The sequence below is a fragment of the Pseudophryne corroboree genome, chromosome 2 (genome assembly GCF_028390025.1).
Source record: "Pseudophryne corroboree isolate aPseCor3 chromosome 2, aPseCor3.hap2, whole genome shotgun sequence".
Taxonomy (NCBI): Eukaryota; Metazoa; Chordata; class Amphibia; order Anura; family Myobatrachidae; genus Pseudophryne; species Pseudophryne corroboree.
In genome coordinates this window covers 167,870,228-168,154,636 of record NC_086445.1, presented here as the reverse complement: position 1 = coordinate 168,154,636, position 284,409 = coordinate 167,870,228, and the positions used below count along the sequence as shown (strand labels likewise).

The window sequence follows — 284,409 nt, the reverse complement described above, 5'->3', positions numbered from 1 at the left end:
TGCGCTTACATGATTTTCCACCCAGCGAAGAATCCTGGCGGCTTCCGCCATTGCCACTCTGCTCCTTGTGCCGCGCTCTGGTGGTTTACTTGAGCCACTGCGGTGATGTTGTCTGACTGGATCAGAACTGGTCGGTCGCGCAGTAAGGTCTCCGCTTGACGTAGGGCGTTGTAGATGGCCCTCAGTTCCAGGATGTTGATGTGAAGACAAGTCTCTTGACTTGACCAGACCTTGGATGGAAGTTTCTTCCCTGCGTGACTGCTCCCCAACCTCGGAGGCCCGCGTCCGTGGTCACCAGGATCCAGTCCTGAATGCTGAACCTGCGTCCCTCCAGAAGGTGAGCACTCTGCAGCCACCACAGGAGAGATACCCTGGCTCTGGGGGACAGGGTGATCAACCGATGCATTTGTAGATGTGACCCGGACCACTTGTCCAATAGGTCCCATTGGAAAGTCCTCGCATGGAACCTGCCGAAGGTAATGGCTTCGTATGATGCCACCATCTTTCCCAGGACTCGAGTGCAGTGGTGCACTGACACCTGTTTTGGCTTCAATAAGTTCCTGACTACAGTCATGAGTTCCTGAGCTTTTTCTATCGGAAGATAAACCTTTTTCTGGTCTGTATCCAGAATCAAGCCCAAGAAAGTCAGACGAGTCGTAGGAACCAACTGCGACTTCGGGATATTGAGAATCCAGCCGTGTTGCTGTAACACCTTCAGTGAAAGATACACACTGTTCAGTAACTGCTCTCTTGATCTCGCTTTTATGAGGAGATCGTCCAAGTACGGGATAATTGTGACACCTTGCTTGCGCAGGAGCACCATCATTTCCGCCATTACCTTGGTCAAAATTCTCAGGGCCGTGGAAAGCCCAAACGGCAACGTTTGAAATTGGTAATGACAATCCTGTACCGCAAATCTCAGGTACGCCTGATGAGGGGGATAAATGGGAACATGAAGGTATGCATCCTTTATGTCCAGAGATACCATAAAATCCCCCCCTTCCAGGCTGGCGATGACCGCTCTGAGCGATTCCATCTTGAACTTGAACCTCTTCAAGTCTAGGTTCAGGGATTTAAAATTTAAAATGGGTCTGACGGACCTGTCCGGTCTCGGGACCACAAATAGGGTTGAGTAATATCCCCTCCCTTGTTGAAGCAGGGGAACCTTGACCACCACCTGTTGAAGATACAATTTGTGAATTGCATTTAACACTATCTCCCTTTCCGGGGGAGAAGCTGGTAGGGCCGATTTGAAAAACCGGCGAGGAGGCACCTCTTCGAATTCCAGCTTGCAACCCTGGGAAACAATTTCTATTGCCCAGGGATCCACCTGTGAGTTAACCCAGATGTGGCTGAAAACTCGAAGACGTGCCCCCACTGGGGCGGACTCCTGTAGCGGAGACCCAGCGTCATGCGGTGGATTTTGTAGAGACCGGGGAGGACTTCTGTTCCTGGGAACTAGCTGTGTTATGCAGCTTTTTTCCTCTGCCCTTACCTCCGGTAAGAAAGGACGCACCTCGTACTTTCTTGTTTCTTTGTGTTCGAAAGGACTGCATTTGATAATGTGGCGCTTTCTTAGGCTGTGAGGGAATATAAGGTTGAAAATTTGATTTACCAGCTGTAGCTGTGGAGACCAGGTCCGAGAGACCTTCCCCAAACAATTCCTCACCCTTGTAAGGTAAAACCTCCATATGCCTCTTTGAGTCGGCATCACCTGTCCATTGTCTAGCAGAAATGGACATCGCGTTGATTCTAGAACCCAGCAGACTAATGTCTCTTTGAGCATCTCTCATATATAAGACCGCATCTTTTATATGTCCCAGGGTCAATAAAATGGTATCCTTATCTAGGGTCTCAATATCCGCTGATAAGGTATCTGTCCATGCTGCTACCGCGCTACAAACCCAGGCAGATGCAATCGCCGGTCTGAGTAAGGTACCAGAATGTGTGTAAATGGACTTCAAGATAACCTCCTGCTTGCGGTCAGCAGGGTCCCTGAGGGTAGCCATATCTTGGGATGGCAGCGCTACCTTTTTGGATAAGCGTGTTAATGCCTTATCCACCTTAGGGGAGGATTCCCACCGTATCCTGTCTGTTGGCTGGAAAGGATACGCCATAAGAATCCTTTTGGGAATCTGCAGTTTTTTTGTCTGGAGATTCCCAAGCTTTTTCACATAATTCATTCAACTCATGTGAGGGGGGAAAGGTTACCTCAGGTTTCTTCCCCTTATACATGTGTACCCTCGTGTCAGGGACAGGGGGTTCCTCTGTGATATGCAAAACATCTTTTATTGCAATGATCATATCGAATACATTTAGCCACTTTTGGCTGTAATTTTGCATCATCGTAGTCGACACTGGAGTCAGATTCCGTGTCGGTATCTGTGTCTACAATTTGGGATAGTGGGCGCTTTTGAGACCCCAAAGGTCCCTGCGACATAGGGACAGACATGGGTTGACTCCCTGGCTGTTCCCTAGCTTCAGCTTTGTCTAATCTTTTGTGCAATAAATTTACATTAGCACTTAAAACCTTCCACATATCCATCCAGTCAGGAGTCGGCGTTGTCGACGGAGACACCACACTCATTCTCTCCTCCTCCTCCTGAAAGCCTTCTACCTCAGACATGTCGACACACACGTACCGACACACCACACACTCAGGGAATCCTCTCATCTTTAGACAGTTCCCCCACAAGGCCCTTTGGAGAGAGTATGCCAGCACACACCCAGCGCTATATGACCCAGGAAAAAACACTGGGACGGACGGCGAGGGTGAGAACTGCGTACCGATCCCTCTGGAGCTAATGGTGTCCAGTAGCCTAAGAAGCAGAGCCTTGAAACTCACAGAAGTAGGTCTGCTTCTCTCCCCTCAGTCCCTCGATGCAGGGAGTCTGTTGCCAGCAGGCTCCCTGAAAATAAAAAACCTAACAAAATACTTTGACAGGAAACTCAGGAGAGCTCCCTGTAATGCACCCAGTCTCCTCTGGGCACAGTAGTAAACTGAGGTCTGGAGGAGGGGCATAGAGGGAGGAGCCAGTGCACACCCATACCTAAAGTCTTTCTTAAAGTGCCCATGTCTCCTGCGGAGCCTGTCTATCCCCCTGGTCCTTATGGAGTCCCCAGCATCCTCTAGGACAGGGCTGGCCAAAACCGGTCCTCGAGATCTACCAACAGTTCATGTTTTCCAGGCCTCCTGGAGATCTGTAGAATTGTCAGTTAGGAATGAATGCAGCACATCTTAATTAGTAATGACTACACCTGTGCACCAGCTAGGTGGTCTGGAAACTGTGTACTGTTGGTAGATCTCGAGGACTGGTTTGGCCAGCCCTGCTCTAGGACGTAAGAGATATAGATTATAGATATAGATAGATATATATCTATCTATCTAATCACAGCACGGTCCTAGACCGGAGGTATATATCAGAATACTCGCACAAGATATTCTGTAACAGATACACTCTCTTTCTTAAGTAACGCTGTCTGTATAAAGGCATGTAGAATACTCAAGTGTTTATAAAGTCACAGCGCTGTATACAGGCGGCTTTACAAGGGAGACCTTACCCTGCAATCCCAGAGACCAATAGCAACTATGCTCAGAAGATGGCGCCCAGCGTCTGTCAGGGAATGAGTGAGAGTGTGAGGCAGCTCCAGGGCGGGAAAGTCTACTCAGAGATGGCGCCCTGGGCTGGGGGAAGGGCTACAGGTCAAGCGCTGGTTCCCCTATGCTGGGCTTCCACCGCCGGTACTACAGAGTCTTATTAAAAAAGGGCGTTAGTACACCAGACCTGTACTCTTAAGCCCTGGCAGTCCAGTAGGTCCCTGCTCGGTGCCAGTGTTCACGACAGCACCGCGACCAGTCTCCCTAGGTCACGGACGGAACGTGATTTAATGGCGAGTCCCGCCTAGGAGACCCTGTTACCTACTCCCCGTAGCAGCCACGTAATCCAGAAGAGCGGTCAGCGACTGTGTGCCTAAGTCGGTCCAGTGCAGCCCTCCTGTTAAGTGACCTGCTGCTGTAGGCACCAACTCGAAACTGAGCTCCAGTGCCTGGAGACAGGATTTATAGAGGAGGCCCCAATGAATCCTGGGACAGCCTAAAGCTTTAGCCTGTTGGTGTCTCTGGATCAAGATCCACTCTACACCCTGATGTTTTTCTGTGGAAACCAATGTATCCTGCAGCAGAAAAAAGGATTTTAATTACCTACCGGTAAATCCTTTTCTCGTAGTCCATAAGGGATATTGGGGAGATTAAGTACGATGGGGTATAGACGGGGTCCAAAGGAACCGGTGCACTTTAAATTTCTTCACTGGGTGTATTGGCCCCTCCCCTCTATGCCCCCTCCCACAGGCAGTTATAGGTAAAACAGTGCCCGAAGGAGAAAGGCCATATATGAGAGAAGTAACATAATAACAATGAGTGGTGAGATTTATATACCAGCACACCACTAACATACAACAACCAACAATGGCTGGTAACAATAACAGCTGAACAGGTAACCAAATAAGAGAGAACCTGCAGAAAAGTCAACGCACTGAGGCGGGCGCCCAATATCCCTTATGGACTACGAGAAAGGATTTTAATTACGTATCGGTAAATCCTATTTTCTCTAGCATCCATAAGGCATATTGGGGAGACTTAGTATGATGGGGACGTCCCAAAGCTTCCAGACCATGTGGGAACGTGCAGAGACTGCTGCAGCACCGCCTGCCCAAACTGGGTATCCTCTTTGGCCAGGGTATCAAATTTGTAGAACTTCACAAAAAAGTGTTCTTCCCAAACCAGGTAGCAGCTCGGCATAGTTGCAAGGCCGAGACTCCATGGGCTGCTGCCCAGAAAGAGCCCACCGATCTTGTAGAATGGGCCTTCAGAGACTTAGGAACAGGTAAGGCTGTCGACACATAGGCCTGTTGGATAGTAAGCCTAAGCCAACGAGCAATGGACTGCTTTGAAGCAGGACAACCCTTTTTCTGTGCATCATAGAGCATGAACAAGGAATCAGTCTTTCTGATCCAAGTCTTCAAGGCTCGCACAGCATCCAATGCCTCAGAAGGAGCAGAAGCGGCAGAACTTAGCGGAACCACAATAGGTTGATTCAGGTGAAACGCAGAGACAACCTTCGGCAGGAAATGCTGTCTAGTCCTGAGCTCCGCTCTGTCCTCATAAAAGACCAAATACAGACTTTTACACGATAAGGCCCCCAATTCTGAGGCACATTTAGTAGAAGCCTGGGCCAGTAACATCACCGTCTTCCACATGAGGTACTTGTCTTCAACAGTCAGAGGTTCAAACCAGGATGACTGTAGAAATTCCAACACCACATTCAAATCCCAGGGTGCCATAGGCGGCACAAAAGGAGGATGTATGTGGAGTACCCCTTCCAAGAAGGACTGAACTTCTGGCAACCGTGCCAATTTGTTCTGGAAAAAAATTGAGAAATCTGGACCTTAACGGAACCCAGACGTAAGCCCTTATCCACACCAGCCTTCAGGAAACATCCCCAGTGGAACTCTGCAGGTGGATACGTGCATACCTCGCACCAGGAGACATATCTTCTCCAGATATGATAGTGTTTTGACGTCACAGGTTTCCTGGCCTGAACCATGGTAGCAATAACCTTCTTGGAAAGACCCTTGTGAGCTAGGATGTTCCACTCAACCTCCATGCTGTCAAATGAAGTCGCCGTAAGTCCGGGTAGATGAACAGTCCTTGTTGAAGATCTCTTCTGAGTGGTAGAGGCCAAGGGTCTTCGACGGACATGTCCAGAAGATCTGCGTACCACACCCTCTGAAGCCAATCTGGGGCAATCAGAATTGCCTGGACTCCTTGATTCCTGATTCGCTTGAGCACTCTTGGGGGCTACGGAATCGGAGGAAACAGGTAGACCAGCTGGTAAGGCCAAGGTGACATCAGTGCATCCACTGCCCTCGCCTGAGGGTCCCTGGTTCGTAAGCAATACCAGTGAAGCTTATTGTTGAGACGAGAAGCCATCATGTCTATCTGTGGGCAGCCCCACCGGTCGATGATCTGCTGGAACACCTGATGGTGGAGCCCCCACTCCCCCAGGGGGAGATCGTGACAACTTAGGAAGTCCGCTTCCCAGTTGTCCACTCGCGGAATGAAGATTGCGGACATTGCTCTTGCATCTCTTTCCACCCAGAGGAGTAACTTTGACACCTCTCGCATGCAGGCTCTGCTTTTTGTCCCTCCTTGCCAATTGATGTACGCCACTGCTGTGGCTTTGTCAGACTGTACTTGGATCGCGTGATCCTTGAGCAGAGGAGGCCTGAAGCAGAGCATTGTAGATCACCCGAAGTTCGAGAATGTTGATCGGAAGGAGGGCTTCGTGGGTTGACCATTTGCCCTGGAACTGCGCCCCTTGGGTGACAGCTCTCCATGCTCTCAGACTCGCATCTGATGTGAGGAGGATCCAATCCTGAATCCCAAAACTCTGGCCTTCCAGGAGATTGGAGGACTGCAGCCGCCACAGTAGGGAAATACTGCCTGAGGTGACCGCCGTATCATCCGGTGCATCTGTAGATGTGATCCGGACCACTTGCTCAGGAGATCCAGTTGAAATATTCTGGCATGGAACCTCCCATATTGGATCGCCTCTTATGAGGCGACCATCTTCCCCAACAATCTTATGCAGGGATGGATGGATATTCGAGCAGGCCAGACCACCATGCGGACCATCTCCTGAAGTGTTCTCGGGAGGAACACCTTCTGGATCACAGTATCCAGTAACATCCCCAGGAACAGGAGCTGAATTGCTCCAGGTGGGACTTCTGTAAATTTAGAATTCACCCATGGTGTGACAGAAGTTGGATAGTGCGGTCGATATGGAGCAATAAAAGCTCCCTGGATCTTGCTTTTTTCAGAAGATTGTCCAGGTAAGGGACGACATTGACCCCCTGGACCCAGAGCTGGAGCATCATCTCTGCCATTACCTTTGTGAATACCCACGGAGCTGTGGACAGGCTGAAGGGCAGTGCCTGGAACTGGTAGTGGTCGTCCAGCAGGGCAAATGAAGAGGTGGACAAATAGGAATATGAAGGTAGGAGTCCTTGATATCCAAGGAAACCATGAATTCCTTTTCTTCCAGGCCCGCAATCACTGCTCTCAAGGATTCCATTTTGAACTTGAAAAAACGTTTAGGTAAGGGTTCAAGGATTTTAGATTCAAAATGGGCCTTACCAAACAGTCTGGCTTCGGTACCATAAACAGATTGGAGTAATAACCCCTGCCTCGTTGTGGTATTGGTACTGGAACAATGACATGGGACATGGGACTGGACCAACTTTTAGATGGCCTGTTGCAACGTAACTTGCATAACCTCCAAAGCTGGTAAGCTTGATTTGAAAAAGCATTGGGGAGGAACACTGTCGAACTCCAGCTTGTAGCCCTGAGAAAAAAAAAGAAAAGGAGGTCCCTGACCCAGGTATCCTGGCAGGAAACCTCCCAGATGCGGCTGAAGTGATGCAGTCGAGCTCCCATCTCGAGATCCCCTCGGGGTGGGTGGGCACAGTCATGCAGAGGACTTAGTGGAAGCAGAACTGGTGCTCTGTTCCTGAGAACCTGTGTTTGCAGATCTTTTTGTATTACCTCTGGTGCCTCTAGTAGCATTGGAGGCGCCCCTGGCCCTAGATCGAAATCTGTTAGACCGAAAGGGGAGGGATTCCACACTGCGCTTGGATTCTGCGTCCGCTATCCACGGACGCTTCAGGAGTCACCGTAGTAACCAGAGGCATATCCCCAGAGAGGCCCTCCTAAATCTGAGCAGCCCACGTATGAATGGAATGGTTCATCCAGCAACCCGCTATGACCGGCCATTGTGATACACCTGCTGCTGTGTAGATAGACTTTAGTGTAGTCTCTGTCTTCCTGTACCCAGGGTCCTTTAAGGTAAAGGAGCCCAGGGCAGGCAGCACTGCCTTTTTTGACAGTCGAGAGACTGAGAAGTCAACTCCCGGGGGGCTCTTCTCAGAATTTCCTACCTTCAGGAGCAAATGGGAAGAGTGCAAAAATCTTCTTGACACTTGCAATGTTTTTTATGGATTTTTCCAGGCTATTTTAAACCGGTCATCTAACTCTGCAGAATCAGGGAAAGTGACATTAGGCTTGTTTTGTGAAAAGAAAAATCACTGCTGTGACGCAGCGTCCTCTAGAGGGAGTTTTAACACGTCCTGTATAGCCAGAATGAGAGGTTTCATAACCCTGAGCAGAAGCGGAATCCCCACTAACGGGATCCAACTCATCCCCATCCTCCTGTATTTCCTCATCTGAATCAGAGAGTAGAGCAGGTAAACCAGGCTTTTGTGGTCCTGAGTTAGAGAGGGGGGCTGTGTAACATTTGCCCTAGCAGCTAAGTCTGCAACAGCCTGTTGTAGTAGCTGAGTTTTCTGAACATTAGCAGTGAGCTGGCTCTGGACCCTCTCCCCCAGCCCCTTCACTGAGCTGTGAAGATTGGCTGCATTATTCACATGAAACAGAATCAGATGATAAGGGAGAGAATCTGGTGTGGCATACACTGCATAGTTTGTGTTTACCCATGTTTACAGTAATCACATTGACACACAGTAATACTTAGCAAGCCTGCACTTACTGTATGTGAGAGGAGACACGCAGAGAGAAGACCAGCACACCCCAGTTATACAGCCCCAGTGAGGCTGTCAGCTTACTACACTGCTCAAAAAAAATAAAGGGAACACTTAAACAACACAATGTAACTCCAAGTCAATCACACTTCTGTGAAATCAAACTGTCCACTTAGGAAGCAACACTGATTGACAATCAATTTCACATGCTGTTGTGCAAATGGAATAGACAACAGGTGGAAAATAAGAATTTACTCACCGGTAATTCTATTTCTCGTAGTCCGTAGTGGATGCTGGGAACTCCGCAAGGACCATGGGGAATAGCGGCTCCGCAGGAGACTGGGCACAACTAAGAAAGATTTAGGACTACCTGGTGTGCACTGGCTCCTCCCTCTATGCCCCTCCTCCAGACCTCAGTTAGAATACTGTGCCCGGAAGAGCTGACACAATAAGGAAAGGATTTTGGTATCCCGGGTAAGACTCATACCAGCCACACCAATCACACCGTATAACTCGTGATACTATACCCAGTTAACAGTATGAAAAATAACAGAGCCTCTCAACAGATGGCTCATAACAATAACCCGTTCGTTAGGCAATAACTATATACAAGTATTGCAGACAATCCGCACTTGGGATGGGCGCCCAGCATCCACTACGGACTACGAGAAATAGATTTACCGGTGAGTAAAATCTTATTTTCTCTGACGTCCTAGTGGATGCTGGGAACTCCGTAAGGACCATGGGGATTATACCAAAGCTCCCAAACGGGCGGGAGAGTGTGGATGACTCTGCAGCACCGAATGAGAGAACTCAAGGTCCTCCTCAGCCAGGGTATCAAATTTGTAGAATTTAGCAAACGTGTTTTCCCCTGACTAAGTAGCAGCTCGGCAAAGTTGTAAAGCCGAGACCCCTCGGGCAGCCGCCCAAGATGAGCCCACCTTCCCCGTGGAGTGGGCTTTTACTGATTTAGGATGCGGCAGTCCAGCCGCAGAATGCGCCAGCTGAATTGTGCTACAAATCCAGCGAGCAATAGTCTGCTTAGAAGCAGGAGCACCCAGTTTGTTGGGTGCATACAGGATAAATAGCGAGTCAGTTTTCCTGACTCCAGCCGTCCTGGAAACATATATTTTCAGGGCCCGGACTACGTCCAGTAACTTGGAATCCTCCAAGTCCCTAGTAGCCGCAGGCACTACAATAGGTTGGTTCAAGTGAAAAGCTGATGCCACCTTAGGGAGAAACTGGGGACGAGTCCTCAATTCTGCCCTATCCATATGGAAAATCAGATAAGGGCTTTTATATGACAAAGCCGCCAATTCGGATACACGCCTGGCCGAAGCCAAGGCCAATAACATGACCACTTTCCACGTGAGATATTTCAGATCCACGGTTTTTAGTGGCTCAAACCAATGTGATTTTAGGAAACTCAACACCACGTTGAGATCCCAAGGTGCCACTGGAGGCACAAAAGGGGGGTGAATATGCAGCACTCCCTTTACAAATGTCTGAACTTCAGGTAGTGAAGCCAGTTCTTTCTGAAAGAAAATGGACAGAGCCGAAATCTGGACCTTAATGGAACCCAATTTTAGGCCCATAGTCACTCCTGACTGTAGGAAGTGCAGAAATCGACCCAGCTGAAATTCTTCTGTTGGGGCCTTCCTGGCCTCACACCCCGCAACATATTTTCGCCAAATACGGTGATAATGGTTTGCGGTTACTTCTTTCCTGGCTTTTATCAGCGTAGGAACGACTTCCTCCGGAATGCCCTTTTCCTTTAGAATCCGGTATTCAACCGCCATGCCGTCAAACGCAGCCGCGGTAAGTCTTGGAACAGACAGGGCCCCTGCTGTAGCAGATCCTGTCTGAGCGGTAGAGGCCATGGGTCCTCTAATATCATTTCTTGCAGTTCTGGGTACCAAGCTCTTCTTGGCCAATCCGGAACCACGAGTATCGTTCTTACTCCTCGTTTTCTTATTATTCTCAGTACCCTTGGTATGAGAGGCAGAGGAGGGAACACAAACCGATTGGTACACCCACGGTGTCACTAGAGCGTCCACAGCTATCGCCTGAGGGTCCCTTGACCTGGCGCAATATCTCTCTAGTTTTTTGTTTAGGCGGGACGCCATCATGTCCACCTGTGGCCTTTCCCAACGGTTTACCATCAGTTGGAAAACTTCTGGATGAAGTCCCCACTCTCCCGGGTGTAGGTCGTGTCTGCTGAGGAAGTCTGCTTCCCAATTGTCCACTCCTGGAATGAACACTGCTGACAGTGCTAAGACGTTATTTTCCGCCCATCGGAGAATCCTTGTGGCTTCTGCCATCGCCATCCTGCTTCTCGTGCCGCCCTGTCGGTTGACATGGGCGACTGCCGTGATGTTGTCTGATTGGATCAGTACCGGCTGGTTTTGAAGCAGGGGCCTTGCCTGACTTAGGGCATTGTAAATGGCCCTCAGTTCCAGAATATTTATGTGTAGGGACGACTCCTGACTTGACCAAAGTCCTTGGAAGTTTCTTCCCTGTGTGACTGCTCCCCAGCCTCGAAGACTGGCATCCGTTGTCACCAGGACCCAGTCCTGTATGCCGAAGCTGCGGCCCTCTTGAAGATGAGCACTCTGCAGCCACCACAGTAGAGATAACCCTGTCTCCAAGGACCAGGGTATCAGCCGATGCATCTGAAGATGCGATCCTGACCACTTGTCCAAGAGGTCCCACTGAAAGGTTCTTGCATGGAACCTGCCGAATGGAATTGCTTCGTAGGAAGCTACCATTTTTCCCAGGACTCGTGTGCAGTGATGCACCGATACCTGTTTTGGTTTCAGGAGGTCTCTGACTAGAGATGACAGCTCCTTGGCTTTCTCCAGCGGGAGAAACACCTTTTTTCTGTACTGTGTCCAGAACCATCCCCAGGAACAGTAGGCGTGTGGTAGGAACCAGCTGTGACTTTGGAATGTTTAGAATCCATCCGTGCTGTTGAAGCACTTCCCGAGATAGTGCTACCCCGACCAACAACTGCTCCCTGGACCTCGCCTTTATAAGGAGATCGTCCAATTACGGGATAATTAAAACTCCCTTTTTTCGAAGGAGTATCATCATTTCTGCCATTACCTTGGTAAACACCCTCGGTGCTGTGGACAGCCCAAACGGCAGTGTCTGGAATTGGTATTGGCAATCCTGTACCACAAATCTGAGGTACTCCTGGTGAGGATGGTAAATGGGGACATGCAGGTAAGCATCCTTGATGTCCAGGGATACCATGTAATCCCCCTCGTTCAGGCTCGCAATAACCGCCCTGAGCGATTCCATCTTGAACTTGAATCTTTTGATATATGTGTTCAAGGATTTTAAATTTAAGATGGGTCTCACCGAACCGTCCGGTTTCGGTACCACAAACATTGTGGAATAGTAACCCTTTCCTTGTTGAAGGAGGGGTACCTTGACAATCACTTGCTGTGAATACAGTTTTTAGATAGCCACCAACACTGCCTCCCTGGCAGAGGGAGTTGCTGGTAAGGCAGATTTTAGGAAACGGCGGGGGGGAGACGCCTCGAATTCCAGCCTGTACCCCTGAGATACTACTTGAAGGATCCCGGGATCCACCTGTGAGAGAGCCCACTGTGCACTGAAATTTCTGAGACGGGCCCCCACCGTACCCGGGTCCGCCTGTGAAGCCCCAGCGTCATGCTGTGGACTTACCGGACGCGGGGGAGGACTTCTGCTCTTGGGAACTGGCTGTATGCTGCAGTTTTTTCCCTCTACCTTTGCCTCCCGGCAGAAAGGATGCGAATCTAGCCCTCTTGTTTTTATGGGGCCGAAAGGACTGTACTTGATAATACGGTGCTTTCTTTTGCTGCGGGGTAGCCTGTGGCAAAAATGTCGATTTCCCAGCCGTAGCTGTGGAAACGAGATCTGAAAGACCATCCCCAAACAGTTCCACCCCCTTATAAGGCATAACTTCCATGTGCCTTTTTGAATCGGCATCACCTGACCACTGCAGAGTCCATAACCCCCTTCTGGCGGCAATGGACATTGCGCTTATTTTTGATGCCAGCCGGCAAATATCCCTCTGTGCATCACGCATGTATAAGACAGCGTCTTTTATATGCTCTATTGTCAGCAAAATATTGTCCCTATCCAGAGTATCAATATTATCCGACAGGGAATCTGACCACGCAGCAGCAGCACTGCACATCCATGCCGATGCAATCGCTGGTCGCAATATAATGCCCGTGTGTGTATATATAGCTTTTAGGGTAGCCTCCTGCTTTCTCTCAGCAGGTTCCTTTAGGGCGGCCGTATCCGGAGACGGTAGTGCCACCTTTTTTGATAAACGTGTAAGCGCTTTATCTACCCTAGGGGGTGTTTCCCAACGTGACCTATCCTCTGGCGGGAAAGGGTACGCTGCCAATAACCGTTTAGAAATTATCAATTTCTTATCGGGGGAAGTCCACGCTTCCTCACACACCTCATTTAATTCCTCAGATGCAGGAAAAACTACTGGTAGTTTTTTCTCACCAAACATAATACCCTTTTTTGTGGTACCTGGGGTACTATCAGAAATGTGTAATACATTTTTCTTTTTTTTTTTTTAAACACATTTTATTGGATGGATCGTAAAATAAGTACAATGATAACATAACAGAACACCCGAACATCTTGGGTGCTTAAAGAACAGGCATAATTAGGGTGAATTGTTACAATAACAGAGTAGATCCGATTTTTGTTTTTGTGTTTTCCCATGTTTAGAGATTCAAGTCAGAGCATAAGAGATGGGGAACTCTCGGCAACGGAGTGGCCTTCCGTCATAGAGAGTCAGCAGAAGAGATGAGAGGAGGAAAGTGCTCAGATAGCGAGCAGGAGGGAACAGGAAAGCATAGGAGGCTGGGCACCTCCGGTTGAAGAGAAGAGGGGGGGGGGGGGGGGAGTAGAGAAAGGGTGATGGGGTGGAGGGGTAGCCTTCGGGGGCAGGAGGTGAATAGGGCCTTGGCATGCCGTGTCAGGTTATAAATGGAGACGGAGCCTGTTGCAGGATTAGCCACGGGGACCATACTTTATCAAATCGCTTCGAAGTGTTACGAATGACTGCGGTCATGTATTCCATTTTGTGGACATACCATATCCGGGAAATTATCACCGGCATTGGTGAGGGGGTCGGGTTCTTCCAGTCTGTGGCAATTTGGCAAGTCATTGCCGAAACTATATGTCGGAATAGTTTGTTTTGGTGTCTATTGAGGGTGGGAAGGGACATGGGGAGCAAGAAGTATTGGGGATCAGGGGAGATGGAGGTGTCAAATAGGCGCGAAAGCAAAGTGATGAGTTCACCCCATATTTTATAGATTTTGGGGCAAGCCCACCATATGTGTAAGAATGAACCACTGTCCGTACAGCCCCTCCAGCATCCATCTGGGGTGCCGGGGAACATAGTATGCAGACGGGAAGGGACATAGTACCATCGGTATAGTAATTTATAGATATTTTCTTTAATTCTCACACATATGGAGCTGGAAGCGGCATTGTCCCATATATCTACCCAGTCTTCATTGTCTATAGTAAGTCCCAGTTCCTTTTCCCATGCTGATTCGTGAGGGGCCCGGGATGTTGTGGGGAGGTCGTCCAGGAGGGCGTAAATATCTGATATGAGGCCTTTAGTGTTGGTGCGTTTCCAGCTAATGTATTCGAAGGGGGATAGATGTCTGTGGAGAAGGGTAGTGGTGGTGGTGGAGTGGAAATGTCTAATTTGCAGATAGCGAAAGAAGTCCGATGAGGGGATTACTGTTCCTTCACGGATATCTGTGAATTGTGGGAAAGTAGCTGTGGAGGTGATATCATTAACATATAGTATACCACTCGAGCGCCAAGATGTATGCGTGGCTCCACTCATACCTGGCGGAAAGGCTGGGTTGTGAAACAACGGGATTAGCGGGGACGGGTATGGGGCCAAGCTGAACAGTCTGTTTGTCAGGTCCCAAGTCGCTAGGGAGCGACCTACTACAGGGTGCGATAGGGCCGCACGGGGACGCCGGTTCCGGTGGAGCCACAATAGAGAAGATAGCGTGGCTAGGCCCGTCTCCTCCGCCTCAATCCCCACCCAGACCTTCCTTGTTCCGCCCTCGTTGCACCATTGTGCACATTGAGCGAGTTGCGCGGCGTAAAAGTATTTCTTAAAGTCCGGGATACCCAGGCCGCCGCCTCTGGAGGGGCGTTGGAGCAGTTTAAGTCTGACTCGTGGGCGTTTGTGGTTCCAAATAAAAAGGGAGGATTGGCGTTGTAGGGTCTTGAAGACATAGGTAGGGACGTAAATCGGGAGGGTCTGAAATAAGTACAGGAGTCGGGGGAGCACGCTCATCTTAACGGAGTTGATTCTGCCTATCCACGATATAAAATAACTGGACCAATCCACCAAGTCCTCCTTAATTATCTGTAATAAACGGGGATAATTTGCTTGGAAAAGTTGGTGGTGATGGTGAGTCAAGTACACACCAAGGTATTTAATTTTCTTGGTATGCCAGTTACAGGGGAGGGTAGTTTGAAGGTCCTGTTTAAGAGCTGCCGGGATATAAAAGTTGAGGGCCTCTGTTTTGTTCACATTTATTTTATAGCCAGAGAGCTGTGAGTATGAATTGATCTCGGATAGAAGAGCAGGGAGAGATTGGGCTGGATCAGTGAGAGAGATCAGGACGTCGTCGGCATATAGCGCTATCTTGTGTTCGGAAAGGCCTGTGGGTATTCCATGGATTGCACTGTTATTACGGATCCTTGCTGCTAGGGGCTCCATGACTAGTGCAAAAATTAAGGGGGAAAGGGGGCATCCCTGCCTGGTACCATTGGTGATTCCGAAACTGGAGGAGGAGACACCGTTAACCATGACCTGGGCTGACGGGGAGCGGTAGAGTGCTTTGATTCCCTCTAGAAAGTTTCCGGAGAATCCCATTTTGTCAAGGACTGCGAAGGCAAAAGGCCACGATATGCGGTCAAAGGCCTTCTCCGCGTCGAGAGCCAAAATGAGAGAGGGAAGTTTCCGTTTTTGGATTGAGTATATTAGATCTATTGCCCTTCTGGTGTTGTCAGACGCCTGGCGTCCAGGGATGAAGCCGACCTGGTCCGGGTGGACCAGGCCGGGCATCAAGGGACCCAGACGGTTAGCTAATATTTTCGCGTATATCTTCAAGTCAACATTCAGTAATGAGATTGGTCTGTAGTTTAAGCAACTAGTCGGGTCTTTGTCAGGCTTTGGGATTACCACTATGTTGGCCCGGGTTGTCTCCGGCAGGAAGGAGGCTCCCTCGAGGATACCGTTAAACAAGGAGGCTAGGTGTGGTGCCAGTTCCTTCGCGAAGAGTTTATAATATTGGGCTGTGAAACCGTCCGGCCCTGGAGCAGCCGACGAGCGCATAGATCGTATGGCGGCTATTGTCTCCTCCTCCGAGATTCGACTGTTAAGGGCTTCCAATTGATTGTCAGATAGGGTTGGGAGGGGGGTATCAGATAGGTATGAGCGCACTCCCCCAGATCCGTCAGGAGACAGCAGGGGCGGGTCAGGTAGGTTATAAAGGGAGCTATAAAATAGGCGAAAATCTTCAGCCATCAGTTCAGGGTCATATGTATAGGTTCCCCTTTGTGACGAGTACAATTTATCTATTGCGCCCAGCGCCTGCTTACGACGAAGTTTGTTGGCTAATAGGGTATCTATTTTATCCATTTTGTCGTAGAAGCGTTGTTGCAGTTTCCGAAGTATTAGTGCCGCACGGTTGGATAGGAGGGTGTTTAGCTGTCCCCGGAGGGAGTCTATCTGAGTGAGTAAAGAGGGATCGGGGGATACTTTATGTTTGGATAGTAAGGTGGCTATTTCTGATTCGAGGGAGGCTATCTCCTGTGCAGCTTTTTTCCTAATTGCCGACGATTTTGCTAACAAGGTGCCGCGGATCGTGGCTTTGTGCGCTTCCCAAAGGATATTAAGTGGGATGTCAGGAGACATATTTTCGGTGAAATAGTGTGCGATCGCTAGTCTAGTTTCCTCTAGTGCAGAAGGGTGTTGTAGAAGCGAGTCGTTAAGGCGCCATTTGTATTTCCTATGAGGCGCTCGGTGTATATCTATGAGGAGGTAGACCCCAGCGTGGTCCGTCCAAGTCAGTGGTGTGATGCCCGTATCCGAGATCAATGGCACTAGGGCAGAGGATATGTGGATCATATCAATCCTGGAGTAGTGTTGATGTGGAGCAGAGAAGTGCGTAAAATCTTTGATGTGGGGGTTTTGGGAACGCCAAGTGTCACAGAGGCCGTGGAGTTTCATGATGGCGGTGAGTGTGCGGGAAGCCCGGGGGAGAGTCGTTATAGAAGCGTGGGGCGGAGGACTGGATCTATCTAGCAAGGGGTCAATTATGGTATTAAAGTCGCCACCCATGATAATGCTTCCCTGTGCTTCTCGTGATAGGCGTTTAGAGAGAGAGTCAAAAAACAAAGATTGGTCTTGATTGGGGGCGTAGACGGAGACCAAAGTGAGAGCCTTAGAACGGAGGGTACCCATTACCATAAGGAACCGTCCATCTGGGTCTATCACTGTCCTGGAATGGATAAACGGGATATTACGATGAACTAAGATGGCTACACCCCGTTTTTTACAGTCTGCTGAGGCAAAATAGGACTGGGAGAACCATTTGCCCAGAAGCCGGGTGTGGGGACCGGTGAGGTGTGTTTCCTGTAGGAATGCTACGTCAACTTTCTCACGTCTGCAAGCACTCAGGAACACGGTACGCTTCCTAGGGGAGTTCAGGCCATTTACATTGACCGAAAATATTTTAAGAGACATGGTTATTTACGTGGAGGAGTATGGCGTTTTGCCGGGTATAGTCCAGCAAGGTACAATTTATGCCAGGCGAAGGCCACCCCTCCAGGCCAAGCGAGAGAAGGAGCGGGGAGGTCGAGCAGAGGCCACAAGAAAAGAGAGAGAAAGAAGAACATAGAGAAGAAGAAGAAATACCCCAAATGGGGAAACATCCCTGTGTTTGTGGGTCCCACTCAGGGGCCGCACGGGAAAAGCATCGAATAAGTAACATTATTAACAACAGTAAGGGATTATGGGGGGGTAACTGAGCTACCATGTGGGAGGATATGAGTCTCCCGGGCCACAAGGGCTGAGGGTGGCTATAACCATTTTACATTTATGGCAGACATAATATAATATAGGACTCTGAGAACTGTGTCCTAGCAACAAAAATGCAAACATAAAACCAAAAATAGGGAGGGGGAGGGGAGGGGGGGGGGGGGGAATTGGGCAAGAGGGGAGGGGGAGGAAAGAGAAAAAAAAGAAGGGGGGGAGGGAAAGGGGGAGGGGGGAATACCACAGGGGTGCAAACAATCATAACTTAATTATAACAGCATTAACCGAGGATAGTTACGATACTGGTATTTGAGCTGATGTCGAGTTCTCCACTGCTCCCACTCGTTTCGAGTCGTGGAGGCGTTGCATCGTCAGTTCGTGCACTATACACGTCGGGGGGGTTTCCCCAGTTCAGGGAGGATCCTTGTCCACATTGCGCTGTCGGGTCACCCGTGTCCAGTCAGGAAGAGGGGGCTGAGGGTGTGGCGGTTTAGATGATGAGGCCGCCATGTCATCTTCAGCTGATGTTGGGAGGAGATCTAGCTTTGCCAGCAATTCCTGTCCTTGGGTTAGGGTCTTGACCGAGTGGACAGAGTTATTAACCGAAACGTGTAAATGGAAGGGGAATCCCCATCTATATCTGATCTGGTGTTGTCGCAGGATCCGGGTGACCGGTTGGAGGTCTCGCCGTTTTTGGATGGTGGAGGGTGCCAGGTCCTGGAAAATCTGCAACTGCGTGCCTTTGAACAGGATCTCCGATGAATCTCGAACTGAGGACAAAATTTTTTCCTTCGAGCGGAAGTAATGGAAACGGACAATAACATCCCTGGGTGGTTGGGCGGGAGACGGTTTTGCCCGGAGTGCTCTATGTGCCCTGTCGCAGAGACATTCTTCGACCGTAAGGTCCGGTACCAAGTGTGTGAAGAATTCTCTCAAGAATGTTGGTAGCGATGGGCCGAGGACCGATTCTGGGACGCCGCGTATGCGAAGATTATTTCTACGCGAGCGATTTTCTTGGTCCTCTTGTCGCTCCTTGAGGGTCTCCATTTCCTCGTGCAATCTAGCGAGTTCACTGTCAATGCGGTGTTGGGAGCGGCAGAGATCGTCTGTCTTTGTTTCCAAAGCGTCCGTCCGGGTACCGAGAACTGTAAGATCCGATTTAAATTCAGCTATAGCGTTCGAGAGTTCCTGTTTGAACGCGGACTGCACTCCCTCCAGTAGGCTCGACATAACCGCCTGTATCTGGGGATCGATACCCGCTTCCGAGAAACACGGGGAGGGGGGGGGAGCTTGCGGCCATGGTGGGGTTCTGTGGGCCCTTAGTCTTTGAGCCAAAGAAGTTAGTCGGAGCTTGCGTTGCTTTTTTGTTTTTGGACATAGTGGTATATATATAAAAAAAAGGGGAGGATAGGAGTGGTGGTAAAAAAGGAAAAAAAGGGAAGAAAAATTATTGATAGGAGGACACAGGTCAGTCCGTTTAATGAGCAAGTACTCTGGTCAGGTCTGATCCTCCAACCGCGGGGCTGGGGGTAGGGTGCCAGAGTGTTATATATGGAGTCCAACCATTTAGCTATGGCACATGTAGTATATGATTATTTTGCGTTAAATCATCTTGCAAGTCGTCTTAAGGATAGGTCTGGGATGTATGGATCCGAGTGTCATAACGCTGAGACCGCGTCTTTTCCAGGTGCCAGCTCCGCTGTCGAGGCAGGTCGCAGTCCAACCCCCTATTCAGTGGCCCGGTCACTCATGGTTGGTATTAAAGCACTTCCATAACCGTCGCCGGTGCCGGCGGTGGTGTAAACAGAATCTGGGCTCTTACAGAGGTGAGGAGTGTGTGGTATAGTGCGGCTTTTCTTTACTCTGGCTGGGTGCCAGAAAGTAAAATGGCGACTCTGGGTTCCTGTCGTGGGTTTCTATGGAGCAGGGGTGCAGATAAGAAATAGGTGCTGTGGAGACAGCGGGTACTCACAATATTGCAGGTTTGCTGGATGCTGCAGGCCCCTTTTTTTTTCCCCTTCCTTTTTGGCTGTGCTGCAGAGACTTCTAGGGCGGCAGGTGTGCACACCGGGACCCGCCTCGGAGGGTGGGGAGCAGGGTAAGGATGAGGCCACTGGGTCCACTGGGAGAAGGTTCCCCACGATATGCGGCGTCCTGGGCCGCCTAAACGATCGGGTCGTCAGTCGTAAGATGATGGAGGCGCTTCCGGTTCAAGAGGAGCTGCGGCCGTCTCAGGGAGCTCGGGCCGCACTGAGAGGACAAGTCGAGACCCAAAGCAGTGAGTGCAGTAGGGGTCGGGCCGGTCACCGTCGATTCGCGGCAGGGATCCGGAGGGTCTGCGATGCTCCACAGCGCGGCCGGCTGGTAGCTGGAGGTCCCGGTCTGAGTGGGTGGGGTAGGCCGCAACCCGCAGAGAGGCCTAGAGCCCCTCCCGGCTCCGCGGACACTAACCCCAGGCAGGCAGAAAGAAGGAGAATATGTTTACAGGGAGTTGGAGCGTGGGTGAGGGGAGCAAGAGTGATTTTAAGGAACCTATAATAATTATTTTTTTATTATTTTTATTATTTTTATTATTATTTTTATTTTATTTTTATTTTCCCCCTTATTTTACAGTGAGTATCCGGTGCGGCCCCAGAGAGCGCCCGGGGGACAGAGGCTCTGATGAAGTCTCCCCAGGCAGCGCCAGAAGCACATCCGCTGCAAGGGGTCCAAGTGTGGGCGCAGCGCCAGTAATCAAAATGGCGCCTCCCGTGTCCCGACCTCCGTGGAAGCTCCCGGCCGTCTAGGCCTCCGGAGGTCACCAGTCGGGTAGTCAGGGACGGGTGCAGTGGCCGTGCTCGCCCAGGTCGGGACCCGCCAATCCGGGCGGTAAGCGGGCGGAGTAGTCTCGGCTGGGGAAAGCGGCACAGTCCTCCCGCCTTCGGCTCCCCTCAGCGCAACGACGGCGTCCCGCGGGCCTCCATCCGAGGCAAGGGGGCAGCGGGCAACACTCACCTCCCACCGAGGAACAAAGTGAAGCGTCCCGCAGGGAGTAGAATCCCGATGTGGTGGGGGGCACCCCCTCTGGCGAACTCCAGCCACCCAAGGCCTCCTCCTCCGGGGCAGCAGCGAGACGGAGGTCCCGGCTTCACCTGGGACAGAAGGCCGCAACCCGCACGGGTGTAGGGGACACCCGCCGGCTCCGCGGACCTCACTGCCCGATACAGGTATACCCCAGCTGATAAAGGGGGGTCCCCAAAATCACTAAGGAGCAGCAGAATGGCAGTTTATTCGGGCGTAAGGCAGGAGCTCCACTCGTGTAATACATTTTTCATTGCCTCAATCATGTAACGGGTGGCCCTATTGGAAGGTACACTAGTCTCATCGTCGTCGACACTGGAGTCGGTATCCGTGTCAACATCTGTGTCTGCCATCTGAGGTAGCGGGCGTTTTAAAGCCCCTGATGACATTTGAGACGCTTGGACAGGCACAAGCTGAGTAGCCGGCTGTCCTATGTCGTCAAACCTTTTATGTAAGGAGCTGACACTGTCACGTATTCCTTCCATAAGTCCATCCACACAGGTGTCGACCCCGCAGGGGGTGACATCACATTCACAGGCATTTGCTCTGCCTCCACATCATTATCCTCATCATACATGTCGACACAGCAGTACCGACACACAGCACACACACAGGGAATGCTCTGACAGAGGACAGGACCCCACAAAGCCCTTTGGGGAGACAGAGGGAGAGTATGCCAGCACACACCAGAGCGCTATATAACACAGGGATATCACTATACAGAGTGTTTTCCCCTATAGCTGCTTGTATTATATATACTGCGCCTAAATTTATTGCCCCCCCTCTCTTTTTTACCCTTTCTGTAGTGCAGGACTGCAGGGGAGAGAGCCAGGGAGCGATCCTTCCAGCGGAGCTGTGAGGGAAAATGGCGCCAGTGTGCTGAGGAAGATGGCTCCGCCCCTTTTTCGGCAGGCTTTCTCCCGCTGTTTGTGTAAATCTGGCAGGGGTAATTTACACCTATATAACCTCTAGGGCTATATATGGTGTCAGTTTTGCCAGCCAAGGTGTTAATATTGCTGCACAGGGCGCCCCCCCCAGCGCCCTGCACCCATCAGTGACCGGAGTGTGTGGTGTGCATGAGGAGCAATGGCGCACAGCTGCAGTGCTGTGCGCTACCTTGGAGAAGACAGAAGTCTTCAGCCGCCGATTTTCCGGACACTTCTTGCTTCTGGCTCTGTAAGGGGGACGGCGGCGCGGCTCCGGGACCGGACGACGAGGTCGGGTCCTGTGTGCGATCCCTCTGGAGCTAATGGTGTCCAGTAGCCTAAGAAGCCCAAGCTACCACCAGTTAGGTAGGTTCGCTTCTTCTCCCCTTAGTCCCTCGTTGCAGTGAGCCTGTTGCCAGCAGGTCTCACTGTAAAATAAAAAACCTAAAATATACTTTCTTTCTAGGAGCTCAGGAGAGCCTCCTAGTGTGCATCCAGCTCGGCCGGGCACAGAAATCTTAACTGAGGTCTGGAGGAGGGTCATAGGGGGAGGAGCCAGTGCACACCAGATAGTCCTGAATCTTTCTTTAATTGTGCCCAGTCTCCTGCGGAGCAGTCTATTCCCCATGGTCCTTGCGGAGTTCCCAGCATCCACTAGGACGTCAGAGAAATGAGTGTTCTAGCTAGAGATTCAGCAGATGTGCGACACTGTACTCTTACCACGCAGCACTTCTTTTTGTTAAAGAATCTGGCAGTGTAGCTCTGTTTCAACATGTTGCAAAACAGCAGTGTGTTCATTGCAGATGTTTAATTAGTAAATTTAAACGTGGCATGGGCCTTTCTACCACCTTCCTGAAGAGTAGCCACTATGCTGGAAGAAGCCACAGCAAGCGCAATGTGTCCATAGGACTAAACTTTAGCCAGTGTCAAATTAATCAGAAATGTCTTTCCTATTCCTCCAGAAAAAAAGTTTTCAAACAGACTTACGAATACTAGACAAAACACTGTCAGACCATTCGCCGTTCTAAATTTAGTTTTGCTTTGTCAGTTACAATCTGTTGTATGACCAATAATATGATGTCTCTCAGAGGAATGCCGCATCATATTTGGTTGTGGCAGACCGATGTCCTCTACAGTTTTATTCCCAATCGCCTTCACGATTTAATTCAGTCCCCCCAAGACCAAATCAAATATACTGTTGAACTCAAGGTTGTCGTCCGAGTACTCTGTCCGAATGTGGTGAAAGTCTTCCGACATGTTCTCCCTGTGTGCAAGCCATAAAGAGAGGGTTTCAGCCACATGGCAAGTACTAAAATTATGGAGAACAAATGCCTGAGAGGCACAGCAGAACAGCCCAAAGTAGACTCAATGGGGTTTATTTACCAATATTCGTGTTTGAGTCGGTTTGTGTAGAGTTTAAACTCTTTATCGGGTGCATTTTCATGCAACTTTTTGAATCTATATATACGCTAATTTACGAAGCTGTCAAGTTATTGGTTTTCGTATTTTCCGATGTCGATGGCAGTCTTTTTTTGGACCATTTACGGCCGTCAATGACGTTTGCGTTCGTGTTTTTGTTGTTTATACTAGATTATTTTCAATGTTAAACGCAGCAGGTTTTTTTTTACCAACAACGGCCGCATTTGCACTTTTAGTTTCGATTTTCATCCACGTTCGTGATTGGTTGTGTTTCCGATGTAGGAGTGTCTGTGCGCAACCATATAAATACGCCCCAAACCGTCCACACCTCGTGGGTTTAGTTAGTGGTGAGGAGAGAGGTTGTGCTGTGGAGGTTGGTGAGTAGTTGGTTTGGTGAGGAGTTTTGTTATCGATTTCTGAGTGTAGTATTGTGTTTGAAAGTAGTCTTGTCATTTTTGTAGTCTTGTTTTTTTGGGGGTTTGGTCTCTTTTTTTGTCCTAGTTTTTTTTCATAATAGTCCCTTGTCAGTGTGTGTGTGTGTGTGTGTGTGTGTGTGTGTGTGTGTGTGTTGTGCAGTGCAGTGGAGTGTGTTTGTCTTATTTTTCTGTGTTAATTGTTTAACCACACAATTATGTCTGACTCAGGTGGCTGAGGTGAGTGAGGTGGAGAGTGTGAGTGAGGGGGAGGACGTTGGTCAGGTGGAGGAGGTGAATGAGAGTGAGGTTAGGGAGGTGGAGGAGATGGATGAGGTTGCTGCAGCAACCTCAAGCGACAGTGATAGTGACAGTCAGACAGCTCCGCAGCCACGCATCACTACTAAGACTGGGCAGAGTGTAAAGTTTAGTTATGCTGAAAATGTGGCAATGGTGCAGGAGCTGATGAAGTATCAGCGGCAGCTATTTGGCCCTGAGTCCGCTAAGGTGCCAACACGGAAGACGACGGTGTTGTGGGCGAAAGTTGTTGCTGCTGTATATAGTGAGGGGGTGGTCAAGCGGACGGAGGACACGTGCCGCAAACGGTACTATGACAAAGCGCCATGTCAAGTCCAAAATTGCCAAGGAGGCGAAGTCGGCTCGCAAAACCGGTGGTGGACAGCCCTTTATTGCCAGATATCTGGACTATGGAGGAGCCCATGTGGAGTTTAATACCTCCTGAAGTAGCGTGTGCAACCCATGTCCGTGATTCCGATAGGACCAGGAAGGATGGTGAGCATGTGTTTTTTCCCCCCTCACATTCTATTACATTACTTATGTCTTAATGTTTTTTGGAAATGTGTGTCATGTGATGTTGCACATTACTCCCATTTTCAAGTGTGCGTCAGCAAATACACCGTTCTGGATAATGTTTTCTTCAAAAGCCAATGTAACAGTACTTTATTGTATGTCTGGGGTATTTTAACAGTACATTTTCCATGTGTAGTTTTGACTTGGTGTGTCATTGAATTGTACAGCAATATTTTTTTCCTTTAGCACATTTTAGCGTTTTAAAGTTGGACTATGTTTTTTATTTCAGTTATCCATGTGCAATGTTCCCAAAACAGTGGATGACATGTTAGAGGCTGGAGTAGTGCAAAGTCACTTTGAAGCCAGTTTCATGTGCAATTTCATTAGGACTGAATTTAATCATGTTTAAGCCAAACCCACTATTTGTTGTTTCAGTTTGAGGCTGTATTTGTACCCTGACACAACACTGCAGACTTAGTTACCTTACTATTATGATGGTTATGAATTTTATACAATGCTTTACTTATTTTTTTGGTGATATTGTGCTAGTGTGTTTGTAGTGACACATCACAGAGCATTTTCTATATTGCATCTTTCATTAATTACATTAGATAAGAAAAGCAAGATGTGTGTGTTTTGGCTTGTTAGTGTATGTATTTGTAATTGTGTCCTATGTCTCTGTCCTGTACATTATTTCCTGTTTTGCACTTTCCATAGTGCATATGGCTATTGGGCAATATTGATGTGTTAATGTGTGTGTTTTTTTGCATTTTTTTTCTTTTTTAGGCTTAATTTTTTTGGATTAAAAAAAATACACAATTTTTAAAGATGTAATGTTTATAAACATAATGGGTGGTTTTAACAATAGCATGATTAAATGAGTTTTTATTTGTTTCATCATTTACAGTGTTGGAAAAAAAGCACTACTGGTCATCCTACAGTCAGTCCCATGACCTCTGATGATGATGCTGCGGAAGCAGGTAAAGTGTTCATTGTAGTACAGGTTATGTTTGTAAAGGAATGGCCATACCAATTTTACACTTTAAATACTAGGTCCATCAAAAGAAGTCTGGAGCAGCAGAAGGCAGACTCCTGAACCACACACAAAAAAAACACGTGCCAACAAAGAAAGCAAGGTCCGATGTCCAGTCCCAACCACAGCAGGCTACCCCGCCATGAAGATTGTCTGTAGTTTCTTCGGTCCCACCAATCCAAATTTTGGACACACCTCCAAGACGCCAACCATACTCCCCTCATCTTGATTGTGAGTAACATATATAAAAAATAAAATTAAAAAAAAGTCATCTCGTAATAATCCATTTAATTACACTCATTAACTCGAAACCCACCAAAATCAGCCATACTTACCGGTGACTAAAACATCAAATGGAACCCTAGCAAAATGGCCTTGACTACATCCAGTAAAGATATGTATGGCCACTTCAGCCATACAGTAGCAGATTGTGTGGAAGATCCTGCAACAAACACATGTGTAAGCTTTTCAAATAGTAAGGTAGTAATCCTCAGTTTAACATGTGTGTGATCTAACATTGCCACCAACATGCTAAAACATTACTATGTTTTTGGTTTAGACACTAAAAAAGGCAACACATTATGCTTTAAAATGTGTTTTTATGGTGGAGTATGTCTGATCTACCATACAACTCATATGCTTGCTTTCACAATGAAGTAACCAGACACATTTGCCACAAACAGGCATATGTATGTATTTAAGTTATGAGTGATGATGTTGCTATGCTGGATATCTGAAATCACCATTCAAATACATGTGTTCCATGTTTATTGCTTTGGATAAAAATTTCAAACATATGGATAACTAACGTCAAAAATGTTTTCAATTCCAGATTCTAGTACTGGTACCAGTATCCCTACGCAACACAGTGACATGGATGAGACAATCATTTTACAAATGCAGCCAGTAATTGAAGGAAACAGCCCCCCAGCACCTGTGAGTACACCACCACAGCAACACACACCACCACCACAACACAGCCCAACAACACCAGTAGCACAAGGCCCTGATCAAGCGTTTTGGGACAGTTGGGTTACATAGCTGGCCACTAATCAAGATTGCCTGCGTAGGCAGACCCAAATTTTTGCTAGCCTACCATCTCACCTCAGAAGAATCAGCCGAAATATCAGCCGACAAAATGAACCAACCACGAGAATTGGCAATACCATGGAAATCATGAGTGCAGACATTACACGTCATGTGCAACTTACAACGCATAATGGAGAACAGCACAGACAACAGCAAAGCTATATCAACATATTAGAAAACAATCAAATACTCAATTAATCTAATCTATCACCAGAATTTTAGAAACTCAAAATGCTGCAACACGTGAACTCAATGCCACCCTCACTAACATCAATGAAACACTCAGATCCAAACAGCAGCAGCAACCAAGCAGCAGTTCTGGTACGACTACTCCAATTATATCACCAGTGTCCTCACCACAAAGGCGCTCCACCAGAGCACGCCAACACAACAGTGGTGAAGGCAAAGGCCAGTTCAAGCAACCACCCAAAAAAACATAAAACATATAGATCCCGATTTCTGTTATGAGAAGAAAAAAAACACAGTTAGTAAGTGTATGATTGTCTGAAATATATATATATATATATATATATATATTTTTTTTTTTTTATTTCTCCAACTCCGGCACTCCGCTGACATAAATCTCATACTGCACCCGGTGCCTTCCTCATGTAAACCTGCACGGCTCCACGTAATATAGCCCTCATATGGCGGCACTCCAGGGTTCAAGAAAAAATGACACAAGTCGGCTGTTTAGGCCTAAACAGCCGACTTGTGTCATTTTTTCTTGAACCCTGGAGTGCCGCCATTGGAGGGCTATAAACACTTAGCACCTTGACAATTTTTTCAACATCATTAATTCGAACTGTTACAAACAAAAGGATTTTTAACATCACAATTATTATTGATCAAAAAAATACAAAGGAGGAGGAAAATGTTCTTTGAGCTGCACATTGATCTTAGCATGCAGAAACAATACCACTTGATTTGATTATTTAATGAATATTTCTTGATTCCAATCACTCTCATATCCTGCAGGCAGACTAATTGGCAGCCATGCAGATTAATCCATGACCAATACAACTTACAATGTGAATTTTAACTTTAACATTTCTTCTCTAGACGACATTACAATAATAACACTATTGTGTTATAAAAATGTCCTAATATGTTTGAAACAAATTTAGATAATTATTTTGCAAAATGATTGACATTATTGTTCTGCCGTGTTTGTGTGTGGTAAAAAGGAGTAATCTGGTTCTGCATCATGTTTTAGAATCAAAGTAATTGGAAATATTTTTTTAAACAAAAAGTGTATGTAATAATGGATATATGTTGAAAACGGTGTATTCACTTACAAATCTGCAGGTTTCCTCCAGCAAACATAACTAAATAAATTATTTTGGATGAGACGAAGTTTGTGTCCCTTAAATCCGATGAAGTGCCACACATAGTGACACATGTATTCCTCAAGGATAAGATATTAGGGGGTATATGCAATTGCGGTCGAATTCCGGCTGGAATTCGACCTTTTTTTAATTCGACACAATTCGACAGTCGAAACCCTCCCGCCGGGACCCGAATTCGACATTCAATAAATAACTGATCAGGAGAAGGGGACCGACTCTTCGTGTCAACGTAGGTAAGTATGTATGTCACGGTGTGTGTGTGTACTGTTTTTATTTGGGTATTTTTTTTGTAGTAGAACTACAGGTACCAGCTGGCCCGTTTCCTCCGTGCATGCTGGTACTTGTGGTTCTCCAAGTATCAGCTTGCGGGGGAGGCTTGCTGGGACTTGTAGTTCTGCTACAAAAAATAATATTTTTTTTGGACACATGGCTATCAGCCCCCCATCCGCCGTCCTTGGACAGCCTCAGGCTTCACCCCTGGCCCTTGGGTGGCTGGAGGGAAGGGGGACCCCTTGATTTAAGGGGTCCCCACTCCTCCAGGGGTGACTAATTGGGGATTTAAATGCCACGGCCGCAGGGACCTATATAAAAGTGTCCCCCGGCTGTGGCATTATCTCTCTGGCTAGTGGAGCCCGGTGCTCGTGTGAAAAATATGGCGGACCCCTACGTCTTGTCCCCCGTATTTTTTGCACCAGGACCGGACGCAGAGCCCGGTACTGGTTGTTAAAATACGGGGGAACCCCTGCCATTTCCCCCCCCCCCCCCGTATTTTTACAACCAGGACCGGCTCAAAGAGCCCGAGGCTGGTTATGCTTAAGAGGGTGGACCCCACGCAAATTTTTTTAAGGAATTTTAACACTCCTTCCAACCTAAAAACATGCACTGATCTCCCCATATTATTGTAGTTCGTAAAAAATTAAAAAAAATTAAAAAAAATCGATTAAATAATACTTGTGGCTCCTAAGGACAAACCAAGTAGATAATTCCTTCTAATATAAATAGATATGCTATTAGCAATAATAAAAACAAAAAGCACAAAAAAAAAATCATGTTTTAAATTTTTTTTATTAGATCACTACAGGAAAATGAGGCGGAATGAAATTGTCGAAATGACTGTCGAAAAGCACTGTTGTCGAATCGACATTCTTCAATTGAATATACTTTTGTCGAAAAGCTGCATTTTAACATTGCAGACATGTCGAATTTAAAAAAAGTCGAATTGCCAAAAGTCGGAAATGAAACAAGAGATTTGTCGAAAAGTACTGTATTACATTGTCGAATCAAATTTGACAGGTTTTTGTGTCGAATTGACCAATTTTTTGACATTTTCGGCAATTCAACCGCAATTGCATATACCCCTAAATGTGGCAAAGTTTTACATTAGGACGTAACACATTCATGAAGTAAATAACATTCAATTACTATCAGGATTATGTGTGTTTTAAATAAATTTCATTTATAATTTATGTCATTTATCCAGAATTCATGCATGTGACTCAATCTAATGTTTTGTCAATTTAATTTAACACAATACACATGCTGCATTTGTTTTGCATAAAGCAAGGGTATGTTCGTATGTCTCAAGGAGAGAGAGACTGAGTAATGTATTTTTAATTACAAATTATCTAAATATATTTAGGCTTACACAACAAATGAAAGAAGCACAACATACTTACCTTAAAAATAACTATTTATGAGGTCTTGCCTTACCTGCCTCCCTACAGCTGTACTCCAAGTGTCGCCAGATGTCTCTAAATCCTCTGCTTGCTGACTGCTTTCTTCATCCTCCTCATCCACATGTGACAGATCTTGTTACCTTCTGATGAAACCGTTCTAATGCTATAACAGAGAAACATGTTAAGGAAACTGGCACTGGTGCTCAGAGTAAACTGATTGTTTTGGACTGTTGGCTTCCACCTGTTCCAGATATCCAGCTACACACGGGCGCATCACAGCTGTATGACAGGTGATCTCAGCCGGGGGCTGTCCTACCACATTTGGTTTGTTCTGGCTCGAGCAGACTGAGACCACATATCCAGCTTTGTTCCGGCTAAAGATACAGCTTGCGGTGTATAGCCACAGTCGTCGGCCGCTCCATTCAATAAGAAGCATCACGTTCCAGCCTGCGGCGAGGTGAGGTGAAGACATTGCACTGACCTTACCGGTCACTGTAATTTGTATAAACCCCATACTACGCCAGCAGTATAAAAGTGAAGTAGAGCGGCAAATGGTTAATACCGGGTCCTGGTGAGTGCACACATCAGGATATTTAGGATCTAATGACTGCAGCTTTTGTATCCATTTAAATATCTGGACTCTCAATAACAGCAAATTTGCTATAGTCAGTGTATATATCCTTATACACAAAGAATTCCTAGGATATATAAATAACTGGATATCAAGTAATTCTGGCCAAACTAGCCTACTAAGATACATAATATATGGCTATGGACTGCCTATACATTTATGAACTTTAAGAATACTTTGGAGCCATACAGTTTATCAGTATCAATTGAGGTATCTTTCAGCTTTTTTTAAGTGCCATACATGCATAAATTTATGTATATAAATGTGAATATTTTTATCTATATTTACTTTTTAATATATCTAATAAATGTGATTGGAATTTAAGCGCTCTCTATTAAGTACCTTATGCTTGTTGCAAACACGTTATGAAGAAAGCAGCAGCAGAACACAATTTAAGTCACCTTCAAGGGACTATACAACAAAAGTCCACCAGACTTATCCAGACACCGAATCCTAGATTTCAGCACACCAAAACATCTTTCTATCACATTCCGCGTGGACTTATGTGCATTATTGTAATTGTGTTCAGCAGGGTAATCAGGTCGGGACAATGGAGTTAGAAGCCAAGAGAAACAGCCATATCCTCCATCACCTGAAAGACAGATATAGTAACGTGTTTCATGTTAAGATACAGCAACACATAAGTAACAGTATTTTTGCGTAGTATACAAAGTCCTACACATCAAATTACATACCCAGCAGCCATCCATCTGGCATTTGTCCGTCCTGAAACTTATTAAAGAGGGATGACTAAGGATGAAGGAGTCATAGCAGCCCCCAGAGTAACCAGCAACAACACTCATTATTTTGAGATTTGCAACAGAAACCACCTGCACATTTGTGGAGTGGTCTAGATGTCAATAAGTATATATGTGCTGCCTGCCCCTAGGTGGTCTCAGCTGAATGTGTGTGCAATCTATGGCTCCCAGCACATTGGGCATGCCAGCAAGCTCATAGAAATCTACCCTGATGGCATGCCACCGAGACTCCAGGGTAGGGAAGCAGATTGAGGCATCGATGCGGGGCTGCAAAACATCCAACACCTGTGCATATATTTGATAAAATGTTACTGAGATTTAATGACATATCACTGGCCACTGAGAGTAATGAAAACAAAGAAACAGATGAGGTTGTAGGTATACGTCACCTGTGTTAGTATTCTTAAAAAGGAGGGCTGTGAGATTCCAATGACATCCCCAGACACAGCCTGAAAGCTCTAAGTAGCCATAAAGTGCAACACAGCCAGGAGTTTGCGCAGGCCTGAGACAGGGCGAGAGCGTGCTGTCTCAGGGTCTAGGCCCAGTTTAACAAGGTCATACAGACGGAAAATGTTATTACGATTTAGACGGAACATCTGTATGACCCTGTCATCGGACAATGCGTTCAAGTTTAAACGCCCCCTAAAAAAACGAGGCCTGCGCAGCCTCCGTGGAACCTGTACAACCTGTTGACCATGTTCAGTTTCTTGGCCCTGGTTACTTACAGGCTGATGTCTGAGTAATCCCACAGCACACAAAATATCACTGCACCATAGTCCAGCAGCCATTTCTGAGTGTGGGATTTTTGAAATGGGCCTAAGATCCTTTTATAGGCATCCTAATTAAGGTGTGAATGATTTTTAAGTTGCCACACATGTAAACACGCCTGAAAAAAGCAGGTCTATTTTTTTTTTGCTGCTTTTTTTAACGAAGCGCAAAAAAATACGACCGCAATTGAGCATTTAGAGATTAACACCCAAATACGAATGAATAGTAAATTCCCATGTTGTATGAACAAACAGCCGCGTTTGACCGATGGTCTATTCATTCGAATTTCTGAACTTTGCCGCCAAAACCATTACAAATAGCCCAAACACTGCAGAGAATTGTGCTTCGTAAATTCCCGTGTTGCCACTTAGAAGAAAAAAAACAAAAAAACAACATCGGACAAACTCAGAACTTTAGTAAATAAACCCCAATGTATTGTTCCAGTGAGAGTCATCTTCCAGTAGGTCCAGCACCTAGCAAGCTGATTGGAAGGAAGCACACTGTACATTACATTGTTTGCTGTGGATAAGCGTGCTAACAAAGTGGGGCCCTTAACAATGTAAATTTCCCTGGTATACTATTCTGCGTGCCCTGTGTTTAGTGATCTATGGACACTTTCTTTTAATTTGCCCCTATCCCTGTGGTCTTTTCTCCATCTGCCCTGCACTAGTATCATATTCCTGTGGATAAAAATAAGATTTTACTCACCGGTAAATCTATTTCTCGTAGTCCGTAGTGGATGCTGGGTACTCTGTAAGGACCATGGGGAATAGACGGGCTCCGCAGGAGACTGGGCACTCTTTAAAGAAAGATTAGGTACTACATCTGGTGTGCACTGGCTCCTCCCTCTATGCCCCTCCTCCAGACCTCAGTTAGGGAAACTGTGCCCGGAAGAGCTGACATTACTAGGAAAGGATTTGGAATCCAGGGTAAGACTCATACCAGCCACACCAATCATACCGTACAACTCGTGATAACTATACCCAGTTAACAGTATGAACAACAACTGAGCCTCATTAACAGATGGCTCAGAACAAAAAACCGTATAGTTAAGCAATAACTATATACAAGTATTGCAGAAGTCCGCACTTGGGACGGGCTCCCAGCATCCACTACGGACTACGAGAAATAGATTTACCGGTGAGTAAAATCTTATCTTCTCTGACGTCCTAGTGGATGCTGGGTACTCCGTAAGGACCATGGGGATTATACCAAAGCTCCCAAACGGGCGGGAGAGTGCGGATGACTCTGCAGCACCGAATGATCAAACTCAAGGTCCTCCTCAGCCAGGGTATCAAACTTGTAGAATTTTGCAAACGTGTTTGATCCCGACCAGGTAGCAGCTCGGCAAAGTTGTAAAGCCGAGATCCCTCGGGCAGCCGCCCAAGAAGAGCCCACCTTCCTCGTAGAATGGGCTTTGACTGATTTAGGATGCGGCAGTCCAGCCGCAGAATGTGCAAGTTGAATCGTGCTACAGATCCAGCGAGCAATAGTCTGCTTAGAAGCAGGAGCACCCAGCTTGTTGGGTGCATGCAGGATAAATAGCGAGTCAGTTTTTCTGACTCTAGCCGTCCTGGAAACAGATTTTTAGGGCCCGGACTACATCCAGCAACTTGGAAGCCTCCAAGTCCCGAGTAGCCGCAGGCACCACAATAGGTTGGTTCAAATAAAACGCTGATACCACCTTAGGGAGAAATTGGGGACGAGTCCTCAATTCTGCCCTGTCCATATGGAAGATCAGATAAGGGCTTTTACATGACAAAGCCGCCAATTCTGACACACGCCTAGCCGAAGCCAAGGCCAAAAGCATGACCACTTTCCACGTGAGATATTTCAACTCCACAGTCTGAAGTGGCTCAAACCAATGTGATTTTAGGAAATCCAACACAACGTTGAGATCCCAAGGTGCCACTGGAGGCACAAAAGGGGGCTGCATATGCAGCACTCCCTTAACAAACGTCTGAACTTCAGGCAGTGAAGCCAGTTCTTTTTGAAAGAAAATAGACAGGGCCGAAATCTGGACTTTAATGGATCCCAATTTTAGGCCCATAGTCACTCCTGACTGTAGGAAGTGCAGAAATCGACCCAGCTGAAATTCTTCTGTTGGGGCCTTCATAGCCTCACACCAAGCAACATATTTTCGCCATATGCGGTGATAATGTTTTGCTGTCACATCCTTCCTAGCTTTTATCAGCGTAGGAATGACTTCAATCAGAATGCCCTTTTCCATCAGGATCCGGCGTTCAACCGCCATGCCGTCAAACGCAGCCGCGGTAAGTCTTGGAACAGACAGGGCCCCTGCTGAAGCAGGTCCTGTCGGAGCGGCAGAGGCCAAGAGTCCTCTGAGATAATTTCTTGTAGTTCCGGGTACCAAGTCCTTCTTGGCCAATCCGGAACGATGAGTATAGTTCTTACTCCTCTCCTTCTTATTATCCTCAGCACCTTTGGTATGAGAGGAAGAGGAGGGAACACATAAACCGACTGGTACACCCACGGTGTCACTAGTGCGTCCACAGCTATCGCCTGAGGGTCCCTTGACCTGGCGCAATATCTTTTTAGCTTTTTGTTGAGGCGGGACGCCATCATGTCCACCTGTGGCCTTTCCCAACGATTTACAATCAGCTGGAAGACTTCTGGATGAAGTCCCCACTCTCCCGGGTGGAGGTCGTGCCTGCTGAGGAAGTCTGCTTCCCAGTTGTCCACTCCCGGAATGAACACTGCTGACAGTGCTATCACGTGATTTTCCGCCCATCGGAGAATCCTTGTGGCTTCTGCCATCGCCATCCTGCTTCTTGTGCCGCCCTGTCGGTTTACATGGGCGACCGCCGTGATGTTGTCTGACTGAATCAGCACCGGCTGGTTTTGAAGCAGGGGTTTTGCTTGACTTAGGGCATTGTAAATGGCCCTTAGTTCCAGAATATTTATGTGTAGGGAAGCCTCCTGACTCGACCATTGTCCTTGGAAGTTTCTTCCCTGAGTGACTGCCCCCCAACCTCGGAGGCTTGCATCAGTGGTCACCAGGACCCAGTCCTGTATGCCGAATCTGCGGCCCTCGAGAAGATGAGCACTCTGCAGCCACCACAGCAGAGACACCCTGGCCCTCGGGGACAGGGTGATCAGCCGATGCATCTGAAGATGCGATCCGGACCACTTGTCTAACAGATCCCACTGAAAGATCCTTGCATGGAACCTGCCGAAGGGAATTGCCTCGTAAGAAGCTACCATCTTTCCCAGGACTCGCGTGCAGTGATGCACCGACACCTGTTTTGGTTTCAGGAGGTCTCTGACCAGAGATGACAACTCCTTGGACTTCTCCTCCGGGAGAAACACCTTCTTCTGTTCTGTGTCCAGAATCATACCCAAGAACAGCAGACGCGTCGTAGGAACCAGCTGCGACTTTGGAATATTCAGAATCCAGCCGTGCTGTTGTAGCACTTCCTGAGATAGTGCTACTCCGACCAACAACTGCTCCATGGACCTCGCCTTTATAAGGAGATCGTCCAAGTACGGGATAATTATAACTCCCTTCTTTCGAAGGAGTATCATCATTTCGGCCATTACTTTGGTAAATACCCTCGGTGCCGTGGACAGACCAAACGGCAACGTCTGGAATTGGTAATGGCAGTCCTGTACCACAAAACGGAGGTACACCTGGTGAGGTGGGTAAATGGGGACATGTAGGTAAGCATCCTTGATGTCCAGTGATACCATAAAATCCCCCTCTTCCAGGCTTGCAATAACCGTCCTGAGCGATTCCATTTTGAACTTGAACTTCCTTATATAAGTGTTCAAGGATTTCAAATTTAGAATGGGTCTCACCGAACCGTCTGGTTTCGGTACCACAAACATTGTGGAATAGTAACCCCGTCCCTGTTGAAGGAGGGGAACCTTGATTATCACCTGCTGGAGGTACAGCTCGGAATTGCCGCCAGTACTACCTCCCTGTTCTGGGGAGTAGCTGGCAAGGCTGATTTGAGGTAACGGCGAGGGGGAGACGTCTCGAACTCCAGCTTGTATCCCTGGGATACCACTTTTAGAACCCAGAGATCCACCTGTGAGCGAACCCACTGGTCGCTGAAGTTCCGGAGACGGGCCCCCACCGCACCTGGCTCCACCTGTGGAGCCCCAGCGTCATGCGGTGGACTAAGTGGAAGCAGGGGAGGATTTTTGTTCCTGGGAACTGGCCGTCTGGTGCAGCTTTTTCCCTCTACCCCTGCCTCTGGGCAGAAAGGACGCACCTCTAACCCGCTTGCCTTTCTGAGGCCGAAAGGACTGTACTTGATAATACGGTGCTTTCTTAGGCTGTGAGGGAACCGGAGGTAAAAAAAAGTCGACTTCCCAGCGGTTGCTGTGGATACGAGGTCCGAGAGACCGTCCTCAAACAATTCCTCACCCTTAAAAGGCAAAATTTCCATGTGCCTTTTAGAATCAGCATCACCTGTCCACTGCCGAGTCCATAATACTCTCCTGGCAGAAATGGACATTGCATTAATTCTAGATGCCAGCCGGCAAATGTCCCTCTGTGCATCCCTCATATATAAGACTACGTCTTTAATATGCTCTATGGTTAGCAATATAGTGTCCCTGTCAAGGGAATCAATGTTATCAGACAGGGAATCAGACCACGCTCCTGCAGCACTACACATCCATGCTGAAGCAATAGCAGGTCTCAGTATAGTACCTGAGTGTGTATACACAGACTTCAGGATAACCTCCTGCTTTCTATCTGCAGGCTCCTTTAAGGCGGCGGTATCCTGAGAAGGCAGTGCCACCTTTTTTGATAAGCGTGTGAGCGCCTTGTCCACCTTAGGGGATGTCTCCCAGCATAACCTATCCGTTGGCAGGAAAGGGTACGCCATTAGTAACTGCTTAGAAATCACTAGTTTCTTATCTGGGGAACCCCACGCTTCTTCACACAGTTCATTTAACTCATCAGATGGGGGGAAAGTCACTGGCTGCTTTTTCTCCCCAAACATAATACCCTTTTTTGTGGTAACCGGGTTAATGTCAGAAATGTGCAACACATTTTTCATTGCCGTAATCATGCATCGGATAGCCCTAGTGGATTGTACATTTGTTTCATCCTCGTCGACACTGGAGTCAGACTCCGTGTCGACATCTGTGTCTGCCATCTGAGGTAGCGGGCGTTTTTGAGCCCCTGATGGCCTCTGAGATGTCTGGGCAGGCGCGGGCTGAGATGCCGGCTGTCCCAAAGCTGCGTCATCCAACCTTTAATGCAAGGAGTTGACACGGTCGGTTAATACCTTCCACATATCCATCCACTCAGGTGTCGGCCCCGCAGGGGGCGACATCACACTTATCGGCACCTGCTCCGCCTCCACGTAAGCGTCCTTAAACATGTCGACAGCCGTACCGACACACCGCGCACACACACACACAGGGAATGCTCTAACTGAGGACAGGACCCCACAAAGTCCTTTGGGGAGACAGAGAGAGAGTATGCCAGCACACACCAGAGCGCTATATAACAGAGGGATATACACTATATACAAAGTGAATTTTCCCCCAATAGCTGCTTATATCACAATTTTGCGCCTAAATTTATGTCCCCCCCCCCCCCCCCTCTCTTTTTTACCCTTTCTGTAGTGTATACTGCAGGGGAGAGCCTGGGGAGCGTCCTTCCAGCAAAGCTGTGAAGAGAAAATGGCGCTGGCTGTGCTGAGAGGATAGCCCCGCCCCTTCAGCGGCGGGCTTCTCCCGCTTTTTTAATGAAAATTATGGCGGGGGATTAGGCACATATACAGTTTAGAACTGTATTATGTGCAGTTTGCCATTAAGGTATACCAATTACAGCCCAGGGCGCCCCCCCTTCCCCAGCGCCCTGCACCCACCAGTGACCGGAGCGTGTGGTGTGCTGTGGGAGCAATGGCGCACAGCTGCAGTGCTGTGCGCTACCTTATTGAAGACCGGAGTCTTCAGCCGCCGATTTTGTCCGGTATCTTCCGTCTTCTGGCTCTGCAAGGAGGACGGCGGCGCAGCTCCGGGAACAGACGATCGACGTCGGGCCCCGTGTTCGATCCCTCTGGAGCTAATGGTGTCCAGTAGCCTTAGAAGCAGAAGCTAGCTGCAAGCAGGAGGTTTGCTTCTCTCCCCTAAGTCCCACATAGCAGTGAGTCTGTTGCCAGCAGATCTCACTGAAAAATAAAAAACCTAACAAATACTGTCTTTATAGTGAACTCAGGAGAGCCCACTAAGTGCATCCAGCTCTGGCCGGGCACAGATTCTAACGGAGGTCTGGAGGAGGGGCATAGAGGGAGGAGCCAGTGCACACCAGATGTAGTACCTAATCTTTCTTTAAAGAGTGCCCAGTCTCCTGCGGAGCCCGTCTATTCCCCATGGTCCTTACGGAGTACCCAGCATCCATTAGGACATCAGAGAAACATGTGCAAATAACCTGGGAGAGTTACCAGCATTAAGGAAAATAAGGAGCTGTATAAGGTGCTTTGTTCTTCTGTTTTGACACCAGTCGTATGGTTGCAAGGTGGTAATTGTTCTGCATTCATCACGTCAGACAGTAACAAATTCTTTATGTACATTAGTAGAGATTTTATTTATTTATCTTAAAGGCTGTATAGATTATTTTCTACTAGAGAGTACCAAGATTCAGCCTTGGAGAAACAATGCTGCTGTGGAAAAAAAAAAAACATCTTTGCTTCCTACTTAACAGATGAGTTTCAGTTAGCCACCGATAGCTTTTCTTACAGAGCGCAGTGGAAACAAATGGCCTGATTCAGAACCACATGCAGTGACAATGTTCACGTAGCGTAGCAATTTTTTGCTACTGCGCAAAAATCCTAACGCTCTTATGGCACATGTATTACTTGGAGTGTATGCACATAGGCGCTGTTGTGATAGGATGCATGATATCAGAAAGGTCTTGGAAAAGTGACGATTTTCCTGGGAGCACACGGTACATCTTATGGGTGTGCTGGTGAAAGTGCATGCACACAGCATGCAACTGGAGAGCGCAATTGTACAGAGAAAGTGCACCTGCCATAGGACAGGTGCAAGTTTGAATGTTGAGACTAAAGCACCCAGATCTGTGTCAAAATGGAAGACTGAGATACAAGGTGACTGCACTGAACACTGGATTAGTTTAGGGCAGTACTGGGCAACAGGCAGCCTCTGAGAAACAGTCCTGTACAGTCATCACATCACAGCCAATGGGAAGGGTACACCATGTACTGTACCACATGCTCCAATAAATGAAGTATTGGACTAATGTTTACTTGATTTGCTAGTGAGTGGGTACATGTAGGAGAGGGGGTGTGATCTTTTGAAAAAACAAAAAATACACGAGCAACTATGTCTTTTCCAGGACAGTTATGACAATGTGTAATATTTAACTTATTAGGATACACTTAAAATAAAAAAAAGGGGGGAGGGGGGGGGGGGGGGGGGGGAGTGAGAAGGCAAACATTAATGTGCATTAAATAAATGCACAGATGCTACAATTCCTAGGTGAAAAAAATTAGGCGAAAATATATGTATTCCCTTACTGGTCAAAGAAATTACTTTGTCTCCCTATAATGGAACATTTTTGGGAATAAAGTAGCTCAACTATAACGTGTCAGAAAGTCACAATTTAGTATGAGAGGATAAATTACCTATGGTACCTAAATATTCTCTGGTGGTTTCTCATCCAAGTACCGACCATGCCCCGCAAAGCATAGATCAGACGAGGCTAGGCATACCAAGTACGGTCTGACCGTAGGCAAGTGAATCTTCAACTTACCGACGGTCAGACCGCACTGGGTATGCCCAACCTTGTCTGATCTTGGAAGCTATGCACTGCAGGGCCTGGTCAGTATTTGGATGAGACCACCAGGGAATACTAGGTACCGTAGGTATTTTATGTTACCACACCAAACAATTTTTTATTTCTAATCTTGGCTGATGCATAGACCCAGATATCCAATCTAAACTCCTCATAGAGCAACAGTGCATATTCGTGTGTGACAACATCTCTCAAATTTATAAGAAAGTCTTTCACATGTTAGTGATTTTATATTGCTGGTATGTGTTAGGACCTATTTACCCATGGTTAGACCACACTTTGTATGCCCAGCCTCGTCTGATCTATGCTTTGCAGGGCATGGTTGGTACTTGGATGAGAAACCACTGGAGAATACTAGGTACCGTAGGTAATTTATCCTCTCCTACTAAATTGTGACTTTGATACATTATAGCCGAGCTTAGTTGAGCTACTTTATTCCCCAAAATTTCCCATTATAGGGAAACAAAAGTAATTTCTTTGACCATTAAGGGAATACATATATTTTCACCTAATTTCTTGCCTAGGAATTGTAGCATCTGTGCATTTAATACACATTGTTTGCCTTCTCTCCCCCCCTCCCCATTTAAGTGTGTCCTAATAAAAGTTAACATTCATATTTTCATTGTCATAAGTGTGCCCTGGAAAAGACAGTTGCTAGTGTGTCTTTTGCGCTTTCAAAAGATCACACCCCTCAGTTTACTGAACTCTTCTGGGAGCACCAACTTATTGCTGAACTTTTTTCCCATTAGGCTTGATGTTGGTTAACAATAAAGTAATAGCTAAATAATACCACATACACCATTTCCTGTGCAGATTTATACCTTTTTAGTATACGTGTAGAAGAGGTCTACATGGCAAGTAAGGAACATATTGAGTATATGTGGAAATTTTGGACCAAGTTAGTGGCATGTGGGGCATTTTGGGATGAGCAATGTAAGTGTGAAAAGTTTGTTTTGGGCAGATTTGGTAATTCTTGGAATTAACAAGGATCTGCAAGCCCTTATGTAGGCTGGAGGGACACATGTGCAGCCATTAAAGAAGGTCAGGTTCTCAAAACTGAATTAGGGCTACACATGAAACCACTGACACTAGGAAACCCTATCCTAGGTCAATGAACTACCTATAGCAGGGCTGGCCAAACCAGTCCTCGAGATCTACCAACAGTTCACATTTTCCAGACCACCTAGCTGGTGCACAGGTGTAGTCATTACTAATTAAGATGTGCTGCATTCATTCCTGACAATTCTACAGATCTCCAGGAGGCCTGGAAAACATGAACTGTTGGTAGATCTCGAGGACCGGTTTGGACAGCCCTGACCTATAGCATGAAGCATTGGCGTCTCCAACACTCACAGATAACTATATACATGCATCATTAAATGACCATTGGGGCACAACTTCTGCTTTTGCCATGGCATCCACCTTTTTGAAAATATGAACATATAATTTGACAGCAGATAAGAAGCACTTGGGGCCTCTTGGCTGCCCTAAACACATGTACGCTTACACAATAGTGCTAATTTTGTGTCAGTGGCCAATTATCCTACCAGTATATATTGGGATTGTGGGAGGAAGCCCACACAAGCATGGGAAAATAGACACCACACAGTTAGGACATGGTAGGAATCGAACCCATTACCTCAGTGCTGTGAGGTAGTAATTCTAGCCATTACACCATCTGTACTGCATTCCAATTGAGACTTGATTTTATCGTCCATGCCTACATGAAATTTGGTGCAGATTATGAGCAGTCTTGTTATCACCAGTCTACTCCTCTTGTATTGGCAGCTTCTAGCAGGTTTACGTATGTCAAAGTACTTATGGCTAGATGTATTAATAGGACTGTATGTGCAGTTATGTCAGGACCCGTTTCACCCACTTCGTGTGGCAAAGCCGTTCATGTAATGGCGGCATGTATGACTGTGGTCTTTACTGAAGAGGGAGAGCTAATTCACTTGTGCTGCACCTCTTTTGGCAGGGAGGCTGTCACTGACTGGCGATTGCATTGTTGCCAGAATCAGACCGTTGGGTGTGGCAAATGACCCATGGGATATTGTGATTGCCAGAACACACTAGACGATGTGCCCGATAGAACGATCCAATCCACTGGATTAGACGACATTGCCTACTGTATGACCGGCTTAAAAAATTTAAAATGGAGGGAGATAAAATACCAGCTGATTAGCTCCTGTCATTTTTCAAACACGTAACGCGAGCTGGTTGGCTGGAACTCTACACTCTTAAAAGGAGGCATTATGAACAAAGGACGGATTGGAGGGCAAACTTCACACAATTACTAAATACCAAATAAAATAAGTTTATTTTATTTTCAAAATATTATATATAACATGAACATTTGACAAACCAGATAGACAAGTTCCACATATGGAGTAAGAGTGTACATCCCCTTCACACAGTGAAGGCCGCCATTTTCCTGGGCACTGGTTCCCATCACTTCACTAGGACCAGTGACATTACTTGGTCCCCATTTAATAGGCAGTACTTACAACTACTTGCATGGAACACAGTATGGCTGCCCGTTTCGTAGATAGGTGCACTTCAAATCTCATCTCGGGGAGGGAGTATAAAGTGCAGTTTTTGGATTCTGAAGATTAGTTCTCAATTGAAATGTTTTTTAAAAACAGATATTTGGACAAAAATGGGCGATTAAAATGATCAGAAATTGTACGGAGATGTTCACCTATTGCACAAAGCACAGTGCCACTGAACAGGTCAGACTGGCGCAGGATAAAAAAAACAAACAAACACCACCTGTCCAGGTGACAATTACATATAGGGGAAAATCCCCATATGCCTGTGCTAGATGCCTTAGAGTAGAAACAGGGAAAGATTCAATTAGTAATTATTCTGCTGAACCCTTGCACATCAGTATGTGGGGTATCTGGGGAGGAAGCCCTGCTGGTTTTTGCTTATTTACCCCATAGAGTTGAGAGCCAAAAAACAAGCAAGGTTTTTCTCCTGCAAATATCCACAGTGTGTGGAGCCAAAACTTACATCTCTCACAGTGTGCTGTACTATTTATCTACATTAGTAAGACATGATCTGGCCAAAGGGCAGGTTATTTGCAGCTTCATTTACAAAAGGAAGGCCATCCCCAGATAATTACATTGTGCAGACAGATTTGTTACTTTTCCCTGGACAAGGGAAACCTGGCACAAACCTGGAGTTGATCCATAGTATCAAAGGGAAACATAATTAAACAATTGCCTGAAGTCCATGCCTTTTTTTTTTTTTTTAAATATAGAATGAGCCATCACTGAAAGTACAATGCAGTAAAACATTCTCACTATAGATTGAGTGTTAGTAGTGCCATCTGAAAGTGCATAATCTCAGACTCCGACAGCCGTGCACAGAACCACATAACACGTGTGGCTAACACTCAAACATCATTCACTTTTTTAAAAAGAGTGGCATATACAAGTCATACATTTATAGAAATAGTGGTATCTAAGAGCTAAACTGCAAGTATTAGCCTGTTCCTTCAGGGAGCATAACTGTGGTCCTTCTATATTTTGAGGAACGTTAATGCCCAATACACAATAGGTTAAAAATGATAATGTCCAGTACAAAGCCAGACGTCAGTTCTTAAATCCTCCACATTTTCCAGCCTTCACAATAAAATCCTTAAGCAATGCGCCATCCATTTGCCAGAATCCCATGGTCTGCGTCACGCCTGTTAGATGGCCGACACAAAATTTAAAGCAAAAGTCTTCTAAGTCCTGTAATCAAAAAATATAAATGTAAAAAAATAAAAAATAATAAAAAGTGTTGTGACCATATCAGAGCCAATTCATTGGATGCCATTTTTAGGGACGTATTCTTGACACTGCCCATTTAAGTCCCTTCCCTTTATACATGGCTAGTCGGCCTCCTGTTAATCTGTTTCAAACAATTCACACTGTATGGAGGGCATGCATCGTATTTGGTGGCTTTCAGTCGCAGCCAAATGCTTGTATACATCTGGTCAAGTGCCATATTTATTGGGGGGAAAAATAAGAATTTACTCACCGGTAATTCTATTTCTCGTAGTCCGTAGTGGATGCTGGGAACTCCGTAAGGACCATGGGGAATAGCGGGCTCCGAAGGAGGCTGGGCACTCTAGAAAGATTTATGACTACCTGGTGTGCACTGGCTCCTCCCACTATGACCCTCCTCCAAGCCTCAGTTAGGACACTGTGCCCGGACGAGCAGACATAAGGAAGGATTTAGAATCCCGGGTAAGACTCTTACCAGCCACACCAATCACACCGTACAACTCGTGATACTATATCCAGTTTGACAGTATGAAAGCAACTGAGCCTCCCAACAGATGGCTCAACAATAACACTTTAGTTAACAATAACTATTTACAAGTATTGCAGACAATCCGCACTTGGGATGGGCGCCCAGCATCCACTACGGACTACGAGAAATAGAATTACCGGTGAGTAAATTCTTATTTTCTCTAACGTCCTAGTGGATGCTGGGAACTCCGTAAGGACCATGGGGATTATACCAAAGCTCCCAAACGGGCGGGAGAGTGCGGATGACTCTGTAGCACCGAATGAGAGAACTCCAGGTCCTCCTCAGCCAGGGTATCAAATTTGTAGAATTTTGCAAACGTGTTTGCCCCTGACCAAGTAGCTGCTCGGCAAAGTTGTAAAGCCGAGACCCCTCGGGCAGCCGCCCAAGAAGAGCCCACCTTCCTTGTGGAATGGGCATTTACAGATTTTGGCTGTGGTATGCCTGCCACAGAATGTGCAAGCTGAATTGTACTACAAATCCAGCGAGCAATAGACTGCTTAGAAGCAGGAGCACCCAGCTTGTTGGGTGCATACAGGATAAACAGCGAGTCAGAGTTTCTGACTCCAGCCGTCCTGGAAACATATTTTCAGGGCCCTGACAACGTCTAGCAACTTTGAGTCCTCCAATTCACTAGTAGCCGCCGGCACCACAATAGGCTGGTTCAGGTGAAACGATGACACCACCTTAGGAAGAAATTGTGGACGAGTCCTCAATTCTGCCCTATCCATATGGAAAATCAGATAAGGGCTTTTACATGATAAAGCCGCCAATTCTGACACTCGCCTGGCTGAAGCCAAGGCCAATAACATGACCACTTTCCACGTGAGATATTTTAGATCCACGGTTTTTAGTGGCTCAAACCAATGTGATTTTAAGAAAACTCAACACCACGTTGAGATCCCAAGGTGCCACAGGGGGCACAAACGGGGGCTGAATATGCAGCACTCCCTTCACAATGTCTGAACTTCAGGTACTGAAGCTAATTCTTTTTGAAAGAAAATCGACAGAGCCGAGATCTGTACTTTAATGGAGCCTAGACTTAGGCCCATATTCACTCCTGCTTGCAGGAAATGTAGAAATCGACCTAGTGGAAATTCCTCTGTTGGGGCCTTTTTGGCCTCGCACCATGCAACATATTTCCGCCACATGCGGTGATAATGCTTTGCCGTAACATCTTTCCTGGCTTTAATAAGCGCAGGAATGACTTCTTCCGGAATACCCTTTTCCTTCAGGATCCGGCGCTCAATCGCCATGCCGTCAAACGCAGCCGCGGTAAGTCTTGGAACAGACAGGGCCCCTGCTGAAGCAGGTCCTGTCTGAGCGGCAGAGGCCATGGGTCCTCTGATATCATTTCCTGAAGTTCCGGGTACCAAGCCCTTCTTGGCCAATCCGGAACCACGAGTATCGTTCTTACTCCTCGCCATCTTATTATTCTCAGTACCTTTGGTATGAGAGGCAGAGTAGGGAACACATAAACCGACTGGTACACCCACGGTGTCACTAGAGCGTCCACAGCTATCGCCTGAGGGTCCCTTGACCTGGCACAATATCTCTTTAGCTTTTTGTTGAGGCGGGACGCCATCATGTCCACCTGTGGCCTTTCCCAACGGTTTACCAACAGCAGGAAGACTTCTGGATGAAGTCCCCACTCTCCCGGGTGTAGGTCGTGTCTGCTGAGGAAGTCTGCTTCCCAGTTGTCCACTCCCGGAATGAACACTGCTGACAGTGCTAGTACGTGATTTTCCGCCCATCGGAGAATCCTTGTGGCTTCTGCCATTGCCATCCTGCTTCTTGTGCCGCCCTGTCAGGTCACATGGGCGACTGCCGTGATGTTGTCCGACTGTATCAGTACCGGCTGGTTTTGAAGCAGGGGTCTTGCCTGACCTAGGGCATTGTAAATGGCCCTCAGTTCCAGAATTTATATGTAGGGAAGTCTCCTGACTTGACCATAGGCCCTGGAAGTTTCTTCCCTGTGTGACTGCTCCCCAGCCTTGAAGGCTGGCATCCGTGGTCACCAGGACCCAGTCCTGTATGCCGAAACTGCTGCCCTCTAGAAGATGAGCACCCTGCATCCACCACAGTAGAGACACCCTGGTCCTTGGAGACAGGGTTATCATTTGATGCATTTGAAGATGCGATCCCGACCACTTATCTAAGAGATCTCACTGAAAGGTCCTCGCATGGAACCTGCCGAATGGAATTGCTTCGTATGAAGCCACCATTTTTCCCAGGACTCGTGTGCAACGATGCACCGATACCCTTTTTGGTTTTAGGAGGTCTCTGACTAGAGATGACAGCTCCTTGGCTTTCTCCTACGGGAGAAACACTTTTTTCTGTTCTGTGTCCAAAATCATCCCCAGGAACAGTAAGCGAGTGGAAGGAACCAGCTGTGACTTTGGAATGTTCAGAATCCAGCCATGCTGTTGTAGCACCTCCTGCGATAGTGCTACTCCGACCAGTAACTGCTCCCTGGACCTTGCCTTTATAAGGAGATCGTCCAAGTATGGGATAAATAAAAACTCCCTTTTTGAAGGAGTATCATTTCTGCCATTACCTTGGTAAACACCCTCGGTGCCGTGGACAGTCCAAACGGTAGTGTCTGGAATTGGTAATGGCAATCCTGTACCACAATCTGAGGTACTCCTGGTGAGGAAGATAAATAGGGACATGCAGGTAAGCATCCTTGATGTCCAGGGATACCATGTAATCCCTCTCGTCCAGGCTTGCAAAAACCGCCCTGAGCGATTCCATCTTGAACTTTGTTATGTAAGTGTTCAAGGATTTCCATTTTAAAATGGGTCTCACCGAACCGGCTGGTTTCGGTACCACAAACAGTGTGGAATAGTAACCCCGTCCTTGTTGAAGTAGGGGCACCTTGACTATCACCTGCTGGGAATACAGCTTGTGAATTGCCTCTAGCACAGCCTCCCTGCCCGAGGGAGTTGTCGGCAAGGCAGATTTGAGTAAACGGCGGGGGGGAGACGCCTCGACTTCCAGCTCGTACCCCTGAGATACTACTTGAAGGATCCAGGGATCCACCTGTGAGCGAGCCCACTGATCGCTGAAATTTTTGAGGCGGCCCCCCACCGTACCTGGCTACGCCTGTGGAGCCCCCGCGTCATGCGGTGGACTCAGAGGAAGCAGGGGAAGAATTTTGATTCTGGGAACTGGCTGCTGGTGCAGCTTTTTCCCTCTTCCCTCGTTTGACCCGCCTGCTTTTTCGAAGCCGAAAGGACTGTACCTGATAATACAGTGCGTTTCTTAGGCTGTGAGGAAACATGAGGTAAAATATTTTCATCCCAGCTGTTGCTGTGGATACGAGGTCCCAGAGACCATCCCCAACCAATTCCTCACCCTTATAAGGCTCTATGTGCCTTTTAAAGTCAGCATCACCTGTCCAGTGTCGGGTCTCCAATACCCTCCTGACAGAATGGACATTGCAATAATTCAGGATGCCAGCCGGCAAAATATTCCTCTGTGCATCCCTCATATATAAGACGACGTCTTATGTTCGCAAAACAGTATCCCTGTTTGAAAGGGGTACAGACCACGCTGCAGCAGTCTGCAGGTCTCAGTCTAGTACCCGAGTGTGTAATTACAGACTTCAGGATAGCCTCCTGCTATTTATCAGCAGGTACCTTCAAAGTGGCCGTATCCTAAGACGGCAGTGCCACCTTGACAAACGTGTGAGCGCCTTATCCACCCTAAGGGATATCTCCCAGCGTTTGGAAACTGGATAAGAATAAACTAACAATTTAATCAAGAATTAAAAATTCATGTATACTGTTGCAACAGATATTTAAAACAAAAATAAGTGCAATTGAAATTCAGGGCATAGTATAGCACTGCATGAAGTTTAAAAAGTCCCATATACTTAATATGGATTCAATACTGTTGGCCGGTACGCAAAAGAACCAGTTCTTCCCCAAAATGAGTGCCACAGTCCAGGAACAATTGTAAGCGAATGATATTACCAACTGCAGTTAGAATCGACCTGATTAGCTTGGTTCAAGATGACACTTGGTCCAATTGATCGCTCAGGTCCCAAATTTTTGCAGATGTTCAAATCGCTGATGGCAGAGTTCCTATATCCGACTTCTAGGCGTTTGTAGGGGTATGAAGAATGAGAATCCAGCCAATCCACCGACGCGTTTCGCTGTTTAGCACAGCTTTCTCAAGGTGATAAGTTGCAGTGACTGAATGCCCTTTATATAGCAGTGCTAATAGCCCATGTGAAACAGGTGTGTCAGCTTACAAACTTATAAACAATGTATAAAATAAAATTCTATCCAGTTTCCAAATAAAGTGACAGACTTTGAGACTATAAAAACAATAAAGAGTCTTATTTTTCTAAATGTAAAGTACATTTTTTCTGTGTGTAAACAATAATATTTATATAGTTAGGTTCCGGTTTCCGATCACGTGATCGCAGGTTGGTTTCCTGCATTTGGAGCGCAAATCCGCTCTAATTTCCGGTGTATGGAACGCAGATTCGTTCCTATTGGTTGGCGCCCGGTCACGTGACCGGCACAGAGCCACACCTCCGGTCGGCCCAGCATCCTGTTACTAGGTGACGGACTGCGCGAAGGACCCTGCTCCGGACACGTGACCGGACGCTCATCATGACGTTGTGTCGCACTCATGGTCTCCGTCACTGGATTCATTTTAAAATCACATGACCGTCCGGGCCCATAGTAATATAAACATTTCATACGTTAGATTAAACAAATATAATATTTCACAAAAAAACGGACCTTGCAAGATAAACTGAACATAGCATCAGTACATAAGTATAATAAATATACAATATCATATAGATATATCCAACATCGTTTATATTGTAAATACGGGGATTAATGCCATCTTGTGGAGAAAAATAAATATTGCACTCTCCACCTAATTTTTAATCAACATATCCTAAACTTATTTTTATCAGGAGCTCATTTGTTATTTCCTACTCATTTTTAATATTACATTTTATTTATACTATATACACACAAGATAAAATGTATTATTCCAAAAAAGCACACTGTTTTTAGCATCCCAAAAGAAGAGAATATCCAAATTTTTGGAAAAAGGAGTGTTATTCCACTTCTTAAATAGTTTAGTCTCTGTTAAAAAATCAAGTGACTGAGACCATGAGTGCGACACAACGTCATGATGAGCGTCCGGTCACGTGTCCGGAGCAGGGTCCTTCGCGCGGTCCGTCACCTAGTAACAGGATGCTGGGCCGACCGGAGGTGTGGCTCTGTGCCGGTCACGTGACCGGGCGCCAACCAATAGGAACGAATCTGCGTTCCATACACAGGAAATTAGAGCGGATTTGCGCTCCAAATGCAGGAAACCAACCTGCGATCACGTAATCGGAAACCGGAACCTAACTATATTAATATTATTGTTTACACAGAAAAAAAAATGTACTTTACATTTAGAAAAATAAGACGCTTTATTGTTTTTATAGTCTCAAAGTCTGTCACTTTATTTGGAAACTGGATAGAATTTTATTTTATACATTGTTTATAAGTTTGTAATCTGACACACCTGTTTCACATGGGCTATTAGCACTGCTATATAAAGGGCATTCAGTCACTGCAACTTATCACCTTGAGAAAGCTGTGCTAAACAGCGAAACGCGTCGGTGGATTGGCTGGATTCTCATTCTTCATACCCCTACAAACGCCTAGAAGTCGGATATAGGAACTCTGCCATCAGCGATTTGAACATCTGCAAAAATTTGGGACCTGAGCGATCAATTGGACCAAGTGTCATCTTGAACCAAGCTAATCAGGTCGATTCTAACTGCAGTTGGTAATAATATCATTCGCTTACAATTGTTCCTGGACTGTGGCACTCATTTTGGGGAAGAACTGGTTCTTTTGCGTACCGGCCAACAGTATTGAATCCATATTAAGTATATGGGACTTTTTAAACTTCATGCAGTGCTATACTATGCCCTGAATTTCAATTGCACTTATTTTTGTTTTAAATATCTGTTGCAACAGTATACATGAATTTTTAATTCTTTATTAAATTGTTAGTTTATTCTTATCCAGTTTCCAAGCGCTATTTCTTGTTTATTGGTATTTTAGTTGTGGGGGTCTCACTAACCCCGTTAAATTAGCTGCTATAGGAAAAGCAACTCACTACGAGCGCCAAAGGCAATTACTTTGTAATTCCATTTTTTGCACATATCTCCCAGCGTAACTTATCCTCTGGCGGGAAAGGGTACGCCATCAGTAACTTGTTAGAAATTACCAGTTTCTTATCGGGGAAACCCACGCTTTTTCACACTTCATTCACTCATTTGATGGGGGAACAAAACACTGTCTGCTTTTTCTCCCCACACATAAAACCCTTGGTTTTTAGTGGTACTTGGGTTAATGTCAGAAATGTGTAACACATTTTATATTGCCGGGATCATGTAACGGATGTTCCTAATGGATTGTGTATATGTCTCAACCTCGTCGACACTGGAGTCAGACTCCGTGTTGACATCTGTGTGCCATCTGAGGGAGCGTTGATGGCCTTTGAGACGTCTGGGCAGGCGCGGGCTGAGAAGCCGGCTGTCCCATAGCTGTTACGTCATCCAGCCTTTTATGTAAGGAGTTGACACTGTCGGTTAATACCTTCCACCTATCCATCCACTCTGGTGTCGGCCCACAGGGGCGACATCTCATTTATCGGCATCTGCTCCGCCTCCACATAAGTCTCCTCATCAAACATGTCGACACAGCCGTACCGACACCGCACACACAAGGAATGCTCCAATGAGGACAGGACCCACAAAAGCCCTTTGGGGGGACAGAGTGAGAGTATGCCAGCACACACCAGAGCGCTATATAATGCAGGTACTAACTGAGTTATGTCCCCTATAGCTGCTTTTATATAATTTATACTGCGCCTAAATTTAGTGCCCCCCCTCTCTGTTTTAACCCTGTTCTGTTTAGTGTAGACTGCAGGGGAGAGCCAGGGAGCTTCCCTCCAACGGAGCTGTGAGGGAAAAATGGCGCCAGTGTGCTGAGGAGATAGGCTCCGCCCCTTTTTCACTGACTTTTCTCCCGCATTTTTATGGAATCTGGCAGGGGTTAATATACATCCATATAGCCCTGGGGGTTATATGTGATGTATTTTTGCCAGCCAAGGTGTTTATATTGCTGCTCAGGGCACCCCCCCCCAGCGCCCTGCACCCTCAGTGACTGGAGTGTGTGGTGTGCATGAGGAGCAATGGCGCACAGCTGCAGTGCTGTGCGCTACCTTGGTGAAGACTGATGTCTTCTGCCGCCGTTTTTCCGGACCTCTTCTTGCTTCTGGCTCTGTAAGGGGGACGGCGGCGCGGCTCCGGGACCGAACACCAAGGACTGGGCCTGCGGTCGATCCCTCTGGAGCTAATGGTGTCCAGTAGCCTAAGAAGCCCAATCCGGCTGCAAGCAGGCGAGTTCGCTTCTTCTCCCCTTAGTCCCTCGCTGCAGTGAGCCTGTTGCCAGCAGGTCTCACTGAAAATAAAAAACCTAAATCTATACTTTCTTTCTAAGGGCTCAGGAGAGCCCCTAGTGTGCATCCAACCTCGGCCGGGCACAAGATCTAACGGAGTCTTGGAGGAGGGTCATAGTGGGAGGAGCCAGTGCACACCAGGTAGTCATAAATCTTTCTAGAGTGCCCAGCCTCCTTCGGAGCCCGCTATTCCCCATGGTCCTTACGGAGTTCCCAGCATCCACTAGGACGTTCGAGAAACAAACAAAAACATCTGGATTAAAAAAGGAATAATAGAGGTGGATGGTTGCGCTGTAAGGATTTGTGCAGGCCTGGGGGTAGTCTGGGAGTTCCCTACAAACTCCAAACGGTAAATGCACTAAAAATGGTAAAGTTACTCCTCCCACTTTGGCGCTAATCCAATGCTACACTTTTTGCAGGAACTTCTATTTTCTCAATAAAATGTAATGTACCGGCTTGACGTGAATAAAATATAAATGTAATATTACACAATGATTAAAAGTGAGACAAAAACAGAACCCAGCATGGGAAACAGTCCTACCAAGATGATAATCGGAGCCGCAGGTGTTATGAATGCAAGGTATTTCCCGGGAACAATACCCTGCATGTGGCTCCGTCAGGCGTGTTCCCTTTCACAGTCCAGGATGTCCAGAAGCACAGGAAAGTACTGGAAAGCAGGTGCCGACGCGTTTCGGGACATCAAAGTCCTTTTCAAGGCTGAAAAAGGGACTTTGATGTCCCGAAACGCGTCGGCACCTGCTTTCCAGTACTTTCCTGTGCTTCTGGACATCCTTGACTGTGAAAGGGAACACGCCTGACGGAGCCACATGCAGGGTATTGTTCCCGGGAAATACCTTGCATTCATAACACCTGCGGCTCCGATTATCATCTTGGTAGGACTGTTTCCCATGTTGGGTTCTGTTTTTGTCTCACTTTTAATCATTGTGTAGTATTACATTTATATTTTATTCACATCAAGCCGGTACATTACATTTTATTGAGAAAATAGAAGTTCCAGCAAAAAGTGTAGCATTGGATTAGCGCCAAAGTGGGAGGAGTCACTTTACCATTTTTAAAAACATCTGGATTGTTTACCTGTGCCTCATATCGGACTGCAGCAGAGTGTAATAGGAAGGCATTGTCCACAGTTATGCCCTTCTTGATAATATGCTGACAGAGCTTCTTTAGTCTGTTTTCACAGTAAGATGTAGCAAGATCTAAGAGCCCTTAAGAGATGGAAAGTTAGTATTCAAACACCAATCACAAGCACATGAAAATAGGATTTTGGTACTTACCAGGTAAATCCTTTTCTTTGAATCCATAGGGGGCACTGGAGTACTCTTGGGATATGGACGGCTTCCGCAGGAAACAGGGCACTGAATATTTAAATTTAGAACTCTCCACCCCTCCATATCCCAGAGTACCTCAGTGTACTACCTCAGTGTTTTTTACTGAGCCGAACAGGAACTATAGAGAGGTTGACAATGGAGAATTCCTATAACGGACAACAACAAAGTTGACACATAACGTTACTGACAACTAAACAGTTGACGCCATAACCGATAGAACCTTATAATTTGAACCAATCGGTGAAAATGTGTTACCATAAGATCCCCTGACTTAATACAACCCAGGTAAAACTGCTCTGGGTGGGCGTCCAGTGCCCCCTATGGATTCAAAGAAAAGGATTTACCTGGTAAGTACCAAAATCCTATTTTCTTTTTCATCCACTAGGGGTCACTGGAGTACTCTTGGGACGTACCAAAGCCTCCCCTGTGGGCGGGAGAGCTGTTTGACACCTGTAACACTAGGCGGCCAAAGCTAGATGCTGATGCCGCAAACGTATCAAACTTGTAAAAGCGCACAAACATGTGCACTGAAGACCATGTAGCCGCACGGTCAAGCTGCGTCGTAGAAGCTCCACGACCAGCTGCCCATGACGTTCCCACAGAACCTGTGGCATGAGCTATTACTGATGTAGGCGACTGTAAGCTAGCCTTAAGGTAAGCCTGACGTATAGTCAGTTTTATCCATCTGGATAAGGTCTGCTGAGAAGCTGGCCAACCCCACTTGGCAGCCTCATAGCGAACAAACAACGTATCCGTATTACGAACTGTAAACGTTCGGGACACAAACGCATAATGCGCGTACCACATTCAGAGTTCCAGAATGTGCTGTCAACACAGGAACTACTATTGGTTGATTGATGTGAAAACAAATGACACTAGCTTTGGTAAAAAAAAAAAAAAAAATAATAAAAAAAAAAAAAAAAAAAAAAAAAAAATCGGGTTTCGTCCGAAGTTCCTCTCTGTCATCATGAAACACCAAATACGGTGGCTTGCATGGCAAGGCACCCAAATGTGAAACACGCCTTGCCGAAGCTAAGGCTAGAAGAAAAAATTGTTTTCCCAAGTGAGAAACTTTATATGCACTTGCTGTAAGTGTTCAAAATATGAAGACTGTAATAAATCTAAAACCAGATTCAAGTCCTATGGCGCTGTAGGTGGAATGAATTGAGGCTGAACTCTGAGGACACCTTGGAGAAAGGTGTGTATAGACGGCAATAGAGCCAATCGTCTTTGAAAGTAAATTGACAAAGCAGATACCTGCACCTTTAGTGCAGATAAACGCAGTCCTCCATTTAAACCCGTCTGTAGAAATAACAGAAGACGGAATAACTGGAAAGATGTCGGAAACTTCCGAGCTGCACACCAACCTATATAGGCACGCCAAATTCTGTAATAATGATGAGCTGCCGTAACCGGCTTCCTAGCCCGTAACATGGTTGTTATAACCGATACTGGAATGCCCTCTCTTCTTGAGAGCGGTCCCAACAGCCACCCCATCAAACGCAGCCGCGCAAAACCGGGGTAAAAGAATGGACCATGTTGTAACAGGTCTGGACGTAGTAGGAGCGACCAAGGATCTTATGCGAGCAGTCCGCGGATATCCGAGAACCAAGCACTCCGAGACCAATGAGGCACCACTAGTATGACTGTGACGGACTCTCTTTTGATCCGTTTTAGCAACCGAGAGAGTAGCGGAAACGATGGAAACCGATACACGAGGCTGTACGGCCACGCGATTGTGAGAGCATCCACCGCCACTGCCTTTGGATCTCTGGTTCTGGACACATACTGGGACGTTTGGTAATTGTGGCGAAGTGCCATCAGATCCCCCTGAGGGTAACCCGACCTGTGGACCAACAAGTGAAAACCTCTGGCTTTAATGCCCCGTCCTTGGATGAAAATTCCGACTGCTGAGATAATCCGCCTCGCAGTTGTCCATGTTGATGTATGCGACTGCCGTCGCGTTGTCTGACTGCACTTGGCCAGTCTGAGAGCAAAGCATGTAGTGCAGGCCTGGCCAACCTGTGGCTCTCCAGATGTAGTGAAACTACACATCCCAGCATGCCCTGCCACAGTTTTAGTGTTCCCTAATAACAAAACTGTGGCAAGGCATGATGGGACTTGTAGTTTTACAACAGCTGGAGAGCCACAGGTTGGCCAGGCCTGATGTAGTGCTTTGTAAATTGCGCGGAGTTTCAGGACATGTAAAGACAGCAATCTGTCGTGATCCGCCTAAAGACCCTGTCGCTGACAATTTTAAACTACAGCTCCCCAACTTCTGAGACTCTTACCCCGAGTAGAGACACAGTCGCCCTTGGGGACAACCTCACCCTGTGGGGAATCTGCTAATGCGAGGGCAACCACTGTGCGAGCACATGCTGTGGAAATGGAAGCGAGTGCAAACCTCCGAACTGAATCGCTTCGAAAGCCACCACCATTGTTTCTAATAGGCGAATACACAAATGTACCGAGAGTGTGCGTGGCTTGAACACTCATTGTATCAGATGGCGAATAATCTGTACTTTCTGGTGTAGTAGGTAAATTCTATGATTTACCGTATCTCAAATCATACCTAGGAATTGAAATCGTTAAGACGGAATGAGATGCGATTTCGTGAAGTTGACACTGCAACCGTGGTGTACGTTAGCAGCGCAAGTTGGAGGAGCATCTGTTGAGACGGAGCTCTTATGAGCAGATCGTCTAAGTACGGAACGATGGTCACTGCCAGGGATCTGAGATGAGCTATCATCACAAACCTCACTTGGAGAATATCCGTGGCGCTGACGAGAGGCCAAACGGTAGAGCCTAACACTGTTAAACGGTAGAGCCTAACACTGTTAATGGTGTGGCGTATTGCAAAACGCAAGAACCTCTGATGATGTGACCAAACCGGAATGTGTAAGTACGCATCCTGGAAATCAAGTGCAATCATGAAATCTTGTGACTCCAAATCTGCAAATACTGACCGCAGAAATTCCATCTTCAATCTGTAGTAAGTGACTTACTGATTGAGACCGACGGAGCCCTCCGGCTTCGGTACCACAAACAGACGGGAATATTAACCCTGACCTTGTTGGTGTACCAGGCCTGGAATTAAAAACTGCTGAATCCAGCAGAGACTGAATGGCAATTTGCCAAAACGCCTTCTTGTCATCCGACAGAGGCAGTCCTGTCTTGAAAAAGCGCAGTGGCGGAGACAGCTTTCTTTTAACCCTAAATTGCAGATACATCCATTAGTGGATGTCTGGAATCCCGGCTAATGTAACGTCTAGAGGCGCGCTCCCACATTGGAAATCCGAGATGACCTGGGAGCCCGTCAAACCACTGGCTTATTGGTGACTTTAGCGCCCTGGCGTTACAAATTATGTACCACAGTCTTGAAAAGACTGAAGTCTTAAGGATTTAAACGCCAGACTCCTCCTCCTCCTCGCATTTGTCAAATTTAGGACCAAACAACTTCTGGCCACCGTATTCTTTTGACCTCTGACTCCGCTTGCCAAGAACGCAGCCAGAGTCCTTGTCGTGCTGTAACTAGCGACGATGAAAGGCGAGAAGCGAGCTAACAGGCGGCAGCCGAAGCTGTACATAGATACTCAGCAGCTTCTCAGATTTGATTAACGATAAGTATAACATGATCGTCATTGTTACCATACATAGAGCGCCTTAGAGACCCAAATGTATCTTGGGTCTTTATAAGGTTTGACAGACGAATTCACCAATGGCGGATTGGAAACGGCAAATAGACTTAAATCTGTGAGGTATAGAACGGGTTATTCGCGTTCTACTAACATCTTAGTAAGATATCCTAAATAAAAAACCCATTGGAGATTTCTGTCGTTTAGTAAATACGACTGATTATATGTTAGAGGCTCCTTAGTCTCTGTAAACTTCAGAGACTGACGCCCTGGGCATTATCAATGTCTGGTTGTCAAAAACCGCACTGACTGCTGGTCTAATGTGCCCTCCTCACGCTTATTTAGTGCCGTGAGGATTGGCATAGAATTGTCAGACTACAACATAGCAGAAAAGGTTAAATAAGACCAATTAAATTAACACCCTGTTACCCAAAGTGAAGTTGGACCTTTGCAAAGGCTGAAACTCCTTAGAGCTGGCGTTGTCACCCGAGCCTCCGATCTTGCCGCTTCTGTCGAGCGGCGGCCCCTACAAAACATACTGAACATGTGGTAGATTTATGTACAGACATTGTAGTAAAATTATTTTTAGTCTTTGCTGGTGCCGTACTCATTATGCAGACAGACAACACAATAGACAAAAAGACACTACCATGACGCAGTAAAATTATTACTTAAGGTGTAATATATATATATATATATATATATATATATATATATATATATATATATATATATATATATATATATATATATATATATATATATATATATATATATATATATATATATATATATATATCCAAATTGCAGTTCACATGGCCAGCCTATGTGAAACCTGAACCAAAATTCCCACTAACACCCCTGTGCCTCCGGTGGCGTAGAGATGTAGGGCAGGAACATTCTGGAATTACTAACTGGAAGAAACAGGAAACATGGTTAAAATGGCCCCCATGCCATGCTGACCCTGATCATCACCGGACAGTTTACAATACATGCTCCAGTGTTAATATAGGCTCAATAGTCTATTATACAGCGATAATCACAGGTTAGGGTACAATACTCCTGTGTATAATATAGGTTAATATACCTATGGTGCCTGAATATGAAATCTTATCATGCAGCCTTATAAGTTTCTCTCCCCTGCAGCAGCGCTGTGATCAGACCTTGTCCCCCCCCCCCCTCCCCCTGTGCTCCGTGTAGTTTAGCGGGGAGCGGGTGCCAGGAAGCTGACCTTCATTGCAGGGAGGCGGGGGACGATTGTGAGGAGAGCCGCTGAGCGAACAAAGTTTGGCTGGCTGGAGCTAGCGGCTTCCAGCGACGCTAGTGTGAGCGCCGAGCCTCCTCAGATGCGGCGGTTGCCCCCCTCTTAGCGCTGGATACAGCGCGGACGGAGCGGCTGGGGCGTCTGGCCGGACGGAGCGCTGGGGCGGCTGGCTGAACGGAGCAGCTGGGCGCTGGCCGGACGGAGCGGCTGTGTATTAGCGGCGGGTGCGGGCGGCGGTTCAACACGAACCCCACACAGCGGGGCGGCAGCGTGCGCTGGCCGCCCCGTCCCCCCCAGCATACCTTGTCTCCTTAGGGAGGGCTGCTTCCGTGCATCAGGTCATGGCTGTGACGGGGCTTTCCTGTAAGCTCCTTCCAGCTCTTGTTCATGGCTGTGACGGGGCTTCTCCTGTAAGCTCCGTCCAGCTCTTGTTCATGGCTGTGACGGGGCTTCTCCTGTAAGCTCCGTCCAGCTCAGCTGTAGCAGCAATCCAGTGAGCTGCGTGTGGCTGTGAGGGTGCTCTTTGTGAGGACAGACACGCCATGCGCTGCTTCTGTGCAGCGGCACTATCCCGGACCCATGTTTTTAGGAGAAACTGGGAAGGGATGTGCTTGAAATAGTAATAAAAAAGGTAAAAATTAAAAATTAAAATCAAAATCAAAAATATTCAAAGATCAGTGTGGGAGCTCCACACAAGCCTCTGTTAGTGCATGAGCACAGAAAAAACACTGAGGTAGTACACTGAGGTACTCTGGGATATGGAGGGGTGGAGAGTTCTAAATTTAAATATTCAGTGCCCTGTTTCCTGCAGAAGCCGTCCATATCCCAAGAGTACTCCAGTGACCCCTAGTGGATGAAAAAGAAATATGTGCAGAACAAACAGGCAGTAAGGGAATTACCTTACAATAAAACCACTGGAAGTCAATGGGGGACATTTACAAAACAAGACAGCAACTGCATACATGCAAGATGCATGCAAAATGGCATCCAATGCAACAGAAAATTACTGTGTCAGTTCTGCAGTCAGATATTATTTCATGCAACGTTTAACGTAGCAATTGCTGCAGATATTATTTCAACAAAATTTCATAAAATTATAGGGCATACGGACAGAGGTCCATAAAGGCTTTAGACTGGTTTGTGGTATGGGCATTTGGCACAAAACATTAGCCTACATAATCATTTATGGTTTGTTAAGCCTTTCAAAAATACAAGCTGCTCTCCATTACCACAAACTTAAAGACACAGGCTATAAAAGCTGGAGTGCAGCGAACCATATTAAGATTGAACAAAAATATTTTAAGTGCACATTTGTGGATATGCCATCATACAACTTATTCCAATACACAGAAGCAATGCAGATAAAAAATTATTCTGTTTAAATATCTATAAAGTTTCCATATCCAAATATTACGAAATACGGAATATTCCGAAGTACGGAATTTGAGAGCGAGAGATCGTGAAACCTTTGTTTTCTGATGGCTCAATGTACACAAACTTTGTTTAATACACAGTTATTAAAAAAAAAATTAAAAAAAAAATTGTATTAAACTACCTTCAGGCTGTGTGTATAAGGTGTATATGAAACAGATGCATTCTGTGCTTAGACTTAGGCCCCATCGCCATGATCTCATTATGGTATGCAATTATTCCAAAATATGGAAAAATCCGATATCCAAAATATCTCAGGCCCCAAGCTTTTTGGATAAGGGATACTCAACCTGTACAACAAATATTTCCATGTTTACTGTATGCTGTCATGTCCAAGACACATTTTAGTAACAGATACCTATAGCATCTTCGGGTGGCAGGTCCACGGTATCCGTGTACAGGTATTGTAGGAAGGAATAGTACACTGGGTATGAAAACTGATCAATTTCTATGACCTCCTTTGTGTTTTCATTCCAATGAGACTGGAACATTGTACGGAAGTGTTCACATCTAAAATCACAAATACACTGCAATTAAAGAACGTTTATTCCTATGTCCTAATACTCCCATCTTCACTTGGATTAGTGACATTCAGGAAAAAAATAAAAATACCGGTAAGTTCTACATGCCAGAGGCACTGTGGGGAAGACTTTAATGTAATTTAGATTTTAAAATTGTGCGCCAAGTTACAGGGGAACAAACACCAATATCTGGAAAACCTGTCATTCTAACTCCCATAAAGAGAATACATTCATACATACCCATTTAACACAAAGTGACCGCAAGAGGACATTTAAAAGGAAACTTGTTAAAGTCATAGCCTGGGGTCAGACTGGAACTATAGCAAGAAACAACCGTGATGCTTCATTTGAGACTAAAGCCCCTTGCACACTCAGCGACCGAGGTGCCGACGGCCGATCTGCCACAGGTGTGGGTGATGAGGGGAGTGAAAGTTTTTTTCACTCCCATCACCATTTCCCAAACATGCAGGACATCCATATCGACCTGCATGTTCAAACGACAGGAGACCAACGATGAACAAGCGCAGGGACGCACATCGTTCGTGGCTCCACACTGAATTATATATTGTTCAAAAAATATTAACGATATCGTCCATATCGCTCACTATATCGTCCAGTGTGTAGGGGGCTTAATCCTCCTCCAACAAATTACGTTTGGCCACTAACAGCTCTTCTGCTATTCATACATTGATTCATAGATGCCCAAAATGTGCCCAGTGTTCACCTAGCTAAAAAAAAAAAAAAAAAATGTAATTCCATGTTTCTCACACTAGGACAGGCTAACTAATCGTAGGCGATTGCTTCGGGGCACCTACTAGATGTGAGGTTACATTAGTTGGAGCACATCCTGGTAACAGCGAGAACCATCTATCAGCTGGAAGACTTTAGCCTATCACCTGAGAATTCTAGTAGATGAGGAAAGTGACACCAGGATGTGCAGTCCACAAAGTGTCCCACATAAGAGCTAACAGTCTAAATCTGCACTAGTCACAGCTATTCCCATGATTACCGTATTTTCAAGACCGCCTTGTGAACATGTATGTATTTGCCATCAACTCTGAATTTCAGGTCTGCGGTTTCTTCACTATCAAATTCCTTCTTCAGAGACTCAGCAACAGTTAAAAAGTCTTCAGGTTCTACAGGTAACAAAGGGCAGAAGACTGATCAATATCTTGCAGATTTGTTAATCTGCACCACATACACAATACATAAAAGTACACAATAGAAACTGTAGACTGAAGGCAGAATATAATCTTATAATACATACATAATGACTACATTTTTCCACCCTTTCATTGGACCCTAGTCTAAGAGATCTCCCTCAAATGTCTTGATACCCATCATATATACAAAATAAATTAAAAAAAAAAAAAAAAAATGATACAGGGTAAGCTCAATGCATCATTGTGCCCATCAATGGTTGGCCAGCAAGTGGATGTGTCACAGATCAGCCTGAAACAGTAGCAGTCTCTTCTGATTTTATGGCAGAGCGAGGGGCTGGGTGAGAGAGTCCTGTACCAGTATAATTAAATCACACCAAAGCATACACACCCTTGTGGCACTACAAGGGCTAGTAAGAACTGCCATATGTAAATGCTGGCACTAGTACTACCACAAGAGTGCAATACTGTATAGGTTAACAGCGGTGTCCTGGGTGCCCTCTTCTCCTAGTGTACCTTTCTGCTTCCAAGTAGGATGCGCTCTCACACAATGGAAGCGGTAAAACCAGATGATTAGCATGCATTTTGGCCTGAACTGAGTGATGCAGAGCTTTGGATGCGAGTCAAATCAAATTAAGATTTTAAACCTACCGGTAAAGCATTTTCTCCTAGTCTGTAGAGGATGCTGGGGACTCCGTAAGGACCATGGGGTATAGACAGGACCCGCAGGAGACATGGGCACCATAAAGAACTTTTGAATGGGTGTGCACTGGCTCCTCCCTCTATGCCCCTCCTCCAGACCTCAGCTAGAGAAACTGTGCCCAGAGGAGACGGACAGCACGAGGAAAGGATTTTTGTTAATCTAAGGGCAAGATTCATACCAGCCCACACCATATAAACTGGAATATACGCAACCAGTTAACAGTATGAACAAAACAGTATCAGCCAATGACTAATCTTAACTGACAACACTTATTTAAGCAATAACTATATAAAAGTTATGCAGAAATATGTCCGCACTGGGACGGGCGCCCAGCATCCTCTACGGACTAGGAGAAAATAAGAATTTACTTACCGATAATTCTATTTCTCGTAGTCCGTAGTGGATGCTGGGAACTCCGTAAGGACCCTGGGAACTCCGTAAGGACCATGGAGAATAGCGGCTCCGCAGGAGACTGGGCACAAAAGTAAAAGCTTTAGGACTACCTGGTGTGCACTGGCTCCTCCCCCTATGACCCTCCTCCAAGCCTCAGTTAGGATACTGTGCCCGGACGAGCGTACACAATAAGGAAGGATATTGAATCCCGGGTAAGACTCATACCAGCCACACCAATCACACCGTACAACCTGTGATCTGAACCCAGTTAACAGCATAACAGAGGAGCCTCTGAAAAGATGGCTCAACAATAATAACCCGATTTTTGTAACAATAACTATGTACAAGTATTGCAGACAATCCGCACTTGGGATGGGCGCCCAGCATCCACTACGGACTACGAGAAATAGAATTATCGGTAAGTAAATTCTTATTTTCTCTGACGTCCTAGTGGATGCTGGGAACTCCGTAAGGACCATGGGGATTATACCAAAGCTCCCAAACGGGCGGGAGAGTGCGGATGACTCTGCAGCACCGAATGAGAGAACTCCAGGTCCTCCTCAGCCAGGGTATCAAATTTGTAGAATTTAGCAAATGTGTTTGCCCCTGACCAAGTAGCTGCTCGGCAAAGTTGTAAAGCCGAGACCCCTCGGGCAGCCGCCCAAGATGAGCCCACTTTCCTTGTGGAATGGGCTTTTACAGATTTTGGCTGTGGCAGGCCTGCCACAGAATGTGCAAGCTGAATTGTACTACAAATCCAACGAGCAATAGTCTGCTTAGAAGCAGGAGCACCCAGCTTGTTGGGTGCATACAGGATAAACAGCGAGTCAGATTTTCTGACTCCAGCCGTCCTGGAAACATATTTTCAGGGCCCTGACTACGTCCAGCAACTTGGAGTCCTCCAAGTCCCTAGTAGCCGCAGGCACCACAATAGGCTGGTTCAAGTGAAATGCTGAAACCACCTTAGGGAGAAATTGAGGACGAGTTCTCAATTCTGCCCTGTCCGTATGAAAAATTAGGTAAGGGCTTTTATAGGATAAAGCCGCCAATTCTGAGACACGCCTGGCTGAAGCCAGGGCTAACAGCATTACCACCTTCCATGTGAGATATTTTAAGTCCACAGTGGAAAAAGTGGTTCAAACCAATGTGATTTTAGGAACCCCAAAACTACATTGAGATCCCAAGGTGCCACTGGAGGCACAAAAGGAGGTTGTATATGCAGTACCCCCTTGACAAACGTCTGTACTTCAGGAACTGAAGCCAGTTTTTTGGAAGAAAATCGACAGGGCCGAAATTTGAACCTTAATGGACCCTAATTTTAGGCCCATAGACAGTCCTGTTTGCAGGAAATTCAGGAAACGACCCAGTTGAAATTCCTCTGTAGGGGCCTTCCTGGCCTCGCACCACGCAACATATTTACGCCAAATACGGTGATAATGTTGTACGGTTACATCCTTCCTGGCTTTGATCAGGGTATGGATGACTTCATCCGGAATGCCTTTTTCCTTCAGGATCCGGCGTTCAACCGCCATGCCGTCAAACGCAGCCGCGGTAAGTCTTGGAACAGACGGTCCCTGCTGGAGCAGGTCCTTTCTTAGAGGTAGAGGCCACGGGTCCTCTGTGAGCATCTCTTGAAGTTCCGGGTACCAAGTCCTTCTTGGCCAATCCGGAGCCACGAGTATAGTCTTTACTCCTCTCCTTCTTATGATCCTCAGTACCTTGGGTATGAGAGGCAGAGGAGGGAACACATACACTGACTGGTACACCCATGGTGTTACCAGAGCGTCCACAGCTATTGCCTGAGGGTCCCTCGACCTGGCGCAATACCTGTCTAGTTTTTTGTTGAGGCGGGACGCCATCATGTCCACCTTTGGTTTTTCCCAACGGTTCACAATCATGTGGAAGACTTCTGGGTGAAGTCCCCACTCCCCCGGGTGGAGGTCGTGTCTGCTGAGGAAGTCTGCTTCCCAGTTGTCCACTCCCGGAATGAACACTGCCGACAGTGCTATCACATGATTTTCTGCCCAGCGAAGAATCCTTGCAACTTCTGCCATTGCCCTCCTGCTTCTTGTGCCGCCCTGTCTGTTTACGTGGGCGACTGCCGTGATGTTGTCCGACTGGATCAGCACCGGCTGACCTTGAAGCAGAGGTCTTGCTAGGCTCAGAGCATTGTAGATGGCTCTTAGCTCCAGGATATTTATGTGAAGTGATGTCTCCAGGCTTGACCACAAGCCCTGGAAATTTCTTCCCTGTGTGACTGCTCCCCAGCCTCTCAGGCTGGCATCCGTGGTCACCAGGACCCAGTCCTGAATGCCGAATCTGCGGCCCTCTAGAAGATGAGCACTCTGCAACCACCACAGGAGAGACACTTGTCCTTGGAGACAAGATTATCCGCTGATGCATCTGAAGATGCGACCCGGACCATTTGTCTAGCAGATCCCACTGGAAGGTTCTTCAAGTGTGCTTTTCCTTTATAGCTGCTGTTAATATAAAACTGCGCCAAATTAGTGCCCCCCCTCTCTTTTTTACCCTTTTCTGTAGTGCAGGACTGCAGGGGAGAGTCAGGGAGACGTCCTTCCAGCGGAGCTGTGATGGAAAATGGCGCCTGTGTGCTGATAGGCTCCGCCCCCTTCTCGGCGGCCTTTTCTCCCGCATTTTTGGTAATTCTGGCAGGGGTTAAAATACACCCATATAGCCCTGGGGGTTATATGTGGTGTATTTATGCCAGCCAAGGTGTTTTACATTGCTGCTCAGGGCGCCCCCCCCCTAGCGCCCTGCACCCTCAGTGACCGGAGTGTGAAGTGTGCCAGAGTAACAATGGCGCACAGCTGCAGTGCTGTGCGCTACCTTGTTGAAGACTGATGTCTTCTGCCGCTGATTTTTCCGGACCTTTTCTTGCTTCTGGCTCTGTAAGGGGGCCGGCGGCGCGGCTCCGGGACCGAGCTCCGAGGCTGGGCCTGTGTTCGGTCCCTCTGGAGCTAATGGTGTCCAGTAGCCTAAGAAGCCCAATCCACTCTGCACGCAGGTGAGTTCGCTTCTTCTCCCCTTAGTCCCTCGATGCAGTGAGCCTGTTGCCAGCAGGTCTCACTGAAAATAAAAAACCTAAAACTAAACTTTTCACTAAGAAGCTCAGGAGAGCCCCTAGTGTGCACCCTTCTCGGCCGGGCACAAAAATCTAACTGAGGCTTGGATGAGGGTCATAGGGGGAGGAGCCAGTGCACACCAGGTAGTCCTAAAGCTTTTACTTTTGTGCCCAGTCTCCTGCGGAGCCGCTATTCCCCATGGTCCTTACGGAGTTCCCAGGGTCCTTACGGAGTTCCCAGCATCCACTAGGACGTCAGAGAAAAGATTTACCGGTAGGTTTAAAATCTTATTTTCTCTTACGTCCTAGATGATGCTGGGGACTCTGTAAGTACCATGGGGATTATACCAAAGCTCCAAACCGGGCGGGAGAGTGCGGATGACTCTGCAGCACCGATTGAGCAAACATGAGGTCCTCCTCAGCCAGGGTATCAAACTAGTAGAATTTTGCAAAAGTGTTTGAACCCGACCAAGTAGCTGCTCGGCAAAGCTGTAAGGCCGAAACGCCTCGGGCAGCCGCCCAAGAAGAGCCCACCTTCCTAGTGGAATGGGCCTTTACTGAATTTGGTAACGGCAATCCAGCCGTAGAATGAGCCTGCTGAATCGTGTTACAGATCCAGCGAGCAATAGTCTGCTTAGAAGCAGGAGTGCCAACCTCGTTGGCTGCATACAGGACAAACAGTGCCTCTGTTTTCCTAACCCGAGCCGTCCTTACTACGTAAATTTTTAAGGCCCTGACCACATCAAGGGATTTGGAATCCTCCAAGTCTCCCGTAGCCACAGGCACCACAATAGGTTGGTTCATATGAAACGATGACACCACCTTAGGCAAAAATTAAGGAAGAGTCCTCAACTCTGCTCTATCCTCATGGAAAATGAGATGGGGGCTCTTATGAGATAAGGCCGCCAATTCGGACACCCACCTTGCCGATGCCAAGGCCAACAACATGACCACTTTCCAAGTGAGAAACTTTAATTCAACTGTTTGAAGAGGTTCAAACCAGTGAGATTTTAGGAACTGTAACACCAAGTTAAGGTCCCATGGTGCCACTGGGGGCACAAAAGGGGGTTGGATGTGTAGCACTCCCTTTACGAAAGTTTGGACTTCTGGGAGAGAAGCCAATTCCTTCTGGAAGAATATAGATAGGGCCGAAATCTGTACCTTAATGGAGCCTAGCTTTAGGCCCATATCCACTCCTGTCCGTAGAAAGTGGAGAAAACGGCCCAAGTGGAAACCTTCCGTAGGAGCATTCTTGGCTTCACACCAAGATACATACTTCCTCCAGATACGGTGATAATGTTTCGCCATCACTTCCTTCCTAGCCTTTATCAGAGTAGGGATGACTTCTTCCGGAATACCCTTCCCAGCTAGGATTCGGTGTTCAACCGCCATGCCGTCAAATGTAACTGCGGTAAGTCTTGGAACACGTAGGGTCCCTGCTGCAACAGGTCCTTCCTGAGAGGAAGAGGCCACGGATCATCTGTGAGCATCTCCTGAAGATCTGAATACCAGGCCCTCCGAGGCTAATCTGGAATAATGAGTATTGTCTGTACTCTTTCGTCTTATGATTCTCAATATTTTTGAGATGAGAGGAAGAGGAAACACATAGACCGACTGAAACACCCATGGTGTCACCAGGGCGTCCACCGCTACTGCCTGAGGGTCCCTTGACCTGGCACAATACCTCTGAAGCTTCTTGTTGAGGTGTGATGCCATCATGTCTATTTGAGGAAGTCCCCAAAGAGTTGTTATCTCTGCAAAGACTTCTTGATGAAGTCCCCACTCTCCTGGATGAAGATAGTGTCTGCTGAGGAAGTCTGCTTCCCAGTTGTCCACTACCGGAATGAATACCGCTGACAGAGCGCTTACATGATTCTGCCCAGCGCAGAATCCTGGTGGCTTCCGCCATTGCCACTCTGCTCCTTGTCCCACCTTAGCAGTTTACATGAGCCACGGCTGTGACGTTGTCTGATTGAATCAGAACCGGTAAGTCGAAGAAGATTCTCCGCTTGTCGTAGGCCGTTGTATATGGCCCTTAATTCCAGTATGTTGATGTGTAGACAAGCCTCCTGGCTTGACCAGTGTCCCTGAAAATTCCTTCCCTGTGTGACTGCTCCCCATCCTCGGAGGCTCGCGTCCGTGGTTATCAGAACCCAGTCTTGAATGCCGAATCTGCAACCCTCTAGAAGGTGAGCACTCTGCAGCCACCACAGGAGAGACACCCTGGCCCTGGGGGACAGGCTTATCTTCTGATGTATTTGTAGATGGGACCCCGACCATTTGTCTAGAAGGTCCCACTGAAATGTCCTTGCATGAAACCTGCCGAAGGGGATGGCCTCGTAGGCTGCCACCATTTTTCCCAGAACTCTAGTGCATTGATGAACAGACACTTTTTGGTTTTAGCAGGTCTCTGACCAGGTTCTGGAAGTCCTGGGCTTTTTCCATTGGGAGAAAAACCCTCTTCTGTTCCGTGTCTAGAATCATGCCTAGGAATGGTAGTCGAGTCGTTGGAATCAATTGCGACTTTGGCAGATTTAGAATCCAACTGTTTTTTTCTAGCACTCCCAGGGAGAGTGACACGCTTTTCAGCAATTGATCTCTTGATCTCGCTTTTATCAGGAGATCGTCCAAGTACGGGATAATTGACTCCATGCCTGCGCAGGAGCACCATCATCTTGGTGAAAATCCTCGGGGCCGTGGAAAGCCCAAACTGCAACGTCTGAAACTGGTAATGACAGTCCTGTACAGCGAATCTCAGGTACTCCTGATGAGGAGGATATATGGGGACATGAAGGTATGCATCCTTTATGTCCAGTGACACCATAAAATCCCCCCCCCTTCCAGACTGGAGATCACTGCACGGAGCGATTCCATTTTGTACTGGAAAAGGTTCAAATTCAGGTTTAGGGATTTCAGATTTAAAATGGGTCTGACCGAGCCATCCGGCTTTGGGACCACGAACAGGGTTGAATAGTACCCTTTTCCCTGTTGGACTAGGGGAACCGTGACAATCACTTGCTGTTGACACAGCTTTTGAATTGCAGCTAACACTACTGCCCTCTCAAGGGGAGAAGCTGGCAAGGCAGATTTGAAAAATCGGCGAGGGGGCACCTCTTCGAATTCTAGTTTGTAGCCCTGGGATACAATTTCCATCGCCCAAGGATCCACGTCTGACAGAACCCAGACTTGGCTGAAGAGTCAAAGACGTGCCCCCACCGGTGCGGACTCCCTCAGTGGAGCCCCAGCGTCATGCGGTGGATTTAGTAGAAGCTGGGGAGGACTTCTGTTCCTGGGAGCTAGCCGAAGCGGGCATTCTTTTCCCTCTACCCTTACCTCTGGCGAGGAAGGATGAGCCCCGACCTCTTCTGGACTTATGCGACCAAAAGGACTGCATCGGATATTGTGGAGTGTTCTTTTGCTGTGGGGGAACAAAAGGCAAAAAAGTAGATCTACCCGCGGTAGCTGTGGAAACCAGGTCCGCGAGACCTTCCCCAAATAAAACTTCACCTTTGTAAGGTAAAACCTCCATATGCTTCTTTGAGTCGGCATCCCCCGCCCATTGGCGGGTCCACAGGGCTCGCTTAGCAGAAATCGCCATGGCGTTGGCTCTTGAACCTAGCAGCCCAACGTCTGAGCGTCTCTCATATATAAGACTGCGTCTTTAATGTGACCCAAGGTCAAGAAAATGGTATCCCTATCTAGGGTCTCAATGTCAGCGGACAAGGTATCTGTCCAAGCTGCAACCGCGCTACATACCCATGCCGATGCTATTGCCGGTCTGAGTAAAGCCCCCGTATGTGTATAAATAGATTTTAAAGGTAGTTTCCTGTCTGCGATCAGCAGGATTCCTGAGGGCTGCCGTGTCGGGAGACTGTAGCGCCACCTTCTTGGACAAGCGCGTAAAAGCCTTGTCCACCCTGGGCGAGGATTCCCACCGTACCCTGTCCTGTACAGGGAAAGGATACGCCATAAGAATCCTCTTGGGAATCTGCAGTTTTTTGTCTGGAGTTTCCCAAGCTTTTTCAAATAACTCGTTCAGCTCATGAGATGGGGGAAAGGTTACCTCTGGTTTTCTTTTCCTTATACATGCGCACCCTCGTGTCAGGGACAGAGGGGTCATCTGTGATATGCAAAACATCTTTTATTGCAATAATAATGAATACTTTTGGCCACCCTTGGGTGTAACCTCGCATCATCGTAGTCGACACTGGAGTCAGAATCCGTGTCGGTATCAGTGTCTGCTATTTGGGATAGAGCACGTTTTTGAGACCCTGAAGTGCCCTGTGACACATTTAAAGCCATGGATTGACTCAGTCTTTTCCCTGGACTCTGCTTTGTCCAACCTCTTATGCAATAAGGTCACATTTGCATTTAAAACATTCCACATGTCCAACCAATCAGGTGTCGGCATTGCCGACGGAGACACCACAATCATCTGCTCCACCTCCTCCTTAGATGAGCCTTCTGCTTCAGACATGCAGACACACTCGTACCGACACCCCCACACACAGGGATATTTATCTGGAGATTGTCTCTTCTAAGGGCCTTATTGGGGGACTGAGAGTGTGTATGCCAGCACACACCCAGCGCCAACTGACACTGGAAAACAAAATCCCAGACTATATAGCGCGTGTATATATATGTATAATATATATATCACTGCGCCTCACAAGTACCCCCCCCCCCCCCTCTTTTTTGCCCTGTGTCACCGTGTTCAGCAGGGGAGAGTCTGGGGAGCCCGCGTCTCTGCAGTGCTCTGGAGAAAATGGCGCTGGTTAGTGCTGTGGGACCAAACTCAGTTCCCTCCAGCTGCAGGCTTCGGTCCCGCTCAATTTTAGAATACTGGCGGGGGATTTATAAAACTACTGCCTCCGCAGCCTATAATACTCCTATGCCAGCCTTAGAGGTTTATATTGCTGCCCAGGGCGCCCGCTCTGCACCCATCCGTGCCTGCTAGTGTGTATTGTGTGGGAGCAATGGCGCGCTTACCTCAGGGAAGATCTGAAGTCTTCTGCCGCCTTGAAGTCTTCTTATACTCACCCGGCTTCTATCTTCTGGCTCTGCGAGGAGGACGGCGGTGCGGCTCTGGGACAAACAGCGAGGGGAGACCTGCATTCCGACTCCCTCTGGAGCTAATGGTGTCCAGTAGCCTAAGAAGCAGAGCCTATCACTTAAGTAGGTCTGCTTCTCTCTCCTCAGTCCCACGATGCAAGGAGCCTGTTGCCAGCAGTGCTCCCTGAAAATAAAAAACCTAACAAAATTATTTTTTCAGAGAAACTCAGGAGAGCTCCCTGTAATGCACCCAGTCTCCTCTGGGCACAGGATCTGAGGTCTGGAGGAGGGGCATAGAGGGAGGAGCCAGGGCACACCCATTCTAAAGTTCTTTATGGTGCCCATGTCTCCTGCGGGGCCCGTCTATACCCCCCATGGTCCTTACGGAGTCCCCAGCATCCTCTAGGATGTAAGAGAAAAAGGTATGAAAACTGCATCCAATGTGTAGCACGTTGCACTATGCATGTTGCCATCCATAGTGCACTCACATTTCTTCATTGTGCCCATGACAACTTACCTACAGAGAGCATGCGCCACATCACAGGTGGGTTTGAAAAACAGGCAAACACGTCATCTGTGCAAGTAAAGTTGGTAAGGTGTGGGGCGAGAATAATTTGGCCCCGACATGGGCCCCACATGTAAACCTGTCCGCTTTGGGATTTGGCAGCAGAGGTATGAGAGGAATGACAGGCTGCAACTTCCACAATCCTGTACAGAGAAAGATACACAATTACATTTTAAAAAGACAATACAACTAAATCCTAAACTGCTTTAGACTTTATGCAATTCGATGTAACACCCCACACACACACACATCCAATTCAAAGATGAAATCCCAGCATCCAGAAGGCATTGCACAATGTATACTGTACACCTTTAGTTTGAAATTATTTCATAGATGTCTGCAAAATATTTACCCCTTTACAAAAGGAAGAGCTATTCTCCATTACATATTTTGTTGATTGCTAATTCTTTGTGCTGATTACATACATAGGAGTATATTCAATTCATGTCGAAAACTGGAGTCTTGTTGGAAAGATAGCAGTTTCCAACTGTATTTGGTCGGAAAGGGGTTTACTGGCTCTTTACCCCAAGTCGGGAATTCCGGACTTGTCAGAATCCACATATCTTGTCGGAAACGCGGCCAAACCAGACAAGTTTTAGCTCTACTTCCAACAATGTCAGACTTTTTTTTTTTTTTAAAGTCAGGTTGCCATTGTCGGAACGGCCAAAAATTATCAAGTTTGACCGAGGCGTTGAATACTGACCAGTCTGATCCTTTCCATCAGAAGTTTCTTCACTCCCATCACCCGGCTCCATGGCAGTGCAGGCAAATATGGATGATCTGGTCCATATTGGCCTGCATGCACAAGCAACGGGGCACCAGCGATGAACGAGCACGGGTCTGAGCATCGTTCATCGCTGGTGCCTCCACACTGAAAGATATGAACAGTATCTCGCTCATTAATGAACGAGATAGTTCATATCTTTCAGTATTATCTGCCAGTGTGTAGGGCCCATTACACTTTTTTTTGCTAAGTACTCTGCAACAGTGCCAATTGGACACTTGTCTGACTGTAGCACAACGACCAAAGTTTGCTACCATTCAATACACACAACGGTGGTGCCTGTGTGGCGTTTAGAATTTACTTCTAACTAGAGAATCATATGCATTTTGGTTATTTTTTTTATTTTTAAATAAATTTAAAGCATGTTCCAGCCACAGAGAAGAAAAGGGTTCAAAACCCAGGTCACAATACAGGACAATAAAAAGGGAGGAGGAGATTTATGGTAGACTTACCATAGCTAAATCTTTGTGAGGTACACTGGATTCCACAGGGAATACCTCAGGGGTGTAGAGTTGGATCTTGATCCAAGGCACCAGAAGGCTAAAGCTTTGACTGTTCCCAGGATGCATTGCACCACCTCTATAGCCCTGCCTATAGGCACTGAGCTCAGTTTTGTTAACCAGTCCACTGCAGTAGCAGGTAAAAGATGGCAAATGTTAGTCACAGACACACACACACGGGACCAGCAAGCTAATGCCATACAAACCCAAAGAAGCTATGTGCGTCAGGGTGGGCGCCCTGTGGAATCCAGTGTACCTCGCAGAAAGATTTAACAATAGTAAGACTTACCATAAATCTCCTTTTCTGCAGCAGGGTACACTGGTATTCCACAGGGAATTCATCTGGGATGTCCTAAAGCAGTTCTTCATGGGAGGGGACGCACTGTAGCGGGCACAAGAACCCGGCGTCCAAAGGAAGCATCCTGGGAGGCGGAAGTATCAAAAGGCATAGAACCTTATGAACGTGTTCACTGAGGACCACGTAGCCGCCTTGAACAATTGTTCAGCGGACGCACCTCTGCGGGCTGCCTAAGAAGGTCCAACAGACCAAGTAGAATGGGCTTTGATAGCAGCAGGAGCTGGGAGTTAAGCCTGCGCATAGGCTTCTGCAATCACCATTCTAATCCATCTGGCCAAGGTTTGCCGATTTGCAGGCCAGCCACGTTTGTGAAAACCAAACAGTACAAAAAGGGTATCAGACCTCCTGATAGAGGCGATCCTCTCCACATAAATATGGAGAGCCTGTACCACATCCAAAGACCGCTCTTTGGAGGACAAACTAGGAGATAAAAGCCAGAACCACAATCTCTTGGTTAAGATGGAAAGAGGACACCTTAGGGAGATAACCAGGGAGAGTTTGAAGAACTGCCTGTTCACGGTGAAAAATCAGAAAGGGGGGGACAGGACAAAGCGCCTAAGTTACCCACCCTCCTAGCAGAGGCAATAGCCTACAGAAACACTACCTTAAGCGTAAGGCATTTAAGGTCCACAGACTCAAGAGGTTCAATTGGAAACTCTTGTAGGGCATTCAAAATAGAGAGATCCCATAGAGCCACAGTAGGGACATAGGGAGGCTGAATCTGTAAAACACCATGAGTGAGTAGTATTGATAGTAGTGAAAGTATAAAGGTCAGGAAGAGATGCAAATTTTCCTCTGAAAGCACACCGACAAGGCAGAAATATGAACCTTGAGGGAGGCCAGATGAAGACCCAAGTCCGGGCCCTTTTGCAGAAAAGCCAAGAGTCTGGAAGTTTTGAAAGTACATACATCAGAATTCTTACTAGCACACCAGGTGAAGTAAGAATTCCAGACCCTATGATAAATCCGTGCAGAAGCCAGTCTGCGGGCTATCAATAGTTTGAACAACCGCCTCAGTATCCCTTGGCCCTCAGGAGTGAAGCTACAAGAGCCACGCCGTCAAAGCCAGTCTGACCAGGTCAGGATAGAAACAAGGGCCCTGCAGGTCCGAGAACCAATGCTGTCTGGGCCATGCTGGAGCAACTAGAAGTATTAATCCTCTTTCTTGCTTGAACTAAGTACCCTGGGCAGGAGTGACACTGGAGGCAACACGTACGGCAGCCGAAAAGTTCCATGGAATTGCCAGTGTATCCACTAACGTTGCTTGAAAATCCCTTGTCCTTGATCCAAAGACAGGAAAATTGCGATTGTGTCGAGACGCCATCAGGTCTACATCTGGTAGGCCCCACTTGTCCACTAGGAGTTGGTAGACTTCTGGATGAAGACTCTACTCTCCAGCGTGAACGTCCCGACGACTGAGGAAGTCCACTTCCCAGTTGGACTCCGGGAATAAACACTGCCGATACCGCTGGCAGATGGCGTTCCGTCCAATGGAGGATTTTTGATAGTTCTAGCATTGCCATGTAGCTTCAAGTGCTGCCTTGGTGATTTAAGTATGCCACCGTGGTGGCGTTGTCTGATTGTACTTGAACAGGCCTGTTCTGTACTAGAGGCAGGGCCAGTGTCAACGCATTGAACACTGTCCGCAATTCCAGAATTTATCGGGAGGAGAGATTCCTCCCTGGTCCATCAACCCTGGAGTGTTGCACCAACACTGCGCCCCAACCCCGCAGACTGCCATCAGTTGTTAGGAGGACCCAGTTGGAAATCCAGAAGGGATAGGCCCTGCTCAACTGTTGGTCCTGCAGCCACCAGTCAGTGAAAAACGAACCTCCGGGGTCAAGGAGATCATTTGAGACCTGATCCGATCAGGCAGACCAACCCACTTGGAAAGGATTAACCTCTGCAGAGGGCGGGAATGAAATGGAGCGTGCTCTACCATGTCGAAAGCCATGAGGTCTAGTACTTGCATCGCCGAGTGTATCAACGCTGGGATGAGAGAAGTATCTGATCCGGTCCTAAAGTTTCAGGACCTTCTCTGGAGACAAAAAACCCAAACAAATTGTTGGTTGTGTGTGTCCAGCAGTGCCCCAAGCTGCACCATACTCAGCAGGGACTTCTTCCAGTTGATGAACCACCCATGGGCTTGTAGAAAATGGACAGTCAGTTCCAGATGACTGGAGTTCATCTTGGGAATCGCCAGGATCAGCAAGTCATCCAGATACAGCAGAATCCCTATTCCGACAGCAGCGAAGGGCCGTCATTACGGCCATGACCTTTGTGTAGATCTGAGGGGCCGTGGTCAATCCAAAAGGCAAGGCCTGGAATTGATAATGTAGGTTGCCAACAGCAAGATATTGCTAATGCGACATGGCAATAGGCATGTGCAGGTAAGCATGCTGTATGTACAGGAATACCATATAGTCTTTGCTCTCTATTGTGCTGGCCATGGAGCCCAGAGTTTCCATACGAATTTGGAGACTCACAAATTTGTTCAATGGTTTGAGGTTGAGTATAGGCCAGAAGGACTCATTTGGCTTTGGAACTATAAACAGGGTCGAATAGTATCCCCTGCCTCTCTGGGACAGAGGTACCAGCACTACCACTCATGTGTCCAGGAGGGATTGTACAATAAAGTTTAGAGCTTGTGCTTTTAACAGATCCAAAGGGATAACAGTCGTGCAAAACTGGCGATGGGGACGTCTCTTAAAAGAGATTGTGTACCCGTGAGACAACTTCCCACACCCAGGCATCCAAAGTGATCTTTAACCAGGCTTGGGTTAACTGCAGAAGTTGGCCTCCCACCCTGGGGTCCCCCCAGGGGGAGGCCCATCCTGTCATGCAGCAGGCTTGTCTTGTTTGGAAGCAGGCTGACGAGAGGCCCAAGATTGTTTAGATTTGGGTTTAGTGGCTTTGGAAGCACTAAGGTACGCCTGACCTTTTGCTTTCCCTGGGGGTCGAAAGGAACTAAAAGTGGTACTCTTAGCCTTCGGAGTAGAAGGATTAGTACTTGGGAGAAACGCAGTTGCCAAGTCGGTCACAATCTTGTTCAAATCCTCCCCAAAAAGTATGTCTCCCTTAAAAGAGAGCAACTCCAAGGTCTTTTTGGAGTCCAGGTCCACCTTCCAGGACCTCAACCACAGAATCCGGCGAGCCAGGATAGACGTAGCAGACGCTTTGGCCGCCATTACGCCTACATCAGAGGCCGCATCCTGAATATAGTGGGAGGCTGTGGTAATGTAAGACAGGTAGTCTGGCAGTGTCAGGGGGGAAAGAAGGAAAAAAAAAAATAAAATAAGGGTTTTGGTACCTACCAGTAAATCCTTTTCTCGTAGTCTGTAGAGGATGCTGGGGTCCACATTAGTACCATGGGGTATAGATCGGTCCACCAGGAGCCATTGGCACTTTAAGAGTGTGGGCTGGCTCCTCCCTCTATGCCCCTCCAACCAGACAGTCTAGAAACTGTGCCCGAGGAGACTATATACACTTCGAGAGAAGGACTGAACAGTTAGTGGTGAGATTCATACCAGCTCACACATACAAGGCACGTCAAGTCAACTAGATTGAAACAATCAGCAAACGGCTGAAACAGTACTTACCCAGTAACTATGCAGTACGCAACTAAACGAAGCGGTACTGAACCAAATAACATAAGCAGGAAAATGAAGCGCTGGGCGGTCGCCCAGCATCCTCTACGGACTACGAGAAAAGGATTTACCGGTAGGTACCAAAATCCTATTTTCTCTAACGTCCTAGAGAAGGGGTGGGGAACCGCGGGCCGTATAAGGCCCGCAAAGCAGTTTGGTCCGGCCCACCAGCTTGCGTCAGTGAGACACGCTGCCGCTCAGTCCGGCGGCAGCGTGTCTCAGCTGTCAGAATAGGGAGGAGAGCGCGGCTGTCGGGTGGGAGCGGCGGCGTGTATGACTTGAAACCAGCCGCCGGTTCGTGAGCCAATCAGAGCTCGCGGACCGGCAGCCAATCAGGAGCCGCGGCCGCCGGTCCGCGAGCTCTGATTGGCTCTCGAACCGGCGGCTGGTTTCAAGTCCTACATGCAGTCGCCGCCCAACATAGCCGCGCTCTCCTCCGTGTCCCGACGAAAGCAGCACGGAGGGAGGGGGGGCAGGGCATCTGTACACCTGGCACTGTGAGGGGGCATCTGTACACCTGGCACTGAGGGGGCATCTGTACACCTGGCACTGTGAGGGGGCATCTGTACACCTGGCACTGAGGGGCAATTGTGGATCTGGCACCGCACTATTGGGGGCATATGTGTATCACGTCCCATTTTAACTGGCCACACCCATTTTTTTTGCGCGCACACACAGTACCTCTAAGGGGCAGACCTACTGGGGGGCAGGGTAATTTTTTTAAGTTGAGAATTTTTGTATGGCCCCCGAAGGATTTTATAAATATCCAAATAGCCCTCGGTAGAAAAAAAGGTTCCCCACCCCTGTCCTAGAGGATGCTGGGGTCCACATTAGTACCATGGGGATTTACCAAAGCTCCCAGAACGGGAGGGAGGGAGAGCACGGAGGCTCCTGCAGAACTCATTGGGCTCCGATCTGAAGTTCGGTCAAAATATCAAACTTATAGAACCTCGCAAATGTGTTCGACCCCGACCAAGTTGCCGCTCGGCAAAGCTGTGCTGCCGAGACACCCCGGGCAGCCGCCCAGGAAGACCCCACCTTACGAGTAGAGTGGGCCTTAACAGATTTTGGACACGGCAGTCCCGTCGTAGAATAGGCATGCTGGATAGTGAACCTAATCCAGCGAGAAATAGGCTGCTTAGAAGCAGGACACCCAATTTTCTTGGGATCGTATAGGACAAACAGAGTCCGATTTCCTGTGACGAGAAGTTCTCGTCACAAACCTTCAGAGCCCTCATGACATCCAAGGACTTTGAAGTAATCGAGGGGTCAGTAGCCACTGGCACCACAATAGGTTGGTTGATATGAAATGCCGACACAACCTTTGAAAGGAACTGCTGAAGAGTTCGGAGCTCAGCTCTATCTTCATGGAAGATCAAGTAAGGGCTTTTGCATGACAAAGCCCCCAGCTCCGAGACACCTAGCAGAAGCCAAGGCCAACAAAGTGACCACCTTCCATGTAAGAAATTTGAGCTCCACCTCCCGTAGGAGGCTCAAACCAAGCAGATTGGAGAAACTGCAACACCACGTTAAGGTCCCAAGGCGGCACAAAGGGAGGTTGGATATGCAGAACTCCCTTCAAAAAGGTCTGAACCTCTGGGAGGGCAGCCAATTGTTTCTGAAAGAAAATGGACAGGGCTGAAATCTGGACCTCCACAGATCCCAACCTCAGCCCCATATCCACTCCTGCCTGCAGGAAGAGGAGGAAACGTTCCAGTTGAAATTCCACCGCATGAAACTTCTTGGACTCACCAAAAGACATTTCTTCCAAATACGAAGGTAATGTTTAGACGTTACCCCTTTCCTAGACTGTATGAGGGTAGGAATCACTTTTCGGAATACCCTTCCGAGCAAGAGTCAGGCGCTCAACTACCATGCCGTCAAACGTAGCCACGGTAAGTCTTGATAGGCGAACGGACCCTGTTGCAGCAGAGGAAGAGGCATCGGCTCTTCTTGCAGTAGATCCAGAAGGTCCGCGTACCAAGCCCGCCTTGGCCAGTCTGGGGCAATAAGGATCGCTTGAACCCTTGTTCTCCTTATGAGCTTTAAGATTCTTGGGATGAGTGGGAGTGGTGGAAACACGTACACTGATTGGAACACTCACGGATACACCAGGGCGTCCGCCAGTGCCCGAGGGTCCCTCGATCTGGAACAACACCGAAGCTTCTTGTTGAGACTGGAGGCCATCATGTCTATTTGGGGTAGACCCCAAAGATCTGTTACCTCCTTGAACACCTCCGGATGGAGGCCCCACTCTCCCGGATGGAGAGTCTGCTGAGGAAGTCTGCTTCCCAGTTGTCTACTCCCGGAATGAAGATGGCAGACAGCGCCAACACGTGCTTTTCCATCCAGAGTAGTATTCTGGTGACCTCTGACATCACCGCCCTGCTCTTCGTTCCGCCCTGTCGGTTTATGTAAACCACTGTTACATTGTCCGACTGTACTTTAATGTCCCCGTTTCTTAGAAGAGGGGCCGCCTGAAGAAGACCGTTGTAGACGGCTTAGTTCCAGAGAGTTGATGGGCAGGCCGGCTTCTAAGCTTGACCACCTTCCCTGGAAGGTCACCCCTTGAGTGACTGCTCCCCAGCCCCGGAGGCTCACATCCGTCGTTAGCAGGACCCAGTCCTGAATCCCGAACCTGCGGCCCTCCAGCAGGTGATGCAATTGGAGCCACCATAAGAGTGAAAGCCTCGCCTTTGGTAACAGACGAATTCTGATGCATGTGGAGGGGAGATCCCGACCACTTGTCCAGGAGGTCCAGTTGGAAGGTCCGAGCATGAAACCTCCCGTACTGGATAGCCTCGTACGAGGCCACCATCTTTCCCAATAGGCGAATGCATTGATGAACAGACACCTGGGGTGGCTTAAAGACATCCCTGACCATGGATTGGATCACCAACGTCTTGTCCTGCGGAAGGAACACCCGCTGTACTTCCGTGTCCAGGATCATTCCCAGAAACTACAATCTCCAGGTCGGTTCCAAATGTGACTTTGGAAAATTCAGAATCCAGCCACGACTCTGAAGCAGCAGTGTTGTGAGAACAATGGATTGCCGCAACCTTTCCCTGGACGATGCCTTTATCAGGAGATCGTCCAGATAAGGAATGATGTTCACACCCTGTTTTCAGAGTAACATCATCATCTCCGCCATCACCTTGGTAAACACCCTCGTGCCACGGAGAGACCGAACGGCAGAGCCTGGAACTGAAAACGACTGTCCAGCAATGCGAATCGGAGATAAGCATGATGCGGCAGCCAGATTGGAATGTGAAGGTACGCATCCTTGAAATTCAGGGATACCAGGAATTCCCCCTCTTCCAGACCTGCTATCACCGCCCTGAGAGACTCCATCTTGAACTCCCGTAGAAAGGGGTTCAGAGACTTTAGATTCAGGTTAGACCTGACCGAACCATCCGGTTTTGGTACCACGAAAAAAAGGTTCAAATAGTAACCCTTTGTCAGCATGTGCGGTGATACCGGCACAATTACTTGTGCCTCCACCAGCTTTTGGACAGCATCCTGTAGCACTGTGCTGTCCTGTAACAGAGTTGGTAAGCCAGACTTGAAAAACCAATGTGGAGGGAGACTATAAAATTCCAGCCTGTATCCCTGAGAGACTATCTACCACCTAGGGATCCAGGCCGGACAAGACCCAGACCTGACTGAACTGTCTGAGTCTCGCCCCTAAAGGCCCCACCTCCAGGCCCTCCCATCAACAGTCATGCGGAGGACTTAGGGGTACCTGAAGCAGGCTTTTGATCTTGGGAACCTGGTTTCTTGGACTTAACCTTACCTCCTCTGAAGAAGGTATTGGAAGACTTGGACTTTCTGGTCTTGTTGGGCCGAAAGGACTGCTGCGTAGTTGAGGAGAACGATCTCGTCGGAGCAGGAGCTGCTGAGGGAAGAAACGGAGACTTACCCGCTGTAGCGGTAGAAATCCACGCATCTACAGCTTCCCCAAAGAGCCTGGCCTGTATAGGGTAGCGACTTCACACATCTTCTGGATTCTGCATCGGCCGACCACTGGCGGAGCCACAGTCCCAGACGAGCTGAAACAGACATGGAATAAATTCCCGAAGCCATAGAACCCAGGTCTTTCATGGATTCTACCATAAAACCTGCAGAATCATGAATGTTGCGCAAATACAGTGCAACGTCATCCCTATCCACTGTATCCAAATCCTCCATTAAGGTAGCAGACCACTTCACTATTGCCTTAGCGATCCATGGACTAGCAATAGTGGGAAGTAATATGACCCATGAAGCAGTGAACACTGATTTCAGAGTATTATCAATTTTCTTATCTGCCGGCTCCTTTAAGGCGGTAGAGCCCGGTACCGGTAAAACCACCTTTGAGAGTCTAGATACAGATGCATCAATTGGCGGGTTTTCCCATTTTTTCCTATCGTCCTCAGGGAAAGGAAAAGCTACCAGAATCCTTAGGAATCTGAAACTTCTTTTCAGGATTCACACAGGCCTTTTAAAATATAGCATTCAGCTCTTGACGCAGGGAAGGTTAGCGAGGCTCTCTTGTTTTCAGTGAAGAAAGCCTCCTCAACATGCTCCGGTGTGGCATCATTAACCTGTAACATCCCAGATAGCCTCCATCAACAACTGAACCCCCCTTGCAAGAGATGGGACCCCCGCAACACATCCCCATCACCATCTGTAGTGTCAGAATCAGTATAGTCTTGTGCTACCTGCACAAGCGCACGTTTGTGGGGGTATATAGCGGGGTGACATGAGGTACCCGACAAGGGCCACACAGCCATAGAGGACTAATACCTGGGTTGCTGACTCAGTACTGCTAACCCTGTCAGAAAGCTGAGAAATGCAAGCCCTGATAGAGGAAAACCACTCTGGTTCCCTTGCTGGAATCTGTGCTAAACCAGTGCTAACCTGATTGCATGGAATGGGATCATCCTGTGAGGATAAATCCTCAGCAGCATATGACACTGTCTCTGGACATTGCTGCTAGTGACCAAACACCACACAGGATGGGGTACGACACGAGAGAGACAGACAGACAGGGGTGTCAGTGACTAACTCACCACTTTCTTCAGCTCTTTAAGGGGTCGGCGGCATGCTGCTGGGGTGAGCGGTGCCCCTGCGGCGGAGACCGATCAACCCCTCTGGAGCTCAGTGTCCAGTCAGCGGAGTCAGTGGCTCAGACCCCGCAGGGCGGACACTGCTCCCCCCCCCTTTAGTCCCACGCTGCAGGGAGGTTGTTGCCAGTAGCCTCCCTGTAAAATAAAAACTATGCTTCAATTCCTTTTGCAATCCAGGAGGCTGCCATAGTGGTCTATGTACAGCACCGGTAAGAGTACATAGACTTCAGGCAGCCCTCCACACGCTTGTCAGTTCCTTCAGTGAGGCAACAGGCAGAGTAGGTACCACCACGAGACGGGCGACGAGAGTCCACCGGCGGTGGCATTTCCCCACTTGTTACTCAACTCCGCAAGGATAGGATAACGAGCTAGCATCTTTTTAGACCGGGAAAAAGTTTTTCCTGGAGACAAATAGGATTCCTGACGTATGTCAATTAAATGATCAGAATGTGGTAGAACTACTTTAGCAACCTTCTGACGTTTGAACTTATCAGGTTTCTTAGACGCAGCAGTAGGCTCGATCTCATCAATTTGGAGAATCAGCTTAATAGCCTGCACTAGGTCAGGAACATCAACCTAGGTTGTAGATTCATCAGCAGAAGCAACTGTATCAGTGTCTGATGGATCAGTATATTCCTATCCTAATCGGAAAAATTATCCGAATTAGTGGATTGTGAGGAAGAAATGGCCCGCTTAGATGACCCCTTGAACCCAGAGGGGCATGGGGTAGACTTGTCTAACCAAAGACTGATTTAATTGTTGTAACTGGGTAGACAGTGTCCGCCCAGGGCGAATTAACTACAGGGACAACGTGGCTGTAATGGCACAGGAGGTCCCACAGGGGGCATAAGATGAGTTACAAGCGTAGTAAGGATACTTGAAAATGCTGCCCAAGGAGGTTCCCGATTGGCCACAGGTGGACTGGGAGATTTATGGCACCCAGAGCCTGAACCAGCAGCTAACACTTCCCCACCGGTAAATCTGTGGTGACAGCACTGAAGGATGCAGAAGCATGATTTTCTTCCCTGTGTGGCAGACATAGGGAATGTAGCCTAAAGCTGGGTACACACTAATAGATATATCTACAGATCAATTGATCTGCAGATATATCTATGGACGATTCGAGCAGTGTGGTGAGCATACACACTGCCCGATCCGTCGAGGACTGACATCATGAACTGGGCGGCCGTGTACACACGCCCGCCCAGTTCAGCTGTCAATCACCGCCGGCCGCCGCAGCATGCGTACGGGCGGTCGGCCGACCGCCCCGTACACACAGCGACGCGCCAATATATCGGTAGATATATTAGCCGTCGGCTGTGCTGCGCGGCCGACGCGATACGTCTGTGGACGACGGAGTTCACAGACGTATCGGCCGTACACACTGGCCGACGGTCCCGCGATATATCGGCTGTTCAAGAGAACGGCTGATCTATCGACCAGTGTGTACGGGCCTTTAGAGATTAACAGTACAATATAGCCAGGCAAACAATACCTGCAAATAACCGACTGTGTTATGCGATGGTAAATACACGGCACAAACATAGGATTTAAGCAGTATGAGGTCACTGAAATAGACGTTATGGTGCGAACTTACCGTTGATAACGTGATTTCTCTTATGTCCACAGGTATCCACAGGATAACATTGGGATATGGTTGAGCGACAGCGGAAATGGCACCAACACGGTCACGAGCTTTCTGGCCTCCCAGGATGCATCGGTGCCTCACCATATAGTCCCGCCCACTGACTCAGTCAAATCAGTTCTTTCCACAGCGATTTCAACACAAGAGGGAAGAGGTTTAGTGATTGTCAAGGTCCTCAAATCAGGTGAGTCAGGGTGGGATCCCTGTGGACATAAGAGAAATCACGTTTTCAACGGTAAGTTCTTACCATAACGTCTATTTCTCTGGCTGGGTCCACAGGATAACATTGGAATTCCCAAAGCCAGTTTTAGTTGTGGGGACGCTCCTGATTACACAGGAGGAGGACCTTTCACCCGAAGTCTGCGTCATGAGAGGCAAAAGTATCCAAGGCATAATGTCTAATGAATGTGTTTATGGAAGACCATGTGGCTGCCTTACAAATCTGTTCTGCTGAAGCACCCTGGTGTGCTGCCCATGAAGGACCTACCTTACGTGTAGAATGAGCAGAGACATTAGCCGGAGTAGGGAGATCTGCATGAGAATAAGCTTCTGATATTACCATTCGGAGCCATCTCGGCTGTGTCTGTTTACTAGCAGGCCATCCCCTTCTATGAAGTCCGTAGAGGATGAAGAGAGAATGTTTTCCTGATGGCACTAGTACGATCTATGTAGATTCTTAAAGCTCGGACTACGTCCAGCGACTCTTCTCCCGCAGAAAGTCCCGACACCTGAAAAGCTGGAACTACAATCTCTTTAAGGTGAAACTTTGAAACCACCTTTGGAAGATAACCAGAACTCGTTCTGAGAACTGCTCTGTCTGGGGGGGGGGGAAAACAAAAAAAAACAAAAACACTTCGGAAAGGAGACTTACACGATAATGCTCCTAAAGCCGACGCCATTTACAGTAGAAAAAGCACTTTAGCCGTTAACCATTTAAGATCTGCTCTTAAGCTGTTCAAACGGAGGACCCTGGAGGAAATTAAAAACTAAATCCAAATCCCAGGGAGCTGCAGGAGAAACAAATGGACGTTGAATATGTACAACTCCCTGAAAGAAAGTACGTACATCCTGTAAATCAGCAATCTTTAGCTGAAACTTGAACTCTCAAGGAAGCAACTTTCAAACCTTTATCCGATCCTGCTTGAAGTAAATCCAAAATCCTGGATACTTTAAAAGATCTTGGATTCAAACTTTTCCCAGTACACAAATGAAGATCGGCTTGCCATATTCTATGATACACACGAGCTGAAGAAGGCTTTCTTGCTCTAAGCATAGTTTGGATTACTTGTTTTGAAAATCCTCTAGCTTCTAAGATAGAGGTTAACAGCCACGCCGTCAAAGACAGACGATACAGATGACTGTGGCAACAAGGACCCTGCATTAGCAGATCTGGACGTTGAGGGAGCAGTATCGGTGCTTCCACGGACATTCTCAGATCTGTGTACCAATGCCTTCTTGGCCAAGCTGGAGCTATTAGAATTATCGCTCCCTTTGCTTGCTTTATTTTTCTCACTACTCTGGGTAACAGATATTGGAGGGAACAGACATGCCAAATGAAATTTCCATTCTACTGACAGTGCATCTACAAGGACCGCTCCTGGGTCCCTTGTTCTCAATCCGTACCTTGGAACTTTGTTGTTTAGACAAGACGCCATGAGGTCTCTCTGGTAGACCCCATCTGTTCACTAATGTCTGAAACACTTTGCCCATTCGGTTTCCTGAATGGCGTGTCGACTGAGAAAATCCGCTTCCCAGTTCAGTACACCTGGGACAAACACTGCTGACAATGCTGGGAGATGGAGCTCTGCCCATCTTAGAATGGGAGTTACTTCCTCCATCAATCTTTTGCTGTGAGTTCCTCCTTGATGATTGAGGTACGCTACTGCTGTCGCATTGTCTGAGCGAATCTGGATCGGTCTTCCTTGCAGACTGTCCTTTGCCTGAACTAGAGCCAAATAAATGTCCCTCATTTCCAACAGATTTATCGGCAGGCGACTTTCCCTTGCAGTCCACTTTCCCTGGAACCAAAGGCTTCAGAGTACCGCACCCCAGCCTTGCAGGCTGGCATCTGTCGTCAGGACTTGCCATTCTTTTATCCAAAAGGGTCTCCCCTTGTTTAAATGGTCTAGCGTGGTGGCGACAGAGACCTTTTTACATTTACTGGAAACCATCTGCTTTTTTTATCGTCTGATGATTTCCGTTCCATTTGGTCAGAATAAGGTGCTGCAATGGTCTGGAGTGGAATTGCGCATATTCCACCATGTCGAAGGTTGATACCATCAGACCCAGCAGTCGCATTGCTGCATGGACTGACATTGTCTGGGCGTGCAACGCTTCCTGAGCCATGACCTGCACCTTGACCATCTTTTTCTCTGGTAAGAGAACTTTCTGTAGGTCTGAATCCAATATGGCCCCCAAATGAACCATCCGCTGTGATGGATTTCAGAGACGACTTTTCCCAATTTATGAGCCACCCGTGTCTCTGTAAACAAACTATTGTCTGTTGAAGGTGGCTCAAAAGTAAATCTTGCGAATGTGCCAAGATTAACAGGTTGTCAAGGTATGGGAATATTCTTATCCCCTGTTTGCGCAGAAAAGCTGCCATAACCACCATGATCTTTGTAAACACCCTGGGTGCTGTTGCTAGCCCGAAAGGCAAAGCTTGGAACTGAAAATGTTCCTGGAGGATGGCAAACCTGAGGTAGCACTGATGAGACAGTGCTATAGGCACATGTAGGTAAGCATCCCGTACATCCAGAGATACCATGTAATCTCCCAGTTCCATAGCCAACATTATGGAGCGTAATGTCTCCATGTGGAACCCTGGAATCCAAATGTATTTGTTCAACATTTTCAGATTGGAGAATTGGTCGAAATGACCCATTTGGCTTCTTGATCAGAAATAGATTGGAGTAAAACCCCTGTCCCTTCTATGACGGCGGTACTGGGACAATCATACCTGACTGCAGTAATTTTTGGACTGCTTCTTGCAGGGCATTGGCCTTCGATTATACGAGACGGGCTGGTGCAAAAAAAAAAAAAAAATCTTTGAGGAGGCTGCCTCCTGAATGGAAACCCATACCCCTGAGATACCACCTTCTGCACCCAAGCATCTGTTGTCAACTGTTGCCATATGTGTGCAAAATGAAGGAGTCTGCCCCCAACCCTGGAATCCTCCAGGCAGAGGCCCGTCCCTTCAGGCTGATGGTTTCTGTTCAGGCTTGGAAGCTGGCTTTTTGCTAGCCCACTGCTTCCTACCCCTGGTTTTGAACTGGGGTTGCTTAGACTCCTCTTTAGCTTTTGCTTTGCCAACGAAATGAGCAAAACTTTCAACCCTTAGACTTAGGGTTATAAGTAGACGGAAATCTGACCTTCTTTGATTCAGCCTCTGATTCTAGGATATCAGATAATGGTTTCCCAAACATATTACCTATGATACGCAATGCTTCCAATTCTTTCTTGGATTCTGCATTTGCTTTCTAGGTATGTAGCCAAACTGCTCTGCGAGCGGCTACTGTCAAGGCTGAAGCTTTAGAAGCAACTGTACCCATATCAATTGCTGCTTCTTCTAAGTATTGGGCAGATTGTCTTAAACGGCTTAAATGACACTCTTGCTCCCTATTAGGAGAAGAGGAGATGTCATTCTCTAGTTCCTCTATCCATTCGCCCATTGCCTTTGCTACCAGGCTGAAGCCACAGCAGGTCTTACCACAGCTCCTACTAGAGAAAACACATTTCTCAGAGGTCCTAGTGGATGCTGGGTACTCCGTAAGGACCATGGGGAATAGACGGGCTCCGCAGGAGACTGGGCACTCTTTTTAAAGAAAGATTAGGTACTATATCTTGTGCACTGGCTCCTCCCTCTATGCCCCTCCAGACCCCAGTTAGAATCTGTGCCCGGCCAGAGCTGGATGCACCTAGTGGGCTCTCCTGAGCTCACTAGAAAAGAAAGTATTTGTTAGGTTTTTTATTTTCAGTGAGATCTGCTGGCAACAGACTCACTGCTACGTGGGACTTAGGGGAGAGAAGCAAACCTACCTGCTTGCAGCTAGCTTGTGCTTCTAAGGCTACTGGACACCATTAGCTCCAGAGGGATCGAACACAGGGCCCGACCTCGATAGTCCGTTCCCGGAGCCGCGCCGCCGTCCCCCTTGCAGAGCCAGAAGACGGAAGATTCCAGAGAAAATCGGCGGCTGAAGACTCCGGTCTTCAATAAGGTAGCGCACAGCACTGCAGCTGTGCGCCATTGCTCCCACAGCACACCACACGCTCCGGTCACTGGTGGGTACAGGGCGCTGGGGGGGGGGGGGGGGGCGCCCTGAGCTGCAATTTGTATACCTTCCTTGGCAAAATGCACATAATACAGTTCTAAACTGTATATGTGCCTAATCCCCCGCCATAAATATTAAAAAAGCGGGAGAAGCCCGCCGCTGAAGGGGCGGGGCTATCTTCCTCAGCACAGCCAGCGCCATTCTCTCTAAACAGCTCCGCTGGAAGGACGCTCCCCAGGCTCTCCCCTGCAGTATACACTACGGAAAGGGTAAAAAAAGAGGGGGGCACATAAATTTAGGTGCAATTGTGATAATAAGCAGCTATTGGGGGAAAATTCACTTTGTATTAGTGTAAATCACTGTTATATAGCGCTCTGGTGTGTGCTGGCATACTCTCTCTGTCTCCCCAAAGGACTTTGTGGGGTCCTGTCCTCAGTCAGAGCATTTCCGGTGTGTGTGCGGTGTGTCGGTAAGGCTGTGTCGACATGTTTGATGAGAACGCTTACGTGGAGGCGGAGCAAGAGCCGATAAGTGTGATGTCGCCCCCTGCGGGGCCGACACCAGAGTGGATGGATATGTGGAAGGTATTAACCGACAGTGTCAACTCCTTGCATAAAAGGTTCGATGACGTAACAGCTTTGGGACAGCCGGCATCTCAGCCTGCGCCTGCCCAAGCGTCTTAGAGGCCATTAGGGGCTCAAAAACACCCGCTACCTCAGATAGCAGACATAGATGTCGACACGGAGTCTGACTCCAGTGTCGACGAGGATGAGACAAATGTACAATCCACAAGGGCCATCCGATGCATGATTACGGCAATGAAAAATGTGTTGCACATTTGACATTAACCCGGTTACCACAAAAAAGGGTATTATGTTTGGGGAGAAAAAGCAGCCAGTGACTTTTCCCCCATCTGATGAGTTAAATTAATTGTGTGAAGAAGCGTGGTGTTCCCCAGATAAGAAACTAGTGATTTCTAAGCGGTTACTAATAGCGTACCCTTTCCCGCCAACGGATAGGTTACGCTGGGAGACATCCCCTAGGGTGGACAAGGCGCTCACACGCTTATCAAAAAAGGTGGCACTGCCGTCTCAGGATACGGCCGCCTTAAAGGAGCCTACAGATAGAAAGCAGGAGGCTATCCTGAAGTCTGTGTATACACACTCAGGTACTATACCGAGACCTGCTATTGCTTCAGCATGGATGTGTAGTGCTGCAGCAGCATTGTCTGATTCCCTGTCAGATAGCAAAATAGTATCCCTGTCAAGGGAATCAATGTTAACGAAAGATAGATAGATAGATAGATAGATAGATAGATAGATAGATAGATAGATAGGAGGGATGCACAGAGGGACATTTGTCGGCTGGCATCTAGAATTAATGCAATGTCCATTTCTGCCAGGAGAGTATTATGGACTCGGCAGTGGACAGGTGATGCGGATTCTAAAAAGGCACATGGAAGTTTTGCCTTATAAGGGTGAGGAATTGTTTGGGGACTGTCTCTCGGACCTCGTGTCCACAGCAACAGCTGGGAAGTCGACTTTTTTACCTCAGGTTCCCTCACAGCCTAAGAAAGCACCGTATTATCAAGTACAGTCCTTTCGGCCCCAGAAAGGCAAGCGGGTCAGAGGCGCGTCCTTTCTGCCCAGAGGCAGGGGTAGAGGGAAAAAGCTGCACCAGACAGCCAGTTCCCAGGAACAAAAATCCTCCCATGCTTCCATTAAGTCCACCGCATGACGCTGGGGCTCCACAGGTGGAGCCAGGTGCGGTGGGGGCCCGTCTCTGGAACTTCAGCGACCAGTGGGTTCGCTCACAGGTGGATCTCTGGGTTCTACAAGTAGTATCTCAGGGATACAAGCTGGAGTTCGAGACGTCTCCCCCTCGCCGTTACCTCAAATCAGCCTTGCCAGCTACTCCCAAGGAAAGGGAGGTAGTACTGGCGGCAATTCACAAGCTGTACCTCCAGCAGGTGATAATCAAAGTTCCCCTCCTTCAACAGGGACGGGGTTACTATTCCACAATGTTTGTGGTACCGAAACCAGACGGTTCGGTGAGACCCATTCTAAATTTGAAATCCTTGAACACTTAGATAAGGAAGTTCAAGTTCAAAATTGAATCGCTCAGGGCGGTTATTGCAAGCCTGGAAGAGGGGGATTTTATGGTATCACTGGACATCAAGGATGCTTACCTACATGTCCCCATTTACCCACCTCACCAGGAGTACCTCAGATTTGTGGTACAGGACTGCCATTACCAATTCCAGACGTTGCCGTTTGGTCTGTCCACGGCACCGAGGGTATTTACCAAGGTAATGGCCGAAATGATGATACTCCTTCGAAAGAAGGGAGTTATAAAATTATCCCATACTTAGACGATCTCCTTATAAAGGCGAGGTCCATGGAGCAGTTGGTTGGTCGGAGTAGCACTCTCTCAGGAAGTGCTACAACAGCACGGCTGGATTCTGAATATCCCAAAATCGCAGCTGGTTCCTACGACGCGTCTGCTGTTCTTGGGTATGATTCTGGACACAGAACAGAAGAAGGCGTTTCTCCCGGAGGAGAAGGCCAAGGAGTTGTCATCTCTGGTCAGAGACCTCCTGAAACCAAAACAGGTGTCGGTGCACCACTGCACGCGAGTCCTGGGAAAGATGGTAGCTTCTTACGAAGCAATTCCCTTCGGCAGGTTCCATGCAAGGATCTTTCAGTGGGATCTGTTAGACAAGTGGTCCGGATCGCATCTTCAGATGCATCGGTTGATCACCCTGTCCCCGAGGGCCAGGGTGTCTCTGCTGTGGTGGCTGCAGAGTGCTCATCTTCTAGAGGGCCGCAGATTCGGCATTCAGGACTGGGTCCTGGTGACCACGGATGCAAGCCTCCGAGGTTGGGGGGCAGTCACTCAGGGAAGAAACTTCCAAGGACAATGGTCGAGTCAGGAGACTTCCCTACACATAAATATTCTGGAACTATGGGCCATTTACAATGCCCTAAGTCAAGCAAAACCCCTGCTTCAAAACCAGACGGTGCTGATTCAGTCAGACAACATCACGGCGGTCGCCCATGTAAACCGACAGGGCAGCACAAGAAGCAGGATGGCAATGGCAGAAGCCACAAGGATTCTCCGATGGGCGGAGAATCACGTGATAGCACTGTCAGCAGTGTTCATTCCGGGAGTGGACAAATGGGAAGCAGACTTCCTCAGCAGGCACGACCTCCACCCGGGAGAGTGGGGACTTCATCCAGAAGTCTTCCAGCTGATTGTAAATCATTGGGAAAGGCCACAGGTGGACATGATGGCGTCCCGCCTCAACAAAAAGCTAAAAAGTTATTGCGCCAGGTCAAGGGACCCTCAGGCGATAGCTGTGGACGCACTAGTGACACCGTGGCTGTACAAGTCGGTTTATGTGTTCCCTCCTCTTCCTCTCATACCAAAGGTACTGAGGATAATAAGAAGAAGGAGAGGAGTAAGAACTATACTCATCGTTCCGGATTGGCCAAGAAGAACTTGGTACCCGGAACTACAAGAAATGATCTCAGAGGACCCTTGGCCTCTGCTGCTCCGACAGGACCTGCTACAGCAGGGGCCCTGTCTGTTCCAAGACTTACCGCGGCTGCGTTTGACGGCATGGCGGTTGAACGCCGGATCCTGATGGAAAGATTTTACTCACCGGTAAATCTATTTCTCGTAGTCCGTAGTGGATGCTGGGCACTCCGAAAGGACCATGGGGAATAGCGGCTCCGCAGGAGACTGGGCACAACTAAAGAAAGCTTTTAGGTCACCTGGTGTGCACTGGCTCCTCCCTCTATGACCCTCCTCCAAGCCTCAGTTAGGACACTGTGCCCGGACGAGCTGACATAATAAGGAAGGATTTTGAATCCCGGGTAAGACTCATACCAGCCACACCGTATAACTCGTGATACCATACCCAGTTTTACAGTATGAAAACAACTGAGCCTCTCAACAGATGGCTCAACAATAACCCTTTAGTTAACAATAACTATGTACAAGTATTGCAGACTATCCGCACTTGGGACGGGCGCCCAGCATCCACTACGGACTACGAGAAATAGATTTACCGGTGAGTAAAATCTTATTTTCTCATCCTAATGGATGCTGGGAACTCCGAAAGGACCATGGGGATTATACCAAAGCTCCCAAACGGGCGGGAGTGCGCGGATGACTCTGCAGCACCGAATGAGAGAACTCTAGGTCCTCCTCAGCCAGGGTATCAAATTTGTAGAATTTTCAAACGTGTTTGCCCCTGACCAAGTAGCAGCTCGGCAAAGTTGTAAAGCCGAGACCCCTCAGGCAGCCGCCCAAGAAGAGCCCACCTTCCTTATGGAATGGGCTTTTACTGATTTAGGATGCGGCAGTCCAGCCGCAGAATGCGCCAGCTGAATTGTGCTACAAATCCAGCGAGCAATAGTCTGCTTAGAAGCAGGAGCACACAGCTTGTTGGGTGCATACAGTATAAATAGCGAGTCAGTTTTCCTGACTCTAGCCGTCCTGGAAACATAAATTTTCAAGGCCCTGACTACGTCCAGCAACTTGGAATCCTCCAAGTCCCTAGTAGCCGCAGGCACCACAATAGGTTGGTTCAAGTGAAAAGCTGATACCACCTTAGGTAGAAACTGGGGACGAGTCCTCAATTCTGCCCTATCCATATGGAAAATCAGATAAGGGCTTTTACATGACAAAGCCGCCAATTCTGACACACGCCTGGCTGAAGCCAAGGCCAATAACATGACCACTTTCCACGTGAGATATTTTAGATCCACGGTTTTAAGTGGCTCAAACCAATGTGATTTTAAGAAACTCAACACCACGTTGAGATCCCAAGGTGCCACTGGAGGCACAAAAGGGGGCTGAATATGCAGCACTCCCTTAACAAACGTCTGAACTTCAGGTAGTGAAGCTAGTTCTTTCTGGAAGAAAATCGACAGAGCCGAGATCTGTACCTTAATGGAGCCTAATTTCAGGCCCATAGTCACTCCTGCTTTTAGGAAATGCAGAAATCGACCCAGTTGAAATTCCTCTGTTGGGGCCTTTTTGGCCTCACACCAAGCAACATACATCCGCCATATGCGGTGATAATGCTTTGCAGTTACATCTTTCCTGGCTTTAATCAGCGCAGGAAAGACTTCCTCCGGAATGCCCTTTTCCTTCAGGATCCGGCGTTCAACCGCCCTGCCGTCAAACGCAGCCGCGGTAAGTCTTGGAACAGACAGGGCCCCTGCTGTAGCAGATCCTGTCTGAGCGGCAGAGGCCATGGGTCCTCTGAGATCATCTCTTGAAGTTCCGGGTACCACGCTCGTCTTGGCCAATCCGGAACCACGAGTATTGTTCTTACTCCTCGTTTTCTTATTATTCTCAGTACCCTTGGTATGAGAGGCAGAGGAGGGAACACAAACTGACTGGTACACCCACGGTGTCACTAGAGCGTCCACAGCTATCGCCTGAGGGTCCCTTGACCTGGCGCAATATCTCTCTAGTTTTTTGTTTAGGCGGGACGCCATCATGTCCACCTGTGGCCTTTCCCAACGGTTTACCAAAAGTTGGAAGACTTCTGGATGAAGTCCCCACTCTCCCAGGTGTAGGTCGTGTCCGCTGAGGAAGTCTGCTTCCCAGTTGTCCACTCCCGGAATGAACACTGCTGACAGTGCTAAGACGTGATTTTCTGCCCATCGGAGAATCCTTGTGGCTTCTGCCATCGCCATCCTGCTTCTTGTGCCGCCCTGTCGGTTTACATGGGCGACTGCCGTGATGTTGTCTGATTGGATCAGTACCGGCTGGTTTTGAAGCAGAGGCCTTGCCAGACTTAGGGCATCGTAAATGGCCCTCAGTTCCAGAATATTTATGTGTAGGGACGACTCCCGACTTGACCAAAGTCCTTGGAAATTTCTTCCCTGTGTGACTGCCCCCCAGCCTCGAAGGCTGGCATCCGTGGTTACCAGGACCTAGTCCTGTATGCCGAATCTGCGGCCCTCTTGAAGATGAGCACTCTGCAGCCACCACAGTAGAGATACCCTGGTCCTTGGAGACAGGGTTATCAGCCGATGCATCTGATGATGCGATCCTGACCACTTGTCCAAGAGGTCCCACTGAAAGGTTCTTGCATGGAACCTGCCGAATGGAATTTTGCTTCGTAAGTAGCTACCTTTTTTCCCAGGACTCGTGTGCAGTGATGCACCGATACCTGTTTTGGTTTCAGGAGGTCTCTGACTAGAGATGACAGCTCCTTGGCTTTCTCCTGCGAGAGAAACACTTTTTTCTGTTCTGTGTCCAGAACCATCCCCAGGAACAGTAGGCGTGTGGTAGGAACCAGCTGTGACTTTGGAATGTATAGAATCCATCCGTGCTGTTGTAGCACTTCCCGAGATAGTGCTACTCCGACCAGCAACTGCTCCTTGGACCTCGCCTTTATAAGCAGATCGTCCAAGTACGGGATAATTAAAACTTCCTTTCTCGAAGGAGTATAATCATTTCTGCCATTACCTTGGTAAAGACCCTCGGTGCCGTGGACAGTCCAAACGGCAGTGTTTGGAATTGGTAATGGCAATCCTGTACCACAAATCTGAGGTACTCCTGGTGAGGATGGTAAATGGGGACATGTAGGTAAGCCTCCTTGATGTCCAGGGATACCATGTAATCCCCCTCCTCCAGGCTTGCAATAATCGCCCTGAGCGATTCCATCTTGAACTTGAATTTTTTTTATGTATGTGTTCAAGGATTTCAAATATAAAATGGGTCTCACCGAACCGTCCGGTTTCGGTATGTGGAATAGTAACCCCGTCCTTGTTGAAGTAGGGGCACCTTGACTATCACCTGCTGGGAATACAGCTTGTGAATTGCCTCTAGCACAGTGTCCCTGCCTGAGGGAGTTGTCGGCAAGGCAGATTTGAGGAAACTGTGGGGGGGGAGATGCCTCGAATTCCAGCTTGTACCCCTGAAATACTACTTGAAGGATCTAGGGATCCACCTGTGAGCGAGCCCACTGATCGCTGAAATTTTTGAGGCGGCCCCCCACCGTACCTGGCTACGCCTGTGGAGCCCCCGTCATGCGGTGGACTCCGAGGAAGCGGGGGAAGAATTTTGATTCTGGGAACTGGCCGACTGGTGCAGCTTTTTCCCTCTTCCCTCGTTTTACACGCTTGCATTTCTGAAGCCGAAAGGACTGTACCTGATAATACAGTGCTTTCTGAGGCTGTGAGGAAACCTGAGGTAAAAATTTTTCCTTCCCAGCTGTTGCTGTGGATACGAGGTCCCAGAGACCATCCCCAAACAATTCCTCACCCTTATAAGGCTCTATGTGCCTTTTAAAGTCAGCATCACCTGTCCAGTGTCGGGTCTCCAATAACCTCCTGACCGAATGGACATTGCATTAATTCTGGATGCCAGCCGGCAAAATATCCCTCTGTGCATCCCTCATATATAAGAGGACGTCTTATTTTCGCAAAATAGTATCCCTGTTTGACAGGGTTACAGACCACGCTGCAGCAGCACTATCTGCAGGTCTCAGTCTAGTACCCGAGTGTGTAAAGACAGACTTCAGGATAGCCTCCTGCTTTTTATCAGCAGGTACCTTCAAAGTGGCCGTATCCTAAGACGGCAGTGCCACCTTTTTTGACAAACGTGAGCGCCTTATCCACCCTAGGGGATATCTCCCAGCGTAACTTATCCTCTGGCGGGAAAGGGTACGCCATCAGTAACTTTTTAGAAATTACCAGTTTCTTATCGGGGGAACTCACGCTTTTTCACACTTCATTCACTCATTTGATGGGGGAACAAAACACTGCCTGCTTTTTCTCCCCAAACATAAAACCCTTTTTTAGTGGTACTTGGGTTAATGTCAGAAATGTGTAACACTTTTTTTGAGCCCCTGATGGCCTTTGAGACGCCTTGGCAGGCGCGGGCTGAGAAGCCGGCTGTCCCATAGCTGTTACGTCATCCAGCCTTTTATGTAAGGAGTTGACACTGTCTGTTTACCTTCCACCTATCCATCCACTCTGGTGTCGGCCCCACAGGGGGCGACATCCCATTTATCGGCATCTGCTCTGTCATCACATAAGCCTCCTCATCAAACGTGTTGACACAGCCGTACCAACACCGCACACACACAGGGAATGCTCTGACTGAGGACAGGACCCCACACAGCCCTTTGGGGAGACAGAGAGAGAGTATGCCAGCACACACCAGAGCGCTATATAATTTAGGGATTAACACTATATTGAGTGAATTTTTCCCAATAGCTGCTTGTATATACAATATTGCGCCTAAATTTAGTGCCCCCCCTCTTTTTAACCCTTTGAGCCTGAAAACTACAGGGGAGAGCCTGGGGAGCTGTCTTCCAGTTGCACTGTGAAGAGAAAATGGCGCCAGTGTGCTGAGAGAGATAGCTCCGCCCCTTTTTCGCGGACTTTTCTCCCGCATTTTTATGGATTCTGGCAGGGGTATTTATCACATATATAGCCTCTGGGGCTATATATTGTGATATATATGCCAGCCAAGGTGTTTTTATTGCTTTTCAGGGCACCCCCCCCCCCCCCCCCCCCAGCGCCCTGCACCCTCAGTGACCGGAGTGTGAAGTGTGCATGAGGAGCAATGGCGCACAGCTGCAGTGCTATGCGCTACCTTGGTGAAGACTGATGTCTTCTGCCGCCGATTTTCTGGACCTCTTCTTGCTTCTGGCTCTGTAAGGGGGACGGCGGCGCGGCTCCGGGACCGAACACCAAGGCCAGTTCCATGCGGTCGATCCCTCTGGAGCTAATGGTGTCCAGTAGCCTAAGAAGCCCAAGCTAGCTGCAAGCAGGTAGGTTCGCTTCTTCTCCCCTTAGTCCCTCGCTGCAGTGAGCCTGTTGCCAGCAGGTCTCACTGTAAAATAAAAAACCTAATTATATACTTTCTTTCTAGAAGCTCAGGAGAGCCCCTAATGTGCATCCAACCTCGGCCGGGCACAAAATCTAACTGGGGCTTGGAGGAGGGTCATAGTGGGAGGAGCCAGTGCACACCAGGTGACCTAAAAGCTCTCTTTAGTTGTGCCCAGTCTCCTGCGGAGCCGCTATTCCCCATGGTCCTTTCGGAGTGCCCAGCATCCACTAGGACGTCAGAGAAAAGGGCATTCCGGTTGAAGTCATTCCTACGCTGATAAAAGCTAGGAAGGATGTGACAGCAAAACATTATCACCGCATATGGTGAAAATGTGTTGCTTGGTGTGAGGCTATGAAGGCCCCAACAGAGGAATTTCAGCTGGGTCGATTTCTGCACTTCCTACAGTCAGGAGTGAATATGGGCCTAAAATTGGGATCCATTAAAGTCCAGATTTCGGCCCTGTCTATTTTCTTTCAAAAAGAACTGGCTTCACTGTCTGAAGTTCAGACGTTTGTTAAGGGAGTGCTGCATATTCAGCCCCCTTTTGTGCCTCCAGTGGCACCTTGGGATCTCAACGTAGTGTTGGATTTCCTAAAATCACATTGGTTTGAGCCACTTCAGACTGTGGAGTTGAAGTATCTCACGTGGAAAGTGGTCATGCTTTTGGCCTTGGCTTCGGCTAGGCGTGTGTCAAAATTGGCGGCTTTGTCATGTAAAAGCCCTTATCTGATCTTCCATATGGACAGGGCAGAATTGAGGACTCGTCCCCAATTTCTCCCTAAGGTGGTATCAGAGTTTCATTTGAACCAACTTATTGTGGTGCCTGCGGCTACTCGGGACTTTGAGGATTCCAAGTTGCTGGACGTAGTCCGGGCCCTGAAAATCTAAGTTTCCAGGACAGCTAGAGTCAGAAAAACTGACTCGCTGTTTATCCTGCATGCACCCCACAAGCTGGGTGCTCCTGCTTCTAAGCAGACTATTGCTCGCTGGATCTGTAGCACGATTCAACTTGCACATTCTGCGGCTGGACTGCCGCATCCTAAATCAGTAAAAGCCCATTCCACGAGGAAGGTGGGCTCTTCTTGGGCGGCTGCCCGAGGGGTCTCGGCTTTACAACTTTGCCGAGCTGCTACCTGGTCGGGATCAAACACATTTGCAAAATCCTACAAGTTTGATACCCTGGCTGAGGAGGACCTTGAGTTTGCTCATTCGGTGCTGCAGAGTCATCTGCACTCTCCCGCCCGTTTGGGAGCTTTGGTATAATCCCCATGGTCCTTACGGAGTACCCAGCATCCACTAGGACGTCAGAGAAAATAAGATTTTACTCACCGGTAATTCTATTTCTCGTAGTCCGTAGTGGATGCTGGGAGCCCGTCCCAAGTGCAGACTTCTGCAATACTTGTATATAGTTATTGCATAACTATAGGGTTATTGTTCTGAGCCATCTGTTGAATGAGGCTCAGCTGTTGTTCATACTGTTAACTGGGTATAGTTATCACAAGTTGTACGGTGTGATTGGTGTGGCTGGTATGAGTCTTACCCTGGATTCCAAATCCTTTCCTAGTAATGTCAGCTCTTCCGGGCACAGTTTCCCTAACTGGGGTCTGGAGGAGAGGCAGAGGGAGGAGCCAGTGCACACCAGATATAGTACCTAATCTTTCTTTAAAAAGAGTGCCCAGTCTCCTGCGGAGCCCGTCTATTCCCCATGGTCCTTACGGAGTACCCAGCATCTACTACAGACTACGAGAAATAGAATTACTGGTGAGTAAATTCTTATTTTTTCAGGAAACTATCTACCCTTCTGTCTGACATCTTTTAGTGAGGTAGATGACCGTGGTAAAGCAGATTTATGAACAAGTCGCAGTACATGTGCATCTACTTTTGGAGGAACTTCTCTTTTCGAACACTCCACAGCTGGAAATGGATAATAAGAATTCCATCTTTTCTGAATCTTATATTTCTTACTGGGCGTCGCCCAAGACTCATCCATCATTTCAGTCAGCTCATCCGACGCTGGAAATTCAGTTTTAACTGGTTTTGTTAGTTTAAACACAGGTGCTTTAGATTTTAACACTGCCTTGGCTGGCTCTTGCAAAGAGAGAACAGCCTTCACAGCATCAATAAGTTCAGCTACATCCTCTGAACTAAAACTCTGCGACGGATCATACTATGGAGTATTTGAATATACTGTATCATCATCTGTTGTATCATCTTGTGTAGTCTGCCACATAGACGCATCTGTCTTAGTCTTACCTGTCCCTTGGTTGCTCGTAGAGGCTACTGGAACCAAGCCGTAGGAAGGGAGCTGCATATATGGGTTAATAGTGTAACCTAACCCTTGAGGTGGTGCTACCGGAGTTAACCTGTCCGCTATTGAGGATAAAGTCTTTGCGAACCTATTCCATGGTGGCTCTGTTGGTGGTTGAACCAACTCCTGTTTTTTACTTTGCTGAAAAGCAAAAGAGTTCGCACACAACCCCTCATAGGCGACTAATTGGTCCATACCAATTAACTCTGTCTTACAAGATTAGCATGCTAGGGATGTAGGAGTGCTTGATAAATTCTCATCACTTTTGCCGCTCACAGACATGGTAATAATCTGTTAATGACTACACAATTTGTGACTGAAAATCACCTATATGAGTATATAGAAGTGAGATCAATCTGACCACAGCCGTGCACCTGAATTGAGGGTCAGAACAGGACTGACAACATAGAAAAGTCAGCACACATACTAGCAGTCAGTCACATGTTAAGGAATTAGACATTGTCATACGAGAATACAACCCCCATAACAACTTACAAGTAAGTAGGAAAATTGTACTTCTGTTTCAACTGGTTCTTTTTCAACATAACATGCAGAAGACACAGTAATATACAGATCTCATATGCAATATGTACTAAAAATTAACAATTCATACTAATAAGGAGAGAATTTTTAGTACTGTATACCCTTCCTCTGTAGAGCGGGATACAGGGAGACTCACCACGCTTCCATATCCAAACAAATGCACTCGTAAGACGCTGAGTGGATTCAGACGCTACTGATGTACACTACCGCTCCTGATAACCAATAGTCGCTCACTGACGGACACTCAGCGACTTCCATGTGTATGCAGACGCTAAGGCCTGCGACTCGGTCGAGGCGGGATCTCTAGTGTACACAACCACAGCATCTAAGCTGCGACAGAGTACCCTTGTGGTAGCGTCTGAGCCGGAAGTGAGGTGATTTAGTTCATGGACGGGAGATGCGCGGAAACTGGTCATGAACTCGGAGGAGGGGCGGCCAGGAGAGCGTCCGAATCCCCCCATTGACTTAAACTCCAAGGATCGTGGCCTCTCCCTAGTCCTGGCGCCTAGGATCCCTAGAGCGTAGCACTGTCGCACTCGAGATGTTCCGCGCATCACACTGTTCGTAGTCTCCACCGACAGTGTTGCGGTGTCCGGACCCCTCTAGTAAGAGGAAATCCATACACTTACCTTCCCCCCATGCTCCGGCCACAGCCTGGTTACGTCTGCTGGACCTACTAGAACATCTGACACAGACGCCCGTCGAGACAGCACTGTACCGCGAAGTTAAGCGTTGTTACGACCCGGTGGGGAGTTGTTGGATTGACTCTTTCCAGTATGCGTTTAAGACGCTGTTACGAAAAGTCACTCAAACATAGTAAGTCTATAAAAATATAAAATCTTCAGGCTGCTTTATTCACAGCAGCCCTGTGACCATGTGGCTTCCTGCCGCACCAAGCAAAAAACTGATTGACTGAGTCAGTGAGCGGGACTATATGGTGAGGCCCCAATGCATCCTGGGAGGCCAGAAAGCTCGTGACCATGTTGGTGCCATTTCCATTTCAACCATATCCCAATGTTATCCTGTGGATAATCCTGTGGACCCAGCCAGAGAAATACACAGTAAAAAAAAAAAAAAAAAAAAAAAAAAAAGTGTGTGATATAGGGAAATGAAATCCACACAACAGCTACAGGCACACTCAGTCACAGGTACAATGCAGAAGTTATTACATGTAAACAATAAAACTACATATAAATATGTATGACTATAGCTATAACAATGCACAGTAGATACTGGATGTACATCCCAGAATACTTGTACTAAATATTCAGGTAGCAGTACACTTGTTCTTAACACACACACTGTATAAAATTACATGTATTAGACTTCAGTGTCCTGTAAATGCACAGCGCTGATGAGACTGGTGGTTCTAGAGGAGACAGAGCCCTGCAGTCCTGGAGATCAGCCCAGCTAGTAGTGTAGATGGCGCCAAAATATGTTGGCATGAGGGAGAGAAACGCAGCTCCAGGGCGGGAACACCAGCAGTACAGGGCTCTCGGAGCTGGGGGAGGGGCTACAGGTCAGTGCCTTATCGCAGCTGCTGGGTTTCACCACCGGGTACTGCAGAACCTATTGTAAATGGATCTTAGTAGATCTGACCTGTGCTCCCTGCCCTGGTGGATATAGTAGGGTCCCTGTGCAGAACAGTGTCCACGCCAGCGGTGCGGTGCATCTCCTGGGACTGCAACGCGATTTACAGTCTCCTCCCTGATGTGCAGCCACACGATCCTGGAGAGCATCAGCGGTGGTGTGCCCGATGACCAGTATGCAGTGCTGCTGGGGGCAGTGATGGATCTGCAGCAAAGCAAGTCATAAATACATGGAAAGTGTTGCGGCCCTTGGAAGTCTTCTTAAAAGTTCTTTTCAGGGCTGCCTAGCGCAGCCCCACCTGTTTGTGACCTGCTCTGCAGGCACCAACTTACAAAACGAGCTCAGATGCCTGGAGGTGGTGCTATAGAGGCGATGCAGTGCATCCTGGGAAAAGTCAAAGCTTTAGCCTGTTGGTGCCTTGGATCAAGATCCAACTCTACACCCCTGATGTATTCCCTGTCGAATCCAGTGTACCCCGCTGCAGGAAAATAAAAATAAAATAAAAAAAAAAAAGTTACTACAGTACCTTTCACTGATATCAACTCTGACAGGAGAAAGCTGGTTGCTTTTGCTTCCAATTCCCAATTGCCCATTAGTGTTGGCTCCCCAGGAGTAGAGGTAACCTTGATCAGATAAGCCCATAGTATGACTATAGCCACACACCAGCTGCAATTAAAGGAAAAATTGGAAGGTTAAACCACACGCGGGTACAGAAAAAGTGCTATGTGAATACATCGCTCCTGGGTTTATGCCCAAGAATTAGATTTGTGTATTTAATGTTACTATTGTAGCATTGTTACTGTGCTTGTTATTATTGCCTTATGTTTTAAAGACCATGCGTACACTAAGTATTGAAAAAATCCCATTGCTGAAACGTTTGCTCCATTCAAGCTGAACGAATTTGCATTTTGTGGCACACATCACAGGCTTAACCTGAACACTGCAGACTTCATATAAGTGTTGAGGCTGGAGACTCCAGCAAGCTACATGCAGGATCACACTGTAGACAGCAATACAGCTGGGGCTTCAAAGTGCTTTGTGGGAGATGTCCCCTTCCCATTAGAAACTGGTCTGGGAGCAGATTGCCGACTGCAATCTAGACCTCAGCTAAGGCTATTCAGGTTCTAGTAGCAAAGATTCTCACACAACCTGGCATGCCAAGAAGGGCTGTTTGGTGTGACTGCAGCAAAGATGTATGAAGACTGATCAGTATACAGCAAAAATTATATCTATCTATATATCTCTATCAATGAAGGGTTCCTTCAGCTATCACAGCATGTCCCCTAGCTGCATGAAAAGAACCAGGCGGCACTCCAGGAATTTGGTGGCTTGCACTATGCCTGTTTGAAATATTTTGCACCTTTATCGAACAGTTTTTTTGGCTTTAATCAAATTCCTGGAGCGCCGCCTGATTCTTTTCATGCAGCTAGGGGACATGCTGTGATAGCTGAAGGAACCCTTCATTGTCCTATAGTATTTTAAGGAGGGCACCCAGGTGGATGGTCTTGGGACTGAGAGAGATAGATAGATAGATAGATAGATAGATAGATAGATAGATATAGATAGATATATCTATATCTATGACAAACGTGTTGGCCTATACTATGTTAAAAGCAGCACAGAAAATAAAAATAAAAAAGTTACATTGAAAAAGGAGTCTTCCTAAGCCAGCTGTTGCCTGCCCAACGTCCCTGGGAAAACAACCCTAGTAGAAACCACAGTGACTTGTATTTCTTATTTCAACCGAGGGGGAAATAAAAAAAATAAAATAAAAAAAAAAATAAGAATTTACTTACCGATAATTCTATTTCTCGTAGTCCGTAGTGGATGCTGGGAACTCCGTAAGGACCATGGGGAATAGCGGCTCCGCAGGAGACTGGGCACAAAAGTAAAGCTTTAGGACTACCTGGTGTGCACTGGCTCCTCCCCCTATGACCCTCCTCCAAGCCTCAGTTAGGATACTGTGCCCGGACGAGCGTACACAATAAGGAAGGATTTTGAATCCAGGGTAAGACTCATACCAGCCACACAGTATAACCTGTGATCTGAACCCAGTTAACAGCATGATAACAGAGGAGCCTCTGGAAAGATGGCTCACAACAATAACCCGATTTTTGTAACAATAACTATGTACAAGTATTGCAGACAATCCGCACTTGGGATGGGTGCCCAGCATCCACTACGGACTACGAGAAATAGAATTATCGGTAAGTAAATTCTTATTTTCTCTGACGTCCTAGTGGATGCTGGGAACTCCGTAAGGACCATGGGGATTATACCAAAGCTCCCAAACGGGCGGGAGAGTGCGGATGACTCTGCAGCACCGAATGAGAGAACTCCAGGTCCTCCTCAGCCAGGGTATCAAATTTGTAGAATTTAGCAAACGTGTTTGCCCCTGACCAAGTAGCTGCTCGGCAAAGTTGTAACGCCGAGCCCACCTTCCTTGTGGAATGGGCTTTCACAGATTTTGGCTGTGGCAGGCCTGCCACAGAATGTGCAAGCTGAATTGTACTACAAATCCAACGAGCAATAGTCTGCTTAGAAGCAGGAGCACCCAGCTTGTTGGGTGCATACAGGATAACAGCGAGTCAGATTTCCTGACTCCAGCCGTCCTGGAAACATATTTTCAGGGCCCTGACTACGTCCAGCAACTTGGAGTCCTCCAAGTCCCTAGTAGCCGCAGGTACCACAATAGGCTGGTTCAGGTGAAACGCTGAAACCACCTTAGGGAGAAATTGAGGACGAGTCCTCAATTCTGCCCTGTCCGTATGAAAAATTAGGTAAGGGCTTTTATAAGATAAAGCCGCCAATTCTGAGACACGCCTGGCTGAAGCCAGGGCCAACAGCATTACCACTTTCCATGTGAGATATTTTAAGTCCACAGTGGTGAGTGGTTCAAACCAATGTGATTTTAGGAACCAAAACTACATTGAGATCCCAAGGTGCCACTGGAGGCACAAAAGGAGGTTGTATATGCAGTACCCCCTTGACAAACGTCTGAACTTCAGGAACTGAAGCCAGTTCTGGAAGAAAATCGACAGGGCCGAAATTTGAACCTTAATGGACCCTAATTTTAGGCCCATAGACAGTCCTGTTTGCAGGAAATGCAGGAAACGACCCAGTTGAAATTCCTCTGTAGGGGCCTTCCTGGCCTCGCACCACGCAACAAATTTACGCCAAATACGGTGATAATGTTGTGCGGTTACATCCTTCCTGGCTTTGATCAGGGTAGGGATGACTTCATCCGGAATGCCTTTTTCCTTCAGGATCCGGCGTTCAACCGCCATGCCGTCAAACGCAGCCGCGGTAAGTCTTGGAACAGACAGGGTCCCTGCTGGAGCAGATCCCTTCTTAGAGGTAGAGGCCACGGTTCCTCTGTGAGCATCTCTTGAAGTTCCGGGTACCAAGTCCTTCTTGGCCAATCCGGAGCCACGAGTATAGTCCTTACTCCTCTCCTTCTTATGATTCTCAGTACCTTGGGTATGAGAGGCAGAGGAGGGAACACATACACTGACTGGTACACCCACGGTGTTACCAGAGCGTCCACAGCTATTGCCTGAGGGTCCCTTGACCTGGCGCAATACCAGTCTAGTTTTTTGTTGAGGCGGGACGCCATCATGTCCACCTTTGGTTTTTCCCAACGGTTCACAATCATGTGGAAGACTTCTGGGTGAAGTCCCCACTCTCCCGGGTGGAGGTCGTGTCTGCTGAGGAAGTCTGCTTCCCAGTTGTCCACTCCCGGAATGAACACTGCTGACAGTGCTATCACATGATTTTCCGCCCAGCGAAGAAACCTTGCAGCTTCTGCCATTGCCCTCCTGCTTCTTGTGCCGCCCTGTCTGTTTACGTGGGCGACTGCCGTGATGTTGTCTGACTGGATCAGCACCGGCTGACCTTGAAGCAGAGGTCTTGCTAGGCTTAGAGCATTGTAGATGGCCCTTAGCTCCAGGATATTTATGTGAAGTGATGTCTCCAGGCTTGACCACAAGCCCTGGAAATTTCTTCCCTGTGTGACTGCTCCCCAGCCTCTCAGGCTGGCATCCGTGGTCACCAGGACCCAGTCCTGAATGCCGAATCTGCGGCCCTCTAGAAGATGAGCACTCTGCAACCACCACAGGAGAGACACCCTTGTCCTTGGTGACAAGATTATCCGCTGATGCATCTGAAGATGCGACCCGGACCACTTGTCTAGCAGATCCCACTGGAAGGTTCTTGCGTGGAATCTGCCGAATGGGATTGCTTCGTAAGAAGCCACCATCTTTCCCAGGACCCTTGTGCATTGATGCACTGAGACTTGGCCTGGTTTTAGGAGATTTCTGACTAGCTCGGATAACTCCCTGGCTTTCTCCTCCGGGAGAGACACCTTTTTCTGGACTGTGTCCAGGATCATCCCTAGGAATAGAAGGCGTGTCGTCGGGATCAGCTGCGATTTTGGAATATTGAGAATCCAACCGTGCTGCCGCAGCACTATCCGAGATAGTGCTACCCCGACTTCCAACTGTTACCTGGATCTTGCCCTTATCAGGAGATCGTCCAAGTAAGGACTAACTAAAAAACTCCCTTCTTTCGAAGGAGTATCATCATTTCGGCCATTACCTTTGTAAAGACCCGGGGTGCCGTGGACAATCCAAACGGCAGCGTCTGAAACGGATAGTGACAGTTCTGTACCACAAACCTGAGGTACCCTTGGTGAGAAGGGTAAATTGGGACATGTAGGTAAGCATCTTTGATGTCCAGAGACACCATATAGTCCCCTTCTTCCAGGTTTGCAATCACTGCTCTGAGTGACTCCATCTTGAATTTGAACCTTTGTATGTAAGTGTTCAAGGATTTTAGATTTAAAATTGGTCTCACCGAGCCGTCCGGCTTCGGTACCACAAATAGTGTGGAATAGTACCCCTTTCCCTGTTGCAGGAGGGGTACCTTGATTATCACCTGCTGGGAATACAGCTTGTGAATGGCTTGCAATACTGCCTCCCTGTCTGAGGGAGACGTCTGTAAAGCAGACTTTAGGAAACGGCGAGGGGGAGAAGTCTCGAATTCCAATTTGTACCCCTGAGATACCACCTGAAGGATCCAGGGGTCCACTTGCGAGTGGGCCCACTGCGCACTGAACTTCTTGAGACGGGCCCCCACCGTGCCTGAGTCCACTTGTAAAGCCCCAGCGTCATGCTGAGGACTTTGCGGAGGCGGGAGAGGGCTTTTGTTCCTGGGAACTGGCTGTTTCCTTGCCGTGGCTACCAGGTCTGATAGACCTACCCCAAATAACTCCTCCCCCTTATAAGGCAATACTTCCATGTGCCTTTTAGAATCCGCATCACCTGACCACTGCCGCGTCCATAAACCACTTCTTGCAGAAATGGACAGCGCGCCAACTCTTGATGCCAGTCGGCAAATATCCCTCTGTGCATCACGCATATATAAAAATGCATCTTTCAAATGCTTTATAGTCAGTAATATACTGTCCCTATCTAGGGTATCAATATTTTCAGTCAGGGAATCAGACCACGCCACGCCCGCACTGCACATCCAGGCTGAGGCGATTGCTGGTCGCAGTATAACACCCGTGTGAGTGTATATACATTTTAGGATATTCTCCTGCTTTCTATCGGCAGGTTCCTTTAGGGCGGCCGTATCAGGAGAGGGTAGTGCTACCTGTTTAGACAAGCGTGTGAGCGCTTTATCCACCCTAGGGGGTGTTTCCCAACGTGCCCTATCCTCTGGCGGGAAAGGGTACGATGCCAATAACCTTTTAGGAATTATCAGTTTTTTATCGGGGGAAACCCACGCCTCATCACACACTTCATTTAATTCCTCGGATACAGGAAAAACTACAGGCAGTTTTTTCTCACCAAACATAATACCCTTTTTAGTGGTAATTGTATTATCAGAGATACGCAATACATTTTTTATTGCTTCAATCATGTAACGTGTGGCCCTACTGGAAGTCACGGGCGTTTTAAAGCCCCTGATGGCGTTTGAGACCCCTGGACAGGCACAAGCTGAGTAGCCGGCTGTCTCATGTCGTCAACTGTCTTTCGTAAAGAACTGACACTGTCACGCAATTCCTTACATAAGCTCAGCCACTCAGGTGTCGACTCCCTAGGGGGTGACAACTCTATAATAGGCAATTGCTCCGCCTCCATCTCATTTACCTCCTCAAACATGTCGACACAATCGTACAGACACACCGCACACACAGGGAATGCTCTGATAGAGGACAGGACCCCACTAGCCCTTTGGGGAGACAGAGGGAGAGTATGCCAGCACACACCAGAGTGCTATATATAGACAGGAATACCACTATAAAACGTGCTTTTCCCTTTATAGCTGCTGTTATTATTAGAACTGCGCCAAATTAGTGCCCCCCTCTCTTTACCCTTTTCTGTAGTGCAGGACTGCAGGGGAGAGTCAGGGAGACGTCCTTCCAGCAGAGCTGTGATGGAAAATGGCGCCCGTGTGCTGAGGAGATAAGGCCGCCGAGAAGGGGGCGGAGCCTATCTCCCGCTTTTTGGTGAGTTCTGGCAGGGGTTAAAATACATCCATATAGCCCTGGGGGTTATATGTGGTGTATTTTCGCCAGCCAAGGTGTTTACATTGCTGCTCAAGGGCGCCCCCCCCTAGCGCCCTGCACCCTCAGTGACCGAAGTGTGAAGTGTGCCTGAGTAACAATGGCGCACAGCTGCAGTGCTGTGCGCTACCTTGTTGAAGACAGATGTCTTCTGCCGCCGATTTTTCCGGACCTCTTCTTACTTCTGGCTCTGTAAGGGGGCCGGCAGCGCGGCTCTGGGACCGGACTCGAGGCTGGGCCTGTGTTCGGTCCCTCTGGAGCTAATGGTGTCCAGTAGCCTAAGAAGCCCAAGCTGGCTGCAAGCAGGCAGGTTCGCTTCTTCTCCCCTTAGTCCCTCGATGCAGTGAGCCTGTTGCCAGCAGGTCTCACTGAAAATAAAAAACCTAAAACTAAACTTTTACTAAGAAGCTCAGGAGAGCCCCTAGTGTGCACCCTTCTCGGCCGGGCACAAAAATCTAACTGAGGCTTGGAGGAGGGTCATAGGGGGAGGAGCCAGTGCACACCAGGTAGTCCTAAAGCTTTACTTTTGTGCCCAGTCTCCTGCGGAGCCGCTATTCCCCATGGTCCTTACGGAGTTCCCAGCATCCACTAGGACGTCAGAGAAATTTTTTAAACCTACCGGTAAATCTTTTGCTCCTAGTCCGTAGAGTATGCTGGGGACTCCGTAAGGACCATGGGGTATAGACGGTCTCCGCAGGAGACATGGGCACTCTAAGACTTTAGAATGGGTGTGCACTGGCTCCTCCCTCTATGCCCCTCCTCCAGAAATCAGTTAAAGAACTGTGCTCAGAGGAGGCGGACAAAACGAGGAAAGGATTTTTGTTAATCTAAGGGTGAGATACATACCAGCCCACACCATACATACTGTACAACCTGGCATACACAAAACCGGTTAACAGCATGAATAAAACATCAACCAGAGACTGATCACAACTGTAACATAACCCTTAAGTAAGCAACAACTATATACAAGCCTTGCAGAAATAGTCCGCACTCGAACGGGCACCCAGCATCCTCTACGGACTAGGAGAAAAACATTTACCGGTAGGTTTAAAATCTTATTTTCTCTTACATCCTAGAGGATGCTGGGGACTCCCTAAGGACCATGGGGATTATACCAAAGCTCCAGACCGGGCAGGAGAGTGCGGCTAACTCTGCAGCACCGACTGAGCAAACATGAGGTCCTCATTAGCCAGGGTATCAAACTTGTAGAATTTTGCAAAAAAGTGTTTGAACCCGACCAAGTAGCTGCCCGGCAAAGCTGTAATGCAGACGCGACCTCGGGAAGCCGCCCGAGAAGAGCCCACCTTCCTACTGGAATGGGCCTTTACCGAATTAAGAGAAAAGGAAAGAAGAGGCACCCGTGCCTTACAACCTCGGGGAACTTCCTAGTGCCGCACAATATGGAAAAAGGGGGGAAAGCTGCCAACCCCCAAATTACAACAAGAAAAAAGGAACCAAAATGTGTGCAAAAGGAAGAGCCAATCAAGAAAATTTAACTTTGTATTTTTTATTTCATTGTGGTTAAATAACAAAGTAAAAAAATTTTTTACTAAAATTATACTCCTTAAAGTGACCACAATCTGATACAAAATAATAAGATTTTACTTACCGATAAATCTATTTCTCATAGTCCGTAGTGGATGCTGGGACTCCGTCAGGACCATGGGGAATAGCGGCTCCGCAGGAGACAAAATTTAAAAGTTTGACCACTAGGTGGTGTGTACTGGCTCCTCCCCCTATGACCCTCCTCCAAGCCTCAGTTAGGATACTGTGCCCGGACGAGCGTACACAATAAGGAAGGATTTTGAATCCCGGGTAAGACTCATACCAGCCACACCAATCACACCGTACAACTTGTGATCTGAACCCAGTTAACAGTATGATAACGTAGGAGCCTCTGAAAAGATGGCTCACAACAATAAACAACCCGATTTTTTTGTAATAACAACTATGTACAAGTATTGCAGACAATCCGCACTTGGGATGGGCGCCCAGCATCCACTACGGACTATGAGAAATAGATTTATCGGTAAGTAAAATCTTATTTTCTCTGACGTCCTAGTGGATGCTGGGACTCCGTCAGGACCATGGGGATTATACCAAAGCTCCCAAACGGGCGGGAGAGTGCGGATGACTCTGCAGCACCGAATGAGAGAACTCCAGGTCCTCCTTAGCCAGGGTATCAAATTTGTAGAATTTTACAAACGTGTTCTCCCCTGACCACGTAGCTGCTCGGCAGAGTTGTAATGCCGAGACCCCTCGGGCAGCCGCCCAAGATGAACCCACCTTCCTTGTGGAGTGGGCATTGACAGATTTAGGCTGTGGCAGGCCTGCCACAGAATGTGCCAGTTGAATTGTGCTACAAATCCAACGAGCAATCGTCTGCTTAGAAGCAGGAGCACCCATCTTGTTGGGTGCATATAGTATAAACAGCGAGTCAGATTTTCTGACTCCAGCCGTCCTTGAAATATATATTTTCAATGCTCTGACAACGTCCAGCAACTTGGAATCCTCCAAATCGCTAGTAGCCGCAGGCACCACAATAGGCTGGTTCAGGTGAAACGCTGATACCACCTTAGGCAGAAAATGAGGACGCGTCCTCAATTCTGCCCTGTCCGAATGGAAAATCAGATATGGGCTTTTATACGATAAAGCCGCCAATTCTGACACTCTCCTGGCTGAAGCCAGAGCCAGTAGCATGGTTACTTTCCATGTAAAATATTTCAAATCTACCGATTTGAGTGGCTCAAACCAATGGGATTTGAGAAAATCCAAAACTACATTGAGATCCCACGGTGCCACTGGGGGCACAACCGGGGGCTGTATATGTAGTACTCCTTTTACAAAAGTCTGGACTTCAGGAACTGAAGCCAATTCTTTCTGGAAGAAAATCGACAGGGCCGAAATTTGAACCTTAATGGATCCCAATTTGAGGCCCATAGATAATCCTGTTTGCAGGAAATGTAGGAATCAACCCAGTTGAAATTCCTCTGTCGGGGCCTTCCTGGCCTCACACCATGCAACATATTTTCTCCAAATGCGGTGATAATGTTGTGCAGTCACCTCCTTCCTGGCTTTGACCAGGGTAGGGATGACCTCTTCCGGAATGCCTTTTTCTTCTTGGCCAGTCCGGAGCCACTAGTATCGTTCTTACTCCCCTTTGCCGTATAATTCTCAGTACCTTGGGTATGAGAGGCAGAGGAGGGAACACATACACTGACTGGTACACCCATGGTGTTACCAGAGCGTCCACAGCTATTGCCTGAGGATCTCTTGACCTGGCGCAATACCTGTCCAGTTTTTTGTTGAGGCGGGACGCCATCATGTCCACCATTGGTCTTTCCGAATGGACCACAATCATGTGGAAGACTTCTGGATGAAGTCCCCACTCTCCCGGGTGAATATCGTGTCTGCTGAGGAAGTCTGCTTCCCAGTTGTCCACTCCCGGAATGAACACTGCCGACAGTGCTATCACATGATTTTCCGCCCAGCGAAGAATCCTTGCAGCTTCTGCCATTGCCCTCCTGCTTCTTGTGCCGCCCTGTCTGTTTACGTGGGCGACTGCCGTGATGTTGTCCGACTGGATCAACACCGGCTGACCCTGAAGCAGAGGTTTTGCCAGGCTTAGAGCATTGTAGATTGCTCTTAGTTCCAGTATATGTGAAGAGACGTTTCCAGGCTTGACCACACGCCCTGGAAGTTTCTTCCTTGTGTGACCGCTCCCCAGCCTCTCAGGCTGGCATCCGTGGTCACTAGGACCCAGTTCTGTATGCCGAATCTGCGGCCCTCCAACAGATGAGCACTCTGCAACCACCATAGCAGAGAGACCCTTGTCCTTGTCGACAATTTTATCCGCTGATGCATCTGCAGATGCGATCCGGACCATTTGTCTAGCAGATCCCACTGAAAAATTCGTGCATGGAATCTGCCGAATGGAATCGCTTCGTAAGAAGCCACCATTTTTCCCAGGACTCTTGTGCATTGATGCACAGACACTGTCCCTGGTTTTAGGAGGTTCCTGACTAGTTCGGATAACTCCCTGGCTTTCTCCTCTGGAAGAAATACCTTTTTCTGAACAGTGTCCAGAATCATCCCTAGGAACAGCAGACGTGTCGTCGGGATCAGTTGGGATTTTGGAAAATTCAGAATCCACCCGTGCTGTTGGAGCACTACTTGAGTTAGTGCTACTCCGACCTCCAGCTGTTCTCTGGATCTTGCCCTTATCAGGAGATCGTCCAAGGGATAATTAATACGCCTTCTCTTCGAAGAAGGATCATCATTTCGGCCATCACCTTGGTAAAGACCCTGGGTGCCGTGGACAATCCAAACGGCAGCGTCTGAAACTGATAATGACAGTTTTGTACCATGAACCTGAGGAACCCTTGGTGTGAAGGGCAAATTGGGACATGAAGGTAAGCATCCTTGATGTCCAAGGACACCATAAAATCCCCTTCTTCCAGATTCGCTATCACTGCTCTGAGTGACTCCATCTTGAACTTGAATTTTTGTATGTACAGGTTCAGAGATTTCAGATTTAAAATAGGTCTTACCGAGCCGCCCGGCTTCGGTACCACAAATAGCGTGGAGTAATACCCCTTTCCCTGTTGTAGAAGGGGTACCTTGACTATCACCTGCTGAGAATACAGCTTGTGAATGGCTTCCAATACCGTCGCCCTGTCGGAGGGAGACGTTGGCAAAGCAGACTTTAGGAACCGGCGAGGGGGAGACTTCTCGAATTCCAACCTGTAACCCTGAGATACTACCTGCAGGATCCAGGGGTCCACCTGCGAGTGAGCCCACTGTGCGCTGAAATTCTTGAGGCGACCCCCCACCGCCCCGAGTCCGCTTGTACGGTCCCAGCGTCATGCTGAGGCCTTTGCAGAAGCCGGGGAGGACTTCTGCTCCTGGGAAGGGGCTGCTTGGTGCAGTCTCTTACCCTTTCCTTTGCCTCGAGGCAAATATGAATGTCCTTTTGCTCGCTTGTTCTTATAGGAACGAAAGGACTGCGGCTGAAAAGACTGCGTCTTTTTCTGTTGGGAGGGGACTTGAGGTAAAAAGGTGGACTTCCCGGCTGTTGCCGTGGCTACCAAATCCGATAGACCGACCCCAAATAATTCCTCCCCTTTATACGGTAATACTTCCATATGCCGTTTGGAATCCGCATCGCCTGACCACTGTCGTGTCCATAGACTTCTTCTGGCAGATATGGACATCGCACTTACTCTTGATGCCAGAGTGCAGATATCTCTCTGTGCATCTCGCATATAAAGGAATGCATCCTTTAATTGCTCTATAGTCAATAAAATACTGTCCCTATCCAGGGTATCAATATTTTCAGTCAGGGAATCCGACCAAGCCACCCCAGCACTGCACATCCAGGCTGAGGCGATTGCTGGTCGCAGTATAACACCAGTATGTGTGTATATACTTTTTAGAGTATTTTCCAGCCTCCTATCAGCTGGATCCTTGAGGGCGGCCGTATCAGGAGACGGTAACGCCACTTGTTTGGATAAACGTGTGAGCGCCTTGTCCACCCTAGGGGGTGTTTCCCAGCGCACCCTAACCTCTGGCGGGAAAGGGTATAATGCCAATAACTTCTTTGAAATTAGCAGTTTATCAGGGGTAACCCACGCTTCATCACACACGTCATTCAATTCCTCTGATTCAGGAAAAACTACAGGTAGTTTTTTCAGACCCCACATAATACCCCTTTTTGTGGTACTTGCAGTATCAGAGATATGCAAAGCCTCCTTCATTGCCGTGATCATATAACGTGTGGCCCTACTGGAAAATACGTTCGTTTCTTCACCGTCGACACTAGATTCGGTGTCCGTGTCTGGGTCTGTGTCGACCGACTGAGGCAAAGGGCGTTTTACAGCCCCTGACGGTGTTTGAGACGCCTGTACAGGTGCTAATTGGTTTGTCGGCTGTCTCATGTCGTCAACAGACTTTTGCAGCGTGCTGACATTATCACGTAATTCCATAAACAAAGCCATCCATTCCGGTGTCGACTCCCTAGGGGGTGACATCACCAATACCGGCAATTGCTCCGCCTCCACACCAACATCGTCCTCATACATGTCGACACACGTACCGACACACAGGGAATGCTCTGATAGAAGACAGGACCCCACTAGCCCTTTGGGGAGACAGAGGGAGAGTTTGCCAGCACACACCAAAGTGCTATAATTATATAGGAACAAACTTATATAAGTGTTGTCTCCTTATAGCTGCTTAAATATATATAATATCGCCAAAAAATGCCCCCCCTCTCTGTTTTTTACCCTGTTTCTGTAGTGCAGTGCAGGGGAGAGCCTGGGAGCCTTCCTAGCAGCGGAGCTGTGTAGGAAAATGGCGCTGTGTGCTGAGGAGATAGGCCCCACCCCCTATTTCGGCGGGCTCTTCTCCCGGTTTTTCTGAGACCTGGCAGGGGTGAAATACATCCATATAGCCTCAGGGACTATGTGATGTATTCTTTTTAGCCAGAAAGGTAATCTCATTGCTGCCCAGGGCGCCCCCCCCCCAGCGCCCTGCACCCTCAGTGACCGCTGGTGTGAAGTGTGCCTGAGCGCAATGGCGCACAGCTGCAGTGCTGTGCGCTACCTCATGAAGACTGAAAAGCCTTCAGCCGCCGGTTTCTGGACCTCTTCTTACTTCGGCATCTGCAAGGGGGTCGGCGGCGCGGCTCCGGTGACCCATCCAGGCTGTACCTGTGATCGTCCCTCTGGAGCTAGTGTCCAGTAGCCTAAGAAGCAAATCCATCCTGCACGCAGGTGAGTTCACTTCTTCTCCCCTAGGTCCCTCGTTGCAGTGAGCCTGTTGCCAGCAGGACTCACTGAAAATAAGAAACCTATCAAAACTTTTACTCTAAGCAGCTCTTTATGAGAGCCACCTAGATTGCACCCTGCTCGGACGGGCACAAAAACCTAACTGAGGCTTGGAGGAGGGTCATAGGGGGAGGAGCCTGTACACCACCTAGTGGTCAAACTTTTACATTTTGTGCCGTCTCCTGCGGAGCCGCTATTCCCCATGGTCCTGACGGAGTCCCAGCATCCACTAGGACGTCAGAGAAATTATAAATTTAAAACAATTAAAATATATACCATCTAATATCTTTGTCATATACGGTTGGTATTCTAGAAGACCAATAATAGATACACATGTATCAATTCTATACAACGAAATAGTTCCTAACAGGTAATACTGTATCACTTTGCATGCACAATTAGATCACAATGATAAAAATAATGAATATACTAGAAAGTTCACAGTGGCTGGCCAGCCTTAATTTCCAGTTAATATACGGTGCATAAATAAGAAATTAATTCAAGATTAATACAGTAAGTGAATAGAAAAAATATATACATAACCTGTAGAATTTCATAAAACTGAATAAACGGTAAGAACTTTTAATGATCTGAACTGGAAATGATAAATAGTGTATATGTATATATCTATCTCCAAAGAGTCTAGTATGGCTCAGTAGCTCTTAACCCGGTACGGCCACTGGTATAAAGGCTAGATGTTAAAACAAATGAGTAGAAGCCAGTCCCATCCAAATGGCCAGTATTGGTTATAAAGTCTCGAAAAAGACACCCAGCCTCGTGCAGCCGCTGATGTATGCGGCTATTGCCGTAATAATGAATTGAATCCTGTAGTAGTGGAATAGATAATATCAATATAAGTGCACAGTCCCGGATGGCTCAAAAAGCCCCTGGCCTCATGAGGCCGCTGGTATGGGTGGCTATATTAACGGGATACCGTAATAAATGAAACCCCGTCTCACTCGTAACAGTCTCACCCGTAGCAGTGAAAGCAATAGCCGTCCAGCCGGATATTCCCCAGACCTCCGCAGTTTCCAATCAACAAGCCGTCCTGTGCTGCGCTGCCTGGGTGCTTCTCCAACAGCGCAGCTGGATGATCCTTTAGGCCAAAATGAAATGGATGGATATAACCGTGGCAGGTTAGAGCTATCAGTGATGTCAGTTTGTCTCCAAGTAGTAGAGACGGCAGGAAGGTGGTTTAGATATGTGGGTCACTCCGGAGCTGTTCAACCTAACGCGTTTCTCGACCGTAGGCACTGGTCGTTTCATCAGAGGAAATGAAAAAAATAAAATAAAATCTTTACCGAATTAGGCAACGGCAATCCAGCCGTAGAATGAGCCTGTTGAATCGTGTTACAGATCCAGTGAGCAATAGTCCACTTAGAAGCAGGAGCGCCAAACTTGTTGGCCACATATAGGACAAACAGGGCCTCTGTTTTCCTAACTCGAGCCGTCCTGGCTACATAAATTTTTAAGGCCCAGACTACATCAAGGGACTTAGAATCCTCCAAGTAACCTGTAGCCACAGGCACCACAATAGGTTGGTTCATATGAAACGACGAAACCACCTTAGGTAGAAATTGAGGACGAGTTCTCAACTCCAGGAAAACGAAATTGAAGGACAGCGCTTACCGCTAACTGATGGACCAAGCTGCTAAAGGAGTAAGAAGGGAATCCACTTGTCCCCTATATTTATTAAAAACCAAAAAAAGAGTAATCTCCAAGCGCTCTGGTATCAGATGTTGACACTTCTAATAAATTAATAAACAAAGCATTTATATAATGAATATTTTATTAAAATATAGACAAAGAGTACACATTTATTCTTATCTTTAGAAAATGTAAAATTTGTGAGTCCTAATACCGGTATACTACCATATAAACAATACAACATAAAACATATAATTGGATTTAAATGTCCCCACAGATTTTTCCACTTGAAGGATAATTAATCCTTTAATATGTGCTGAATGGTGAATCCCAAGCTGTTATAATGTCCTTATTTGTGAATCTAGTATAAATATCACTCAGGCAAATCCTCCTAAGGTGTTCATTAGCATGGGCAAAAAGTCACTTTTTTCAAGTTGGTAATCGCCTCAACTTACTTGTATTTCCGTGGGTGTCAGGGAACACAAAGCATATGATGTCCGCCGGCAGACGCAGTGAGGTGCTCTAGTATCGACTAGTTTCGCCTGTCTAGCAGGCTTCATCAGGATAACCGAGTGCACCCTCTGTCCTGCTTTTAACGCTCCCTCTGACAGCAGTTCCCATGGAGATGGATAAATACTTCCGCTCCTCCGATAGCGGTTTCTATGGAGACGGATTAACACTTCCGCGCCTCGCTTGACGGTTCCCATAGAGACGGATCAACACTTCCGCTCTTCGTCTCGTTAATCTCCTGGCTTCCGCCCTTATTTTCCAAGTTGGCTTCACTGTTCTACAGCTTCTGTGGTTTCTAGGGGGTGGACACTTCCGCCCCTCTATTGACGGTTCCCATGGAGACGGATCAACACTTCCGTCCTTAGTCTCGCTTGTATCCTGGCTTCCGCCGTTTCTATGGGGACTTGTAGCACCTTTGCCCTCTATTGACGGTTCCCATGGAAACGAATCAACACTTTCATTCTTTGTCTCGCTTGTATCTTGGTTACCGCCCTTGTTTTGATCTTCCAAAGCGTCTTCACTATTACACAGCTTCTGCCCTTCTTTCATAGGATTCTCCTCCACAGTTCTCAACTCCGCTCGATCCACATGAAAAAATTAGATAGGGGCTCTTTTGAGACAAGGCCGCCAATTCGGACACCCGCCTCGCAGATGCCAAGGCCAACAACATGACCACTTTCCAAGTGAGAAATTTTAATTCAACAGTTTGAAGAGGTTCAAACCAGTGTGACTTAAGGAACTTTAACACCACGTTAAGGTGCCACTGGGGGCACAAAAGGAGGTTGGATGTGTAGCACTCCCTTTACAAAAGTCTGGACTTCTGGGAGAGAAGCCAATTCCTTCCGAAAGAATATAGATAAGGCCGAAATCTGCACCTTAATGGAGCCTAACTTTAGGCCCATATCCATTCCTGTCTGAAGAAAATGGAGAAAACGACCCAGCTGAAAAACTTCCGTAGGAGCATTCTTGGCTTCACACAAAGACACATTTCCTCCAGATACGGTGATAATGCCTCGCCGTTACCTCCTTCCTAGCTTTGATCAGAGTAGGGATGACTTCCCCCGGAATACCTTTCCTAGCTAGGATTTGGTGTTCAACCGCCATGCCATCAAACGTAACCGCGGTAAGTCTTGGAACAAACAGGGCCCCTGTCGCAACAGGTCCTCCCTGAGAGGAAGAGGCCACGGATCTTCTGCGATCATTTCCTGAATATCTGACTACCAGGCCCTTCGAGGCCAATCTGGAACAATGAGTATTGTCTGCACTCTTTCGTCTTACGATTCTCAATATTTTGAGTGGAAGAGGGGGGAAACACATACAGACTGAAAAACCCATGGTGTCCACTGCTACTGCCTGAGGATCCCTCGACCTGGAACAATACCTCCAAAGTTTCTTGTTGAGGCGTGACACCATCATGTCTATTTGGGGGAAGTCCCCAACGGACTTATCTCTGCGAAAACTTCTTGATGAAGACCCCACTCTCCTGGATGGAGATCGTGTCTGCTGAGAAAGTCTGCTTCCCAGTTGTCCACTCCCAGAATGAAGACTGCTGACAGAGCGCTTACGTGATTTTCCGCCTAGCGAAGAATCCTGGTGGCTTCCGCCATTGCCACTCTGCTCCTTGTCCCGCCCTGGCGGTTTACATGCGCCACGGCTGTGACATGGTCTGACTGAATCAGAACGGGTAGGTCGCGAAGAAGATTCTCCACTTGTCGTAGGCTGTTGTAAATGGACCTTAATTCCAGTACGTTGATGTGTAGACAAGCCTCCTGGCTTGACCAGTCCCTGAAAATTTCTTCCTTGCGTGACTGCTCCCCATCCTCGGAGGCTCGCGTCCGTGGTCACTAGAACCCAGTCTTGAATGCCGAACCTGCGACCCTCTAGGAGGTGAGCACTCTGAAGCCACCACAGGAGAGACACCCTGGCCCCGGGGGACAGGCTTATTTTCTGATGTATTTGTAGATGGGACCACGACCACTTGTCCAGAAGGTCCCACTGAAACGTTCTCGCATGGAACCTGCCGAAGGGGATGGCCTCGTAGGCCGCCACCATTTTTCCCAATACTCGAGTGCATTGATGAACTGACACTTTTTGGTTTTAGCAAGTCCCTGACCATGTTCTGGAGCTCCTGGGCTTTTTCCGTTGGGAGAAAAACCCTCTTCATTTCCGTGTCCAGAATCATACCCAAAAATGATAGCAGAGTTGTCGGAAACAACTGCGACTTTGGTAGATTTAGGATCCAGCCGTGTTGTTAAAGTACTCTCATGGAGAGCGACACGCTTTTCAGTAATGGATCTCTCGATCTTGCTTTTATCAGGAGATCGTCCAAGTATGGGATAATTGCGACTCCTTGCCTGCGCAGGAGCACCATCATTTCCGCCATTACCTTGGTGAAAATTCTCGGGGACGTGGAAAGCCCAAACGGCAACATCTGAAACTGGTAACGACGATCCTGTACAGCGAATCGCAGGTACGCCTGATGAGGAGGATATATGGGGACATGAAGGTATGCATCCTTTATGTCTAGTGATACCATAAAATCCCCCCTTCCAGGCTGGAGATCACTGCACTGAGAGATTCCATCTTGAATTTGAACCTTTTTAAATACAGGTTCAGGGATTTTAGATTCAGAATGGGTCTGACCGAGCCATACGGCTTCGGGACCACAAACAGGGTTGAATAGTACCCTTTTCCCTGTTGCATTAGGGGAACTTTGATAATCACCTGCTGTTGACACAGCTTTTGAATGGCAGCTGAAACTATTTCCCTCTCTGGGGGAGAAGCTGGCAAAGCAGATTTGAAAAATCAGCGAGGAGGCACTTCTTCGAACTCCAGCTTGTAGCCTTGGGATACAATTTCGATCGCCCAAGGATCCAAATCCGACTGAATCCAGAGCTGGCTGAAGAGTCGAAGACGTGCCCCCACCGGTGCGGACTCCCTCAGCGGAGCCCCAGCGTCATGCGGTGGATTCTGTAGAGGCCGGGGAGGACTTTTGTTCCTGGAAACTAGCTGTAGCAGGTGCTCTTTTCCCTCTCTACCTTTACCTCTGGTGATGAAGGAAGAGTCCTGACCCTTTCTGAACTTATGCGACCGAAAGGACTGCATTCGATATTGGTGTTTCTTTTGCTGTGGGGGGAACATAAGGCAAAAAAATAAACTTACCCGCGGTAGCCGTGGAAACCAGGTCCGCAAGGCCCTCCCCAAATAAAACCTCACCCTTGTAAGGTAAAGTTTCCATATGTCCTTTTGAATCGGCATCACCCGTTCATTGGTGAGTCCACAGGAACCGTCTAGCGGAAACGGCCATGGCATTGGCTCTTGAACCCAACAGCCCAATGTCCCTCGCAGCCTCTCACATATATAACGCTGCGTCTTTAATGTGACCCAAGGTCAATAAAATGCTATCCTTATCTAGGGTGTCAATGTCAGATGACAAGTTATCTGCCCATGCAGCAATTGCGCTACCCACCCATGCAGACGCTACTGCCGGTCTGAGCAAGGCACCCGTATGTGTATAAATTGATTTTAAGGTAGTTTCCTGTCTGCGATCAGCAGGATCCTTGAGGGCTGCCGTGTCTGGAGATGGTAGCGCCACCTTTTTGGACAAGCGCGTTAAATCCTTGTCCACCGTGGGTGAGGATTCCAATCGTAACCTGTCCTGTGAGGGGAAAGGATACGCCACAATAATTCTCTTGGGAATCTGCAGTTTCTTGTCTGGAGTTTCCCAAGCTTTTTCAAATAAGGCATTCAGCTCATGAGATGGGGAAACGTTACCTCAGGTTTCTTTTCCTTAAACATGCAGACCCTTGTGTCAGGGACAGAGGGGTCCTCTGTGATATGCAAAACATCTTTTATTGCAATATTCATATAATGAATGCTCTTGGCCACCATTGGGTGTAACCTTGCATCATCATAGTAGACACTGGAGTCAGAATCAGTGTCTGTATCAGTGTCTGCTATCTGGGAAAAGGGACGTTTATGAGACCCCAAAGGGCCTTGTAACAGTCAAAGCCATGGATTGACTCCCAGCTTTTTCCCTGGACTCTGCTTTGTCCAATCTTTTATGTAATAAAGTCACATTTGCATTTAAAACATTCCACATATCCACCCAATCAAGTGTCGGCGGTGCCAACGGAGACACCACAATCATCTGCTCTGCCTCCTCCCTAGACGAGCCTTCCGCTTCAGACATGCCGACACACACGTACTGACACCCCCACACACACTGGGATATACAAAACATGGGGACAGCCCCCCTGGAGAGGGGAGAGAGAGAGAGAGAGAGAGAGAGAGAGAGAGAGAGAGAGAGAGAGAGAGAGAGAGAGAGAGAGAGAGAGAGAGAGAGAGAGAGAGAGAGAGAGAGAGAGAGAGAGAGAGAGAGAGAGAGAGAGAGAGAGAGAGAGAGAGTATGCCAGCACACACCCAGCGCCACTGGACCAAAGCCCAGTCTGTACAGCGCTTTTGTAGATATATAATACACCTACTGCGCCAATTAAATGTGCCCCCCCCCCCTCGTTTTTGCCCTTTGTACTTGTGTTCGGCAGAGGAAAGTCCGGGGTGCAGCTTCCTGTGGAGAAAATGGCGCTGGTTAGTGCTGGAGTATCAAGCTCCGCCCCCTCGATGGCGGGCTTCGGTCCCGCTCAAATTCTTTATACTGGCGGGGGTTTTGTAATATACTGCCTCCGCAGTATCTATTATGCTGGCCCGTGTCCCTTGAGGTTATTACTGCTGCCCAGGGGGGTGGTCTTCAGGTTGCCGACTGTCGGGATCCCGGCGCACATTATACCAGCGCCAGAATCCCGACAGCCGGCATTCTGACAGTTTTTCTCCCTCGTGGGGGTCCACGACCCCCCCTGGAGGGAGAATAAATAGTGTGGCGCGCGGTATGCTGGTCGCCGGGAGCCCGGCATACTATACCACACCCGCCCAGGGCGCCCCCCCTGCGCCCTTACAGTGCCTTGTGTGTGAGTGTGGGAGCAATGGTCACGCTGCGCGGTACCTCAGTGAAGATATGAAGTCTTCTGCCGCCTGTGAAGTCCTCTTTCTTCTTATATTCACCCGGCTTCTATCTTACGGCTCTGTGAGGACAGGGTTCTGTTACAGTTGTGATCAGTCTCTGGCATGCTGTTAACCAGTTTAGTGTATGCCAGGTTGTACAGTATGTATGGTGTGGGCTGGTATGTATCTCACCCTTCGATTAACAAAAATCCTTTCCTCGTACTGTCCGCCTCCTCTGAGCACAGTTCTTTAACAGAGTTCTGGAGGAGGGGCATAGAGGGAGGAGCCAGTGCACACCCATTCTAAAGTCTTAGAGTGCCCATGTCTCCTGCGGAGCCCATCTATTCCCCATGGTCCTTACAGAGTCCCCAGCATCCTCTATGACGTAAGAGAAAAAAAAATAAGAATTTACTTACCGATAATTCTATTTCTCGTAGTCCGTAGTGGATGCTGGGGACTCAGTCAGGACCATGGGGGAATAGCGGCTCCGCAGGAGACAGGGCACAAAAGTAAAAGCTTTAGGATCAGGTGGTGTGCACTGGCTCCTCCCCCTATGACCCTCCTCCAAGCCTCAGTTAGGATACTGTGCCCGGACGAGCGTACACAATAAGGAAGGATTTTGAATCCCGGGTAAGACTCATACCAGCCACACCAATCACACTGTACAACCTGTGATCTGAACCCAGTTAACAGCATGATAACAGCGGAGCCTCTGAAAAGATGGCTCACAACAATAACCCGATTTTTGTAACAATAACTATGTACAAGTATTGCAGACAATCCGCACTTGGGATGGGCGCCCAGCATCCACTACGGACTACGAGAAATAGAATTATCGGTAAGTAAATTCTTATTTTCTCCGACGTCCTAAGTGGATGCTGGGGACTCCGTCAGGACCATGGGGATTATACCAAAGCTCCCAAACGGGCGGGAGAGTGCGGATGACTCTGCAGCACCGAGTGAGAGAACTCCAGGTCCTCCTCAGCCAGGGTGTGCCCCTGACCAAGTAGCAGCTCGGCAAAGTTGTAAAGCCGAGACCCCTCGGGCAGCCGCCCAAGATGAGCCCACCTTCCTTGTGGAATGGGCATTTACATATTTTGGCTGTGGCAGGCCTGCCACAGAATGTGCAAGCTGAATTGTACTACACATCCAACTAGCAATCGTCTGCTTAGAAGCAAGAGCACCCAGTTTGTTGGGTGCATACAGGATAACAGCAAGTCAGTTTTCCTGACTCCAGCCGTCCTGGAAACCTATATTTTCAGGGCCCTGACAACATCTAGCAACTTGGAGTCCTCCAAGTCCCTAGTAGCCGCAGGTACCACAATAAGCTGGTTCAGGTGAAACGCTGACACCACCTTAGGGAGAAACTGCGGACGAGTCTGCAGCTCTGCCCTGTCCGAATGGACAATCAGATATGGGCTTTTGAGACAAAGCCGCCAATTCTGACACTCGCCTGGCCGAGGCCAGGGCCAACATCATGGTCACTTTCCATGTGAGATATTTCAAATCCACAGATTTGAGCGGTTTAAACCAATGTGATTTGAGGAATCCCAGAACTACGTTGAGATCCCAGTGTGCCACTGGAGGCACAAAAGGGGGTTGTATATGCAGTACTCCCTTGACAAACTTCTGGACTTCAGGAACTGAAGCCAATTCTTTCTGGAAGAAAATCGACAGGGCCGAAATTTGAACCTTAATGGACCCCAATTTGAGGCCCATAGACACTCCTGTTTGTAGGAAATGCAGGAATCGACCGAGTTGAAATTTCTTCGTGGGGCCTTCCTGGCCTCACACCACGCAACATATTTTCGCCACATGTGGTGATAATGTTGTGCGGTCACCTCCTTCCTGGCTTTGACCAGGGTAGGAATGACCTCTTCCGGAATGCCTTTTTCCCTTAGGATCCGGCGTTCAACCGCCATGACGTCAAACGCAGCCGCGGTAAGTCTTGGAACAGACATGGTACTTGCTGAAGCAAGTCCCTTCTTAGCGGCAGAGGCCATGAGTCCTCTGTGAGCATCTCTTGAAGTTCCGGGTACCAAGTCCTTCTTGGCCAATCCGGAGCCACGAGTATAGTTCTTACTCCTCTACGTCTTATAATTCTCAGTACCTTAGGTATGAGAAGCAGAGGAGGGAACACATACACCGACTGGTACACCCACGGTGTTACCAGAACGTCCACAGCTATTGCCTGAGGGTCTCTTGACCTGGCGCAATACCGGTCCAGTTTTTTGTTCAGGCGGGACGCCATCATGTCCACCTTTGGTCTTTCCCAACGGTTCACAATCATGTGGAAGACTTCCCGATGAAGTCCCCACTCTCCCGGGTGGAGGTCGTGCTGAGGAAGTCTGCTTCCCAGTTGTCCACTCCCGGAATGAACACTGCTGACAGTGCTATCACATGATTTTCCGCCCAGCGAAGAATCCTTGCAGTTTCTGCCATTGCCCTCCTGCATCTTGTGCCGCCCTGTCTGTTTACGTGGGCGACTGCCGTGATGTTGTCCCACTGGATCAATACCGGCTGACCTTGAAGCAGAGGTCTTGCTAAGCTTAGAGCATTGTAAATTGCTCTTAGCTCCAGTATATTTATGTGGAGAGAAGTCTCCAGACTTGATCACACTCCCTGGAAATTTTTTCCTTGTGTGACTGCTCCCCAGCCTTTCAGGCTGGCATCCGTGGTCACCAGGACCCAGTCCTGAATGCCGAATCTGTGGCCCTTTAGTAGATGAGCACTCTGCAGCCACCACAGAAGAGACACCCTAGTCCTTGGAGACAGGGTTATCCGCTGATGCATCTGAAGATGCGATCCGGACCATTTTTCCAGCAGATCCCACTGAAAAGTTCTTGCGTGAAATCTGCCGAATGGAATCGCTTCGTAAGAAGCCACCATTTTTCCCAGGACCCTTGTGCAATGATGCACTGACACTTTTCCTGGTTTTAGGAGGTTCCTGACTAGCTCGGATAACTCCCTGGCTTTCTCCTCCGGGAGAAACACCTTTTTCTGGACTGTGTCCAGAATCATCCCTAGGAACAGCATACGTGTCGTCGGAGACAGCTGCGATTTTGGAATATTTAGAATCCACCCGTGCTGTCGTAGAACTACTTGAGATAGTGCTACTCCGACCTCCAACTGTACTCTGGACCTTGCCCTTATCAGGAGATCGTCCAAGTAAGGGATAATTAAGACGCCTTTTCTTTGAAGAAGAATCATCATTTCGGCCATTACCTTGGTAAAGACCCGGGGTGCCGTGGACAATCCAAACGGCAGCGTCTGAAACCGATAGTGACAGTTTTGTACCACGAACCTGAGGTACCCTTGGTGAGAAGGGCAAATTGGGACATGGAGGTAAGCATCCTTGATGTCCAGGGACACCATATAGTCCCCTTCTTCCTGGTTCGCTATCACTGCTCTGAGTGACTCCATCTTGATTTGAACCTTTGTATGTAAGTGTTCAAATATTTCAGATTTAGAATAGGTCTCACCGAGCCGTCTGGCTTCAGTACCACAATATAGTGTGGAATAATACCCCTTTCCTTGTTGTAGGAGGGGTACTTTGATTATCACCTGCTGGGAATACAGCTTGTGAATTGTTTCCAATACTGCCTCCCTGTCGGAGGGAGACGTTGGTAAAGCAGACTTCAGGAACCTGCGAGGGGGAGACGTCTCGAATTTCCAATCTGTACCCCTGGGATACTACTTGTAGGATCCAGGGGTCCACTTGCGAGTGAGCCCACTGCGCGCTGAAACTCTTGAGACGACCCCCCACCGCACCTGAGTCCGCTTGTACGGCCCCAGCGTCATGCTGAGGACTTGGCAAAAGCGGTGGAGGGCTTCTGTTCCTGGGAATGGGCTGCCTGCTGCAGTCTTCTTCCCTTTCCTCTATCCCTGGGCAGATATGACTGGCCTTTTGCCTGCTTGCCCTTATGGGGACGAAAGGACTGAGGCTGAAAAGACGGTGTCTTTTTCTGCTGAGATGTGACTTGGGGTAAAAAAGGTGGATTTTCCAGCTGTTGCCGTGGCCACCAGGTCCGATGGACCGACCCCAAATAACTCCTCCCCTTTATACGGCAATACTTCCATGTGCCGTTTGGAATCTGCATCACCTGACCACTGTCGTGTCCATAAACATCTTCTGGCAGATATGGACATCGCACTTACTCTTGATGCCAGAGTGCAAATATCCCTCTGTGCATCTCGCATATATAGAAATGCATCCTTTAAATGCTCTATAGTCAATAAAATACGGTCCCTGTCAAGGGTATCAATATTTTCAGTCAGGGAATCCGACCAAGCCACCAAGCGCTGCACATCAAGGCTGAGGCGATCGCTGGTCGCAGTATAACACCAGTATGTGTGTATATACTTTTTAGGATATTTTCCAGCCTCCTATCAGCTGGCTCCTTGAGGGCGGCCGTATCTGGAGACGGTAACGCCACTTGTTTTGATAAGCGTGTGAGCGCCTTATCCACCCTAAGGGGTGTTTCCCAACGCGCCCTAACTTCTGGCGGGAAAGGGTATAACGCCAATAATTTTCTATCGGGGGAAACCCACGCATCATCACACACTTCATTTAATTTATCTGATTCAGGAAAAACTACAGGTAGTTTTTCACACCCCACATAATACCCTCTTTTGTGGTACTTGTAGTATCAGAAATATGTAACACCTCCTTCATTGCCCTTAACATGTAACGTGTGGCCCAAATGGAAAATACGTTTGTTTCTTCACCGTCGACACTGGAGTCAGTGTCCGTGTCTGTGTCGACCGACTGAGGTAAATGGGCGTTTTAAAGCCCCTGACTGTGTTTGAGACGCCTGGACAGGTACTAATTGGTTTGCCGGCCGTCTCATGTCGTCAACCGACCTTGCAGCGTGTTGACATTATCACGTAATTCCCTAAATAAGCCATCCATTCCGGTGTAGACTCCCTAGAGAGTGACATCACCATTACAGGCAATTGCTCCGCCTCCTCACCAACATCGTCCTCATACATGTCGACACACACGTACCGACACACAGCACACACAGGGAATGCTCTGATAGAGGACAGGACCCCACTAGCCCTTTGGGGAGACAGAGGGAGAGTTTGCCAGCACACACCAAAACGCTGTATTATACAGGGACAACCTTATATAAGTGTTTTCCCTTATAGCATCTTAATATATAATATCGCCAAATAAGTGCCCCCCCTCTCTGTTTTAACCCTGTTTCTGTAGTGCAGTGCAGGGGAGAGCCTGGGAGCCTTCCTAGCAGCGGAGCTGTGTAGGAAAATGGCGCTGTGTGCTGAGGAGAATAGGCCCCGCCCTCTTTTCGGCGGGCTTCTCCCGTTTTTCTGACAACCTGGCAGGGGTTAAATACATCCATATAGCCCAGGGGCTATATGCGATGTATTTTTAGCCAGCATAGGTACTTTCATTGCTGCCCAGGGCGCCCCCCCAAGCGCCCTGCACCCTCAGTGACCGTTGGTGTGAAGTGTGCTGAGAGCAATGGCACACAGCTGCAGTGCTGTGCGCTACCTCATGAAGACTGAGAAGTCTTCAGCCGCCGATTTCTGGACCTCTTCTCTTCAGCATCTGCAAGGGGGTCGGCGGCGCGGCTCCGGTGACCCATCCAGGCTGTACCTGTGATCGTCCCTCTGGAGCTAGTGTCCAGTAGCCTAAGAAGCCAATCCATCCTGCACGCAGGTGAGTTCACCACTTCTCCCCTAAGTCCCTCGTTGCAGTGAGCCTGTTGCCAGCAGGACTCACTGAAAATAAAAAACCTAACAAAACTTTTACTCTAAGCAGCTCTTTAGGAGAGCCACCTAGATTGCACCCTTCTCGGCCGGGCACAAAAACCTAACTGAGGCTTGGAGGAGGGTCATAGGGGGAGGAGCCAGTGCACACCACCTGATCCTAAAGCTTTTACTTTTGTGCCCTGTCTCCTGCGGAGCCGCTATTCCCCATGGTCCTGACGGAGTCCCCAGCATCCACTTAGGACGTCAGAGAAAGATAAAATCTAGAATTGTTGGAAGCATTCTCTTGTGAGCACGTTTATGCCTAGCAGAAACTGGCTTGGGGCTGGTTGGAAACCTCCATGCTGTGGGTACCCTTCTGTATGGCCCCACCAGCCCATGTCTGCATAATTCTGACCAGCTGATCATTCAGGTGGGTGAAAGCTGCCCAAACAATTGATTCACTTAGGAGAAACAATCATTTGCTCCCACACATTACAGATTGTTGTTCCAACTAGCTGTGATAAGGGTTGACCGAATGGCCAGCTTGTATGTTTAACAACTTCTAGTTCTTGTATGTCTATGCGATAGTATGAACCGTACAAGTACTTTGCCAGGTCACTTGTAGCTAGAATGGATAAGGATGTGTGCATAGTGTGACATTACTGCGTGCAGGTATCTGAACACTGACTGTTAGACACCAAGTTATCCGGTCACCAAGCACATCAATCATGCTTCACAGCAGAGGCACAGTCAGGGCACTCATATTTGTAGATCATAATCTTGCACCATAATAAGAACCACTTAGCTTAAATTTACACAAGTTGATCAAACATTGAAAGGCACTAAATGTTTATCAGCATACAGATATAGCCATGCTCATCGTGGCCACATCTCAGCAGACCGTGTGCCTTCGATGCGCACTCGCAGTGAACGGGGTGACTAAATACGCAGGTCAGCATGGTTATGCGTGGAAGTACCCATCCTTGGCAGGGGTGGTCTTTAGTTTGCCGGCTGTTGGGATCCCCGCACACAGTATACAGATGCCGGAATCAGACACCAGGCATACCGACACCTTCTCTCCCTCTTGGGGGTCCACGACCCGCCTGGAGGGAGAATAGATGGTGCTCGCCCAGCTGTCTGTATGCCAGCGGTCGGGATTCTGGCGCCAGTATGCTGGCTGCCAGGAGCCCGGCCGCCGGCATACCATACTACACCCATGGCAGATGTAGCCACGCTCATTGTGGCTACATCTGCACTAAAAATAGAACTGAAGAGCAATGCAGTTTATAATTACATAGCCAGCAGGTTTAGTGTGAGATTAGTAACATGGGAATGATCCTAAAGTAAACTATCCAAGACAACTTACTAAACCAGTGTATGCCTTTATATTATGTCATTTAATTACATTTAAATACCAAAGTGAAGTAAACAGCAGTTTTACCATTGGAAAGTAGGACAAATACGGCATCAGTGCCACAATTTTACCTGAACCACGCACACTTGCTGAAGAAACACAACTTTACAGGGGATCAGCTGATTTCCAGTACTTCCCACTCCAAGCTGACCAGTGCCATTATATCCCCATCCATAAGCCTGGCAGAAAATTCAACAGATTTAAAAGTTATGCAGAAACATGCATTATACATTAGAGTAATAACTGGATATACTGCATTCTAATGATTCTCCACTTTACGACAGACATTTCAGGTCCCCCCCCTACTTCCCCATTTACTTTGTAAGAGCCACTAGACTACATAGTGAGAAACCATATAAAGAGTACTGTACAGTGAACGTGACTGTCCTAGAGAACGTCTGCTGGAACAGGCGTGTACAACAAAGCCTAACCTGAGATTTTGCATCACTCACTGCACCCTCCTCTCTTAAAAGGTGAGAGACTATGTTGGTCAGCATTCCTTATAGCACTGGACTTACTGAAGCAACCACATCACAGAGGAGTATTACTAAGGGTAGAAGAAAAATACCCTTTTAGTGCCAAAAATACATGTCCCAATCTCCCTAAATTACAGAGTTGGTTTCACACTTAACCATTCCAGGTCCACAAGGAGCAAGTTGTACGTGATTCTGCCAGCCTCCACCTGCTCCATGCCCCCAATTTATACACGCGTTTCAGAATTCTCTCAATATACTGTATATACCTGCACTGAACTCACCTGTCCATTGTCCGTTATTGCCATGGAGCAAGTCGGTCCAGCTGCAACAGCTATCACTATCCTGCTCTGTAGCTGGGCAGACACTTTCCGGGGAACAGGCTGATTTGCAGTGGTCCCAGAGCCAATTTGCCCACAGTTATTATAGCCCCACGCAAATACCTGATTGTAAAACAAATATAAAAATCAATGAAATGGAGAAACTGAACAGGTACAAGCGTCTTTAAGGGATGGGAGCAAATGGTTGCTGCATTTTAATCCCAGGCTATATAGCGAATCATTTGTTACTATGCAGGGATCAAATTTGTACACTAAATATTGTTTTGAAACACTAAATATTTAAATAAAGCCAACTCCCCCTCCACCATTTCAACTAAGTACAGTAAGTATATTACAAAGCAGTAGAGCGTTTGCATGGATTATACATACATGAGAGGCCATCTATAGTGATCAAATTTATTATATTCTATAATTGCAACTAGTGCAAATTTATTTAGTTTTAGATAGCACAGAATTTTCAGTTGCGCTTTACAATTGAAATAAACAGTGATAAGACAAACTGGATGATAACAGAGTTAAGACCCTGTTCGCAAGCGGGTTATGGTCGTTAGGTAGACATTAGGTCAACCACTGAAGGTAGACAATGCCATTAGGTCAACATGTCAAAAGGTAGACCTGAGTATCACATTTTTCTTAATTTTTGGATTTTTTCATACTTAACGATCCACGTGGACTATGATTGGAACGGTAATCAGTGCAGAGTGAAGCCGCTCGCCATGCGAGGGGACACTGCACTAATTTGGGTTCCCCGTCACTTTACAGAGAAAACGACACCAAAACCGTAAAAAACCTTGTATCGCCCTTTTGACCTGTCGACCAAGTACATGTCGAGCTAAAGGCAATGTCGACCTAATGATAGTCGACCTGGGCCGACCCAACGGCCCATACCCTCCGCAAGTTTACAATCTATGGGGAACTAGGAACATTCATGCATGGTAATGTTTTACATGGGAGACACCAGTGACTACTGTTAAAGATGTAACATATGCAATACAGGTTGAGTATCCCTTATCCAAAATGCTTGGGACCAGAAGTATTTTGGATATCGGATTTTTCCGTATTTTGGAATAATTGCATACCATAATGAGATATCATGGTTATGGGACCTAAGTCTAAGCACAGAATAGATTAATGTTTCATATACACCTTATACAGAGTCTGAAGGTCATTTTAGCCAATATTTTTAATAACTTTGTGCATTAAACAAAGTGTGTGTACATTCACAGAGATCATTTATGTTTCATATACACCTTAAACACACAGCCTGGAGGTCATTTAATACAATATTTTTAATAACTTTGTGTATTAAACAGTTTGTGTACATTGAGCTATCAGAAAATAAGAATTTACTTACCGATAATTCTATTTCTCGTAGTCCGTAGTGGATGCTGGGGACTCAGTCAGGACCATGGGGAATAGCGGCTCCGCAGGAGACAGGGCACAAAAATAAAGCTTTAGGATTAGCTGGTGTGTACTGGCTCCTCCCCCTATGACCCTCCTCCAAGCCTCAGTTAGGATACTGTGCCCGGACGAGCGTACACAATAAGGAAGGATATTGAATCCCGGGTAAGACTCATACCAGCCACACCAATCACACCGTATAACTTGTGATCTGAACCCAGTTAACAGTATGACAAACGTAGGAGCCTCTGAACAGACGGCTCACAACAATAACAACCCGAATTTGTTTGTAACAATAACTATGTACAAGTATTGCAGACAATCCGCACTTGGGATGGGCGCCCAGCATCCACTACGGACTACGAGAAATAGAATTATCGGTAAGTAAATTCTTATTTTCTCTAACGTCCTAAGTGGATGCTGGGGACTCCGTCAGGACCATGGGGATTATACCAAAGCTCCCAAACGGGCGGGAGAGTGCGGATGACTCTGCAGCACCGAATGAGAGAACTCAAGGTCCTCCTCAGCCAGGGTATCAAATTTGTAGAATTTTGCAAATGTGTTTGCCCCTGACCAAGTAGCAGCTCGGCAGAGTTGTAATGCCGAGACCCCCCGGGCAGCCGCCCAGGATGAGCCCACTTTCCTTGTGGAATGGGCCTTGACAGATTTAGGTTGTGGCAAGCCTGCCACAGAATGTGCAAGTTGAATTGTGCTACAAATCCAACGAGCAATCGTCTGCTTAGAAGCAGGAGCACCCATCTTGTTGGGTGCATACAATATAAACAGTGAGTCAGACTTTCTGACTCCCGCCGTTCTTGAAATATATATTTTCAATGCCCGGACCACGTCCAACAACTTGGAATCCTCCAAATCGTTAGTAGCCGCAGGCACCACAATAGGCTGGTTCAGGTGAAACGCCGACACCACCTTAAGCAGAAAATGAGGACGTGTCCGCAGTTCTGCCCTGTCCGTATGGAAAATCAGATATGGGCTCTTATATGATAAAGCCGCCAATTCTGATACTCTCCTGGCTGAAGCCAGGGCCAGTAGCATGGTTACTTTCCATGTAAGATACTTCAACTCCACCGATTTGAGCAGCTCAAACCAATGGGATTTGAGAAAATACAAGACTACATTAAGATCCCACGGTGCAACTGGGGGCACAACCGGGGGCTGTATATGTAGTACTCCTTTTACAAAAGTCTGGACTTCAGGAACTGAAGCCAATTCTTTCTGGAAGAAAATCGACAGGGCCGAAATTTGAACCTTAATGGACCCCAATTTGAGGCCCAGACACAATCCTGTTTGCAGGAAATGTAGGAATCGACCCAGTTGAAATTCCTCCGTGGGGGCCTTCCTGGCCTCACACCACGCAACATATTTTCTCCAAATGCGGTGATAATGTTGTGCAGTCACCTCCTTCCTGGCTTTTACCAGTGTAGGAATGACCTCTTCCGGAATGCCTTTTTCCCTTAGAATTCGGCGTTCAACCGCCATGCCGTCAAACGCAGCCGCGGTAAGTCTTGGAATAGACACGGTCCCTGCTGAAGCAGGTCCGGTCTTAGAGGTAGAGGCCACGGATCCTCCGTGAGCATCTCTTGAAGTTCCGGGTACCAAGTTCTTCTTGGCCAATCCGGAGCCACTAGTATCGTTCTTACTCCCTTTTGCCGTATAATTCTCAGTACCTTTGGTATGAGAGGCAGAGGAGGGAACACATACACTGACTGGAACACCCACGGTGTTACCAGAGCGTCCACAGCTATTGCCTGAGGGTCTCTTGACCTGGCGCAATACCTGTCCAGTTTTTTTGTTGAGGCGGGACGCCATCATATCCACCATTGGTTTTCCCAACGGTTCACAATCATGTGGAAGACTTCTGGATGAAGTCCCCACTCTCCCGGGTGTAGATCGTGTCTGCTGAGTAAGTCTGCTTCCCAGTTGTCCACTCCCGGAATGAATACTGCTGACAGTGCTATCACATGATCTTCCGCCCAGCGAAGAATCCTTGCAGCTTCTGCCATTGCTGTCCTGCTTCTTGTGCCGCCCTGTCTGTTTACGTGGGCGACTGCCGTGATGTTGTCCGACTGGATCAACACCGGCTGACCCTGAAGCAGGGGTTTTGCCAGACTTAGAGCATTGTAAATCGCTCTTAGCTCCAGTATATTTATGTGAAGAGACATCTCCAGGCTTGACCATACTCCCTGGAAGTTTCTTCCCTGTGTGACTGCTCCCCAGCCTCTCAGACTGGCATCCGTGGTCACCAGGACCCAGTCCTGTATGCCGAATCTGCGGCCCTCTAACAGATGAGACACCCTTGTCCGTGGCGATAAAGGTTATCCGCTGATGCATCTGCAGATGCGATCCGGACCATTTGTCCAGCAGATCCCACTGAAAAGTTTGTGCGTGGAATCTGCCGAATGGAATCGCTTCGTAAGAAGCCACCATCTTTCCCAGGACTCTTGTGCATTGATGCACAGACACTTTCCCTGGTTTTAGGAGGTTCCTGACAAGTTCGGATAACTCCCTGGCTTTCTCCTCCGGAAGAAACACCTTTTTCTGAACCGTGTCCAGAATCATTCCCAGGAACAGCAGACGTGTCGTCGGGGTCAACTGAGATTTTGGAAAATTCAGAATCCACCCGTGTTGTTGCTGCACTAGTTGGGTTAGTGCTACTCCGTCCTCCAGCTGTTCTCTGGACCTTGCCCTTATCAGGAGATCGTCCAAGTAAGGGATAATACTCCTCTTCTTCGCAGAAGAATCATCATTTCGGCCATTACCTTGGTAAAGACCTGAGGTGCCGTGGACAATCCAAACGGCAGCGTCTGAAACTGATAATGACAGTTTTGCACCACGAACCTGAGGTACCCTTGATGTGAAGGGCAAATTGGGACATGTAGGTAAGCATCCTTTATGTCCAGGGACACCATAAAGTCCCCTTCTTCCAGATTCGCTATCACTGCTCTGAGTGACTCCATCTTGAACTTGAATTTTTGTATGTACAGGTTCAAAGATTTCAGATTTAGAATAGGTCTTACCGAGCCGTCCGGCTTCGGTACCACAAATAGCGTGGAGTAATACCCCTTTCCCTGTTGTAGGAGGGGTACCTTGACTATCACCTGCTGAGAAAACAGCTTGTGAATGGCTTCCAATACCGTCGCCCTGTCTGAGGGAGACGTTGGCAAAGCAGACTTTAGGAACCGGCGAGGGGGAGACTTCTCGAATTCCAACCTGTAACCCTGAGATACTACCTGCAGAATCCAGGGGTCCACCTGTGAGCAAGCCCACTGTGCGCTGAAATTCTTGAGTCGACCCCCCACCGCTCCTGAGTCCGCTTGTAAGGCCCCAGCGTCATGCTGAGGGCTTTGCAGAACCCTGGGAGGGCTTCTGTTCCTGGGCAGGGGCTGCTTGCTGCCCTCTCTTACCCCTTCCTCTGCCCCGAGGCAGATATGACTGTCCTTTTGTCCGCTTGTTCTTATAGGACCGAAAGGACTGCGGCTGAAAAGACGGTGTCTTTTTCTGTTGGGAGGGGGTCTGAGGTAAAAAGGTGGATTTTCCGGCAGTTGCCGTGGCCACCAGATCCGATAGACCGACGCCAAATAATTCCTCCCCTTTATACGGCAATACTTCCATATGTCGTTTGGAATCCGCATCACCTGACCACTGTCGCGTCCATAAACTCCTTCTGGCAGATATGGACATCGCATTTACTCTCGATGCCAGAGTGCAAATATCTCTCTGAGCATCTCGCATATAAAAGGAAAGCATCCTTTAATTGCTCTATAGTCAATAAAATACTGTCCCTATCCAGGGTATCAATATTTTCAGTCAGGGAATCCAACCAGACGACCCCAGCACTGCACATCCAGGCTGAGGCGATGGCTGGTCGCAGTATAACACCAGTATGTGTGTATATACTTTTTAGGGTAGTTTCCATTCTCCTATCAGCTGGATCCCTGAGGGCGGCCGTATCAGGAGACGGTAACGCCACTTGTTTTGATAAGCGTGTGAGCGCCTTATCCACCCTAGGGGGTGTTTCCCAGCGTGCCCTAACCTCTGGCGGGAAAGGGTATAATGCTAATAACTTTTTTGAAATTAGCATTTTTCTATCTGGGTTAACCCACGCTTCATCACATACATCATTTAATTCCTCTGATTCAGGAAAAACTACAGGTAGTTTTTTCACCCCCCACATAATACCCCTTTTTGTGGTACTTGCAGTATCAGAGATATGCAAAGCCTCCTTCATTGCCGTGATCATATAACGTGTGGCCCTACTTGAAAATACGTTTGTTTCATCACCGTCGACACTAGATTCAGTGTCTGTGTCTGGGTCTGTGTCGACCGACTGAGGTAAAGGGCGCTTTACAGCCCCTGACGGTGTCTGAGACGCCTGGGCAGGTACTAACTGGTTTGCCGGCCGTCTCATGTCGTCAACTGATTTTTGTAATGTGCTGACATTATCACGTAATTCCATAAACAAAGCCATCCATTCTGGTGTCGACTCCCTGGGGGGTGACATCACCATTATCGGCAATTGCTCTGCCTCCACACCAACATCGTCCTCATACATGTCGACACACACGTACCGACACACAGCAGACACAGGGAATGCTCTTATCGAAGACAGGACCCCACTAGCCCTTTGGGGAGACAGAGGGAGAGTTTGCCAGCACACACCCAAGCGCTATAATATATATATGGGAACAACCTTATATAAGTGTTGTTCTTTATAGCAGCTTAAATATATCAAAATATCGCCAAAAAAATGCCCCCCCTCTCTGTTTTACCCTGTTTCTGTAGTGCAGTGCAGGGGAGAGTCCTGGGAGCCTTCCTCACAGCGGAGCCGAGCAGGAAAATGGCGCTGTGTGCTGAGGAGAATAAGCTCCGCCCCCTATTTCGGCAGGCTTTTCTCCCGTAGTTTTAGATAACTGGCATGGGTTAAATACACACATATAGCCTCAATGGCTATATGTGATGTATTCTTTTGCCATAAGGTATTAAATATTGCTGCCCAGGGCGCCCCCAGCAGCGCCCTGCACCCTCCGTGACCGCTTGGTGTGAAGTGTGTGACAACAATGGCGCACAGCTGCAGTGCTGTGCGCTACCTTCATGAAGACTGAAGAGCCTTCTGCCGCCTGTTTCCGGACCTTCAATCTTCAGCATCTGTAAGGGGGGTCGGCGGCGCGGCTCCGGGACGAACCCCAGGGTGAGACCTGTGTTCCGACTCCCTCTGGAGCTAATGGTGTCCAGTAGCCTAAGAATCCAATCCATCCTGCACGCAGGTGAGTTGAAATTCTCTCCCCTAAGTCCCTCGATGCAGTGAGCCTGTTGCCAGCAGGACTCACTGAAAATAAAAAACCTAAAAAACTTTTTCTAAGCAGCTCTTTAGGAGAGCCACCTAGATTGCACCCTGCTCGGACGGGCACAAAAACCTAACTGAGGCTTGGAGGAGGGTCATAGGGGGAGGAGCCAGTACACACCAGCTAATCCTAAAGCTTTATTTTTGTGCCCTGTCTCCTGCGGAGCCGCTATTCCCCATGGTCCTGACGGAGTCCCCAGCATCCACTTAGGACGTTAGAGAAAACAAAGGTTTCACTATTTCACTCTCACTCAAAAAATTCTGTATTTGGATATGGGATACTCAACCTGTACTACAAATACAGCATGTTGAATATGCTAAAAAATGAAGCACTGGTCCATCCTGATCATCTTGCCCCTCTAGCTGTGTGTGGGTTAGTTTGCAAGATCCAGCACTTGAAGAGTGTGCGTGTTTGGGGATGATGATGGGGGGGGGGGGGGACACACACGACACATGTTACAGGGGTGTGCCCTTGTACACCGATGTGTACTGGTGGTCCCCAAGTTGGAGGTAGGAGAACACAAAAACCTACAGTCACAGATCATATAGAAGTGTCGACCCAAACCCAGTGATCCAGAAATCCATCCCAGGTTGGTCTGGGATGGACATGGGTTAATGAGCAGTGTGAACAGGTAACCAGGTCCTGTACACGGTCGCATTTTCGATCCTTGGAGATGACATCTCCAAGCAGAGGTAAGCCCCAGCAATATCCAGGGTCCAGTGGTGTGAAAGGGTTTCAATCTGCTGTGACATCTTGAAACCTGTGTCAAATAACCCAGGCTGTACCCGGGAAAGCAGTGTAAGAGGGGTATAAGCCTGATAGGGATATGGGGAGGTCATTACATTTAGTATCCCTACCAAACAAAAAAGGTCACAGAAAGGTGTACAGAATGAGTTTTCAGCTGGTACTAAATCCATGTTCTTTTACCAAGTGGAAGAGATGTGCCACAACCAAGGAATGCCTTTAAAAAAAAAATGTGCCATCGCCACACATTTACATTTTCTTTAAATCAAAATATTTGCTATGCACACCAGCCATCTACTTCACACGGTGTAACACATTACACCAGGGACAGTCAGCCTGTGGCACTCTAGCCACTACGGACTAACATTCCAGCATGCCCTGCCAGTATTCGCATGCTTTAACAGCTGAACTGTAGCACGGCATTCTGGGAGATGTAGTACTAGATCAGCTGGAGTGTCACATGTTGCTTACACTCATAGGCCAGTGCAACCTATGTTGCTTGACTAATGCTTTGTCAGAAGTCTAGGTGCACCTGTAACCAAGGATATGCCACCAAAGCTCCTGCAGCTAGGCAGTTTTGTCCTTTGTACAGGTGGCTTACCATGTGCAGCCAACAGGTGTACTATAACATTGCAAATTTAATGTATTGTTAAACCAGTCACATTACCTCTCCTTCTGCCGTTAGGACCATAGAGTGATGGGAACCACAAGTCACTTGTGTCACCTTCTTTGTAGGCAACTCAACACTGATCTGGATAGGAACAGTGCCCTGGACTGTATTGCCATTTCCAAGCTGGTTGTAACCATTGTGTCCCCATGCATAAAGCTCACCATCTACATAAGACATTGCAGAGCCAACATTGTTACACAGTCAAGAAATAACAGCAGGTAATAAGATAAAAGGCACTTGTAGGGTAATATACATGCTGGCAGATCAGAGTAGAATAAAAATACTAGCTACTGGGACCCTTAGCAGGCCTGCCGACAGAAAGACAGAGCTAAACTGGAAGAACCCACTTATTTCAGAGGAAGCCATTTACAGCTCACACAAAACATAAGTTCTTTCAACTGTATAAGGAGATTTATGATACAAACTTGTTAAATCTTTCTGCAAGGTACACTGGATTCCACAGGGAAAACATTGGTGTTTAGAGTTGGATCTTGATCCGAGGCACCAACACACTAAAGCTTTGACTGGTCCCAGGATGCCTTGCACTGCCTCCTCTATATCCCCACCTCCAGGCACTGGAACTCAGTTATGTTAACCAGTCCAATGCAGTAGCAAGTAAAAGACGATAACAGTTAGTAGCCACACACACCACATTCTCACGACAGGCTAATGCCATACAAACCCAAAAGAAGCTACCGTATTTTTCGGACCATAAGACGCACTTTCTCCCCAAAAATGTGGGGGGCAAAGTACATGCGTCTTATGGTCCGAATAATACATATGCAGAGCAATAAAAACCTTATGGAGCGCTCTCAATGTGCTGGGTGTGAGCGCACTGGGTGGGAGAAACAGCAGTTATCGGGTGCGGGTAGCGGCGGGTCCCGTCTGCTGCTGCTGCTTTGCCGTCATCTCAGAGCCTGGCATCTGAGAGCGCGGCATCACGTGACTCCCCCGCTCCCTCCCCTCACCTCCTCCGATTCCTTCCTCAGAGTAGAGTGCTTTGGGCAGCGTAAACCGACAGGCTGCGACAGGCAATAAAGTGAGTCCCCCCCGCTCTCACCTCTTCCTTTCTCAGAGTGGTTAACGCAGGCTGGACGCGGGGAACCTGTGTTTACTCTGTGTGTGTGTGGTTAACGCAGGCTGGACGCGGGGAACCTGTGTTTACTCTGTGTGTGTGTGGTTAACGCAGGCTGGACGCGGGGAACCTGTGTTTACTGTGTGTGTGTGTGTGGTTAACGCAGGCTGGACGCGGGGAACCTGTGTTTACTGTGTGTGTGTTTAATGCAGGCTGGATGCGGGGAACCTGTGTTTACAGTGAGTGTGTGTGTGTTTAATGCAGGCTGGATGCGGGGAACCTGTATTTACAGAGTGTGTGTGTGTGTGTGTGTGTGTGTGTGTGTGTGTGTGTGTGTGTGTGTGTGTGTGTGTGTATAAAGATCTACCGCAATTTCAGCAAATGCCAAGGTTTACTCTTAAATATTTGCCATAGTAAAGTGACTCTCTCTCCCTCCCCCCCCTCCTCCTCAGTTTATTAAATATTAAATTACACTATTTGGTTCAGAATATTTTTTTTCCTGTTTTCCTCCTCTAAAAACAGGTGCGTCTTATGGTCAGGTGCGTCTTATGGTCCGAAAAATACGGTAAGTGCGTCAGGGTGGGCGCCCTGTGGAATCCAGTGTACCTCGCAAAAAGATTTAACAAAGGCAAGTTCTTACCATAAATCTCCTTTTCTGCAGCGGGGTACACTGGTATTCCACAGGGAATACCATCAGGCAGGAATGTCCTAAAGCAGTTCCTCATGGGAGGGGGACGTACTGTAGCTGGACCAAGAACCTGGCGTCCAAAGGAAGCATCCTGGGAGTCAGAAGTATCAAAGGCATAGAACCTAATGAACGTGTTCACTGAGGACCATGTAGCCGCCTTGCACAACTGTTCTAGGGGCGCACCACAGAAAGCCGCCCAAGAAGGTCAAACAAACTGAGTAAAATGGGCCTTGATAGTAGCAGGAGCTGGAAGTCCAGCCTGTACATAAGCTTGTGCAATAGTTATTCTAAACCATCTGGCCAAGGTCTGCTTATTCAGAGGTCAGCCAGGTTTATGAAAACCAAAAAAAGGAGAGTCTGATCTAAGAGAGGCGGTTCTCCTCAGACACGGAGAGCCCGTACCACATCCAAAGACCGCTCTTTGGAGGACAAACCAGGAGAGATAAAGGCCGGATCCACAATCTCTTGGTTAAAGTGGAAAGATGACAGCGCGGTTCTTAGAACTCGCCCTGGTTACGGTGAAAAATCAGAAAGGGAGAACTACAGCATAAGGCACCCAAGTCTGAAACCCATCTAGCAGAGGCAATAGCCAGCAAAAACAAGACAAGACCTTAAGCATAAGCCATTTAAGGTCCACAGACTCAAGAGGTTCAAACGGAGACTCTTGTAGGACATCCAGAACAACTGACAAATCCCAAGGAGCCACAGGAGGAACATAGGGAGGTTGAATCCGTAAACAACCCTGAGTGAAGGTATGAAAGTCAGGCAAAGTCGCAATTTCTCCGAATCCACACAGACAAGGCTGAAACATGAACCTTGAGGGATGCCAGACGAAGGCCTGAGTCCAGGCCCTGTTGCAGAAACGTCAAAAGTTTGGCAGTACTGAACTTGTACGCATCAAAATTCTTAGCCACACCCCAGGTGAAAATAGGCTTTTAATGCCTAACGATAAATCCTTCTCTCTTAGTCTGTAGAGGATGCTGGGGTCACCATTAGAACCATGGGGTATAGATGGGTTCTGCAGTAGACATGGGCACTTTAAGACTTTCAAAGGGTGTGAACTGGCTCCTCCTATGCCCCTCCTCCAGACTCCAGTTATAGGAACTGTGCCCAGAGAGATGGACATTGAGGAAAGGATTTATTGTTAAACTAAGGTGAGATTCATACCAGCTCACACCTCAAGCATGCCGCCCAATGTGGCATTCAACAGAACACAAACCAACGGCATGAACAATTGCAGCAACATGCTGACAATAAACATAACACAACATGTGTGTAACCACAACTAATAACTGCAGATACAGTACGCACTGGGACGGGTGACCAGCATACTCTACGGACTGAGAAAAGGATTTACCGGTAGGTATTAAAATCCTATTTTCTCATACGTCCTAGAGGATGCTGGGGTCACCATTAGAACCATGGGGTTATACCAAAGCTCTAGAACGGGCGGGAGTGCGCGGTTGACTCATCAGCACCGATTGACCAAACTTAAGGTCATCAGCCAAGGTGTCAAACTTGTAGAACTTTGCAAATGTGTGACCCCGACCAAGTAGCTGCTCGGCAAAGTTGCAATGCCGAGACCCCCGGGCAGCCACCCAGGATGAGCCCACCTTTCTAGTAGAATGTTCCTTCACCAATTCCGGTAATGGCAATCCAGCCATGGAATAAGCATGCTGAATCGTGTTACAGATCCAGCGTGCAATGGTCTGCTTGGAAGCAGGACACCCAACCTTATTGGGAGCATACAGGACAAACAGAGCCTCTGTTTTCCTAATCTGAGCCGCTCTGGCGACAAATCTTCAAAGCTCTGACCACAGCCAAAGATTTTGACTCAGCGAAGGCGTCAGTAGCCACAGGCACCACAATAGATTGGTTCATGTGGAAAGAGGAAACCACCTTCGGTAGAAATTGTTGACGTGTCCTCAATTCAGCTCTATCTTCATGGAAGATCAAATAAGGTCTCTCAAGAGCCAAGGATGCCAACTCAAACACCCGCCTTGCAGGTGCCAAGGCCAACAGGATGACCACTTTCCAAGTGAGGAATTTCAACTCCACCTTCTGGAAAGGTTCAAACCAATGTGATTGAAGGAACTGCAACACCACATTAAGATCCCATGGTGCCACAAATGGAGGTTGGATGTGCAACACGCCTTTCACGAAAGTCTGAACTTCTGGAAGGGAGGCCAATTGTTTCTGAAAGAAAACAGATAAGGCTGAAATCTGTACCTTAATTGAGCCCAATTTTAGGCCTGCATCCACACCTGCTTGTAGAAAATGGAGAAAACGTCCTAGCCAAAACTCTTCTGTAAGAGCCCCCTTGGATTCACACCAAGAAACATTTTCTCCAAATACGGTGGTAATGTTTAGACGTTACCCCCTTTCTGGCCTGAATAAGTGTGGTAATGACTTCACTGGGAATACCCTTACGGGCTAGGATTTTGCGCTCAACTGCCATGTCGTCAAACGTAGCCGCGGTAAGTCCCGATACACGCACGGCCCCTGTTGTAACAGGTCCTCGCGCAGAGGAAGAGGCCAGGGATCTCCTATGAGTAATCCTTGAAGATCTGGATACCAAGCCCTCCTTTGCCAGTCTGGGATCATGAGGATCGCCCAGATCTTTGTTCTTCTTATGATCTTTAGAACTTTTGGAATGAGGAAGTGGAGGTAATTCATACACAGACTGAAAAACCCCACGATGTGACCAGAGCATCCACTGCAATTGCTTGAGGGTCCCTTGACCTGGAATAATATCTCTGAAGCTTCTTGTTGAGGCAAGATGCCATCATGTCTACTTGAGGAACTCCCCAAAGACTTGTCACCTCTGCGAAGACTTCTTGGTGGAGGCCCCACTCTCCTGGATGGAGATAGTGTCTGCTGAGGAAGTCTGCTTCCCAGTTGTCCACTCCTGGAATGAAGATCACTGACAGAGTGCTTGCATGCTTTTCTGCCCAACTGAAAATTCTTGAGCCTTCTGCCATTGCCGCTCTGCTCTTCGTTCCGCCCTGACCGTTTATGTACGCTACTGCTGTTACATTGTCCGACTGGATCAGTACAGGCAGATCTCGAAGAAGATGTTCCGCTTGCAGAAGGCAGTTGTAAATGGCCCTTATCTCCAGAACATTTATGTGGAGACAAGTTTCCTGACTTGACCATCTTCCTTGGAAGTTCCCATTGCGACTGCCCCCCAGCCTCTGAGGCTTGCATCCGTGGTCACTAGGATCCAGTCCTGTATCCCGAACCTGCACCCCTCTAGGAGGTGAGAGCTGTGCAGCCACCACAGGAGTGATACCCTGGTCTTGGAAGACAGGATTATCCTCCGGTGCATGTGTAGGTGGGACCCGGACCACTTGTCCAACAGGTCCCACTGGAACACTGGCATGGAACATGCCAAATTGAATGGCCTCGTAGGCCGCAACTATCTTCCCCAGCAACCGAATGCATTGATGGATTGACACTCTTGCTGGTTTCAGAATTTGTTTTGACAGACCGACATTCGAGCCTTTTCCACTGAAAGACTGTAGTTCTGTGTCCATCATCATTCCCAAAAACGACTACCACGTCGTCGGAATCAACTGATTTTGGCAAATTTAGGAGCCAACCATGTTGCTGAAGAACTGTCAGGGAGAGTGCAACGTTTTGCACCAACTGGTCCCTGGATATCGCCTTTATCAGGAGATCGTCCAAGTACGGGATAATCGTGACTCCTTGCTTGCGAAGGAGTACCATCATCTCTGCCATCACTTTGGTCTGTCCACGGCTCCGAGGATTTTCACCAAACGGCAACGTTTGAAATTGGTAATGACAATCCTGTATTGCAAACCTCAGGTAAGCCTGATGAGAGTATAAATGGGAACATGTAAATAGGCATCCTTTATATCCACCGACACCATAAAATCCATCCTCCAGACTGGAGATCACTGCTCGGAGAGACTCCATCTTGAATTTGAATTTCTTTAGGTAGAAATTTAGGGATTTCAGGTTTAGGATTGGTCTGACTTCGGGACCACAAACAGGCTCTAATAAAAACCTTCTCCCTGTTGTGACTGGGGAACCCTGAACTTGATTTTGACAACTTTTGTATTGTGTCGCAAACTACCTCCCTGTCTGGAAGAGAAGCTGGTAAGGTCGATTTGAAAAAAACGGCGAGGGGGAACGTCTTGAAACTCCAGCTTTTACCCTTGGGATACTATTTGTAAAACCCATGAGTCTAGGTCCGAACGAACCCAAAACTGACTGAAGTTTGAGACGTGCCCCCACTGCGGACTCCCGCATAGGAGCCCCAACGTCATGCGGTGGAATTGGCAGAAGCCTGGGAGGACTTCTGCTCCTGTGAGCCTGACAAGGCTGGTGACCGTTTACCTCTTCCTCTAATAGCAAGGAAGGAAGAACCTCGGCTCTCTGTATTTATTGGGCCGAAAGGACTGCATCTGATAGTGTTGCGTTTTTTTGTTGTGGAGGAACACAAGGCAAAAAGGATGACTTACCAGCGGTAGCTGTAGATACCAAATCATCAAGGCAGTCACCAAATAAGGCCTTACCTTTATATGGTAGAGATACCATACTTTTCTTGGAATCAGCATTCCATTGGTGAATCCACAACGCTAGTCTAGCTCGAGACTGCCATGGCATTGGCCTTTGATCCCAAAAGATCTCCTTAAGGTATGCTGCAGCATCCTTGATATAACCCAGCGTTAAGAGGATGCTATCCCTCTCTAGGGTATCTATTTCAGAAGACAAGTTGTCTGCCCACCTTTTGATAGCACTACTTACCCACGCAGACGCAATGACAGGTCTGAGTAGCATACCTGTGGTCGCATAAATGGACTTTAACGTAGTTTGTTTACGATCCGCAGGATCCTTAAGGGGCGCCGTGCAGGTGACGAGAGCACCACCTTTGTAGACAAACGTGACAGGGTCTTGTCCACAGTGGAGGGGGGGGGGGGGGGGGGGGGGGGTGACACCCACTTTTCCCTATCTGCCGAGGGAAACCGATAAGCTACTGTAATTCTTTTGGGAATCTGAAACTTTGTCAGGACCTTCCCAGACTTTTGACAGCTCACACCCCAGTGCTCAGTGGTTCTGAAGCGCCCAATAAACGCCCCAGACCTGCAGCACTTTTAATATAAAGTATATTGCACCAAATTGGCCAATGCCGCCGCTCCCCCCCCCCTCCCCTCCTGGATGAAAGCTCCACTCTCCGGCATGTACGTCATGACGACTGAGGAAATCCGCTTCCCAGTTGAGGACCCCCGGAATGAACACTGCAGATATGGCTGGCAGATGGCATTCTGCCCATCGAAGAATCTTTTACACTTCCAACATTGCCATGCGGCTTCGAGTGCCGCCTTGATTTACGTATGCCACTGTGGTGGCGTTATCAGACTGTACTTGAACAGGCCTGTTCTGTACTACAGGTAGGGCCAGTGTCAAAGCATTGAACACTGCCCGCAACTCCAGAATATTTATCAAGAGAGATTCCTCCCTGGTCCACCGGCCCTGGAGAAAGTGTTGCGCCAACACCACACCCCCACAGACTGGCATCAGCAGTTAGGACCCAGTTGGAGATACAGAAGGGATGACCCCTGCTCAATTGTTGGTCCTGTAGCCACCAGCTCGGTGACAGACGAACTTCCGGAGTCAAGGAGATCTGGTGAGGAAGGTCGTCCCACTTGGCAAGGATTAGCTTCTGCAGAGGATGAGCGTGAAGTTGAGCACTCTATTATGTCGAAAGTAGACACCATGAGGCCTAGTTCTTGCATCGCAGAGTGTACAGACACTTGCGGACGAGAAAGGAAGCATCTTATCCTGTCCTGAAGCTTCAGGACCTTCTCTTGGGACAACAACCGTTGGTTGTGTGCCCCCATCAATGCCCCCAGGTGCACCATTCTCTGAGCAGAGACCAGGGAGGATTTCTTCCAGTTGATGAGCCACCCGTGGGCTTTCAGGAATTGAACAGTCCATTCCAGATGACTGAGGAGAAGCTCTGGGGAGTTCGCCAGGATCAACAAGTCATCCAGATATGGCAGGATCCCGATACCCTGACGGCAGAGCAGAGCCGTCATGACCTTGGTGAAGATTCACAGAGCCGTGGTCAGTCCAAAATGTAATGCCTGGAATTGATAATGTAGGTTGCCAATAGCAAACTGCAGGTAATTCTGATGCGACATGGCAATAGGTATATGTAGGTAAGCATCCTGTATGTCCAGGGATACCATATAGTCCACGGGCTCCAAGGCCAGAACAATAGAGCGAGGAGTTTCCATGACCTTGGATACCTTCAAATTTGTTCAAAGACTTGAAGTTGAGATTGGGCCGGGAGGAACCATTCGATTTCGAAACTAGGAACAACGTTGATTACCCACTGCTTCTGAGCCAGAGGGATTGTACCACCAAATGGAGTTTTTGCTTTCACCGGATCCGAAGGGATATTTGTTGAGCAAAACTGTCGAGAGGGACATTTCTTGAAAGATGGCGTATCAGTAAGTGACTACTTCCCTTACCCAGGAATCTGAAGTGGTATGTAACCATACCTGGGCAAAACTGTAGAAGAAGTCAGACTCCCACCCTGGGATCCCCCAGGGGGGAGGCCCACCCAGTCATGCTTGTCTGGTTTGGAAGCAGGCTGACAGGCAGCCCAGGAATGTTTAGGTTTGGGCTAAGATGTTTTGGAAGTGCAAATCTGTTTTGGGTACGCCTGACCCTTTGCTTTACTTGGTCGAAAGGTGGTACTTTTAACCGAAGGATTAGTACTCGGCAGACATGCAGTTTTAGCAGACGCTAAGTCAGCAACAATCTTGTTCATATATTCCCCCAAAAAGGATGTCTCCCTTAAAAGGGATAACCTCCAAGGTCTTTTTAGAGTCCAGATCCAAAGACCAGGACTGCAACCACAGAATCCGGTGAGCCAGAATGGATGTAGTAGACGCTTTGGCTGCCAGGACACTGGCATCAGAGGCCACGATAATATATGAAAGACACTGTATGGCATTATCAGAAAAATTAGAAAGTAGCTCCGCTTCAACTTCTTGAACCCAGGCTTAAATAGCCTTTGCAGCCCAAGAAGCCGCTATAGTGGGTCTATGCACAGCACCTGCAAGAGTAAATAGACTTCAAGCAACCCTCCACACACTTGTCCGTTCCTTCAGAGAGGCGCCGGTAGTGACTGGCAGAGTTGTGTGTGTGAGATGGATACACACACACACACACACACACACACGATGCACTTAACACCCCTCCCCCTCTCAGGGTACAGAATCTAGGGATTGCAGTGTGTGCAAGATACATGGAATAGGAACCACACAGCAGCTGTTAGCACACACAGTCACATGTACAAAGCAGAAACTACTACAAACAATAAAACTGCACTGGACTAAGCAATACTAAGCAACGCTATGTATGTATACAGATATAACAATGCACAGTAAATACTGGATGTATATCACAGGGTACTTGTACAAAATATCTCTGTAGTTATGCACTCTTAACTAACACAGACATGTAGAATACTTAAGTGTCCTGTAAATGTATAGCGCTGCTGAGGAAGGCAGCATTACAGAGGAGACAATGCCCAGGATCAGCGCAGCTCTGTAATGGTGCCCAAATGCAGACAGGGAGAGAACATCTGCTGTAAGATGGTGCCTGGGGGAGGGGCTACAGGTCAGAGCCTTATCCCCTCAGCTGGACTTCCCCACCAGGTACTGCAGGGCCTATACTAAACGGATTTTTAGCAAATCCGACCCGAGCCCCTTACCCTGATGGATATAGTGGGGTCCCTGCATGGCCAGTGTCCACGCCAGCGGCGCAGTCTCCAAAGACCGTGCCGTATCACGATTTTGGATGCTCCCACCTGGGGGACCCTCTTACCTCCTCCTGATGATGAGGCCACGCAATCCAGGAGAGCGGCGGTAGTATGTGTGCCTGAAGGGACTGGAGCGCCTCCGCTGTAAGCACCCGGCAACCAGGGCGCAGGAGTATATAGCACCGCTAGGAGAGGTGAGGAAGCCACAGCACGATATGTCAGCATGACATAGCAACTAGTGCCTGTGCCATGGCCCTTGAATTCTTCTGGTCAGAAAAGCTCTATTCAGGGCTGCCTACCACAGCCCTCCCTGTTAGCTGCCTGCACCAACTTACAAACAGAGCTCCAGTGCCTGGAGGCGGGGGATATAGAGGAGGCGGTGCAAGGCATCCTGGGAACAGTCAAAGCTTTAGCCTGTTGGTGTCTAGGATCAAGATACAACTCTACACCCCAATGTTATTCCCTGTGGAATACCAGCACACCCCACTGCAGAAATCTTGATTTATTGTAAATACAAGATAAAGTCATTCAACTACCTTTGGTATATTGAAGCAGAGGGAAGAAATACAATCATGGACTTTGGCCATCATACCTTCAGTACAAACTAGAACATGTGGGCCACTGCCATAGCTAATGCCAGTGATTTTCTTGCCACAAAGAACATCAAGTCTCCTTGGGATCATAGTGCTTTGATTATCTCCAGTTCCCAGACAATTACTGCAATTCTGGCCAAATGCAAACACCTGCAAGAGAGAACCAATATGTAATGTTCCCTGCAATCGGAGCAACCGTTCCTAGTCTTCTTACAAATACATGATATCGGAAATAAACAAAAACTTACATTAGACCATAAAATGACCATCCTCCATAATAATTGCTCTAGTTGGGACTTCTCTAGTCTCAAATCAAGTTTACAAATTTCATCAATAAACTGATATACAAAAACTTGCATCACTCTGAGGCTACCCATGTTACTTTGCGTCTAGGCTACTGTACCCTACAAGTCTCTGGACATGGTCTGCTGCTCTTAAATCTATCCTCAGTTCTGCTGCTCATCTAATCTTCCCGTTTCGCTAGATTGACCAGGGCCTGATTGTGGCTTCCTGACACCCTAGGCCACTGGTGGTCAAACTGTGCCGTGGCAACCTGGGGTGCCTCAAAACAGTTGCAGGGCTGCCCTGGGTTGGTGGTCCAGGAACAATTAAACAAATTTATGGTCAATGTAATAGGCAGAACCAGTGCTGGTCGTAGTCAAATGATGTAGACAAAGCAGCAAATAGTGTCCCTCACCACACAATTGAAACCAAGGTTGACATACAAATAGAAATGGCTTCTAAATTTCACAATAAGACTTTTGGCCTAGGGGTGCAGTGAAAATATATACGTTATGGCGTTGATAACGTTATTTCTCCTAAGTCCACAGGATAACAATGTGATATGATGGAGCGACAGCGGATTAGCACCAAACGATCACAAGCTTTCAGTCCTCCCAGGATGCAACAGGCCCATCCATATATCCTCACCCACTAGCTCAGGCAAATCAGTTGTATTCCAAATCATTTAGGCAGGGGCATCATGAACAGCCCTAATCAGGCAAGAAGCACACATGCACACCCTTCCGTAAGAGGAAGAGGTTTAGAGAGTAGAAAGATCCCCAAATCAGGTGCGTCAGGGTGGGTTCCCTGTGGACTTGGGAGAAATACAGTTATCAACAGTAAGTTTTTATCATAACGTATATTTCTCCAGCAGGGTCCACAGGTTATCCACAGGATAACAATGGGATTTCCCAAAGCAATTTAGTGGTGGGGAACTTCTGATTGGACAGGAGAAACTTTCGCCCGAATTCAGCGTCATGAGAGGCAAAAGAATCCAAGAAATAATGTCTAATGAACGTGTTAATGGAAGATCATGTGGCTACCTTACATATCAGTTCTGAAGCACCATTTTGTGCTTCCCATGAAGGACCTAACTTACGAGTTGAGTGAGCAGAGACATTATCCGGAACAGGGAAATCAGCTCGAGAATATGCTTCTGAAATAGTCATTCGAAGCCATCTTGCCAGCGTCTGTTTAGTAGCAGGCCATCCTCTTGTGAAATCCGTAGAGAATGGAGGGGGAGAGGGGGAAGAGGGGAAGAATGTCTGATGGCGCTGGTACGATCCACGTAGACGCTTAATGCCCGGAATACATCCAGCGACGCATCTCCTGCAGAAAGTCCGATACCTGAAAAGCCCGGGACTACAATTTCTTCATTAAGGTGGAATTTAGATATCACCTTCGGAAGATACCCAGACCTAGTTCTGAGAACTGCTTTATCTGGATAAAAAGTCAGAAAAGGAGGAGAATGACAAGACAGCGCTCCTAAATCTGATACTCTAGCGGAAGCCAGTCAGTAGAAAGAACTTTAGCTGTCAACCATTTAAGATCCACTTTATGGAGTGGTAAAAAATAAGAATTTACTCACCGGTAATTCTATTTCTCGTAGTCCGTAGTGGATGCTGGGAACTCCGTAAGGACCATGGGGAATAGACGGCTCCGCAGGAGACTGGGCACATCTAAAGAAAGAATTAGGACTATCTGGTGTGCACTGGCTCCTCCCCCTATGACCCTCCTCCAAGCCTCAGTTAGGACACTGTGCCCGGAAGAGCTGACAATAAGGATTTTGAATCCCGGGTAAGACTCATACCAGCCACACCGTATAACTCGTGATAGGAACCCCGGTTAACAGTATGATAACAAAAGGAGCCTCTAAACAGATGGCTCGCAATAATAACCCGATTTGTGTAACAATAACTATTTACAAGTATTACAGACAATCCGCACTTGGGATGGGCGCCCAGCATCCACTACGGACTACGAGAAATAGAATTACCGGTGAGTAAATTCTTATTTTCTCTGACGTCCTAAGTGGATGCTGGGAACTCCGTAAGGACCATGGGGATTATACCAAAGCTCCCAAACGGGTGGGAGAGTGCGGACGACTCTGCAACACCAAATGAGAGAACTCCAGGTCCTCCTCAGCCAGGGTATCAAATTTGTAGAATTTTGCAAACGTGTTTGCCCCTGACCAAGTAGCAGCTCGGCAAAGTTGTAAAGCCGAGACCCCTCGGGCAGCCGCCCAAGATGAGCCCACCTTCCTTGTGGAATGGGCTTTTACAGATTTAGGCTGCGGTAGTCCTACCGCAGAATGCGCCAGCTGAATAGTGCTACAAATCCAGCGCGCAATAGTCTGCTTAGAAGCAGGAGCACCCAGTTTGTTGGGTGCATACAGGATAAACAGCGAGTCAGTGTTCCTGACTCCAGCCGTCCTGGAAACATAAATTTTCAGGTCCCTGACTACGTCCAGTAACTTAGAATCCTCCAAGTTCCCAGTAGCCGCAGGCACCACAATAGGCTGGTTCAAGTGAAACGCTGATACCACCTTCGGGAGAAACGGAGGACGAGTCCTCCATTCTGCCCTATCCATATGGAAAATCAGATAAGGGCTTTTATAGGACAAAGCCGCCAATTCTGACACACGCCTGGCCGAAGCCAGGGCCAACAGCATGACCACTTTCCACGTGAGATATTTCAAATCCAGAGTCTTAAGTGGTTCAAACCAATGTGATTTCAGGAACTCCAAAACCACATTGAGATCCCAAGGTGCCACTGGGGGCACAAAAGGAGGCTGAATATGCAGAACTCCCTTGACAAAAGTCTGAACTTCAGGCAGAGAAGCCAGTTCTTTCTGGAAGAAAATCGACAGGGCCGAAATCTGGACCTTAATGGACCCCAATTTGAGGCCCAACGTCACCCCTGTTTGCAGGAATCGACCCAGTTGAAATTCCTCTGTTGGGGCCTTCCTGGCCTCACACCAAGCAACGTATTTTCGCCAAATGCAGTGAAAATGGTTTGCGGTGACATCCTTCCTGGCTTTGATCAGGGTAGGAATGACTTCCTCCGGAATACCCTTTTCCTTCAGGATCCGGTGTTCAACCGCCATGCCGTCAAACGCAGCCGCGGTAAGTCTTGGAACAGACAGGGCCCCTGCTGCAGCAGGTCCTGTCTGAGCGGCAGAGGCCAAGGGTCCTCTGAAAGCATCTCTTGAAGTTCCGGGTACCAAGCTCTTCTTGGCCAATCCGGAACCACGAGTATAGTTTTCACTCCTTGCCTTCGTATTATTCTTAGTACCTTGGGAATGAGAGGCAGAGGAGGGAACACAAACCGACTGGTACACCCACGGTGTTACTAGAGCGTCCACAGCGATCGCCTGAGGGTCCCTTGACCTGGCGCAATATCTGTTTAGCTTTTTGTTGAGGCGGGACGCCATCATGTCCACCTGTGGTCTTTCCCACCGGTATACCAGCATTTGGAAGACTTCTGGATGAAGTCCCCATTCTCCCGGGTGGAGGTCGTGCCTGCTGAGGAAGTTGCTTCCCAGTTGTCCACTCCCGGAATGAACACTGCTGTCAGTGCTAACACATGATTTTCCGCCCATCGGAGAATCCTTGTGGCTTCTGCCATTGCCCTCCTGCTTCTTGTGCCGCCCTGTCTGTTTACATGGGCGACCGCCGTGATGTTGTCCGATTGGATCAGTACCGACTGGTTCTGAAGCAGGGGCCTTGCTTGGCTTAGGGCATTGTAGATGGCCCTTAGCTCCAGAATATTTATGTGAAGCGAAATCTACTGATCTGACCACAGTCCTTGGAAATTTCTTCCCTGTGTGACTGCCCCCCAGCCCCGAAGGCTGGCATCAGTGGTCACCAGGGCCCAGTCCTGTATTCCGAATCTGCGGCCCTCTAGTAGATGAGCCCTCTGCAGCCACCACAGCAGCGACACCCTGGTCCTTGCCGACAGGGTTATCCGCTGTTTCATCTGGAGATGGTACCCGGACCATTTGTCCAACAGGTCCCACTGGAAAGTCCTTGCGTGGAACCTTCCGAATGGAATCGCTTCGTACGAAGCTACCATTTTTCCCAGGACTCGTGTGCATTGATGTACAGACACCTGTCCCGGTTTTAGGAGGTCTCTGACTAGAGATGACAGCTCCTCGGCTTTTTCCACTGGAAGAAACACTTTTTTCTGGTCTGTGTCCAGAATCATTCCCAGGAACAGAAGACGTGTCGTCGGGACCAGCTGTGACTTTGGAATATTGAGAATCCAGCCGTGCTGTTGTAGCACTTCCCGAGAAAGTGCTACCCCCACTACCAACTGTTCTTTGGACCTCGCCTTTATCAGGAGATCGTCCAAGTACGGGATAATTAAAACTCCCTTCTTGTGAAGGAGTATCATTTCGGCCATTACCTTGGTAAAGACCCTCGGTGCCGTGGATAACCCAAACGGCAGCGTCTGGAACTGATAGTGACAGTCCTGTACCACAAATCTGAGGTACTCCTGGTGAGGGGGGTAAATGGGGACATGTAGGTACGCATCCTTGATGTCCAGGGAGACCATGTAATCCCCCCCGTCCAGGCTCGCAATAACCACCCTGAGCGATTCCATCTTGAACTTGAACCTTTTGATATAAGTGTTCAAGGCTTTTAAATTTAAGATGGGTCTCACCGAACCGTCCGGTTTCGGTACCACAAACATTGTGGAATAGTAACCCTGTCCTTGCTGAAGGAGGGTATCTTGACAATCACTTGCTGTGAATACAGTTTTTGGATAGCCACCAACACTGCCTCCCTGGCAGAGGGAGTTGCTGGTACGGCAAATTTTAGAAAACGGCAGGGGGGGGGGGAGGATGTCTCGAATTCCAGCCTGTACCCCTGAGATACTACTTAAAGGGCCCAGGGATTCACCTGTGAGAGCCCACTGTGTGCTGAAATTTCTGAGACGGGCCCCCACCGTACCAGTCATGCTGTGGACTTACCGGACGCGGGGGAGGACTTTTGCTCTTGGGAACTGGCTGTATGCTGCAGCTGTTTCCCTCTACCTTTGTTGAATCGGCATCACCTGACCACTGCAGAGTCCATAACCCCCTTCTGGCGGCAATGGACATTGCACTTATTTTTGATGCCAGCCGGCAAATATCCCTCTGTGCATCACGCATGTATAAGACAGCGTCTTTTATATGCTCTACGGTCAGCAAAATATTGTCCCTATCCAGGGTATCAATATTATCCAACAGGGAATCTGACCACGCAGCAGCAGCACTGCACATCCATGCTGATGCAATCGCTGGTCGCAATATAATGCTCGTGTGTGTATATATAGCTTTTAGGGTAGCTTCCTGCTTTCTATCAGCAGGATCCTTTAGGGCGGCCGTATCCGGAGACTGTAGTGCCACCTGTTTTGATAAACATGTAAGCGCTTTATCTACCCTAGGGGATGTTTCCCAACGTGACGGGAAAGGGTACGCTGCCAATAACCGTTTAGAAATTATCAATTTCTTATCGGGGGGAAGTCCACGCTTCCTCACACACCTCATTTAATTCCTCAGATGCAGGAAAAACTACTGGGAGTTCTCACCGAAACATAAAACCCTTTTTTGTGGTACCTGGGGTACTATCAGAAATGTGTAATACATTTTTCATTGCCTCAATCATGTAACGGGTGGACCTATTGGAGGGTACATTAGTCTCATCGTCGTCGACACTGGAGTCGGTATCCGTGTTGACATCTGTGTCTGCCATCTGAGGTAGCGGGCGTTTTAAAGCCCCTGATGACATTTGAGACGCTGGAACAGTCACAAGCTGAGTAGCCGGCTGTCCTATGTCGTCAAACCTTTTATGTAAGGAGCCGACACTGTCACGTAATTTCTTCCATAAGTCCATCCACACAGGTGTCGACCCTTCAGGGGGTGACAACACACTTACAGGCATTTGCTCTGCCTCCACATCATTTTCCTCATCATACATGTCGACACAGCGGTACCGACACAGCACACACACAGGGAATGCTCTGACAGAGGACAGGACCCCACAAAGCCCTTTGGGGAGACAGAGGGAGAGTATGCCAGCACACACCAGAGCGCTATATACCACAGGGATATCACCTATAAAGTGTGTTTTCCCCTTATAGCTGCATATATATTATACTGCGCCTAAATTTGTGCCCCCCCTCTTTTTTACCCTTTCTGTAGTGCAGGACTGCAGGGGAGAGTCAGGGAGCGATCCTTCCAGCGGAGCTGTGAGGGAAAATGGCGCCAGTGTGCTGAGGGAGATGGCTCCGCCCCTTTTTCGGCGGGCTTTTTCCCGCAATTTTAAGATTTCTGGCAGGGGTTAATATACACCTATATAGCCTCTGGGGCTATATATGGTGTCAGTTTGCCAGCCAAGGTGTTATTTATTGCTGCTCAGGGCGCCCCCCCCCAGCGCCCTGCACCCATCAGTGACCGCAGTGTGTGGTGTGCATGAGGAGCAATGGCGCACAGCTGCAGTGCTGTGCGCTACCTTGGAGAAGACAGAAGTCTTCAGCCGCCGATTTTCCGGACCTTCTTGCTTCTGGCTCTGTAAGGGGGACAGCGGCGCGGCTCCGGGAACAGACGACGAGGTCGGGTCCTGTGTGCGATCCCTCTGGAGCTAATGGTGTCCAGTAGCCTAAGAAGCCCAAGCTACCACCACTTAGGTAGGTTCGCTTCTTCTCCCCTTAGTCCCTCGGTGCAGTGAGCCTGTTGCCAGCAGGTCTCACTGTAAAATAAAAAACCTAAATTATACTTTCTTTCTAGGAGCTCAGGAGAGCCCCTAGTGTGCATCCAGCTCAGCCGGGCACAGAAATCTAACTGAGGCTTGGAGGAGGGTCATAGGGGGAGGAGCCAGTGCACACCAGATGGTCCTAAATCTTTTAGATGTGCCCAGTCTCCTGCGGAGCCGTCTATTCCCCATGGTCCTTACGGAGTTCCCAGCATCCACTAGGACGTCAGAGAAATGGAGCAAATTGAAGGGCTTTCAGGACTAAATTAAAGTCCCAAGGCACTGTAGGAGGAACAAAGGGAGGTTGAATGTGCAGCATTCCCTGGAAGTACACATCCTGTAAATTTGCAATTTTCTTTTGGAAAAAGTCAGTCAATGCCAATACTTGTACTCTCAAGGAAGCCACCTCAAACCTTTATCCACTCCCGCCTAAAGGAAATCTAAGACCCTAGAAGTTTGGAAAGATTTCGAGTCCATATTTCTTTCACTGCACCAATGAATATAGGCTTGCCACACTCTGATAAATGCGAGCTGAGGAGGGTTTCCTTGCTGAGCATTGTTTGAATTACCTGTTGTAAGAATCCTCTTGACTTCAGGAGAGAGGTTTCAAGAGCCACGCCGTCGACAGTCGATCCAGATGGCTGTGGTAATAAGGACCTTGCATTAGTAGATCTGGACGTTGAGGGAGCAGAAGTGGAGCATCCATCGACATTCTCTGCAGATCTTTGTACCAATGCCTTCTGGGCCAAGCCGGAGCTATTAGAATCACGGCACCCTTTGCTTTTTATTTTCCTCACCACCCTCAGTAGCAGGATCATCAGAGGAAACATACACCAGATGAAAATCCCATTTCACTGACCGGGTGTCCACAAAGATTGCTCCGGGATACTTTGTTCTTGACTCATATACAGGTACTTTGTTGTTCAGACGGGACGCCATGAGATCTCTCTGGCAAACCCCACTTGTCTACTAGAGTCTGAAAGACTTCCGGATGAAGAGCCCATTTGCTTGCTTGAATGGTGTGTCGACTGAGAAAGTCTGCTTCCCAGTTTAGGACTACCGAAACTAATACTGCGGACAATGCTGGAAGATGGCGTTCTGCCCATTTTAGTATGCGACTTATCTCCTTCATTGCTGTTTGACTGCGCGTTCCTCCATGATGGTTGATGTACGCTACCGCCATTACATTGTCTGAGCGGATCTGGACTGGTCTTCCTTGAAGAGTGTCCTTTGCCTAAATCAGCGCCATGTATATGGCCCGAAGTTCTAACACATTTATTGGCAGGCGACTTTCTTCTGTGGTCCATTGTCCCTGGAACCATAATCTTTCAGACACTGCTCCCCAGCCCTGAAGACTGGCATCTGTTGTCAGGATCTCCCAATCTGATATCCAAAAGGGGATCCCTTTGTCTAGATGGGATGTTTGTAGCCACCAGGCTAAGGACTTTACCTTGTGTGGAAGTACCATAGTCTGTTTCTTTATTGTCTGATGTATTCCATTCCATCTGTCCAGAATCAGACACTGCAGAGGTCTTGAGTGGAATTGTGCATACTCCACCATGTCGAATGTTGACACCATCAAACCCATCAGTTGCATTGCTGCATGGATTGATATTGTTCGACTGTGTAACAAACTCCAGAGTTCTTGACTGTACCTTGGCTATCTTATCCTGAGGTAAAAATCTTTTCTGCAGACTTGAATCCAGTACAGCCCCCAAGTGAATCATCCGTTGTGACGGAACTAGAGATGATTTTGCCCAAGTTATGAGCCATCCATGCCTCTGCAGACATTTTATTGTCTGTTGTAGATGGTCCAGGAGCATTTCCTGCGATGGTGCTAGAACTAACAGGTAGATGTATGGAAAAATTCTAATCCCCTGCTTGCAAACATAAGCTGCCATAACCACCATATTCTTGGTAAATATCTTTTTGGTTAGCCACGGCACCCAGAGTAACGCCTGGAACGGAAAATGCTGCTGGAGGATAGCAAACCTGAGATAGCACTGATGGGACAGTGCTATAGGAACATGTAGGTAAGCATCCTGAATATCCAGGGATACCATGTAATCACCTGGTTCCATGGCCAAAACTATGAAGCGTTACGTCTCCATGTGAAACCGAGGTACCCAAATGTATTTGTTCAGCATTTTGAGATTGAGAATTGGCTGGAATGACCCATTTGGCTTCTGAATCAACAGGTTGGAGCAAAACCCCTGTCCCAGTTGTGCAGGGGGTACTGGAATAATTACTCATGACTGAAGCAATTTCTGAACTGCTTCTTGCAAAGCCCTAGCTTTCGTTTCTACCCGAGATGGGCTGGTGCAGAAGAACCTTCGAGGAAGATGCTTCTTGAAGGGAAACACCATACCCCAGAGATACTACTTCTTACACCTAGGCATCTGTTGTAGACTGCTGCCAGATCTGTGCAAACTGAAGAAGTCGGCCCCCTACCATGGGGTCCCCCAGGAGGAGGCTCACACCATCAAACCGATAGCTTATTCTCCGATTTTGAGGCTAGCGTTCTGGTAGCCCATTGCTTTTTCGCCTTACCAAATTATATTGGGGCTTCTTACGATCACTTTTTCCTTTTCCTCGTGACCCAAAGGGCCGAAAAGTAGGACCCCTACTTTTGGGGTTATATGTAGAAGGAAATTACACCTTTTTGGAGTCTGCTTCTGACTGCAGAATATCTGTTAATTCTTTACCAAACCGAATGCTTCCAGTAAAATGCAAAGTTTCCAGAACCTTCTTAGATTCTGAATCAGCTTTCCATGTACGTAACCAAAGTGCTCTGCGAGCAGCTATTGTTGAAGCCGATGCCCTGGAGGAAATAGTGCCCATATCTATTGCTGCTTCTTCCAAGAATATTGCAGCCTGTTTAATGTGAGGTATACAGGATTTTTGCTCCCTTGAAGGTGCTGAAAGACAGTCTTCCAGTACCTCTATCCAGGCAGCAACTGCTTTTGCCATCCAAGCTGAAGCCATGGCTGGCCTTATGACTGCCCTCAAAAGAGAAAATGTTTTTCATAAAACCATCTACTCTATCCGTGACATCCAATGACGTTGATGGCAAAGGCAATATAGATTTTCGCACTAATCAAATTACATGCATATCTACTTTGGGAGCCATTTCCCATTTTAAACAGTCCCCAGCTGGAAAAGGATAATTGGAATCCCATTTTTTGGGAATTCTATATTTTTTACGGGTTGTAGCCCAAGCCTCTTCCATGATTTCCGTTAGCTGGTCTGACCCTGGAAACTTCTGCTTTGGGCTGTTTAAATACAGGTGCCTTGGTTTTTAACACAGGCTCTACTGATCCTCTAAGTATAGAATGGCCTTTATTGCTCGAATTAGCTCAGCTATATCCACTGAGCCGAGACCTTCTACTTGTTCCTTGTATGCTGAAGTAGAGTATATAGAGCTTTCATCATCCGATGAATCATGGTGTGTAGCCTGTGAAGTGGACTGTTAACTTACACTAGGTTTATCAGCTGGTCTCTTTGGAGAAGCTGGTGAAGGAAAAGATATACCGTAAGCAGGGAGCTGCATGTATGGTTTATTAGTGTACCCCATTCCTGGTAGTGAAGCTGTAGGAATTACCCATTCAGCTATACTGGACAAGGTCTGTGCAAACAATGCCCAAGGTGGATCTATCTGTACCTGATGTTGAACAAGGATCTGCTGAAACGCAAAACATTTTGCACATAAGCCATCCTGTACCAGATCCTTAGGGGATAATACAGTTTTGCAAGACAAACATGATATGAGTGTAGGTGTTGCTGTGAGTGTACCCTTGTCACCTTTGCCACTCTTACATAATCAGCACTTTCACAGTGTACTACACAATTTGTGACTGTAATCACTAACTTTCTAAAGTGAAATCAATCTGACCCTACCCATGCACCAGCATTGAGGACCAGAACAAACAACTGACAAACATATTAAAGTCAGCAATCACATGTTATATATTAGTCATATGAGCATATAATAAACTACACACGTGTGTAGGAGTACATATTACTGAATTCTGTTTTATATAGATCTTAAAGTATTCAGACGCAATGCGAAGAAAACTACAAGGTGTAAAAAGTAGATAGAAATTTAGTGCTGTATAACCCGTACTCAGAGTGGGATACAGGGAGACTAGACTCACTTCCAAGATCGATCAATTCATTAGCGAACGCTGAGTGGACCAGACGCTACTAGTGTACACTGCCATTCCAGGAACTTAGGTGGACACAGATGCACTGTGCATACATACGCACCGGTCATACAGACGCCTGTACTGTGACCGGGTCTCCTCGTTGTAGCGCTTAGTGAACACAGACGCAGCGGCCTATGCTGCAACAGAGAACCCTTGTGGTAGCGTCTGAGATGGAAGTGAGGCCACAGTTCATGGCAGGAGACTCGCGGAAACTGGTCATGAACTGGGGGAGGGGCGACCAGAAAGCATCTGACTTCAACCCTAGGGATCGCAGCCTCATAATCCTGGTGCATTATGATCCCTAAGGCCTAGCGCTGGAGCACCAGTGGTGGCGGCGCGTCAGCTACTGTTCGGTAGTCTCCTCCCAATACAGTGCAGCTGTGTCTGAATTCCCCAACTACGTGGAACCAAATGCCTTACCTTCTCCCCGTGCTCTGGCCACAGCCTGGTAACGTCTGTTGGGCCTGCTAGTATAGCCGACAAAGACGCCCGTCGAGACAGCACTGTACACATGGGTAAGCGTTGTTGCGACCCGGCGGAGAGTTGTTGGAGCGACTCTTTCCAATATGCATATAAGACGCCGTTAGGAAAGATCGCTCAAAAACATAGTAAGACTACAAAAATAAAAGAAATCTTAGGGCTGCCAAACACAGCAGCCCTCTGACCATGGTACGGCTCCTGCCGCACAAAAAAAAAAAAAAAAACACACCCTGATTTGCCTGAGCCAGTGGGCGGAGATATATGGATGGGCCCGTTGCATCCTGGGAGGACTGAAAGCTTGTGATCGTTTGGTGCCAATACGCTGTCGCTCCATCATATCCCATTATCCTGTGGATAACCTGTGGACCCTGGCAGAGAAATAATTCCGATACTCTAGGGTGCAGTGATTCAACACAGTTTGGAAAACCACTGCTCCAGGCCGATACACTTTCCTGCTGTAATGCTGCTAAACACAAAGCACAGTGCATATACTGTAGGTACTCAGGAAACCACCAGTCATACTGCACATGTGCAGGTAATAAAAGGTTATACTACGGACATGTTTGATTTTGCCAGAGTGTAAGGGAGACTTTGCTCTGAGGTATATGATGAAGACCCTAAATAAACTAATGCAGCTCTTCAGGCTGCCCAGATGGCGGTTTAGCGCAATGTACATATAGTATCTTTCAGCAGTAAACTAAATAGTAACATTGCAACAACTAAGTTACTAACAACTTCCATCAACACCTCAGGAAATCTGTACAACTATCAAGCTACTCCAAGCCATGTGGCTGCCATCAACATGGAACGAATTAAGTGTTCAGGTTTTTTCCCCCAGCTACCAATTGTGTGGTGCTCCAGGCCCTAGCACCTTAGGCTGCAGCCTAATGGTTGATTGGGCACTGGATTCTACCACTAGTCTTCACTGGCTCACCTATTACAGAATTCAGGGGTGGGGGGGGAAGCCTCTTTGAAGGCACTTAAAGCCTCATTCACTCCTCCCTCTCTACATCTGACCTCAGATCGATTCACACGTCCCTCCCTTTCCACATTCAATCGATCAATTTGAGTGGTAAGTGCAGTTGTATACCCAGCTTCTGGGGTGGCGAGTGCCATGTTAGATGCACCCCACCCTATGAGTGGTAAGTGTATTGGTGTAGCCTGCTTCTGGGGTGGCAAGTCTATGGTTAACTCTTATTAACTGGCCACTACCTTTCTCATGCACCCCTGTGTGAACTCTTATCCTGAACCTGTCGCAGCTGTGCCTTAGCAATCTAGCCAATGTAAGGTGACTAGTGTACCTTTAAAAGGGGTGGTCTTCAGTTTGCCGGCTGTCAGGATCCCAGCGCACAGTATACCGGTGCCGGAATCCCGACAGCCAGAATACCGACACTCTCCCTGTTGGGGGTCCACGACCCCCCTGGAGGGAGAATAGATAGCGTGGCACATGTAGCGCACCGACGTGCCTGTAAGCAAGGGGCTCATTTGCGCTGTTGGTATGCCGGCGGTTGGGATTCTGGCGCCAGTATGCAGGTTGCTGGGAGCCCGGCCGCCGGCATACCAAACTACACCCCTTTAAAAGCCATAAAGTGTGTGGCAGGTGCACACTAAATCTAGCAGGCAGACTGTGTGAAACAGTAGTCAGGTTTTAAGACTGATAGTGTTGGACCTGCATGAAGGTGGGGTACCTTGGCGATCAGTTTGCAGGCTTCTGTGCATTGGCCAATAAACTAACTAAACCCCCATCATTTATTTATTGAAGTGTTAAGGATAAGTGAGCTTACTTTGGTGAGTGCTGGGATAGATACATATAAAATGTATTATCTATATCTTTTTCATCTACTAGGGGTCACTGGAGTACTCTTGGGATATGGATGGGGGCGTTAGCAGGAAAGGCACTGAATATTTAAATGAGTAACGCTCCTCCATACTCCCAAAGTACCTCAGTGTTTTTTCGGTGCTCGATCAGGATAGAGCACACGGAGAATTCCACGTTATTTCTATTTTTTACTATCAATCCCTTCCCAGCTTAGAAAGAAGCTTGGGTCCAGGATTGTGGAAGCTGCTGCATGCAACTATATTGGCTCGTCAGTGCTCAGCAGAGGAGCAGCGCCATAGACCATATACAGCTCAGCTATTACACTGAGACTGCAGGAGGGAGCTGGACGGAGCTTACCAAGAAGCCCCGTCATAGCCTCCAACATCATCCTAGGGTAACGGCCTTTCAGGTATGTTGCTGGAGGCGGTTAGCTCACGCTACCACCAGATATGCGGGGTCTGGAAAAAGTGTTTGTCCTTTTATTAAGGACTACTACTGTGTGTATCCTGCGTCACCCCCAGCGCCGGCAACAGCCCAGCCGCCGTCTGCCTAGCAGCCGCCGCTGGGTGCTCTCCGCCGCTACGGCTCCCTGTGCCACTGCTCTCCCCCTTCAGAGGTACGGAGCCATGAACTGCGGCTGTCCGCGGACAGCGCTCACTGCTGCCGCGGTCCGTCTGAGGGGGACGCGGGGGAGAGGGGAGGATAGTGCTGCATAGCAGTGGGAGGCCCCATAAACTAAGCTGCATATTAATGCAGCAGGACTCAGAATGTGCACAACAGCAGTAAATCAACTATCAGGCTTTTAAGCCTGTGCTGCATGTGTTACAGATATATGTATATATGCATGTGTTTGTGTATATTCTATTAATAAATTATACATATTTAATTTATTATCTGCTTTATTTTAAGCACATGGCTAGGGGCCATTTTCACTCTACTTCCTGCTTCTTTCAGGAAGGTGCTCTCCTACAACACTCCACCACCGGATGGAGCAGGGGTGTTACTAGGAATTTTGTACAGATCAGGTTTCATATAGTGTAGCCATGTGCACTGCACTTCAGGCTTATATACACTTTAGTAACATTTTTTTTACCGAGTCGTGGGACTTGTCTGTCTTTGTGTATTTGTTTGTCTGTACAAAAAGAGTACGGCAAAATCAAAAAAGCAGCTTAACTGCAATGTCTGTGCGAGTGTGTTACCTGAGGGATCTACCGCATGCACAGTATGTTTTCTAACTACAGCTACAAATACAACCCCTTACCCACAAGGATGGTGGATGTAATGACTGGTTTACAATCTGAGATGGCCGCTGCACGTAAGGAACGTGACCGATCTGAGACTAGGGCAATACCTCCCGAGATACCAGTAGGGGCTCAGGAGATGTCCAGGACTTTGCAGGGGTCACAAAAGTCCAAGTCTAGCTCTATTCCGAAAAATAGTTATCATTTGTCTTATAAAACTTACCAGTTTCAGCTATGTTGCATTATGATTCAATGCCATACCTCATATCGCAAGAATATGAGGAGGGCGAGGTGGCACAGGAGTCAGTGAGGTTACGGATAGCCAGCCATTGATAATCTCATCTGGGCAGTACGTCAGGTTCTAGATTTTACAGACTAAAGAACCTCTTTCAAATGATGAAGTGTTTGCTAAACGACAGATCACCGGTGTGTTTTCCTTATTCAGATTCTCTTAACAAGCCATTAACAGAGGAATGGAAGAATCCGGACAAACTGTTTCCTGTACCTCGTCGGTTTCTGTCTATGACGTCGAAATGGGAAAATCCACCGGCATCAAAACTTTAAGAAGTTAACCATTCCAGTACCAGCTGCTACTACGCTTAAAGACCCGTCAGAGCGTAAGCGAGAAGCTATGCTAAAGTCAATGTATACAGCAGTTGGGGTGTTGCTTATACCTGCTTTAGTGGGAATTTGGGTGAAGGCGGCTGTAATTGCGTGGATAACATTGCTCAAGTCAGCCCTACAGGAAGACCACCTTATACTTCTTGCTGATCACATTGGTGAATCTGCCGAGTATCTTTGTACGGCTTCTATGGACGCCAGCCAGGTTTGTTCTCGCCTTTTAGCTTCACTAGTTGCGGCACGAAGTGCCATCTGGCTGCGTTCTTGGCAGGCGGAGGCCAAACGAGGAGTAGAAGCGTTACCTTACGCTGGAGAGAAGTGGTTTGGTCCGGAATTGGACACATTGATTTATGAGACCACGGGGGGGGGGGGGGGGGATTGGCGGGGAGTCTGTTTTCCTACCATTGCCTACACAGGTACCTAAAACGGAAATACTCTGGGCCAGCATTCAGTTACTTTAGACCTCAGCCCTTTCAAGGCTGTGGTAGAGGAACAACCACATACGGTAGACGACGTGGTTTTCAGCAAACCACTAAGTCATTGGGACGCCAAGACCGCCGACAAGCCAGTGGCATGACTGCCTTCCAGTCTCTCGGATCTTCAGTGGTGGGAGCACGCCTTCAGACGTTTCACTGGGCGTGGTATCAGACATCCACAGATGGGTGGATCCGCAAGTTAGTGTTCAATGGTTACAAAATAGAGTTTGATTATCTTCCAAGACAAAATCTTCCAAGATTTTGTCAAGACAAAAAGGCAGTCCTGCAGACCGCAAGTCAATCTCCCGTAGATTCAGCAGTTTTGATTCTGGTTCCAGTTCACCAACAGGGTCAATGTTACTATTCCAGTCTTTTTGCAGTACCAAAGCCAGATGGCTGTCAGACAGATATTGAACCGAAACGGGGATCAATCGGTAAGTCCCTTACTACAGATTCAAGATGGAATTCCTGCTGTCAGGGATTGCAAATTTAGAGCCACAGGAATTCATTATTTCGCTGGATCTCAAGGATGCGTACTTACACATTCCAATTTGGCCGCCGCATCAGGCGTACTTAAGGTTTGCAGTACAGCAAAACCATTATCAGTTCCAAGCACTACTGTTTGGCTTCTCATCAGCGCCTCGGGTATTCACAAAAATTATGTCTGATAGCTCATCTCAGATCCCTGGGAGTGAGTTCCGTACTTGGAGCTTTGATGAGCAGATAGTCTGTCTCAGCAGACCCTCCAACATGCCTTACTAACATACAATGTTCAGCACGGTTGGATTTTCAACTTCAAGAAATCAAGCCCGATTCCAGCTCAAAGAAATCAATTCCTAGGAATGAATGATTGATTCTAGATCCGGTGGAACAACGAATTTACCTTCCGGAACAGAGCACAAAGTATTCGTCATCTGGTACAGTTAGTGCTCAAACCATAGACAGTCTCGTTGTATTTGTGCATTCGACGGTTAGGAAAGATGGTGGCGTCTTTTGAAGCACTCCAGTTCGGAAGATTTCACTCATCCTTTCCAACTGGATGTTCTCGCACCGTGGTCAGGCTCGCATCTGCAAATTCATAAGATGGTGCGGTTGTCTCCAAGGGCCAGGGTATCGCTGCTTTGGTGGCTCCAAGTTCACAATCTCACCGCAGGGGAAAGGATCGGAGTCTGGAATTGGATAATTCTGACGCAAGTCTGAGGTTGGGGAGCATTGGTCCAAAATTGCCAGCTTCAGGGTCTCTGGTCAGACCAAGAAAGACTACTGTCAATAAATGCCCTGGAACTCAGGGCAACTTGCAACGTGCTGCGACAGGCAGTACACATGCTTCAGTCTCAAACTTTCCAGGTCCAGTCAGACAATGCGACGGCAGTCACATACATCAACAAACAAGGAGGAACTCGAAGTCGCATGCCCATGCGGAAAGTTCCTTGAATTCTCAATTGGGCAGAGAATCACCAGGTGATATTGTCGGGAGTGGACAACTGGAAGGCAGATTCTCAGCAGTCAGGATTTTCATCCAGGAAAATGGTCATTGAATCCAGAAGTGTTCCAGCAGTGGGGTTACCCACAGGTGGATCTAATGGCATCTCGCCAAAATCAAACATCATGGTATGTGTCCAGAACAAGAGATCCAAATGCAGTGGCAGTGGATGCTCTCACGATCACGTGGCCGCACAGCCTTGTGTATCCGTTTCCAGTGCTTCCTCGGTTGCTAAAGCGGATCAAACGAGAGTCCACGACAGTCATACTGGTGGCGCCTCATTGGCCTCAGAGCATGGTTCTCGGATCTCCACAGACTACTCGCATACGATCCTTGGCTGCTCCCGCTACGTCTGGACCTGTAACAGGGTCCGTTCCTTTACCCTGGTTAGCGCGGCTGCGTTTGACGGGGTGGCTGTTGAAACCACTCTTAAGACGAGAGGGCATTCCGGAATCCATTATACCAACCATGTTACGTGCTAGGAAGAAAGTTACGGTAGCTCATTATCACAGGATTTGGCGTGCCTATATAGGGTGGTGTGAAGCTCTGAAGTTTCCGACCTCATCTTTCAAGTTATCCCGTCTTTTGCTAATTTTACAGACTGGGTTAGATGGAGGACTAGGTTTATCTACACTGAAGGTGCAGGTCTCTGCCTTGTCATTTTACTTTCAAAGGTGTTTGGCCCTTTTGCCAACAGTACACACTTTTCTACAAGGTGTCCTCAGAGTACAACCTCCATTTATACCATTTACAGACTCCCCGAGTCTTCATTTTTTGAACCCTTACAACAAGAGGATGTGAAGTTTCTCACTTGGAAAACAGGTTTTTCCTAGCCTTAGCTTCTGCAAGGCGTGTTTCAGAATTGGGTGCCTTGTCATGCAAGCCACCGCATATGGTGTTTTATGATCATAGAGCGGAACTTCGGACGAATCCCGCTTTCCTACCAAAGGTAGTATCATCTTTTCACATCAAACCACCAATTATAGTTCCTGTGTTATCAGAAGGTTCAGGAACTTCAGCTACTTTGGAGGTGGTATGCGCACTACGCGTTATGTAGCCCGACCAACTGTACGTAAAACAGTTACATTGTTTGCTCTATGATGCAGTCAGAATGGGTTAGCCAGCTTCCAAGCAGACATTATCCAGATGGATTAAACTGACCATACGTCAGGCTTATCTTCATGCTAGGCTACAACCGCCTACATCAGTTTTGGCTCATTACACACGTTCTGTGGGAACGTCATGGGCAGCAGGTCGTGGAGCTTCTAACGACGCCACTTTGCCGTGTGGCTACATGGTCATCAGTGCACACATTTGTGCACTTTTACAAGTTTGATACGTTTGCGACATCAGCATCTAGCTTTGGCTGTCTAGTGTTACAGGTGCCAAACAGCTCTCCCGCCCAAGGGGGAAACTTTGGTATGTTCCATGAGTACTCCAGTGACCCCTAGTGGATGAAAAAGGATTATGGTACTTACCAGATAAATCCTTTTCTTTGAATCCACAGGGGGCACTGGATGCCCACCCAGAGCAGTTTTCACCTGGTTTCTGGCAAGTTCAGTGGATCTTATGGTAACACATTCTCACCGATTATTAAGATGTTACGGTTATAGCTATTACGTGCCAACTGTTTAGTTGTCCGTTACGTTGTGTCAACTTCATTGTTGTCCGTTATGTTATAATGTTATATGTAATTCTCTATTGTTCATCTTCTCTATCACTCCTAATCGGCTCAGTAAAAAACACTGAGGTACTTTGGGAGTATGGAGGAGGGAGGAGTTACTATTTTAAATATTCAGTGCCTATCCTGCTAACACCCCGTCCATATCCCAAGAGTTCTCCAGTGCCCCCTGTGGATTCAAAGAAAAGGATTTATCTGGTAAGTAACAAAATTCTATTATCTTACCATTTGCTTTGTCCCTGTACAGTCTTCCTGAACCTTTTCATATTGTAGTGTTTATACCATTATGCTCCCCCTGGAGGGCACTATGTACACTTGCTGGTGCCATACATAATGATTAAATACTAAAAATAAAGATTTTACTCACCGGTAAATATATTTCTCGTAGTCCGTAGTGGATGCTGGGGACTCCGTAAGGACCATGGGGATTAGCGGCTCTGCAGGAGACTGGGCACAACTAAAGAAAGCTTTAGGACCACCTGGTGTGCACTGGCTCCTCCCACTAAGACCCTCCTCCAGACCTCAGTTAGGATACTGTGCCCGGAAGAGCTGACACAATAAGGAAGGATTTTGAATCCCGGGTAAGACTCCTACCAGCCACACCGTATAACTCGTGATACTATACCCAGTTAACAGTATGATAACTGAGCCTCTCAGAAGGCTCAACAATAACCCTTTAGTTAAGCAATAACTATATACAAGTATTGCAGACAATCCGCACTTGGGATGGGCGCCCAGCATCCACTACAGACTACGAGAAATAGATTTACCGGTGAGTAAAATCTTATTTTCTCTAACGTCCTAAGTGGATGCTGGGGACTCCGTAAGGACCATGGGGATTATACCAAAGCTCCCAAACGGGCGGGAGAGTGCGGATGACTCTGCAGCACCGAATGAGCAAACTCTAGGTCCTCCTCAGCCAGGGTATCAAACTTGTAGACTCTTGCAAGAGTGTTTGAACCCGACCAAGTAACAGCTCGGCAAATTTGTAAAGCAGAGACCCCTCGGGCAGCCGCCCAAGAAGAGCCCACTTTCCTCGTGGAATGGGCTCTCACAGATTTAGGGTGCGGCAGTCCACCCGCAGAATGTGCAAGTTGAATCGTGCTACAGATCCAGTGAGCAACAGTCTGCTTAGAAGCAGGAGCACCCAGCTTGTTGGGTGCATACAGGATAAATAGCGAGTCAGTTTTCCTGACTCCAGCCGTCCTGGAAACACTTTTCAGGGCCCTGACTACGTCCAGAAACTTGGAATCCTCCAAGTCCCAAGTAGCCGCAGGCACCACAATAGGTTGGTTCACATGAAAAACTGCTACCACCTTAGGAAGGAATTGGGAACGAGTCCTCAATTCCGCCTTATCCATATAAAATACAGATAAGCACTTTTGACAAAGCCGCCAATTCTGATACACGCCTGGCCGACGCCAAGGCCCACAGAATGACCACTTTCCACCTGAGGTATTGTAGCTCTACGGATTTAAGTGGCTCAACTCAATGCGACTTCAGGAAATCCAACACTACGTTGAGATCCCACGGTGCCACTGGAGGCACAAACGGGGGCCGACTATGCAGCACTCCCTTAACAAAAGTCTGAACTTCAGGCAGTGAAGCCAGTTCTATTTTAGAAGAAAATCGATAGAGCCGAAATCTGGACCTTAATGAAACACAATTTTAGGCCCATAGTCACCTCTGACTGTAGGAAGTGCAGAAATCGACCTAGCTGAAATTCCTCCTTTGGGGCCTTACTGGCCTCACAGCACGCAACATATTTCTGCCATATGCGGTGATAATGGTTTGCGTTCACTTCTTTCCTAGCTTTAAATAGCATAGGGATAGCTTCCTCCGGAATGCCTTTTTCCTTCAGGATCCGGCGTTCAACCGCCATGCCGTCAAATGCAGCCGCGGTACGTCTTGGAACAGACAGGCCCCCTGCTGCAGCAGGTCCTGTCTGAGCGGCAGAGGCCATGGGTCCTCTGAGATCATTTCTTGGAGTTCTGGGTACCAAGGTCTTCTTGGCCACCCGGAATAATGAGTATAGTTCTTACTCCTCTCCTTCTTATTATTCTCATTACCCTGGGTATGAGAGGCAGAGAAGGGAACACATACACCGACTGGCACACCCACGGTGTTACCAGAGCGTCCACAGCTATTGCCTGAGGGTCCCTTGACCTGGCGCAATATCTTTGTAGCTTTTTGTTGAGGCGGGACGTTATCCTGTCCACCTGTGGCCTTTCCCCACGGTGTACAATCATTTGGAAGACTTCTGGATGAAGTCCCCACTCTCCCAGGTGGAGGTCGTGTCTGCTGAGAAAGTCTGCTTCTCAGATGTCCACTCCGGGAATGAACACTGCTGACAGTGCTAACACATGATTTTCCGCCCATCGGAGAATCCTTGTGGCTTCTGTCATCGCCATCCTGCTTCTTGTGCCGCCCTGTCGGTTTACATGAGCGACCGCCGTGATGTTGTCTGACTGGATCAGCACCGGCCGGTGTTGAAGCAGGGGTCTAGCCTGACTTAGGGCATTGTAAATGGCCCATAGTTCCAGAACATTTATGTGTAGGGAAGTCTCCTGACTTTTCCATAGGCCTTGGAAGTTTCTTCCCTGTGTGACTGCCCCCCAGCCTTGAAGGCTGGCATCCGTGGTCACCAGGACCCAGTCCTGTATGCCGAATCTGCGGCCCTCTAGAAGATGAGCACTCTGCAGTCACCACCACAGTGACACCCTGGCCCTTGGAGACAGGGTTATCCGCCGATGCATCCGAGGATGCGACCCGGACCACTTGTCCAACAGATCCCACTGGAAGATCCTTGCATGGGACTTGGCGAATGGAAATTCTTTGTAAGAAGCTACCATCTTTCCCAAGGCTCGCGTGCATTGAAGCACCGATACCTGTATTTGTATTAGGAGGTCTCCGCCTAGAGACGCCAACTCCTTGGACTTCTCCTCCGGGAGAAACCCTTTTTATCCTGTTCTGTGTCCAGAACCATACCCAGGAACAGTAGAAGCGTCGTAGGAACCAGCTGCGACTTTGGAATATTCAGACTCCAGCCGTGCTGTTGTAGCACTTCCCGAGATAGTGCTACTCCGACGAACAACTGCTCCCTGGACCTCGCCTTTATAAGGAGATCGTCCAAGTACGGGATAAGTACTTCGGCCATTACCTTGGTAAATACCCTCGGTGCCAGGAACAGACCAACGGCAACGTCTGGAATTGGTAATGACAATCCTGTACCACAATTTTGAGGTACACCTGGTGAAGAGGGTAAATAGGGACATGCAGGTAAGTATCCTTGATGTCCAGTGATACCCTGAAATTTTCCAGGCTTGCAATAATCGCCCTGAGCGATTCCATTTTGAACTTGAACCTTCGTATATAAGTGTTCAAGGATTTCAATTTTAGAATGGGTCTCACCAAACCGTCTGGTTTCAGTACCACAACATTTTGGAATAGTAACCCCGGCCTTGTTGAAGGAGGGGTACCTTGATTTCACCTGCTGGAAGTACAGCTTGCGAATTGCCGCCAGTACTACCTTTCTCCGAGGGCAGCAGGCAAGGCTGATGTGAGACAACGGCGGGGGGGGGGGGGGGGGGGGGGGGAGTCGTCTCGAACTCCAGCCTGTATCCCTCTGATACTACTTGCAGAACCCAGGGATCCACCAGTGGGCAAGCCCACTGGTCCCTGCAGTTCCCGAGACGCGCCCCCACCGCACCTGTCTCCACCTGTGGAGCCCCAGCGTCATGCGGTGGACTCAGAGGAAGCGAGGGAAGATATTTGATCCTAGGAACTGGCTGACTGGTGCAGCTTTTTCCTTCTTCCCTTGTCTGTGCAGAAAGGAAGCGCCTTTGATCCGCTTGCTTTTCTGAAGCCGAAAGGACTGTACCTGAAAATACGGTGCTCTTAGGCTTTTGTGAGGAAACCCGAGGTAAAAAATTTTCTTCCCAGCTGTTGCTGTGGATACGAGGTCCCAGAGACCATCCCCAAACAATTCCTTACCCTTATAAGGCAGAATCTCCATGTGCCTTTTAAATGCAGCATCACCTGTCCACTGCCGGGTTTCTAATACCCTCCTGGCAGAATGGACATTGCATTAATTCTGGATGCCAGCCGGCAAATATCCCTCTGTGCATCCTTTATATATAAGACAACGTCTTAAATATGCTCAATGTTAGCAAAATATTATCCCCGTCTTAGCGTATTATTATCTGACAGGGTATCAGACCACGCTGCAGCAGCACTATTTATGCTGAGGCAATTGCAGGTTTCAGTATATAACCTGAGTGTGTAAATACAGACTTCAGGATCGCCTCCTGCTTTTTATCAGCAGGTTCCTTCAAGGTGGCCGTATCCTAAGACGGCAGTGCCACCTTTTGACAAACGTGTGAGCGCCTTATCCACCCTAAGGGATATCTCCCAACGTGACCTATCCTCTGGCGGGAAAGGGTACGCCATCAGTAACTTTTTAGAAATTACCAGTTTCTTATCGGGGGAAACCACGCTTCTTTACCCACTTCATTCATTCATCTGATGGGGGAACAAAACACTGGCTGCTTTTTCTCCCCAAAAATAAAACCCCTTTTATGTGGTACTTGGGTTCATGTCAGAAAATGCGTAACACATTTTTCATTGCCGAGATCATGTAACGGATGTTCCTAGTGGATTGTGTATATGTCTCAACCTCGTCGACACTGGAGTCAGACTCCGTGTCGACATCTGTGTCTGCCATCTGAGGTAACGGGCGTTTTTTTTGAGCCCCTGATGGCCTTTGAGACGCCTGGGCAGGCGCGGGCTGAGAAGCCGGCTGTCCCACAGCTGTTACGTCATCCAGCCTTTTATGTAAGGAGTTGACACCGTCGGTTAATACCTTCCACCTATCCATCCACTCTGGTGTCGGCCCCACAGGGGGCGACATCCCATTTATCGGCCTCTGCTCCGCCTCCACGTAACCTTCCTCATCCAACATGTCGACACAGCCGTACCAACACACAGGGAATGCTCTGACTGAGGACAGGACCCCACAAAGTCCTTTGGGGAGACAGAGAGTATGCCAGCACACACCAGAGCGCTATATAATGCAGGGATTAACACTATAACGGAGTGATTTTTCCCCAAATAGCTGCTTGTATACATATATTGCGCCTAAATTTAGTGCCCCCCCTGTTTTTAACCCTTTGAGCCTGAAAACTACAGGGGAGAGCCTGGGGAGCCGTCTTCCAGCTGCACTGTGAAGAGAAAATGGCGCCAGTGTGCTGAGGGAGAAGCCCCGCCCCTTTTCCAACTGACTTTCTCCCGCTTTTTCTGGAATACTGGCAGGGGTAATTTTACATCTATATAGCCTCTAGGACTATATATGATGTAGATTTGCCAGCCAAGGTGTCATATATTGCCCTCAGGGCGCCCCCCCCCCCCCCCCAGCGCCCTGCACCCATCAGTGACCGGAGTGTGAGGTGTACATGAGGAGCAATGGCGCACAGCTGCAGTGCTGTGCGCTACCTTGGTGAAGACCGAAGTCTTCTGCCGCCGATTTTCCGGACTCTTCATGCTTCTGGCTCTGTAAGGGGGACGGCGGCGCAGCTCCAGGAACGAACACCAAGGTCGGGTCCTGCGGTCGATCCCTCTGGAGCTAATGGTGTCCAGTAGCCTAAGAAGCCCAAACTACCACCTGTTAGGTAGGTTCGCTTCTTCTCCCCTTAGTCCCTCGCTGCAGTGAGTCTGTTGCCAGCAGATCTCACTGTAAAATAAAAAACCTAAATATACTTTCTTTCTAGGAGCTCAGGAGAGCCCCTAGTGTGCATCCAGCTCAGCTGGGCACAAGAATCTAACTGTGGTCTGGAGGAGGGTCTTAGTGGGAGGAGCCAGTGCACACCAGGTACTCCTAAAGCTCTCTTTAGTTGTGCCCAGTCTCCTGCGGAGCCGCTAATCCCCATGGTCCTTACGGAGTCCCCAGCATCCACTTAGGACGTTAGACAAATTTAAGTTTGCATTTATTCTGGGGATACTCATTCTACTTATAGGACTTTGCTGATCTCATGTATTAAAACATGCAGGTGCAATTAGAATATTATAGTATACAGATAGTCATGAGCGCTCCTTTGTTGTCTTATTTTGACTTTAAGTGGACTACCTATTCCCATTAGGAGCAGCAGCACCATCTGGTTTATGTACTCATTCAGCCAAATGTAATAGCCTCAGATTTCCAGAGGTGTGGGACATTTGTTTGAATCTGCCTATTTTTTTTTAAACCGCAACCATTTACAAAGCAATACCATGTTTGCAGATTCGCATTAAAGTCCTGCACCTCAGGAACCTCAGAGGCAATAGCATTTAGCCGGTCTGTTTAGATGCAGACATTCTCATAATAGAATACAGCAGTTAAGAATATCCAATAATTGATTAACAAGTACCAGTAAAATGACCTTGCCTTGCAAGCTAATGGGGAGGAGAGGGAAAGAGCAGATGTTTTCATGTGACCATACCATGCAATGAAGCAACTTCTCATCTCTTTATATGAGCAGAACTATTGAACTAAATAAATGCACACTGTACATGAATGCACATTTTTAACTGTCAGCAGCAAAATGTAAAGTTAATCAAATGTTAAATGAAGACTAGGCTGCATATAAGCAAGGAAGGTGTAAATAGGATTTTAATTGCCTACCTGTAAATCCTTTTCTCGTAGTCTGTAGAGGATGCTGGGATCCATTTTCGTACCATAGGGTATAGACGGTTCCGCAGGAGCCTTCAGCACTTTAAGACTTTTCAACAGTGTGAACTGGCTCCTCCCTCTATGCCCCTCCTCCAGGCCTCAATATAGGAACTGTGCCCGAGGAGACGGACAACTTTGAGAGAAGAATTTACATTAAACTAGTGGCGAGATTCACACCATACAAAACATGCCACCTAACATAGCTTTCAACATAAACCATGCTAACGTGCATGCATAACGCAACAGCTGTGAACATCTTAACACATGAGAACCTGTGTAAAAAGATAAAAACATAATTCTGCAGGAAAAGTGAGCACTGGGCGGGCGCCCAGCATCCTCTACGGACTACGAGAAAAGGATTTACCGGTAGGTAATTAAAATCCTATTTTCTTACATCCTAGAGGATGCTGGGGTCCATTTTAGTACCATGGGTATGTACCAAAGCTCCCAGTACAGGCGGAAAAGTGCTAATGTTCCTGTAGAACTGACTGACCAAACTGAAGGTAGTCAGCAACCAAGGTGTCAAACCTATAAAAGTTAGCAAATGTGTTTGCCCCTGACCAAGTAGCTGCTCAGCAAATTTGCAACGCCGATACACCCCGAGCAGCCGCCCAGGAAGAACCCACTTTCCTTGTAGAGTGGGCCTTTACCAAACTCGGTAATGGCAATCCTGACGTGGAATAAGCGTGCTGAATGGTACCTCTGATACAGCGCGCAATAGTCTGCTTAGAAGCACAACCCCCAATCTTGTTGGGGTCAGAGGACAAAAAGATTGTTTTCTTTATCTGAGCCGTTCTTGCAACATAAGTCCTCAACGCTCTGAAGACAACCAAGGACTTGAAACGGCTGAGGTGTCAGAAGCCACTGGCACCACCACAGGTTGGTTGATATGGAAATAAGACAACCTTTGGAAGAAAATGCTGACACGTCTGCAGTTCAGCTCTATCTTCATGGGGGAAAAAAAAAAAAAAAAGTCAAATAAGGACTCGTGTGACAGAGCCCCTAATTCAGACACTTGTCTGCCTAAGGCCAAGGCCAACAGCAGAACCACTTTCCAAGTGAGAAACTTCAACTCTACCTCTTGGCTCAAACCAGTCAGATTTAATGAACTGCAACACCACATTAAGATCCCATGGCGCCGCAGAAATCCCCTTCATGAACGTCTGGACCTCAGGAAGGGAAGCCAACTGTTTCTGAAAGAAAGTGGACAAGGCTGGAATTTGGACCTTGATAGACCCTAATCTCAAGCCAGCATCCACACCCACCTGTAGAAATAGGAAAAGACATCCTAATTTAATCTCCACAGCAGGAGACTTCTTGGATTCACACCAACATACATATTTTCTCCAAATACGATGGTAATGTTTGGATGTTACCCCTTTGCTGGCCAGAATAAGTGGGAATGACTTCATTGGGAATACCCTTACGGGCTAGGATCTGGCGCTCAGCCATGCCGTCAAATGCAGCTGTAGTAAAGCAGGTCCTCACGAAGAGGAAGAGGCTGAGGATCTTCCAGTAATAACTCCTGAAGCTCTGGATACCAAGCCCTTCTTGGCCAGTCTGGAGCAATGAAAATTGCTTGAACCCTTGTTCTTCGGATGATCTTGAGAACTTTTGGTATTAGTGGAAGTGGAGGGAACAGATACACTGACTGAAACACCCACTGGGTCACCAGTGCATCCACTGCTATTGCTTGTGGGTCTCTTGACCTGGAACAATATTTCTGAAGCTTCTTGTTGAGATGTGATGCCATCATATCTACTTGAGGAACGCCCCAACAATCTGCTACCTCTGCAAAAAGACTTCTTGGTGGAGGCCCCATTCTCCTGGATGGAGATAGGGTCTGCTGAGGAAGTCCGCTTTCCAGTTGTCCACTCCCGGAATGAAAATTGCAGACAGAGCTTTTGCATGTCTTTCTGCCCAGGAGTATCTTTGTCACCTCTGCCATTGCTGCTCTGCTTTTTGTTCCGCCCTGGTGGTTTATGTAAACTACATTGTCTGACTGGATCTGTATGGGACAACCTTGAAAAAGGTGTGCTGCTTGATGAAGGCTGTTGTACACAGCTCTCAATTCCAGAATGTTTATGTGAAGGAGTACTTCTTGACTATCGTCCTTGGAAGCTTTTCCCTTGCATGACTTCTCCCCAACCTCGGAGGCTTGCATCTGTGGTCACCAGGATCCAAGTCTGAAACCTGAGCCCTGCGTCCCTCCAGGAGGCGAGAATGTTAAAGCCACCACAAAAGTGAAATTCTGGCTTTTATGGACAGGATTATCCTCCGGTGCATGTGTAGATGCAATCCAGACCACTTGTCCAGCAAGTCCCATTGAAACACCCTGGCGTGGAATCAGCCAAATTGTAGAGCCTCGTAGGCCGCTACCATCTTCCCCAGCAGGCAGATGCACTGATGAAATCGATACACGTGCTGGTTTTAAAACTTGTTTGACCATCCTCTGGATCTCCAGAGCCTTTTCCACCGGTAGGAATACTTTCTGTGCTTCTGTATCCAATATCATTCCCAGAAATAACCTCATTGTGGGTTCCAATTGTGATTTTGGAAGGTTTATGATCCAACCGTGCTGTTGAAGCACTGTCAGGGAAAGTGCAATGTTCTGCACTAGTTTCTCCCTGGATCTCGCTTTTATGAGATCGTCCAAGTATGGGATGACCGACTCCTTTCTTGCAAAGAAAAACCATCATCTCCGCCATCACCTTGGTGAATATTCTCAGCTGTGGAAAGCCCGAAAGGCAGGTTTGGAACTGGTAGTGGCAGTCCTACACCGCAAAGCTCAGGTATGCCTGATGCGGCGGGCAGATGGGAACATGTAAATAAGCATCTTTGCTGTCCATAGATACCAGAAATTCCTTTTCCTCTAAGCTGGAGATCACCGCTCTCAGGGATTCCATCTTGAATTTGAACCTTTTCAAATAAAGGTTCAGAGTCTTTAGGTTTAAAATTGGTCTGACCAAGCCATCTGGTTTCAGCACTACAAACAGGCTTGAATAAAACCTTTTTTCCTGTTGTGACACAGGAACTAAGGAAATTACATTGTCTTGACATAATTTCTGTATTGCATTCAGCACTTTTGCTCTGTCCTGAACAGAAGCTGGTTAGGCCGATTTGAAAAATCAGCATGGGGGAAGGTCCTGAAATTCCAATTTGTACCCTTGGGATACTATCTGCAATACCCAAGGATCTAGATCTGAGTGAACCCAGACCTGGCTGAAAGACCGTAGACGTGCCCCCACCTGATCGTACTCCTGCAGGGGAGCCCCATCGTCATGCTGGAGATTTTAGCAGAAGTTGCCGTTAACTTCTGCTCCTGCGAGCCTGATTGTGTTGTAGATTTTTTACCTCTTCCTGCGAAGGGGGGTACCCTTTGCCTTTTTGGACTTGTTGGGCCGAAAGGATTCCATTGTATGAGAATGAAATCCTTTCCTAGGTGGAGCAGCTGCGGAAAACAGAAATGCTGACTTGCCTGATGTAGTTGAAATCATGGCATCCAGCTGGTCTCCAAAGAGTGCTTCTCCATTGTAAGGAAGCGCCTCAATATTTTTTTGATTCTGCATCAGCATTCCATTGGCGGATCCACAGCGTGCTGCGGGCTGAAATAGTCATAGCAGAGGATCTTGAACTCAGCAACCCAATATCCTTCATAGCTTCAACTAAGTAACCTGCAGCATCTTTGATACGGCCGAGAGTCAGGACTATTTCTTCCCTATCAACTGTGTCTGTTAACAAGCAAGTTGTCAGACCATTTTTACCACAGCGTTACCCACCCACGCACAAGCAATGGTGGGCCTAAGCACCGTTCCATTAGCCGTATATGGATTTTAAGGTCATTTTTAATTTACAGTCAGCTGGATCATTTAAAGAGGCTGAACCAGGGACAGGCAAAACTATTTTACTAGACAGCCAAGAAACTGAGGTGTCTATCATTGGGGGCGTCTCCCATTTGTTCCTGTCTTCCTTAGGGAAAGGGTACGCTACACGTATCCTTCTGGGAATGGTAAAATTTCTTCCCTGGGTTAGTCCAAGATTCTTCAAAGAACGCAATCAACTCCTTTGAAGGAGGAAGAGTCACAACCTGCTTTTTATTTAATTTAAAATAATCCTTTTCCTCTGGGACCAGTGTTGTTTCAGAAAACTCCAACACGTCCTTTATAGCGACTATCATACATTGTATGCTTTTGGCTAATTTGGGGTCTACCCCTCTCAAATCTCCAGTGTCGACGTCGGAAGCTGTGTCTTTGTCCCCTTGCATTATCTGGGCCAGTGACCTTTTCTGGGAACTGGATATGACCCGAGTGGATGATATGGAGGGGTCAGTAAACAGTGCATCCTCCACAGACTGCCTCCAATATTTAGTCTGTTGTTCAGACTCAGAATTTCTTTGCAAGAATTGACATTCTTTTGCAACATTCTCACCCACTCCGGCTCCTTCTGAGAGGGAAGGGCCACCACATTACCCTCTTGTGCATCTAAAATGGGTTCTTCCTGGGAAGAACCTTCCCCAATGTCTGACATGTTACACACACTTACACCTCTATCACACAGGGGAGCTGTTGGGGACAGAGCCACACTAAAGTCTGTCAGAGACAGAGGGATTTGCCAGTCCACACACTGCGCCTTATTGTGAATTGTGGAAATATTACCCACTTACAGCGCATATACCAATAATAGGCCCACAGACCTAATTATAATGCACACTCTGCCCCTTCTATAACACCCTGTACTTGTATCAGCAATGTAATATTTATACTGGCTGGGGATGGCACATCAGCAGCTGTACAAGTATGTACCCTTTTTGCCAGTGAGTGTAAGGTTTTAAAACATGCCCTCAGAGCACGCCCCCACCCCCTTGTGCTGAGACATGGCGCTCAGCGTCCCGCCGCTGCGCGTGTACCTGTATGCCGCCAATGATGACCGGAGGATCCCCTCTCTGCAGGACTCCGGTAATATACTCACCAGCCTACTAACTTTTGGCTCTGTTAGGGGGTGGCGGCAATGCTGTGGGAGTGAATGCTGGCCAGGCTTGGGCCGTGTTCAGTATCCTTCAGGAGCTAATGGTGTCCTGTCAGCAGAAGCAGAACCATTAACTAATTGAGAAGTTGGTTCCTACTTCCCCCCCCTAAGTCCCACGAAGCAGGGAAGCTGTTGCCAGCAGCTTCCCTGTAAAATAAAAAACCTAAGAAAGTCTTTCCAGCAAAGCTCTGTAGAGCTCCACTAGTGTGCATCCAGTCTCCTGGGCACATTTTCTAAACATTTTCTGGAGGAGGGGCATACAGTGAGGAGCCAGTTCACACTGTTGAAGTCTTAAAGTTGTTGAAGCTTTCTCTTTCACTTCTTTGTAGCTTTACAGAGTAACCACAGCGGATGCAAGACAAGGTCGAGACATGGTGGATTTTGGGATTTTCCTGCAGAACAGTCTATACCCCATGGTACTAAAATGGACCCCAGCATCCTCTAGGACGTAAGAGAAAGATACAAGCTTAGGGCATAATGTACAATTCCTATATACAAGGTGCTAGTTTTAAAGTTAACTGACAGAGGATAATACTTTGAGGGAGGTGCAGTCTTTCTATGCAATGTTACTTAATGCAACTTTTAGGCTAACTTTCAGAAGCCACCATAGTGGATCCAGACAGCTTCTTAATGGAATCTACCACGTAAGTAGTGAAGTTATCATGCTGTACAGTCCGTGACTAGGTTGACAGGTAAACAAGCACATAATCTTTTTTTTTTTATAGCTGCAGCACAACGCAAGTCTTCTCAGACACACAAGTCAATTGCTATATAGATTTAATAATTTGCGTTCTTGACAGACTGACGTTATTGACATCACATGGGGTGGTCTTCTGTATGCCGACTGACGGGATCCCGGCGCACAGTATACCGGCGCCGGGATCCCGACAGCTGGCATACCGACACTTATTCTCCCTCGTGGGGGTCCACGACCCCCCTGGAGGGAGAATAAAATAGTGTGGCACGCGTAGCGAGCCCGCAAGGGGCTCATTTGCGCTCGCCACACTGTCGGTAAGCCGGCGGTCGGGCTCCCGGCGCCGGTATGCTGGTCTGCTGGTCGCCGGGAGCCCGACCGCCGGCATATCGTCGTAGTGAACCCATCACATGAGCATTCATCAGCTGGAATGGCCTCACATCTTACCTTACCTCATTGTTGTCAGTAGTATAGATTACTTCATTGGCACAAGTTCCAAAAACAGACGTTTGCCGGATGGATGACACCTCTTGGGCTGAAAGCAAAGTGAATAAAGGCCACTTCCCAAAATCCACCATGTCTCGACCTTGTCTTGCATCCGCTGCGGTTACTCTGTAAAGCTACAAAGAAGTGAAAGAGAAAGCTTCAACAACTTATTTCAGTACACTTGCTTAGAGCATTAAACTCCATTTCATGTGTATTTTTTGAAGGTAAAGCACTTTCCCATGCATTAAAGCCAATCTCTGGGGGGGACCCATAGTGCTGCAAACAGAGTGGTGTGAATTCAGGGCAACAGCGGGCAGCGAGACGTGCAAGATGCTGTTGCAATAACTGCTCGCACCCTTTCCCTACAATTGGATTGAACCCTTAGGATAATAAGTATTGCAATCATATACTGCCTACACCCAGTCTTAGGCCAGTAAGACAGTGAATTCACAAGCAACGCTTAAGCGTCAATGAGGTTCCAATGGCAAGCTGTTCGCAGAAGCTGCATTCTCGCTCCCAATGCACGGGATTAGCAGTGTTAGGCAGCTTCTCCAGTGCCAAGTGCAGGGCATGCTGTAGTCAAGATGCATCCAGCACTTGATACCAGCCCCAAAGCCCTGCTTTACATGGATTTCTACATGCACCCTAGATCCAGAAATCCACTATAAGTGCAGCCTTTGGATTGGTCGTCCAAAACAATTGTATTAGCTCCCAGACACTACAGCTCTAAAAGGTTAGAAACCTAAGCTATATTCGTCATCCCTTATTTACTAACATTTATATAGTACCATCCTATTCCATTGTGCTTTACAATTGCGAACAAAATGAAACTGCATGATATCATGTAGATAGGAGGAGAGGCCTGCTCACAAGCTGACAACCTATAAGCAGATAGGAATTGGATACCAGAGGGTAAGTGCATGTTGAGAATTAAAACCGAATTCAGCATTTTCCTACAGCAACTGCTGTGACGAAGGGCTACAAATTGTATGACTGAACCAATAAGTGGAACTTTGTTTTCAGATTAGTGAAACTAATTCACAGGATTCTAAAGTCTTTGAAACAGGCCCTTTAATAGCACAACTTCCTGTCAGACTATACACTGGTTTTAGTGATATCCAGGCTGCAGCACAGATGGTTTAATCAAAATAACTGAGCTACTAATTAAGTCACCTGGGCTGAAGCCTGGATATCACTAAAACCTGCATTACAAATGAGGACACTTAGGAGAATTAGGCATTCAACACGCAAGGCCAGCGCTTTAGCCTATAGCTACTAATCATACATTTGCTTTTATTTTAAAAGCAGTACCAGAAAGCCTGATACCAGCAACTATTTATGAATAGTAATCTGGACGCCAGTGCATCTACATCTCCCCTAATAGCTGCAACTCATAATAGTGTTGTTTACCCAAGGTGATCCTAACACAGCTCCAGTTCCCCAAAATACAGAGCAATTGATTTAATTACCAATAACACTGCCAGTTCCACCGATTTAGCACTCACCTCTGCCACCCATACAGTAGCACTTCATGGTTCCATTGCCAGAATGCCAATGGCAAAAGGCAGCCACCACATGGCACTCACCCCTGAGAGTTTACCACACACATTTCTGAACCACCAGAGGAGTGGCAATAGCCCAGCTGCAGACTGGTCGCCGTGCTGGAACACAGCAGAAAAACACCCCATAAGGCTTTTGCCAGAGGGTACATGGCTACCCTGCTGTGACCCAGATGGGCGACAGTGACCAGTTATAGCCCCCTGCCGGAAGGTACAGAGGATGCGCCTCAGACAGACTAGAGCAGGCATTCCCAAAAACGGTCCTCAAGGCACACCAACAGTGCAGGTTTTAGTGATATCCAGGCTGCAGCACAGATGGTTAAATCAAAATAACTGAGCTACTAATTAAGTCACCTGGGCTGAAGCCTGGATATCACTAAAACCTGCACTGTTGGTGTGCCTTGAGGACCGTGGTTGGGAATGCCTGGACTAGAGGCTGCCATGGAACTACAAATCCCACCATGCCCTGGCAGCCCCCACACGTATGAGAGTGCGCCGCAGAGGAAGCAGACCCCACAGTGGCCTCACTGACACCCGCCCTGGCAGCTACGTTCTCACCGGATGCAGCGGCGGCGGGGACTCAACGACGGTAGGGTATTCCAGATCGGCAGCGTAGAACCAACTCGCCACCCGGCAGACTCCGCAACTGGGGTGAGAGCAGGTGTGCGGAGTAACACGGCTATCGGCCGTTAACCTCTGCCTCTGACCACGGGCCGTCACCATAGGCACACGCCGCTGACGGGCTCCGACTCCGAGCACTAGATCACGTGGGCGGCCAGCAAATGCCATGTCACGTGACTCTGCTGTCCCTGATAAGAATAACTGAGCGCTGCACGGCGGGAGTTTAAATAACGCGCGCTGATTGGTCCGCGGCTCCTGGATAGTGACGGTTGGAGGGAATGTCCCGCCCCCCGTATAACTGTTTTGTGTATGGGCAGAGAGAGTAGGCAGCAGCCGCATCTGTCAGCTTTTTACTGTCGACGGTTTCGATGGATGGCGAGACCCGGGTGTGGATCATTAGATCGACAGTGTCTAGGTCGACCACTATAGGTCGACAGGGTCAGAAGGTCGACATGTTCTAGGTCAAAGGGTCGACATGAGTTTTTAATGTTTTTTTGGTGTCATTTTCTTCGTAGAGTGACTGGGAACCCCAATTAGTGCACCGTGTCCCCTCGCATGGCTTGCGAATGGCAAGGTGCCTCGCTCCGCTACCGCTTTGCTCGGCACAGATTACCATTCCAATCGTAGTCCATGTGGATCGTTAAGTATGAAAAAGTAAAAAAGTTGTTTTTAAAAAACAAACAAACCTCATGTCGACCTTTTGACCTGTCGACCTAGAACATGTCGACCTAGTGACTGTCAACCTATAGTGGTCGACCTAAACATTGTCGACCTAGACACTGTCGATCTTCAGACCGGATCCCCTCCAGAATACGGCGGCACTCATCAGGCTTGCAGACATAAGTTAAAGTCGTGTCAGTTTATTGACCATTACGGCCGACATGTTTCGGGGATTTACCCCGTCCTCAGGGCCAAACAGCAGTGAAAACGTACTATACAAAAAAACACACACATATATATATATATATATATATATATATATATATATATATATATACACCTGTACACCAATTACCTCAAGTGAATAAACATACTCACCTGTCCGCCCGCTCTGCTGACTTCCGCATCGCTGGGTGATGACGTCCCGGCGTGCCGCAGGAACAGGAGAGTTACCATAGAAACCGGAGACGCGTCCTCTCGGGCGCGCTCCGGTACTCTAAATACAGAAATCAAAACAGCTTAGCAATGTTAAATAACATACAAATAAACATTAAAAACTGGGAACATGACATCAGACACTTTCCACAATGCCCTGTGAGAATCTTAACATCCCACTAAGAGGAAACTATGATAGATAGGGCTAAAGTGCATTCATTTATATTATAACTTATCTAAATCATGCAGAACAGCACCTTATAGTCATAATATCATGTTACATCAGAAGAAACATTGCAGTCCCATATTTTCATTCAATCCTTTGGGAGATAAAGTCCCTAAAGTAAAAATCCAACGAGACTCTTTCTGTAGTAAGATTCTAGCTCAGTTCCCTCCCCTCAATGAAGGAGGTACATGGGCCCTCATTCCGAGTTGTTCGCACACTGCTAATTTTAGCAGAATTGCTAATAGGCTAAAATCCGGCAGTTCTGCGCATGCGTATGCATCTCAGGGCGCACACGCTAAGCAAATTTACAGAAAACTATGCTATTTTACTCACAGGCGAACAAAGCTTTTCAATCGCTCTGCTGATTGACAGAAAGTGGGAGTTTCTGGGCGGAAACTGGCCGTTTTCAGGGAGTGTGCTAAAAAACGCAGGCGTGCCAGGTAAAAACGCAGGATTGTCTGGAGAAATGGAGGAGTGGCTGTTCGGACGCTGGGCGTGTTTGTGACGTCAAACCAGGAGCTAAACGGACTGAGGTGATCGCAATCTAGGAGTAGGTCTGGAGCTACTCAGAAACTGCAAGGAAATTGCTTTCGTTAGCAATTCTGCTAATATTAGCAGAATTGCTAATCTTTCGTTAGCAATTGCTAGTCTTTCGTTAGCATTTCTGCTATGCTAAAATACACTCCCAGAGGGCGGCGGCTTTGTGTTTGCATTTCTGCTAAAAGTAGCTAGCGAGCGACCAACTCGGAATGAGGGCCATGGTCAATAAGTGTTGCTCTGATGCTCGCAGCTCTATGGGGGTCATTCCGAGTTGTTCGCTCGCAAGCTGCTTTTAGCAGCTTTGCACACGCTAAGCCGCCGCCTACTGGGAGTGAATCTTAGCTTATCAAAATTGCGAACGAAAGATTAGCAAAATAGCGAATAGACACCTCTTAGCAGTTTCTGAGTAGCTCCACACTTACTCTGCATCTGCGATCAGTTCAGTGCTTGTCGTTCCTGGTTTGACGTCACAAACACACCCAGCGTTCGCCCAGACACTCCTCCATTTCTCCAGCCACTCCCGCGTTTTTCCCAGAAACGGTAGCGTTTTTTCGCACACACCCATAAAACGGCCTGTTTCCGCCCAGAAACACCCACTTCATGTCAGTCACATTACGATCACCAGAACGAAGAAAAAACCTCGTAATGCCGTGAGTAAAATACCTAATTGCATAGCAAATTTACTTGGCGCAGTCGCACTGCGGACATTGCGCATGCGCATTAGCGACTAATCGCTCCGTTGCGAGAAAAAAATACAGAGCGAACAACTCGGAATGACCCCCTATGTTTGGCCTGGAGACAGTGCCGTGCAAAAGGTTGGTCACTGGAACTTTTTTCATATGCTTTCTTAAAGGCGCTCCGATGGAGGGCCATTCTTTCACGAAACTGCCTGATGGTCTTGCCCACATAGGCAAGACCACAAGGACAGGTGAGCAAATAGACCACATGCCTGGTAGTACAGGTTAATCTATATCTAATACTGTATTTTTTGCCAGTATGAGGATGACAAAAAGACATACATGTGACCAACGTATTGCAAGTTGCCCAGCCCAAGCATCTAAAGTATCTTTGCTTTTGTCGCAAGAAATGTGTTTCTTGACTTCTAGTGATACTAGTGACATCCAGTTTCATTACATGGTCCCCTATGTTTCTACTTCGTGTGTAACTAGGGAGAAGTCGAGTCCCTGCTAGATCTGTGAGGGCAGAGTCCGTTTGTATCACCGGCCAGAGCTGTTTGGCCATCTTAACTACCCTATCTGAAGCAGTTGTGTATGAATTAACTCAGGGCAATATTTTCCCCTCCTTGGCCTTGGTCTTAGTACTCAAAGTTTGAGTTCTAGTAAATTTCAAAACCTTAAACTTGGCAGCTTCCAGCTCTCAAATGGGAAATCCCCGTTGGGCAAATTTGAGGGCCATATCATCAAGGGCTATCACAGTCTCACCAGGATCTGACGTTATTCGCCATACCCGTAGGAACGGCGAATAAGGTAATCCCCGGCATAAAGGGGATGGGTGAAAACTATGACAATTCAACAATGTGTTCCTGTCAGTGGGCTTGACATAAAGAGATGTTGAAAGGACATCATTTTTGCGTCTAATTGTTACGTCCAGGAAATTAATGGTTAGTTCATCTATTGTGAATGTGAACTTGACAGCCTGTTCTGTGGCATTGTGTTGGTCCCAGAGATTAGTAAATTCCCCACAGGGTCCCTGCCAGAGCAACAACAGGTCATCTATGTAGCGTTTATAGTACCACAGATGAGCTGAGACTGTAGGATTCAGGTAAAACATACTTTTATCTTGCGTCCTAGAGGATGCTGGGGTCCACATTAGTACCATGGGGTATAGACGGGTCCACCAGGAGCCATTGGCACTTTAAGAGTTTGAGAGTGTGGGCTGGCTCCTCCCTCTATGCCCCTCCTACCAGACTCAGTTTAGAAAATGTGCCCGGGGGAGCCGGTCACAGCTAGGGGAGCTCTCTTGAGATTTCTAGTAAAAGTTATATTTAGAGTTTGTTTTTTTACAGGAAGCTGTTGGCAACAGCCTGCCTGCAGCGAGGGACTAAGTGGGGGGAGCAGTGTCCGCCCTGTGGGATCTGAGCCACTGACTCTGCTGACTGGACACTGAGTTCCAGAGGGGTCTGATTGGTCTCCGCCACAGGGGAACCGCTCGCCCCAGCAGCATGCCGCCAGCTCCTTATAGAGCTGAAGAAGTGGTGCGTGAGTCACCGACCCCTCTAGGAAGCGGGAGGCCGGTGTGAAGATGGCGGCAACGGGGAGGGAGCAAAGTATTAACTGCGCTCCAGGAAGGTACCAGAGGCACATAGTGCGGCGCTGTGAGGGGCGCCCTGGGCCAGCGCTTACCCCCCACACTGGTCAGCAAGCCAGTCGGGGTCCGCGGATATCAGCCAGCAAAAGTCCTCAGGCCAGTATAAGCATCTGAAGAGCGGGAAGACAGCACCATTAAGGGGGCGGAGCTTCTCAGAGCGGACCCAGCAGCATTCCAGCGCCATTTTCCTGCCTGCACAGCACTGGGAGGAAGAACAGGTCCCTCCACAGCAGCTCCAACTGTCAGCTGCAACTGTCAGTACACGGTACCAGGGGGTTGTAGAAGGGAGGGGAGGCTGTAATTAGACTGTGTGTCCTATTAAGGAGCACAGTCAGTGCTAACAAGGGGTCTCCCTTTGCTAGAAATCACTGTGTATTGGGTTGGCTCCAATCTCTGTCTCTCTCTTGCCATTCTTGGGGGGGGGGGGGGGGATCTGAGGTCTAGCATTGTCTTGAATTAGGAGGAACCCAGGGCCAACCACACCAGCATATGGTCTCACAAGGGGTCTGAGGATCTCATCTCGGTATCTAATGGCAGTCAGGCTACCTCTGGCGAGCACATGGAGGGCTGTGCGGCTCCCCAAAGAAATGCCACCCCACACCATTACTGACCCACTGCCAAACCGGTCATGCTGGAGGATGTTGCAGGCAGCAGAACGTTCTTCTTGGCGTCTCCAGACTCTGTCACGTCTGTCACATGTGCTCAGTGAGAACCTGCTTTCATCTGTGAAGAGCACAGGGCGCCAGTGGCGAATTTGCCAATCTTGGTGTTCTCAGGCAAATGCCAAACGTCCTGCACGGTGTTGGGCTGTAAGCACAACCCCCACCTGTGGACGTCGGGCCCTCATACCACCCTCATGGAGTCTGTTTCTGGTCGTTTGAGTAGACACATGCACATTTGTGGCTTGCTGGAGGTCATTTTGCAAGGCTCTGGCAGTGCTCCTCCTGTTCCTCCTTGCACAAAGGCAGAGGTAGCGGTCCTGCTGCTGGGTTGTTGCCCTCCTACGGCCTCCTCCACGTCTCCTGATGTACTGGCCTGTCTTCTGGTAGCGCCTCCATGCTCTGGACACTACGCTGACAGACACAGCAAACCTTCTTGTCACAGCTCGTATTGATGTGCCATCCTGGATGAGCTGCACTACCTGAGCCACTTGTGTGGGTTGTAGACTCTGTCTCATGCTACCACTAGAGTGAAAGCACCGCCAGCTTTCAAAAGTGACCAAAACATCAGCCAGAAAGCATAGGAGCTAAGAAGTGGTCTGTGGTCACCACCTGCAGAACAACTCCTTTATTGGGGGTGTCTTGCTAATTGCCTATAATTCCCACCTGTTGTCTATTCCATTTGCACAACAGCATGTGAAATTGATTGTCAATCAGTGTTGCTTCCTAAGTGGACAGTTTGATTTCACAGAAGTGTGATTGACTTGGAGTTACATTGAGTTGTTTAAGTGTTCCCTTTATTTTTTTGAGCAGTGTGTACAGCGCCGTCTTAACAGCAGTGTAGGCCCCTGGGCACAGCAATGCACTGGGCCCCCTATCCATCCTCCAGAGGTAGGGATTTGGGGTGCTATCAGCGGCGGTAGGTGGTGTTCTATCTTCCGCTCACATGTAGGACCTGGATCAGTAATTTCTGCTAATTACTCCTTTACTGCACAGATGGGGCTAAACTGTAGAAGGAGGCATTGGGCTGAATTAAGAAGGTTATAAAGGAAGGGGTCGAGGACTGCGCTGCTTGCTTCACTTGATAGGTTAAGCTGCTTTGGAAGAATGAGGGGATTCCACGTTCCTCTCAGCTACAGGTATAGAAAAAAGAGGGTACCTCCCAGCGCTAATTAAATCAAGTGTGATGTTGACACTCACCACTAGAGCACTAAAATATATTTAATGGCAATAGTCCACTACAGACTTATTATAAAAATAGTAATCTTTTTATTTAAAGACAAAAATAGAGGGTGTATTAAAATAATATGGAATATAAATGTATCTACATAATATCCTTATTTCAAATTCCTAGTACCGGTATACTTAAACATGGACATAACATACACACATATAACATATACTGTCCCGTGAAACGCCCATTGGCGATTTATTCACTAAAATAACACCTTTATTGTTCCGTAAGGTGTATACTAATCACTCTGAAATGATGGTAATTTCTAGAGAAAGCAAATCCTTATGTGCTTTTGTATACAAGTCTAGAGAACACCCTTAAAGTGTGTTAAGGCAGTCTTTACATCAGGGCTTCTAGTATTTAGTCCAGAAATTCTCTGTTCATACAGGCAAAGTGACTGGTAAACTTACTGAACTTTCAATGGCTGGAAGTATAAACATCAGGTGTCTGCCGGCAGACGTTGTAGGTGTCTCTGCAATCAAGAAGCCCTGGTACATGACTTCCAGGGTGGTAGGGGGTGTTTAATACGTAGGGGAGGGTGTATAGTGGAGTGGGCTTAATATTCATAATTTTCTGGTGGGAGGGCAGCTTGCTTGACTGCAGATATCTCAAGTTCCTGAAAATAGTTTTCGTAGCTTTGAATTGGATAAAAAACTACACCTTTCTGGAGGTACTGGGAACTTGGGGATCAAAGCTCAGGAGCCAGAGCAATTAACCAACGAAAATATAAAACTGCATATTAGGCTTGTGGAGCTGAAGCAGGGGCCAGCTGCTTGAAGGCTGATATCTCTGGTTCTGGGCATAATAGAGACAAGCTGTTAGTGTCCACCAAAAGAGGAGAGTCTCAGCTTTTGGAGTATACCATCAGAAAAATTCTAAGTCAGACAGAACCTGAGATATCTGGCTGGGAAGAGAAATTAACAGGCTTGGATGGAGACCACTGCTTTCAAGTCGAATATCTCTGGTTCCCCAGGGCCGATTTTCAAAAATCTGGTACCCCTGGAAAGAGGGGACCCTCAGCTATCAGCATGGGGCCTTTATACTCCTGGGGTCCTTGGGCAAGAGCCCATTAAGCCCATACGAAAAGACGGCACTGAGTGTGTGTGTGTGTGTGTATATATATATATATATATAGTAACATATATTTCTCTAACGTCCTAAGTGGATGCTGGGGACTCCGTCAGGACCATGGGGGTTTAGCGGCTCCGCAGGAGACAGGGCACAATAATAAAAGCTTTAGGATCAGGTGGTGTGCACTGGCTCCTCCCCCTATGACCCTCCTCCAAGCCTCAGTTAGATTCTTGTGCCCGGCCGAGAAGGGTGCAATCTAGGTGGCTCTCCTGAGCTGCTTAGAATAAAAGTTTAAGTTAGGTTTTTTATTTTCAGTGAGTCCTGCTGGCAACAGGCTCACTGCTACGAGGGACTTAGGGGAGAGAAGTAAACTCACCTGCGTGCAGGATGGATTTGCTTCTTAGGCTACTGGACACCATTAGCTCCAGAGGGAGTCGGAACACAGGTCTCACCCTGGGGTTCGTCCCGGAGCCGTGCCGCCGACCCCCCTTGCAGATGCCGAAGTTGAAGAGGTCCAGAGGTCCAGAAACAGGCGGCAGAAGACTTTCAGTCTTCATAAGGTAGCGCACAGCACTGCAGCTGTGCGCCATTGTTGTCAGCACACTTCATACCAGCGGTCACTGAGGGTGCAGGGCGCTGGGGGGGGCGCCCTGGGCAGCAATATATTATACCTTTTTTATGGCTAAAATACATCACATATAGCCCTTGAGGCTATATGGATGTATTTAACCCCTGCCAGATCTCACAAACTCCGGGAGAAGAGCCCGCCGTTTTAGGGGGCGGGGCCTATTCTCCTCAGCACACGGCGCCATTTTCCTGCTCAGCTCTGCTGTGAGGAAGGCTCCCAGGCTCTCCCCTGCACTGCACTACAGAAACAGGGTTAAAACAGAGAGGGGGGGCACTTATTTGGCGATATGATTACATATGTGAAAATGCTATAAGGGAAAACACTTGTATAAGGGGTTGTCCCTGTATAATTATAGCGTTTTTGGTGTGTGCTGGCAAACTCTCCCTCTGTCTCCCCAAAGGGCTAGTGGGGTCCTGTCCTCTATCAGAGCATTCCCTGTGTGTGTGCTGTGTGTCGGTACGTGTGTGTCGACATGTAGGAGGACGATGTTGGTGAGGAGGCGGAGCAAATTGCCTGTATTGGTGATGTCACTCTCTAGGGAGTCGACACCAGAATGGATGGCTTATTTAGGAATTACGTGATAATGTCAACACGATGCAAGGTCGGTTGACGACATGAGACGGCCGGCAAACAAATTAGTACCTGTCCAGGCGTCTCAGACACCGTCAGGGGCTTGTAAAAACGCCCATTTACCTCAGTTGGTCGACACAGACACAGACACGGACACTGACTTCAGTGTCGACGGTGAAGAAACAAACGTATTTTCCTTTAGGGCCACACGTTACATGTTAAGGGCAATGAAGGAGGTGTTATTAAAGTGTGTGATGATACGTGGGTTTCCTCCGATAGAAAATTATTGGAGGTATACCCTTTCCCGCCAGAAGTGAGGGCGAGTTGGGAAACACACCTTAGGGTGGATAAGGCGCTCACACGCTTATAAAAACAAGTGGCGTTACCGTCTCCAGATACGGCCGCCCTCAAGGAGCCAGCTGATAGGAAGCTGAAAAATATCCTAAAAAGTATATACACACATACTGGTGTTATACTACGACCAGCAATCGCCTCAGCCTGGATGTGCAGCGCTGGGGGGGCTTGGTCGGATTTCCTGACTGAAAATATTGATACCCTTGACAGGAACAATATTTTATTGACTATAGAGCATTTTAAGGATGCATTTCTATATATGCGAGATGCGCAGAGGGATATTTGCATTCTGGCATCAAGAGTAGATGTGATGTCCATATCTGCCAGACGATGTTTATAGACACGACAGTGGTCAGGTAATGCAGATTCCAGACGGCACATGGAAGTATTGCCGTATAAAGGGGCGGTCCATCGGACCTGGTGGCCATGGCAACAGCTGGAAAATCCACTTTTGTTACCCCAAGTCACATCTCAGCAGAAAAGGACACAGTCTTTTCAGTCTCAGTCCTTTCGTACCCATAAAGGCAGGCGGGCAAAAGGCCAGTCATATCTGCCCAGGGTTAGAGGAAAGGGAAGAAGACTGCAGCAGGCAGCCCATTCCCAGGAACAGAAGTCCTCCACAGCTTCTGCCAAGTCCGCAGCATGACGCTGGGGCCATACAAGCGGACTCAGGTGCGGTGGGGGGTCATCTCAAGAGTTTCAGCACGCAGTGGGCTCACTCGCAAGTGGACTCCTGGATCCTACACGTAGTATCCCAGGTGTACATTGGAAATTCGAGACGTCTTCCCCTCACAAGTTCCTGAAGTCTGCTTTACCAACGTCTCCCTCCGACAGGGAGGCAGTATTGGGAAAAAATTCACAGGCTGTATTCCCAGCAGGTGATAATCAAAGTACCCCTCCTACAACAAGGGAAGGGGTATTATTCCACACTATATTGTGGTACTGAAGCCAAACGGCTCGGTGAGATCTAAAAGATTTGAACAATTACATACAAGGGTTCAAATCAAGATGGAGTCACTCAGAGCAGTGATAGCGAACCAGGACGATATGGTGTCACTGGATATCAGGGACGCTTACCTACATGTCCAAATTTTGCCCTTCTCACCAAGGGTATCTCAGGTTCGTGGTACAGAACTGTCACTATCAGTTCAGACGCTGCCGTTTGGATTGTCCACGGCACCCCGGGTCTTTACCATGGTAATGGCCGAAATGATGATTCTTCCTAAAAGAAATATGGACGCTTTCCTGATAAGGGCAAGGTCCAGAGAACAGTTGGCGGTCGGAGTAGCACTATCTCAAGTAGTTCTACGACAGCGCGAGTGGTTTCTAAATATTCCAAAATCGCAGCTTTTCCGACGACACGTCTAATGTTCCTAGGAATGATTCTGGACACAGTCCAGAAAAGGATGTTTTCTCCCGGAGAAGAAGGCCAGGGAGTTATCCGAGCTAGTCAGGAACCTCCTAAAACTAGAGATGAGCGCCTGAAATTTTTCGGGTTTTGTGTTTTGGTTTTGGGTTCGGTTCCGCGGCCGTGTTTTGGGTTCGAACGCGTTTTGGCAAAACCTCACCGAATTATTTTTGTCGGATTCGGGTGTGTTTTGGATTCGGGTGTTTTTTTCAAAAAACCCTAAAAAACAGCTTAAATCATAGAATTTGGGGGTAATTTTGATCCCAAAGTATTATTAACCTCAAAAAACATAATTTACACTCATTTTCAGCCTATTCTGAACACATCACACCTCACAATATTATTTTTAGTCCTAAAATTTGCACCGAGGTCGCTGTGTGAGTAAGATAAGCGACCCTAGTGGCCGACACAAACACCGGGCCCATCTAGGAGTGGCACTGCAGTGTCACGCAGGATGTCCCTTCCAAAAAACCCTCCCCAAACAGCACATGACGCAAAGAAAAAAAGAGGCGCAATGAGGTAGCTGTGTGAGTAAGATTAGCGACCCTAGTGGCCGACACAAACACCGGGCCCATCTAGGAGTGGCACTGCAGTGTCACGCAGGATGGCCCTTCCAAAAAACCCTCCCCAAACAGCACATGACGCAAAGAAAAAAAGAGGCGCAATGAGGTAGCTGTGTGAGTAAGATTAGCGACCCTAGTGGCCGACACAAACACCGGGCCCATCTAGGAGTGGCACTGCAGTGTCACGCAGGATGGCCCTTCCAAAAAACCCTCCCCAAACAGCACATGACGCAAAGAAAAAAAGAGGCGCAATGAGGTAGCTGACTGTGTGAGTAAGATTAGCGACCCTAGTGGCCGACACAAACACCGGGCACATCTAGGAGTGGCACTGCAGTGTCACGCAGGATGTCCCTTCCAAAAAACCCTCCCCAAACAGCACATGACGCAAAGAAAAAAAGAGGCGCAATGAGGTAGCTGTGTGAGTAAGATTAGCGACCCTAGTGGCCGACACAAACACCGGGCCCATCTAGGAGTGGCACTGCAGTGTCACGCAGGATGTCCCTTCCAAAAAACCCTCCCCAATCAGCACATGATGCAAAGAAAAAGAAAAGAAAAAAGAGGTGCAAGATGGAATTATCCTTGGGCCCTCCCACCCACCCTTATGTTGTATAAACAAAACAGGACATGCACACTTTAACCAACCCATCATTTCAGTGACAGGGTCTGCCACACGACTGTGACTGATATGACGGGTTGGTTTGGACCCCCCCCAAAAAAGAAGCAATTAATCTCTCCTTGCACAAACTGGCTCTACAGAGGCAAGATGTCCACCTCATCTTCACCCTCCGATATATCACCGTGTACATCCCCCTCCTCACAGATTATCAATTCGTCCCCACTGGAATCCACCATCTCAGCTCCCTGTGTACTTTGTGGAGGCAATTGCTGCTGGTCAATGTCTCCGCGGAGGAATTGATTATAATTCATTTTAATGAACATCATCTTCTCCACATTTTCTGGATGTAACCTCGTACGCCGATTGCTGACAAGGTGAGCGGCGGCACTAAACACTCTTTCGGAGTACACACTTGTGGGAGGGCAACTTAGGTAGAATAAAGCCAGTTTGTGCAAGGGCCTCCAAATTGCCTCTTTTTCCTGCCAGTATAAGTACGGACTGTGTGACGTGCCTACTTGGATGCGGTCACTCATATAATCCTCCACCATTCTATCAATGTTGAGAGAATCATATGCAGTGACAGTAGACGACATGTCCGTAATCGTTGTCAGGTCCTTCAGTCCGGACCAGATGTCAGCATCAGCAGTCGCTCCAGACTGCCCTGCATCACCGCCAGCGGGTGGGCTCGGAATTCTGAGCCTTTTCCTCGCACCCCCAGTTGCGGGAGAATGTGAAGGAGGAGATGTTGACAGGTCGCGTTCCGCTTGACTTGACAATTTTGTCACCAGCAGGTCTTTCAACCCCAGCAGACCTGTGTCTGCCGGAAAGAGAGATCCAAGGTAGGCTTTAAATCTAGGATCGAGCACGGTGGCCAAAATGTAGTGCTCTGATTTCAACAGATTGACCACCCGTGAATCCTTGTTAAGCGAATTAAGGGCTGCATCCACAAGTCCCACATGCCTAGCGGAATCGCTCCGTGTTAGCTCCTTCTTCAATGCCTCCAGCTTCTTCTGCAAAAGCCTGATGAGGGGAATGACCTGACTCAGGCTGGCAGTGTCTGAACTGACTTCACGTGTGGCAAGTTCAAAGGGCATCAGAACCTTGCACAACGTTGAAATCATTCTCCACTGCACTTGAGACAGGTGCATTCCATCTCCTATATCGTGCTCAATTGTATAGGCTTGAATGGCCTTTTGCTGCTCCTCCAACCTCTGAAGCATATAGAGGGTTGAATTCCACCTCGTTACCACTTCTTGCTTCAGATGATGGCAGGGCAGGTTCAGTAGTTTTTGGTGGTGCTCCAGTCTTCTGTACGTGGTGCCTGTACGCCGAAAGTGTCCCGCAATTTTTCTGGCCACCGACAGCATCTCTTGCACGCCCCTGTCGTTTTTTAAAAAATTCTGCACCACCAAATTCAAGGTATGTGCAAAACATGGGACGTGCTGGAATTTGCCCATATTTAATGCACACACAATATTGCTGGCGTTGTCCGATGCCACAAATCCACAGGAGAGTCCAATTGGGGTAAGCCATTCCGCGATGATCTTCCTCAGTTGCCGTAAGAGGTTTTCAGCTGTGTGCGTATTCTGGAAAGCGGTGATACAAAGCGTAGCCTGCCTAGGAAAGAGTTGGCGTTTGCGAGATGCTGCTACTGGTGCCGCCGCTGCTGTTCTTGCGGCGGGAGTCCATACATCTACCCAGTGGGCTGTCACAGTCATATAGTCCTGACCCTGCCCTGCTCCACTTGTCCACATGTCCGTGGTTAAGTGGACATTGGGTACAACTGCATTTTTTAGGACACTGGTGAGTCTTTTTCTGACGTCCGTGTACATTCTCGGTATCGCCTGCCTAGAGAAGTGGAACCTAGATGGTATTTGGTAACGGGGGCACACTGCCTCAATAAATTGTCTAGTTCCCTGTGAACTAACGGCGGATACCGGACGCACGTCTAACACCAACATAGTTGTCAAGGACTCAGTTATCCGCTTTGCAGTAGGATGACTGCTGTGATATTTCATCTTCCTCGCAAAGGACTGTTGAACAGTCAATTGCTTACTGGAAGTAGTACAAGTGGGCTTACGACTTCCCCTCTGGGATGACCATCGACTCCCAGCGGCAACAACAGCAGCGCCAGCAGCAGTAGGCGTTACACGCAAGGATGCATCGGAGGAATCCCAGGCAGGAAAGGACTCGTCAGACTTGCCAGTGACATGGCCTGCAGGACTATTGGCATTCCTGGGGAAGGAGGAAATTGACACTGAGGGAGTTGGTGGGGTGGTTTGCGTGAGCTTGGTTACAAGAGGAAGGGATTTACTGGTCAGTGGACTGCTTCCGCTGTCACCCAAAGTTTTTGAACTTGTCACTGACTTATTATGAATGCGCTGCAGGTGACGTATAAGGGAGGATGTTCCGAGGTGGTTAACGTCCTTACCCCTACTTATTACAGCTTGACAAAGGGAACACACGGCTTGACACCTGTTGTCCGCATTTCTGGTGAAATACCTCCACACCGAAGAGCTGATTTTTTTGGTATTTTCACCTGGCATGTCAACGGCCATATTCCTCCCACGGACAACAGGTGTCTCCCCGGGTGCCTGACTTAAACAAACCACCTCACCATCAGAATCCTCCTGGTCAATTTCCTCCCCAGCGCCAGCAACACCCATATCCTCCTCATCCTGGTGTACTTCAACACTGACATCTTCAATCTGACTATCAGGAACTGGACTGCGGGTGCTCCTTCCAGCACTTGCAGGGGGCATGCAAATAGTGGAAGGCGCATGCTCTTCACGTCCAGTGTTGGGAAGGTCAGGCATCGCAAACGACACAATTGGACTCTCCTTGTGGATTTGGGATTTCAAAGAACGCACAGTTCTTTGCGGTGCTTTTGCCAGCTTGAGTCTTTTCAGTTTTCTAGCGAGAGGCTGAGTGCTTCCATCCTCATGTGAAGCTGAACCACTAGCCATGAACATAGGCCAGGGCCTCAGCCGTTCCTTGCCACTCCGTGTGGTAAATGGCATATTGGCAAGTTTACGCTTCTCCTCCGACAATTTTATTTTAGGTTTTGGAGTCCTTTTTTTTCTGATATTTGGTGTTTTGGATTTGACATGCTCTGTACTATGACATTGGGCATCGGCCTTGGCAGACGACGTTGCTGGCATTTCATCGTCTCGGCCATGACTAGTGGCAGCAGCTTCAGCACGAGGTGGAAGTGGATCTTGATCTTTCCCTAATTTTGGAACCTCAACTTTTTTGTTCTCCATATTTTATAGGCAGAACTAAAAGGCACCTCAGGTAAACAATGGAGATGGATGGATTGGATAGTTTACTAGTATACAATTATGGACGGACTGCCACGGTTAGGTGGTATAAAAAAACCACGGTTAGGTGGTATATATTATAATAATAATACAATTATGGATGGACGGACTGCCTGCCGACTGCCGACACAGAGGTAGCCACAGCCGTGAACTACCGCACTGTACACTGGTTGATAAAGAGATAGTAGTATACTCTTAACAACTAGTATGACACTATGACGACGGTATAAAGAATGGAAAAAAAACCACGGTTAGGTGGTATATATTATAATAATAATACAATTATGGATGGACGGACTGCCTGCCGACTGCCGACACAGAGGTAGCCACAGCCGTGAACTACCGCACTGTACACTGGTTGATAAAGAGATAGTAGTATACTCGTAACAACTAGTATGACACTATGACGACGGTATAAAGAATGGAAAAAAAAACCACGGTTAGGTGGTATATATTATAATAATAATACAATTATGGATGGACGGACTGCCTGCCGACTGCCGACACAGAGGTAGCCACAGCCGTGAACTACCGCACTGTACACTGGTTGATAAAGAGATAGTAGTATACTCGTAACAACTAGTATGACACTATGACGACGGTATAAAGAATGGAAAAAAAACCACGGTTAGGTGGTATATATTATAATAATAATACAATTATGGATGGACGGACTGCCTGCCGACTGCCGACACAGAGGTAGCCACAGCCGTGAACTACCGCACTGTACACTGGTTGATAAAGAGATAGTAGTATACTCGTAACAACTAGTATGACACTATGACGACGGTATAAAGAATGAAAAAAAAACCACGGTTAGGTGGTATATATTATAATAATAATACAATTATGGATGGACGGACTGCCTGCCGACTGCCGACACAGAGGTAGCCACAGCCGTGAACTACCGCACTGTACACTGGTTGATAAAGAGATAGTAGTATACTCGTAACAACTAGTATGACACTATGACGACGGTATAAAGAATGGAAAAAAAACCACGGTTAGGTGGTATATATTATAATAATAATACAATTATGGATGGACGGACTGCCTGCCGACTGCCGACACAGAGGTAGCCACAGCCGTGAACTACCGCACTGTACACTGGTTGATAAAGAGATAGTAGTATACTCGTAACAACTAGTATGACACTATGACGACGGTATAAAGAATGGAAAAAAAACCACGGTTAGGTGGTATATATTAGAATAATAATACAATTATGGATGGACGGACTGCCTGCCGACTGCCGACACAGAGGTAGCCACAGCCGTGAACTACCGCACTGTACACTGGTTGATAAAGAGATAGTAGTATACTCGTAACAACTAGTATGACACTATGACGACGGTATAAAGAATGGAAAAAAAACCACGGTTAGGTGGTATATATTATAATAATAATACAATTATGGATGGACGGACTGCCTGCCGACTGCCGACACAGAGGTAGCCACAGCCGTGAACTACCGCACTGTACACTGGTTGATAAAGAGATAGTAGTATACTCGTAACAACTAGTATGACACTATGACGACGGTATAAAGAATGGAAAAAAAACCACGGTTAGGTGGTATATATTATAATAATAATACAATTATGGATGGACGGACTGCCTGCCGACTGCCGACACAGAGGTAGCCACAGCCGTGAACTACCGCACTGTACACTGGTTGATAAAGAGATAGTAGTATACTCGTAACAACTAGTATGACACTATGACGACGGTATAAAGAATGGAAAAAAAACCACGGTTAGGTGGTATATATTATAATAATAATACAATTATGGATGGACGGACTGCCTGCCGACTGCCGACACAGAGGTAGCCACAGCCGTGAACTACCGCACTGTACACTGGTTGATAAAGAGATCGTAGTATACTCGTAACAACTAGTATGACACTATGACGGTATAAAGAAAGAAAAAAAAATACCACGGTTAGGTGGTATATATTGTAATACAATTATGGATGGACGGACTGCCTGCCGAGTTCCGACTGCCGACACAGAGGTAGCCACAGCCGTGAACTACCGCACTGTACTGTGTCTGCTGCTAATATAGACTGGTTGATAAAGAGATAGTATACAATACATACAACAATGAATATACTACTATACTGGTGGTCAGGCACTGGTCACCACTAGTCACACTGGCAGTGGCACTCCTGCAGCAAAAGTGTGCACTGTTTAATTTTAAATTAATATAATATTATGTACTCCTGGGGGCTCCTGCTATAACAACCTGCAGTGCTCCCCAGTCTCCCCCACAATTATTATAAGCTTTGCCTTTTATACATTGATGTGCAGCACACTGGGCTGAGCTGAGTGCACACAGACTGAGTCACACTGTGTGACTGGCTGCTGCTGTGTATCGTTTTTTTTCAGGCAGAGAACGGATATAGCAGAGAACGGATATATATTAAAATAAATAAAAGTTAACTAACAACAACTGCACTGGTCACTGTGGTAAACTCTGTCTGACTCTGCACAATCTCTCTCTCTCTTCTAATCTAATTTCTAATGGAGAGGACGCCAGCCACGTCCTCTCCCTATCAATCTCAATGCACGTGTGAAAATGGCGGCGACGCGCGGCTCCTTATATAGAATCCGAGTCTCGCGAGAATCCGACAGCGTCATGATGACGTTCGGGCGCGCTCGGGTTAACCGAGCAAGGCGGGAGGATCCGAGTCTGCTCGGACCCGTGAAAAAAACATGAAGTTCGTGCGGGTTCGGTTTCAGAGAAACCGAACCCGCTCATCTCTACCTAAAACCAGGAAAAGTATCAGTGCATCATTGCACAAGGGTCCTGTGAAAAATGGTGGTTTCTTACAAAGCGATCCCATTCGGTAGATTTCACGCAAGAACCTTTCAGTGGAATCTGCTGGGAAAATGGTCCGGATCGCATCTTCAGATGCATCAGCGGATAACCCTGTCTCCAAGGACAAGGGTGTTTTCTTCTGCGGTGGCTGCAGAGTGCTCATCTATGAAAGGGCCGCAGATTCGACATTCAGGACTGGGTCCTGGTGACCACGGATGCCAGCCTGAGTGGCTGGGGAGCAGTCACACAAGGAAAAAATTTCCAGGGAGTGTGATCAAGTCTGGAGACTTCTCTCCACATAAATATACTGGAGCTAAGGGCAATTTACAAGGCTCTAAGCTTAGCAAGACCTCTGCTTCAAGGTCAGCCGGTATTGATCCAGTGGGACAACATCACGGCAGTCGCCCACGTAAACAGACAGGGCGGCACATGAAGCAGGAGGGAAATGGCAGAAACTGCAAGGATTCTTCGCTGGGCGAAAAATCATGTGATAACACTCTCAGCAGTGTTAATTCCGGGAGTGGAAAACTGGGAAGCAGACTTCCTCAGCAGGCATAACCTCCACCCGGGAGAGCGGGGACTTCAGCGGGAAGTCTTCCACATGATTGTAAACCGTTGGGAAAAACCAAAGGTGGACATGATGGCGTCCCGCCTGAACAAAAAACTAGACAGATATTGCGCCAGGTCAAGGGACCCTCAGGCAATAGCGGTGGACGCTCTGGTAACACTGTGGGTGTACCAGTCAGGGTATGTGTTCCCTCCTATGCATCTCATACCAAAAGTACTGAGAATCATAAGAAGGAGATGAGTAAGAACGATACTCGTGGTTCCGGATGGGTCAAGAAGGACTTGGTACCCGGAACTTCAAGAGATGCTCACGGAAGAACCGTGGCCTCTACCTTTAAGAGAGGACCTGCTCCAGCAGGGGCCTTGTCTGTTCCAAGACTTACCGCGGCTGCGTTTGACGGCATGGCAGTTGAACGCCGGATCCTGAAAGGGCATTCCAGATGAAGTCATCCCTACCCTGGTCGAAGCCAGGAAGGATGTAATCGCAAAACATTTTCACCGCATTGGGCGAAAATATGTTGCGTGGTGTGAGGCCAAGAAGGTCCCTACAGAGGAATTCCAACTGGGTCGTTTCCTACATTTCCTGAAAACAGGACTGTCTATGGGCCTAAAATTAGGGTCCATTAAGGTTCAAATTTCGACCCTGTCGAATTTCTTCCAGAAAGAACTGGCTTCAGTGCCTGAAGTTCAGACGTTTGTAAAAGGGATACTGCATATACAGCCTCCTTTTGTGCCCCCAGTGGCACCTTGGGATCTCAATGTTGTTTTGAGTTTCCTAAAGTCACATTGGTTGGATCCACTCACCACTGTGGAATTAAAATATTTCACATGGAAGGTGAAGATTCTATTAGCCCTGGCTTCAGCCAGGCGTGTGTCAGAATGGGCGGCTTTATCATATAAAAGCCCTTACTTAATTTTTTTATTCTGACAGGGCAGAATTGAGGACTCGTCCTCAATTTCTCCTTAAGGTGTTTTCTGTTTTTCACATGAACCAACCTATTGTGGTACCTGCGGCTACTAGGGACTTGGAGGACTCCAAGTTACTTGACGTTGTCAGGGCCCTGAAAATATATGTTTCCAGGACGACTGGAGTCAGAAAATCTGACTCGCTGTTTAGCCTGTATGCACCCAACAAGATGGGTGTTCCTGCTTCTAAGCAGACGATTGCTCGCTGGATTTGTAGTACAATTCAGCTTGCACATTCTGTGGCAGGCTTGCCACAGCCAAAATCAGTAAAAGCCCATTCCACAAGGAAGTGGGCTCATCTTGGGCGGCTGCCCGAGGGGTCTCGGCTTTACAACTTTGCCGAGCTGCTACTTGGTCAGGGGCACACCCTGACTGAGGAGGACCTTGGAGTTCTCTCATTCGGTGCTGCAGAGTCATCCGCACTCACCCGCCCGTTTGGGAGCTTTGGTATAATCCCCATGGTCCTGACGGAGTCCCCAGCATCCACTTAGGACGTTAGAGAAAATAAGAATTTACTTGCCGATAATTCTATTTCTCGTAGTCCGTAGTGGATGCTGGGCGCCCATCCCAAGTGCGGATTGTCTGCAATACTTGTACATAGTTATTGTTACAAAAATCGGGTTATTCTTGTTGTGAGCCATCTTTTCAGAGGCTCCTTCGTTGTTATCATACTGTTAACTGGGTTCAGATCACAGGTTGTACGGTGTGATTGGTGTGGCTGGTATGAGTCTTACCCGGGATTCAATATCCTTCCTTATTATGCACGCTCGTCCGGGCACAGTATCCTAACTGAGGCTTGGAGGAGGGTCATAGGGGGAGGAGCCAGTGCACACCACCTGATCCTAAAGCTTTTATTATTGTGCCCTGTCTCCTGCGGAGCCGCTAAACCCCCATGGTCCTGACGGAGTCCCCAGCATCCACTACGGACTACGAGAAATAGAATTATCGGCAAGTAAATTCTTATTTTATTTATTTATTATTTATTTATTAACAGTTTCTTATATAGCGCAGCATATTCCGTTGCGCTTTACAATTAGAACAACAGTAATAGAACAAAACTGGGTAAAAACAGACAGACAGAGGTAGGAAGGCCCTGCTCGCAAGCTTACAATCTATAGGGAAATAGGCATAGATACACAAGGATAGATGCTACCTATTGCATAATGGTCCACCAGATTGCTAGGTTCTTAATGGGTTGTATGATGATACCCCACAAAGTTATCCAAGTGTCAGGAGGGTGTGAGACTAAAGAAAGACAAGATATGTGATGTTATGAATATTCTACAGAGGATGTAATTAGATAGGGAAGCACTGAAGGTTATGTGGGTGGGTCTGGAATTTGATAGGCTTGTCTGAAGAGGTGAGTTTTCAGGGAACATTTAAAGGTTTGGAGACTAGAGGCGAGTCTTACTGTGCGTGGGAGGGCATTCCACAGAGTGGGTGAAGCCCGGATAAAGTCCTGTAATTTTGAGTGTGAACAAGTAATGCGTGTGGATGAGAGACGTAGATCTTGTGCAGAGCGGAGAGGTCGGGTAGGGAGATATTTTGAGATGAGTGAAGAGATGTATGTTGGTGCAGTTTGGTTAATAGCCTTGTATGTGAGTAAAAGTATTTTATATTTAATACGGTAGAATACCGGTAACCAATGGAGGGACTGACAGAGCGGATCTGCAGACGATGAACGTCTGGCAAGGAAGATTAGTCTCGCAGCTGCATTCAAAATGGATTGTAGTGGTGAGAGCCTATGTTTGGGAAGACCGGTCAGGAGACTATTACAATAATCAATGCGGGAGATAATGAGAGCATGGATTAGAGTTTTTGCTGTGTCTTGTGTAAGATAAGGTCGTATTTTGGATATGTTTCTTAGATGTATGTAACATGATCTTGAGACAGATTGAATGTGGGTAACAAAGGACAGTTCAGAGTCAAGAATGACACCTAGGCAGCGAGCTTGTGGGGTAGGGGTGATTGCAGAGTTCTCAACAGTGATAGAGATATCAGGTTGGAAACTACTATTGGCCGGTGGAAAGATAATTCATTCTGTTTTGGAAATATTAAGTTTGAGGTGGCGAGATGTCATCCAAGATGAAATGGCAGAAAGGCATTCAGTGACACGGCCCAATACAGATGGTGACAAATCAGGGGAGGATAGGTAGATTTGAGTATCATCCGCATACAGATGGTACTGAAATCCGAAAGAGTTGATTAGTTTGCCAAGCGATGTGGTATAGATAGAGAAAAGCAGAGGACCTAGGACTGAGCCTTGCGGTACTCCAACTGAGAGAGGTAGCGAAGGAGAGGTGGAATCAGAGAAACGAACACTGAAGGAGCGATTAGATAGGTAGGATGAGAACCAAGAAAGGGCTGTGTCCTGAATACCTAGGGATTGTAGTGTTTGTATGAGAAGAGAGTGGTCAACAGTGTCAAAAGCAGCAGAGAGATCAAGGAGAATAAGTAGAGAGTAATGTCCTTTAGATTTAGCAGTGACCAAATCATTCACTACCTTAGTCAGTGCCGTCTCTGTGGAGTGTTGGGCACGAAATCCTGACTGAAGTGGGTCCAGTAGGCTGTGTGAGTTAAGAAAGTGTGTGAGGCGAGTGTAGGCAAGTCTCTCCAGTAGCTTGGAGGGGCATGGGAGCTGAGAGATGGGACGGTAGTTAGAGAGAGAGATCGGGTCAGAGTTTTGTTTTTTCAGAATGGGAGTAATCACTGCATGCTTGTATAGAGAAGGAAAGATACCAGTAGACAGGGAGAGATTACAGATTTTCGTTAAGGGTGGGATGAGCACAGTAGACAGAGCTTTACTAATTTGTGAATGTATAGAGTCAAGGGGAGAGGTATTAGAGTAGGCAGATGAAAAGAGTGCAGATACTTCATCTTCATTTGTAGGATCAAAGGAAGAGAAGGTGTTAGAGGGTTCAGGCAGGGAATTGAGCAGGTCACTTGCATATATATAGATCAGGTACTGTAATTAAGTCTGAGAATTCCAAATGTCTGTATCAAGTGTGTCAATAGAGTCACTATTTGTCACATATGAATAATTTATTTTTAAATATATAGTATTTAATTATATATACAGTATGTCTCATCACTAACATCTTGTAGTACCTATTTTTATACTATTATGTATGTCTAATCACTATTAGGAATCACTGATGGTGTTAACTCAGCACATCACCATATTACTATAATACATAAGCACAGCGCTAATATGCTCACTTTCACTTTATACCACCAATACCAGATAATTATCACTGATAGTCTATGTTCCCCTCCTTCCTTTCTTGTAATCTGCTATTTACACACCCCTTATAATAGAGTATTGTATGTTTTTACTATTACAGGTTGAGTATCCCATATCCAAAATGCTTGGGACCAGAAGTATTTTGGATATCGAATTTTTCCGTATTTTGGAATAATTGCATATCGTAATGAGATATCATGGCGATGGGACCCAAGCACAGAATGCATTTATGTTACATATACACCTTATACACACAGCCTGAAGGTAATTCTAGACAATATTTTTTATAACTTTGTGCATTAAACAAAGTTTGTGTACGTACACTCAATTCATTTATGTTTCATATACACATTATACACACAGCCTGAAGGTCATTTAATACAATATTTCTCTAACGTCCTAGTGGATGCTGGGGACTCCGTAAGGACCATGGGGAATAGACGGGCTCCGCAGGAGACTGGGCACTCTAAAGAAAGATTTAGTACTATCTGGTGTGCACTGGCTCCTCCCTCTATGCCCCTCCTCCAGACCTCAGTTAGAATCTGTGCCCGGACAGAGCTGGGTGCTTTTAGTGAGCTCTCCTGAGCTTGCTAATAAGAAAGTATTTTAGTTAGGTTTTTTATTTTCAGAGAGCTTCTGCTGGCAACAGACTCTCTGCTACGTGGGACTGAGGGGAGAGAAGCAAACCTACTAACTGCGGCTAGGTTGCGCTTCTTAGGCTACTGGACACCATTAGCTCCAGAGGGATCGAACACAGGACCTGACCTTGTCGTCCGTTCCCGGAGCCACGCCGCCGTCCCCCTCGCAGAGCCAGAAGACAGAAGCCGGCAGAAGCGGAGAAGACATCGAAATCGGCGGCAGAAGACTCCTGTCTTCACATGAGGTAGCGCACAGCACTGCAGCTGTGCGCCATTGCGCCCACACTAACCCACACACTCCGGTCACTGTAGGGTGCAGGGCGCAGGGGGGGGCGCCCTGGGCAGCAATTGATACCTCCTGGCGAAAGCTGCATATAGACAGTTGGACACTGTTATATGTATGAGCCCCCGCCATTTATTTTACAAAAAAATCGCAGGACAGAAGCCCGCCGCTGAGGGGGCGGGGCCTTCTTCCTCAGCACTCACCAGCGCCATTTTCCTTCCACAGCTCCGCTGAGAGGAAGCTCCCCAGGCTCTCCCCTGCAGAATCACGGTAGAAGGGTGAAAAAGAGAGGGGGGGGGCACATAAATTTAGGCGCATTAATCATAATACAGCAGCTACTGGGTAAACACTAAGTTACTGTGTAATCCCTGGGTTATATAGCGCTGGGGTGTGTGCTGGCATACTCTCTCTCTGTCTTTCCAAAAGGCCTTGTAGGGGTCCTGTCCTCATTTAGAGCTTCCCCTGTGTGTGTGGTGTGTCGGTACGCGTGTGTCGACATGTTTGACGAAGAGGGCTATGTGGAGGCAGAGCAAGTGCAGTTGACTGACGTGTCGCCGCCGACGGTGCCGACACCTGATTGGATGGATATGTGGAAGGTGTTAAATGATAATGTAAACTCCTTACATAAAAGGTTGGATAAAGCTGATACCTCGGGCCAGTCAGGGTCTCAACCCATGCCTGATCCTACAGCGCAGAGGCCCTCAGGGTCTCAAAAGCGCCCACTATCCAAAATGGTTGACACAGATGTCGACACCGATTCTGACTCCAGTGTCGACGACGATGATGCAAAATTGCAACCGAAAATGACAAAAGCTATACGCTACATGATTATAGCGATGAAGGATGTTTTACACATATCAGAGGTAAACCCTGTCCCTGACAAGAGGGTTTTTATGTATGGGGAGAAAAAGCAAGAGGTGACTTTTCCCCCTTCACATGAGTTAAATGAGTTATGTGAAAGAGCGTGGGATTCCCCCGATAAGAAAGTCCTGATTTCCAAAAGGTTACTTATGGCGTACCCTTTCCCGCCAGAGGACAGGGTGCGCTGGGAATCCTCCCCTAGGGTAGATAAAGCTCTCACTCGCTTATCTAAGAAGGTTGCCCTGCCGTCGCAGGATACGGCCACCCTAAAGGATCCTGCAGATAGAAAGCAGGAAAGTATCCTGAAATCTGTTTATACACATTCAGGGACTCTACTGAGGCCGGCAATTGCGTCGGCGTGGATGTGTAGTGCTGTAGCAGCGTGGACAGATAATCTGTCTGAGGAAATGGATACCTTGGACAGGGATACCATTATGCTGACCCTGGGGCATATAAAAGACACTGTCCTATACAGGGCCGGATTAACAATGGGGCGGATGGAGCTGCAGCTCCAGGCCCCCCATTGAAAATAGGCCCACAGAGCTCCCTGCAGTGCAGCCAGTGATGACAGGAAAAAAAAAATCCTGTCATCAGCAGCAGCAGCAGCAGCAGCAGCACACTCACCTCCTTGCCGCCCAGTCACATCCACCCCGAACCGGCCGGCTGAAGTCCCAACCACCCGTGGGCTTACATATCCAAAACTAGCTGCCACTGTCTGAATGTGCCCGAGGCTCCGCCCCCGGGTCCGTCCGAGGCCCCACCCCCATCCCGGCCCGAAGCCCCGCCCCCGCATCCGATGTTACACTGTCTTTTATGGAGCAGCACAAACTGTACAACAGTACAGTAGAAGAGCAAGGTAGGTGCTGCAGTGGTCACGATGTCAATACATACATTTATTAAGTAAGAGGAATTGGAGCATAGCTTAATTATATTATAAAAGGGGGGGGACAGGCAGCTTATGTCATAGAAATATATAAGGGGGGTGGTTAGTGGGCATACGGTACATACACATGTAAGGAGGAACAGGGCCAAAAGTTCAATATAAAGGGGTCAGAAGGCACAACTTAAATATAAAGAGAGGATATAGGTACAACGTAAATAATATATATAATGGAGGTAGGTGACATCATAACTAAATATGTAAGGGGGCATGTCGCATAACTGAATAAAAGAACATATTACCATCAGTATAAACCGCAGCACCTGTGTATAGTGCCCACATGTATATACCGCTGCAAATGTGTATGATGCCCACATGTATATACTGCTGCCCCTGTGTATAATGCCCACATGTACAGTATATACCGCTGCACCTGTGTATAATGCCCACATGTATATACTGCTGCAACTGTGTATAATGCTCACATGTATATACTGCTGTTTCTGTGTATAATGCCCACATGTATATACTGCTCATCTGTGTATAACGCCCACATGTATATAATACTGCACCTGTGTATAACGCCCACATGTATATACTGCTGCACCTGTGTATAACGCCCACATTTATATACTGCTGCACCTATGTATAATGCCCACATGTATATACTGCTGCACCTGTGTATAATACCACGTATATATGTACTGCTGCACCTGTGTATAATGCCCACGTATATATACTGCTGCGGCTGTGTATAATGCTGACATGTATATATACCGCTGTGCCTGTGTATAATGCACACATGTATATACTGCTCTCCTGTGTATAATGCCCACATGTATACACTGCAGCACCTGTGTATAACGTCCACATGTATATACTGCTGCACCTGTGTATAATACCCACGTATATGTACTGCTGCACCTGTGTATAATGCCCACATATATATACTGCTGCGGCTGTGTATAATGCCGACATGTATATACCGCTGTGCCTGTGTATAATGCACACATGTATATACTGCTCTCCTGTGTATAATGCCCACGTGTATACACTGCAGCACCTGTGTATAATGCCCACGTGTATACACTGCAGCACCTGTGTATAATGCCCACATGTATATACTGCTGCGCCTATGTATAACACCCACATGTACATACTGCTGCACCTGTGTATAATGCCCACATGTATATACTGCTGCACCTGTGTATAATGCCCACATGTATATACTGCTGCGCCTGTGTATAACACCCACATGTATATACTGCTGCACCTGTGTATAATGTCCACATGTATATACTGCTGCACCTGTGTATAATGCCCACATGTATATACTGCTGCACCTGTGTATAATGCCCACATGTATATACTGCTGCGCCTGTGTATAATGGGGGTCATTCTGACCCGTTCGCATGCAGCGGTTTCTCGTTGCGGTGTGAACGGGTACGGAATTTGCATGCGTGGCCGCCGCAGTGCGCATGCGTGACATTGCCCAGCGACAGGGGTTGCCGGGTTACATTGCATCTACCGAAGGAAGCGGTCGCAGAGCCGACCGCAAAGAAGATTGACAGGAAGAAGGCGTTCCAGGGTGAATCCGGACCGTTGGCTGCCGTTTTTGGGGAGTGGTAAGGAAAACGCAGGTGTGTCCAGCAGAACGGAGGGCGGATGTCTGACGTCAGAGGCGGCTTCAGCATCGCAGGGATCGTCGCACAGGGTAAATATGTACAGGTCTGGTCAACTTCTGCTTGAAATTTTTTTAAGCTTAGCAGGGCTGCACAAGCGATTGCAGCCCTGCTAAGCTAAAATACACTCCCCCATTGGCGTGGACTATTGATCGTAGCAGCAGCAAAAAGTTGCTGGCTGCGATCAACTCGGAATGATCACCTATGCCCACGTGTATACACTGCAGCACCTGTGTATAATGCCCACGTGTATACACTGCAGCACCTGTGTATAATGCCCACATGTATATACTGCTGCGCCTATGTATAACACCCACATGTACATACTGCTGCACCTGTGTATAATGCCCACATGTATATACTGCTGCACCTGTGTATAATGCCCACATGTATATACTGCTGCGCCTGTGTATAACACCCACATGTATATACTGCTGCACCTGTGTATAATGTCCACATGTATATACTGCTGCACCTGTGTATAATGCCCACATGTATATACTGCTGCACCTGTGTATAATGCCCACATGTATATACTGCTGCGCCTGTGTATAATGGGGGTCATTCTGACCCGTTCGCATGCAGCGGTTTCTCGTTGCGGTGTGAACGGGTACGGAATTTGCATGCGTGGCCGCCGCAGTGCGCATGCGTGACATTGCCCAGCGACAGGGGTTGCCGGGTTACATTGCATCTACCGAAGGAAGCGGTCGCAGAGCCGACCGCAAAGAAGATTGACAGGAAGAAGGCGTTCCAGGGTGAATCCGGACCGTTGGCTGCCGTTTTTGGGGAGTGGTAAGGAAAACGCAGGTGTGTCCAGCAGAACGGAGGGCGGATGTCTGACGTCAGAGGCGGCTTCAGCATCGCAGGGATCGTCGCACAGGGTAAATATGTACAGGTCTGGTCAACTTCTGCTTGAAATTTTTTTAAGCTTAGCAGGGCTGCACAAGCGATTGCAGCCCTGCTAAGCTAAAATACACTCCCCCATAGGCGTGGACTATTGATCGTAGCAGCAGCAAAAAGTTGCTGGCTGCGATCAACTCGGAATGATCACCTATGCCCACATGTATATACTGCTGTTTCTGTGTATAATGCCCACATGTATATATACTGCTGCACCTGTGTATAATGCCCACATGTATATACTGCTGCTTCTGTGTATAATGCCCACATGTATATACTGCTGCTTCTGTGTATAATGCCCACATGTATACACTGATGCTTCTGTGTATAATGCCCACATGTATATACTGCTGCATCTGTGCCCACATGAACCCTTGGGCTCATTTATTGTGTGTAAATCTGCTCTGGTACTAGCCAGTGCCTCCTCAGCCATTTTTCTCACCTCACGTCCCTGGTGGTAGGGCACATACTGTAGATTATAAGCTTCACTAGGGCAGGGACTGATGTGAATGGGCAAACACTCTCTGCAAAGCGTTGTGGAATATGTGTGAGCTATATAAATAACTGGTAATAATGTTAATAATAATTTTTCTTGGCCTGCATTGAGCAGGAAAACACACCAAAGAGCAATGAATGTGTGTTGTGTATGACGACGGGGAGCACTGGCTATGGATTGATAGCTACTCCCCCACCAGCACACTTGTTGCTCACAGAGTCATAAACTGCTCACCTCTAGATGCCTGGGCGTAGAAAAAGTGAATTACCAGAGAGAGTCCAATGTTAATTTATTAACCTAATTTGTGTTTCCAGAGCGAGCTTATTTAATAACCAGTATTAGCATTCTGGCAGACTTTGAAAAAATAGTTTTCAAGGAGCACCATTTTCTTATTTCTCTTATTTTTCACAGTGGCTGCGCTGCCTGCAGGGGTAGTGGGGGCAGGCATGGAAACGTGAGAAGGGGCGGCTGCAACACTGTAGACCTGTTCTCTCTGACATTTACTGAGCATCACGGCTGTAAAGTAAGGAGGGCGATGAAGGAAAGGTCGGTCCAGAATTTGAGGGATGTTGCAGAGTAATGGAGGAGAGGAGGTGACGGTGTGTGATGGGTGGAGCAGAGTGATGGAAGAGAGGACAGGGCCGGAGTGTTAGTGATGGAGCAGAGTGATGGAGGAGAGGAAGGGCCAGAGTGTGAGAGATGGAGCAGAGTGATGGAGGAGAGGAGGGTCTGGAGTGTGAGGGATGGAGCAGAGTGATGGAGGAGATGAGGTGCTGGTGTGTGAGGGATGGAGCAGAGTGATGGAGGAGAGTAGGTGCCAGAGTGTGAGGGAAGGAGCAGAGTGATGGAGGAGACTAGGGGCCGGAGTGTGAGGGATGGAGCAGAGTGATGGAGGAGATGAGGTGCTGGTGTGTGAGGGATGGAGCAGAGTGATGGAGGAGAGGAGGGGCCATAGTGTGAGAGATGGAGCAGAGTGATGGAGGAGAGGAGGTGCCGGAGTGTGAGGGAAGGAGCAGAGTGATGGAGGAGAGGAGGGGCCAGAGTGTGAGGGATGGAGCAGAGTGATGGAGGACAGGAGGGGCCAGAGTGTGAGGGATGGAGGAGAGTGATGGAGGAGAGGAGGGGCCGGAGTGTGAGGGATGGAGGAGAGGAGATGCCGGAGTGTTAGTGATGGAGCAGAGAGTGATGGAGGAGAGTAGGGCCATAGTGTGAGGAATGGAGGTGGCGGAGTGTGAGGAATGGAGCAGAGTGCTGGAGGAGAGGAAGGGCCGGAGTGTGAGGGATGGAGCAGAGTGATGGAGGAGTGGAGGGTCCAGAGTGTGAGTGATGGAGCAGAGTGATGGGGGAGAGGAGGGAATGGAGTGTGAGGGATAAAGCAGAGTGATGGAGGAGGGTCCAGAGTGTGAGTGATGGAGCAGAGTGATGGAGGAGAGGAAGGGCCGGAGTGTGAGTGATGGAGCAGAGTGATGGAGGAGAGGAGGGGCCATAGTGTGAGGGATGGAGCAGAGTGATGGAGGAGGGTCCAGAGTGTGAGTGATGGAGCAGAGTGATGGAGGAGAGGAAGTGTCGGAGTGTGAGGGATGGAACAGAGTGACGGAGGAGAGGAGGGTCCAGAGTGTGAGAGATAGAGCAGAGTGATGGAGGAGGGTCCAGTGTGTGATGGATGGAGCAGAGTGATGGAAGAGAGGACAGGGCCGGAGTGTTAGTGATGGAGCAGAGTGACGGAGGAGAGGAGGGTCCAGAGTGTGAGGGATGGAGCAGAGTGATGTGGGAGAGGAGGGGATGGAGTATGAGGGATGGAGCAGAGTGATGGAGGAGAGGAGGGGCTGGAGTGTGAGGGAAGGAGCAGAGTGATAGAGGAGAGGAGGTGCTGGAGTGTGAGGGATGAAGGAGAGGATGTGCCGTAGTGTGAGGGATGGAGCAGAGTGATGGAGGAGAGGAGGGTCTGGAGTGGGAGGAATGCCATTGTAGAGAAGCTGGAAGGGGGCAGTCACCAGCACTGTAAAAGCTCTGTAAAGAAGATTGACAGCACAGTTTGAAGTTAAGTAGCTAATGCTAATAATAAGGTGTGATCCGGTATTGGTTTTGAGGGTTGCTGTTCTGCAGTAGAGGGGGGGGGGCATGTGGGTCACAAGGCAAAGTCTCAAATTGCCCCCCCAAGCACATTTTATATGCCATCAGACCATCCAGATGCCCACAATATGCCTTCAGACTCCTTCATATGCCTCTATGTCATTACACTCTTCCACATGCTCCTTATATACCATTAGATCCAGTTAAATATGTCATCATAGGTTCTAACCCCCTATTTAGGTCTGCTTCAGAAATTTCCCTGACTGGTTTTCCATCCCAATCTGTCCCTGCCTCCATGGATGTCAGAGCAGAGCTGGAGTTCAAAACCCGTCAAGTTGCATCACACACCAGGCTGGGGGGTTTCCTCTCCCATATTTAAATGGTGTCTGTGTCAGTAAGTTTATCTGTGTTGTCTGTGTCAGTAAGTAACATCTGTCAGTAAGTGTGTGTTGTGTTTGTCAGTAGGTGGTGTCTGAGTCAGTATGTGTGTCAGTAAGTGTGTCTGTATTAGTAGGTGTGACTCAGTATGTTTATCAGTAAGTGGAATATGTGTCAGTAAGGGGTATCTGTGTAAGTGGTATCTGTAAGGGGTGTTTATGTCAGTAAATGTGCTTGTGTCATTAAGTGTGTTTGTGTCAGTAAGGAGTGTCTGTTTATGTAAGTGTGTTTGTGTTAGTAAGTGTGTCTGTGTCAGAAAGGAGTGTATGTGTCAGTCAATGGTATCTGTCAGTAAGGGCTGTTTGTGTCAGTACATGTGTTTGTGTCAGTATGTGTGTTTGTATGAGTAAGGGGGATCAGTAAGTATGTCTGTATCATAGCATTTGTGTCAGTAAGTGGAATCTGTATTAGTAAGGGGTGTCTGTGTCAGTAAGTGGTGTTTGTGCCTGTGTACTTGTATCAGTAAGTTGTATCTGTGTCAGTAAGGGGTGTCTGTCATTAAGTATGTATGTGCCAATAAGTGATGTCTGTGTCTGTAAGGGGTATCTGTCAGTAAGTGGTGTTTGTGTCATTAAATGTGTGCATCAGTAATACCACTTTCATGCCGTCTGAGGCGGGTAGCACCCGGGAGCCTGACATGGGAGCTCCCACTGTGCGACCCGCCTCAATACCCCTTTTCACACCGCAGACTGCAACCCGGCAATATGCCGGGTTGGTGACGTCGGCGGTGACTCAGCGTGGACGGTGCTGGGAGATCACATGATCTCCAAGAGCCGCCCGTCCACACACTGTGAATGGGAAACGGGTCGCACTGACCTGGCTTCCGTTCACACCGCACAGCGAGCCGGGTTGAACACGTGTTCAACCCTGCTCGCTAGCAGGGTTGAAATACCGGGTCGCTCAACCCGGTATATTGCCCCTGGTACCTTTCACACCGCACAGGAACACAGGTTATGCGCGCTCATGTGCCAATAACCCGTGATCAAAGCTGCTGGTGTGAAAGAGTTTTGCCAGTAGGCTGTCAGTGGTGTGTGTGTGTGTGTGTGTGTGTGTGTGTGTGTGTGTGTGTGTCAATAAGTGGTGTGTGTGTGTGTGTGTGTGTCTGTCTGTCTGTCTTTCTAGCAGTGTGTTTGTGTCACTAAGTGGAATCTGTATTAGTAAGGGTTGTATGTGTTGGTAAGTGGTGTCTGTCAGTAAGTGTGTAAGCAAGTGGTGTCTGTGCTGGTAAGTGTGTCCCAGGAGCCCTCTCTTCCCTGTCTGCTCTGTATTACCCCCATCTTTTCTAATCTTTCCACATCTGTTCTGTTTTGCCTCATCATTGCTCCTCTTTAGACCTCTCCATCTTTCCAGATCTCTCTATGACATGGGGGTCACTGTGATGCTCCCTGTATATGGTGGTCACTAATGCTCTGTATTACATGGTGGTCACACATTTTTTCTTGCTATAGTTAACTATTAAGTGGTTGAAGGTAGGCACTAGCTATGACCTCCATGGAGATAGCCACACTCATGGCACAGGCCACACCCACTATTTAGACCACAGACATACCTCACATATCACATCACTAGTCACACCACTGCAGCGCTGGTCACACCTCCATCCGGGGAACACAATAGGCCCTTCATAAATGTCAGCTCCAGGCCCATGTGGACCTTAATCTGGCACTTGTCCTATATATGAGGGATGCCCAGAGGGACATTTGCCTACTGGGCTCTAGAATTAATGCAATGTCAATTTCTGCCAGGAGGGTCCTGTGGACTCGGCAGTGGACAGGTGATGCCGACTCCAAAAAACACATGGAGGTGTTACCTTACAAGGGTGAGGAATTGTTTGGGGACGTCTCGCGGACCTGGTTTCCACAGCTACTGCTGGGAAGTCAAACTTTTTGCCATATATTCCCTCACAACCTAAGAAAGCACCGTATTACCAAATGCAGTCCTTTCGCGCACAAAGAAGCAAGAAGGTCAGAGGTGCTTCCTTTCTTGCTAGAGGCAGGGGTAGAGGAAAAAAGCTGCACCTTACAGCTAGTTTCCAGGAACAGAAGTCCTCCCCGGCTTCCACTAAATCCACTGCATGACGCTGGGGCTCCACGGGTGGAGCCAGGAGCAGTGGGGGCGCGTCTCCGACATTTCAGCCACCAGTGGGTTCGCTCACAGGTGGATCCCTGGGCTATACAGATTGTGTCTCAGGGATACAAGCTGGAATTCGAGGTGATGCCCCCTCAACGTTACCTAAAATCGGCCCTGCCAGCTTCCCCCATAGAAAGGGAAGTAGTGGTAGCGGCAATTCACAAGCTATTTCTCCAGCAGGTGGTGGTAAAGGTTCCCCTTCTTCAACAGGGAAAAGGATACTATTCCACAATGTTTGTGGTACCGAAACCGGACGGTTCGGTCAGACCTATATTAAATTTAAAGTACCTGAACATTTATCTGAAAAGATTCAAGTTCAAAATGGAATCGCTCAGAGCGGTCATTGCAAGCCTGGAAGAGGGGGATTTTATGGTGTCTCTGGACATCAAGGATGCTTACTTGCATGTCCCCATTTATCCGCCTCATCAGGAGTACCTCAGATTTGTGGTACAGGACTGTCATTACCAATTCCAGACGTTGCCGTTTGGGCTCTCCACGGCACCGAGAATATTTACCAAGGTAATGGCAGAAATGATGGTGATCCTGAGAAAGCAAGGAGTCACAGTTATCCCATACTTGGACGATCTCCTCATAAAGGCGAGGTCGAGGGAGCAGTTGCAGATCAACGTAGCGCACTCTCAGGAAGTGTTGCAACAGCATGGCTGGATTCTGAATATCCCAAAGTCACAGCTGATTCCTTCGACGCGTCTGCCCTTTCTGGGCATGATTCTGGACACAGACCAGAAGAAGGTGTTTCTCCCGACGGAGAAGGCTCAAGAGCTTGCGACTCTAGTCAGAGACCTCTTAAAACCGAAACAGGTGTCGGTGCATCACTGCACGCGAGTCCTGGGAAAGATGGTGGCATCGTACGAAGCCATTCCCTTCGGCAGGTTCCATGCGAGGATCTTTCAATGGGATCTGTTGGAGAAATGGTCCGGATCGCATCTTCAGATGCATCGGCTGATCACCCTGTCCCCCAGGGCCAGGGTGTCTCTTCTGTGGTGGCTACAGAGTGCTCACCTTCTCGAGGGCCGCAGGTTCGGCATACAGGACTGGGTCCTGGTGACCACGGATGCGAGCCTCCGAGGGTGGGGGGCAGTCACTCAGGGAAGAAACTTCCAAGGGTTGTGGTCAAGTCAGGAGGCTTGTCTGCACATAAATATCCTGGAACTAAGGGCCATATTCAACGCCCTGAGTCAAGCGGAGCCCCTGCTTCGCAACCAACCGGTGCTGATTCAGTCAGACAACATCACCGCGGTGGCTCATGTAAACCGCCAGGGCGGCACAAGAAGCAGAGTCGCGATGGCGGAAGCAACCAGGATTCTCCGGTGGGCGGAGAATCACGTGCAAGCACTGTCAGCAGTGTTCATTCCGGGGGTGGACAACTGGGAAGCAGACTTCCTCAGCAGCCACGACCTTCACCCGGGAGAGTGGGGACTTCATCACGAAGTCTTCATTCAGATTACAAATCGATGGGAACTGCCACAGGTAGACATGATGGCGTCCCGTTTCAACAAAAACTGTATTGCGCCAGGTCAAGAGACCCTCAGGCGATAGCTGTGGACGCCCTGGTAACACCGTGGGTGTTCCAGTCGGTCTATGTGTTTCCTCCTCTTCCTCTCATACCCAAGGTGCTGAGAATCGTAAGAAGAAGAGGAGTGAGAACAATACTCATTGTTCCGGATTAGCCAAGAAGGCCTTGGTACCCGGAACTGCAAGAAATGCTCACAGAGGACCCATGGCCTCTGCCTCTCAGACAGGACCTGTTGCAACAGGGGCCCTGCCTGTTCCAAGACTTACTGCGGCTGCGTTTGACGGCATGGCGGTTGAACGCCGGATCCTAGCGGAAAAAGGCATTCCGGAGGAAGTTATTCCTACGCTGATAAAGGCTAGGAAGGACGTGGCTTCAATTGGGGGCGTGGTCACGACGCTGCAATAAAATAAATAAATAAATAAAAAGAATACTTACCATCCCCGTTCCTGATCCAGACCCCCTCCGCCGGCGGCACCGCTCTTCTCCCCTCTCTCTTCTCTTCAATCTATGGGAGAGACGTTATTACGTCTCTCCCATAGAACAGCATAGACACTAGAGGTCAATTATGACCCCTAGTGTCTGTGCCACTATGCTGTGCGGTGCGCGATGACGTCATCGCGCATCGCACAGCAAAGGTCCTCTACTCGAAGGGAAACTAGACCGTAGCGTCTAGTTTCCCTTCATGGAGAGGACCTTTGCTGTGCGGTGCGCGATGACGTCATCGCGCACCGCACAACTAAGGTCCTCTCAATGAAGGGAAACTAGACGTTACGCGTCTGGTACCCTTCAAAGCGGGGGGCACAGCAGGGCACTGCGGGGGGCACAGTGGCGGATCTTGCCCTGGTGCGGCGCCCTCCGGATGGCGCCGGCGCCCTCCGGAAGGCGGCGCCTGGTCAAAAGTACCGCTTGCCCGTGGCAAGAACCGCCACTGCTCACGTGGAAGGTGGTCATGCTATTGGCCTTAGCTTTGGCTAGGCGTGTGTCAGAATTGGCGGCTTTGTCATGTAAAAGCCCCTATCTGGTTTTTCATATGGACAGGGCAGAATTGCGGACTCGTCCCCAATTTCTGCCAAAGGTGGTGTCATCTTTTCATTTGAACCAACCTATTGTAGTGCCTGCGGCTACTCGTGACTTGGAGGATTCCAGGTTACTAGATGTAGTCAGGGCTTTGAAGATTTATGTAGCCAGAACGGCTGGAGTCAGGAAAACTGACTCGCTGTTTATCCTTTATGCCCCCAACAAGTTGGGTGCTCCTGCTTCAAAGCAAACCGTTGCCCGCTGGATCTGTAACACGATTTAGCAGGCTCATTCTGCGGCTGGATTGCCGCATCCAAAATCAGTGAAAGCCCATTCCACAAGGAAGGTGGGCTCTTCTTGGGCGGCTGCCCGAGGGGTCTCGGCTTTACAGCTTTGCCGAGCTGCTACTTGGTCGGGTTCAAACACATTTGCAAAATTCTACAAGTTTGATACCCTGGCTGAGGAGGACCTTGAGTTTGCCCATTCGGTGCTGCAGAGTCATCCGCACTCTCCCGCCCGTTTGGGAGCTTTGGTATAATCCCCATGGTCCTTACGGAGTCCCCAGCATCCACTAGGACGTTAGAGAAAATAAGACTTTACTCACCGGTAAATCTATTTCTCGTAGTCCGTAGTGGATGCTGGGCGCCCGTCCCTAGTGCGGACTTTCTGCAATACGTGTACATAGTTATTGCTTAATAATGGGTTATGTTATGTTGGCATCCATTGTTGATGCCCTGTTGTTGTTCATACTGTTGACTGGATAAGTGTATCACAAATTATACGGTGTGATTGGTGTGGCTGGTATGAATCTTACCCGGGATTCCAAAATCCTTTCCTTATAATGTCTGCTCTTCCGGGCACAGTTTCCTTAACTGAGGTCTGGAGGAGGGGCATAGAGGGAGGAGCCAGTGCACACCAGATAGTACTAAATCTTTCTTTAGAGTGCCCAGTCTCCTGCGGAGCCCGTCTATTCCCCATGGTCCTTACGGAGTCCCCAGCATCCACTACGGACTACGAGAAATAGATTTACCGGTGAGTAAAGTCTTAATTTTTAATAACTTTGTGTATTAAACAAAGTTTGTGTACATTGAGCCATCAGAAAACAAAGGTTTCACTATCTCTGTCTCGCTAAAAAAAACATGTATTTCGGAATATTCCGTATTTCGGAATATTTGGATATGGGATACTCAACCTGTATTTACATTGCATTCTGTTTGATTCTATGGTAACCGCAGTGAGGAATGAAAAAGTGTCCCTTATTCTGGTCTCCACCAAAATGGGCGCAGCATTGAAATCTACTGGGAGAATCCATGACAAAATGGGTGCTCCGCAATGAATGGAGTCGCGGGAGTCCGGCCGCTGGAGTCCGGCCTCTATGACCGTCCACCAGTGCCGTAACTAGGTATTTTGGCGGTGTGTGCAAGAAATGGCATTGGCGCCCCCCCTACGCAAGACAGGAGCAGTGCGCGCCGCAGGCGCGCAAAAAATATATAGGGGCGTGGCTTCATGGGGAAGGGGCGTGGCCACAAAATAATGGCAATTCATACTAAGGTGCATAGTAGTCTCCATTATTTAAATTACGCTGCACAGTAGAGCCACTACACCGGGTAGAGCCCCTTTTTACAAATTACGGCAGAAGGCGTGCCTCTTTACACATTACGGCAGACAGCGTCCCCCTTTTTACACATTATGGCAGACAGCGTCCCCCTTTTGACACATTACGGCAGACAGTCCCCCTTATTACACATTACGGCAGACAGAGTCCCCCTTATTACACATTACTGCAGACGGCATCCCCTTTTTTACACATTACGGCAGACAACGTCCCCCTTATTACACATTACAACAGACAGCGTCCCCCTTTTTACACATTACGGCAGACAGTCCCCCTTATTACACATTACGGCAGACGGCATCCCCTTTTTTACACATTACGGCAGACAACGTCCCCCTTATTACACATTACGGCAGACAGCGTCCCCCTTTTTACACATTACGGCAGACCACGTCCCCCTTTTTACACATTACGGCAGACAATGTCCCCCTTATTACACATTACGGCAGACAGAGTCCCCCTTATTAGACATTACGGCAGACGGCATACCCTTTTTTAAACATTACGGCAGACAACGTCCCCCTTATTACACATTTCGGCAGACAGCGTCCCCCTTATTACACATTACGGCAGACAGCGTCCCCCTTATTACACATTACGGCAGACAGCGTCCCCTTTTTGTGCACATTATGGCAGACAGCGTCCCCCTTTTTACACATTATGGCAGCCAGTCCCCCTTTTTACACATTGCGGCAGACAGACACCAGAGAGAGAGAGAGAAAAAGAGAGAGAGACAGAAGGGGAGAGAAAGAGAGAGAGAGAGAAAGAGAATGAGAGAGATATTTTCTTACCATCTCTCAGGTTCCTCGTGCTGGCAGAGATCCCGGGCAGCCGCAGTGGAGAAGGTGGAGGAGGAAGGGGGACTTGAGCCGCAGCAGCGCTATGTCATTGGTAGCGGCGCCGCTGCAGCACTCCCCTCTCCTTCCGTATTGGCTGGCCGCTGCTGAGAATGCTGGGATGAGGGAACCGCATCCCAGCATTCACAGTAGCGTCGGGCAGCCAATACAGAAGGAGAGGGGAGTGCTGCAGCAGCACCGCTATCAATGAAATAGCGCAGCTGCGGCTCAAGTCCCCCACCCTCCTCCTCCTTCTCTGCCTCCGGGGCTGCTCTCCCTTCAGCGCGGCGCACGGCACCCAGCAGAGGCGGCATGTAATGAGTCAATTTGACTCATTACATGCTGCTCGCCGTGCGCCCTCAGTGTAACTGCGCTGTGTGCCAGGCACACCTGGCACATAGGTAGTTACGGCGCTGCTGTCCACCTCAAAGAGGACAGTGAGCGCAATGCGCAGTAATATACCGTAAGTGGGGCGGAAGTGACGTATGGACGCGAGGACATCGGAAGTGTGGCAGAAATACCGCTATTACTCATACAAAGTTGCTTAAAGACGTTTTTTATATCCTAATCTGTTCCTAAAGCACTCGGTTTTTTTGCATTTTTATATACCACATGTTCATTATGGATTTTAATTATTTAACCATAGGTTTAATTTTTAGCAATTAGTAACTTGATTGAAAGACAGGATGTGATGTCATAATTGATTATGATCAGTACTAGTACAAATAGAAGCCCAGTCTCACTTTGCCTTTACCCCTTGATGAAGTCTGTGTGATGAAACGCGTTGGAAAACCTGACAGTGACCCCATACTCAGATAAGCTAAATCCTCTTACAAATTTGTACTCTGCCTATATTTTGCACTTTACCTATCAATACATATGATTGTGTATATGTTTTTTGTCCCATTCTTTTAAAGAGATATGTACATCATTTATTTTTAGATTTTTTTGTTAATAAATTTTTAATTATTTATATACTGTCAGATCAATTAATTTATTTATAGACACAGGTGGTCGCTACCCCCCATCCCTTTTGTTGCTAATATATATATATATATATATATATATTTCTCTGACGTCCTACTGGATGCTGGGTACTCCGTAAGGACCATGGGGTATAGACGGGCTCCGCAGGAGACTGGGCACTCTTAAAAGAAAGATTAGGTACTATATCTGGTGTGTACTGGCTCCTCCCTCTATGCCCCTCCTCCAGACCTCAGTTAGTATCTGTGCCCGGCCAGAGCTGGATGCACCCTAGGGGCTCTCCTGAGCTTCCTAGCAAGAAAGTATTTGTTAGGTTTTTTATTTTCAGTGAGATCTGCTGACAACAGACTCACTGCTACGTGGGACTGAGGGGAGAGAAGCGAACCTACCTGCTTGCAGCTAGCTTGGGCTTCTAAGGCTACTGGACACCATTAGCTCCAGAGGGATCGAACACAGGCCCAGTCCTCGGTCGTCCGGTCCCGGAGCCGCGCCGCCGTCCCCCTTGCAGAGCCAGAAGAACGAAGAGAAGTTGAAAATCGGCGGCTGAAGACTCCGGTCTTCATTAAGGTAGCGCACAGCACTGCAGCTGTGCACCATTGCTCCCTTAGCACACCACACACTCCGGTCACTGATAGGTGCAGGGCGCTGGGGGGGGGGCGCTCTGGGCAGCAATTAGATTACCTTACTTGGCGAAAAGCACATAATACAGTCTGATAAACTGTATATGTGCATTAACCCCGCCATTAAAGTACATAAAAGGACAGAAGCCCGCCGCTGAGGGGGCCGGGCCTTCTTCCTCAGCACACCGGCGCCATTTTCTCTTCACAGCTCAGCTGGAAGGAAGCTCCCCAGGCTCTCCCCTGCAGTATCCTGGTACACAAAGGGTAAAAAAGAGAGGAGGGGCACATAAATTTAGGCGCAAAACTGTGTATATAAGCTGCTATAGGGAAAAAATCACTCAGTATAGTGTACATCCCTGTATTATATAGCGCTGTGGTGTGTGCTGGTATACTCTCTCTCTGTCTCTCCAAAGGGCCTGGTGGGGGAACAGTCTTCAAATAGAGTATCCCCTGTGTGTGTGGTGTGTCGGTACGCGTGTGTCGACATGTCTGAGGTAAAAGGCTCCTCTAAGGAGGTGATAGAGTGGATAAGTGTGTGGGAGGGTGTCTCCGTCAACAACGCCGACACCTGTTTGGATATGTGGAAGTGCTGAGGTAAAATTATTGCACAAAAGGTTAGGGAACAGAAAGGAAATCTACCCTGGTCTGTCCCTATGTCACAGAGTCCTTCAGAGTCTCTCTATGTTCACTATCCAAAATAACAAAGTATCGACACGGAGTTTAACTCCACTGTCGACTACGATAATGCAAAGTTACAGCCAAGAGGGCTAAAAGATATTCAATATATGATTATTGGAATAAAAGATGATTTGCATATCACTGATGACTCATCTGTCCCTGACACGAGAGTACACATGTTAAGGGGAAGAATGCTGAGGTAAATTTCCCTCCTCTCAGGAAAAAGAGCGGGAATCTCCAGACAAGAGACGGCAGCTTCCCACAAGAGAATTCTCAGGCTGTATCCTTTCCCCACTAGGGCCAGGATGTGTTGAGAATCTTCCCCTTGGGTGTCCTGTTTGCACTAGCTATTCTCAGGGATCCTGCAGATAGCGTGCACATTCTAGTATACTACCCAGACCGGCGATTGTGTCGGCATGGGTTTATAGCGCTGTGGCAGTGTGGACAGGTACCTTATCAGCAGAGATTGAGACCCTAGTATGCATATAAATATTTTAAGATGCTGTCTTAAGTGATAGATATATAATTATAAAGCATGCCCAAAGGGACATGAGTATACTGGGTCTTAGAGACAAAAGCTATGTCGATTTCTGCTTGACGTGTCCTGTAGAATATACATTGGACAGATGATGCCGACTTAAGAGGCATATGGAAGGCTGAGGATTGTGTGGAGAAAGGTTCTCGGGCCTGGTCTCCACAGTTATAGCTGGTAATTCTGATATTTTGCCTTATATTCCTGCACAGCCTGGGAAAGCACGACATTATTAAATGCAGCTTTTCGAATAAAGAAACAAGAAAGTCTGAGGTGCGTCCTTTCTTGTCAGAGCCGGGGGCAGAGGAAAGAAGCTGTACAACACAGCTAGTCCCCAGGAACAGAAGTCCTCCCCGGCCTCTACAAAAATCCACCGCATGCCACTGGGGCTCCACAGGCGGAGCTAGGCCCGGTGGGGACACGCCTTGGTAAGTTCAGCCACAAGTGGGTTCACTCCTTGTTAGATCCCTGGGCAATAGAAATTGTATCGCAGGGATACAGGCTGGACTGTGAGAAGATGCCCCCTCACCGAGGACCCGGCGGGCTTCCCCCCAAGAGAGGGAGCCAGTGTTAACTGCAATTCGTAAATTGTATCTTCAACAGGTGGTGGTCAAGGGTCCCCTCCTTCAACATGAGGGTGTTATTATTCGACCATGTTATAATCCCGAAACCAGACGGTTCGGTTAGACCCATATTGAATTAAAATCCCTGAACATGTACCTGAAAAGGTTCAGGTTCAAGATGGAATCGCTAAGAGCGGTCATTGCATGCCTGAAATGAATCGGGACATAAGGGATGCATACCTTCGTGTCCCCATTTATCCACCTCATCAGGCGTACCTCAGAATTGCGGTACGGGATTCTCATTACCAATTTCACCAAGGTAATGGCGGATATGATGGTGCTCCTGCGGAAGCAAGGTGTCACTATTATCACATACTTGGATGATCTCCTCATAAAAGCGAGATCAAGAGAGCAGTTGCTGGACAGCGTATTACCTTCTCTGGAAGTGAAACGGCAACACGACTGGATTCTATATATTCCAAAGTTGCAGTTGGTTCCTACAGCTCATCTGCCTCGCCTAGGCATGATCCTAGACACAGACCAGAAGAGGGTTTATCTCCCGATAGAGAGAGCTCAGGAGCTCATGACACTGGTCAGGAATCCATTGAAAACCAAAACAGGTGTCAGTGCATCACTGCACTCGAGTCCTGGGAAGGATGATGGCATCATACAAGGCCATCCCCTTCGGCTGGTTCCATGCAAGGACAATGGAACTTACTGGACAAGTGGTCCGGATCACATCTTCAGATGCATCGGTTAATCACCCTATCCCCCAGGGCCAGGGTGTCTCTCCTGTGGTGGCTGCGGAGTGCTCACCTTCTCGAGGGCCGCAGATTCGGCATTCAGGACTGGGTCCTGGTGACCACGGATGCAAGCCTCCAAGGGTGGGGGGCAGTTACACATGGAAGAAAATTCCAAGGTTGTGGTCAAGCCAACAGACTTGCCTTCACATCAATATCCTGGAACTAAGGGCCATATACAACGCCCTAAGTCAAGCGGAGTTCCTGCTTCGCGACCAACCGGTTCTGATCCAGTCAGACCGCAGGGGCTCATGTAAACCGCCAGGGCGGCACAAGGAGCAGGGTGGCGAGGGTAGAAGCCACCAGAATTCTTCGCTGGGCGGAGAATCAAGTAAGCGCACTGTCAGCAGTGTTCATTCCGGGAGTGGACACGACCTCCACCCGGGAAAGTGGTGACTTCATCAGGAAGTCTTCACGCAGTTTTGCAAATTGATGGAAACTGCCTCAGGTGGACTACATGGCGTCCCACCTCAATAAAAAGATAAAAAAGGTTTTACGCTGGGTCAAGGGACTCTCAGGCGATAGCTGTGGTCGCACTAGTAACACCGTGGGTGTTCCAGTCGGTCTATATATTCCCTCCTCTTCCTCTCAGACCCAAGGGCTGAGAATTGTAATAAACGGAGGAGTGTGAACAATATTCTTTGCTCCGGATTGGCCAAGAAGGACTCGGTACCCGGAACTGCAAGAAATGCTCTCAGAGGTCCCATGGCCTCTGCCTCTCAGTCAGGACATGTTGCAACAGGGACCCTGTCTGATCCAAGACTTACCACGGCTGCGTTGGACGGCATGGCGGTTGAACGCCGGATCCTAGCGGAAAAGGGCATTCCGGATGCAGTTATTCCTACGCTGATAAAGGCTAGGAAAGACGTGACAGCAAGACTTTTTCACTGTATATGGCGAAAATAGGTTGCTTGGTGTGTGGCCGGGAAGGCCCTACAGAGGAATTCCAGGGGGGTCGATTCCTGCACTTCCTACAGTCAGGAGTGACTATGGGCCTAAAATTAGGATCCATAAAGGCCAAGATTTCGGCCCTATCCCTTTTTCTCTCAAAAAGAACTTGCTTCACTGCCTGAAGTTCGGACGTTGTTACAGGGGTGCTGCATATTCAGCCCCTTTTGTGCCTCCAGTGGCACCTTGGGATCTTAACGTGTGTTGGATTCCTAAAATCCCACTGGTTTGAGCCACTTAAGACTGTGGAGCTAAAATATCTCACGTGGAAAGTGGTAATGCTTTTGGCCTTAGCTTGGACTAGGCGTGTGTCAGAATTGGCGGCTTTGTCATGTAAAAGCCCATATCTGATCTTCCATATGGAAAGGGCAGAATGGAGGACTCGTCCCCAATTTCTCCCTAAGGTGGTATCATCGTTTCATTTGAACCAACCTATTGTGGTGCCTGCGGCTACTAGGGACTTGGAGGATTCCAAGTTGCTGGACGTAGTCCGGGCCCTGAAACTTTATGTTTCCGGGACGGCTAGAGTCAGAAAAACTGACTCGCTATTTATCCTGCATGCACCCAACAAGCTGGGTGCTCCTGCTTCAAAGCAGACTATTGCTCGCTGGATCTGTAGCACCATTCAGCTTGCACATTCTGCGGCTGGACTGCCGCATCCTAAATCAGTAAAAGCCAATTCCACGAGGAAGGTGGGCTCTTCTTGGGCGGCTGCCCGAGGGGTCTCGGCTTTACAACTTTGCCGAGCTGCTACTTGGTCGGGTTCAAACACTTTTGCAAAATTCTACAAGTTTGATACCCTGGCTGAGGAGGACCTTGAGTTTGCTCATTCGGTGCTGCAGAGTCATCCGCACTCTCCCGCCCGTTTGGGAGCTCTGGTATAATCCCCATGGTCCTTACGGAGTACCCAGCATCCACTAGGACGTCAGAGAAAATAAGAATTTACTCACCGGTAATTCTATTTCTCGTAGTCCGTAGTGGATGCTGGGAGCCCGTCCCAAGTGCGGACTCTCTGCAATACATGTATATAGTTATTGCTTAACTAAAGGGTTATTGTATGAGCCATCTGTTGAGAGAGGCTCAGTTATTGTTCATACTGTTAACTGGGTATAGTTATCACGAGTTGTACAGTGTGATTGGTGTGGCTGGTATGAGTATTACCCTGGATTCCAAATCCTTTCCTAGTAATGTCAGCTCGTCCGGGCACAGTTTCCCTAACTGAGGTCTGGAGGAGGGGCATAGAGGGAGGAGCCAGTACACACCAGATATAGTACCTAATCTTTCTTTTAAGAGTGCCCAGTCTCCTGCGGAGCCCGTCTATACCCCATGGTCCGTACGGAGTACCCAGCATCCACTACGGACTACGAGAAATAGAATTACCGGTGAGTAAATTCTTATTATAAATTATATCTGAGATAGAGAGCGGTGGAAGGTCCAGAATTATTAGTAAATAACTCACTTTTTCCAGCATTCAAGAAAAACCAGCACTCATATGTCAGTAGCAGCGTTTTTGCTTGGAAAAACGTTATAGATCCATACAGTCATAATGTAATAGCAGCAGCAGTCCAACAGCCATTTTAGCCACAATCAATTGGTCTTCCTCAGGCTAATTATGCAATGCAGGGAGGCCAGATATATAGCAAGAAAAGGAACAAAAACAGAACACATCCCATGCTGACACAGGCCGCTGAGACCACCACCGGCTCATTGAATGCCGCTTGACTGGAGTCATGTATGTTCTGTAAGGTAAGACAGCTACTTAAATCAATTACCCTGCAGCTCCAGGTATGTTATATACTGTAGCACACCAAATAAGGGCAATCGTCCAAATGCATGCTGCTGTCAGTTACAACGAAGTGCGAGGTGCATAATGCTGTGTGGCACGGGTCATGACACCAAGACAGAGTGTAATACAGGTCATAGGATTCATGTGTCACCACCACAAAGTAATCGCCCCCCCCTTCAAAATAGACTATTTTGCTATTCCCGTTGTGGACATGGGACTTGAGACTTATCTTTGTTGCAGACTTGATGCCTGCAATATCTGTTTGCTTGACATTTATCTTTATGTCCATACTACTGGTTGATAGATTTTGGGAATAACGTCTTGTTTGATGCATTTCTCTATTGTGATCTCATTCATGTTCACTCTTTTGTTGGGGTGTTTCTGCCAATTTCAGTCGAGATTGAATACAACTGACACTGGCAGTGCGAGATTGCAACTTTCTTTTACGTCCTAGAGGATGCCGGGGTCCACATTAGTACCATGGGGGTATAGATGGGTCCACCAGGAGCCATTGGCACTTTAAGAGTTTAAGAGTATGGGCTGGCTCCTCCCTCTATGCCCCTCCTACCCAATGGTGCAAGCAGAAAAAATGTCTTACAGGTACTGTGTGCGCGCACCGAAAGCGTGCGCGCCAAAAAATGGGTGTGGCCAAATGCCACATGGGGCATGGCCAATGAAAATGGGGGCATGGTACACATATGGGGGGAGGGGCAGAGACACATATGACCCCAATAGTGCCAGATAAACACGTTGCCCCACAGTGCCAGATATACGTTGTCCCACAGTGCCAGATATACATTGCCCCATGGTGCCAGATACACATTGCCTCACTGTGCCAGATACACAAATGCCCCTAGAGTGCCAGATATACATTGCCTTACAGTGCCAGAAACACATTTTCCCACAGTGCCAGATACACAAATGCCCCCACTGTGTCAGATATACATTGCCCCCCAGTGCCAGATACAGAAATGCCCCCCGTGCCAGATACACGTGTCCCTCCAGTGCCAGGTATGCCCTCAGTGTCAGATATGCCCCCAGTGCCAGATACACATGTCCCCGCAGTGCCAGATATTGCCACAGTGCCAGATACACATGTCCCTCCAGTGCCAGATACACATGTCCCCACAGTGCCAGATATGCCCCCAGTGCCAGATACACATGTCCCCCCCCCCCCCCCAGTGCCAGATATGCCCCCAGTGCCAGATACACATGCCTCCCCCAGTGCCAGATACACATGTCCGCCCAGTGCCAGATATGTCCCCAGTGCCAGTTATACATGTCCCCCCAGTGCCAGATATGCTCCCAGTGCCAGGTATACATGTCCCCCCAATGCCAAGTACACATGTCCCCCCAGTGCCAGATATGCTTCCAGTGCCAGGTATACATGACCCCCCAGTGCCAGATATGCTCCCAATGCCAGGTATACATGAAGCCGCCCTCCCGTCCCTGCTGCTCACCGCTGCTGCTGCTGACATGTGTGTGTCTGTGTGAGGGGAGGAGAGCACAGCCTGCGCCTCTCCTTCCCCTCAGTCTTTGGCGGGTGCGGGCGTCTTAGTTCAATTCAGTGTCGATCTGTGAGCCAATCAAAGCTCGGCTGCCGGTCCGCAAACTCTGATTGGCTCATGAGTAGCGCTGAATTGAACGAAGACACTGAGGGGCAGGAGAGGCGCAGGCTGCGCTCTCCTCCCCTCACATCAGTGGGAGCGGCGGTGAGCAGCAGAGGGACGGAGCGGCGAGGAGCGGCGGCCCGAAGGGTACGCCGTACCCACCCGTACCCGCACACTTGCACTGCTGCTCCTACCAGACATGTGCCCGGAGGAGTCGGTCACAGCTAGGGGAGCTCTCCTGAGTTTTCCTGGTAAATTTTATTTTTAGAGTTTATTATTTTACAGGTAGGCTGCTGGCAACAGCCTCCCTGCAGCGAGGGACTGAGGGGGGGAGCAGTGTCCGTCCTGCGGGGTCTGAGCCACTGTCTCCGCTGACTGGACACTGAGCTCCAGAGGGGTCTGATCGTTCTCCGCCACAGGGGACCGCTCGCCCCAGCAGCATGCCGCCACCCCCTTGCAGAGCTGAAGAATCGGTGGCGAGTGAGACACCGACCCCTAGCAAGTGGGGGGGCGTTGTGAAGATGGCGGCACAGGGTAGGAGCGCAGTATTAACTGCGCTCCGGGGATGGCTCAGCGGTACATGGTGCGGAGCTGTGTGGGCGCCCTAAGCCAGCGCGACACCCTACACCGCTCCAGAAGCCTGTCGGGGTCCCCGGATCTCAGCCAGCACTAATTCCTCAAACCAGTATAATTCATGAATACCGGGAAGACAGTGCCATTAAGGTGACGGAGCTTCTCCTCAGGACGGACCCAGCAGCGTTTCAGCGCCATTTTCCTGCCTGCACAGCGCTGAGAAGGAGAATCAGGTCCCTCCACAGCAACTCCAGTTATCTGTAAATGGTACCAGAGGGTTGTAGAAGGGGGGGAAGGCTGTAATACGACTGTGTGTCCTATTAAGGTGCACAGTCAGCGTTGACAAGGGGTCTCCCTTTAGTAAAAGCGCTGTGTGTGGGTTGGCTCCAATCTCTGTGTCTCTCTTGCCATTCTTGGCGGGGAAACTCTGTCTGCCCTCACCTGTGTGTGTGTAGAGTGTTTGGTGGTCTCCTTTAGCTATGTCCAGGGACACTGTGTCATATGCTGCAGAGGATTTGTCCTCCAGAATGATCCCATTCCATGTAATCAGGATAGCACTGGTTTAGCACAGATACCAGGAAGGGAGCCTGAGTGGTTTTCCTCTATCAAATCTTGGATTTCTCAGATATCTGACAGGGTTGCAAGTAATGAATCGGCAACCCAGGTATTACAGAGCTCTATGGCAGTATGGCCTGGTTTCTGCCTTTCTGGTAGCTCAGGATGCTCCGCTATATACACCCATAAGCGTGCGCTTGTGGATGTCACACAAGACGACACGGATACTGATTCTGACACCACAGACGGTGATAGGGATGTGTTGCGGGGGTCCGCATCTCTTGCAAAGGGGGTGCAATTGATGATAGAGGCTATCAGGGATGTGTTGAATATGAATGATACCACACCTGAACAGGTTGAGAAGGCCTTTTTCACTGAACATAAAAAAGCCTCGCTAACCTTCCCTGCGTCAAAGGAATTGAATGCTATATTTGAAAAAGCATGGGAGAACCCTGAGAAAAAATTCCAGGATTTGGATACGATGGATAAGGATGATGTTGCATTATTTTTATGCAACATACATGATTCAGCAGGTTTTATGGTAGAATCCATGAAAGACCTGGGTTCCATGGCTGCGGGAATATCTTCCATGTCTGTTTCAGCTCGTCAGGGACTGTGGCTGTGCCATTGGTCGCCTGACGCGGAATCCAGAAGAAGTGTGGAGTCCCTACCCTATACAGGTCAGGCTCTCTTTGGTGAAGCTCTAGATGCATGGATATCTACCGCTACAGCGGGTAAGTCTCCGTTTCTTCCCTCAGCAGCACCTGCTCCGAAGAAATCCTTCTCTTCATCTGCAACACAGTCCTTTCGGCCTAGAAAGGCCAGACCGTCCAATACCTTCTTTAGGGGAGGTTCCCAGGAACAAAAGCCTGCTTCAGGTACTCCAAAGTCCTCCGCATGGCGGTGGACCGCGCACCCTGGAGGTTGGGCCGGTGGGAGCGAGACTCAGACAGTTCAGTCATGTCTGGGTATCGTCCGGTCTGGATCCCTGGGTGATAGATATTGTATCCCAGGGATACAGGCTGGAATTTCAAAGTCTCCCGCCTCATCGTTTTTTCAAATCAGGCTTACCAGCTCTGTTGGCAGACAGCACTGTACTACAAGAAGCTGTCCAAAAGCTGGTGGAGGCACAGGTCATTGTGCCAGTTCCTCCTCCTGCGCAGGCCACAGGTTACTATTCGAACCTTTTCGTGGTACCAAAACCGGATGGTTCAGTCAGGCCCATTATGAACCTGAAATCATTGAACCCCTTTCTAAAGGAGTTCAAGTTCAAGATGGAGTCTCTCAGGGCGGTGATATCAGGTCTGGAAGAGGGGGAATTCCTGGTATCCCTGGATATCAAGAATGCGTACCTCCACATTACGATATGGCTGCCGCATCAGGCTTATCTCCGTTTCGCATTGCTGGACTGTCATTTCCAGTTCCAGGCCCTGCCATTCGGCCTCTCCACAGCACCAAGGGTGTTTACCAAGGTGATGGCAGAGATGATGGTTCTCCTCCGTGAACATTATTCCATATCTGGACGATCTGCTGATAAAGGCATCATCTAAGGAGAAGCTGCTGCAGTCCATTGTTCTCACAACACGACTCCTCAAGAGCAGGGCCGGATTAACAATGGGGCGGATGGAGCTGCAGCTCCAGGCCAGCTCCGTTCCAGTGCAGCCAGTGATGACAGGAAAAAAAATCCTGTCATCATCAGCAGCAGCACACTCACCTCCTTGCCGCCCAGTCACACATACACCCCGAACCGGCCGGCTGAAGTCCCAACCACCCGTGGGCTTATTCAAAACTACAGTAGCTGCCACTGTCTGAATGTGCCCGAGGCCCCGCCCCTGGATCCGCCCGAGGCCCCGCCCCCATCCCGATCTGAAGCTCCGCCCCCGCATCCGATGTTAGTTGTTACACAGTCAGTCTGGTGTGGAGCAGCACAAAGTCACAAACTGTACAACAGTAAAAGTAGAAGAGCAAGGTAGGTGCTGCAGTGGTCACAATGTCAATCCATACATTTATTAAGTAAGAGGAATGGGAGCATAATTTAATGATATTATAAAAGGGGTGGGGACAGGCAGCTCAAGTCATAGAAATACTGCATATAAAGGGGGAGGTTAGTGGGCAAAAGTTACATATACATATAAGGAGGAACAGGGCCAAAGTTCAATATAAAGGGGGTCAGGAGGCACAACTTAAATATAAAAGGGAGGATATAGGTGCAATGTAAATAATATATATAATGGGGGTAGGTGACATCATAACTAAATATGTAAGGGGACATGTCGCATAAATTAATAAAAGAACATATTACCATCAGTATAAACCGCTGCATCTGTGTATAATGCCCACATGTATATACTGCTGCACCTGTATATAACGCCCACATGTATCTACTGCTGCACCTGTGTATAACGCCGACGTATATACTGCTGCGCCTGTGTATAACGCCCACATGTATATAGTGCTGCACCTGTGTATAATGCCCCCATGTATATACCGCTGCGCCTGTGTATAATGCCCACATATATATACTGCTGCTTCTGTGTATAATGCTGACGTGTATATACCGCTACACCTGTGTATAACGCCCACATGTATATACTGTTGCACCTGTGTATAACGCTGACATGTATATACTGCTGCACCTGTGTATAATGCCCACATATATATGCTGCTGCACCTGTGTATAATGCCCACATGTATATACTGCTGCACCCGTGTATAATGCCGACATGTATATACCGCTGCAACTGTGTATAATGCCCACATGTATATACCGCTGCGCCTGTGTATAACGCCCACATGTATATGCTGCTGCACCTGTGTATAATGCCCACATGTATATACTGCTGCACCCGTGTATAATGCCCACATGTATATACTGCTGCACCTGTGTATAACGCCCACATGTATATGCTGCTGCACCTGTGTATAATGCCCACATGTATATACCGCTGTGCCTGTGTATAACGCCCACATGTATATGCTGCTGCACCCGTGTATAATGCCCACATGTATATACTGCTGCACCTGTGTATAACGCCCACATGTATATGCTGCTGCACCTGTGTATAATGCCCACATGTATGTACTGCTGCACCCGTGTATAATGCCCACATGTATATACTGCTGCACCTGTGTATAACACCCACATGTATATGCTGCTGCACCTGTGTATAATGCCCACATGTATATACCGCTGTGCCTGTGTATAACGCCCACATGTATATACTGCTGCACCCGTGTATAATGCCCACATGTATATACTGCTGCACCTGTGTATAACGCCCACATGTATATGATGTTGCACCTGTGTATAATGCCCACATGTATATACCGCTGCCCCTGTGTATAATGCCCACATGTATATGCTGCTGCACCTGTGTATAATGCCCACATGTATATACTGCTGCACCTGTGTATAATTTGATAAAGTCAATTATTATCTTAAAACATAAAGCTATACCACTAGACTCGCTATTACCGTGGAGCCGCTATGGCCGCTAGACTTATTACACACACTACGTACTAAGTACGCTATTTGCGTACTGAGTACCGTATAGATACGCACTTAGTGTATCAGACGCTAAGCCGTGGGCACGACGCACACGCGGCGCGGACACACACAGAGTAATATACTGTAAACCTTATTAATGAAACAATGTAAGGATATGCTTATACTTTAAACCTTAGCAGCCAAGTACTGCAATGATGTAATACTTTAAAACCTTAAGTAGCGCTGGCGGTATGAAGTACCCGCAGTGCGTACCCCTTAACAATGCTTATACATCTTATACCGATTAATACGCTAAAAACCCCTTTGCAGGAAAGTGAAAACACAACACCGGTTTGTGGTAAACCACTGGGCTCTAACACCGCAGTGGATTATTCAGAGAAAAAGGGGTAAACAGATACAAGTTATACACTACAGCAGGCCTGGCCAACCTGTGGCTCTCCAGATGTTGTGAAACTACACATCCCAGCATGCCCTGCCATGGTTTTAGCATTCCTTAATAGCAAAACTGTGGCAAAGCATGATGGCACTTGTAGTTTTACAACAGCTGGAGAGCCACAGGTTGGCCAGGCCTGCACTACAGGCTAACAAGGAAATCTAAACAGAATAACAGAGAATAATGGCTACAGAGAATATACATACGTGGGGAATCATTCGCAAGCGCATCCTGGACCCAGTCCTCCGCTATCAGGTAGAAAGCGTAAGAGTCTTCTGACCGGCCAGGCAACAATGGTCCTTATATACACAACATGCATACACAATACAATGGTCACTGTAATCTCATTGTTCATTGGACACAGGAATATGTCTCTACATTACAGCAAAGGTCATAGGTGGATTTGAATAGGTAGGCGATGTCCTTTCCCAACTGCTCTGGTGGGAGGTATCCTCTGGATTCCCGCCGCATGTGTAATTTACAGCAAATACAGTTAATGTTCATATTCTATTTTATACATAACTATACGCAGGAGCAAGCGATCCTTTCCTAACTTACACCGGAATGTTACCCTTAAAATACCCTACAGCTGGATACTAGACATCACCTTCCCACCATTATCTGACCCTTCCTATCATGCAAAGATGAATCTCTCTGTCCAGGAACTGTTTAAACTAATATTACTCGCTGTCATGGTCTAGGGGAACTACATCTACAAAATGCACTATTTGGGTTAAATATGCTATATTCTAATAGCACGCTACACGCTCACAAACTCCGCCGTAAATACACATATCATGCGCACGAGTCGCCGGAGCATCTCTTACGCAACTTGCGGATATGTGCACGCACGGGGGACCGTGTGCACGAGCAGCGCGCATGTGCATTAGGGGTTAGTACAAGGGATATGTGCAACAATATTTTTCGACTTTGACAGTCCACCCTTTGGCAGTCAACAATAACTGCCACTATCCAAACAGAAAAATATACACTACAATCTTTACAGATGGTTAGATTAAAAGGAAAAAAATACAATACCTAAAAATGATTGGGTGGTAGGAGGAGAGGAGTAGGTGGGAAATGTATGACCTAGTGGGATAGTAAAAGCATGTATGTATGAACTTCATGTCTGAGGGGCATGTATCATCGTGCCGTACATGTTCTAGATAAGCTTCGAGGTATTGCGAAGTATACATTAAATCCTTCTTATCCCGTATTAAGGGTCTATAAGTGGGCCAACAAACACTACCGAGCTCTTTTCAGCTTCTTGTTCCAACAAATGGGGTGCACATTTAGTTGATGATACATGCAGGGGGAAAAACATGTGAATGCTAATATATGTACCTATATCACCTGTCGACTATGTGTGTCACTACCTGAAGGTTGTAGAGATGAAGATAAGACATGTGTCACAAATACATTCACATAATAATGTGTGCAATCATCTTTGGGTGTTGGTTGGAGTCTTGTCCGGATGGCTGTATCCTTGCTGTGGGTGGTAATCAAAGTCTTTCTAGTGTCCATAAAAAGTCTTTAAAGTCTTTAAAGTGTCTATCAAAGTCTTTTAGAAATGTCCATCAAGGTCTGTAGAAATGTCCGTCAAAATCTTCTTCCGAATGGATGTGTTTTTGCCTTGGAGAAAAACAAAGGAGAAACGGGTGAAAGAAACGAACCGTGGAATCACGTTTTATCACAGCATTGTCTCAATTGACGGGTCATAAATTAAATCAGTTGTTGTAGCAATGCCCCCGCTCCTCAAACTCATCACTTTGGTACTGCGCTTGCACTGCATTAAAATCTGAACACATCTAAATATCAATCCAATCATTATGACAACTCCCAGGATACAAAGGAGAAACTTTCCTACATTCACGATAACATTTTGAGCCCATTCTCCTAAACCTGAGAACCAATTGCGTGGGTTCAACCATGAAACCCAGCCGGTCAGTTCATTACTCACAGCAGTCAGGGTAAGGTTGTGTCTCCTTCGGAACTCCCACTTTAATTGCAAGATATCGTCCATCTTTTGATCTATGACCTCGGTTGGGTCATCAGTGCTGTTTGTAATATACGTGCAGCACTTCACACCATACTGAGTTGCTAGGGTGACACAGTACCCGCCTGTCACCGCTGTGATGTAATTGAGAACCATCCTGTGCTGGATCAGTTCCGTTTTGTAAGCTTGCAATTCCCTCCCAGTATACCTGAAGGTGTCATCATACATCTCGGTGATATTGTCTATCAGGTTCGCTAGCGCATGAATATACCTAAAATTTATAATTCCTCTGGCGGTATGGGTGATATCTAACGCGAGTAGGAATTGAATCCCGGTGGATTCGTGGATCAAATCAGAGGCTGCGTGCTCTGTCCTATCTATAAGGTGTCTCTTAACAATGTGTTCGTAGTGAGTGTGAGTGTAAGGAGCTTGAGCATTGCGGTGAACGTCTTTCATCTTATTATGGGTAATGGTCATTACTTCTGGCAACACTCTTCCAATGTAACACAATCCCTCTGAGTTTGGGGCAAGCCACTTATACGCCTTCCTCCCACATGTGAAATATGCATCATCGGGGAGAACATATGGGACAGAATATGACATTACCATATTGCAAACCTTCCAGGTGAAAAATCCTATCCCTAACTCTCTCATTTGCTCAGTACACGTATCAGGCTGTATGATATGCGCACAGTACCCTGGAGATACTTCTCCAACCCGCATGGTCCTACTTCCTAGAGTATACCTGTACCGAAAATACCTCCCACCGTTGGCTATTTGGCGTATAAGTTCAGGGTCTACGGGCATTCCATCGGCTCTGTGTGAAAATGCCATGGTTTGGTTATTCCATGTCACTTCCTAATTTCCCGGCTTTCGGGGATTGGAAATGTTGAAACATATTAAGGACCTATCCACATGATATTGGTGGAGCTTCAAACTAGGTGGCCTAGAAATATTAAATTTCTTGTCCACCGGTCTCCCACCCCTTAATTCAAGTACCTCATCTAGTGTTAAAGGGTACGGTACTAATCCTGACTTGCTCTGACCTTGAGGTACTTGTGAGCACACCCAGCATTCTGTTTGGTTTAAAACCTTACCCACTAATGAGTGATAGTCACTCAATGGATGATGGTCCATGTTGATATTAAGACTGGACTGACATCTCTGGATGCACCCGTCCTCAACTATGTTTTCACAATTTCTACAGATACAATTTTCTTCAGCCAATAACCCTTCACAATGTTTCCTAGTGTCATGACTACCAGATCGTTTTCTGATACTCGCCTTTGCTCGGTGAATGTGTTGCTCTTGGAATTTTACTAATCCGTCCTTGTCATCAGAACCCATTCCAGATCCTTTCTTGACCTCTCTGGTACTCTCACCGAAATAGACTGCTCTGGTCAACAACAGGGTCAACCGGAAAACCCGGAACGCAATCTCTTGGTGTAAGTCCATCTTGCAGGAGGAGAAAGAAAGAGTGGTAATGGGAGGTAAAGAAAATAATAGAAGGGAAAGAAAACTGGTACGATAACCGCCTCTAGTCTTGTTGTTCTCCTTGCTCAGATGCCGTCTCAACAGTGCTGCCTCTCAGTCTTCCCGGAACGGACACTCCAATAAAACGATATTCTTTCCGAGTCAGCGACTTTTCTGTAGGGAGCATAAATCTTGCATTACCATGTGTTTAACTGTTGTGTGAAATACCATCCGTAGAACATGAGAAAACAAAAAGAGAGAGAATAATAAAAAGAAAAAAATTGTCAGATTTCCGTTCACCATCAGGCTGTCACACCAACATGTCTGTCGGTATCTCTGCACAGTCTTCCTCCACCAGTATTTCCACTCTCCACCCTCTGTGCATAGCCAGGCACAATGATGCTAGTGAGATATACTGGGGTTGGGCAGACCTCTGAAAAGACCGAGTAGACATGTGACGTTTGAGCTGTAGTTCTGTCGCTGAACGTCAGAGATGAAGAGGAAACATTTAAAGATAAATCACAGAGTTTACCTGGCCGCCCCTGTATTTACAAGATATGATCTATCAACTACATCAACTGTGACCTCAGGTTTACTACCTAGGCTAACAATCAACTTCACTGGCTGCAGATTACGGGTGTGGCCCAAAATTTTTCCTATATGATCCCTGATCCCAATTACGTGTGTTATAACTTTGCTCGTGTTCTTGTCTAGGGGGTCTAACTTTATGTGTGCTGTTACAGTTGCTGGCATAATGCCCTTCCCTTTTACACAGATAACAAACTCTTGGCTTCCTCCATGTCAGGGGCCTAAGGTTTTGGTCGAGTTGATGCCTCTTCCAGTGCTTGGATGCTCATCACCATCAACCGCTCTCCCTGTGCTTGCCTGGTTTTTTGGATATTACGGTCATGCTCGATAGCAGACTCTCTTAATGCAGCCACCGAGATACCTCTCCAGTTAGGTAGAGTGGTTTGTACCCTGGTTCTCAACGTTTCTTTTAAACCGTCCATTAATACGGACACCGCTACCTCTCTATGATGTACATTATCCCTAATGTCTTCGATCCCAGTATATCTAGCCATTGCCGGCAGTGCTCGGTGGAAATATTCAGCTGCCGTTTCACCTTCTTTTTGTCTAATGGAGAAGATTTTATTCCACTTGACAATGGTTGGGAAATATACTCCTAATTGCAGATTGATTTGTCGTACATCCTCCTGAGTGTACTCCTCAGTGAGAGGTACTTCTGCATCTAATTTACAATCAGTAATAAATTTTGCAGGGTCAATATTGGAAGGTAGACATGCTCGTAGCACTGTTCGCCAATCTTTGTTTGTGGGTTCGGTGGCATTACCTAATTCTTTAATAAACCTCTGGCATCCGACTAGATCTTTTCTTGGATCGGGAAATTCAGACATAATTGTCCTCAATTCTGCCCAGGACCAGGGACAATGCATAGCAATGTCTCTGATGGGAGTGACTCCCTGAGTCTCAGTCCTCCCATTGGGGACCGCGATCACCGTGACAGGATTTAGTTCAATTACACCATTTTGTGTTGACTCTACAATGTGAGGTGCAATTGTCTGTGCATAATGTACAATACCGTACTTACCTGTGGACACGACCTCACCTGACCCTCCGCTAGGGGGCTTTACTACTGCTCTTACCAATTGGGCCATGCCCACCTGGGTGTCCTGTATGGTGGCTGCTAGAGAAAGTGCCGACATCGTGCTGGGCTCACTTTCTTGCTGGTAATCCTGAGGGAAGTTTAAAATGGGGTGCAACTTGCACGGGTTAGAATTTATACATTTATCAGTTTTACTCTTATCGTCAGTAATACATTTATTACGTTTACTCTTATTGTCATTAATACATTTATTAAGTGCACTCTTATCATATATCAGTATGCCATTCTCTGTAGCCATTTTCTCTCCTGTAATGTACGGTGGTGGTGCGGTTGCTATCAGTTTCCTGCTAGGGTTGGAACCAGCTGTTTGAGCTAATCCCCGTTGTATATCACCCTCCTGTTGCCATAACTTTAAACAATCATAATGTCTAATCCTTTGTTTTCTGGATTTTATCAGACATATCCTTCTCCTTAAATTATGCAATACCTCTGAGTCAAAACTACCTATCCCAGGAAATGGTGCTTTATCCCCCACAGTCATTCGTGTCCATTCATCACAAAAGGCCTCAGTGTGGGGACCATACTTCCCCCACATTACTAACCGAGCTGACCCCTTGGGTCTCATCTCTGCCTGAACCCTGGCTGAGGAACGTCCCTGTGTTGTGCACTTGGCTTCCATTGTGGACCTTTTAGACACGGGAAAACTTCCTAAAATGCACCAAACACAGTAGTCTACGGTGGAAATCCTTAAAGTTTTTTCCACTAACTTCTTCTACTCCGAGTACCACGGATCCGCCTTCTTTAGCAGACACAAGTAGCCGTTGCAGGCCCTACCTCTCAAGATTTTCCTGAGAGACCGGCAAAAATTCCCTAAACCTTTACTTTACACAAATCACGCTTGCATGTGCTTCCTATAACGCGTATGATGACGAGATTTACGCACAAATATGCAAACCCTCATATCACGTTGCGTCACGTGTTGCCCATACAACCGTGCGGTCCAATCGTACCGCTTATAGACACTTGCTATCTATAAGTGGTAGGATCACTGGAGTCTCCCTACTGTGCTCCAAAACAGCCGGAGCGTAATACCACGAAAACTTTATAACACTCCGTTGCATGTGTACACCTGGACCGTGCTCACCACGTTTTCACCTAGACCGTGCTTCACCAAGTTTCACCAAGCATCACCAAGACCACCAAGCGGGGTTCAATATATTCACACCCTATTCAGCCCACACTAACATTCTATAGTTTTCTGATCAGAAAAATACTTTCCTGTTAACTGATAGCTTTCCCCAGAGGTAATACAGAAAAAAAAAAGTTTTTAAACTAAATATTGGACACTGATCAATTTGTGCTATTATCGCGTGGCTACCGTCTCGCCTAAACTGAAACAATGCTATTGTGTGATTTGTATTTAGTGGGCGTATCTGTACGCACGTTGCGTAAAATACGCCACGTGTGTAGGCCTTTACGTTGCGTACTCAGTCTCGAACGTTTTTCCGAAACACGTGTACAAAGGCCGTATACGTCCGCAGTAATACAAATACCACACTTCTATAAATGTAAATGATATTTAACTATAATCGCTTACCAAACACCACACAGTATCTCCTGTATAAACCTTTATAACTAGGCCAGGCTGCGTGTGTGTTTTACACGTACTCCATTAAATATTACTCTATATTTTTAACTAAATAGCAACAAATTTCTCAGCACGGGTCAAAATGTATCTAATAATCAATGCTAATGGCAACAAGCGAGTAGATATGCAAAATATACAAATAAAATACAGGTGTGTGCGTGTGTTACGTGTGTTGCGTGCGCAGTTGGCACCAAACAGAAATTTAACAGATTTAAAAAACAATAGCTTTACGTTCTTACCTTTCGGATCCCACCAGCATCCCTACAAACCATGCGGAGCAGACGCTTATCTAATCAGCACCAGTGTATCCACCTGACCAATAGAAGGCTAACAGGGGATACCTTTATACCTTCCCGCCTTTTGCTGATAGATAAAGTCTGCCTTGTCCTGCTAGGCTGCGGATATGAGGAGGACCGGACGAGCTCCCCAATTGATAAAGTCAATTATTATCTTAAAACATAAAGCTATACCACTAGACTCGCTATTACCGTGGAGCCGCTATGGCCGCTAGACTTATTACACACACTACGTACTAAGTACGTTATTTGCGTACTGAGTACCGTATGGATACGCAGTTAGCGTATCAGACGCTGTGCCGTGGGCACGACGCACACGCGGCGCGGACGCACACAGAGTAATATACTGTAAACCTTATTAATGAAACAATGCAAGGATATGCTTATACTTTAAATCTTAGCAGCCAAGTACTGCAATGATGTAATACTTTAAAACCTTAATTAGCGCTGGTGGTATGAAGTACCCGCAGTGCGTACACCTTAACAATGCTTATACACCTTATACCGATTAATACGGCAAAAACCACTTTGCAGGAAAGTGAAAACACAACACCGGTTTGTGGTAAACCACTGGGCTCTAACACCGCAGTGGATTATTCAGAGAAAAAGGGGTAAACAGATACAAGTTATACACTACAGGCTAACAAGGAAATCTAAACAGAATAACAGAGAATAATGGCTACAGAGAATATACATACGTGGGGAATCGTTCGCAAGCGCGTCCTGGACCCAGTCCTCCGCTATCAGGTAGAAAGCGTAAGAGTCTTCTGACCGGCCAGGCAAAAATGGTCCTTATATACACAACATGCATACACAATACAATGGTCACTGTAATCTTATTGTTCATTGGACACAGGAATATGTCTCTACATTACAGCAAAGGTCATAGGTGGATTTGAATAGGTAGGCGATGTCCTTTCCCAACTGCTCTGGTGGGAGGTATCCTCTGGATTCCCGCCGCATGTGTAATTTACAGCAAATACAGTTAATGTTCATATTCTATTTTTGTACATAACTATATGCAGGAGCAAGCAAAACTTTCCTAACTTACACCGGAATGTTACCCTTAAAATACCCTACAGCTGGATACTAGACATCACCTTCCCACCATTATCTGACCCTTCCTATCATGCAAAGATGAATCTCCCTGTCCAGGAACTGTTTAAACTAATATTACTCACTGTCATGGTCTAGGGGAAATACATCTACAAAATGCACTATTTGGGTTAAATATGCTATATTCTAATAGCACGCTACACGCTCACAAACTCCGCCGTAAATACACATATCATGAGCACGAGTCGCCGGAGCATCTTTTACGCAACTTGCGGATTTGTGCACGCACGGGGGACCGTGTGCACGAGCAGCGCGCATGTGCATGAGGGGTTAGTACAAGGGATATGTGCAACAATATTTTTTGACTTTGACAAATGCCCACATGTATATACTGCTGCACCCGTGTATAATGCCCACATGTATATACCGCTGCACTTGTGTATAATGCCGACATGTATATACCGCTGTGCTTGTGTATAATACCAACATGTATATATTGCTCACCTGTGTATAATGCCCACGTGTATACACTGCTGCACCTGTGCATAATGACCACATGTGTATACTGCTCACCTGTGTATAATGCCCACATGTATATACCGCTTCACCTGTGTATAATGCCCATGTGTATACACTGCTGCACCTGTGTATAATGCCCACGTGTATACACTGCTGCACCTGTGCATAATGCCCACATGTATATACTGCTGCACCTGTGCATAATGCCCACATATATATGCTGCTGTGCCTGTGCATAGTGCCCACATGAATATACTGCTGCACATGTGTATAATGCCCACATGTATATACCGCTGCACCTGTGTATAATGGTCACATGTATATACTACTGTACCTGTGTATAACGCCCACATGTGTATACTACTGTACCGGTGTATAACGCCCACATGTATATACTGCTGCGCCTGTGTATAACACCCACATGTATATACTGCTGTACCTGTGTATTTTGCCCAAATATATATATGCTGCTGCGTCTGTGTATAATGCCCACATGTATATACTGCTGCGCCTGTGTATAACACCCACATATATATGCTGCTGCGCCTGTGTATAATGCCCACATGTATATACTGCTGTTTCTGTGTATAATGCCCACATGTATATACTGCTGCACCTGTGTATAATGCCCACATGTATATACCGCTGCACCTGTGTATAATGGCCACATGTATATACCGCTGCACCTGTGTATAATGCCCACATGCACCCTTGGACTCATTTATTGTGTGTAAATCTGGCTCTGGTACTAGCCAGTGCTTCCTCAGCCATTTTCCTCACAGCACATCCCTGGTGGTAGGGCACATAGATTATAAACTTCACTGGGGCAGGGACTGATGTGAATGGGCAAACACTCTCTGCAAAGCACTGTGGAATATGTGTGAGCTATATAAATAACTGGTAATAATGTTAAAAATCATTTTTATTGGCCTGCATTGAGCAGGAAAACGCAACAAAGTGCAAGGAGTGTGTGCTGTGTATGACGGCGGGGAGCACTGGCTATGGATTGATAGCTACTCCCCCACCCCCACCAACACACTTGTAGCTCAAAGAGTCATAAATTGCTCACCTGTAGATGCCTGGGCGTAGAAAAAGTGAATTACCAGAGAGAGGCCAATGTTAATTTATTAACCTAATTTGTGTTTCCAGAGAGAGCTTATTTAATAACCAGTATTAGCATTCCGGCAGACTTTAAAAAAAAAATAGTTTTCAAGGAGCACCATTTTCTTATTTCTCTTATTTTTCACACTGGCTGCGCAGCCTGCAGGGGTAGAGAGGGCATGCATGGAAACGTGAGAAGGAGCGGCTGCAACACTGTAGACCTGTTCTCTCTGACATTTACTGAGCATCGCGGCTGTAAAGTAAGGAGGGTGATGAAGGAAAGGTCGGTCCAGAATGTGAGGGATGGAGCAGAGTAATGGAGGACAGTAGGGGCCAGAGTATGAGGGAAGGAGCAGAGTGATGGAGGAGAGGAGGGGCTGGAGTGTGATGGATGGAGCAGAGTGAAGGAGGAGGGGCTGGAGTGTGAGGAATGGAGCAGAGTGATGGAGGAGAGGAAGGGCTGGAGTGTGAGGGAAGGAGCAGAGTGATGGCGGAGAGGAAGGGCTGGAGTGTGAGGAATGGAGCAGAGTGATGGAGGAGAGGAAGGGATGGAGCAGAGTGATGGAGGAGAGGAGGGGCTGGAGTGTGAGGGATGGAGCAGAGTGATGGAGGAGAGGAGGTGCTGGAGTGTGATGGATGGAGCAGAGTGATGGAGGAGAGGAGTGACCGGAGTGTGAGGGAAGGAGCAGAGTGATGGAGGAGAGGAGGTGCCGGAGTGTGACGGATGGAGCAGAGTGATGGAGGAGAGGAGGTGCCGGAGTGTGAGGGAAAGAGCAGAGTGATGGAGGAGAGGAGGTGCCGGAGTGTGAGGGATAGAGCAAAGTAATGGAGGACAGGAGGTGCTGGAGTGTGAGGGATGGAGCAGAGTGATGGAGGAGAGGAGGTGCCGGAGTGTGAGGGAAGGAGCAGAGTGATGGAGGAGAGGAGGTGCCGGAGTGTGAGGGATGGAGCAAAGTAATGGAGGACAGGAGGGGCCAGAGTATGAGGGAAGGAGCAGAGTGATGGAGGAGAGGAGGGGACGGAGTGTGATGGATGGAGCAGAGTGATGGAGGAGAGGAGGTGCTGGAGTGTGAGGGATGGAGTAGAGGAGGTGCCGGAGTCGGATGGATGGAGCAGAGTGATGGAGGAGAGGAGGGACCGGAGTGTGAGGGATGAAGCAGAGTTATGGAGAACAGAAGGGGCCAGAGTATGAGGGAATGAGCAGAGTGATGGAGGAGAGGAGGGCCTGGAGTGTGATGGATGGAGCAGAGTGATGGAGGAGAGGAGGTGCTGGAGTGTGAGGGATGCAGCAGAGTGAAGGAGGAGAGGAGGTGCCGGAGTGTGATGGATGGAGCAGAGTGATGGAGGAGAGGAGGGACCGGAGTGTGAGGGAAGGAGCAGAGTGATGGAGGAGAGGAGGTGCCGGAGTGTGAGGGATGGAGCAGAGTAATGGAGGACAGGAGGGGCCAGAGTATGAGGGAATGAGCAGAGTGATGGAGGAGAGGAGGGGCTGGGGTGTGATGGATGGAGCAGAGTGATGGAGGAGAGGAGGTACTGGAGTGTAAGGGATGGAGGAGAGGAGGTGCTGGAGTGTGAGGGAAGGAACAGAGTGATGGAGGAGAGGAGGTGCCGGAGTGTGAGGGATGGAGCAGTGTAATGGAGGACAGGAGGGGCCAGAGTATGAGGGATTGAGCAGAGAGATGGAGGAGAGGAGGGGTCGGAGTGTGATAGATGGAGCAGAGTGATGGAGGAGAGGAGGTGCCGGAGTGTGATGAATGGAGCAGAGTGATGGAGGAGAAGAGGGACCGGAGTGTGAGGGAAGGAGCAGAATGATGGAGGAGAGGAGGGTCCGGAGTGGGAGGAATGTCAGTGTAGAGGAGCTGGAAGGGGGCAGTCACCAGCACTGTAAAAGCACTGTAAAGAAGATTGAGAGCACAGTTTGAAGTTAAGTAGCTAATGCTAATAATAAGGTGTGATCCGGTATTGGTTTCGAGAGTTGCTGTTTTGGAGTAGATGGAAGTTGGGGGATATGTGGGTCACAAGGCAAAGTCTCAACTTGCACCCCCCAAGCACATTTTATATGCCATAAGACCATCCAGATGCCCCCAATATGCCTTCAGACTCCTTCATATGCCTGTATAAGTCATTACACTCTTCCACATGCTCTTTATATACCATTAGATCCAATTAGATATGCCATCAGGACCCCGCCCCCTCATAGGCTCTACCCCCTTATTTAGGTCTGCTTCAGAAATTTCCCCAACTGGCTTTCCATCCCAATCTGCCCCTGCTTCCATGGATGTCAGAGCAGAGCTGGAGTGCAAAACCCGGCAAGTTACAGCACACACCAGGCTCGGGGGTTTCCTCTCCCATATTTAAGTGGTGTCTGTGTCAGTAAGTTTATCTGTGTTGTCTGTGTCAGTAAGTAGCATCTGTCAGTAAGTGTGTGTTGTGTTTGTCAGTAGGTGGTGTCTGAGTCAGTATGTGTGTGTCAGTAAGTGGTATCTGTGTCAGTAAGGGCTGTTTGTGTCAGTAAGTGGTGTTTGTGCCTGTGTATTTGTATCAGTAAGTTGTATCTGTGTCAGTAACGGGTGTCAGTAACGGGTGTCTGTGTCTGTAAGGGGTATCTGTCAGTAAGTGGCGTTTGTGTCATTAAATGTGTGCATCAGTAAGAGTTTGCCAGTAAGCTGTCAGTGGTGTGTGTGTCAATAAGTGGTGTGTGTGTGTGTGTGTGTGTGTGTGTGTGTGTGTGTCTGCCTGTCTGTCAGTGTGTTGGTGTCAGTAAGTGGAATCTGTATTACTAAGGGTTTAGATGTGTTGGTAAGTGGTGTCTGCTAGTAAGTGTGTAAGCAAGTGGTGTCTGTGCTGGTGTGTCCCAGGAGCCCTCTGTTCCCTGTATGCCCAGTATTGCCCCCATCTTTTCTAATCTTTCCACATCTGTTCTGTTTTGCCTCATCATTGCTCCTCTTTAGACATCTCCACCTTTCCAGCTCTCTCTATTACATGGGGGTCACTGTGATGCTCCCTGTATATGGTGGTCACTAATCCTCTGTATTACATGGTGCGCACACATTTTTTCTTGCTATAGTTAACTATTAAGTGGTTGAAGGTAGGCACTAGCTATGCCCTCCATGGAGATGGCTACACTCATGGCACAGGCCACACCCCCTATTTAGACCACAGACATTCCACAACATATCACCAGAGCAGGCCCTAACCAATATGATGCCCTAGGCAAAATTTTGGCTGGTGTCCAGAGCCGGCCCTAACCAATATGATGCCCTAGGCAAGATTTTGGCTGGTGCCCCCTAGCACCACCGCTAGTTCCGCCTCTGACCCTGCACCCCTTTCCCAGCACAATCTCCCCCCCCCCACTCATAGCAGTCGGGTTTTTTTTCCTACCCCCTGTAATTTAAATAAGAACAGTGTGCACACTCGGTGCACAGACCAAAAAGGTATGTGTTTTTGTTGGCAAGGGGCATGGCCACACAATAGTACCTCCAATTCAACTTATGCCTCACAGTAGTGCAACTTTATTCACAATTTATAATGCGATAGTGTCCCTTATTCACATTACATCACACAGTAGTACCACTTTACCTTATATACATTACTCCTCATAGTAGTGCACCTTATTCACATAACATCACACTGAATTGTTCCTTATTCACATTACACCACACCATATTGCTCTTTATTCTCATTAAACCACACCATATTGCTCCTTATTCACATTACACCACACCATATTGCTCTTTATTCACATTAGACCACACAGTAGTGCCCTTTCTATACGTTACGCCACACAGTAGAGCACCTTATACACATAATGCCACACATTGGTAATGCATTATACACATAATACCACACAGTAATGCCCCTTACACATATGACATACATTATTAATGTCCTTATAAACATAATGCGCCTTACACATTATGCCAACCATTATTAATGCCCTTATACACATAATTTCCCTTACACATATGCTACACATTGTTAATGCCCTTATACACATAATGACACACATAATGTCCCTTACACATATGCCGCACATTATTAGTGCCCTTGTACACATAATGACACACATAGTGCCCCTTACACATATGTTACACATTATTAATTCCCTTATACACATAATGACACTTATAGTTCCTGGCGTGAGTCATCTGGCAGCTCTGCTAACGTTGGGTGCCTATTTTTTTATGAAATGAATCTAATTTGCAATGCTATGTGGCTAGGATGCACAAAAGCTTCTGCTGATTAAAATGATATGCTGCACGCCTATATACTGTGTGCGACTGTGACTATATCTGCATACAAGATGCTACACACAGAATATAGGCATGCCGCATATCATTTTAATCAGCAGAAGCTGCTTGTGCCCCTAGGCATACCAGATGCCCATGGCAATTGTCTAGTTTGCCTATGCCTAGGGCCGGCTCTGCTGGTGTCCCATAGCACCACCGCTAGTTCCGCCTCTGACCCTGCACCCCTTTCCCAGCAGCATCACCCCTCACCCATAGAAATCCTTATTTTGGTGTTCACATTTTATTATGCGATAGTGTCCCTAATTCATATTACACCACACTGTACACCACTTTACATTATATGTACGTTACGCCATACAGTAGTGCCCCTTATTCACATTACATCACACTGAATTGATCCTAATTCACATTACACCACACCATATTGCTCTTTATTCACATTAGACCACACAGTAATGTCTTTTCTATACGTTACGCCACACAGTAGAGCACCTTATACTCATAATGCTACACATTAGTAATGCATTATACACATAATACCACACAGCAATGCACCATACACATAAGCTGCACATTATTAATGCCCTTATACACATAATGCCACACATTAGTAATGCATTTATACGCATAATACCACACAGCAATGCACCATACACATAAGCCGCATATTATTGTCAAAGTCAGAAAAATATCACTATGCACACTGCCATATTTGCACCTCATACATGTCCGCGCTGCGCATGCGTGAGCTCTCCCGTGCGTGCGCATACTCGCTGTTGCGTGCACCCGCAGGCGCACGGTATGCGCATTTACGGTAGAGTTTGTGTTCATAGCGTGCGACTCAATCGTTACATAATTTAACCATATAATGTATTTTATAAGTTAATATTCCCCTGAGTCCAGCAGGTATCAGTGGGTCTCAAATGGCTCTTTGACCTTAGAGATTCCCCAAACAATAGTTTGCATGTTGGGAGGGCTTCACATCTTCATATGCATAGTTAAGCACAGGAATAGTAATTGAAGATTAATTGTATTCCGAATCAGTATCTTTCCCGCAGACGGAGTACAATAGCCTTTAATTACACTGAGCTTTGAGACTCAATGAGGAGGGCCAACACCTGTGTTTACGAAATGGGGCTGGATTTGTCTCCAGAAGAATGATTGCTGAGATGTCATTGTCTCAACTGAAAGTGGACATCATGAATATCGAACAAAACCCAGAGACAGGGTTTTGTTTTGTATTCGCCAAACAATAGCTCTCCAGAAGACAGGAATGTGTTAGTCATCACCCAACATTTTGCATAACCAAGCTCACAAGCTCAGCTCCCTGATACTGTGAAAGACACACTTCCTGTGGTTGACACACCCCCACAGCTGGAATGCAGGCATGATATTATCCACTGGAAATCACAGGGCTCAGACTCTCACACAGCTACCTGGCACCCAGCAGCATGACGGCTACATCCCCAGGACTGACCTCCAAGCTAAAGGCTAAGTATTGAATTCACATGGCTAGATAAGGAAATATAGACAGATTGCTTTAAGGTCAATGGTGCTGGTTTAAATAGGATATTGTAACTTGTTTGTGTGATAGATCTGGGAATCTGTGATGGTAGCTGGGACATTAGACAACCTGTAGCATAGCATTTGTGGTATTTGTTTGCCTATGGTGATTTAAAATAGATTGTGCTGGTTTGTTATAATATATCTTGTTAATCATGAATACCACCATGCAGTTACATTTGAATATGTGCTTGTAGCAATGGCAGGCTGATACTTGTGGGTACCTGGTGGTCTGGTCTTGTGATAGCTCATATGCTCTGGTTATTGAGATACTGTGTTTGCTTGAAATTGTGAAAGGTGATTTAGATGGTTTGGAATTGTAAAATCAGAACATATGCATTGTTTTGAGGCTTGGACATTTTGGAATAAAATGGAGTCTTGTGTCTTCTGCTATGTGATTGTGGTGTAGCAGAGAGTGCCATGTGTTTGGACCTGCAAATCTAAAATGGCTGCTAGCATCCGCCTTTCAACCATGTGTTGCAGTCCTTGGAATCATGGGAGGTTTCCCAAAATGGAGTCTAGCTTCTGTCCCATGCGGTATTGTAGGGTTGTGTATATAGGGACAGCCAGTATGGGTAAGCTCAAGTATTTTCTCCACAAAGATTCTCAGCATTGACTAACATGCGCAGCGATTGTTCCTCACATGTGTAAGCTTCTCTGCAACCATATTGTCTTTATAGTTATTGTGAGCCATATCTCTCTCTCTCTCTCTCTCTCTCTTCTCCTCTTTCTCCCTCATTTTTTCCCTTAAACGTAATAGTATTGTATTGTATTTCCTGTGTAGTTACCTGGTTAGTTAGTCTATGTTATATTGTAGTGTATGACTTGTACTGTATTATTCCTTTTGCAAGTATAACATTCATATAAGGCGTTAGACCCTAAGCCCGGTAGTTGTGTATTTATTATAGTGTTAAGTATTCACAGAGCGTCGGTGACGCTCAAACAGCTTTTAAGTTAATAAGGTTACACTGCATTACATCTACACATTGTCACTGCACAAATGTTTACAGTATAAGTACATTCCTTAAGGTATAGTTAAGGGAGTACCCTTGCGGTACTTTTTGCGCCAATTGCGTACTGTGTTCTTTAACCTTTAACGTGTTTTTAATAGGACAAATATTATAGACATTGTCAATTGGCGGCTCGTCGGTCCTTCACATATCTATACTAGGTAATCCCAGCAGACATTATCCATCAGCAAAGGGCGGGAGGTTATATTCCTCGTAGTGCTGTCTGGATAAGCGTCTGTTTCGCTTAGTAAAGGGTGCTGAAGTAATCCGGAACTGGAAGGTAAGAACAGTACGTTATTGTCTTTGTAAATCTGTTTTTTATTTCTATTTGGTGCCAACTACACACGCAGATTGGATGGTTTGTCTGTTTAAATAGGTTTAAAATTATTTTTAATCGCTCTGCATAGCATGATAACTTTAGGAGTTTGAATGATGACTTTCTTTGTGACAAGAAGCAGCATGGTCTGTCCACCATTTTGTGTGACCCTCATGGAGGTGGAAGGGGGAGGAGCAGCGGCCATTTTGGGAAGGTCACATTTTTTTATTTATTTTTTTTCTCCCTAAGCGGCTGATTTTCAGTTGACTCAGGAAATAATCAGCCATCCATTGTCAAAAAGAAATCATCATTTAATGAGTTTTTTTTTAATGCATTTATTTAATCTATATCATAGTCAATCATAAGTAATAGTGATTGGTACTTATATGTAATATCTATATGCGTGTGCTTACATCAATGTATGTTATTAGATTAAATTTAGAATTGCATGTTCATTTGTGTAATTTTCACATCTCACTTTCCTGTTTGCCATTTTATAATTGATAAAACGTGCTAAGAAAGATTTGTCGCTATTTCATAGTTAAAGTGTAAAAGTAATGCGTTAAGGGATAAAGTGTAAAGCGCACACGCAACTCTACCGAAAGGTACAAGGAGAGATTGGTGTGGGGTTCAGTAGAGGATCGAGGATCATCTACATTGATAAACGTGTACATTGTGTTACGGTGGACATTGGTTTTGTGTACACGTGTCTCTAACAAAGGGCTGAGACTCGCGTACGCAAAGGCCGACGCACGCAGCGTAAATTACGCAACGGAGCGTCTGGGTACGCCCACGTAACTCAAGTCACACGATAGTGTTGATTTTCAACAGGCGATAAATAGCGCAAAACACGATAAATAGCGCAACATGCGATAAATAGCGCAACAGGCGATAAATAGCGCAACAGGCGATAAATAGCGCAAATCTATTTTAATATCCGAAATTTAAATTAACAGATCCTTCTCCAAATTTGCAACACATCTGGTCTAAAGAAAAAAAAATTCTGCGCAGAAATAGAAATAGAAACAAAAGTGTACATGTGGTGAGTGAGTGTTTGCAATTATATAAGTTTTACAATTTTGGGGATTGAACCACAGAAATCATCGAGTTCTCGTGAAGTACATACGTGTAAGTGACATACATGGTGGCTAGGGAGGCATCCCTTGTTAAACATATAAAGAGCATTAGAGTGTAGCAGACCAGGAGGTCATACTGTAACAGACCAGGAGGTCAGACCAGGAGGTCGCATAACAGACCAGGAGGTCCAGGTACAGCAGACAAGGAAGTCCGCTATAGAGTCAAGTAGCCCAACACCAAGAAGGGTTGGAGCGGAACCCATATAGGCCATAAAGCTCAGGCTGAAGGAATTCGCAGCTGCTGAATGTCGATTCCACTGGTCGCTCTGCACATAAGATTAGTTGCTTATGTGCTGAACGATTGTACCGCACGTAATTGTGTGCACTAGTTAGTCTGACCAGTACCATTTGTGTACGAACCCGGTCATAAACGCTATTTGTACATTCTGACGTGATTTGTGTAATTTTTTATTTTCTGAAGGGAAGTTCGCTGGTCACTCAGGAATTATCCAACAACCCCACAGTTACTGGAAAGGGTTAATTCTCTGCGGATCACACCCACATGTTCCAGTAAACAAAGGTTCATATGGGCCCTGGGTCGAGTACGCCAGCACTCAGTGTGTGGGCGTATTGGTCGGCGTGGGCGAGTAAGTGGGGTACTCGGTAAACCACCACCGTCAGCCTATCGTGAACATTTCGGTTTTTTGTAAGGGTTCGCTGAAGACCCTGATATAAAGGTCAGAGGTAGAGCAAGCAACACCTGCAAATTATGGGGGCCAGTTGTTCAGGAAGGGGGCGATCAACCTCGGTTCGGGTTGATTTAGTGAACCGACCAATCGGGTCGGCAAGGTACGTAATGTGTGAAAAATACGGCTCACACACAGAAGTTTTGTGTGATGAATGGGAGAGAATGACTGTACATGACGGGGAGAAATTCCCAAGAGTAGGCAGCTTTAGCCCAGAAGTGTTACTAAATCTAAGGAGAAGGATAGGTCTCATTAAATCAGTAAAGAGACGGATCAAACATTATGATTGTTTAAAATTATGGCAACAGGAAAGTGAAATGCAAAGAAATTTAACTTACATATCTGACCCTCATCTTGGGAAGAGAGACATGGCAATGGAGAGGATTATGGTTGCAGAGAAATGGCACAATGTTGTACGATAAAAATGCACTTAGTAACTGTATTAAGAACGAAAGTAACAAATGTAATAATGTTTATAAAAATGAAAGTGTAAAAATCACAAATGTTAACCTGTGCAAGTCGCACCCCATGTCAAACTTCCCTCAGGAATACAAACAAGAAAGTGAGCCCAGAACGATGTCGGCATCTCTTCCAGAAGCCATCCTACAAGACATCCAGGTGGACGCGACCAAATCGGTAAAGGCAATAATCAAACCCCCTAACGGAGGGTCAGGTGAGGTTGTGTCCACAGGTACGTACAATGTTTTATATCACGCACAAACAAATGTACCCTATATTGTAAGACCAACACAAAGTGATGTAATTGAATTTAGTCCTGTCAGGGTGATCACAGTCCCCAATGGGAAGACTGACGATCAGGGAATCATTCCCGTCAAGGACAGTGCAATGCGCCGTCCCTGGTCCCGGACAGAATTGAGATCAATCATGTCTGATTTCCCAGATCCTAGGAAAGATCTAAGTGTATGATCAAAGATTCACAGAAGGTATATCAACTCCCTAGACAACGACATAATCATGGTATCCAAGGAATCAGGGAGGTACAGGGAAAGCGGTTGATGGTGATGAGCATCCAAGCGTTTGAGGAGACATCAAATCAACCAAGACCCCATTTCACTGACACTTGGAGGAAGCCCAGGGTTTGTGATCTTTGCAAAAGAGAAGGGCATTATGCCAGTAACTGCAACAGCCCACATAAAGTCAGACCCCCTAGACATGAATATGAGCATGAATATGACACACCAAATTATAATCAGGGATCATATAGGAAGAATTTTGGGCCACACCCATAATATATAGTCAGGAAAGGGGATCACTAGGACTGATAGTAAGGTAACAGTTAATAAATTGGGAGGTCATTCCCTGAAGACACAGGAATGACCGGGTGAAACGTTGTAAATGTATCTGTGAAATGTTTCTTTTCTCTCCCCATCTCTGACGATTATTGATAGGACTCAAACATTGCATATCTGCTTGGTCTTTGCAGAAGTCTACCAAACCCCAGCATGACCTATCCGCATCAATGTATCCTGGCCAGATACAGAGTATGGAGGTGCTGGTGGGAGGGACTATGCAAGGATACCACTGGACATGTAGATATGACAGCCTGATGATCTGACAATGTTTTAAAATGTTTGAAAAATGTTTTTTTTTCCTGTTGTTGTTTATTGATGTGTTATGTTATATATATATATATATATGAATTGTTCTCTCTCTCTTTTGTTTTTTTTTTTGTTTTCTCTCTTCTCACTCATGTTTTCATGTTTTAAAGATGGTATCAGTTAACATCAGTTAGACAAATGGTAATGCAAGATATTTGCTCCTTACAGAAAGTTCGCTGGTTTGGAAGGAATATTGCATCACCGGAATGTTCGTTTGGAAGACTGAGAGACAGCACCTTAAGAACAACAAGACTAGAGAACTAATTATCGTAACAAGTTTCTCTCCCCCTCAAACTGTTTTCCTGTACCCCCATTACAAATTTCTCCTTTTTCTCCTCCTGTAAGATGGACTCGCCCCAAGAGACTGTGATCCGGATTTTCCTGTTGACCATGATGTTGACCAGAGCAGTCTGTTTCGGTGAGAGTACCAGTGAGGTCGAGAAAGGATCCAGAAAGGTTCCGATGACTGAGACGGAGGTGTACATTTCCAATAGCAACACAATCACCAAGCAAAGGCGAGTACCGGAAACGATCTAGCAGCCATGTTATTTGTAAACATTGTGAAGGATTGTTAGCTGAAGAAAACTGTATCTGTAGGCTCTGTGACAATGTAGTTGAGGATGGGTGCATTAAGAAATGCCAATCCAGTTTTAATATCCACATGGACCGGCATCCATTGAGTGACTATCACTCCTTAGTGGGTAGTGTGTTAAATAAGACAGATTGTTGGGTATGCTCTCAAGTACCTCAAGGTCATAGCAAATCAGGGCTAGTACCATTTCCTTTAACGGTAGGGGAGGTACTTGAGCTAAAGGGTGGGAGACCGGTGGACAGGAGGTTTAATATCTCCAGTCCTCCTAGTTTGAAGCTCCACCAATATCATGTGGACAGATCCCTAATATGTTTTAACATTTCCAATCCCCGAAAGCCGGGAAATTGGGAAGTGTCATGGAGTAACCAAACCATGACCTTTTCATATAGAGCAGATAGAATGCCGACAGATACAGAGCTTATACGCCACATAGCCAGTAGAGGAAAATCTTTCCGATATAGGTATACCCTAGGAAATAGGATTACGAGAGTTGGAGAGGTATCACCAGGATACTGTGCACATATCGTACAAGCTGATACGTGTACTAGACAGATGGGAGAATTAGGGTTAGGAGATTTCACATGGAAGATGTGTAATATGGTTATGTCCTACTCCGTCCCATATGTTCTCCCCGATGATGCATATTTCATATGCGGGAGGAAGGCGTATAAGTGGCTTGCCCCAAACTCTGAAGGATTGTGTTATATTGGAAAAGTACTGCCTGAAGTAATGACTGTATCACATGCCAAAATGAAAGATATACACCGTGTTGCCCAAGCTCCTTATACTCACACCCATTACGAGCACGTAGTTAAACGGCACCTGATAGAAAGAACAGAGCATCCGGCCTCTGACATGATCCATGAATCCACCGGGATTCAGTTTCTACTTGCGTTAGACATCACTCGCACCGCTAGAGGAGTGCTGAACTATAAATACATATCTGCGCTCGCAAATTTGTTAGACAATATCACAGAAATGTATGATGACACGTTTAGGTATACTGGAAGAGAGCTTCAAGCTTATAAAACAGAACTGGTTCAGCATAGAATGATTCTCAATTATCTCACGGCAGTGACAGGTGGATATTGTGTCACACTGGCAACGCAGTATGGTGTGAAATGCTGCACATATATAACGAATAGTACCGAGGACCCGGTCGAGGTCATAGACCAAAAGATGGACGATATTCTCCAATTGAAGTGGGAATTTCGCAGGAGACACAATCTCACCCTTGCTGCTGTGAGTAATGAGCTGACTAGTTGGGTGTCATGGTTGAACCCGCGAAATTGGTTCTCTGGTTTAGGAGAATGGGCTCAAGGAGTCATAATGGATGTAGGGAAGTTTCTCCTATGTATCTTAGGTGTTATCATAACTATTGGCTTGATATTTAGATGCGGTCAGGCTTTAATGAAGTGCAAACGAGGTACTAGGGTGATGAGCTTAAGGAGTGAGGGAATTGTAATTCCAATGGATTTGATTTATGACCCAAATGTAGAAACAATGATGTGATGAAAATGCGATTTCTATGGTCCGTTTCTTTCACCTGTTTTTCCGTTTTCTCCAAGGTAAAAAGACCCACTTGGACGAGGAATTTGATGATCCTGTATACAGACAACTGATGGATTAAAGAAGAAGTTTTGACAACCTTATACACAGATATTTGATGAACTTTGCCATAGACCCCCAGTTTCCCTAGAAATTTTAAAATTACGCTAGCCCAACACTTTTGTAAGTCTATGGACATTGACAAAGCTTTTTGCCCACACGCCTTTTGGCAAAAGCACAAAGAAGACTGCATTCAACAGACACCGAACAAGACTTCAACCGACAAATGTTCATTAACCTGACATAGAATACCACTGCATTTTACCATAAGTGTTCTTTATCTTCATCTCTACAACCTTCAGGTAATTACACACATAGTCGATAGGGAATACAGGCACAGATATCAGCAATCACATATTCCCCCATTCATGTATCATCAACTAAAATGTGCTCCCCATTTTGTTACAACCACAGCCGAAAAGAGCTCGGTAAAGTTTGACAGCCCATCCACAGACCCGTACCGCGGGATAAGAAGGAATTCAAATGTATACTTTGCAATACCTCGAAGCTTGATGTACAACACGTACGGCACGATGATACATGACCCCCCAAACATGGATTCATACACACATGCTTCTGCTATCTCACTAGGTCATACCCTCTTCAGACCTTCTCCTCTCTCCTCCCTTACCCAACCATGGAAATGTATTAACCCCTGACATATATTTTTCTCTTTTTGAAATGTTTTAGAAAGTGGCAGTTATTGTTGACTGCCAAAGGGTGGACTGTCAAAGTCAGAAAAATATCACTATGCACACTGCCATATTTGCACCTCATACATGTCCGCGCTGCGCAGGCGTGAGCTCTCCCGTGCGTGCGCATACTCGCTGTTGCGTGCACCCGCAGGCGCACGGTATGCGCATTTACGGTAGAGTTTGTGTTCATAGCGTGCGACTCAATCGTTACATAATTTAACCATATAATGTATTTTATAAGTTAATATTCCCCTGAGTCCAGCAGGTATCAGTGGGTCTCAAATGGCTCTTTGACCTTAGAGATTCCCCAAACAATAGTTTGCATGTTGGGAGGGCTTCACATCTTCATATGCATAGTTAAGCACAGGAATAGTAATTGAAGATTAATTGTATTCCGAATCAGTATCTTTCCCGCAGACGGAGTACAATAGCCTTTAATTACACTGAGCTTTGAGACTCAATGAGGAGGGCCAACACCTGTGTTTACGAAATGGGGCTGGATTTGTCTCCAGAAGAATGATTGCTGAGATGTCATTGTCTCAACTGAAAGTGGACATCATGAATATCGAACAAAACCCAGAGACAGGGTTTTGTTTTGTATTCGCCAAACAATAGCTCTCCAGAAGACAGGAATGTGTTAGTCATCACCCAACATTTTGCATAACCAAGCTCACATGCTCAGCTCCCTGATACTGTGAAAGACACACTTCCTGTGGTTGACACACCCCCACAGCTGGAATGCAGGTATGATATTATCCACTGGAAATCACAGGGCTCAGACTCTCACACAGCTACCTGGCACCCAGCAGCATGACGGCTACATCCCCAGGACTGACCTCCAAGCTAAAGGCTAAGTATTGAATTCACATGGCTAGATAAGGAAATATAGACAGATTGCTTTAAGGTCAATGGTGCTGGTTTAAATAGGATATTGTAACTTGTTTGTGTGATAGATCTGGGAATCTGTGATGGTAGCTGGGACATTAGACAACCTGTAGCATAGCATTTGTGGTATTTGTTTGCCTATGGTGATTTAAAATAGATTGTGCTGGTTTGTTATAATATATCTTGTTAATCATGAATACCACCATGCAGTTACATTTGAATATGTGCTTGTAGCAATGGCAGGCTGATACTTGTGGGTACCTGGTGGTCTGGTCTTGTGATAGCTCATATGCTCTGGTTATTGAGATACTGTGTTTGCTTGAAATTGTGAAAGGTGATTTAGATGGTTTGGAATTGTAAAATCAGAACATATGCATTGTTTTGAGGCTTGGACATTTTGGAATAAAATGGAGTCTTGTGTCTTCTGCTATGTGATTGTGGTGTAGCAGAGAGTGCCATGTGTTTGGACCTGCAAATCTAAAATGGCTGCTAGCATCCCCCTTTCAACCATGTGTTGCAGTCCTTGGAATCATGGGAGGTTTCCCAAAATGGAGTCTAGCTTCTGTCCCATGCGGTATTGTAGGGTTGTGTATATAGGGACAGCCAGTATGGGTAAGCTCAAGTATTTTCTCCACAAAGATTCTCAGCATTGACTAACATGCGCAGCGATTGTTCCTCACATGTGTAAGCTTCTCTGCAACCATATTGTCTTTATAGTTATTGTGAGCCATATCTCTCTCTCTCTCTCTCTTCTCCTCTTTCTCCCTCATTTTTTCCCTTAAATGTAATAGTATTGTATTGTATTTCCTGTGTAGTTACCTGGTTAGTTAGTCTATGTTATATTGTAGTGTATGACTTGTACTGTATTATTCCTTTTGCAAGTATAACATTCATATAAGGCGTTAGACCCTAAGCCCGGTAGTTGTGTATTTATTATAGTGTTAAGTATTCACAGAGCGTCGGTGACGCTCAAACAGCTTTTAAGTTAATAAGGTTACACTGCATTACATCTACACATTGTCACTGCACAAATGTTTACAGTATAAGTACATTCCTTAAGGTATAGTTAAGGGAGTACCCTTGCGGTACTTTTTGCGCCAATTGCGTACTGTGTTCTTTAACCTTTAACGTGTATTTAATAGGACAAATATTATAGACATTGTCATTATTAATGCCCTTATACACATAATGACACACATAGTGCCACTTACACATTTGCTGCACATTATTAATGCATTTATACACATGACTACTGCACAACCAACCCAGCAACCAACACAGCACTCACATGGCTGCTAACACTGTGACCGCTGCCTCTGCTTGGATACAGATGTGTCCACATCCATCTTGCCTCAATACACCATGTAGCAGGAGATGCCTGGCATGAGTCAGCTGGCAGCTCTGCTAACGTCAGGCACCTTTGTTTGATTAAAATGCATCTTATTTGCATTACTTTGTGGCTAGGATGCACAAGCAGCCTCTGCTGATTAAAATAATATGTGGCATGCCTATATTCTGTGTGCGACTATGGCTGTATCTGCATATGGAATGGTACGTTACAGTGATTTCCAGGAATACACTGTAACGTAGCATTTCGTATGCAGATACAGCCGCATTTACACACAGAATATAGGCATGTTGCATATCATTTTAATCAGCAGAAGCTGATTGTGCCCCTAGGCATACCAAATGCCCTAGGCAATTGCCTAGTTTGCATATGCCTAGGGCCGGCTCTGCATATCACATCACTAGTTACACCACCGCAACGCTGGTCACACCTCCCTCCGGGGCACACAATAGGCCCTTCATAAATGTCAGCTCCAGGCCCATGTGGACCTTAATCTGGCACTGCTCAAGAGTCATGGTTGGATTCTGAACCTTCCAAAGTCACATTTGGAACCAACCCAGAGGTTGTCCTTTCTGGGAATGATCCTGGACACAGAAGTGCAGAAGGTGTTTCTTCCGCAAGAAAAGGTGTTGGTGATACAAACTATGGTTCGGGATGTCCTGAAGCCAGCCCGGGTGTCGGCTCATCAATGCATTTGCCTGTTGGGAAAGATGGTGGCCTCTTACGAGGCTCTCCAGTACGGGAGGTTCCACGCTCGGACCTTCCAACTGTATCTTCTGGACAAGTGGTCGGGATCTCATCTCCACATGCACCAGAGAATTCGTCTGTCGCTAAAGGCCAGGATTTCGCTCCTCTGCTGGTTACAATTACCTCACCTTCTGGTGGGCCACAGGTTCGGGATTCAGGAATGGGTCCTTCTAACCACGAATGCGAGCCTTCGGTGCTGTGGAGCAGTCACTCGAGGAGTAACTTTCCAAGGATGGTGGTCAAGCCTGGAAGCCGGTCTGCCCATCAACATCCTGGAACCAAGAGCCATCTACAACGGTCTTCTTCAGGTGGCCCCTCTTCTAAGGAATCGGGCCATTCCAGTGCAGTTGGACAACGCAACAACAGTGGCTTACATAAACCGACAGGGCGGAACGAAGAGCAGATCGGCAATGTCAGAGGTGACAAGAGTACTCCTCTGGACAGAAAAACACGCGTTGGCGCTGTCAGCCATCTTCATTCCGGGAGTAGACAACTGGGAAGCAGACTTCCTCAGCAGACACGTTCTCCATCCAGGGGGGTGGGGTCTCCACCCGGAGGTGTTCAAAGAAATAACAGACCTTTGGGGATTACCCCAAATTGACATGAAGGCCTCTCGTCTCAACAAGAAGCTTCGGCGTTATTATTCCAGGTCGAGGGACCCACAAGCAGTAAGCAGTGGCAGTGGATGCCCTGGTGTCTCCGTGGGTGTTCCAGTCAGTGTACGTGTTTCCACCACTCCCACTCATCCCAAGAATCCTAAAGCTCATAAGGAGAACAAGGGTTCAAGCGATCCTCATTGCTCCAGACTGGCCGAGAAGGGCTTGGTACACGGACCTTCTGAATCTACTGCAGGAAGAACCGAGGCCTCTTCCTCTTTGGGAGGACCTGCTGCAGCAGGGGCCGTTTGCCTATCAAGACTTACCGCGGCTACGTTTGATGGCATGGAAGTTGAGCGCCTGATTCTTGCTCGGAAGGGCATTTCCGAAGAAGGTCATTCCTACCCTGATACAGGCTAGGAAAGGGGTAACGTCTAAACATTACCATCGTATTTGGAAAAAGTATGTCTCTTGGTGTGAATCCAAGAAGATTTCTACGGTGGAGTTTCAACTGGGACGTTTTCTCCTCTTTCTGCAAGCAGGTGTGGATATGGGCCTTAGGTTGGCATCCGTAAAGGTCCAGATTTCAGCCCTATCCATTTTTTTCCAGAAACAGCTAGCTTCCCTCCCTGAGGTTCAGACTTTCTTGAAAGGGGCATGCACATCCAACCTCCCTTTGTGCCACCTACGGCGCCTTGGGACCTTGACGTGGTGTTGCAGTTCCTCCAGTTGGATTGGTTTGAGCCTCTACAGGCTCAAACCAATTTGAGGTCAAATTTCTTACATGGAAGGCGGTCACGTGGTTGGCCTTAGCTTCTGCTAGACGCGTGTCCGAATTGGGGGCTTTATCCTGTAAAAGCCCTAACTTGATCTTCCACGAAGATAGAGCTGAGCTCCGGTCACGTCAGCAGTTTCTTCCGAAGGTTGTGTCGGCATTTCATATCAACCAACCTATTGTGGTGCCAGTGGCTACTGACTCCTCAATTACATCCAAGTCCTTGGATGTTGTAAGGGCTCTGAAGATATATGTGAAGAGAACTTCTCGTCACCGAAAGTCGGACTCTCTGTTTGTCCTATATGAACCCAAGAAAATTGGGTGTCCAGCTTCTAAGCAGACTATTTCTTGCTGGATTCGGTTCACTATCCAGCACGCTTATTCTACGGCAGGACTGCCGTGTCCAAAATATGTTGAGGCCCACTCTACTCGTAAGGTGGGGTCTTCCTGGGCGGCTGCCCGGGGTGTCTCGGCATTGCAACTTTGCCGAGCTGCAACTTGGTCTGGGTTGAACACATTTGCAAAGTTTTACAAGATACTTTGGCTGCTGATGATCTGAAGTTCAGTCAATCAGTTCTGCAGGAGCCTCTGCGCTCTCCCTCCCGTTCTGGGAGCTTTGGTACATCCCCATGGTACTAATGTGGACCACAGCATCCTCTAGGACGTAAGAGAAAATAGGATTTTGGTTACCTACCGGTAAATCCTTTTCTCGTAGTCCGTAGAGGATACTGGGCGCCCGCCCAGCGCTTAGTTTTCCTGCAACCGTTATTTGGTTCGGTACTACTATATTTAGTTATGTACTGCATTGTTACTTGGTAAGTAATGTTTCAGCAGTTGCTGAATGTTTCAGGCTAGTTAGCTTGATGTACCTTGTATGTGTGAGCTGGTATGAATCTCGCCACTGTGTTAAATCCTTCTCTCGAAGATGTCCATCTCCTTGGGCACAGTTTCTAGACTGAGTCTGGTAGGAGGGGCAGAGAGGAAGGAGCCAGCCCAAACTCTCAAACTCTTAAAGTGCCAATGGCTCCTGGTGGACCCGTCTATACCCACATGGTATTAATGTGCAGTACGGATGGTGTAATGGTTAGCATTACTGCCTCACAGCACTGAGGTCATGGGTTCTATTCCCACCACGGCCCTAACTGTGTGGAGTTTGTATATTCTCCCCGTACTTGCGTGGGTTTCCTCCGGGTACTCCGGTTTCCTCCCACAATCCAAAAATATACTGGTAGGTTAATTGGCTCCCTACAAAATTAACCCTAGCGTGTATGTGTGTGCTTGTACATGTGGTAGGGAATATAGATTGTAAGCTCCACTGGGGCAGGGACTGATGTGAATGGCCAAATATTCTCTGTACAGCGCTGCGGAATATGTGTGCGCTATATAAATAACTGGTAATAAATAAATAAATAAATGTGGACCCCAGCATCCTCTACGGACTACAAGAAAAGGATTTACTGGTAGGTAACCAAAATCCTATTTTAAAAAATAAATAAATGGTAATTTACTAAGCAACTGTGTTTTTTCAATTCGAGTTTTCTGATGTCAATATCATTTGTATTGTCAGGCATTGTTTTACGGGGGAGTTTAGTAAAACACTGCCGGACATAACACAATAAAGCCCGGCCAGATTAGTGAGATCTGAGCAAGGCTTCATTGTGTACAGTATTTAACTAGATACAAATGTTTAAAAAAAATAGTTTGGGATCCCCCTCCTGAATATGACCAGCCCCTGGAAAAAATCGAGTAGGGGTTCCCAGTATTTTAAAATCCAGTGCCGGTCTCTTGGATCAGTCCTGGTTCCAGAAATATGGACAAAAAAGGACGTAGGGGTCCCCCATAATTTTTAAACCAGCAATGGTCTCCACTAGTCAAGAAGAAAATGTCACAGCCAGTGGTCACATTTATATATGTCCCTGTGGCCATGGCTTTACCCGCCAACTAGTCACTCCTGGCCGGAGTTCTCCATCCAGGCACCAAAGATCCAGGGATGACGGCCGAGGCTGTCCCCGGAACCCCTGGGCGGTTGGTGCCGGGCTGATAGCCATTAAGTATAAAATTAGAAATAATATTGGCTTTTGTTGTGGCCTATAGGTCCCTGCAAGCCTACCCTTCATGCTGGTACTTGGAGAACCACATGTACCAGCATGCAGGGTATTAAAGGGCACGCTGGTACCTATAGTTCCACAACAAAAGAAACATTACAATAAACACAGGCCTTATACACCATCAAAAGTACAACTTTAGTAAAACATCCATTCACACCCACACTCACAAACACACACTTAGATATACTTACCTAGTGTCCCACGGAGCCCATCGGGCCCCTTGACTAGTAGAATCCACTGTGTACCTGTAAAAAAAAAAAAAAATATATATATATATATATATATATAAAGTGGTAGGACCCAGCGCCTTCAGTGATACAGATTCTCCTAGTGTGAATAGTAAATCAATGTGCGTACCGGAAACCAATAGGATTTTGATTAGTAAATAATGTCTTTCTGCATTGCAATCATCCTGGTTAGCCAATCTTCCGGAATTTCCAATGATCCAGTGCACCAGCCAAAGTATGTAAAACAGATATATGGACAATAATAGTGTAGTATTTCGACTACATAGAGTGATGGTGCTAATGGTGTTTTGTGCCGTAGAAACAGTTTTAAACATGCATCAATCAGTGCAGATACACCCTTTGTGTATATTCAGTGCAAAATAGTTGGTATCCTTAGCCAGGTGAAGAGAATGATTATATATAATAGTACCTTCAGTACTTATGTTTCTTGCATATAATGAATTCTCTCAGGGATCTACTCCTGGATTTAATGTGGATGCCTTAAACATAAAAATCCCTAAAGGAGGGAATAATACTCATAGTGTAGTAATTATAAAAAAGAATTTAATGGCGTAGACAATGAACTTAATAAAAACAAAACAAAGTAATAATAGGTGGACTCGTACAAGATGTAAAAGTATAAAAAGCTTATATGCTTATCCTTGAGGAGTGGAGTATATACCCAACGCGTTTCGTCCTCTATGCTTTTTGGCAGGACTTCATCAAGGGGTAAGTAGGTGTACACTGTGTGTGGAAGCTATATATAGGGGGTAATGCAGGGTCTTCCGGCGTTTCTAATGCGCTACTGCGCATGTGCGGGACTTAATTTTCCCGCCATGACTAGTGCGACCGCGTGGGATTGATTCTGTCCTGTGATAATGAAGGATTAGGGTGTAGCACTATGTAGCACATGCGTGGGAACTGGCCTTGCGCTAGCGCGAGATCTTAGGTTGCCGCGGCAACGGTAATCGAAGGCGGCAGTCATCGTGGCATCTTGGGTTGCCGCGGCAACAGAGGTAGAGAGCGCAAGATGGCGCTAAACAGAATGTGTTAACATGGTGTTGGAAATGGATTCAATGGATGCATGATGACGCGTTTACAAACAGGCGTGTCACATCCGGAATGGCTATGTAAACATTCTGGCGCCATCTTTATGTAGCCCGAGGACATCTTTCAAGAATTGCATTTTGTCAAAAAGTATACATGTATATGAAGATGTATGAATTGTCCAGCCTTAAATACAGACAGTATAATCTAATAATTCTATAGTATAACATTACATAATGTTTAGAACCTGAATGTGCATTATAAACTTTATATGGTAATTGATACACCAGCAATTCATATATACAAGAAAGGATAATTAGTATGGAACATTTAGAGCATTACAAAAACCTACATGTATTGAAATAAACAATTGATAAATTAATGGACTAATCAATTGTTGATGGACTTATTACAAATATGGAAGAGAATCAGTCAGATTAAGTGAACTGGTAGCGTGATAAATAATCAGTAAGCATCGATGGATGCTTCAAGGGTACCTGGGAAATTTGATAAAGGTCTTTATTCCTACAAATAACCCCATTCTTGGTTTACTAGTGTGTTCTCATACATAAAGTAGCAAGTGATGATAATTTCATATATGTGCAGATTGCATCAATAGAGTTTACATCTACTTATGGGGACTTAGTTACTTTATCTAAGTACTCATTTGATATGGGCAAAATTCTCATTACAGGAACGGGGCCAGTTCAAAGTAGTCATTTAGGCCCTTGGGTGTCATGGTGTTTAGAGTGTGAATCCAGAACATCTCTCTTCTCGCAAGTTTTTTGTCTAAATCTCCACCTCTTTCTTGAAGTTGAACGTGTTCGATGGATTTGAAACTTAGTTCTAGAGGATTCCCATTGTGGACTTCACTAAAGTGTCTGGGCACTGAGTGAGTTAGTACTTTATTTTTAATGGACCTGACGTGTTCCTGTATCCTGATTCGTAGGGGACGTTTGGTTTTTCCAACGTACTTTAGTCCACATTTACATTCTAGAAGGTAGATGACGTAGGTGGTGGAGCAATTCATAATTTCTTTAATTTTATGTGTTTTTGTGAGATCTGAGTTGGTAAATGATTTGGTGTCTTTATGGGTATTTTTACATATGCAACAATGGTTGCATTTAAAAAAGCCTTTAAGGGGGCATGGCCTGAGGCTGAACTTAGTGGCAGCACGAGCGGGAGGCTCCACTCTACCTGTGGAAATAAACCTCCGTTTTCTCTCCCCCTGCTATTTATATCCCCTCTGCCTTTAGCCCCTGCGGCTGGGGGGACCCCCTTCTGTCGTGGACTAGTGCTGCGGAATCGGGGAGCCGGTCTACTGGCTTCCGCGGATTGCGGCCTGTCCACCTCACTGAAAACGGGGCCTCGATTTGGGACCGGCGCTGCCCGCTGCCTGCGGCACACTCCCGTGGAGCATCGGACGGCGGACCCCCGCTCTAAACCCCTGCCGCTGGCTTACCTCACCTGCCTGCGGGAGCTGCCGGCGCTGCTGAAGGGCTGCTGGCCCGGCCGAATGCGGGAGCTCCGGAGTCCCGGCGGCGGCGGCCATCTTGGATCTCGGGAGCCGGGGACGGACGCAGGGGACGCTCGGCTCCAGTAACACTTCCTCCTGCCGAGGTGAACTGCTCCCCTGGCCCAGCAGTGCTCCCCCCTACCCCCTCCTCTCACTGCAGCCTTGTACTTACTGCCTGTGGGCGGCGGCCGCTGGGGACCCTGAGTGAGGCACCAGACGAAAAATATCCCCATCCCTCCTGCAAACTTATCCTGGGGCTGGCTTTTGTTCTCCTCTGGGCCTGCACCATATGTCCTCTTCCTCCTGGGTCATCTCTCCGGCCCCCCTGTGCTGATATTGTCTGGAGGCTGAGTTGGAACCCTTCGGCTGCGGCCTGTAGCTGGGACCCTCCTCAACTTATCACCTTACGCGGGCCCTCGGCTGCCTCTGCCGCATCCTTGTTGCCCGGGACCCAGCGCTGGAGGTCCACCTGCTGCGGCCCTCCGGAGCCCCTATTCCAGCCTGACTGAGGGCACCAGCGCTCTCTCGAGCCCTGCACGCTCCTGCCCCGACTGCAGGCTCCTCCCTCTCCCGATGCCCGTGGGGTCCCTGGCTGCTGCTGGGGCCGGACACCCCTTCCCTGCCGCCTGATCCTTGTACTGCCTCGGTCACTGGCTGGTCCGTGTCCGGGCATCATCTCCTATGGATCCTGGACGGTGGTGGGTTGCTGGAGTGTCCTAGTGCTGCCCCGGTCTCTGGCTGGTCCGTGTCCGGGTCTCATGCCCGCAGTTCCTGGACGGGGGTGGACTTCCGGAGTGCCCTGTCTCCTGCAGCCTCTGACTGCCTGGCTCCTCTCCGGGACCACGTGGACCCTCCTCTCTGCCAAGGCTCCCCGGCCCTGTCCCACCCGCCTTGCTCGGCTGGCCACGTCATGATGCTTCTCTAGTGCCCCCGCCTTACCCCCCCCTGGTCCTGAGCCTTACTGCTGGAGCGCCTTCTCTACCTCCCACCCTGCTGTCCACACCCTTTCTCATATGTTCACGATGGCCAGGGGCAGCAAAAAGTCACAGGGGTCCGACCTCACACCATTCCTTACTCAAAAGAGCACCCCAGCCAAGAGCAGGCCCGATGCTCCTGAACCCCCCCATGGTCCCTCCGATTCCGAGACCGAAGATGATGATCTCACACCCCTTACCCGCAGGGACTTTCTCTCCCTCCTTAAGGAGATGCAGGATGTTAAAACCTCTGTCCAGGCTCTCCACTCCCTGAAATCCGACATTGCCGACATTGGCTCCAGAACGGATCAACTTGAGCGGCAAGTAGAAGAGGTGGTGTCGTTCCAACAAATGTTCGAGACCGACTTCCATCAACTCCGCCAAGATGTTGCCCAATTGCGGGAGGAGCATGAGGACCAAGACAATAGGGCGAGGAGAAATAACCTGAGGATTCGGGGTAATCCTGAGCAGGTCGAAGCAGCCCACCTTGATCTTTACCTTAAGCGCCTCTTTGCCCACCTATCACCTGACACCCCTGAGGAACATCTCCTGGATCGAGCGCATCGAGCCCTCCGACCTCGCTCCCAAGACTCCTCCCAGCCCAGGGATGTCATCCTCCGACTGCACTACTTCACTGCGAAAGAGGCCATTATGAGAGAAGCCCGACGCTGGGGTCTGTGACTTTCCAGAATGCCCCCCTACAGATCTTCCGGGACTTATCCCCGCTCACCATGGCCAAACGTAGAGACTTTAAACCCGTCACTTCCCTGCTCTCCCGTCATAATGTCAAGTACCGCTGGGGTTTCCCTTTCCGTATCCTGGTTTGGCACCAAGGGAAGCTGCTCACGGCCAGGAACCTACCCGAGGCTCACACGCTGCTCTCCAAGCTGGGTATCCACACCGCTGAGCAGGATATTTCTGCTCAACGCCTGCCACCGTGGACACAGTGGAACTCAACTCAGCCTCCCCGATCAGAGTGGTTTACGGTTCCAGCTTCTGCGGCCTCCCCAGCTCCACCTCCAGTTCCCTGATGGACCTCTAGCTCTCTGATTTAATGCCTTCTCTTTATAATTGTGTCGACTTTTCCTGGTCGTACTCCCCTAGCCTGGGAGCTGTTTCACTTTAGATCTCCCGCATTCTGATTTCCCGACCCCTTAGTTGATTCTCGACTGTTCTGTTGTTACCCCTTGTTAAAATGTTAGAATGTTAACATGTTAATATACTAAAAAGTGATAATCTGTTTTTTTTTTCTACCCCCTGCTTTTCCCTTTCTTTATGGAGCTGGCGCTCCATCTGTTTTTTGTTTCCGCCTTCTTACCAGCTTTTTCCCTCAGGTACCCCCAGGGGAGGTTTGCCTCCTACCTATTGCTATGTGGTTTGTGATCCATCATCTGGATCCCATGCCGCGCCCCCTTAGGGCTTTGAGCCCCCTTGCTGACCTAGGTGCCCTCCCGACACCTAGTATCCCTTCCCCCTGTCAGCACTACCGGTCCTGGCCCCTATTGCCGGATGACCAACCACCCTCCCACCCCTCCCGGTTTCCTTTCCTTCCTCCCTCTTTTCTGACCACGTTGTCTCTTGCTTTGTATCCTCCTTCTCTATCTCTCTTCTTCCTTCCCCTACTTTCAGTGTTCTACACTCCTTCTATTCTGCCTACCTCTTTGTTGCTTGCCCATGGGTCTCCGGGTACTCTCTTTTAATGTGAAGGGCCTGAATAGCCCTCAAAAGAGAGGTAAGCTCTTTGCCTCCCTTAAACTCCATAAAGGCGACCTGGTATTTCTCCAGGAGACTCACTTCCTACATGACTCCCACCCTACGCTGCAATGTAAACCATACCCTGATTCTTTCCATGCCTGTGATCATTCAGCCAAGAAACGGGGGGTCGCGATTTTATTCGCCCGTCACCTCACCTTTGAGCTTCTCGATTCCCATGCCGACAAGGATGGCCGGTTTCTTGTTTTAGTGGGAAAACTTAACGACAAACTATGCAACCTAGCTAACGTCTATGCCCCTAACCAACGACAGGAACTATTCTTTGCAAAGCTAGATACTCTCCTTACTCGAGTCTGGCAAGGCGACCTCATACTTGCTGGGGACTTTAACTCTGTTTTAAATCCAAAGATAGACCACTCTCCCTCTCTCCCCACTGCTTCCACGTCGGACTCCCTCCGCTCTAGATCCCTCCTCCTCCGTCTCATGCGATCCCAGCTTCTCTGACTCCTGGAGGATAAAAGACCCCTTTGCACGTGACTATACCTTTTATTCTGCTCCTCATAATTCCTACTCCCGCATTGATATGGTCCTGCTCAGCCATGATCTTGCCTTGAATCTCCACGCTGCCCATATACACCCACTGATCTGGTCTGATCATGCCCCTATCTCTTGCGACCTCTCGGGTCTGCTATCACGCCCCCGCCCCATGACATGGCGTCTTAACGACTCCCTCCTTCACAACCCGGAGATACGTTGCCATCTTCGGGACAAGATTTCAGACTATTTTACCCTGAACGATTCCCCTGACATTTCTAGGTCCACTCTCTGGCTGGCACACAAGGCAGTTCTACGTGGGGACATTATCAGCCTGGCCTCAAAAACCAAGAAACAGTCCCTCACTCAGTTTAACAAACTCTCTATTAAACTCCACACACTCGAGACCCAGCATAAAGCGTCCTCCGACCAGGCTATCTTGTCTGAACTCCGTACTGTCAAAGCAGAACTTGATCTCCTTCTCTCCAGACTGGTGGCCAAACGTCTCAAATGGCTTCGCCAGTCTTTTTACGAGAAGGGAGACAAGGCAGACAAGATCCTAGCGGCACGACTCCATTCCACGAGAGCCAGAACTAATATCTCTATCAGAAACTCTCCCAACCAGCTAGTTCATGACCCCACCCCCATTAGGGCTGCCTTTCAATCCTACTACGCTGACTTGTACAACCTTCCACCCCCCTCACCTGGTTCTTCCGCTCTGTCCCACTCTGACCTAGTCTCTCATTTTCTTTCAGCTTCTAACTTGCCTAGATTGCCTCAGGACGCCATGGACCATCTTAACAGTGAGATCTCGGTGGAAGAAATTGCCCAGACTATACTCATGCAAAAAATTGGTAAATCCCCGGGCCCGGATGGGTTCACGGCTCTTTACTACACAAAATTCTCCGATCTTCTCTCCCCCCACCTTCAGTCCCTGTTTAATAGGATTGTCCATGGCGAATCCTTTCCTCCTGAGATGTTGGAGGCTAGAATTGTGGTGATCCCTAAGGAAGGCAAGGACACCCTTAACTGCGCTAGCTACCGACCTATATCTCTCTTGAACCTGGACCTGAAAATTTTCGCTAAAATCCTAGCCAAGCGCCTTAACCCGTATCTCCCTTCCCTTGTCCATTACGACCAGGTGGGGTTTATCCCGGGCCGCCAGGCAAGGGATAACACCAGACGTGCTATTGATCTTATACACATCTCGAACTCCAGGGGATCCCCCACTATCATGCTCTCCTTAGATGCTGAAAAGGCATTTGACCGGATCTCCTGGAGTTTTCTGAGAGCCGCCCTCGAGGCCTACGGCTTGTCTGGTGGCTTTCTCACTGGTGTCCTGGCACTATACTCCGCCCCCTCCGCCACAGTCTTAATCAATGGCGTCCCATCTGCTCCGGTCCGCATTTCAAATGGTACACGTCAGGGATGCCCTCTCTCACCGCTAATATTTGCCCTCATTATTGAGCCCCTCGCTTCTCAAATTAGAGCTCATCCAAATATACACGGTGTACAAGTAGGCCGTATCGATCCTAAAATCTCCCTCTTCGCTGACGACATTCTACTTTCCCTGACCCAGCCCCTTATTTCACTCCCAAATTTATTTTCAGTCCTGCATTCTTACAGCCTTATATCAGGCTACAAGATCAATTATTCCAAGTCCGAGGCTATGCTGCTCCATGTCCCTCACCGAGAGGCTGAATCCCTTCGCGCCAACTTCAATTTTAAATGGCAGCCCACAAAGATTAAATATTTGGGGATTTATTTGACCTCCCGCTACGATTCTCTCTTCCGGGAAAACTTCCCACCCCTCCTCACCAGAACACTCGCTGACCTGACATCCTGGAACAGTCTCTTCATTTCGTGGCTGGGCAGGATCATAGCGGTAAAAATGACCATAGACCCCAAATGGCTTTACCTTTTCCAGACCCTCCCTATGTCAGTTCCGGCCTCCTTTCTTCGCACTACCCAAAGAGCCCTCATGCGGTTTATCTGGAACCACAGACCCCCCCCCCCCGCATCGCCGCCAATACCCTGAAACGGCCAACCTCCGCTGGCGGTAGAGGTCTCCCTGATATCAAACTCTACTACCTAGCCTCCCACCTATCCCATATTGTCACCTCTTATGCTCCTCCGGGATCTGTATCCTGGTTGGATATCGAGGCAGCCCTCGTTAACCTCTCGGACCTGACCCCCTTATGGGGTCTGCCCTCTACCTCCCGACCCCCAACCTCCAAACTCCTCCCCACTATTAAATTTAACCTTAAAATTTGGGATTCCCACTCTCTGAAGATGGGTCTCACCACTACCCCCTCGCCCTTGACCCCTATCTGGCAGAACCCTATGTTTCCTCCTGGATTCTCGATTACGAGATTCCGTACATGGATAACGCTGGGCTTCAAATTCCCGACTAATTTTGCCGATCGGGGTCAATGGCTGTCCCTACCTGACCTCCAACAGAAGACCCCCTCGTACTCACTTAATCCCTTTCAATTCCTACAAATCCGGCACTTCTTAGGTACTCTGCCCTCCTCCGCTTTGCTCCGAGTTCTCACTCCCTTTGAAAGTTTATGCATTAACTCTCACCTCTCCAAAGGCTTAATCTCCCAACTTTACTCCCTTTTACTAGATTCTTCCCTTCCCTCCTCCTGGCCCCACGAACTCGCATGGGAGCGTGATCTTGGGCTCCCTCCGGAGAGCGAAGACTGGGAGGACATGAGACTGGGGATTGCTAAATGCTCTATTTCTACTGCTTTTAAGGAGACTGCTTACAAAATTTACTACCGTTGGTACTACACCCCTGATAGACTTAACAAACTCTTTCCGTCTTCCTCCCCTAATTGCTGGAGGAACTGCGGATCTAGAGGCACTATGCTACACATATGGTGGACCTGCCCGTCCATCGTCTCCTTTTGGAATCTAGTCCACTCCCTCCTTAACTTCCTTCTGGACTCCCCCATGCTGAAAGATCCCTGGATCTTTTTGCTGTGTTACCCTCCCCCGATGCTTAATAAATTCTCCCAAAAACTGACTACACATATTCTAACTGCGGCAAAATCGCTGATAGCTCTTAATTGGAAGCACCCCTCTCCACCCTCTCTCTCATCTCTTAAAACCAAAATTTGGCATATTGCATCAATGGAGAAGATTACATATTATGTCCACGACCGGGTCACGTTTTTGAGCAGGTTTGGGCCCCCTGGCTCGCTGCTGAACGTAGATCGCCATCTCCCCCCTCTTGCTCTTAGCTCCTTCCACAGACCCATGGGCATTGCCTACTACTCCGCCTCCATCGCCTCGCTCCTTTTCTTCTCTTTTCTCTTCTTCTCTCCTCTTCTTTTTCTCCTTATCTTCTCTCGTCTCTCTCTTGCCCTCCCACTCTTTCTTTTTTCTGATCTCACTATTTCCAGGATATGTACTGTGATTGGATTATATCGTGGTTTCCTCTCACCCCTATCCCCCTTTTCCTCCTTCCCCCCCCCCTCCAAATTTTATACTTGATTACTAATTTTTTTTTTTGATTATTCTCGTTGTTTATTCTAAAATTGTGGTTTCTGTTGGACTTTGGTTCTCCTGACCGCCTGTCCCTTTTGTTAATGTATTGTTTGCCCATTCTGTTTAACCACGCAAAAATAAAGAATTAAAAAAAAAAAAAGCCTTTAACTGTTGTTTTGCAAGTGGGTGCTTTCTTTTAATTGTCCGTTCTTAACATACTGGGTGCCAGTATTTCTTTGAGCTTTCTGGCTTTTCTAAATATTACCTTTGTTCTCTCAGGTAATATGTCTTTGAGTATATTGTCCATTTTGAGTATATGCCAATGTTTATTTAATGTTTTTTTATAAGGTGCTCTCCCGCATTATAGGAGGTAATGAAATTAAGGTTCTGGTCAGTAATTTTTTCTCTCTCTTTATATATGAGTTCTTCCCTTTTGATGTTATTAACTTTTTGGTGTGCTTTCTGTAGAGTTTCTGCTGGGTATCCTCTAGCTGTGAACCTTTTAGAGTACAGGTCCAGTTGTTGTTCAAAATCTGTGTCTCTGCTACAATTTCTCTTTATTCGGCAGAACTGGGATGTAGGGATTTACAGCAGCCATCTTAATTTAAGAAGTGACTTGTTAATGTTTTGATTTGTTTCATTGATTTGTTGATTAATTGCACATCTCTACAACACGTTAGACTTGGATAACAGGTAGCAGCGCTAATTACACTACTATATCGATATATATATATATATATATATATATATATGTATCCACGTTGATCCTGCACTCTCATCTCATTAATTCCAACGTTGCGGGTGTTCCTAATGAACCCGGTTAGGTCCACTCAAACAGCAATAATTCCACTAGGTGGAAGGTGCACTCTCGCTAAAATGAATGAAGTCCGTTCATAAAAAAGACTTTATTGGAAAAGTCAAAAAGCCTTATATGTCGACGTTTCGGTCCGTATGACGAACCTTTCTCAAGACTAGTAACTCTTTAGATTAACATCGTTCATCAATTCTTAATCATGTGTCTATAAAATAAACAAAGTACAGACAAATTCACATATACAGGGAACTAAGCCTCCCAGGCCAAATAACATCTGATCAACACTATATAGTGTGTTTAACTCTATGAATTCACCATATCACCGTATTCCAGTGTGTGTGACCAAGCCAATTTATATGAATATATCACCATCACCTGTGACATAACCACTCAAACTACTTTCACCATATAATGTAAACAGCTCACCTAAGATCAGATTAATGTCATCAAAAAACTTTCTATCACAAAAGGGGTAGCAATTCCGGACACAGCCATAAGTGTCATAGATGTGTATAATATTAGATATACATCTATAAGTCAAATATAAACAATAGATTATATTGATGGTAATATGGAAATCACTTGCTTATACATACTTAAAGAGATCACAAACATACCTGATCAAACAGATCCTGCTACCATGCTACAGCTACAGGGTCACGGAAAGTGAAGCGTGCTGCATAAATAAACAAAGACTGCATCTGTATATCACTTAAATGTAAGCTCAATACTAGGTAACAGTATGCAAAGTATAACACTTACATAGGTGGAGAGAGGAGCGGAGTGTCCCTGTGCTGCATACCAGATGGCTGTACTGGGTCTGCTATTTAAATGTCCCAGACCGGAAGTAACCGGAAACATCATGTGCAACATGCAAGAGCTTCCTGCCACTACAAGATCACAGCCCGTGTACAACAAAGGGCTCTCAAATGCCCCACAAACACAATTTATTCACAGCTCGTCAGCCTCCGCCGCCTGGAGCCACAATCTATTGCGGCCGCCGTGTTTAGAACACTCCTCCGGCTGGATGCGGCCCTCGTGCGTTCCACCTGCCGGAAATGCGTTCCACTGGAGCGGAAATGACGAGAATATGCACCTTAGATAAGTGGTGCGAATCACATAGCTCACAAGCTAAACACTAGATGGGTTCCGCCTAATATAGTGCTCGGAACATGTTGCACAGGTGGCAGGGAGAGAAAATACGTTGAATACCAGAATTCGTGTATCCTAAAACTAGACTCTATTTCGGATACTCTTGGAAAATAATATGCAATCCGCTATAAAATGGGGGGGATAAGGGTACCGGCGACTTGTGTTGTTTAAAATATAAGCACTAACACTTAAAATTTATGATCCAAAAAATATATAATAATAATACAAACAAGTTTTTAATAATACATAAAAGTGGAATAAAACATAAAAACCAACGGTGTAGGCCTACCCTTTGAAGAAGTCTGGTGTGATGAAACGCGTTGGATTCCCTGCATTGACCCCCTTGCCTATTTCTAAGTTAAGTCAGAATTCCTTACCTTTTACAAAGACCTTTATGCTTTTACCATTGTCTAAAAAACTTTTTATGTTTTATTCCACTTTTATGTATTATTAAAAACTTGTTTGTATTATTATTATATATTTTTTGGCTCATAAATTTTAAGTTTTAGTGCTTATATTTTAAACAACACAAGTCGCCGGTAACCTTATCCCCCCATTTTATACTCTTTTTAGCAGTACTGTACCAGCATTGCACTCTTAAGGGTTGGCAGACACCTATAACTAGGTTACGTGTGTTTTTAACATTTAAGTGAATTTTAAGTGTATTTAATTCACTTCCCTTACTGAGACTCTACCCCACAAGTGGCGCTGTATAATTTCTTGTTACACACACACACATATATATATATATATATATATATACAGTTCATCTCACAGCGGCGGCACTCAACGGGACTTATTCAGCATAAGAAGAAAGGAAGAGCCTTGACTCAAATCCTAATGTTAACGTTTCAGTTTATAACTTTCGTCAGAACATCAAAAACATTAAACATGACATACCTTTATACCCTCACCATTCTTGTGAACACTGCCCGTGGCTCGGTCACGCCGGCGGGGGACGGATGACGTCATCAAACTGCACCTCATGCAGCGCGCTCCTCCCCGTCGTCGCTTCGGTAACCATGGGGACTGTAATAAACAAACACACCCACTGTTTTACAATTGTATTTACAATATCCAGGAAAACTAGGAGGACAGATACATCTAAATCCGTGTAAAACTCTAATGCATGCCTATTTGTCAGTACCTAAGAATTTCAACACTGCATACATTTAGCTGTAGAACAAGAACATTGGATTAATAAACGAACATAGTTACTCAATGAAGCTAAATGTATGCAGTGTTGAAATTCTTAGGTACTGACAAATAGGCATGCATTAGAGTTTTACACGGATTTAGATGTGTCTGTCCTCCTAGTTTTCCTGGAGTAATGTAACTCTTATCCAGCACCACTATTATAATAGCACTCTGTGTAAATGATCTGTTCACAGCAGTGATAAGCATAAATCTTAGCTTGTACTGAACTGATCATTAGTAGATAAAGACAACCTTTCTGTCAAACTTGACAGGTGGTAACACCCCTTTCTCCTAGGCTCCACCCCTTTAATATTAAATGATAGGGGTTTATATCGCTTTAATATAAAATTTTATATTAAATTTTATATAAATTTATAGTGTTCGATATTAAACCGTATTAAAAATTGTCGCGTAACACCAGTCACAGAGTGTCACGCAACACCAGTCGCAGAATGTCACGCAACGCAGCGCGTCAAATCAGGCGGATGAAAGATGCATATTACACAGTGTTAAAACCAGGTAGTTTTAGCAACATTGATAAATATTATGGGTCGGTTAAAAATAAATTTAAAAGATCCGACGTAAGAAAGTGGTTACAAGAACAAGACGCATACACGCTGCACAAGCCAGCAAGAAAAAACTATAAAAGGAACATGATTTGTGTATCGGGTATAAACCAACAGTGGCAATGCGATTTGGTCTCGCTGATAGATTTGTCAAAATACAACGATGGCGTTAAATACATATTAACAATCATCGATATATTCAGTAAGAGGGTGTGGGGTGAAAGTCTGACTGCTAAGAATGCAGCAACGGTCGCTAATGCTTTTGAAAAAATATTCCAGCGCGGTGATGTGCCGATGAAGCTACAAACTGATAATGGTAAAGAGTTTCTAAACAGAAACCTAAAAAAGGTGTTAGAAAAATACGGTATAAATCATTTCACGACCAATAACGATGTGAAAGCGGCTGTTATAGAGCGCTTCAATAGGACTTTAAAAACACGCATGTGGCGCTATTTCACGGCAAAGAATACCTACAGATATATAGACGTTTTACAAGACTTCATACGCAGCTATAATAACACATACCATAGAACGATTAAGTGCGCTCCAAACGATGTGAATGACTCTAACGCATTGAGTGTCTTCAAAACGACCTACGGTGATTACTTTAGAAGTAAGAAAGCCCCAGTTTGTTTAGGAATCGGTGACCACGTCCGTATTTCTAAATATAAGGACATATTTCAGAAAGGTTACGAACAGAGCTTTTCTGAGGAGATTTTTGTTGTACATAGTGTGAACACTAAAGGGATTAAACCGCTTTATAAGTTGGCAGATCTGTATGGTGAAGTTATAACAGGTAGTTTTTACCCCGAAGAGCTTCAAAGCATACCAAAAAACTATAACAGAGTTTACAAAGTGGAAAAGATTTTAAAAAATAAGACGGTCAGAGGCCGTAAATACGCGTTAGTCAAGTGGCGCGGGTACCCCGCAAAATTTAACAGTTGGGTCGCAGCATCGGTGATAAAAGACATATAAAGATCATCAGTATCTAAACAAGACGTGCGATGGATGACAAGTCGTTCTACATAACCTTACCCAGCAACGCATCGGCTGTTACCTTCCCGCAAAATAAGATTTCTAAGTATACAACAAAGTTGGCTAAACCGATAGACTTAAATGGCGAATGGGAAGTGGCACTTACTGAGATACAATACCCGCATACGTGGAATACATTGGATTTACAAGATTGTAGACTGCAATTATCATGGGATGGAACGGCGGACCAGCCGGTGGCGAGAGTCGCGAGTTTGTGCATTAAACCCGGTTTTTATGAAACAATCGAGGCGTTACTGAACGTAATCAACGCTGAAATTGTACAACTGAAACTGGACGTTGGATTAAGACTAACGTATGATCCATTTGCACGCGTTGTAACATGTGACAGTAAACTGTTGTATCAAATCCACGCCGGTTCTAAGCTGACATGGATACTGGGTTTACAGCCTAAAACTAATATTTCTAAACCATGCGCCGACATCAAAGGCGGCCAATATACGATGTACGTGTACACAGACATTATCGAACACCAACGGGTCGGGGATAGTTATGTACCGCTACTTCGCACTGTTGAAATGAAGGGTTATAACAATGAGGTTGTCACAATACGATACGAGAAACCCGATTACGTACCATTGTGCAAAACACATTTTGACATGATAGCCATAGAGATAAAGAACGACCAAAACGAGAACATGGCATTTAAGTTTGGGAAAGCGATCGTGAAGCTACACTTCAGACGCCGCAAAACTGAATTTTATTAACTAAGCAGAATGGTCGCTGTTAAAAATTATGGCGATCCGGGCCTCTATGCGCAATATTATAAATCTCAAGCCGGTAATGAATTACCAGGTTTTCACGGCAGCGCATACATGTACGGCTGCGGTTTAGGCGTTATTTTTCGAAGTCTTTTCAGAAAAGCTGTTCCTCTTTTCCGGAGAGGTTTAGAGTTGGCTAAACCGCATATGAAGACAGCGGTTCGTAATATAGCAAAAGATGTTATCGGGCAAGCCACAACGGCCGTTGTGAATAAGATACACGAGGCGAACCAAGCAAAGCAAGACGGTTCAGGACTAATCTATACAAGAAAAGGCGTGTCTAAAAGAAAACGGAAGCGTATGATAACGCTTCCGCCTTGGGACATACCCTTTTTAAATAAAAAACAGAGACGACGCAACTCAAAGAAGAAGAGAAAGCCGAAGAGTGCCGTTGGTGATATTTTTTAAACATGTCTTTCATACACCACGAATCCGTTGAATGTGCAAAAACAGAGCTGGATCTTTTTGACGTGCCCCCGACACAAACTAGCATAGAGAAAAGTCTATACGTCGAAGTTCAACCTTTAGCGGCGTTATCCAACACAGCTCCGCTTGAATTTTATATAGCAGCCAGCGGTGAACACTACTACGATCTGAACAACACGCTGTTGTACGTGACATGCAAGATCGTACGAACCGATAACACGCCGATACCGCAAGGTGCGCGGGTCGCACTTATTAATTACCCAATAGCGACTTTATTCAACCAAGTGGATGTAACTTTGGGCGACAGGCTCATATCACAATCCAACAATCTTTACGCATACCGCGCGTACATTGAGACTATATTGAATTACAGCTCGGATGCATTGTCAACAAAACACACAACAGGATTATTTTACAAAGATGCGGATGGTGAATTTAACAACACGGCGCTGGACGGGCCGAATACGGGTTTCAAAAAACGAGCAGGCGCAACAGCGCAGAGTCGCACTGTTGAACTGCTAGGCCCGCTTCACTGCGACCTTTTCCATCAACATAAACTAATTTTAAACGCCGTTGATCTGAAGATTAAACTAACCAGAAACAAAGACGCATTCTGCTTAATGTCGTCTGAGGCGGATGCCTTTAAAATACAGATCACAGCTGCATCCCTGTTCGTGAAAAGAGTTCAGGTCTCACCGGCCGTGCGGATTGGGCACGCGCAGGCTCTGTTAAACGGTAACGCGAAATACGCGATTGACCGCGTTGGGATGAAAATCTACAGCGTACCAACAGGCAGTAGAGTATTTAATCTAGAAAATTTATTTTTAGGACAAGTGCCGAAAACAGTTATAGCCGGTTTCGTGGATAACGAATCATTTTCAGGAATCCATAACCGGAACCCCCTGTGCTTTGAACATAAAAATGTAAGTTTTGCGTTGCTTTATCTGGATGGAACGCCGCACCCCGCCAAGCCATTTCAACCCGACTTTGAAAGCGGTAATGCTGTAAGAGAGTATATGTCACTCATACAGATCACAAATAAGCAGAAATCTGACAATGGTATACTGATTGACCGCGAAGAGTACCTCAGGGGCTACACGCTATTTGCTTTTGACCTTTCACCAGAACAGGAGTGTGGAGAACACCTTTCCCTGATAAGAACAGGCAATCTACGTGCAGAATTCCGCTTTGCAGAAGCGTTGGACCGGACAGTCAATGTGATAATATACGCTCTATTTGATAACATCATCGAGATTAATCAAAGGCGCGATGTGCTGTACGATTATCTATAAATGAAATAAACTAACACTACGCGGCTGAAAAAATGAACACATTACAGATAAACTGTATTCTGTACGCCGTGCAAAGCACAAGGCATATTTTTAAAGGAACGTATCCGTGCGATATGTTACCGGTCAGTAAACTGTCGCAATATCCCTGCGCGTTTGTAATCAATACGCATAGCAGCGGGCAGCCGGGTGAGCACTGGTTGGCCGCTTATTTTAACGAACAGCGTGAATGTTACTTTTTTGATTCTTACGGGTTAGCCCCTGACAGCCCCCTATTCCCAAAAGCAATAATACATTTTTTAAACTTGAATTCAAAAAGTGTTTATCACCAAAATAAGCAGTTGCAAAATTTTAACAGTACCGTTTGCGGTCAATATTGCATATACTTTATATTTTACATGTGTAAAAAATACAAATATGTGGATGTACTGGACCGTTTTAGTGATGACACAAAACGTAATGATTGTTTTGTTTCAAATTTTGTAAGACGACTCCCAAGAAGCCATTGTCTGAGTCATTATGCATATAGATATATACAGAATTGTGTAACTTGTAACCAACGCTGTGCGTGAAGCGTTTTATGTACAACGTGTCATAACTATGGCACGTTGTACATAAACCGTTTCACGCACAACGCTGTGTGTGAAGCGTGTTACGCATAACGTTGTATTGTTTGTGTAACTTGTAATCAACATTCTGTTTGATACGTTTTATGTACAACGCATCATATCTATGATGTTTTTCTAATAAACAACGTTGTTTATTAAACTTTATATCGCGTGCTTGAAATTTCTTCCGTTTACAGCAATAGAAACAAAGAACAAAACGTTGTTTTATAAAGCATAAGCATATTTTATTGATATATATATATATATATATATATAAGAAAAAAGGAATCAGCGGCACTCCAGGGTTTAGTCAATCAAAGTGAATGTATTCAAAGCATCACAAGATACATAAGTAAACCGACGTTTCGGGGCCCAACGCCCCTTCTTCAAGGTGTATGTGATGTGTGTGAGAAAGCTTACCTTATAAGCCGTGGAACCCCGCCAACCACACGTGAAGACGGACGCCGCCGGCCACTCTGTCTCCCTCGCGTTCCCTGGACTTCCGGGGTCCGCTCTGGATGACGTCACGCGTCCTTGCGTCGGGTTGCTATGGCAGCAGCCGGCGCATCGGATCGCGCTGGCCGGGGCTGTCAGAAAGAATAAGTGAACAATAAGTTTAAAATTGGCGCACCCGTGCACAATCTATCTGTGTTGTAATAATTGCACAAAACATAGGCATAGAAGTAGTGGCATTACATGGGGATATGATGTATGTAAAACATATGAAACATATAGAACAATGGTTTATTACTACTGGGAAGCCGTACTAGCCTAGCTGAGAGAGGTGCTGATGGCCATAGGATCAGTGTTGTGTTTACCCAAGAATTTGAAAGATGGAATCCACTATGGTATCACCGTGAGTATAAGGTGTCTACATGATCTATGGACAGACATTAGTATTCTCTGTTTAATAATGTATGGGGTTCTATAAATAATACTCAAAAGTCCAACATAATATATCCATCTGTGTTCGGTACCACATTACTGCAGGGAATTCCATGCGATGTTCTCATTTAAGCCCATAGGGTTTATGGTATTAAGTTTAAAAATCCATCTTGCTTCTAGCGTGAGGAGTTTACCCCCTCTGTCTCCCCCTCGGATGGTATCTGGTACTTGATCTATGAGGATATGCTTGAGCGAGCTCAATGGATGTCTCTTCTCAGCGAAGTGCCTAGCAACAGGTTGGTCGATCTTCTTCCCCGACAATGCTTGACTGATGGCAGACCTGTGGAGGGCCATACGTTCTCTTGCTGTCCTAATAGTCTTCCCTACATAGCCCATAACGTATGGCCCTCCACAGGTCTGCCATCAGTCAAGCATTGTCGGGGAAGAAGATCGACCAACCTGTTGCTAGGCACTTCGCTGAGAAGAGACATCCATTGAGCTCGCTCAAGCATATCCTCATAGATCAAGTACCAGATACCATCCGAGGGGGAGACAGAGGGGGTAAACTCCTCACGCTAGAAGCAAGATGGATTTTTAAACTTAATACCATAAACCCTATGGGCTTAAATGAGAACATCGCATGGAATTCCCTGCAGTAATGTGGTACCGAACACAGATGGATATATTATGTTGGACTTTTGAGTATTATTTATAGAACCCCATACATTATTAAACAGAGAATACTAATGTCTGTCCATAGATCATGTAGACACCTTATACTCACGGTGATACCATAGTGGATTCCATCTTTCAAATTCTTGGGTAAACACAACACTGATCCTATGGCCATCAGCACCTCTCTCAGCTAGGCTAGTACGGCTTCCCAGTAGTAATAAACCATTGTTCTATATGTTTCATATGTTTTACATACATCATATCCCCATGTAATGCCACTACTTCTATGCCTATGTTTTGTGCAATTATTACAACACAGATAGATTGTGCACGGGTGCGCCAATTTTAAACTTATTGTTCACTTATTCTTTCTGACAGCCCCGGCCAGCGCGATCCGATGCGCCGGCTGCTGCCATAGCAACCCGACGCAAGGACGCGTGACGTCATCCAGAGCGGACCCCGGAAGTCCAGGGAACGCGAGGGAGACAGAGTGGCCGGCGGCGTCCGTCTTCACGTGTGGTTGGCGGGGTTCCACGGCTTATAAGGTAAGCTTTCTCACACACATCACATACACCTTGAAGAAGGGGCGTTGGGCCCCGAAACGTCGGTTTACTTATGTATCTTGTGATGCTTTGAATACATTCACTTTGATTGACTAAACCCTGGAGTGCCGCTGATTCCTTTTTTCTTATCAACATTATCACGGAGGGCACCCAGGACCATCATATACTGTATCCAGTGAGTGCCGGGCTACTCTACAATATATAAATCTGAGGCTTCACTGCTTCTCCCGAGCCAAGGCACCGCTTGCACTTTACTGAAATCCTTCAGGTGGATTTTCGTTTTACCACTGGACACTACCTCACTCAGCACTTTAGCTTGGCACAGTGCACTTTACCAATATGGAAGCACCGAGCACTTTACAACAGAGCATTGACCAGAGTGGCTCCAGGGGAGTAATTACCAATAAAGGGGACACCTACAGCTTTACGGAGGAGGACGCGGATCGCCTACGATTCAAGGAGTGCTTACCTCCCACAGAATCAATATTGGAGGCGAAGGACATCTATCAACAACTTTTAAAGTTAAAGAAAAAAGAAACTGACTTCTTACTGCACGGCATATCACTGTCAGACTATCATAGAGATCATATGATCCCCAGGGGTTTCAGAGTCAAAAACATCCCCACATTGGGTCGACACAACCCAGATTTTTGTGCAAAATGGATTGGTATCCTAAATAAGTGCAGTATGGACCTCATACTCTTAGTCATAGAAGAGGTGGGTCGGGAGCTGAAACACACCAAAGACAAGATAGCTGAGTTTGAACGGGTACATTTACCCATTCTCCAACAGGATCAAACTCAGGACTGGATCCCTAGATTGAAAAGCCAGTGTGATAATTACAAACGTGAATTGATCCGCTTTAAACACAATAAACTGGATCTAGTCAAAACCGACTATGAGGAAAACAAAGTTTATAAATGGATTATGGGAGGTGAAAGATCTGCCCCAGGCCAAAGACAACCCAAGTTTAACCCCAGTTGGAGGAGGCGAAGGGAAGGCCAATTGCTAAGAAAAACCTCCACTACCAGTGATAGTGAATTCGCGGCGGGGGACTCAGAAGATCCCTCACAGACCACCGACATCCCTTTAGAAAAAGCACAAGGAGCGGCGAAATCAAGCCTCCCAAAAGATCTCCCACCCGCAGGGGTGGCCAAAACAAAAGGCACCAGAAATCTAGTTGCCAAGAAGAAACTTTAGTTTACAATTTGTCAACCAGGATTTTCAATGACACTGAGATGGCGGTCCTGAATAAAGGACTTTCCTTCGTGCCAACAAACCTACATAACAACTTCAGATGGAATTTGGAATCTCACCGTTTTGCAAGGAAATTACGCCTACAAGAATTTTACCAAAGCAAACCACCTGATCCTATACCGGATACATTCTCTGATTTCTTTAATAATAGATCGAGTTCTACTTTCGACCCCCCATCAACGAACGCCTCCATCAAGACCTTCATACGACTGTTGGATACCTCAGTCGACAAATATTCTAATGCATCAGACAAAATCCACTTTAATATGTCTCGGGCAGAAAAAGCAGCCCTCAAAGACCTCAGTAGTTATACTGATGTGGTATTTAGACCAGCGGACAAAGGTGGGGGGATCGTAATTCAGAACCTATCTGAATATATCAGAGAAATTGACGGACAACTAGCAGACTCAAACACTTACTCCACATTACCTATGGATCCCACCGTCCAATACAAACGGGAATTAGATGACATCTTGGACAGAGCCAAAGAGGACCTAGAAATTTCCAATAAATTACACAAAACTCTCTCACAGCAATTTCCGGTTGTACCAGTTTTATTCACCACACCAAAAATCCATAAAGATCTGGAGAACCCCCCAGGGCGCCCCATCATCTCCGCAAGAAATTCTTTATATCAACCAATTTCACAATTTCTAGACTTTATCCTACAACCCCTTGTCCAAAAGCAACCTACCTTCATCAAGGACACAACTGAATTCCTTAACGCTCTAAGAAGCATTCAAGACATCCCTCCAGACACACTATTATGTGTAATGGATGTGTGTAATCTATACACAAGCATCCCTCATGCAGAGGGACTGGAGGCAATGAAGAGGTTCCTGATTCAGGAAGATGTCCAATGCATCAGACATGGGTTATTCTTACAGCTACTGGAATTGACATTGCGGAGAAACTACTTCCTATTCAATGGGAAATTTTATGAACAACGGTCGGGGTGTGCTATGGGGAGTTCTGTCGCTCCGTCATATGCTAACATTTTCATGTTCCAGGAAGAGAAGAAGTTCTTCTTCCTGGATGATAATGTATCGGAGCACATTCTACTATACACCAGATTTATAGACGACGTTTTCATGCTATGGACAGGAGGTGAAGACATGTTTACACAATTGATGAGACGCATCAATTCTACCAACTCACCAATTAAATTTACTTTTAAAACCAGTACCACAGAGGCAGATTACCTGGACGTTCATGTGACTTGTTCCAATCGTATTGTGTCTACGTCAGTTTACACTAAACCAACTGACAAGAATAACCTCTTGAGGGCCAACAGTCATCACCCGAGATCATTAATCAAGGGCCTACCTAAATCTCAAATGTTGAGATTAGCTAGGATTAACAGCGACAATATCATGTTGACAATTCAACTTGATTCTTTAGTCAACAGATTCGCCCAAAGAGGATATGACAGGTCCCTACTAAACCAACAGAAGGAAGAGATTCTATCTATGAACATTCGACATACTCCATCTGCCGGACGTACTGAACCAACTCAACAGATAATCCCATGGAAAACCACATATACTACCACTAGCCCAGTGGTCCAGAGAGCAGTGAGAGCCCTCTGGCCCATAGTGCGAACCGATGAACATCTCAATTGCTTCAGGTCTAAAAGACCCATGGCGTGTTTCCTGAGGGGAAGAAATATCAAAGACAGTATAGTCCACTCAGACATAACAGGATTCAGTGACACCTCCCCCTCTAATTTCCTTAAGAAAAAACCCGGATGTTACAGATGCCTAGGGTGCACCACATGCACACATATGCTGACAGGATCTTCCTTCAAGTTTCCCCAGTCCGAGAAGAGTGGACAAATTAAACAAGTTTTGACTTGCACTTCCAAATACATAGTCTACCTCATAACATGCCCAT

The 284,409-nt window shown here is 47.3% G+C and overlaps 1 protein-coding gene and 1 long non-coding RNA gene across 3 annotated transcripts; both read right to left on the bottom strand.

Moving 5' to 3' along the window:
* Positions 1-25,136: 25,136 nt before the first annotated feature.
* LOC135050608 (uncharacterized) lies at positions 25,137-30,265 on the bottom strand. Its single transcript, XR_010241695.1, has 3 exons — positions 29,499-30,265; positions 25,686-25,792; positions 25,137-25,574 (listed from the first exon to the last, which is right to left on the bottom strand). It is a non-coding gene; the product is annotated as an uncharacterized LOC135050608 (long non-coding RNA).
* An 11,455-nt stretch (positions 30,266-41,720) lies between these two features.
* RCBTB1 (RCC1 and BTB domain containing protein 1) lies at positions 41,721-181,144 on the bottom strand. 2 transcript variants are annotated; one of them, XM_063951974.1, is made up of 12 exons: positions 180,871-181,144; positions 178,720-178,887; positions 146,820-146,970; positions 136,661-136,827; positions 128,432-128,590; positions 127,746-127,853; positions 100,516-100,655; positions 70,329-70,513; positions 60,425-60,557; positions 59,253-59,404; positions 52,311-52,441; positions 41,721-43,159 (listed from the first exon to the last, which is right to left on the bottom strand). In XM_063951974.1, the coding sequence occupies exons 1-12, from the start codon at positions 181,099-181,101 to the stop codon at positions 43,019-43,021; spliced, it is 1,866 nt and encodes a 621-aa protein (XP_063808044.1). In that variant the 5' UTR covers positions 181,102-181,144; the 3' UTR covers positions 41,721-43,018. The 2 variants fall into 2 exon arrangements, with proteins under 2 accessions (XP_063808044.1, XP_063808045.1); XM_063951975.1 differs by lacking the exon at positions 178,720-178,887.
* Positions 181,145-284,409: the final 103,265 nt, after the last annotated feature.

Bases quoted from the DNA above. Each gene is read 5' to 3' on its own strand.
- RCBTB1 (XM_063951974.1), bottom strand. From the start codon at position 181,101: ATGGCATTTGCTGGCCGCCCACGTGATCTAGTGCTCGGAGTCGGAGCC. The intron at 146,971-178,719 runs GTAAGGTAAGAT...TCTCTCTTGCAG, and splicing joins ATACTACTGACAACAATGAG to GTGTTTGCATTTGGCCAGAA. The intron at 128,591-136,660 runs GTAATGTGACTG...TTTTACAATCAG, and splicing joins TCCTAACGGCAGAAGGAGAG to GTATTTGCGTGGGGCTATAA.